This window comes from Rhipicephalus microplus, chromosome 7 (genome assembly GCF_043290135.1).
Source record: "Rhipicephalus microplus isolate Deutch F79 chromosome 7, USDA_Rmic, whole genome shotgun sequence".
Classification (NCBI taxonomy): Eukaryota; Metazoa; Arthropoda; class Arachnida; order Ixodida; family Ixodidae; genus Rhipicephalus; species Rhipicephalus microplus.
In genome coordinates, this window is record NC_134706.1 from 104,902,272 (window position 1) to 105,146,064 (window position 243,793).

Sequence of the window (243,793 nt, forward strand, 5' to 3'; positions counted from 1 at the left end):
CGCTCCCGATTGACTGCGCAGATAAGTAGATTTGTATGTTTTGAGCTTGCCTTTATAAATAATAAGGCACCAGTTAAAATCTTTGTAGCACGTATTACATTGCACGGCTTTTTCGGGGTCAGTCACCAGATATTTACTAGTTTGTGCGTGTGTGTGTTTGTGTTTTTTGTGTTTTTTCTCCAGCCAGCTCGTAGGGGAGGTGCACGTACATTGAACACGCAAATTTTTGTAGTAGAACTTACAATTTCTCGCAGGGTAGGGATCGTGTTTTGTTATTATCGAGTGAGAAAAGTCCTAAGGACAATTGGTGTCATAAAGACATGATTAAAAATGCTGCATAGTGTTCATTCAGTACGCGGTATGAGTTTGAAAATGAACCTAAGTGCAGAAGCGAGTGGAGAGGAGGCTGACGCAAAGTTTAGGCAATGTGAGGTCGAGAAAAAATGGAGAAAACGAGAATCAGCGAGCTGGAGACTGCGCTGGCGAAGAGCAAGAAAAAATGAGGACAATGGGAGAAAGGCTGAAGTCCGCCGATGAAGCACTAGCCAAGGTGAACAAAGGAGCGGCCGATGAAGAGAACGGTAGGGCAGCGGCAACCAGAACGGTGGAGAAGAAAGAGCAAGCAAGTATAGAATAAAACAGGTTCAGCCGGTTCAATTGTCGCAAGGCCCAGCTTCAGCGAACTAGTGGTGGGGCTGGGAGGGGCAAAGTAGCGGCCGTCACAGGTGAAAGTAACCGCCAGGTGCAGGATGGTCCAGCTGAAAAGTCATAGCATGTAATAATCGCTGGGCACTCGAATTCAAATCGATGCACAGAAGCCATCAAGGAGAGGGTAAGAAGTGACAAGAGGGTTGCAGTAGGGGCGTTCCCAGGACGCAAGCTGGAAGCAGTTATGAGGCAAGCGAGCGCAAAACTGAAAACTACAGCTGATAGACGAAACCTCGTGATAATTTCAGACGGTTTAAATGATGTCCTAAATGAAGATACAGCAGGACTAGCAACCACACTGACGAAAGGTGTCGATGACATGCGCGCCACTTCTCCTCAGGTAAGGGTAGCAATATGCACGACATCGGAGGAACCTGTGTGTTACAGCAACCTACAAAGAGTGGTTGTCAACGCAAACTGAGAGACATGGCGGATGAGTCGAGAGAAAGGCTTTTAGGTGGTGGAAATATACAGAGAAGTGCATAGGTGGAGTAGTTTTCAACGAGACAGAATTCACTTCGATAGGCGGCTAGGTCATGAGGTGGGTTGGTGACTTGCAGGACGCGCAGTAGCTTTGGGGGGGGGGGGGGCATGCGGGCCCTTTGGTGTGCAGGATAGCTAGTAACGAGGAAAACAACCAGGGAGACTTTGACAGGTGGTATGGACAGATACGATTCCAAAGTGGCACCAATATCTGAGATAGGTAGAGTTCGGGGCAGAAATAGACCTAGCCACAAGCGCCGAGCCAATTCAGACATAGGGTATATCAACATGCAGGGTGGCAGGAACAGGCTTAAGTAGGAAAAGATAGAAGAAGAGCTAAGGAAGGAGAAGCCGATAGTAAATGGCTTGGTAGAAAGATATATTAGTGTGAGGATTCGAGAAAAATGACAACGACAAAGGTGCGGAACAAGGCACGTGCGATTACGAGGCAACTGTACGCCAATCAGCTGATGACTAGTGGTGGCCCATAGAAGTGGCGTGCCACGATTGGGCCACGTGTGATCATTACGTGGCGGTAAGCTTTGTGGCTGGGGACGAGCCGGAGCAGCGACAGACGGAAGACAGCGGGCCGAAGCGTCGGACGCAGGCGATCCAGGTCCCGACCAGGGAACGCAGCTGTCCACGCTGCTGCCGTTCAACCACCAGCTGGGGCGGCATTGCCGGCACGAGTACTGCATCTCGGGGCGCGGCCTGGCCTGCTGTTCTCTTCCTTGCTGAGGGCATCGCAGATCTCGGCGAGGCGTCTCCACGGTCAGCCGTTCGGCACAGCGATGAACGTGGCCAGGCTAATAGTAACGGTTGCGCCGAGCATCGCGTCTCGACGCAAGCTGTTCGCTGGACGGGCTGGCCATTCCCCGCATGGAGCATCGCGTCTCCGACGCGGGTTGACTGCTCCGTAGCCGCACCCATGCAATCAAGCGCTGGTGTCACCAGAGTGTCGCACATCGGCAAAAGACGAGCGAGACGTTCTGCCGGGCGAGACGCGGGTGTGTGTTCGGAGGACCACGGAGCCGGGTGAGGTTCAGGGTGGATAAGGATCCAAATGCTAGGAGAGTTCAGGCCTAATCGAGGATCGCCGAGTGGTGCCGAGCCGTACCGAGCGATGCGCCAGACTCGGACGTGGGCCGCGAGCTCATGAGCTGCAGTGTGCACCCGAGGGTACCTGGTGGTGCCCTGGCCAAGAAGAAGGAACGTGGGAAAAAGAGCTCAAGGGTTCAGGCCACGAAGGCAGACGAAGCGGTGCGCTGCTCGAGAGGACGAGTTCCTGGCAGCGTTCCTGAACCGGACGTGGGACCCGTACGTGTTGGCCAGGTCGAGCTCCGGTGTGTCTGTTCGAGGTCGAGTCCGTCGGCCTGTACAAGGTCAAAGGACGGGGCCTGCTGAATGGCTCCTGGCTGGGTGCAGTGGCCGGGAGCAGGTTCGTGGGCGAGACCTACCGGGTGTGGTCCTCGTGAGCCATGGCCTGACCCGGGACCTCCGGAGTTGCGACCCTGACTGTTGGGTTGGCCACGACGTCCAACTCAACGGCGCTGCACACGGTAGCGTATCCGTGCGCCGTCAGCCGTTCCACCCGTGCCATCAAATTAATTGTTCATGTTAATCCTTTTTCGTCCGCTATAAGCAAACATAGTGACGAACGTCCTTAACCCTCACAATTAGGGACATGGAAAAACCTCCTAACAATTCGGACTATGCGCGGGAGTATTGTAATAGAAATGAAGGCAGCAGAAAGGGGGGTGGTATCGGGGAATTCATTAATAAAAGTACAGACTGGTAACGGGTGAAGCAGCAGTGCAAGGAACATTTATTGCTAAAAGGGAAAGTGGCAGGGCAAAGGACACTCCTTGGTTTGGTGTACTTGTGGACGGGAGCAAAGATCAGAGAGGAAAACCAGGCAATGATACAGTGTATAAAAAAGGACATTGAGGAGTAAGAAGGAAAGTGCGAGATAATTATACTGTGAGATATGAATGCGCACACAGAAGATATAGATGGGTATACACACCCAACAGGCAAAATGATCATGGATATGTGTAAAAGGCATGATTTGATCATTTTCAACATTACCGAGAAGTGTGAAGGGCAAATAACATGGGAGGTAGTAAGGCTGCAGTCGACGATAGATTGCGCACTGATGTCACATAGGATGTGTGATAAGCTCACTGGAATGCACATAGATGAAGGTGGCTCCAGAAGTCTGAGTAGTGATCACAAACGTATCAAGCTAAGTTTTGGAAGAGCAGGGAAAGTGTGAAGGAGACAAGATAAGCGAATACAGGAAAATTTTTATTCAGGAAGGCAAATAGAAATAGCTACTAAACAAACTGAGAAAGTAATCACTGAGGATAATAAAACACTATGAACATACGCGAATCTAATTAGACTGTTTGAGCTACAGCTTGCTAAGGCACATGAAAAGTCACCCAGGAAAAGAAGACACAAACCCAAAAATTGATGGGATGAGGCATTCAAGAGAGCCTTACCGAAACGTCAGGAAGCCTCTAGGGAACACAGACAGGCTAAGCAGAGGGGCGAACTGACAGTTGATGTTGAAAGAAATTGGGAAATCTTTCTAAGCTGTAGAAGGAATCCATCCCTTCTGATAAAAAAAAATTAGAAAAAAGGGAGCTCAGTGGCTGGCAGAAGTACATAAAAAAGATAGAAAGGCAGCTGCAAAATTTCGGAACCATCTAAACTCCTTAAGAAAGGAGACGAGCCTAGAGCAAAGGTTTATAACTACAGCTGAAGGTGCAAGGCTAGAAGGAGATCAAGCTATTGAATATATAAGAACAAGGGTGATAGAAAAAGCGCAACAAAAAAGTTCTTTATGCACCACAATAGACAAAGATAAATCAAGTGGCGCAATGGCTCAGTTTTCACAACGAGAATTGGAAAGGGCTGAGATAAGAGAGACTTAGCGTTTTCGATAAAGGCGGAAATGTTGTAGGCCCGTGTTCTCAGATTTGGGTCACGTTAAACAACCGCAGGTGGTCAATATTTCCGGAGCGCTCCACTACGGTGTCTGTCATAATTATGGTATAACTATCATTTAAAGCGCACGAAAATCATCATTTTCATCATTTCAGCGCATCAAATCATCATAACTACCATTTTCGTGCGCTTTAAATGATAGTTATACCATGCATATTCAACTAGCCCAACTTTCGATTCTGTCTCATAATTATATTGTGGTTTAGGGACGGTAAACCCAACAAATCATCATAGCTTTAAAAGAAAGAAAAATTTCCAAGGGCCTCGGCGTCTACGCTGTGAACACTTGCATCGCGCTTCTTAAGTACAAATGCATAACAACTGTGACAGGTATTATTTCACTCTTGGCCTGTGTGTACCTTCTTGTTATATTCAAGCGTGCTTCTTTATGCTTCAGCGACGTGCTATATATACTGAGCTACTTACCGTTGATCATGTTGCAATCGAATTTCACGCAATGGCTTTCGCTATTTCACCCTTGTGGCGAAACTGTGAGGTTTTGTTTCTCGCTGTTTTCTTTTCAAGTATTATGATCACACGCTTTTCAGGGTAGTCTACTATAAATGTGTATTGGCTGCTGTCCTTACGTTCATTTATTCACATATAAGACCAAGGGGTGCTAAGGTAACTGAACTTTTGTTATCGAGCCTCAGGTATTGATACTACTCATAGTTGTGTCGAACCGGGTTCGCATTAGTACAGCTGACGTGAGAAAAAAAATTTAGGCTTTGGTGTCGCCGGCCACATTATGTGTCTTCTTTAATGTGTACGCAGTCTTAAAAAAGCATGTAATATTGCTCATTAAAGTAACTGGTGGTTATCAATGTACCCAACATTGTTAGAGATAAAAAATACAATCCGAAGGTATTTATTTCACTTTACTGACTAATCACCACACTCTTGTGAAAATAACTTGACCAGTCCAGTTTACGATATGCTCAAATTTGGCTTGCATTTCTCATGAAAGAGTCAGTTATCACTCGCAGTGACAAAAACGACTGGCCGGAACTAAACGCCAGCTCAAAACGCTTTCGATCCTATGCTTGCAGAAAAGAACGATACCTTATCAATGAAAATGGAAAAGACAACAATTTTTAACCGTATTGGCAGCCCTTTTTTTATTCACACTGAAATTTGCTACCAACTGAATGTTCAAAAGTGGTGGACGAAGAATTTTGGCGGTTGCATTTTTACGAATGATGGGTGTTGCGAAGGGTCTTATATTTAGAATATTCTGTGGTGCAGAAACGCCATGACAGTGTACGAAGTAGTTGTTGCCAGCATTTGGCTTTGGTTCCTTTCGTCCTCATAAAACAGCGTTGCATGGCATTATTGTGCGGTCAAAAAAGACAAAATAATTATAATGCAGCAATAGTATTGAAAATTCACAAAAGCGATAGTCAAATGTTAGCCCTAGAGTGCTCACGGCAATAACAGCTTCGCTTTGCAGCTAGAATACTATTTGTCTTTTCTGCCATTCTGTGTGTTGTGCTTGGGAATTCGGAACATGAAAAGGAAAGCACTGGGTGCATCACTCATGATTGTGCACCAACCAAAGGACAGATAGATATGTCGTACAGGAGTTTTTCATGAGCGGTCCTGGCGCCTAGCGTTTAGGACATGACCCATTGTTTTGCTATCGAGGAAGTACTACAATACGTCCTGGTCACCATGCCAGCCTATAATTAGGAACAGCCCACCGGGATCAAGGGCATTTGCAGTAAGGTATATAAGCTTATGTATTTAGGTATTTACGTAAAGCAAAGATTTAGATCTCTAAGACCTGTTTGTACCCAAGCTCGTGGGGATGAGTTGTTTGACATACAAGAACATGTGATCAATAGGGCACTTGTTCAGTTCAGCTCTGCGTTCCCAGGTAGCAACACATACCAGAACTTGCCCAAGCCTTGCACAATCTGCTAGTAAAAACAGTAATAAATCTCTACAAACGCTAAACCCCCCTTTCAGTAAAAAAAAAATGTCTAGACGTTCTGTTCTGCAAAGCTGTTGCCGTATAGAGGTAGCAGAGAGCTAGATTCACATACTCGCTAGCGCAGAGTGAACTAACTCAAAGCACTATAGAAATAAAAGCTGGCGTTCACATTGAACCGAATCCCTGGCTTTGCCGTCTTCTGGGACCGTAACTGGGGTTTGTTTTAAATAACCTTTTTTCTCTTCTGTCCCTGCGTTCTCTGTAGCGTTCTATACGCCGCCTACCTCAATATGGTACAGCAAGATAAGACGCTGGCATTGTGCTGACTGTGCGCCTTTTAGTGTGCCCTATTGTTCGAACAACAAGCCTGCGGTTATCGAGCGAATGTTTGTTGAAAGCTAGAACTGCATTTTCGGCAAAGGTTAAATGCGGAATGCGGGGGGTATTACGTGAATGGCGCAATCCGTGCGCCCGCGGAAATGGGTGAACGTTTGGTGCCTTCTTTTACTACCTTCACGTCTTTGATTGCCTGGTAGAAACGACGAATACAATTGTGATTTCTCTACACAGTTATTTTACTTACGCAGTACACCTGCATCTTCGAAATAACGGTTGCTTGTACTAATGCTCAGACACATATTCGTGAAATCGAAGGTCTCAGAACATATAACATTTAGAGGCACGCATTTTTGGCACGTAAGATGAAAATGAAGACTTTTGAGCTTCACTCAGTCACCATGAGCCGACTGCTTCCGAAGCAAAAGTGCTCTTCATTATTGCTTGCCATGACCACGAGCTTTCTATCGTTCTGCAACCGATTATAATTGGCAATATCAGGTGCGAATTCCACCATAGCCCTGTTTTGAAAACAAGAAAAAGCGAAACAAAAATTGGTGAAAAGCCGGATATCTTAAATCGAATAAATTTCACTGAAAAATGCTACAAATCAGTGTGAGTGCACCCTCATGTACCAAAATATACACATGCTTTGGGCCCTGTTGTCTATTCCTGTCCACTAAAACCAATGAAAGATTTGCTTTGGAGTTTTTCTTCGTTTTCACCAACCAGACACGATACTGTTTATCAGATCGCACTAATATGTGGAAGGTCATAAGTGAGAGCGAGTGACCGGTGCATCATGTGCATTTATGGGAACGCAATACTTCGCCCAAAAATCAGAACGCTGCGTCGCTGCATCTTGAATCGCATCAAAAAAGGTGAGCTTATGCTCCTGTTAGTGTCAGTGCAGTGATAGTGTCGATGCATACATTCTCGAGAACTAGGGAACTGACAGAGGCGATCCCCGAGATTCAACTCTGTGACGGCTGAGTAAATCATGCCTGGCTCTCTATAACTTAAAACGAGTTGATGTGCTCCGCACGCATGGCATCATGTAATACGCCTCGTTTCTTTTTCCAGTACTGTTGGACAACAGTGATACAATATTGCACAGTTGTGTGCACGTGTTCTTCGCATAAATTTTTCACTTGCAAGTTAGAACTTGCCCATGTCTCTTCTCTTTTACAAAATTTGTGTTTTCGCTTCTTACTTTAACATGCTTCTTATCGATCGGCCTCACTTGCAGAAGTGTTTAATAAGTTTTTGTTTTGTGCTTTGTAGCCTCCTCAGCTGTACGTCCCTGGGACATCACACATTTTTCTTTTTTTCTATAGCTCTACATTACTTCCTTAAGCTTTATTGCCAACGCTATAGCTTTTTTAGGGGGAACACTTTTTACAGCGAAAGCTGTATATGGCTAGCACAAGAAAGAAAAAAAATATTCCTTCGGCAGCGGTGTCACCAGCGGTCTCCATTGGCTGTGTTAGGAGTTAAGTCGTTCGCCGCGTCGTGTGCAAGAACACGTGCCGTTGGCTGCGTTATGAGTGACGTCGTTAATCCCGTCACAGTCTTGGTGTGGAGTGTGCGCGCATGAGTTTCTCCTGAAACGTTCCATGGGTATGTTAAGAAGCCTAGAACAGCACCGAAAGCGGTAACACGAGAGAGTTTACATTCGCCGTGCTGATGATGCAGTCCGGGTGCAAAAACAGGCCAGGGAGGCCCAGTGCTGGCTAGAAGTGCAAACCAAAAATCCGGCAGCCTTTCGATCTGCGCTAACTCGCGAACGGGAATGCAAGCGCCAGTGGCGAGCTGATCCTGCAAACCGAGCACGCCGTTGACTTAGCTGACGATGTCAAACGCACGAAACGTCGTCACCTCGTCATTCTGACGATTGCAGCAGCGCAAGTTCCTCCAGTTGCGCATTGGATTCAGCCGGGACGTCTGTGACAGCCTTTGGTTCGAGAAAAACCACTATGAATAACTCATTGCGAAATGAGCTTGACAACTGAACACACTCCTTCATAACCGTGATCATAACAGGTCCAATATGCGAAATATTAAATGAACAATGTGGTAAAGCCGAACTAAAAGGCTGCGTAACCCAATTAAGAAGCACGAACCAATATTTTTGAAAGGCTTCAGGGCTTTTTTTCATCTTTCGCTGGTTAGCCATTTCTACGGAGTGCTTGGGTGGCAATTTTTTTATTTATTATTTACTAGTAAAGGCATTTATTTTACCACCTTTTCGCTTATCGAATAGCACAGCTAAACTTACTTCAATATATAAGTTTCTAGCATTCAACGTTGCCAAATTAAGGTTCCAATGGCGGCATGTCTGGACCCAGAGATTCTTAGCATTCTCTGCCGCGTTGCGAATCGAACGGCTGCCGTAACCAGTTGCTTCACAGCCACTTGGAACTGGTGGCCGATTGTTAATTGGCGTATACATCTGGGAGGTGATGACATTAGGAAGTTTTGCGGGTGTCAAATGGCAGCAGCGATAGCAGGATTGAGTTTACTGCCGAAACACGGAGATGTCTTTGTTCTCCAGTGGGTGCAGTCAGGATGACGATGACGATGATCATATTAAATAAAGGCATGTGTAGCCTCATGAAATCGGCTTCAATATTTTTGTTCCCTTAGTAAGCCAGTATAATCACCCTAAGGAGCATCGCTACATGTAATTTATTCTCCCAGGTATACTGTCATTTCTCATTACCTATATATATTTTTTGCAACCGCGGAATAGTAATTACCTGAAGCCAGACGAAGCGCTTACCTTTTTGATCTCCAGTCAAGGTTTTTTGGTAAGAGTCTATCTATACACCCTGCTAACAGCTGCCACTCTGATAACAGTCGTATTTATACGCCCTCAAGTCACTGTGGTGTTTTTGTTGGAGACGAAAATGCTTGAGGTCAGTGCGTTCAGACTAAGGCGAACCTTCATTAGGGACCCACAGGATGTAGAAATCACCAGAGCCCTCCATTACGGCGTCTGCCATAATAATTTGGTGGTTTTAGGATTAATACACTCTCTCACTCTCGCTCAATATATATATATACTTTCATTTAGTCATATGTTCACAAAATTTATACTGGGTGCGTGACTGTGCCTTTGGCTGCATATGAAGCCTCAGTATCTTTTGAAAACGCACGTGAGAAGTTCTAGAAATCAAAGAATGTATATATGATAAAAGCTTCTAATAAGCTCCCTAGGTGAGAGGGGAAAAACCACTTCTTTGATTAGTCACATTCTCGTGAACATCGTTCATGTTCTGCCCCAAGTAGCGTTTTACATTTCAAGACGACAGAAATCTGTATTCCAGAGCCACAGTAAAAAAAAAACTTAATCTAAGTTTTGTATCAAACTGAATATATTGTCCGTGTGACTCAACAATGATACAATCAATAAAATATGTACGTGGACGTTAGGCAGTGTTGCGAGGAGACGAAGAGAGAAAAGCTCTGAGAAATAAAGAAGATGGCTGACACCCCAGCATAGTACTGCGTAATATTACAAATTTGCGCAGCCGCGTATATTTTCAGTGTGGACACTCAAGATGGGGGTGGACTTCACTTTCGGAGCAAATCAACGCGGTGGCATGCGGATTTTTACTGCACCGCCTCAAGATGAAGAGGAACTAGCTCTTCCAAAAGCAGTCAGCACTGACGCTTTTGTTTCCTATATAAGCACTAAAATGAAGCTTTCTCTAGACCATTTACTTGCTAAAAGAACGGTGAAGATCAACATGAAACTTCAGGACCATGAGAATTCCTTGCTGGATCCAGTTAGAAACCGCTGCTTTGCTGACAGTTCCGTCAATCTGATCAACAAGTTTCTTGAACTGCACCAAGAACAGAATAGGCAGCAAAATGATTTAATGCGCTCTCTTGTAAACGCGATGGAAAGAATAAGCAGACCGAGTAGCGAACACGTGAAGCCAGACATGTTTGATGGAGAGTCTAGTAGTCTCGAGTCCTGGCTCACGTTTTTCGAAAATACATGCAATGAAAACTTCTGGAAGAGCGATTAAGATAAAGTGAAAAAAATGCGACTATTCCTATCGGGCATAGCCAAGAGTTGGTACAAATGGCGTGTCAACACTCACAGCAACAAACCATGGATAGAGTGGAAAGCAAGCATTCTGAGCTCTTTCAGTGAGAACAAGGTGTTGCTATGGGACAAAGCAATCACGTTCAAATGCAGGTCTGGATCTGCTCTCAGCTATTTTTTATGAGAAAAGGCGCTTGCTGCAGCTGGTGGACTCTTTGCCTCAGACGTCTGTGGTTCCGCTTGTCATCCATGGTTTAAGTCCGGACCTTCAGAAGCCAATAAAAATGCGTGGACCCAAGACGGTCGAAGAACTTCTGCAGGGAATGCGAAACCTCTACCTCCAGGACCTAGGAACCCAGCCTAAGCCCATCACACCTGCTGCGAAAAAATAGCGACCAATGCTGGCGGGAGAAGGGTCATGGCATCACACCCCGCACAGAAGCCCGTGAATCGCTGCGGAAGCACTGTAGGAAGTCGGTTCGGCAGTAGCGGTTCGGTGGCAGCGATAGTCTCTCCGAGTACTTGTGCCCCATGAGGATGGCGGCATTCATTGATACAGTGGCAGAGGTGACCAGTGCCACGCTGAGCAGATACGGGCTATATGTCCACGAACGCCGCAATGAAAGCACACAGGTGTACATGGTTCACACCCCACTCGCTGCTGAAGATAATCAGCGGGACAATTTTGCTACGCTGCCATACTGGTGTGGGGGGGGGGGTGACGGGTGACCTTTGCCGACACACACACACGCACATACACACACACACACACACTCACACACACACACACACACATATATATATATATATATATATACGCAGGCATGGTGGTGGAGTTGCCGTATCATTGCAAGTAATCAAGTAGATCATCCGTGCACAGTAACAACGTGGTTTATTTCGACGTTCCAGTCAGAGTCTGGCCTTGATCAGGATTGAGGGTACAGTTTGTTGGTGCTCAGCTTTATACTGTCGTAAATGCGAGAAGGTACGCGAAAAAAAACGAAAAGAGAGGGAGTGGGAAGAAAGAACGAAAGGAAGAAAGAAAGAAAGAAAAAAAGGAAGAAAGAAAAAAAAACTAAGTGAACTTGAGGTGAACTCTCACGGTCACCTTCTTCCACCCCTCGTCCTTTTTTCCTTTCTCTTTCCCCCCCTCTAATCTTTTCTAATACTTTCCCCCTTTTCCCATTTTTTTTATCTTTCGACGTGTACCTTTAGGATGTCCGCGGTCAGCGTATCCTTGCCTCCATCAACGTATTGTTCCCGACCAGATGATGCCGCATGGCTCTGACGACTCGGTGTGGGAATAAAGGGCTTTGTAAAGAAGTTTAAGCCTTTCCCTACTCGGCGCATCGCGGACATCTCGCCTTTGAAAGAGGGGCGCCGTGCAATGCCGCAGAGGCTGGCAAGCGGGTGCAATGTCAATTCTAGTCCGCTCCAGGATTACGCGTGCAGTAGGGGCCTTCAGATTGTGCGCAAGGGTGCTGGTGGGCATGTCATGCTTGGCGCGATTGATTGGATAGTCAGGTAAAAACAGAAACAGACGACAGCTGTAACTAGGAAGAAAATTTACACTTGTAAGTATTTTCAGTTGTCCAGTGCCCGTCGCAGCTGAAGTGCCATGAACTCAGTTATTATCGTCATAATTGCCGTTATTGTTTTCTAATACTTTAACTGCTGCAAGGGTGCATAGATTCTCATTTATTCTTCCATCGAGGGTGTTAAATTGCTGGACGAGGTTCTCTCGTTGTTCGCGTTTTCAGTTTGATTTAAATCCCGTTTCTAAGAGTGTGCCTGATAATTGGTGAAAGCATGGTCGGGAAGGTTGAGATGTTTTGATAAAGGTAGACTTGGGCCTGATTCCGCGTGGGCTCTGTGAATATTGAAATGAATCCTGAATGATGTTTCTGTTTGCTCAATGTACTGCGTGCTGCACACGTTGCATTCGAATAGGTACACCACATAAGAGGTATTGCATGTTACGTTACTCTTATGTTAATCGAAAACTTGGATTGTGTGCTGGTTGTTATGTGGGTTTTTCGCATCGCTTTACAAACAAGACATCAAGACTTTAAACAAGGTCAGCATGTAATATAAGATGGTCAAGTATTGATTTGAGATTGGACAAGTGCGTTTTTGAAGTTGCGCGGTCGTTGGTAAATGATGCCAGGAGCGGATGGGAATGCGTGTTTCAGACGTTTACTTTGCTCCAGAATGTTGTAATGTCGGTTAAGAATTTTGTTTACATTGGGGAAGTTTGTGCTGTAAGTTAAGCAGAGGTTTTTTTTGCGGGTCCTCTTGCGGTGATCGCTTTAAAAGTAAGTCACCATGCTTCAGTTCTTTAGCTTTCTGAACGGCGTCATCAATTACATGTGGGAGCTATTTTTGTATATCGAGCATAAGTTTTAGCCTCTGCGAGTTCATGTCAAATTAGCGGCTCATGAGCAGATTCACTTAAACCGGTGAGCCTGGCTATATGGAATACTGTTTTTACAGGGGCGCGGGGGATCGCTTTGGTGATGGAGGTATTGTTGTCGATCCACTGGTTTGCGATATAGTATTGTAGGAACCTTGTCTTTTTATATTGTTATGGTAACATCCAAAAAATTTACAGTTGCTTGCAAGTAAGTGTATGTCAAGTGTTTGTTTGGATGCACAGCGTTGTAAGTGTCGATAAAACTGAGAAGTTGATCCTCGCTGTGGGTTCAAATATAAAAGATGCCGCCTATGTATTTTCTGTATAAGACTAGTTTTAAGGAACTTTGAGGGATAAATTAGGATTCTAGCTTTCCCATAAGTACGTTAGCTTCTTTGAGTGCGCTTTTGGTGCCCATACCAGTCCCGCTGATTGGTCGAAAGTACTGTTGGTTTAATTTGAATGAATTTATATCTTGGGTCATCCTCGTGAAAGCTGCAATGGCAGAGAACTATGGGGTGTACGGTCGCCTATGGTCTGTGTACAATTTTTGTAGTGCGGCTATGCCATCAACGTGAGAAATATTGCTATACAATGAAGACACATCAGGAGTAATCAAATACAAGTGTTTCGGCACACACAAAACTGCAATGTCTCAAAGAAATATTGTAGTGTCTTTTAGGTATGACGGGAGGGTGCGTGTAATGTTGCTTATTGGTTACTCTTTCCCTCATTCGCTCTCTCTCTCTATATATATTTATATATATAATTATATATATATATATATATATATATATATATATATATATTGCGATGATGTTTATTAGAACAGAGGAGTCGCAACGAGGTCGTGACGGAAAATGGGCGAACAGCAAGTCTGGCAAAGGCGGCACCGGTTCTCGCGCAATCAGAGCACGGGCTTTTCGTTGTCTTCCGAAGGCGCATACGCGTTGGTGCGTATGCTCCACTACAATACCCCCGGGGTGAAGGGTAGCCATCCTGGCGACTCAGGGAGTAGGCACAATGAGGGGGTCGTAGTAGGGCTTGAGACGGTCGACGTGTACGGTCTCGCGTCCTCGACGGCGCAAATCTGGTGATTGTGTTAATGGCTCGATGACGTAATTCACCGGGGAAGCCGCGTCAATGACACGGTAGGGACCATGGTACCGGGACAGAAGTTTAGAAGACAGGGCAGGAACGTGCGGGGGCACCCAAAGCCACACAAGGGAGCCAGCACGAAATGTAGGAGCTATGCGGTGAGCGTCGTCGTGTCGAGTCTTTTGTAGGCCTTGAGCCTCACTTGTCAGAGACCGAGCCAACTGACGGCAGTCTTCAGCGTATCTGGCGACTTCCGAAAGCCGGGAGCACTCAGATGCATCAGGGCGATACGGTAGTATAGTGTCGAGTGGGTGGGAAGGTTCGCGGCCGTACAATAGAAAGAACGGGGAAAAACCGGTAGTCGCTTGCGTCGCGGTGTTATAAGCGAAGGTAACAAAGGGCAATACAGCGTCCCAGTTAGTGTGGTCGGAGGAGGTGTACATCCTCAGCATGTCGCCAAGTGTGCGGTTGAACCGCTCAGTAAGACCATTTGTCTGTGGATGGTATGCGGTAGATTTCCGGTGGATAATGTTGCATTCAGCAAGGATAGCTTGGATGACCTCCGACAGGAACACTCGACCCCTATCACTAATTCCCGCGGAGCACCATGGCGTAGAATGAAGCTGCGGAGAATGAAGAGTGCAACTTCGTGGGCGGTCGCTGCCGGTATAGATGCAGTCTCAGCGTAGCGTGTCAGATGATCGACTCCGACAATAATCCACCGGTTTCCAGAGATACTATATGGGAGGGGGCCATAGAGGTCTATACCCACGCGGTCGAATGGGCGAGCCGGACACGGGAGCGGCTGTAACATGCCAGTAAGGTGCCGCGGAGGTGTCTTGTTCTGTTGGCAAGTGGTGCAAGACTCAACGTATTTCTGCACAAAGCGATACATTCCTCGCCAGTAATAGCGTTGGCGCAGCCTTTCGTAGGTTTTCAGGACACCTGCGTGAGCACTTTGGGGATCTGCATGGAAATTCATGCAGATGTCAGAGCGCATATGAATTGGGACAGCAAGCAGCCACTTCCGACCACCAGGCATGTAGTTACGACGGTACAGAATGTTGTCTCGTAAGGAAAAGTGGGCTGCTTGCCGGCGTAGCGCTCTCGTGGAAGGGACAGCAGACGGATTGGTAAGGTAGTCGACTAACAAGGCAAGGTGTGGGTCTTTATGCTGCTCCGAAAGCATGTCAGTCGTGCCGAGTGGTGACAAGGTGGTAAAAGGGGGAGACATAGAAGCCACATCTGGTGTTAATGGCGATCGCGAAAGTGCATCGGCATCCGCATGCTTGCGACCGGAACGATATACGACACGGATGTCGTATTCTTGCAATCGAAGAGCCCAACGCCCCAGGCGTCCGGACGGGTCTTTCAAGGTGGACAGCCAACATAGAGCGTGGTGGTCAGTGACCACGTCGAAAGGACGGCCGTAACCGTACGGGCGAAACTTCGTCGACGCCCAGGTTATGGCCAAACACTCCTTTTCTGTCACGGAGTAATTCAATTCAGCCTTCTTGAGAGCGCGACTTGCATAGGCGACTACGTATTCAGCTTGGGTGCCTTTCCGTTGTGCCAAAACTGCACCAAGACCGATGCCACTTGCATCGGTTTGAATTTCTGTGGCCGCAGCAGGGTCGAAGTGACGAAGAATAGGTGGTGAGGTCAGCAGGTGGCGCAGCTGGCGAAATGCGTCGTCACATGCAGGTGACCATGCATATATGCCTTTGCTGTTGGAAAGCAGACTCGTGAGAGGTGCGATGATGGACGCGAAGTTGCGCACGAAGCGACGAAAGTAGGAGCAGAGACCGACGAAACTTCTTAGGGCTTTCAGTGATGTGGGCAACGGAAAGTCAGCGACAGCTCGAAGCTTATCGGGATCCGGAAGAACACCGTCTCTGGTGATGACATGTCCCAAGATGGTTAGTTTTCGTGCTGCGAAGTGGCACTTCTTGGAGTAAAGTTGTAGGCCTGCAGAAGTTAGACACGTCAGAATATCGTGGAGGCGAGCAAGATGTGTCGGGAAATCAGATGAAAAGACTACAATGTCGTCCAGGTAACGTAAGCAGGTTTTCCACTTGTGGACACGCAAGATGGTGTCGATCATGCGCTCAAATGTGGCAGGCGCGTTGCAGAGCCCAAATGGCATGACTTTGAACTCATATAGGCCATCCGGCGTTACAAAGACTGTTTTAGAGCGATCACATTCAGCCATTGGCACCTGCCAATACCCACAACGCAGATCCAAAGATGTAAAGTACTCGGCGCCTTGTAAACAGTCAAGAGCATCGTCTATTCGTGGTAGCGGGTAGACATCTTTTTTCGTAATATTGTTTAAGTGGCGATAGTCCACGCAAAATCGTACGGTGCCATCTTTTTTCTTGACCACAACCACAGGTGATGACCATGCGCTTTGAGAAGGCTGTATGACTCCACGTTTAAGCATGTCATCTACTTGCTCCGTAATGACGCGGCGCTCTTCGGCGGAAACGCGGTAAGGACGCTGTCGCAGAGATGAATGTGAGCCGATGTCAATAGTCTGAGCGATAGTAAAGGTGCGGCCCAAAGCAGGTTCTTGAAAGTCGAAGAAAGAACGAAACTTGTTAAGGAGAGCAACAATTTGCGGCGATGCGAGAGGGCAAGGTCTGCGTCAATAGCATTGTCGAAGGCTGACGAACTTGATGGCTCAGACGCTTGAGTGATTGCAGCAATGTGACATGGCGTTTCGTCGGGAAGAATAATATCATCGATATGGTCGACAGGTTGCACATATCCTAACGTTTCACCACGAAGTAAGCCAATGGGGTAGTTGCAGTGGTTGGTGACCAGCATTACGGTTAAACCAGACGCAATTGTAAGAACAGCAAATGAGAGAACGATGCCCTTGCGTTCAGTAAAAACCGGAGATGGCGTAAAGACCACCGTGCCGTCAAGTTGCGCCAGACATAAAAGGCTAATAGGGACCGAAGCTTCAGGATGCAAGGTGATGTAGTCATCAGCGATGACTTTGCAGAGCAGAGGAGAGCGGTCGGGTGGTGGAAATTCACATGTTGGCACAAGGGACTCTTCCGCACGGGAACAATCGATGATAGCTTCATGACGTGATAAGAAATCCCAACCCAGGATAAGGTCATGAGAGCAAGATGGTAGAACAAAAAACTGTACGACGTACAAAACGTCTCGGATGACGACGCGCGCCGTACGCACAGCCGAGGGATGAATGCGTTGCGCGCTAGCCGTGGACAGCACCAAGCCACTGAGAGATGTGGTCACTTTCTTCAGTTTCCTATAAAAGTTTGCGTTCATCACAGAATCGGCGGCCCCGGTATCAATTAACGCTAATGTGGCGACTCCCTCAACATCGACATCAACAACATTTTGCGGCGAAAATGGAGGCCTTGGAAATGGCGCACAAGTTGCAGTTCTTGTCTCCGGAACTGCACTGATTAGTTTCCCTCCTCAAGAGGTGGTCGACGACGCATAGGCGATGGCGATCGGCGACGAGGTGATGGGCCGCGCGACCACAGCTGCGTAGCTGAGAGGTGAAGGCGGCGCAGTTGGTGCGTAGCCATCAGTTGAGAGATCAGATGGCAGCGAAGTGCACGGGTAAGAGGCCGGAACTGTAAGAAGTGCATTGCAAATTTCAGTGCGTATGGCCTGCTGCATATTCGAAGGGAGGCTTGTCGTGGGCGCGTCACTATGCGGCAGCAGGGAAAGCTGTCGGGCGACTTCCTCCCTGATGAAGTCTTAAATCTGGTTCGACAGAGTTCCTTGGTGAACGTTGCCATTGGCGAGTGCGACGGCCGAGATCGAATCTGGTGATGGGACACTCTGTCGGGCGATGGAACGCTGACGACGCAATTCATCGAAGCTCTGGCACAGGCTTACGAGGACTGCCACCGTGGTCGGGCTCTTCGCCAGCAACATCTGGAATGCGCCATCCTCGATGCCTTTGAGAATATGTCGAATTTTCTCCTCTTCAGGCATGGATGAGTTAACACGCCTGCAGAGGTCGAGCACATCTTCAATATAGCTAGTAAAGGTCTCACCAGGTTGCTGGGCTCGGTGGCGCAGACGCTGGTCAGCGCGGAGCTTGCGGACCTCTGGTCGGCCGAACGCTTCGGTCACGAGGGTCTTGAAGGTGGACCAGCTGGTGATGGCGGTTTCGCGGTTGGTGAACCATAGCTTGGCGACGTTAGCCAAGTAAAATATGACATAGGCAAGCTTAGAGTCGTTGTCCCATTTGTTGCTGGCACTCACGCGTTCGTACAAGGGGAGCCAGTCTTCCACGTCTTGCTCACCACTACCGCTGAAGATTGGGGGGCCCCGCTGACGGGTAGCACCGGGGCAGGTCGACGGGGCAGTCGATGGTGCTGGCTGTGCTGGGATGGGCTGGTTGGCGACTGCGTCAGTCATGTTGTACGGTAGTCTTTCGGCCAACTTGCGAGAGCGGAGCTCCAGGTCTGCTTAGGGATCTCAGCAGCCTCCACCAAATGCGATGATGTTTATTAGAACAGAGGAGTCGCAACGAGGTCTCGACGGAAAATGGGCAAACAGCAAGTCTGGCAAAGGCGGCACAGGTTCTCGCGCAATCAGAGCACGGGCTTTTCGTTGTCTTCCGAAGGCGCATACGCGTTGGTGCGTATGCTCCACTACAGTATATATATATATATATATATATATATATATATATATATATATATATATATATATATATATATATATATATATATATATATATTGTCTCGGTGTTGCCCCGCCGCCGCGGTGGTCTAGTGGCTAAGGTACTCGGCTGCTGACCCACAGGTCGCGAGCTCAAGTCCCGGCTGCGGCGGCTGGATTTCAGATGGAGGCGGAAATGTTGTAGGCCCGTGTGCTCAGATTTCGGTGCACATTAAGGAACCTCAGGTGGTCGAAATTACCGGAGCCCTCCACTAAGGCGTCTCCCATAATCATATAGTGGTTTTGAGACGTAAAACTACATATCATTATCATTATTGTTATGACGTTCATTAGCCGGCACACAGCGAGCATACACAAGGCGACAACAATGGCCAATCACGGACTTACAGCGCGAGGGGCGTCTTTTTTGGTTAGACCCACTTGAAAGCACGTGATAGATCAACCGATTTTCCGTGTTCGGAGGCTTCTCTACAATTACCCCGGGGTCTAAGAGGGAGCCGCCCGGCGACCTAACGGCTTGTCACTGTGAGCGGGTCATAGTAAGGCTTCAGGCACTCCACGTTAACTATATCATGCCCGCAACGGCGCATGTGTGAAGATTGTTCAATTAGTTCGATCAGATAGTTCACCGGAGACGTGCGCTCAATGACATGGTAGAGACTATCGTATTTCGGGAGTAGTTTGAAAGAAAGGCCAGCTATAGAGGTCGGGATTGAGAGCCATACAAGTGAACCAGAAAAAAACGTGGGCTCAGAATTGGTGGAACCATCACGAATACTCTTGTGCCGTTCTTGCTCATGCGTCGTAAATGTCTTGGCAAGCTTGCGACACTCTTCAGCAAGCCTGGTGCTCTCAGATATAGGTGCACACTCAGATGGATCCCGTTTGTACGGGAGTATCGTGTCGATGGTGTGAGACGGATGCCTTCCGTATCGCAAGAACAAAGATAAAAGACCAATCTCGTTCTGAGGAGCGGTGTTGTAGGCGTAGGTGTCGAAGGGCAGTATAGTATCCCAATTCGTGAGGTTGGCGGCAACGTACATCGAAAGCATGTCGGCGGGGGTGCGGTTAAAGCGTTCGGTGAGACTATTCGTATGCGGGTGGTAAGCAGTAGTCTTGCGGTGGACAGAATGGCATTCAGCCAGAATGGCGTCGACAACTTCTGAAAAGAAGACACGCCCATGATCGTTGGATAGCTCCTGAGTGGGATCGGTGGGCAGTATGGATCGATGCAGTAGGAAGGACGCAGCATCACGCGCAGTAGCCGCAGGAAGAGTGACTGTTTCGGCAAATCGTGGTAAATGATCTATGGCGACGATGGCCCAGTGGTTACCAGCCGACGCCAGAGGAAGTGGTCCTTACAAATAGATACCTATGCGCCCAAACGGACCGTGAGGGTTAGGTAACTGTTGCAGACCGGCTGACGACATGTGTGCTGACGGTTTGCGGCGTTGGAAAGCGAGGCAGGAGCGAACGAACTGCTGCACGTAGCGGTACATCCCGCGCCAGAAGTAGTGTTGTCGAATACGATGGAAGGTAGCAATGCGGGCACCTCACAGTGCACGCATTGCTGATCAGAATGGAAGGATTCACATATCTCCGATCGCAGACTGCGGGGTATCACGAGTAACTGCTTCCGGCCCTTGGTGTCGTAATTGTGCCGGTGTAGGAGGCCGCCAAGAATGGCGAAATGGTGAGCTCGACGACGCAAGGCACGCGTGGATGGTGTTGCGGGCGGATCAGAGAGCAAGTTGATCAGCGGGGTGTTCCAATTATCCTTTCACTGTTCGGTAGCGGTGATGTCAACATGAATGGCAGAAACAGCAACCAAGGATACTGAGCAAAGCACGTCATCTTCAGGCAGATGGGAGCGTGAGAAGGCGTCGGCGTCAGCATGCTGGTGTCTGTTGCGGTACAGCACGCGGATGTCGTTGTTTTGTAAGGGAAGAGCACAACGGGCGACACGGCCTGAGGGATCCTTCAATGATGACAGCCAGCATAGTGCATGAAGGTCAGTGACGACCTCGAAATGGCGACCATACACATAAAGTCGAAACATTTTAAGAGCCCAGACAATCGCCAGGCACTCTTTTTCCGTAACAGTGTAGTTTGTCCAGGCTCTAGTGGGCACATGGCTTGCATATGCAACGACACATTCAAGGAATCCGGATTTGTGCTGCGCCAGGACTGCGCTGAGGCCTACACCGCTGGCGTCAGTGTGCACCTCCGGTGGGACCATAGGGTCGTAGTGGCGTAGAATGGAAAGAGACGTCAACAAATAGCGGAGCTTCGTGAACGCGTCTTCGCACTCGGACGACGACAAATTGAGGGGTCCGTTACTTTCAAGGAGCTTCGTCAGCGGTAATATGATCGTGGCAAAAGTTCGTATGAAGCGTCGGAAGTATGAGCACAGGCCCACGAAACTACACAGTTTTTTGACGGACGCAGGTTTGGGGAATTCCGCCACGGCCCGAAGCTTGGCTCTGTCAGGAAAAATGCCATCCTTGGACACGACGTACCCTAAGATGATGAGTTGCCAATGCTGCAAAGTGGCACTTCTTCAGATTTTGTCGCAAGCCGGCATTGCTCACACTTGCGATAACTTCTTTCAGATGTTGGAGATGCATGGAGAAATCTGGAGCGAAGACAACAACGTCATCAAGGTAACACAAGCACCTGTGTCGTTTCAAGCTGCGCAGAACGGCTTCCATCATGCGCTCAAAAGTCGCAGGTGCATTTCACAGACCAAATGGCATGAAGATACTGAGGATAAGTTGAATTTGTACAAGCCGTCGGGTGTGATGAAGGCAGTCTTCGGTCGAGCGTCATCAGCCATGGGTACTTTCCAGTACCCCGAGCGCAGATCCAGAGAAGAAAAAAATTCGACTTCGTGAAGGCTGTCAATTGCGTCATCAATGGGCAGCAGTGGGTAGACATCCTTGCGGGTGATCTTATTGATCCGTCTCTAGTCCACACAAAACCGCACAGAACCATCTTTCTTCACAACAAGAACAACAGGAGACGCCTATGGACTGTCTGAGGGCCGATTGACGTCACGTCGGAGCATATCGTCAAGCTGCTCGTTAATTTCCCGACGCTCAGCAGGTGACACACGGTATGGACGTTGCCGTATTGATGGATGGGCACCAGTGTCAATACGATTCGTAACAGTGGACGTGCGACCGAGAGAACTTCGCGCGACATCGAAAAGAGAATGGTATTCTTCCAACAGGTCCAGAAGCTGGGAACGCTGTATTTACGTAAGGTTGTGATCAATGTAGGGGCCAAATACATCAGAAGAATGATGAATCAGAAGTGGAAACAGCACTCATGAAACGCGCATCGGGTACCTCCAGGACTTGTGCATCGTCAACAGGTTCCACTCTGCCAAGACATTCCCCTCGAACCAAGATAAGAGTGTACGGAGATGGGTTGGTCACAATATAGCGGCGTTTCTCTGGGTGATTTGCACGATCGCGAAAGGTACTAGCGACCCTTTCCTTCTGGAAGCATGGTCAGTTGGCGAAACGAGTGTCATCGTTTTGGAGAGATCGTTCCAGTAGACCGATACACCCATCGTCGAGCCTGGAGGCGCTATGGTATCGTCTTTCATTAGAATCTTGCTCAGTGTCGATGGACTGTCTTCTGGCATCAAATGCGAGAAGGGTGAGAGTTTAATTTCATTGGCGTCAGAATGAATGATGGCGTCATTGCGGGAGAGGAAATCCCATTCCAGGATGACGTCATGAGAGCATGCAGGAATGATGATGAATTGGGTGATACACAGAACTCCGCACCTCCACCATTTTGTTATGACGTTTATTAACCGGCACACAGCGAGCATACACAATGGCGAAAGTAGCGGCCAAGCACGGACTCTCAGACCCACTAGAAAGCACTTGAGAGTTCAACCCATTTCAGCGTTCGGAGGCTTCTCTGCACAATCTATATATATATATATATAAATATATATATATATATATATATATATATATATATATATATACGAGATCTAACAGGCAATGATGCCAAGGAATGTACAGGGGAAGGTATTAGAACCAATGGAATGTAAATAAGAAGAAAGAAAAGTGGATGAAAAAATAACCAGCCGTGAGCAGGAATCGAACCTACGACCTTCGAATAACGCGTTCGATGCTCTAACCACTGAGCTACCACAGCGGCCTTCCCCCCATCCACTTTTTTGGATTGATATGTGAATTTAGAAGTAGAAGTGACAGTCAGCGCCATATATAAGCCAAGCGACGAGTGTGAAAACACTCTTTTATGCGCATGTTTGGCGTCACGTAGCACGTGAACTTATTATGAGTGGGCAGCTGATTAATAGTCCCTCATATACATACAACCTAATGACACCAAGTCTGCCAGTACGAGACCCTCGTTAATGAAATAAGGTAAGAAGTGTGTACCTAAGGGATCGTTTTTCCGTGTTTTAACACAATATTAATGAGATCTAACAGACAATAATGCCAAGAAATGTACAGGGGAAGTTATTAGAACCAATGGAATGTAAATAGGAAGAAAGAAAAGTGGATGAAAAGATAACCAGCCGTCAGCAGGAATCGAACCTACGACCTTCAAATAACGCGTTCGATGCTCTAACCACTGAGCTACCACAGCGGCCTTCCTCCCATCCACTTTTTTGGGTTGATATGTGAATTTAGAAATAGGAGTGACAGTCAGCGCCATCTATAAGCCAAGCGACGAGCGCGAAAACACTCTTTTATGCGCATGTTTGGCGTCACGTAGCACGTGAACTTATTATGAGCGGGCAGCTGATTAATAGTCCCTCGTATACATTCAACCTAATGACACCAAGTCTGCCAGTACGAGACCCTCGTTTAATGAAATAAGGGAAACAAGTGTATACCTAAGGGCTCGTTTTTCCGTGTTTCAACCCAATATTAATGAGATCTAACAGACAATAATGCCAAAGAATGTACAGGGGAAGTTATTAGAACCAATGGAATGTAAATAAGAAGAAAGAAAAGTGGATGAAAAGATAACCAGCCATGAGCAGGAATCGAACCTACGACCTTCGAATAACGCGTTCGATGCTATAACGAATGCTCTAATATATATATAAGGGGAATAAGTGTATACCGAATGGCTCGTTTTTTCGTGTTTTAACGCAATATAATGAGATCTAATAGACAGTAATGCCAAGGAACGTACAGGGGAAGTTATTAGAACCAATGAAATGTAAATAAGAAGAAAGAAAAGTGCATAAAATATAACCAGCCGTGAGCAGGAATCGAACCTACGACATTCAAATAAAAATAACGCGTTCTAAATATATATATATATATATATATATATATATATATATATATATATATATATATATATATATATATATATATATATATATATATATATATATATATATATATATATATATATATATATATACAGATATACATATATATATATATTTGTTAATTTCTACTTGCAATCCCAAATCTTAGACTACCTGAACAGAGTGACTATATTTTTTATTTTTTTTTATTCATCTCCAGCAGGTAAGTTAAGTAAACACACTCTACGACCACCGAATGAAAAATGGCCCGTAGGAAATCTGAGCATCAAAAAATAGTTATTGCACAAAAGGAAGAGTTTGTTATGCTTATATTTACCACAAACCGATTGACAAAATAAAAGGGGGTCGTGTGTGGTTCACACTAGCTTTAAGGTGTGCATTTGTTTTCTTTGCTTCACTAGTTTAAATTCCAATGGCTCATACGATCAGAGTCGCTGTACTAGATTTCACAGAAACATTTTCACCACCTGGCGTTCTTATCTGCTAAATGACTATCATCAAATTTCGAGAGCTTCTGCTGGCTTCGGTTTCCAGCAACCGAGCATCGCAGCCACTCAGCCATTGTCATGGTCGATGACTCCTCCAATGGCTGTTCAAAAGATGTGCGTTTATAGATCAAAATCGCAAAAATCTCACATGGAGGAGCAATGTTTTGTAAGTGCGTAATCAATAATTCAGTTGCACGTGACATGAGACAAAATGATTCCTTAATGCAGCTTCTGTATGTCCTTGCGCGTCAACATAGTGGAACACTTAAGTATATGGAAAGTAAGAAAGCCTTAAGAATGCAGCTCGACGAAATATACAGAACGAGAAAGAAGCACAGGACGTGTTTAAATTTGATGCAATGTTTAAGAAGCTCCGTATGTTTCCTGCGTGGAAAAAAATAGAAAACGTAGATCACCGCCAGCATGAATGGCTGCTGTCACTGTCGCTGCAGGTGTGCTATTGTGGATGCTGTCGTCGTTCGCTGTTTTTATAACACCCAATATAGATTTCTTGGAAAGGCTCGCAATCCCAACAGCAACAGTGTTTATTGCCACACAGAAGGCGTCATATATTTTCGAAACACCGATACATTGTGATGTCGTTGCTTCAGCCGACAAAATTTACCTCACGAGAGTCTGAAAGGAAAAAATTAGCCATTGTTCATTATTTTACGGTAGTTTCTAAGTTTTGAAATGTGACAATTCAGGATACAGGTGAGGCTGCAGGCTGCATACGTTAGCAAATTGTGGTTGTTTAGGATAACACCTTATCCGCGTTGAATGGCGTAAACGTTTTGGGCGTCCTACCACGATATACATCAGTATACATTGTTAACTTATTTGCAGCGCAACACCAGAACACACAGGACAGGGAAAGAGCAAAAGAGAAAGAAAAAAAAAAACGGCGCTCTCTTTTCTTACTCTTTTGCTGCTTCTCCGCAGGCGTGTGTTTTCTGGTGTTATCCGTTAAATAAGTTCACGACAGATCCTGACAAACTGGCTCAAGTAACCGTCTTTCTACATCAGTATACCCTGAATGTGGGCGTGGCACCAAGTTATTGCAGTGACTAAACTTGCAGGGCGCGAATTGAAGTCGTAACTTTTACGAGCCCTGAGCACAGTACGATATGGCTAGGGCAAGCATAAGCGACGTAGATAGTGTCCAGGTGATTATTGTGTAACATTGCGATACATCACTAGTTCAGGAGAGTTCCGCTAAATAGATTCCTTGGTGCAGCGATATTAGCTTTAGAAAACATTTCATTTTGCTAGGCCAGTTTTTTCAGGTGTACAAGACAGGGCAGTAGTACAGCGCTGTACAAGACAGGGCAGTAGTAGTACAAAGCGTGTATGTGCTTTAAATTCATCGTGACCGCGAGAAATTTTCGCGGCAAATGACAGATTTCTAAGACCACTTGTTACCCATGCTTGGAATACCGCAGCTGAAGAACGCCCGTAAAAGAGAAGCGGTCGCTTACATGTGACACAGATATTCCTAACGATGACTGGTTCCACTCTGCTGACTCCCATCTGCTATACGACAAAGATGCCATCTCCACAGCATTTATAATGAAGGAAAATACTTGACACCGTATGCAAATCAGCAATCTTCCGACATTGTATTGCACGTATTTTACAGTAAATGTGATGAAACACAACAGTTTTACGACATGCGCATGTTGCCTGCAGCGCTGGTGTATCTCTGTGATGGGCTTTTGAAGCATCACGAGTATCATACCTTGGCATCATATTTCTCTTGACAAATTATGTGCAGTCCAAAATCTTCTTCCATGAACCTCCCTCCCTCTCCGCATCACGTCTATCTCTCTCCTCAAATACTTATATAACATGATCAAGATTGGTGTGATTATGCCAAGCTTCAGCAGAACAATCGTTCTCTAAAGGCCTACAAAAGCCCATCTGTTTGAATAACACAGCACAGTGAGCCTAAGGTCCCCGTGCTTTCACTTTATATCGCCCCTTGCGTCGACAGACGACCAGATCTTTTACTGACGATGTTTTGGCCCTTCCTGCTTGGACGAAGCTTAACAGCACACCTTCGATAGCCTAGTGACAGCTTCTGGGGCTGCAGCTCTGTGAGTTATGATGGTCCACTAAGCGGTTTGCGTAACAGCAATAACCAGATCTTGTCGAGTCGATAGCAAAGGTGAATTGAGTTTTATGGCCTTATATTGTCACGGGCAGCAGACAAAGGCAGCTGTTGCTTCCTTCTAGATGAAATTCCAAATGTAGTCATAATTGTGGCCGTGAAGTAGAGGCTGAAAAAACAGCAAGAAAAACGCATTTACTGCTAGTACCACACAGAGCGCTAGTCGCTCATAAAACTTACTAGCGGCCCAGCAAGTCGGCTTTTATCCATAAATCATAGACACTAGCATAATCACTTACGACTGCGTAAGTACGACAACTAACTCTAGCTTCGCGTTCAGCACGTGATATCATCAGGAGGTTCGAAGATTACTTATTTCCGGGTCATTCGGGTGTGCTTTGCGCAAGGCAACAGTTACACTACAATATGGCTGTTAAACGAAAATTAGAAACAAACAGTATGGTTTGACAATATATCCGGTGAACGTGCAATAATCTACATTAAAAACATTTAGATTGGTGTCCATTGGGATATTGCTGCTGTTTATGCTTCGTTTGACGCGACTGAAGGACTCTGTGCACCATACACCTTGGCTGAGCACGATGAAATACTCAATGAAGGATGTGTTGCTGCTTAGAATATAAAGTGAACAGTGCCACAATTGCGCATGGTAAAGCAGTATCTCTCATGGAAACAAAATTGAAAAATGTTAAGGTATAGCGGTTCGCATATATAATGAGAACACACCTTCTACGGCAAGCACACAAAGAAAGATCGTGTTCATTAGCAGTAAAGAAAGAAATACCTCGCAAAACCCCCGAAAAAGAAAAAAAGACCAGGAAGAACTTACGAAAAAAATTTTGGTTTAGCGCGGGGATCTCTGTTTACAAAAATATACTAATTCGTGTATTTAATTTTTACTTTTACTCTGTTCTTTTTGCGCTGATGTTTTCCCTAAGTTATTTAAGAGCATCATGACTATGAATGAAAAGAGTTTGCCTCCGGATTTTTCCCATTTTGAGCCTACATAGAGTACCACAGTAAGGGTTGAGTGTCGAGTCAGCAGGCGTTCTTTGTTTACTGAACAGGTAAACACTAGAAGAGCTTAGTTATGCATGTGTTGAGCCTCTCATAGAATACTCACTATAAAAAGGCACGTGTCTGCAGGGGGACTGCTTGAATATCTAACGCCTCTGGACTTTCTGCATTCCACGACAAGTTAGAGAAGAAACCCCTCTGCTACTGATGGAGCAGGGGGTGCTGAATTTATTCACATTCTCAAGCCCATCGCTGTAGCGAGTACACGAGTGCATATGAGCTAAATAATTGCTTTAACCAAATTACATTTGAGAGTTATGTCGAGGTGATGGTACGACAAACGGTCGGCGGGCGAGGGCTATAGTCGCACCGATAGAACCACAACAAAATGAGAGCTTTTGACAGCCTTCTGTGCAAAGTTTATTGTTGCTGCACACATCTTCCTCCCTCCCACGTTAGCATTTGTCATCTGAAAAATACAAACAGTAAGTAAATTTCGCAAGCGATGCGATGGGAATTTCTCACTTGCGAATTTTCCGCAGGATTCTTTTAGCGCAGATACAATACATGACAAAATGAAGGTTCGGATATACCGACGTTTGAAAGTTGGCAACCTAAGTGTCTAAAAATCTTGTTATTTTGTCCTGTCATGTACATGTACTACAAACAAAGCTACCAACTGTGAGGCATTTGCATGACTTTTCAAGCCGTCAAGAAAGAGCCTTGCTAACGTCTTTTCCTATTCTTAGCAACGTATTCACTCAACTACGTCTACGCTGTTTCTCGTTTGCAGCGTAAAGCCTTATGCCTTATTACGGCGTGTGGAGCTGCTGGCAGAAAGAACCATTACCCAGAGGAGGTTTTTCCTTTAAGTTACTTTTTATTTTTTTGTCGTTTACACACACACCTCATTCTCCTCCCGGTTCTCGGGCCATGCAATAGTTTGGTCTTCATGCATTGTTAACGACTGGCTTACACACTGTAACTAGGAATACAATAAAAGTGAACAGTTTATGAGCCTTGCTGGAACACGTGAATGCACGATGAACCCCAGCATTCGTGCTAAAAAAAGAAGTAGAATTTCAGGCCATATTAGTGGAACCTTCTTTAGTTGCCAACGTGCTTTATTATTGTCAAAAATTTATCGCGGAGTCAACGAGGCTTTCTGTAATGCACTTTCGTGAATGGGCTAATATTCATGATCCATAAAATATATCACACAAACGTCACCCACTCAGGGATAGAACAGTTTGTCTTAGTTTCAGTTTTGACTTCTGAGAAACGTTGGTTGATGCATAGCTGAGACGAAGAGGGAATCACGGCAGCATCGCCCTAGTGGCACCGAGCCGGAAATAATTGGGGACCTTTTTTTCTTTTTATTTCTTCAATGTGTGTAGCTTTGGGAGGCTGGGTTGCGATCGAATGTTGACGTCGTCAATTGGCACAGTGGGGGTGAAACAGCGTATGACATATCAGGGCGGGGTCATGCCTAAAAATGTCTTGTCTGTCTTCTTTTTTTTTCTGAATGCATTGATAGTGACATTCAGTACAGAGCACTGTTGAGGCAAGACCAGGGTAGAGGAAGAACAGCAACAGAGGGAAGTCAAGCAGGTTAAACAGACACATGCCTGGTTGACTACGTAGATGGGGGAGGGGAGAAAACAGGGAGGTAAAAACGGGGTAAAGAGTGGCCAGCGAAAAACAGAAAAGCATAAACCTGGTAAAAAGGAATTTGATAAACAGAAATATGAAAATGAGTACAAACAAAGATACAAGCAAAGAAATTGGGAATAAGAACAAGAAAGATGTGTGGAAAGACAGAGAAAAAGCGAGGACAAGCAAAGGACATCCAGCTCCGCTCTTGCTTCGAGCCTGGCACACACTGTGCAATGCTGCCTTAGTTTTTCTTCTTCCTTCTTTCTTTTCCACTTTCTGTCTGGTTTTCTTTCTTTCTTTTTGTCTTTCTTATTTTTGCAGCTTTCTTTTTCTCGGTGTCTTATTTTTTTTCTTTCTTCTTATTAACTAACTCCCCCTCACTCTTTCTTATTATAACTAGATCTCTGATATATATTTATTTATTTCTCTGCCTCTCTTCGCTTTTCTTTTCTTTCTTTCTACTATCCATCTTATTTGTATTTGATAAATATTGCTTTTGATAATTTGATGCACAAGATGAATTCGAATCACACAAGCTATCACACCTCTGTCTTGCAGCGTAGTTCTTATTAACTGAGGTGCTGCTTCCACCTTAATATGTGCATCAGCCAGACAAGGTGATTTTTCGAAGCACATCGGAAGAATTGTGCATCTGTATCTAAATAGGCCTTTCTGTCTTTTATAGTTTTGACATAATTTTAGTTTTTGAAGCTAAACTTTTGAGGTCCAAGTGCACATATACATTTCAAAGGTGAACTAAACATGTTAACTTCAGCATGGTGTTATTAACGCATGATTATGGCGCCCGTATTTTACAATGAAAGTATTACTGCGGCTACACTTACGTATTTCTGCCAGAGATAAGACATTGTAAAACATGCACTAACAGATGACAAAATAAAGGCAACTTGTGCCACCAGGAGTGGAACGCATGACATGTCGCTCAACAGCACGTGACGCTGAACATTTCGGTAACAAAACATACATTATTCATTTTGTTATGGTGAGCAATTTACATACCCCTTGGCTGTCAGTGCACAATTTTCACAGCTCGGCAACTTCAGCATCGCCGAGCTACGAGCTCTTCCGGTCAGCGAGATGAATCATACCTATCGAGATGGCTTGTCCAATAGCGGTGTAGCCACCACGCTATCGTCTTGAACTCGTGAGCGTGAAAGCGGCTTAACTTGGTCGCGAGTGTTCGCGAAATAACGGCGTTCTACTAAATGATTGTTATAGCGCGAGCACAAAATGACGACAAAAAGACCAGAAGAAATCGAGCGGTAGTTTCCAAGTGAGTTTATTGCGCAGAGTACGAAAACATATAAAGGAGAAAGTAAACCATGTGACAAAACGAGCAACGCAAGTAAAGAAAAAAACAGATTAGATGAAAAAAGTATAAGTAAACAATACAGAACACTAAAAGAAATATAACTAGTTGCACGCTATGATACTTGCGAGGAACCTTAATTCCTTCTGAGAGAAACACGGAAGGCTTGCTAATGCATAGGACACTTGTTCGCGTGCCATCTGCACGGCCTCGATGATAACTCATGGGCTCTCATTACTGTGCTTATACAGCATCACTGTGTCTTCGAAAAGCGGCACAAAGTTGCACTCAGTGCAGTGCTGTGCAAGAAAACTAGTTTTCCCATATCTAACATTGTTAGCGTGTTCCCTCAGTCGGTCGTTCAAACACCTTCCGGTTGTTCCGATATAACAAGCACCACAGTACTGGGGGGGGGGGGGGGGGACCTATAGACAACTCCTCGGGAACATGCCACTCACCTGGTCTTATGTTCAACTTTACATTCAGTTGATGACCGCTTGTTCAGGGGTTTTGTTAATTCAGTGAGACTGAATAATTTCAATGGTGCAGAGAACAGTAACACCCGCGCGTTTCCCGGTTTTGTTGAGCCTTTGAGATATCTGGTGTTTGTACGGAACAACAGCTATCCTTTCACGCTCTGTGCCCGTGCTGCCCGGATCCTGTCCTTGCCTCTTCTTGCACAGCACTGCACTGAGTGCAACTGTGTGCCACTTTTCGAAGACACAGTGATGCTGTATAAGCACAGTAATGAGCGCACATAATTTATCATCGAGGCCGCGCAGATGGCACGCGAACAGTTGTCCTATGCATTAGCAATTGAGCTAAGGCAGAACTGTGCTATTCCTCACATTAGTAGCTTGCTGTAAGCGGAAGAAACAAGAAGCAACGGTTCTGCACACGTCGTTTATAACGCCAAAAAATATGCCATGTTCCGAAAAAATTCTAAAATCCAAAAAGCGTAATATGTCAGTCTCGGGCAATTCAAGTTTCAGCACAAGAGGCTTCAAACAATCTTCATACACGCTCAACATTCGACCCGATATCGAGTGGAACATAGTATAACATTACACTATAGAACAACCAAGAAATCATCCACGTATCTGAATAGTTTGAAGACATGCGTGCTTTCTAACTGCGTACCTGATAAATTGCTAAGTAGCCTTTGTCTACCTTTCCCTATGTTGTATTTGTTTTTTGGTCAAACAAAAACTCATAAACTCGATGCTCTCCTTCGCAAAGGCATGCTTCTTAAGGCGGAGAGTTAGCGTGTCTTCTTTACCGCCTATAAATCTTGGTTCAGTCATTGCAATATTTTGGACAAATCCGCGGCTGGGATTAAAATATAATTGAGGCAGCACATTGCTATCTTCCATTCGAGCGTTCCTAACGCTTGGTTCATTAATTGTTGAAACACAGCTGGTGCATTCGTTATTCCGAAATTCATTTGTTCAACTCTCCCCGTTTTCTCTAAGGTGGTCAACCCTATCTTGCACTTGACTTCCTCTTCTAGCGATACTTATAATTAACCATGGGCAAAAGTTGGGGAACCCTTTAGTTTTACCTTTAATAGTTGAATGCTATAGTGAAATCCGGCCCCTATTGCGCCCTTCAACAGCTAAGTGCATACTTATTATCATGTTTTGTTACACACACATGGACGCACACACACATACAAACACACACAAAGACACGCACACATGCAAACACACACATACACACGCAGACAGAGTATATCGTACCAGCGCGCGCGCGCGAATGTACATATAGTTTTTAGATATCAGCAGTTTCGCGACTTTGAGACCTCCTTCTGTATTTGTACATAACACATGCACTTGTATCCCTTGTATATCACTTGTATTTAAATGCTGAATAAAAACTTGTAGATCTAAAGCAAGAGTCGCATGGCCTTCAAGATACAAGGCGCGCACTCGCCATCTTGGAGGCCATAAAAAGTCTCAAAATGCTCCACAGATAACATACATTATGTAATGTTTGCTGTTTGTTTGATCGATGCCTCTGGAAAGGCATATGTTTTCTGCTTGATGGACATGGTTGTCCGCTTTTAGAGCTGTTGAAAAGTTCCTGTACGTTTTTACCGACGATGGCGGTACTATCCCGGGCTTTTTCGACGTATTTTGATGGCCTCCTAAATGCACCTACATATCACCGAATGGGATGGTTTTTGCCGTGACACCTGTCGAACGAAATGCGTTAAGGAGACTTTTTCCACTACATGGCATTTATGCCTAGTGTTTTTTTCCCGATGCAGCTTCAAGTACCATCGTGGCTTTGTGGTAGGACACCTGCTTGCCACGCGAACTGATCGGGTTCGATCCTCCTCAATTAGACCAACAATTTTATTCTTCGTATTATTTTCTTATTTCTCGATTGTTCACTCACGAACAATTTTTCGCTCCCAACCAATGATGCCGAGGGCGACGGCGGAACATCTGCGACAAGAGCTCTCTAACGCTATCACGTTCATATCGAGAGTAGTATAGAGAGTCGAACAAGATAGACTTTGAAACTGATCTTCAATATTTGACAATAGGCGTTTGTCCGTCAACGTTCGCGCATGAAGTATTCAATAGCCTACAACAAGCTGTTTTTCGTCATTATTCTTGTCTACGAGAAGGACTGGACTGGCATTTTCTGAGGCTGTTTCGGTAACTATTCTGAAGCTCTCCTGCTCATTTTACTATATTGCGTATAGTTTCACGTCCTTCGGCATTGGTCTTGTAATGTCTCGTTTCAAAGGGCTTGGTTCCAAAAACTTTAACAATATCTATTTCGAGCACAGTTGTGACGATATTACAATGGAGTCATAACAAAGCATTCCCTCTGTTCGTTTTTTCACCAGCTCTCAGCGTTGAGCTACAGCGAGACTTTCAACTTTCAACATTTTTTTCCCAGTTATCAATAGTTCACACTACCTTCACTTCTTTGTGAGGGCGATTCTCATTATTGGTACATTAAAAACCCAGCTATAAAAAAATGAAAAATACACTTTCTAAAACAAAGATCCCTAATGTCAGACATTCTGTGTCATGTGATAGTCTTCGGCCACTCTGTGCGCTGGGTGCGAGATTTTCAGTTATTCCACGCAGCCAGTGGTTGAGTACAACAGCAACATACGGCGACTTTCACGTGAGTCTTTCTGTTGCGAACGAACCTTAGAGATGTTTTTGAAGACTACAGCTTGAGCCAAGCTATAAAACGCGTGCGCTGGAAATAGCGAAAGCTGAAGCATCACTGAACTGCAGAGAAGCGGTGGAATATGGTGAAGCTTTAGAACACGAAAGTTTTTCTGTATATAGACATCGGAACAAAATTAGCGTGCCCACCTAAGTATTCGAACGCATTACTGTTTTCTCAAGGCACGATGCTCTCTCCCATTTCGTTTCGTTGGTTTCTGAGAATCTGCCTTTGACATATTACGCTTTCTGAATGACATTCAAAGAAAGACATGCTGTATTTCCGGACAACACTTAGCGTGTCACATAAAGTCCACCAGATAAGCTCTGATTGACAAATAGCTCAGCAATGAAATGCAGCTGCTATCGGCTAAATACCGAACAAAAAAGAAGCGAAATATGTGTACTTGACGTTAATATTGAACGAATGTGCGCGCTTTTTATTATGCAAGGTTCCTTTTTTTTTGAATAATGCTTTTCCCGCATCGTCAGACCACTCTATTTCATGCGTGTCACTGATTACAAGCAGCAGCATTCTTTGAATCGACGCTGAAACTCTCGACAATATTTCACAAACACACAGAGTTCGTAAATCAGGTTTTAACGAACATATGCACAGCAGTATTTGCTTTCTGTGCCAATTGCGTAAAGACTTTAAAAGTGCGCATCGATGCTGATCACCACGACGCAGTCGAAAGCGCTTTCAACTTACCGCTTCCACTTTACCTGGCAATGTTTCGGTGACCAATCTGAACAGATATTTGCAACCGACGATCTTGAGCCTTCTGCTATAACCTCGTGTTGACGGGAGCTGTGCAGAAGGATTAAACTTACCGCGTCTTTGATCGGGCACCGCGTCTTACCCTAGCTGCGTCAGTGCTGTAAATATTGCCTTCGGTACTTTGTAAATCTGCGGCATTATGTGAGGTATATAAGATAAAAGGCGGGTGGGGGTGCTTCAGCTCACGGCTGTAGTCAGCGTGGTTGGCCAAATGGGCGCATGGTTGGCCCACTGCACTGTAACTTATTAGCGAAATTCAAAAATTGTATAAAGTATGTAGCTACCAAACTATATTCGCAGTTAGGATTTGGTGGACGATTTACGCCTTTTCACGGGAATCGATCGCACAGGATATCTGTGAAGCAAATGTTTTTCTTACTATGCCTTCAACAAATTTGTGTCTCATTGAGCTGGCAGACCTTGGCCGCAGTTACAGAATTGCAAAGCATTCAATAAATGTTCTGCCAAAAGTTCAATTTACCTTAATACATGCTGTAGAGCTCGCCTGGGACGAAATAAAGTACAAGAATCAATTTAAAAAGGAAGTACTGAAATCATTTATTGACGAGTTCAACGTAACACACACACACACACACACGCACACACACGCATACACACACGCACACACACACACACACGCACACACACACACACACGCGCGCGCACACGCATAGTTACAATGCAAGGAAAGAAGGCTGCATTGCGTTACCCTAACTCTATAAATTGAACGTTATACAAGGAAACTCCACTGAATCATAATGTCCCCCATGCTTACCGGTGCGAGACCTTGTTTGGTTGTTTTGTAATTGTAGGTAATTGTACAGACACTTCCCGGTGGCGTTTCGTGAACGTCAGCCCAGGATCTCATTTACAATCATCTAGGTTATGCACCACGGCATTTGTTCTTAGTAGTCAGTACGCCTGACGAATTAACACAGGTCGTTCATCAAGAATTGCTCCCGTCTCATGCACATGGCAACCTTGCTTTAAAAAGAGCAACTGCCGATTCGTGCACAAACAGGCTGACTTGAGTAACGCTGGAGTGCCACGGTAATTTCAGGACTCCGGAATACCCGTCTTTCCCAGGGAGATCTCCTAACATATGCATTGAATCTTTCCGCGTTCTATTGCAACGCACACACTGCCTTGTGCTTTCATTGAATTATTCACTCAGTCATTGCCTCCTGAAACTTGTACTCATTGCATATATATAGTCTTTTTTGTTCACTGCTGATTCTAGTAAATAGCCAAAATATCCTTACAACCAACTTCCACACTCCACGTGGCATACTAAGAGCGATATTTTGCATATTATATAGAAAAAAAAGCTTACGAAATAGCTTCTTCAAATCTCCGCCATCTTCATAATGGCACCACTTCGAGCTGTAATAAACGTTGCAGTGTTTCGAGAGGCTCTGTATTACAACAGTGTTTGTTCACAGAGAATTCACGAAGACAGTTTGTGCAAAGTGACCTGCATGCAGCTCGAAGTTGAGCTTCATGTGTGCTCACAATACGATGCTTACGTGTTCTGATTTACTTATTATGTTCAATTTAAACCTTGTGGCTTCAACGCCACTTCTAGCGATACCACTTCAGCGAATAATACATGCTATTTGCAGTTCGTGTTTTCCAGGAGTGGTTGTGCCCCCGGACATTTAGCAAGCGACGAATCGGCATTATAAGCTTCAACGCCCTTTCGAGGGGCTTGACCACAGCAGTTTCTCAAATCAAGACATAATGCGAGAAAGCACCTCATATATAACTGGTATAAAAACGAGTGTAAGTACAGTTATAGCTGTTATGTGAATCGTGCTACAGACGTCGTGTGCAGGTATAAAATAAGCAAAACAAATGTAACCCTTTCGCCGTAAGGGTGCCTGAATCAAAGTGGCAGCAACAAAGTGGAATGTCAAACGAAGAAGGGCAAATAGGTCGAAACTTGCGCGTTGCAGGGAAACTGAAAGTAAATTAAAAAAATAAAAATGAATTTAAAATCAGCTCGTCTGTACAACTGATACTAAAAAAATTACTAGTGGGCGAAGATCTGGGTAATGTATTCGTGAGTAGCCATAAGTTCTCTGATATCTAACCATATATTGTAACTTGAGTGAAGAAGTTTCATGAGTGACACAAACAGTCGACGAAAGAGCTAGTTTTATAAATTTATAGTGGGTACGTTAAACACAGCAAGTAGTACAATCGGTTTGTGCTTGTGGGTACTTTTTCTTATTTCTTCGCAATTGTGATTGCAGTTTGTCTACTCTAAATCTTTTTAAATTCAAATACATAAACTTGTTTTGACCACAGCATTGGTTCTTAATATACTATGACTGCAGACAATGAAAGTTGGTGAGATAGGTTCTAAGGTCCCTGATGTGGGTGTTGAAGTCCCCGACTACTATAAAGGGTTCGAGGTTTCAGGCACTTCAGACTATTTCACCATATTTACGATTGATACTGGTATATTGGTAAACCGGTTTTTGTGTCTCACAATGAAGCATTGGCCCGTACCAACACACCCCGGAGACATGGGCACACAAGCTTCGGCCTTAAAGTGCTGCGCCAAGAAAGCCCACCACTTACAGCTATGACTCGAATACAGGTATTTTAAGTGGAATGCCGATACTCTACTCGTGCAACACACCAGTACATCTTCGCGCAGCACACAGTGCGGGCTTCAGAAGTAACACACGAGGCACTACATTGGAATTAAGGCGTTCAATATAAGGTATGTGAGTAGTGGGCTATAAAACGTTTCACGCATTGAGTGCACTAGAGATATTGAACTGCAATTAGAAAAGTTGTTTGTCGCCTCATTCAGCTACTTGCCAAGAAGTGGGTAATTTACTGATATTTTAGCCTTTCAGAAACGTGCTGCGCTTTGTGTGAGGAGCATTGAAGTGATGAACATTTGAAGGATTGTGCTCTAATATTTACAAACATATCCATTTGAATCCTCGCCCGCATTGGTATGCGCCCGACACCCTACTAAAAAAGCCAACCAAAAATCCCCTACAAATGCTCCTTATTGATTTTACAGATTCTGTCTCGCTCGGTGCTCTCCGTTTTCGGAGTGGCGCGGTGCCACCGTCTGCGAGCAACGAAGACAAGTACTGTGGCATGATAATTGCAAACATTGCAGCACCAATGCAAGGAACGGCTCGAGTATGACAGCTCCTAGCAAGCCCCAATGACGACCCAAGATTAGATTGATTGATTGATATGTAGGGTTTAACGCCCCAAAACCACCATATGATTATGAGAGACGCCGTAGTTGAGGGGTCCTGAAATGTCGACCACCTGGGGTTCTTTCACGTGCAACCAAATCTGAGAACACGGGCCTACAACATTTCTGCCTCCATCGGAAATGCAGCCGCCGCAGCCGGGATTCGATCCCGTGACCTGCGGGACTGCGGCCGAGTACCTTAGCCACTAGACCACCATGGCGGGGCTACCCAAGATTAGACACATGAGGGCAACTACTGAGAGAAAGTGCACGCCAGCAGAAACTAAGAGATCCATTATAATAATCTGAAAAATACGATGATATTCGCCCACTTCTACGGGGTCACATTGAGAGGATTGCAAACACGACGCTTCACAACAACGCCAGTGCTTTACAAGGTGTAACCAACACAGTATAGAGTCCGCAACTGTGAATACTGCCAAGTGCCAGCAATGACGGAGCTTATCCTCTGGGCACGAATCAAACCGAGGTTTTTTTATGATAAAAGCACAACGTACCCAGCAAGGCCTACAGCAAAAATTGGGGGACCCTTAAGCTTCGTTTTTGAGAGATGAAGGCGATAGCAAAATCTGGCCCCTGGTGCGCCCTTCAACCGCTAAGTTCATATTTATAAATATATTTTCTGTCTCACACACACCTACAAACACACACACATACACACACACACACACACATGCGCGCGCGCGCGCACACAGTAGATTGTACCAGCTTGCGTGTGCGAGTGGTACATACAGGTTTTAAAGGCGATAGTCTTTCTTGGGAACCTTCAGCAAAAAAAAAAGTTTGGTCTGTCTCTCCATTTGTTTGTTTGTCTACCATCAACAATACCGGGTACTTTAAACGGCACCAGCCCATACGTCGAACGGCCAACCTGATCCGCAGCACCCACCAATTTCGCTCAAGATTCAGCGTTCCTACTTGTGCTATTGTTAATTAAAAGTGATCATTGCGCATATCTGAGGCGCTATAACACGTATATACTCTGTATGTGCGTGTTTTATTAGAAAAGGCATACATGAGTAATTTTAAGGAACTTACTGTTTATTCCGCTGCGCTGACCATGCAACGCTAGCACAAAAAAGCAAGTGTTTTTAGTGCTTTGATAAGATGACACGGTGGTGGCACCTACCCATCCCCTTGCGTTCTACATCCTATCACCTCTGAGACGGGCACGCACGCCCGTCTCAAAGCCTCATGCTTTCTTTTCTAAAATAACTGCCAGAAAGTGGTCATGCCTCACGTGTGACGTAACTTGAAGGGCTCGTTCTCCTCCGCGGCACGCTGGTGGCACTCTAACGCAGCGCCTCCACAATGCCATTCACCGATTTTCTTGAGCAGATCATCAAATAAACGTTTTGTTCACCCTCTACAGACGCAAGACTATCAAGACTATCATCTTTCAGCGACATTTGCAGTTTAACATGCAGATACGGGGCCAATTTTTAATCTAAACTCAGAGTCACATAGCCTCCAAGATCTACGCCACGCGCTTGCCAACTAGGAGGACACGGCTTGGATTGGCACTTGCGACCGCGCACGGCCGGATAGATCAGCGCGCGCGGCGGTCGCACGCGCTGATCCAGGCAGCCGTGAGAAGGGCATAAAAAGTCTCACAATGCCTCACCTATAGCAGCACATAATCTAGCGTTTGCTGTTTGCTTGATCAACGCCTCTGGAAAGGCATGATATGTTTCCCGCTAGATGGACATAGTTGTCCATAAGTTCCTGTCTGTTTTTAGGGGCAATGGCTGGACTATTCTGGTCTTTTCCCACGTAGTTTGATGGCCTCTCCGATGCGCCTACAATACGCAGATTGGGCTTGCTTTCGTCGTGACACCTGTCGAAATAAATGCGTCAAGAAGACCCTTTCCCCTAACGAAGCACCCACAAGTAAAATCTTAGCTTTGTGGTAGGACACCTGCTTGTCACGCGAACGGCCCGGCCTCGATGCTCAGTTGGTCTAAAAATTTTATTCTTTATTTTCTTTTCTTCTTTCTCAATTTTTCGCTCAAGGAAGATTTCACGCTCACAACCAATGGTCCAACGGTGCCGACACCGATGGTAGAATTTCTGCGACACGAGCTCTCTAACGCTATCGCGTTAAAACACAGAGGAAACTGCCCACTGAATACTCAAAGATCCACTCATCAGAGCCATACTAAATATGGGGTGCGATGCCATCCGCACAAAGTGGGAAGCATTGCGCCCTGCGCCTGCCTGGGTGTGATTTCTTGCACCCTGCCCTGAAATAACAATCTCACAAGTTCGAGATGAACTCTCTCCGTGATTTAGAGGTAAATCTCCTTTTATTTTCACCTTGTCCTGCGTGTGGCGTAACCGAAAGAAGAAACCAGAAAAAAAGGAAGGCAGTATTTCTCAAATAGTGTAATAAACGGTGCTGTCACATATAAATTTATACGAACTGCAGTTGAGTGCATATTTCTAGACGGCGCTGTTACGCTGTTCTCCAATTGGCTGCTGCGCGGGTTGTGGCTGGGTGCGCCTGGAAGGAGTGTCTCCCTCAATCTCCTGGATAATTTCACCTTGTCCTGCGTGTGGCGTAACCGAAAGAAGAAAGCAGAAAAAAAGGAAGGCAGTATTTCTCAAATAGTGTAATAGACGGTGCTGTCTCATATAAATCCATACGAACTGCAGTTGAGTGCATATTTCTAGACGGCGCTGTTACGCTGTTCTCCAATTGGCTGCTGCGCGGGTTGTGACTGGGTGCGCCTGGAAGGAGTGTCTCCCTCAATTTCCTGGATAATTGTCGTACGTGGTGGTTTGTGGCCGGGCATGGACGAAGAAGAGTGGCTGGCGCGTGTAACATGCTTGCGCTCGGCTTCCTTGGCTCGCGTCTCGTCAGTGTCACCCACGCGCCGACTTCATTCTCGAACGTAATCAGATTCATGCACGGACGGACGCACACGCTGATGGATGGATGGATGAATGGATGGATGCAAGGATGAACAGAAACACAGACAGAAAGATGGACGGACCGACAGCCATAAGGACAGACGGACGAATCAACTCACAGACAAACATACATACAGACAGACGAATGGGCACTCGGATGGACGCACGGGCCAACACACAGATGGATACACCGACGGACGGAAGCACGCATAAACGGATTGAGAGAAGCACGGACGAACGCACGGACGCTTCTCCCCAGACATCATAATTCACTCCGTGAATAAGCTGTGATTTTTTTCTCTTTTCTATTTTTCTCATGAAAGTGTTACAACGACCTGTTTCATCGTTAGCTATACAATGGTGAGTCTCCATCGCTGTATTGTTAACTTCAAACGTCATCCTCCCTTTCTGCTCTGAAGGAAGAAACAACAGCCCTACTAATATCACCGGCAAAATACTATATACATAGAAAAGCACCTCTTAAGAAATTCTTAATATCAGGTAGGCTCACTCGCATACTATTATTCTTTTGGTCTCACAAACTGTAGCAGGAGTACCCAGCGGTAACAATCGCTCAAGTCATATTCTCCTGATAGCGTGATTCAAAATGATAAGGATGACGTTTGGAGTTAGCTACACAACGATGTGTCTCTATCGCTTTGAAGGAAACTGGCAAAAGAACAGAGAGGTTATATAAGGCGTGCTTTCATTCGTGAGAATATAGACTGATTTCGCAATTTTTTCCTATGGAGGTGCGATGTGAGACGATACGTTGAATGAATATTTATTAAAAACACATGAGCCCAAGGGCTCAGTCGGGAACTGTATGCTGTTTTTGTGAGATGCAATACCATGCAAAAAAAAGAACTGATGGTATCGGTGACTACAGGTCTGGTTTACATAACTACAAGCCTCAAGAAAGAGTGGATCTAGGCAAAGTTCTTCATTTTTATTCGCTTTTCTCTTTATTTCCTCCTGTCTCTTTGTCCTTTATTTTTCACCTTTATTGTTTTTCTCTGTCTTTGTGTATCTTTCTGTTCATTTTGCTTTTTCTTGCTCTTTTCCCATTTCGCTCCCACTTTATGTATTTCTCGCTTTTTTCCTTTTTCTGAAAATTTCCATGCGTGCTTTTGTCTTCATTACGCCAGATGACAGCTGCCCGGGTACCCTATTATTACTCGTCACCTATTAGTACTTCGAACCTACTACTACTCCTAACCTATTATCAAGACCAACGCATTCAAATGACAACAGGAACACCAACTGTCTTTCGTGCTAGCGCACGTTCTATACTATGGATGGCTGTGCCACGTTCACATTTGCGTGCGTTACGCCCATCGACGGCGAGTACATGAGACAGGATATGACATTTTATCACAGGCTCACACTAGCTCTGTGTTTAAGAATTGTCCGTAAGGTGACGTTCTTTTACGAGCGTGTCATTTTACTTCCCTTCTTTTCATCTTTAAAGCGCATGCCTGCTTTCTCTGGATTACCTAGTTCTTCCATAATAGTAGTGGAAACATTGTACCATTACCCACTCGGCGATTTGAACGTTTTTACCATAAACGCACCGGGTAACTTATCAGAAGGATTAAGCTTTTCAACGCGCCATCAGTGGTAAAGCTGGCAACACATACAATTTTGAACACAAAAAACACTGTATGAGTAACGGTTCATAATAGTCATAATTATTCTGCTGCGTCCATAACACTCCCGAGACCGTCTCAAAATTCGCCAAATTTTCATCAAGCACGACTGAAGCCTGGCTCACCGTTCCACTAAATAAACCAAACCAACATTCATTTTACTCTGATTTTCCTGCTCTCCCATTAGGTTCAACGCAGTAAACTTGGTGCATCTATTCATCATATGCTTTCCTTAAAATATGTGAGTTTTATACCACTAGTCATCCTAGCTTGCCCGAGAAGGTACAACAGAAACGATGCCAACAACAACGACAACATCCAGTAGCTTACGTACCGAAACCATATCAGTATCGCGGACGACCCAGAGGGTTACGCAGGACCATAGCATTGTGTGGTTGGGGTTTTTCCATCTTCTCTACACAACAGTCCAAACACCAAACACAGTGTTTTAATATTTTTATTGAGCGCATACCTAATGTGTTGAACGCATCGCTAAACACACCAAGGCAGCATGAAAATATTCATTAGTAAATATTCGCAACTGTTGTAGTTACATCAACTTAGCAAATCACATGACGTGTCATCTATGAAATTACGTTCAACTCACAAAAATTGTTAAACTGGCCACATGAAGGACATCACTGGAACTTTAAGAAACACAGATGAACAAGGCTACTTTATCATATCAAGCTCTAGGGAGAACCATGTGATTGCAATCCGCAATTTGTAGAAGTGCATTCATTTATCGCGCCCGCTTCACATTACGACACGCCAGTTCTCACACATTTCGACAAAATTGTTTGTCATTCGAAAATAGCAGCAATTACGTTCTAGGTGGTTTTATCATGTAGGTTACCACACTACTGTGTATAACTCGTGCCCTGAGTATTTAGCCTTGATGTTTTTAAGCCTAATTACGAGTTAAAAAGCAGAGGAACTCCATCTCACTTATTTCAATGATAGCTTTTCTAAAAGCTATTGAATAGGAGAAAACGAGGTGTAAAAAATGTGTGCAATGTTGTAAATTGAGACACGCAGTGGAACACTTAGTCGAATTTGACCACTTAATAATACTGCCCCTTGCTCACTATGAAGTAGAAAAATGAACGAATATAAGAATGCTGGAAGACTAACCAAGATTGCGCCATCCTCAAGATTGTAGGCTTTCCTCAGAATACAGGCCAAAAGACATTATTCGTAATCTAGATGCTGCTATTTGGCAAACTTTTGCAGGCACTAATTTCATAATACCTTCAAAGTTTGTGTGATGCTTCGAAGAAAAAAACCCAGAAAATGTTCGCAAAGAAAGCTTTGCTAGCAAAGTGGAGAGCGATTGCTGTCAATGCATGCGATTATTAAAAGAAAACAACAATGACGTTGATAATATAGACATAAAAATACTTGCCGCATATGTCGATGAACAAGCATGAAACTGCGGATGTTTACACAACATGATGTGCTCTATAGTCTGTAAAATGTGTGACATAGGCAAAAGTCAATAATAAAAAAGAAAGAACATTGTCACGGCAATGGCTGAAGACAGTCCCGCTGAAAATACTTTGATTGAGCGCGTGGTTCTGAAAAAAATGGTTCTATTTCTTCCCGCACCCACTCATAATATTGGTAGTGCAGATCCTGGCAAATAAATTAGCGGCCATATTTATAATGTTCATACCGACAATGAAAGGTTCTTGCGAGAAAATAAAAGGATGATCGCTTCTCAAAAACAGTACAGTGGATGTGCCTCGAATGATAGCGATCCAAGTAAAAAGGCATTTATGTGTCCTTTGGTTATCGATCGCAATGAACAAATGCAATCGCGTTATTTGCCGACAAGAGAGTTCTCGCTACACGAAATAGCTTCTTCAAGATTTTTCGGCAAGCCAGCGTCGAGTAAAAACACTGTTTGAAATTCTAGGAGAGTGACTGCGGATCCAGCACACTGAAGCGAGTACAGGTCGGTCTGAAAACTAGATTACAGACCACGATGACGGCCTCGTAAGGATTTTCGCTCTGATCGCACAACCCGTTTTGTTAGACAACTTCGTTAGGTCCCGCAAAACTAGGTTAGATTAACATGGGTTATGAGTCGACAGCAAACTCGATAGTATTTTTATTACAACATAAACTTGCTTATAAGGCTGAATACTTTGTCCTTATATGTGTATTGATTGTGTTGCGTTACGGCGGTGTTGTGTAGAAACCGAAGTAGTGTTTTGTGAAGCGTGTTGTGATATGGGCAGCAGCTGAAGTCATAACCCGTTGTGTTCCGGTAAAAAAAAGCTGGTTTAGTGGAGTTTAGGGTAGCGTTCTGGCTGTAGCTCATGTCATGCCTATATCGGATGGCGTGCATCTGCTTGCAGCACTGGAATTAAACAGTACGAACATATAGCCCCCGCTGCTGAATGCGACTAGTTCTACGTGGAGATAACAGCTGGTGTAAGGGCCACCTTTATACGCAAGGCCTCCTTCAAAGAGGGGTGATCCTAAAAACGTCCGAGGTGTTCGCAGTTTCAGGAGTTGCCCCCTGCAGCTTTTCTCATAACTACTTTGTGATTCAGACGTGTACACCAAAATCAATTTTATATTTGAGATAGTGGGAAAGGGTACTTATGGTATAAGGTAAGAGGTCTAAATTATTATGTACATTGGGCACTGTGACACCACTTTCAATTGGGTGTAGTTTTTCAACATGCAAGCAGAGTTTCTTATCTTTCTTTTTTTCTTGGTTGTTTTTTAGTGCCAATGTGGCAGAATTCCAATTGTTTGGGTTCCATGGTTTGTTTGTTTTTTGTGAATAGTTACCATTTCGCCAGTCAAGCGTGGTCTCCTGCTGGTGTGTGACGAAGGCAGAGGCTTACGCAAGAAAAGCCACCATTGCGACAATGGTTGTAGCTTTTAGGAAGTGCTACCGCTCCGAGAGTGGCACTGACAGCGAAGACACCGTGCACTACTACGTCAGCAGTGAAGAAAAGGCGGACGACACGTTCGAGCTTGTGAGAATCCGCAAATCAAGGAGACAATTTCTGAGCAGGTGACCTAATTCGACTAAGTTCAACACGCGATTTTTGTGGAATACCGAGGTATTAACCGTATTTTTCATGCCAGTTCGTCGACGTCGCTATCGTCGGCAACGTTGTGAGAAACGTCTCGAAAGCACCACTCGCCCTGCCACCGAAGTGCTTGCCCGCAAGCGCTGGGCGTCACCAGCCGATCTAGAGGTGGCTTCGAAAAACAATGCGGAACCTCTCGAAGAAGCTCCTGCTCCGAGTGCACTGCTGTGTGCATCGGCGACAATCGCGATCCTCTCGCTGTGCCTCGCTCCCAACCTGCCGAAGCAACAGGTTAAAAACTAGCTGGAGGATACGCTGACTGAGTGTGGTGGAATATATAAGACCTCATATGTTCACGAGAGAATTCAACGTCGGCAGTGGAGAAGGAGTATGGCGCGTTTTGCGTGCTTGACGGGCCCTCATTGAAGTGCTTGTTGGTGGAACGCAAACTACACACCACGATAAGAGGAACTTGTGTCAATCTGGTATTTGCCAACTCCGACGTCAAATGTCGGCAAGAACCTGTCAGCATGCACTTAACCGATCACAAATGCCGTAGTGGTCATGGTGAAATGCGTGCCAGCTTCGGTGCAGTGCCCGTGTACAATGACAAGACCTTCTCCAATCATCACTTCAAAGAAATTTTCCAGCGCTCAGTGCAGCACCCGCGTTTGCGCCGTTAACCCGTGACGCCACCCGTGCGTAACAGTGCTGCCTCGCACTGCATCAGGGTTTCCTTTAGAAAGATGCTTTTATTATTATTATTAAAAAGCAATGGCTTCTTTGCGTTAAGGACAAGTTTTAATTTTACATTACGAGGCACCTCCACCAAACAACGAATTTGTTGGCGCAACCTTGTTAGTTACTCACTCAAACGATGTCGTGAGTGATCTTGACATACCAGAGGCTTCCAGAACAGTAATTGTCAAGACTTTGAAAAGGTAACACATGGTTTGAAATAAACAATAGTTTGAAAAGCTCGGACGCCTACGGTAAGTGGAAGCCAGTGTGCTTAGTCTTGGAAGCTTTGCCAATGTTACGTTGTCATTTATCTTTTTTCTTTTCAATAACTAAATCATATCACGCAAAAAAGTCTCATTTCACTGGGTACTGTCAGCCCCTTTCACTTCACTCGTTGCCATTTAGCCACCGGCTCCTTTGAACTTCAAGAGCACCATAAATCCAATTTACACAATAAAGCTAGGCAAGGAGCCTGTTAAGGTGACACCTATATACTTTGCTAAGTGGGCTCTACTTCTAAGAAAAACTTTTGTTCATTGCACCTAAGAGTAAAAAACTTTTAAACGGATTATTTTGTCATTTGGTATACCTAGCACTGATGCTCGTTGTTCGCAATTTCTCATAAAAAAATGACCTTGGTCGAGAAGTTAAAGTGGCTTCCAGTTAAGTTCATTTTTATATGATGGCTTGACTCAGTGCTACTGCGAAGGGATTCAAACAAAACACTCAAGTAAAAAAAATTTCTAGTTTTTGCCGTCATTCGACTTAACTTGTACTTTAGAGGTAAGAAAGGAAACCAGAACATCCTAGCTTTTTCACAAAGTTTACTTAGGCTTTCTATACTTCCCCGATAAATACTTGGTTTGGTGAAGATACAACTTGCTTATACCTTCTTGCAAATAATTTAATTGACAAAAACTCTGCATGAAGAGAAAAGTAGGACTCCTTTAAAGAATTGTTTGGCTACTTAAAGAAAGACTCGTTACTTTACCTCAGCTTAGTTAGTTAACGTGATAAAAAATAATGATTTCCACAAAACATTTACGTGTAGGGAACCTTTCGCGACCGTTGACGAGTATAACAAATGACCAATGACCACTACACTGGTGATCAAGGATATAATGGTCACGCTTGGAACCAATCATGTATACAATTATTGTAGTTGTGTTTTTCGATGGGAGTTGGCCCCACTTGTCTATCGTTTTTCAATATATCTTACACCCGCTCTTCTTCATTTAGCTCGCGTTTCTTTGCGTGGCCAACACTGCCTGCCTCAAATTTAGTGTAGCACAATCATCCTTTTGTTTTTGTAAGCAAAGATTTTTTGTAATTCAGCAGCATATTTTTCCAGATTCGAGTCGTGACAAGTCATGCTGCCTCTCGTATGTAAAAATTACGTCATCTACAAGCATGACACTCTCAATTTTATAGCAATTTGCTGTTTCTGTTACTGCTCAACAGGGTTGTCCCGTATCCACGTAATGTGTGTTTATCTATCACGCGTGCTCAGCGTATGTTACTAAGTCTTTGAGGCTCTGTGTGCTAAGCATATTCCCGTGGCCGTTCGGAACTGATGTAGCGCTTTGGAGAGAAGTGTTTGTGCTAACAGCATCAAACGTCTCCTAATTATTATGGAAATTTTCATCGCGCTCTCTTTCACGACAAGTGCTTGGAGGCCTTTGTTTTTTCACGGCTTATTTATGGCACCCCCTGCAGTGCGTGCGCTCTGTGCTTTGCGCACACCACAATCACAAACAAAGAGTGACAAAACACGTTCTGGGTGCCTTGCTTTTTTGTTCTTGTGCTTTTTACAAGCCAAACATTGCGAAAACTTGTCACCAACAAGCTCGCACTTCTACCCTCGCCTTTCTAATGTATCCGAGATCCCACTCTAAAAAACATGCTTTCGCGTGAGCAGATAAGCGTTTACCGGTGTGCCCCATCGCCTATAGCATAGTTCATGGCAATAATTCAAACGGGTTGCTTCCGATGTGATTCCCAGAATCACATCAGAGGAAGGGCGCACGCGTGTCAGCTGCTTGTTATTCACGTCTATGAACAATGCATTCGTATCTTGTATTCCAGGTAGCGTATAGGCGTGAACTCAAACGTCCATAATACGCTCTTTGTTGCTTCTGTTCGCTTTCGCTGGGAACAAGGCTTCGCATTGCTACGTACCTGTGGTGTGTCGCTGCATCTAATTCGGCCATGAATGAACCCAGCATGGCGTGCGAAAATAAGAAGCTCGACGGTGTGCTTTGTGTGGTCTGACCATTTTACGATACGGCTGCTGGCTTTGGTGCCACGGCTCAGGGTAAGAGACTCTGCATCGCGTCTTCACTGTACTCTCGATGAGAGGTTTTGTATCGATGCCATTTGCGTTGCTAATGCGCTTTCACGCCCTTCCCGTTTTGCAGATGGTCTGAATGGCACGCCGATCGTTCCTCTGATGTATATACAAATGCGAAGAGCATAAAAGAATGAACGCATACAGAAGAAGTGAATCACGACTAGCGGGCAAAGCTCTGTGGTGTTCACTCACTCGCCTACACGCGCATGCAAATGTGTGACAACGCCTGTGTACACTGATAATGAATGATGTGTGGAGTTTAACGTCCGAAAGCCACCATATGATTATGAGAGACGCCAACTCCTGTTTACAGTATATGCATTGTCTTATTCATCATATTTCATGTGTTTTATTGTGTTCCGTGTTTAGTTTTGCCTTAGTTATTACAGTTTTGTGGTCCGAAAAATGTTGGACCAATGATTATTCGGCGTGATGTAGCATAAAGTTGGCAAATAGACGTTTTCTATGCATGCCCCGCCATGGTGGCCTAGTGGCTAAAGTACTCGGCCGCTGACCCGCAGGTCACGGGATTGAATTCCGGCTGCGGCAGCTGCATTTCCAATGGAGGCAGAAATATTGTAGGCCCATGTGATCAGGTTTTGGTGCACGTTAAATAACCCAAGGTGGTCGAAATTTCTGGAGCCCTCCACTACGTAGTCTCTCATACTCATATGGTGGTCTTGGGATGTTAAACTCCGCTTTTAAATCATGTTTTTCATGCACATTTTTTATTTGGGTTGTTTGTAGAAGGGTGAGTCTTCCAGGTTCTTCAATCATGCGTGAATGTTTTGTTTCTTAACTAGGCTGGAATTGTACGAGAACTTGCTTATCAGCTTTCGCTTTGTGCACAGGCCGGCTGTTTTCTCTGCTGTTTCATGCCTCAGCGTTGCCTTTTGTCACAAACGAGCGCTCAAAAAGGGCGCGCCGCCAAATTCTCGCGTCGAAACGCCGGAGTGACGCCGCGAGGTTAACGAAAAAAAAGAGAAAAGAAAACAAACATTCAAAGACTTCCGGGCGCGCGACTCTCTCCCTAAGAAGCGTGGGCTCGCCGATGAACCTCCTCACCCCACATCGGCGGCCGAGCAAGCACTCGAAATTTCTAGAAGGAAAGAGGCGTGGTAATGCCAGGTTGAGTCATCCGACGCGGACGGCCCTCGTATCGTCTCGACCTTTCCCCCAGCCTTCGCTGCGTATCGCGCCGACGAAATGACGAGAACTTTCTGGAAACTCGCGCGGAAGGTATTTAATGGAGCAGTCGAGGTGAGAGATCACGAGAAGACGAAAGTTAGCGCCAGAGCGCGTAGGGATACCGCCGTTTAGTCGGCGAAGGTTTTGTCCGTAGAGACAAAACAGGAGAAGAAGATGTTTTCCACCTGAGGTGTGACGGCTCGAGCTACGGGCAAGAGTGTGTGTTTACCGCTATCGAGCGAAGACGCGTGGCAACAGCTGCGTGTGGGAAGCCGACGTGTTTCCGGCGAAGAAGTTTGAAGCCTTGAGAGCGGCCAATTGAAGACGCGAGGTTTCCTGGAAGAGAAACTTCGGGGGCCGCGGAACGACAACAACGCTGGACTTTGAGTGAGTGTTTCTCGGAAGAATATCATCTAGACTTTTGTTCCAAGAACTTTGGACTGAATAGGTTTTCTATTTCTTTAGTCTTCAAGTGGCTTGGTTGTTCAATGCATGCGACTGCAGTGTAGTGCGTATTGTTGTCTGTGTCCGTTGTTCGAGTGTGGCTGATTGTACTGGTAGTACGTTGTTTGGTGGGAGACATAATGTATTCAACTATTGTGGAGTGTGCATACTTGTGTATTGTTTTGATCTGCCGTCACTGAGAATATAATTCTGTTTTGTTTATCAACTCTCGGCTCTGACTTGTTCTTTGGGCCACAGCCGGCGTCCGCTGGCGCACCAAAAAGGACCACTTCTAAATTGTGCACGCTTTCGTGGTGTGGTTCGGGGGGCCGATACTTCGGCCCTTAGAATTAGCCCGGCGATCGCCTCCCTAATTAATGAGACCTGTGTGACACCTTTCGCGAACGAAAGGACGTTCATGATTGTTTTCCTTCAAGGCAGAAAAAGAATGTGTTGTCTGTAACGCGTTTTTCTTCATAATCGCCTCATTGATTGACTGATTGATTGATATGTGGAGGTTGACGATCCAAAATTAGCATATGATTATGAGAGATGCCGTAGTGGAGGGTTCCGGAAGTTTCGACAACTTGGGGTTCTTTACCGTTCTTCGTAGTCTTTTTCCACAGCACAAAGGGCAAATAATGACTCATAAGTGTGTAAAAAGCACCTCACCTGTTCGCAGAACGAAGGGTACCTCACTTTTTAGTAGAATTAAGCAAGGAAAAAAGGTACAGTGGGTGCTTCCCTAGTGCATGAAAGTTACGGGGGGTATAGCGCGTCCTAAATATACAGTAGTGGGACTCGGTACTAGTGTCTATGGGGGCTCGAATGCACAAAGGTTAAGCGAGCATGGGAATGATTGGTAGTTCACGGATTTGTCTAGTGTTCGTACTTCTGGCTCCGTGCGTGTGTTCCTGTTTCTTGAAGCTGTTTTTTCAGAAAACGAAATTCAGCAAATGCTTAGTGGTTGCGCTTTATCACCTTATTTTTTAGGCTTAACATCTCAAATACGTTCACAAAGTTCAAAAGGGTTTGTTTTTTTCTTCGAACGAAGTCGAACCGCAGCAATAACTGAAGCCACATGTGCGATTCGTCATTCGCAAGTACGAAGACAAAAACAACCCGTGTACTCTACGCATAATTTTCATGGTAGCTAAACAATCACAGCGCTAGAGTTCTCTCTAGTTAACCTGAGCAAAATATATGACGGGTGAGTGGTGACTATTGTGCCATGACGGCCATACGGTGGGCGTAAATTCGGTACCGTTCATGTGCTGTACTCGACAACGATCAACCAAAACGTACAATGGCGCAGCTTACACACTAGTGTGCTACGCTGCTGAAACAACTTAGGATCGCGCAATTATGGTCTAGAAACAACCTAAATTGACAGAAAGAAATAAAGAAAAACGAAAATAAAGGTGGGTAGGTTAAACAAGCTGTTCGTGCTTGGCTAGACTACGCGTGGGGTGGGATGAAAGGGAACAAGAATAAAATAGTAGAAACTGTTAGAACACACATATCTCTTACTTGCGCTGGCGTCTACATCTGGGACATTCCTGTAAAAAGTTTGCAAAACGAATTCCCAATCGACCCACATGACATTGCATATTCGGCACTAAAGAGCGATGATAGTTTACTGTATGACTTATTCATGCTTATGGGTTCCACTGCATACGAAGCTTCAGTACGGCGGGCCATCATTGAAGACTAGGTGTCCAGCCAGAATTTATGTTCATTAGCGAGTGCATTTCACGGTATACTTGAGTACTTAACACATATTAACATCACCCTGATTACCCTTTTCAAGTTATTGCTGTGCCATGCTATATTTGTTGATCTATTTAACAATTTATTTACAAATACTTCTGTTCGAGATATTAAGCAGGAGTGGATACATGAGTTAGTATAATAAACAATAAATAAAACATTAAAGGTATTATAATATGTGGTTCGGCAATTCATCCCCAAACTGTTCAACTAGTATTGCCTGGAGAGCACCTATTTAGGCTCTTCCCAATGTTGACCGTGCTTGGACAGACAGAATGCTGATAATTATTCACAAACAGCTGAGAAATAACATCTTTAAATATGTGTGATCGGTGCGTCGCAAGCCTTGCGAAATGACGGAAAAAAGAACTGGTGCTTTACTGCAACTGTGGCCGTGTAGAATCTCATGTAGCAAAGAGATACGACAAGCATGCGTAGATGAGCCAAGAGTTCTAACGATAAAGCGCATGCATGAGATGAAAGAGAAAAGTTGCGATAATATTGGCGAAAACGAACCATATTGCTTTTTTTCGTTTACTTACTTATGCAAGTGCAGTGTAGGGTGACCGTATAACTGAAGCGTGCTCTTACGGTCTTACGAGGATTCGATAAGCTAAAACTTCAGTTCTTGGTAGAGTAATTTAGAGTTCGTTTAGAGTATTGAGTATAATTCTTTGAGTGCCCAAGTGGAAATGCTTTCACGTGAGGTTCAACTTTGATTTTCAGTAGACGTATAGGTCCATAGATAATTGAAAAAATTCACGTATTCGAAGTAGTGCTCATTGTAAACTTACCTGAAAGCTGGTGGTTGCTTTTTATTAGTAAATGTCTTTTCCACAGTCCATTGTTAAATGATACTCATTCGTCAGGTAGTGCTTCAATCACAAAAGACGAAACTACATTACTAAAGCCCGCTTGACCGCCCAAGGCCTAGCATAATATATTGAAGCGACCACATTCCTTGCTGCCGCTTGATCCACTGAAGAGCAGTACACAATGCTTTTTCGGTCTCTGTTGGGCCCACTGGTGTCGGCGTTGTACCGTGCCACGTTCCTGGTATGCCCCGCATTTGCAGTCCAGAATATATCGTAGTATCGTAGTCATCACCACATACAGGGCTATGCTATAATTTACCCTTCACCTCCTCTTTTACCTCAGCCTCATATCGCTTTTTTCTAATACTTTTCTATAATGGCTGTGATATGATCTAACCTCCTCATCTCATTTGCATCACACTAGGGAAGTAAGCGAGAGAATTCATTCTCACTTCTCTTTGAAATGACTAATTGAAATGACGATACACTGCGGCACTATTTACTTCTCTCCGCTTTGTCTTCTGTAGTCATCAACCCTCACTTACATTTCCCACCCAAAGTCACTACTAAACTATATACACTTCTACGCTAATCCCTACCCCCATTCTTTTCATTCCTCACCCCAGCTCATCACCCTCACTTTCCCTTTACTGAATTCTTCTTATAGTAAACAACCCCCATTATAGAGACACAAACATGGATGCCAATTTGCAGATGAAAGTCTGCCACTCTGTGATATTGGCAAGTAATATGGCTTAATGTCACATGTAATGGGCAATTGCAACAATCGCACATGGTACATTTCCGACCGCTTAAAGCAAATCAATTGTATGCATATGCTTGACCTAGTCTAGTCAATGCTTATTCAGTATTTATATCGGACTTGAAGTGAGTCACCAAAGGGAAACTCTTGTTTGAGTGAACTGGAAAGGACGCAAAGACAGCCTGGACTAAAGATACAGGATTTTAACCCACCACAGCTATATATTACAACTTGTTTCTTGCACTCTTCTGTTTTCAGTTTTGTAAGAGCGCTAGAAACAACCTCCAACTCTGACAGCTCTGCACATGTACTGAAGGTAACATGGCTCGTGTTCATCTCCCGCACGTCCAATTTGTACTCCGCAGCACAGCATGCATCCGTGGTGACGCGCCGCCGCCGACGCATAAGAGATTTCGAGGCAGCCCAGGTCTGGTGCGCTGGTAATGCAGAGCGCAAAACTTCGTTGAATTGAAGCGAAAGATAAGCGCAGGTCCACATATTAAGGTTGTGCAACTGAAATATGCACTTTTCGGAAGTCCACTTTTCTGAACATTTTTTGTTGAGTTTATTGCATAGGAAACATTTCGGGTTTTGTCAAAAGTTGGTTATTATGAAATATTCATTTAAGCGACGTTTGTACAAGCGAGAGTTCGTTGTACTTGGTTGCTTCTCAAGGGTATGTAGAATTATTAAACGTGACTTGACGTAATGTCAGCTGATAAAATACGATGCATGGGAAAGGTCATAACCATATTTAATTCATTATCAAAAAATTGTTACAAATTACTGCGACAGCAGTTGCACCTAGATAAATTATCCTTAATTGAGGCTCTTCATCATTCCTTTGCTGTCATCCCTATAAATTATTGATAATAAATAAGGCCGAACTTACCATTCAAAAATATTTTCGCTTGAGGCCACGCCTTCAGATGATTGGGGGCTTTGGTGTGCGCTTTTGATCTCACGTAATATTGTGGGGCAATTTAAACGAAAAATCTGTGCATGTGAAAGCTCGCTTTATTATTTAATGTGGGATGTCTAGTCCAATTTACCGGTTCCATTACGGTTAGAGGCAACAGCTTTATCAAACGAAACGCGGGCTCAGAAATTGCAAACAGCACGGTGTTTACGCTTTCCTATGTCCTGTTGTGTTGTAATCGCAGAAACTTGGTATTTTCATCTTAACAAAAAGTATATTGAACGTATTTCTAGCAATATAGAGTGAAATAAAGAGATCCCGCGTCAATAAATTGAGGAATTTCTGGATGAATGGCTGCACCAGCTTGCTTGTAATGAGTTTTTTCAAAGAAACGGACTGAGAGAATAATAATCACAAGTATTGCTGAGAAAAGGTTTCTTTAGCTGAAACACGCCATTCCTTATCTTCAAAAAGAAACTGTGGTGTTGACGGCGTCGCTGGCAGAAGCGGTGTTCTTGCTTAAGCCAAAATTTGAAAATCATTCTAAGGCTAGCGACTTGGAAGCTGTGTGTGTTGGTGTGCGTGCGTGTGTGACTCTCATCCTACAGCTCAAGGGCGGCTCTCAATTATGTGAAGATTGGACAGTGCGTATCAAACCAGTTAGTAGATAGTAATTGTACATGATTGGTATGAGAAATAAAGCATGACAAGAAGCAATATCGAAGGTGCATGCCAAAAGTGTAAGTATAGTTTGTCAAGCCAGTGTAAAAAAAATTATACGTACGACAGAAAGTTGGCGGAGCTACGTGTGTATGGTTTCACAACAGTTTTGTCAAAATGCAAGTGTCTATAGTTCTGAGGCGTACGTATACTGCACCGCACTGTTTGTGCATGTGTGTAGAGTCTTGATAGAAAATGTGAAAAGTGGTACACTTGCGACACTAAAAAATTTCGAAGAACAGCTTGTGAAGGGCCTGTTGGCATACTTGTTAGTGCGTGGAAGTAGCATAGTTTTCACCAGGTATTTCCGCGCCCCTTTGCTGGCACTTAACAAAGGCTTCTCCCAAGCTTCTCTTGCCATCGACAAAACATCCGGTTCCGTGTTTCCCGTCTTCTCGCCGGTAGCGCTCGTCGTCTTGGGCGTACGATGGTCGATCAAAGAATATATAATGTCCGAGAGTAGATGACTCCTGCCCACGTGCGCATGATTCCTTTCGAGATGGCTGCAGTGACCAGTGGCTCTCGTGGCCACTCCCCAACACGGATGGGTCTTGCTACACAGCTAACGAATCAGACGTGATACATTCCGCGTACAGAAGACGACAAAGAGAATTGGCCTGTCCGCTGTGCGTGCTCTCTTTCATCTTGGTAGGTCGGTGTGTGTACACTCACAAATAGTCATGTGTCATCTCAGTTTACGCAATATATTTGTAGTGGAGGTGCTGTGCAACAATTTTACGTTACAATATGATTCCTATGAATTGATATTCATCAGCACGGGGTATACTGTTCATTGTAAGGACACTTTTCTACGAACCATAAGAGCCAGCGCTCAAAGAAAAAAAAAGCGTGGGGGTCCATCTCGACAAGAAAACTTCCATGTTTTCTAATATTTTATTCATATGTTGCTTTCCTTTTTATTTGATGACCTCCAAGATATCACGAAAATTCTGGTGTCGTTGTTGGCACCATTTGATGTGTGCGAAAATTTGGCGCTGTTGGTGCGCGAGACTTTGAGTTGGGTGATAATCTATCTCACACAGTCTCATGGTCCGAATCAAAATCAAAAGCAAGCCTTCTGCATCTAGGGCAAGTGTTCTACCATGAAGCCACGCCAGCGTTTGAAAAGTGGAAGAATAACCTGTTTTGGAAGGAGACTCCGTATACAATGCGTGTTTGAAGGATAACAGGAGTGTGCCATCGGAACAGGCACCAAGAGGAAACAATAATCTTAATAATATGCGGGCTCTAGACTTACTATTAACTCAACATCACTGTTAACGGTGGTGTAACGAAATCCTTCGGAAATTTCGACCAGCTAGTGCTTTTTAACACAAACCCACAGCATGGAGTACACAGGCCTGAAGCACTTCGCCTCTATTAAAATGTGACTGCCACTGATGGAGTCGGTATCATGAGCTGATGGTCAGCAGTCGAACACCATAACCACGGCACCATCAAGGCGGACAGGCCCTGAAATACAAATTGACCAATGAAGTGGGGGTCTTGAATTGCCCACTGATTGCAGTGTATGATTTCCTACTGATTACAAAGTCTGAAGCAGTGCGGGTAAGAGTGTCACTTTATGAACCTGTAGTTGGTAGTTCACCAATTCGCAAAAAAGAAAAAAAGCAATTGTAACATAGGACTTCTTCGCAACTACAATTGCAGTAGGTAACCTAGAATAGTTTGAAAGAGCTAGTAACGAGTGAACGAATGCTCCTCGTGGCAGCATGGTAGAAGGCGATGCGAAACTGAAGTGTTCTCCTATTTCTTAGGAGTGAAGCTCTTGTGGGTCATGCGTGCACGATGCATACAGTAATAGTAGTAGTAGTAGTAGTAGTAGTAGTAGTAGTGATAGTAGTAAACATTCATTTAAAACACGGAGGTTGCCAGGAAAACCAGCTTCTAGTGGGGCAGCTTCCCTACAGTACTAAGTGGAGTCCCTAGTCAAGGACCCCATCGGTTGTCGCCGTAGTCCTGGCACACTGGACCAAGTCTTTTTGAGCCGAAAGGCCCTGGCGACCGAGCAGGGCCGCCTCCCAGTGTTATTTAGTTGGATTTGGGTTCAGCGGTAAAAAAGGATTGAGCTGGCGTGCCCATATCATGTGGAAGGTGTCAGCCACCTCCACACAGTACTGAGAAAGGGCGGAAAAGGAAGAGTCAAAGTGCTTAGGCTCTGCCGGGCACAGTAACGTATTGGTAAATACCAGAGAATTCTCTCGTCCGTCTTCCTGAGCCCTTTGCAGGGTGGAGGCGGAGGAAAACGGTGGTGGGAGTCACGGTAATGGGTAATTATCTCTATAACTTGGAAGAGGAACGTTCCCTTTTGGAACATAGGGGAAACAAAAGGAATGCGCCTCTAAATTCCAATTTGTGTATATGTTATTAAATATTATTAGGCAAATTATAAAATCAATTTTAAACGTGATTGAAAATACTGCAATTTCAATTTGTGATATATATTATTATGTCTGGTAAATATGGCAAAAACAATATTGCACTATTTCTGTATTTAGTGTGCTTTATCCTCCTCCGGTTAGGATTAAGTTTTATTTAAAAGGCTTTAAATTTCATCCCTTCAATTCTCGGCCAACCCCCCTGAGTGGGCAAGAGCCATAGTGGGGGCATCATCATCATTATAGGGGTGATCTATGCGTGAGGAAGTGGCCCAGGGAATGAGTGCGCGGGCGGCGCGTGCGCTGTCTCATATTTCTGGCAAGCGCTGATGGCCAGGAGTCTAAATTAGTAAGTGGAGAGAGGGGGTAACCTACACGTAGACAAGATTTAGGAATTGCGGCAGGTAGGGGTGAGATCAATCTCAGTTAAAATTTCAGTGAACTCTTTTAGAGTGTGGTATTATATTTAAAATAATAAGAAATAATATAATGCTACCCATGCCACCTCTTAAGCGTGGCTAGCATTGGTTGAGCGAAAGCACAGACCATCCACTGCCTGTCTTGGTGGACTACGACGGCCGTATATCAACCCTCGTAGAAAAAACCGGCAATGTCCGTGTAAAATACATTTTGTTTAGAGCCATATTGTCGCCAAAGAAGAAGAGACCGTGCCTCTAGACGACCAGCGTGCGACTCACGTGACATATTGGTGGGGAGGGGTCGAACACGAATCACGTATTTCCAATGTTCGGGCACTCATACCCACTCCTCTGTGTCGAATTCATGCCGAAAGTGAGGCGATCTAGGAGTCGTCTGCCTGACGGGGTCTGCGCCAGGCTCGTGTATTGATTTGTTAGGTGGGCCTCCCGGAGCTCCTGGCAGGTGTTCACCACACACAAGGCAAGAAGTTTTGCAGCTGCACTAGAGAAGCGGCACGCGTGTACTCATTTGAATTGAGGAGGAAACACGAACGTTAATCATAAAAAATATGATAGTTGTTTCTGATGAAATAATCTACAGAGACGAGGATCGGTGACTTAATTCCTACTAAACCTTGCTTTGAATTTGACGAAAAAGCTAGTATCAAAAGGACGCACTTTGAGCACTATCTGGCCAGAAAGGGTTGCCGCGTTAAGCTCGCTGGGCTTAACCTTCTTGGTTTTAGCAAGCCTTAGGGAGGGTGGCACCGCAGTGCTATGAACCAGAGGTAGTGAAAGGTGGGAACTAGACACGAAGCGCCATGGCCGGGCTAGACTGCACCGGCACGCACTTCTTTCAATACGGCTTTGTCAGCCATCGCGAATACTATGGGAGAGTTTCTGTGTATGATTCGCCATCCGACAGCAGTGGCATGGACGGATGGACGGACGAACGAACGAACTAATGGACGCACGAAAAGACTGGCGTTAGCTCGTCGCTCGAACGGACGGACAGAAAAGCGAATGAGCTGACGGATTATTTGTCCCACTCATCATCATGCACTCTGTGGATATGCTGTGATTTTTAAAATCAGAAGTGTCATCCAGATCTCCAGTTCTGTGTGTGGCGTAGCAGCGTAACTACCCTTAGAACGCATGTGCGCCCCTGCTAATCTCTTCGCTATGCTCTCACCCCTCTCACCTCACAACGCAGCCTCAGGTAGCGTCCGCTGTCCGACACGCTCCCTTTTTATCTCCTCGAGGCATCCATCCCAGCGGCGTTTACGGACCCATTATGCATGCACATTCCCAATTCCTCTCACTTCTCTCCCACACACTATCCTCTCTCGCCCTGCAATGTCTGCGCAAGCAGTGTGTGCTAGCGAGTTTCTAGATTGAGAAAACCTGCCACTGGCGCTGCACAGCTGTTCACTGGCCACCCCGCTGATATAGGCACTGCATCATGACCTCCAAAGTAGGGCCGGTGGGAGATTTCTCCTGTATGTTGTTGTGAACAATAAAAATTCGCAGCGTGTGTAATAACTAAAACTGCACTATGAAGCGCTCTCTCCCATTGGAGTGTTTTTTCTCTCATTTCCCATTATAAGCGATCAGCATGCTTCAGTAGGTAACATCGGTTCATAAGTGCGTGCCTTGCGACTCCCATGGTTTCTCTCCTGCGCAACGCCACGATGAGTGCCAGCGTCGACGCCGATGCCAGTGTAAGCATTAGTGCCCTCTGCTTTGCATCTGCACATAGTTTCTTTCAGTGGGTGATCTTGTGGTTTTTGTTAACTTTGGTATCTCCCCGATGAGCTGCTTCTTCTCTGTCACAGATATCTATATCCGTCGTAATTTTTTATGCCTCTGTCTTGGCGTTCTCGCGGCTGTTTTGTATGCTATCATCTTGAAGCACTGGCCAAGTTTCGTAAAAGTGTAGCAACCAGCCAATGACAAGTTTTACGCTTTGTGGGCTCCCGCTTGTTTAACTCTGGTGCTGCTATTGACAATCTGACTACACTCCTCAGGTAGCAGAAGCCGAAAGGTTACTCTTGCCTTCATTTTTTTTCTGTTCACTAGTGTGGCCTCGACTGGCCACTGGCTTTTCAAGCTCTCACTTTTAATAAATATATTGTAACGAACAAATACCGTGCCGGAAGCTGAAACAGCTATTTATTATTGGCGAACTTGTGCCCGTCAACTAAATACACAAAGGTTGTGAGCTCACTCGTCAAAACCTCGTCAACTTTTCTTGCGTCTCGCCTTGAGCTGTCCTCGAAAAACCGCCAACATTCCTTGTCCAGCGCATGATGTGGTGACACCTGCAGCCAGCGTTGCATGGCGCGTTTATAGCTTGGCGCGTACCGCCAGCATTCCTTGTCCAGCGCGTGATGTGGTGACACGTGCAGCCAGCGTTGCATGGCGCGTTTATAGCTTGGCGCGTTTGGCTTGTCCGTTGGTGTGGCAGAATTCAAAGTAACAGGAAGCGGCGCAGGACTTCGGCAGGTGCCTAACAACATGCGGCATTAGTCCCCCTCCTGAAACGCATCGTCCCGATGCGTACGCTGACGTCGAACAGTTTTGTAAAGGAGTATTTATCTGATGTTTGAGCACATTTATCAGTTGTCTCGTTCAGTGCCTTTCGTAGTACGGTTTCATGCGTTCTACTAGTACGACTTCTGGGCGATTCCTGCGTCGGGTTGAGCACACTTGCCCTTCAGGAATTACTTCGTAGTTTAGCGTGCCTAACTGGCGAAGTACTTTGTAAGGGCCGAAATAGCGCCGCATCAGTTTTTCCGATAGGCCCGGTGCGCGTATAGGCGTCCACACCCACACTTTGTCTCCGGGGTTGTACTGTACGTCTCTCCGCTTCAGATTATAGCGACTTGCATCGGAGCCTTGTTGCAAAATGATACGATGTCTTGCCAATTGCCGTGCCTCTTCTGCCCTTTCTATGTAGTCGCTGATGTGTGGGTCACTCTCATTCGAATCTTTGACAGGTAACATCGCGTCTAAGGTCGTTGTGACCGTCCAACCATAAACAAGTTCAAATGGCGTGAAGTGTGTCGTTTCTTGTACTGCGGTATTATACGCAAATGTTGCATAAGGCAAAATACTGTCGCATGTCTGGTGCTCAACGTCCACATACATCGAGATCATGTCGGCGAGAGTTCTATTGAGCCTTTCGGGTAATCCGTTTGTTTGCGGATGGTATGCTGTAGTCCTTCTATGATCGGTGTGGGTGAGCTTCATAACAGACTGCATCAAACGGGCAGTAAATGCTGTTCCTTTGTCTGTAATTACAACCTGGGGTGCGCCATGTCGTAGTACAATCTGAGTGACGAAAAACTGGGCTACTTCGTTCGCCGTTCCTTTCGCGAGAGGGGATGTCTCAGCATATCGAGTCATGTAGTCTGTTGCTACAACAATCCAGCGCTTTCCCGATGAAGAGAGAGGAAATGGACCAAGCAAATCCATTCCCACTTGCTGAAATGGCCCTTTTGGTGGCTCTATTGGTTGCAACAGACCCGCTGGTTTCGATGGTGGTATTTTACGTCTCTGGCAAACGCGGCATGACTTAACATAATGGTGCACCGAATCCCTTAATTTCGGCCAATAATACTTCCGGCGAATTCTGGCCAAAGTGCGGCTACTACCCATACGGCCAGCCGATGGGTCGTCATGACACGCTTCTAAGATATCTGCTCGCAGTGATGATGGTACAAGAAGCACAAACGTCTCACCGGTGTTTACGAAGCTGCGCTTGTATAGGACGTCGTTCCGGAGGACATAGGATGTCAAACCGCGGACGAAAACTCGTGGTACCTCAATTTGGTGACCCTCCAAGTATTGGATAAGCGGGCGTAGTTCCGGGTCCTCTCGCTGAAGACGAGCCATCTCCGACACATTAAGAACTCCAAGAAATGGGATCTCTTGTTCTTGGTCAGATAATGGAGACTCAACAGGTGCGCGAAACAGGCAATCCGCGTCATTGTGCTTGAGACCAGACTTGTAGACCACAGTGATGTCGTGTTCCTGCAGACGCAGGCTCCATCTAGCAAGCCTTCCTGAAGGGTCCTTGATGTTTGCCAGCCAACACAATGAATGATGATCACTGATTGCTCGAAACGGTCTGCCGTAGAGATACGGGCGAAACTTGCTGATGGCCCATATAACTGCGAGACACTCTTTCTCAGTCGCTGAGTAATTAGACTCAGCATTTGATAGAGTGCGGCTCGCGTAAGCAATGACCTTTTCTTCTCCATTCTGCCACTGAACGAGGATGGCACCGAGGCCAACGTTACTCGCGTCAGTATGTATGTCTGTATCGGCCTCTTTGTCAAACTGGGCAAGTATTGGAGGAGACTGCAAACGGCGTCGCAACTCTGAGAAAGCCGCTTCTTGTTCGTCCCGCCAAGAGAATGGTACACTTTCTTTTGTTAGCCGTGTCAAAGGCTCAGCGACCTTAGCAAAGTTTTCAACAAAGCGTCTGTAGTAGGCACATAGTCCCAGGAACCGTCTGACGGCCTTTTTGTCTTGCGGTGTCGGAAAATTTTCAACTGCTGCAATCTTTTCCCGGTCGGGGCGGACGCCTTCCGCACTAACTATGTGCCCGAGGAACCGAAGCTGACGAAATCCAAAGTGACACTTTTGCGGTTTGATGGTCAGTGCTGCCACCCGAATGGCATCCAGTACTATTCTCAGTCGGTGGATGTGCTGCTCGAAGGTGGAAGAAAAAACCAGTACATCGTCGAGGTAGACGAGACACAATTGCCACTTCAGTCCGGAGAGCACAGTGTCCATCATCCTCTGGAAGGTAGCGGGAGCAGAGCACAAACCGAAAGGGAGCACTTTGAACTCGTATAGTCCGTCTGGGGTCACAAACGCCGTCTACTCGTGATCTCGTTCGTCCACCTCGATCTGCCAATATCCACTTTTTAAGTCCAATGATGAAAAGAAGTGAGCATTGCGTAACTCATCCAAGGCATCATCGATCCGTGGAAGTGGGTAAACATCACGCTTTGTGACTTGGTTCAGCTTTCTGTAGTCAACGCAAAACCGCAGTGTTGTCCTTTTTGACTAGCACTACCGGTGATGCCCACGGACTGTTGAATGGCTGGGAATGCTCATCGTTGAGCATTCCAGCACTTGGTTCTTGATGGCTTCCCTTTCATTTGGCGCTACTCAGTGTGGGCGCTGATGCACAGGTCTCACGTGTTCTTCGACCACGATAGGGTGCTTTGCGACGGGAGTACGGGCGACTTTCGACGAGGTGGAGAAGCACTCGGTGAATTCTCTTATGAGGTCAGCAATCTGTTGCTTCTGAGATGACGAGAGCTCTCTGTCAATGTCTACTGACTGGAGTACGTTATCCACTGTCTCTGAAGCTTTATCAAGAGTGCAAACATCTGAGACTTGCACGTACTCATGCAGCGATGCTACGGTTGTTCCCTTCTAAACATGTTGCAGCTCATTTCGAAAGTTAGTTAATAGAACATACGCACATCCATCACGAAGGCTCACCAGGCCTCTTGCCACGCATAGTCCTTTTTCTAGTAGCAGTCCGATGTTTCCGTCAGCTAATCCGTCACAGTCACGAAGAACTTCACTCCTCACAAGAACGGTCACACTGGAACGTGGCGGCACGGTTACATCTTCGTCCACAATGCGGAGAGGTAGAACGATTGGTTTCTCCGCATTACAGAAGGCGATGGCATTCTCCGTAGAAAACGAAACCTGGGACTCTTGCAAGTCAATGACTGCATTGTTTGTTTGCAAAAAGTCCATGCCTTTAATCAGTTCCCGGGAGCACTCAGGAAGCACAATAAAGCTGCCGACATACACAAATCTTCTTATTCCTATCTTTGCGGTACATAACCGCACGGGAATAACTAAATGCCCTCCAGCGGTACGTATCTGAGGTCCGGTCCACTCAGTCATCACCTTCTTAAGCTTCTTTGCGAAAGCATTACTGACAACGGAATAGTCTGCACCAGTGTCTATTAGCGCAACGGCCTCGACGTCGTCGATCGTGACTGATATCTCGGAGGTAACGTCACTACTACTGCACTTGACCATCGTTGCGTAACTGCCACCGTCCTGTCGGGCTAACAATGGAGGGTCTTCAGTTGTCAGTGTATCAGCGGCCTCACCTCCAGAGGTCGCTGGCTCTAGTTTTTCCCGCCGCGGGCTAGGTGACCGTGATCTTCGGAGATTTGATGACGGACGAGGACTCGGCGACCGATAGCGCATCGGTGCTGTCGAACGCGACTTTCGTTGTTGCGTGTCTTGAGGTGAATAGCGTGAAGACAAGTATTCTTCGATTTCGTAGGGCCGTTCACCGTTCCGTGGGCATGGTGCATTGACTGGAAAACCACGCAGTCCCGCTCGACGATACTGGCACGCCCGGTAAAGGTGACCTGCTTCTCCGCAGTGGTAGCAAAGGGGCCGCCGGTCTACAGTGCGCCATACATCGCTCTTACGTGGTCTTGCCTCCGGGATCGGTAGCGGCGTACTCGGAGAAAACGTCCGAGGCATCACAGCAGTCGCAGCCGTCCGATTCATGCGTCCGAGGTCCTGTCGTACAGCTTGCGCGTACGACAACTGAGGCGGAGGCTCCGTTTGTGTGCGCTGTAGTACCTGAGGTTGTGGTTGTAGAACCGCTTGCCGCACTTCTTCGCGCACAACGTCGGCAAGTAAAGACACCGCTGGATGAGCTTGAGTCATGTGTATTTTCTGCAGTCCTTCCCTTACGACAGCCCTCACCATTTCACGCAAGAGATCAATGTTACTTGTGAGGGTTGTCGACGCTGCGCTAACGGATGAGACGCTTACGTCCCTGTTGTATTGGCGCGCGCGCTGCTGCAGGGTCTTTTCTATCATGGTCGCCTCTAATCTGAACTCAGCAAGAGAGCGCGGTGGATTACGCACCAGGCCTGCAAAAAGCTCCTCCTTCACTCAACGCATCAGGTGCCGCAACTTCTTTTCCTCAGCCATGTTCTGATCGGCCCGGCGGAACAGTCGAGACATGTCTTCAATGTACATGGCGACGCTCTCGTTGTTCAGTTGGTTTCGCGTCTGAAGAGCGGCCTCTGCCTTTTCTTTGCGGTCCGTGTTTGGGTACGTAGCAAGAAACTCTCTTTGAAAGTCGTCCCACAATAATAAGGACGCTTTGTGGTTTTCGAACCGTGTACGTGCAGAATCTTGCAGTGCCACGTAGACGTAGCGAAGTTTCCGGTCTTCGTTCCAACCGTTCAGTCTGGCAACGCGTTCGAAACCGTCAAGCCAGTCCTCGGAATCCTCGAAAATATCACCGTGAAATACCTCTGGTATGTGGGGCGGGTCCATGACGATATGCGATGGAAATGAAGTCGCTTGGGTGGCCATTGCAGGGGCTCCGGAACTTACGCCCTCCGCTGGTCTCGAAGAATCGAAGAGGGCACCAAACTCGGGCTGCTCACCTCGTAGGCGGCGACTCGTTCGTTGGTGTACGGGAGTCAACAGCGCTGGCTCCAACCTTCGGGTTTCTGGGCTATGTTCCCTATGCTTAGATGGGCTTGGAATCATACCCCGCACCTCCACCAGTTTGTAACGAACAAAGACCGTGCCGGAAGCTGAAACAGCTATTTATTAATGGCGAACTTGTGCCCGTCAACTAAATACACAAAGGTTGTGATCTCACTCGTCAAAACCTCGTCAACTTCTCTTGCGTCTCGCCTTGAGCTGTCCTCGAAAAACCGCCAGCGTTCCTTGTCCAGCGCGTGATGTGGTGACACCTGCAGCCAGCGCTGCATGGCGCGTTTATAGCTTGGCGCGTACCGCCAGCGTTCCTTGTCCAGCGCGTGATGTGGTGACACGTGCAGCCAGCGTTGCATGGCGCGTTTATAGCTTGGCGCGTTTGGCTTGTCCGTTGGTGTGGCAGAATTCAAAGTAACAGGAAGCGGCGCAGGACTTCGGCAGGTGCCTAACAACATGCGGCAATATAAAACAACCTACCTCTTTGACAATCTCCCGGAATTAGAATGAGTCACATTGAATAGGTGGACAAGTACTCCGTCATGGCCGGCGTGCTGACAAGTTAGTCTTAGGTGCATCGATGAGCAGCAGACTGCTGGCTGAGGGAGGACATGCACTTGCAGCGGCCGGCACATCAGAGCAGTTGAGAAACAAAGTGCACACGCTATGGCTTTTCGGTGTTTTACTGTGAATAAAAATAAAAATTGTTATACAAGCGCCAACATAAAAGCTCACTGAAACCAGACAAGAGCAATTCCATCAAAAGAATTATGTCGTAAAGTAGTCGATTCCGCGGAAAGATAACCACAAAAGTCAATCCTAGTCAAGTTAGTAAAATGGCCGTAAGAGAATGAAGACAAGGCGGATAGATAGATAGATAGATAGATAGATAGATAGATAGATAGATAGTTAGATAGATAGATAGATAGATAGATAGATAGATAGATAGCAGGATCGAATTGGTGAGATTACAGATTTAACGTTTCATATTGATCAGAGACACCGTAGTACAGGTTCTAGAAATTCGGACTTTTTATCGTTCTTAACGTGCACCCAAATCTGAGCAGACAGATGGATAGATAGACGAATAGATCGATCGATGGTTAGATACATCGGTAGGTTTAAAGTGTCTTCAGATTGTGAACAAATGCTTGCCCTTTGATACCTGCCACTAATTGTGCCCTGAATAAATCTTCCTGCGTGCATGGGGATACATTTCCTCATTGCTTACATTCTTGCTCTGTAGATGAAGTCCAAAACGTTTCTTTTGCAGTGAAGTAGTAAGAATAACGGAACTGATGAGATAGTTCAAGTGAACACTGTTTTCCGCATTTCACCACCATTGGCGTTTGCGTGCTTTTAGGCCGGAAAATAAAAATCGGCCATGAAATGAGTAAATAGAGCACCCGCATCTTGAGCCCGATTCGTTCAATATCGGTTCCTCGGTGGCGCCTGTTTGGTCTGGGTCAAGCACTTTTTTGTGTGCCTCAGCGGCCTTTCCAGCAGGGCGCCACATCGGAAAGGTACGTAGAAATGCATTATAGTAGTCTGAGGGTCGATACGGAGTTTGAAAGAACGCTGGCAATTTCTACAACACAGTTCTCCTTACATGTACTGAACGTCGTCTAGGCTCTTTATTTGCTTGTAGGGGTCTGAAGAAGTCGTTTATTGCAAATACTTTGCAAGGCTCATCCGAGATATTAATAAACCTCGAAATCAATAGAAACAGAAGTTCCGGAGGCAGTCAATATGATAAGAGGCGAAGGTTCTCCATAGATTGAATTCCACAGCCAACGGTTCATTCGCTCGACAAGAACTTCACTTGCCCTTACAGATGGGGCCTCACTGACGCAGGTTAATCTGACGTTTAATATTATATTTCGATGTGCTCATTCCAGCTCCAATAGTTAGTGGTTTAACGGAACGACGCTTCTCCTTTATTTTATCTTTCAGAGAGTTGTGTGCTCGTAATGTAATGTGCACAAGAAATAAGTTAGCCACGGACGGTAGAGATATAGAAACGTATCTGCTCGGAGTATTTTAGAGGCTCACGTGTATTCCACGTTTGAACGGCACCAAAGCCTCATGCAGACAAAGACATGCAAAAAGCACGAAGTTTCATTGCACTTTTCAGTCTTTTCATGGTTATGTGTTGTCAAATCAATTCGAGCACCTCGAACGGTTGCAGAAACTTTGATGATGCATACTTGAGCTCTGTCTTCAGTCAACGCTGTGAGGAGTGAATATGTAATAAACTTGCTAACCAAGTGGCCTCACTAATATCAATATAACTGGTGACAGATAATTAGCACAATCACCCATGTAGTAACGTTCAGTGTTCTTACTGAGAAATTTCATAAATGATAGCTTTTGGTAATTGTCTTCATCATAAACTGGCAAGCGTCATCTTTGCGCTCCTGCCATTTGCCTCATTTATCTCCTGCTTAGACAACAGAAGGTGTGCGCCGCTTTCTGCGGCACGAGACTTAATAACACTGATAGGTGAGATGACGAGTGGAGAAAGAAAGAGAAAAAATTAAAGAGGAGAGGGAACACAAAGAGAGACGTAGATAGAATGACTTGGGGAAACATTTTTTCCTGATGAGGCAGAATTTGAATTTACGTAGCCATTATCAGAATGCCACCGCACTGATTCCTTGCTGGTTCAGGCACGCTGGCAGACCAGAACACAGCATAGCCAGGAATGAGCCCAGGGAGGATAAGAGGAGAAAGTCGTGAACTGGTGCAGTCTACCGACGCTATTATTACGTGACCATCAACCTCACCCTTCTAATAAGCACCCTTCGACATGAACCGTAACAGGTTTTAGGTGTAGGTGCTGGGTAATCGCCCAAGACGACGGAGCCACTGCCGCAAGGTCCTCGCAGAAGCCGACACCTCGCATGACTGCCTTCAACACTACCGGAGCTCGCGATTTTGAACAACGATGACTTACACTCATATTAAACTCCTCCGGCACGGACACCCGGTGCCTAGATGCGTCAGTTGAATTCGCTCCCTTTCTCAAGGAAACCCGCCGAGCACGTGGTAGAATGGCTCACACACTACAAGTGTAAGAGCAAGTGCAACTGCTGGGATGCCACGGCTCGGTTAGAGTATGTTGCTCTCATCCTGATAGACACTGCTGTGGCGTGGTTCGAGAGCCACGAAGAGTCGCTAACAACCTGAGAATACTTCGCTATCCAACTCAAAGAGTTCTTCGGCTTCGCAGATTCCACTGCAAAAAGAAAGCGAGCCGAGCAGACATTACTTCAGCATGCTCAAGTGCCAGGTGAGACTTGTACCACGTACATGGAGGCGATTCTGAAGTTGTGTAAGATGGCGATACCCTCGTATGTCCCAAGAGGACAAAATCGGGCATCTTCTGAAAGGTATTGCCGAGGAGACGTACAGCTAATTAATTGGCAAGGAGAGCTCCGATTTGGTGGCTGACGTGATCAAGCATTGCTGCACGTTTGAGACCCTGAAGCTGCACCGTATGACGTCAAAGTTCGGCAGGTTGGCGAATGTGTCGATGGTTGCAGGCATTGAGGACAGCTACAGTGTCCATTTGGGCCTTGCTACAAATGTGAGGCAAATTGTCCATGAGAAACTCAAGTGACACAACAAATCAGTGAACACCGTAAAGGCCAAACAGTTCGGATACGTTTGTAATCAACCTCACGAACCTCCAGCGGCGGTTTCTTTGCTGTCGGCCATGCCAGGCGCTGCAGATAGTCGAACCGATTCTCTGAAACAGCGCCGCCATACGTTTTCTGACGACATAATGCATGACCAACGTGCTTATCGGGGTACGACAATGAATCGGCACTTAGAAGGTCGTGTCTACTACTCGCAGCGTTCCAGGGTGGCTTATCCTGAAGTCTACAAAGTCGCTCTTCCTTCACCTGTGAGCTGCAGTGCCATCATACACATCTCTTGTTTTTGTCGTCGTCTCCGCCAGACGAGGTATGCCAACCGCCGGCTTGGCCTAAGTTTGAAGGAGTCAACGATAACCAATGGCCGGCAGCACATCATGCAACAAACGCTATAGGCTCGCCACCCAGGAATTCCTTCCACCACTCAGGAGGAGTGACTCGCCAGCATCAGACCGTAGCCTTACCCCACCAATCAGGCGCTTACGAAGTTTAACATCACCATGGTGACGTTTACAACACCGCCTCCATAGGGAAACTAACCGGTGCGGCCGATGGAGGTGAGTTCGCCGGCTGGTCTCCGTCTCTGCGAACTGCTCCTCTTCCAAATATGATGTCCCAAAACAAAGTGTGCGTTAATTGACAGTGTGCCTGCAACTGCGCTAGTGGATAATGGTGCTACTAATGGTTTCTGTCATGAGTGCAACATTAAAAAAATGCTTGTTCAGTAGGTCATGTTCCCGTGAAATGGTGGTGTGAGTTTTCGTGGTGTCAGCGGAAAGTGCCTTGTTCCTATAGATGTTTGTGTTGCAAGTGTTTTGCTTGATGCTGAATATCTCGTCACGAAAGTTTTGGTGTTACCGCGGTGCAATCATGATGTGATTATCGGGGTCGACTTTTTCAGGATCATGGGTCTTCCGTTAAGCGTGGCACAGGCGAAATTACGGTGAACAAAGCGCTTCTGGCCACGCTTGCTGTGATATCTCTAGCAGGGAAAAACTGTTTCGTCGTGTCGAACGATTCTTTTTTAGCGCCGTGGTCTCCATCACGTGTTCTTGGTAATGTTGCTGTGGCTGACCTTTCAACATTTCACGCGCAAATTCAACCACTTACGGCGACTTGCCTGAAGAAAATGTACCAGTGCTTGGTTTTCTCGTTACAGTTGTGAATGGCGCCTCAAGCTTATGAGCTTTCAATTGTTCTTCGGTGCCTGCTGTTCTTCCACGTGTCATGAAGCTTGCAGAGTTCGACGAGACCACGTTCAGCCATATCCCCGCTTTAAACAAAGAGCAGTAGCCTAAAAAAGGTGACCCCCTAAGAAGCAGTTCTGAAGAACAGGTCTTACTAATGATCAGCGATTTGCTACCCACACATGAACGCCACGCGCTTGCGAATTCCTTATGACACATCTTTCGGTGTTCGATTTCACACAAGGGAACACGGAGACATCACTACTGCAATCTCGTGCTCATCATAGAATTGACACCGGATCTGCACACTCCGTTCGTCAAAAACCTTACGCGTGTCATTGACAGAAAGGAGAGTGATAGCTAAACATGTCACCGCCATGTTACGGAAAGGTGTTGTCCAAGAGTCGTCTAGTCCCTGGCCAGCGCCTGTCATCTTAGTAAGGAAGAAGGATGGATCATATGGCTGTTTTGTGTTGAATATAGAAATTAAACGCGGTCACCAAAAAGGATGTCTATCCGCTTCCTAAAATTGATATTGTCATTGACTGCCTGCATTCCACTGCCTACTTTTCTTCACTGGATGTGCGATCAGGGTATTGGCGAATACCCGTGCTTCCGAACGACAAAGGGAAAACGGCCTTCGTGACACCTGACGGTCTTTATGAATTTAATGTTATGTTTTTCGGTTTTGATAACGCACCAGCGACGTTTGAACAATTTATGGACACAATACTACGAGGACCTAAATGGAAAGTTTGTTTGTGCTGCCTGGATGATGCCGTGACTTTCGGCAGCAAACTGAACGAGCATATCAGACGTCTCAGCCTTCTTTTGAATTGTATACAAAAAGCCGGCTTGATCCTAATTTTTAAGAAATGTCATTTTCGTGAAACGGAGACATTATTACCTCGGCATCTCGTTGACAAAAATAGATTAAGGCCAGACCCATGAAAGAACAAGGCCGTCAGCTCTTTCGAACCACCAAATTAGGTGTGGGAATTGATGAGCTTCTTGAGCCTATGCTCATATTTTCGTCGTACCGTTTGGAGGTTCGCGGACGTGGTGCATTCTCTAACATGTCTTTTTCAAAAGGACGACCCTTTCAACTGGACTTCAGCTTGTGACGATGCGTTCCGCCAGCTAAAGTTTCTGCTAACGTCAGGGCCCATACTGCGTCACTTTGATGCGTCCTTGCCTACGGAAGTGCACGCTGGTGCTAGTGGCACCGGCATCGGTGCTGTACTTGTGCAGAGTCATCAAAAAACTGAGCAGGTAGTGGCTTATGCCAGCTGCTATTTCAACAAAGCTGAGCGCAATTATACCGTAAAAGTACAAGAATGCTTGGCAGCTGTTTTTGCGTTAAATAACTTTCGGCCTAATATCTATGAACGTCCGTTCACTATCGTTACCGACCATCATGCTTTATACTGGCTGGTGAATCTCCGCTACCCTACTGGTTAACTGGCGCGTTGGACTGTTCGACTTCAGGATCGAGTACAACATCGTCATATCATTAAGCCTGGATGCCACCAGGCAGATGCCGACTCTCTCTTCTGCCTTCTGTAGAAGAAGACTGAGTGTGAAAAAGACAGTTTTGACGTTTGTTTTGCCTCAATATTTCTATATTCCCAGACCTAATTACTTTCTAGAAAGAACAAGAAGCTGATATTAAATTGGAGTCATTAACTGTCGCAGCATCGCGTCCTCGAGCCACCGGTCACTTTTGTGACTTTTGTGTCCATAACGGCCTTCTAACGAAGACAAAATATTTGGCTGAAGACGCACGCTTTCTTCTAGTCATACCACAGAGCCTACAATTTGACATACTTAAATCCGTGCACGACGATGCGACAGCTGGTCATCCAGGGTTCATCAGAACTTTCAATATGACACAGGAGCACTTTTACTGACCCAGAATGCGTTACACAGTCAAGCACTATGTCGCAAGTTGCGGACAATGTCAACGCTACAAGCGCCCTTTGACTCCTCAGCGAGGTCTTCTCCATCCAGTTCCACCTTCTAATCTACCATTTGATTAAGTTAGTATCAATCTATTGGGCCCATTCGCACGCTCGTTTAACAACATTCGATGAGTGATAGTATGCGTCGACCATCTGGCTCGTTACGCAGAAACTGTGTCGATACCATCTTCGACAGCGGCGTGCGTGGCCATGTATTTGATTAGATTTACCATTCTTCGGCATGGCCCTCCCTGAGTGATCATTAGTGATCATGGTCGTCAGTTCATTGTGGACGCCATCGAAGAAATGGTTCGTCGGTGCAATTGGAGGTTCGGCCATTCATCCCCTTTTCACGCTCAGGCGAATGGGATTGTAGAACGTACCAACAGAACTCTGCTAACATGTAAGCCATGTACGTATCATCTGACCACAAGGATTGAGATTACGTTTTCTCCTTAATTATCTATGTGTATAACACAGCCAAATATTAGACAACCAATTACTGTTCTTTTTACCTCTTTTACGCACGTTCACCGGTAAGCCGCGTCGATACTACTTTACCAATTGATTTTCATAGCGACTATTCTGTCCCCAAGATACTCTGCCGAGCCGAAGAAGTTCGGTGTATTGCTCACCTTCGTACTGTGGCTTCGCAACACCGATCGAAGAAAAGCTATGACAGCCGCCATCAGTCTGTCGCATACTGCAAAGGAAACTTTGTGTAGTTGTGGACGCCACAACATAAACGGGGCCTATGTGAGAAACTTTTACCCAGTACAGTGGCTCATTCGTTATTATTGATCGCTTCAGTGATTTGACATACGTGGTATTACGGCTGACATCAGCTGGCCGTCTGTCAAACCGGACCCAGCTGGTACATGTCACTCTCCTTAAATGGTTTCACCCTAAACATTCGGAGTGATTCATACTCGCCCAACGGGCTTCGTCTGGGATCCGGGAAATACAACGGGTATGAACCGAGAGAGGAGAAGAGAAGGAAGACGTGAACTGCTGGTACTGACGCCATTATTACCCGACTATCAACCTCGGCTTGGCAATAAACACCATTCGAATTTAACCGTAATTAAAGAAAGAGGAAAAATGGAAAGAGAACAGAGAGAGACATATATAGAATGGCTCGGGGAAACATTTTTTCCTGATGAGGCGGAATTCAAATTTACATAGCCACGATCGGAATTCCACCGCTCTAATTCTTTGCCTGTCGAGGCACGCTGGCACAGCAGAGCACAGCACAGCCACGAATAATGTCGTACAGCAAGCTGGTGATAAACGAAATTGCGAGGATGAGGCGGGAGGCGTCTGTCTGTCTGTCTGTCAGTCAGTCAGGCCTGGGCCATAAGGATAAGAAGCTTCGACCCTAAAAAAAATAGACATCATTGGCGACAACCGAGTCGAGACGCCAGAGTGGAACAGCAAAAAAATACATAATACAAAAAGCAGAGCAAAATATATGTGCTAGATATTCTACACAAAAAGAAAGATGCAGAATGAAGCCGAGACAAAAAGTGAAACAAAGAGAAGAAAAGGCAATGAAGAGAGTACGGGAAGAATACAGAGAACACAGGAAGACAAAAAGTTAGAAAGAAGAAGTGAACACAAAAATAGATAGAAGGCGAGAGACAAACAAGAAAAAGCTTTAAATGACAAAAATGTAAGAAACAGAAAAAATGTACAAGGAGAGAGAACGAGGGCACAGATATAGAGAAAAGCGCAGACAAAGGAAGAAAGAGAAAGATGAAAAAAAGAACAAACTAAATGGAAGAGGCAGAGCGAAAAAATCACAGACCCACGGAGTGAATGATGATGAGTTGGGTGAAACGTCCGTCAGCCCATCCGTGCTTCCCTCCGTTTGTTCGTTCTTGCTTCCGTCTGTACGCGCACTAGCCGTGCGTCCGTCCTTGCGTTCATCCGTCTGTCCATGCATCGATTCGTGAGTGCGTCTAGCCGCCTGTCCATACGTTCATGCGTCCATACGTCCGTCCATCTGTTCGTTCATCTGCTAGTCTGTCTGTCCATCCGTCTGAGCGTCCATCTCGCGAACACTCCAAGTAGCACCATGTCGCATCCCCTGTGGTACATACCCGTTATAAAACAGGTATGTGCCACCTGTGGCTGCCTACTACTACTACATACATCAGGGATTCTCGACCCATGCCTCAAGAGCTTCACCCCTACAAAAGAAAAAAAAGATGAATAAAAGTTGGGATGCCAAGCAACCTACACAACAAAAATAGAAAAATATACAAAACTTAGCCTTTTACAGTTAATACGACGAAATAGATTGCCATGGGTTACAGCAAAGGAGCAAGAGTGCTTGCTCGGCAAGCATTCCTGGTCCTATCAAGTTTAAATTGTCGGGAATATATTCAATACATCTGCGACTCAAACTTCCACTCATCACGCCATAATATTGATGAGGATAAGAAAGGATGGAGAACCGAAGACACTACCTCAGAGAATTCGCAGCGTTGCAGACTCAATGCCACAGCTACACATTTCGAATGGAACAAACCATTTCTGGTTAGTAAGGTTAGAGTTAAACGAATCATTATGAATGGGCAAGCCAAAAGTAAACTAGGTCCTTAACTTATTTTCCATGACAGATACAGTTGAATGCGTTTTTAAACTTAGAAGATAGCATCTATTTCGGCCGCCTTCTGACAAGCTGTTGCGAAGTTGGGAAAAGGGAAAAGAGCTTGAATAAATGGTGGCAAGCTCTTCCTATTTTAAGTGGTTGAAAACAAAGTGCTGTGCCTTATTCCGACTGTGGTGTGCAGTGGTTATTCGCATGCTGCTAAGCAAAAACGAACTGAAAATGCACTATACGGGCGGCTATAGAGCACAGTAGCGTAAATCTGGGTAAAAGAAGCAAAACGCTAACTGTGGTTTTGTGAAGCACGCACAAAACATGCGCCCCCAAACTTCAGCAGGAAATAAGTGGTGCGGCTGTTTTCTACTGGAAATTTCTCAGCGGCAGCAGTGGACACTCGAAGAAATGCACTCCAGTAATGCTATATTACAGCATATCTACCACTGCTTTTGGGGCAAAGCTTCACTCGAAGTGTATTTAGATTTGCCGTACTAAACAGACTACGAAAATTATCTAATGGGCTTACACATGATGATTTTAGCAGAAAAAACAATACACTGACGACACCACTAATACGACCTTTTAAGCTTAGAATGAGTGTGCCTTACAACACCCCCATTCTCATGCGTTATTGCCAGAACTTCACTATAGGATAAAGCTTTTTAGATTGCCTGCGGAGATATGCTTTGAGTGAAAATCTCTTAAGGAGCGACCGGGAGGCCGATTCAATCAGATATTTGTTTGTGGACCCGGGCGAGCACTGGCCAACTACTATGATTGATTCCAAGACGACTCAAAGTGACACCATGAGGGTTTCAATGAAGAACCACCAACATTGATTATCTTAAACGAATGCGAATAGATCAGGCAGTAACCTTCAATCCATCCGGGCTATGCTCATTCACTCCCTTTCCTCAACAGATGGCGCGCGTATTATGTTGAGCCATTCCTATCCTGCGTAAAATCACTTTCGGTAGAATCTCAGTTCATTTACTTGAACATAAAAAATGCATAGTGGTAGCATTATTGAAGGTGTTGTTTCGGCCATTTATCTAGGCCTCGGCACCCTATCTCTCGTTTAGCACTCTCAATAGTAGAAAATAAAGCGAATTGACTTCCTAAAGAGGGCCTTGCCTACCAATATTTGCGTATAAGGAGCGAAATCACAAACATATGCGTGTGAATGGGGTCGAAAGGCAAATTAGGTTGGGGGGGGGAGGGCAGGCGTGGGCTAGTGTTGGCACCCGAATCCCGAAATATTATCTAAAAGAGGATTGTTCCTACCACTTACCTTTACTCTGCTGAACTTAAGAACCCACATACATTTGCTCGAGTTTCTGGTAACAAATGGCCCAAGTAGAAATACTGATATAGCTTGAAAATACTAAATGTTTTTTTTCCTGACGAAGTTTATGACGGTCGTTTATGATGATCTTCAAGGAATAGTTTTAGGGCAGGGCGTAGTACACAACATCTTCATTTATTGCAGCTATATGCTAAGTCGCCTGGAAATTGAAATAGATGAATCGCCCTTTTATGGAAGTCCCACTAGACTTTTGAAGAACTTTGTGACTGAATGTGTATACTAAATTAAAAACATTTGATTGCGAATGATTTCTTTGCGTGCTGCAAACACTTTTGGTGCATATTATGTATATATCTAACTGCCTACGTTTGGGTGCTCTCGTGATCACATCCCCAACTTCGGGTAATCCAAAATTAGTACAGGAGGGTTAGAGGGATTGACGAATACGACTTCCTGGTCATGACACGAATAATGTCACAATCCCATCGCGTATATTGTCAAAAGCTTTGTGGCTGACAGTGGGACATACTCATGGACTGGTAAGGGCCTTTAGTACGCGTGCAGTTGCCACAGGTGATTCACACGTTATACCTACCCTGGAACGGCGAAAACATGCATGGGTAATTTTAACGCAAGGGCGTTAAGAAACACCTGATCCCAGCTGCGTTAACCAACAAACCCAAAGAATAAATGTCCGCGTCCAAGCAGCGATCTCTGCTCAGCATTGTGCGTTTTAGCCAAGTATTCTACCACGGAGCGACGCCATGTTTCTCAAACTATTTTGAAATAGACCATATTATTTGTGAAGCGTCAATTTTGTATGCAGTGATACGACTATCCAATTTTATGAACATGACGTATGTACGCTTTTGATAGAGTCATCCTGTCGGGTTAATTAGGATCAACTGTAGTTAAGCGCCATGCACGGAAGGTGATAGAAAATTATATCAACCAAGGACTGTGCGAACAAACATCGGTATTTTGAATTGGAGAGCGTTAAAAGGATCACTGCATCTCCTTAAAGTGTATGACGACGAATGGATGAAGCTACGGGTGCTCTGGTTCACAATATCTACGACGAGGTAGCCGACTAGTATAATGTACGAACATATCGATGGACGAACAGATGCATGGTGTGGGTGATCTTGTATTTTGCTGTTGTATAGGTGATCACACATAATGTCGGTTGTTTACCAATATGTTTTTGTTTTTACACGTGAAGCTCGTTATGGCGTGGCTTGTGTATCCCCCGTTGTCGTTTTGGGTAACCTGTGGCACACACCCGCATACCAGTGACACATACCCACCCTGGGGCGCATATTCACATGTCCACATGTTACGAAAAATGTAGCACGGCGTCGTTATCACACTATCGGTGTTAACAAAGCGTTGAAAGCAGAAACGTGGTACAAACTCTCGTTTAGTCCATGCATTGTTCGTTGGAAGGCGGTACTTGTAAATGATAAATATATGCTAAAAAAGCGAGATGGCGGTACTTCAAGTGTTCACTAGATGAATGGATGGACGCACGGACGGATAGACATACAAGCAGAAGGACAGACGGACAGACAGGCAGACACTCGGATGGAATTACGAATGAATGTTCCGACGCACGCAAAGGCGTACGCACGATCGGATGCCAGAATTGGCGCACGAACGGATGGACTGACGCACGAACGGACAAACAGACGCACAAACGGGCACACGTATGGACGAAGGGACGCACAAACGGAAACATAAACGGTATAATGGACGCTTCACTTCACTTATCATCATTCATTCCATGGATATACTGAGATTTTCGTTTTGTTTTGGAGGTATTAAACTTCAGTTTGGGTTTTGTGAGGTGGGATGCACGCTAACCACGTCTACCCATAGGAGCTTCGCCGCTAAAAGCTGGCATGGGCAGCGTTTACTCTACGAATGCACAGAATATATATGCTTCCTGCAAGACTTGAACCTGAGCATCAAGTATTCTATCAGAGAGCCGTGCCAGGTCTCGAAACTCTTTTTCAAGTAGACCTTAGTGTTCGTGAAATGTCCATTGAAACTGCAGTGGTGGCTATGTAATTATATAAACAGTGCTTACGTTCTCTTATCATACAGCCGACACGTCCGGTAAAAAACGGTTGTGGTGAAGCGCCGTCCTCTCAAGCTACTTTATGTAGCAGCGTCTAGCGCCGTGATACTCGCTGGCACAAGCGCTACATATCAGCATACAGCCTCTGGTGTTCCTAACACTCTTGTTGCTGTGGAAACCGCTATGCAACAGCAAACATGTGATAGTTAAACATATTGTGAGCATTATTCGTACGCGTCATCTTATCATATGTACATACTCATCATCATCACTCTGACCTGTGTTGTGGGGCAGAAGCTTGGCAAGTAAAAGAAGTGTCTTGCAGCCAGAACGTTGCCTTACAAGTGGTGGAGAGGGCTTTCCGGTCCCCTGGTCCTCTCGCTGCAGCGCTTTTTTGTTATCTTCGACTACCAACCATCCCCGGTACTCTGGTCGGGTAGTCGTCTGCTCAGTCAGCCCACGGTCATGTCGCAAGACAAGCAAAACAACACGGCTCCATCTACCCTGCCTACATCCCTGGGCATGCCTTCATGGACTGTCACCGCCCCTCAAAAAGTTCCCCCGATGTTCGCCGGCCTTCGTGGTGAAGACGTTGAAGACTGGTTGGATGAGTACGACCGTGTGAGTGCGTTTAACTATTGGTATGATTCTGTGAAACTGTCCCGCGTATCGTTCTATCTGACGGGTGTCGCTAAGACATGGTTTCTCAACCTTCAACTGGATTTTCCGGACAGGCCTATCTTTAAGCAGCAGTTCCATCAAAGATTTGCCAACCCTTCTGCCCGTGCAGACATAGCCAAACGGAAGGTTGCTGAACGTGTACAGCACTCCGGCGAGACTTATACCTCGTACATTGAAGATGTCTTCACCCTATGCCGTCGCGTGGACAGCTCGATGGCAGAACATGACCGCGTTCGCCACCTGCTCAAGGGCATAGGCGCCATCGCATTTCACGCTTTAGCGGCAAAGAACCCCACCATGGTCGCGAATATGATCAGTACATGTCAGCGACTCGATGACCTTCAACTTATACATTTACAACCTGACACAGGAGATGTAAGGCCAACGCTTTACAATGAGCTCCGTGCGTTGTTATGGTTCATGATCCGCGAGGAGCTTCAACTGCAGGCCACCTCGTCGTCTTATGAGCTTCGCATAACGCCTTCTGCAGGCAGCTTCCGCAACATCGTCAGGGAGGAACTGGCATTCATGACGTGTGAGCAAGTCCCGAGCTCACATACCACTCCAAAGCCGACATACGCTCAGGTGGTTGCAGCGTCACCTTCTCAGCAATCACCGCAGTATGGGTCAACTACGTAGTCTTCACTGAATGCCCTCGCCCCAAGGGCACCGCCTCCTTCTTTTCATGCCTGGCGTCCAACTCAACTGATTTGCTATTATTGCGGAATACGTGGCCACATCTCACAGTTCTGTCGTCGACGTCAACAAGACGAAAGGTGGGGCTATGGTGACTTCGAGAGGGATGAGTTTGCTTCTGCTCCACAACATCGCCACCCATACCAAATGTACCAACGCCGCTCACCATCTCTACAGCACTTGGACGCAGCCAGTACCTTCCGCTCCTCGCACCGTCGTTCCCCGTCAGCTATGCGCCGTTCCTCGTCACCACTTCGTCCGGCTACCACGGCGTCTGATCACCGCCCAAGAAAAACTAAACAGTGCAGCTTCAGGAGGGAACGCTTCATTTGGCGGACTGCATCGAACTCCTCCGGAAGGCCCTTCAAGTGTACTTTCAGTGTTTTTTAGGGTGTATGGACTGAAGCCTTGGTGGACACTGGTGCATCGCTCTCAGTTATTAGTGTGGACTATATAGTGTTCCCGTTTGCGCAAAATGAAAGCAACGTATGATGGCCCCCCCTTTCGCTGTGCTAATGCGGTTTTGTTCAACCTTCTGGTGTTTGCACTGCACGAGTTTTTATTGAGGGCATCCTTCACCCTATATAGTTCCTCGTTCTGTCATCGTCTACTAAAGCGCTCATTTTAGGTTGGGACTTCCTCTCCTCAGCTTCAGCCGTGATATCCCGCTGTCAGAGGGTCATTCGTATGTCACATACTGCGCTTTTGTCCAATAAAGATGCTCACAGCCAGCGCATCGTCACCGCAGATGACGGTTTCATTCCTTCAGGCAATGAGCATATTCTGACCCTGACATCAGATAAGATCAGTACTGGTAATGTGTTCCTAGCACCATGTGGACGCTACATCTCTGGTGGACTTACCATCGCTCCTAGCCTGGTGCGCTTTCATGACAGCAGAGCGTTAGTTACGGCAGTTAACACTACTTTTTTGCCTGTTGCACTGCCCCAGGGCACCAGTGTGCTTTTCTTCACAGATACTGAACCACTTTCTCTTGTGCCCCTTCACGCAGACGCACCGTCTTTCTCTACGAGTACTGATGACGATGCTACGATGGCTGCTTTAACAGCCACAATAAACCCCGATCTCATGTCAGTGAAAAGCAAGAACTTTTGGGTATTTTTCAAAAACACAGTGCTTCATTTGATGTAAATTCCAAGCTTTTGGGTCGCACTTTCGTCGCCGTACATGGAATTGAAACGGAAGGCAATACAATTGTACGCCACCGCCCATATCGAGTGTCATCCGCAGAGCGGAAAATCATCGAGAACAACGTTGCTGATATGCTCAAACGAGATGTTATCCGGCCTTCGTCAAGCTCGTGGTCATCACCTCTAGTGCTAGTCCGAAAGAAGGATGGTTCGGCGCGATTCTGCGTCGAATATCGAGCACTTAATAAGATCACGCGAAAAGACGTGTACTCGATCCCACAAGTCGACGACGCACTTGACTCTCTGCAAGGCGCTGAAATTTTCTCCAGCCTGGATTTACGGTGTGGTTATTGGCAAATACCTATGCACGAAGCGAATAACGACAAAACTGCGTTTTCAACACCAGACGGGCTGTATGAATTCCACGTGATGTCATTCGGTATATGTAATGCTCCTGCCACGTTTTAATGCACGATTGACACAGTTCTACGCGGCCTAAAATGGAAAACATGTCTCTGTTATCTAGATGACATCGTCATTTTTTCCACTTCTTTTTGTCAGCACCTTGATTGTTTAGACGAAATTTTGACGTGTATTTATAATGCTGGACTTCAGCTAAACACAAAGAAATGCCATTTCGCCAACAAGAACAACACGGTGTTGGGCCTCCTTGTCAGCAAAGATGGCGTTCGCCCGGAACCTGACAAGCTTGCTGCCGTGAAACGTTTCCTTCGGCCAGAAAATCAGAAACGCCTACAAGGTTTCCTGAGCTTGGCGTCCTACTACCGCTGCTTCATCATCCAGTTTGCTGCCATCGCGTCGCCACCGCATAAGCTGCTGACATCCGGATCAACTTTCGCTTGGAACGACGACTGCAAGCGTGCCTTTCAAGCCCTCAAGCATGCTTTAACATCCGACCCTGTTTTGTGCCATTTCGACGAGAACGCACCTACATGTCTCCACACCAATGCGAGTGGCCATGGCATCGGTGCAGTTCGTCTACAGCGGGATGCCACTTCACGGGAAAGAGTTGTTGCGTATGCAAGTCGTGCTCTTACGGCCGCTGAACCGAACTACTTCATAACTGAGCAGAAGTGCCTTGCTGTCGTTTGGGCCGTACAGAAATTTCGACCGTATCTTTAGAGACGCCACTTCACAGTAATTGCAGACCATCACGCCTTGTGCTGCCTATTGTCACTGAAAAACTTGTCTGGTCACCTCGACCGTTGCGTGCTCCGTCTACAAGAGTACAATATTGACGTCATCTATAAGTCTGGCAAAAGACACCAAGATGCAGATGCTCTCTCTCGCTGCCCCCTTTCACTGTCATCATCAAGTACGTCAGGTGATTGCTTGTCTGGTGGGCAAAAGTCTGCGTCACCCCTCACATTATCAGAACTTGCGGTTATTGACACGCCGGCTTTAAATCACTACACCGAGTTCGCCACACGCCAGTGTGGTGATCCATATTGGAATAGCTTTATTCAACGCCTAAATGGTATATCACCTACTTCTAATGCTAGATTGCGCCGACAACTATGGAAATTTAACCTCGATAACAATGTGCTCCATCGTTTCGTTTACACTACTGAAGGACACCGCTGGGTTCCAGTACTTCCGCGTCCTCAACGTCACCAAGTCCTCGAAACTTTTCACGTCGACCCATGTGCAGTTATTTCACACGCACTTGGGATTTCACAAAACGCAAAGCCGCATCAGGAAACGTTTATTCTGGCCTGGCATTTCTACCTATGTGACCAAGTACGTTGCATCTTGCCATCTGTGTCAACGGTGGTAGCGACCAACTTCGTCTCCTGCTGGCCTTCTGCAACCCAACCCGTGTCCCGAGACTCCTTTCGCCATCGTTGGCATAGACCTTCTAGGACCTCTCCCCATGACACGAACAGGTAATCGTTGGATTGTGACTGCTGTCGATCACCTGACACGGTAGGCAGAGACTGCTGCACTACGCACAAGTTCTGTTTCAGACGTTGCAGACTTCTTTTTCTACGCCATAGTATTGCGTGACGGTGCACCTCGCGTCCTCCTGAGCGATTGCGGCCAAACGTTCCGCTCCATCATAATTGAAACCCTGCTCACAACCTGTGGTACATTACATAGGACGACGTCAGTCTACCACCCCCAAACTAATGGGCTGACAGAGAAATTTTATCGGGCACTAACAGACATGCTATCAATGTACATCGCACCAAACCACGACAACTGGGATACGATTTTGCATTTTGTGACCTTTGCCCATAACACAACTCTTCAATGAGCTACTGGCTACTCACCTTTCTACCTCGTGTATGGCCGTTTACTGACATTCACCATCGACGTCTCTTTACTAAATGTTCCAAATTACGCCTCGACAACCGTATCAGAGCAGTTCATCACAATGCTTGAGGAATGTCGACAACGGGCTCGCCTTAATACAGAAGCCAATCAATAGGATCGCAAGCAGCCCTACGACAGCTCTCATTGTGACGTCGCCATCAGTCCGGGGGATGAAGTGTTGCTTTAGACGCCCATTCGTACTCCAGAATTGTGCGATAAATTTCAGTCACGCTTCATTGGACCCTATACACTCAATGAACAAACGTCACCAGTGAACTACCGTGTCACTCCCAGCGACCTTTCTTTGGATCGTCGCTGTCGTGGTTCGGAGATTGTCCACGTATCGCGTCTGAAGTCATTCGTTCGGCGTTCCGTTTCCGTTTAAGACGCGTCCGGGCTGGCCGCTGACGCGGGGGGGGGGAAGAATAAGTGTGAGCATTATTCATGCGCGTCATCTTATCATATGTACATACTCATCAACATCAGTCTGACCTGTGTTGTGGGGAAGAGGCTCGGCAAACAAAACAAGTGTGTTGCAGACAAAACGTTGCCTTACAATATTTCTGTGCGTCGAACATTTGTACATACTGTTAGCGTCATTTCGTAACATTTCGCTCGATAAAAAAAATTCGAGACAGTCCACCCTCCCTCCGCGTGCTTCGCTTAACATCGATTCCCAAGGTACGTGCATTCTGCCAATTTTTTATGTACTTTCATTACTGAAATATACCGTGCAATCATGGCGTCGTACAGTTGAATGAAAATTTATTCTGGTGATCAGCATAAATCAGTCTGCCAATTTGGTATGTAGGTGTCATGCTGGTGAATCCAATGGTGGGTTTTTATTCAAAAAGATGTTGAATAGGTATTGAGTTTTACTTCGGCGGACCCCAGCCTCAGAGTTCCTGACAGCTCCTATATTTTATTTAAATGCCGAGAGATGCAGTGAATACTTGGAACGTGACATTCTAATTATCAATGAATCAAATCGTTGCGAATTATGCACAATATGTGAACCCAGGTTTATTGCTCGCGCAGAACGTATCATCAGAGTTCATACTCACTACGAGTTTACGAAATAGGCTTTGGCCGATAAACACATGAACGCTTAGTGCAGTGGGGTCGTGCGGGGACACTGGGACGTACATTTCCGAATCCCGTACTTAAAAAAAGGCTTACTTCTTCCTCACGCCTAATTGATCTTCGTGCTAGTCCTTGCGCTTACGCCGGGTACTTCAAACACGTGCCCAAAATCTTTAAAAAAAAATAAGGGAACTGCATTGTTTGATCGTTGCTTTCAGAATTGCTTCTTGTGTATCAGCAGGCTTCTTAAGATGGTAATGAAGAAAGTAAATGATCATCTTTTAATTCGTTTTCATAGGCAGTCATGTCCGAAGGGCGAATTTAACTGAGAACAGCGCAACAATGTACTAATACGATCTTGTTGTAGCTTTCAGATCTGAAACAAGGGACATCTATTTATTAGGTGCCGGATTAAAACTAAACCACACCCAACAGCAACATCCATTGAAATGAGTTAAAGTTTAAGTCGACATAGTAATGGGTCATTATGCACTGGTGAGCACGAAATATTCGTCGCAGCGTAATAATCAGTATCGTCAATAAATCCTTAAGCATTCCCAGTAGGCAGACATGTGGAAGAATGCATCGCCTAATATATTATTTGTGGTGCAACTCAGACAAGGAAAGAATAGGAAGAGACAGTACTGGCGACCTATCGTGTCTCCTTCTTTTTTTCCTTGTATGAGTTGCACCACAAATAGAATATTTGGCTATGAATTTTCAATTCGCCGAAGAAACAGCACTCAAGAATGCATGATCCTGTCCGTGAACGATGTCGGAGAGTAGTCAATTATTATATTGTAACGAGAATAACCAGAGGAGTCATACACACTCAGTTTTCTGTCATAACTATAATTAACGACGCTTAAAACCATTGTATCAATCGCGATGTGTGGTCTGCTTTCAGAGGTGACTTGAAGTTGTGCGCTCTGGTTTTGCCGTCTTCAGATGCATTGCCGCTCTGTGATGTCTGCGTGTCTAGAGAGACAGGAAACAGTGTTTGCCTTAAGCAGCCGCATAGCTCCATACTATCATCGACTGATAATAAAGAATAATGGGCCATAATGTGTTTTAGGGCAATATTCTTCACAGAAATACTTCAATGCAAAAAAGGTTTGTCTGTCTCTCTGTCTTTGTGTTTGTCCGTCAAACAATTCAGCCAGCCTACAAAAGTTTAAACCCTTGCGGAACACCCAATCATCTTCGAATAACGCGTTCGATGCTCTTACCACGAGCTATTCCTGCTCACGGCTGGTTACACCCAGTCATCTTAATCTCGATCCTGCGTTCACACTTCCGAACACTGTCTATCAGGTGCAGCATATACACGTGAGTATTAGGCAGTGTGTTCATTTAGAAAATGCATGTGCATGCAATTCTAAAGACTGCAGTGTTTATTATGTCGCGCTGACAACGCGACGCTATAAATTAAAAGTGAGTGTTTTCTACGCTTCGCTAAAACAACACAGTGCGGCAAGCAGTGGGCATGCGTTCCACACAAACATTTCTTTCTTGGTGTTACTGCCAGATAACGTCAGTATCTGACTCAGCACCTCCAGGCATAAGTCAATTGCCTTTTGATGACCTTTGCGGCGACGAACGCAAGTACTTGGGCAGTTTTTTCTTTGCTTCATCTTGCAAACTTGGTTAACAGCGCAAAAGGACAAGCGCATACATGAGGAACGCGAAGGTAAACAATTCAACGCCGTGTTGTTCGTTTCTTCCGTCTTTGTGTCTGTGTTTCTAGCCTTGCGCTGGCAAGCATGTTTCCAAGACGACTGCCAACAAACTGGCTCAACTAGCCGTCATTCTTTGCTTCTTTTGCGTGCTAAAGTTTTATAAATATCGCATGAAAATCCTTGCTCTCGAGCACTGCAATATCAAAACGTCATGTACGGCAGTCTTTTTTTTATACGCATAACCTAAAGCACTTACCGGGCACTACAAGGGTGGCTGTACAGTAAGCAAGGTGAGGGAGAGGTTACATTGGAAGAAATATTCAATACATATAGCAATAAGCAATAAACAGAATGGTAACAACACAGAATATTGCCACCATATTACTATAGCTCTAACCACCAGCATAAGCGTGCAAATAACAATTAAACACTATCGTGCGCAAAATTCGCGAGTTTTATATAGACAGATTCAAACTTTCTCATACAATAAAAAGTGACGTTTGTAACACTTCTACAGACGCGTCGTGGTTTTTTTTTGCAAACACAACATCGTGTTGTAAATTGTTCCAAAAACGGAATGCACACAACAGAGGCGAGTTATAAAAGATGTTAGTACGCGCGTATGGAACTAAAACTTTGAAGGAATGATCTTGAAGCTTCGTGCGAACCGGATAGAAGCCGTACGATTATATGACTGTCTTGAAGTCTATGTTCATTAAACATGCGAGGGTTTGTTGGCCAAAGACAAATTAGACGGAAACATTGTGAACAAATTCAAACAGCGCCTTCCAGCATTTTAGTAAATGTGATGCAACTAAAGACTAGCGAACATGGCGGAGTTTGTAGTCATTATCGGTAATATTTCATGACCGCTTTCCTTGTTACAAGTCACGCTTGTGGCAAAAGCTTCCACACTTAATAAATCATCTCCTATTCGTTTGCTTCCTTGTACATTAACAAGCCACGCGATATATTGGCTCGAAATACTGAATTCTCTATGAGTGGGGCTCGCAAGTAGTTGTCACTCCTAGGTACAACGGCCAACAAATGAGCTCGTTAGTAAGCATTCACCATGAAAGTGAAGCTGGTGGCTGACAAGTATGGTAACAATAAAATAAGACAGCGAGACGCTTTTTCTTTGTTTGTGTTCGATACCGCAGTAGGTATCCACTCTGGGCGATTGGCGAACACTTCGTATCGCAACATTTCCAAGATAACTAGAGTAACGCCTAATAATAAAATTAAGTAAGAAAAGCAGTTATATAATATAAAAATGAAAAATAGGAAAACATAATGCCAGATTTATTCACAGCATATTTATCAACTGAACTCTGCCATTTAATTTGTGGTGTTTGGTCGTGTAAACACTGTATCCGTGTTTACACGCCCACGCTCTTTCAGTGCTGGTCTGAAGTACCAAAGCTCTCAAAACACAATAGGTTCTCTACGCCTTTTGTACCTAAATGATTTAAAATCAACTTATTTTTATTCTTCCATATTACGTGCCAACCGCCCAATGTTGTCATGATGTTTCTCATATATAGCGTAGTCCATCTGATTAATGTACTGCTATTCAAGTAGATTTTTTAAATCCACCGAAAAAAATATGTAGCCACTTCGCATTTGACTTTCGTCGAAACGTACCCACCATGACTCAGAAATAATATTTGACATATCCGCACTACTTCCCCCTTTCGGCAAACAATCTCATTATTTTATGTCAATCTTTGGTTTTCCAGCTAAGTGACAAATGCCAGGAGAAAAGCAAGGGCTACACTCAAAGTTCTAGAGCTATTCGTGTTACTCGAGTGGTAGGCATTCTTTTTGATGTGCCATGCAAATTTTCATTACGTATTATAAACTTCTGAGCGTGTACCATCTGATACCCAGAAATTTATGTACCATAGTTTAATCAAAACATCGTTGAGTGAATAAATTAATCAATAAATGAAAAAAAAATTATACAGTGTCTGGCAGTGTTCTTCGGATGAGGAGGGAATAGGTGATTAACTGCTTTCCTGTCAGACCCTCTGTCAATGATGATGGCGGGGCTAGTGCTGCTGGCTCGATTCCTTGCACCCGTTGAACCCGGGTGGCATCTTCAGCTTGCCGGATAGTCCAAAGTTGGTCGGTAGCTTGTCGCTGGTAAGAGCTGGCTACCAGCGGCCGTGAGGCCAAGGAAGCTGATCTACAGCACCGACCGCAGCCGTGGCGAAGACTGCTCCTCGCCTTAACGCAGTGGTAGCAACAAAGATTGATCAATGAGTTCGCTTCGGCCGAATTTTCGTCGGTGAATAAGCGGCGGCAGTGCCATTAACTCTCCTGGCACATTCCCAAAGCATATGCCACAGTGTGCTTCGTTTCCTGCCCGCAATACAGGCGTCGCTATGATAGAGGCTCGTATAAAAGAGGCCTAGAGTTGGGATAAGTATTTTTGTACTACGGTTACCTGAAAGTTACGGCCTATCGTGTAATTTGTCGTGTGGTGGAGGCCATTTCTGTCTATGTGGTCTGTAATGTAGTGTAATGTCCCTGAATAGGATCAGGTGGTCCCCTCATGACCAATCTTCTTGCTGTTTTCGTGTTGTTAATGATGTTGTCGTCACCCTACTCACGGAAATAAAGGCGGTCACCCAATCAGCCATGGCTCGGTTAGTGAGAACTTTGGCTGTCGTGAAGACCACCTGGTTTTCTGCAAGCAGGAGTGTGAGCCCGGGTCCACAGAAGGAGGACCGTTGCATGTTTGGTTTCGCAATTCGAGGATGATCGCGTCAAAAGCTCCTCAAAGCTCACTGTAGTTTCTGCTGTTCTCACGAGTTTCAAGTATGCGGGCCGACTTCCACGAGATGCTGCCGCACGTGAAGCCAGGGATGCCAGCCTGTGAGCTGCTCATGACGGCTGCAGCTTCCTTGCACAAACTTTAGGGGCGAAGCTCCTGAAAGCGGCACCCGTTCGTCCCTCGTTGTCGTAGTCGTGGTCGTAGTGTGTAACCAGTGTTACATTTAGACCTGCAAGGTGGTGCCGGTGAGGGATTTCTTCTGTGCTTTGTTGAGCAATAAAAAGTTCGTGGCGTGCGCGTTAACTAAAAGCCAAATGCTGCTGTCTTTAATTCCCCCATTAGCAGCCATTGACATGTACATTCAGCACTATCTGACAAGACAGGGTCGCTACGTTACACTCGCTGGGTGTTACCTCCTTAGTTTTAGAAAGGTTTAGCGAGCGTTGAGCCGCAGTGTCATGAATACAATGAACTAGTATATAACATGAACTCGAGGTGGTAAAAGGTGCAAAGTAGATACGAAGCGCAAGCCGTAAGAAAGTAAAATACCAATTCTTCTGTCTCTCATTTCCCATTAGCAGCCGTTGGCATGTACATTGATCACTATCTGACAGGAAAAGGTTGCTACGTTATACTCGCTGGGCGTACCCTTCATGGTTTTAAAAAGTTTAGCCAGCATAGGGCCACAGTGCTATGAATACAGTGAACTAGTATATACCATGAACTCGAGGTGGTTAAAGGTGGGAAGTAGACCCGAAGCGCAAGAGCTAAGAAAGTGTGCGTGTGCCACCTCTCGTTTAGTCTTGGAATGTCAGCTGGATGGGGGTGCTTCAATATAGGGAATATATGGTGAAAAGATGCAAGATGGTGGTACGTGGAGTGTTGAATAGGTGGACGAATGGACACACAGACAGATGCATGGATAGACGCGTGAACGGACGCAGGGGCGGATGCCTGGACGAACGCAGGGACGGACGCACGAACAGATGCATGCACAGATGGGCGAATGGATGCATGGACGATCACACAGACGAACGCATGGACGGACGGAAGCAAGAACGAATGGACTGACGAATGCTTCGCCCCACTCTCCATCATTCACTCCGTGGATATGCTGCCATTTTCTTCATTAAATTTTTTTTCTGGAAAAAGAAATGCTTGAATTAATAAGAGAAGAGTTGGTATTTTGTCATCATCATGAAATCGTCTTCAGTTCCTTGCTTTGGCTTTTCCAAAGATGACGAAAAACATCATGAATAAGAACTTGGGACTAGGGGTCTTGAGCTCGATAGGTGGGGCCCCAAATGCAGGACCCCACCCTGCTGCGGCCGCCCTGTTGCTGCGACCAGCCTGACGGGACTCAAGAGCCCAAACTCGAGCTCTGGGTGATGCTTGCTAGCTGTGCCTCCCGTTTCTTATGATTATCAGAGCGCCTGTATTGACCTAAAAATGTGTATGAATTTGGTAGGCAGTTTATGCATGTTTTCGAAATGGAGTAAAATAATGCCGAGCCGCCACATCACGAGCAGGCGTACCCCTGAAGATTTGGACAATTTTGTTTATTCTCTACAATTTTAGAAATACCCTTATTGGAATGCCGGAGTGGTCAATGACGTCCTGTTGTTTTTATGGTTCGTAGGTGGCGTTGTAATTTGTTTTTTGCCTCACAGGATTTTAATGACAAATTTTCAACCTAGTGTTTATTTAGTAAACGATGAGTTTCAAAACGCATACCCTACAGGATAACAATTTTGTGGTGGTGACATCAAGTGATGGTAATTTGGCACTTGAGTCCTGCATTGCCGATATTGATGATCAATTTTTGCGTTTGTTGTGAGATTGCAAGCTTTCACCCTAATAAAGAAAGGGAGCTGCCGTCATTATTTCTCTCAGTATTTGCGCACAGAACGGAAATTCTAAGACACCTGATAGCGAGTGTTCTCTCGGTTAATATTGTTGTATCATTTCAAGAAGCGAAAAAAAAATTAACCATCCCAATACTATAGTTATGGTAGGTGAATGACTGACTTAACAGACGCTGCCTTTTTCGTGTCAGCAGCCGCTTAGCAGCCCGTGTTCCTCTTTCCCGTTTCTTGTTTAAGGCCGCATTCATCCAGCTAACTTGGAGTAAACTCACCGAAAATCAACTGGCAACGTCAAGACTACTTACCGCCGGAGTGAAATGTTCTCAGTTCTCAAAGAGCTGGAGACGCCGGAAGAAACTTTCAAAGCACCGACGTCGTTTCTTGCAGGTCAAGTTTACAGACTCTGAATCACAGGACTTCTTCAAAAGCCAGTTTCAAAATACTGGTCTTTTGCCTAATAAGAATCGTAGCTGAAGCGCAAAGTTTTCCAAATGTCCACGTGAATGCCGGACGCAACTAATGATCCGTGCGTTCCATCAAGCCACCCACCGCTTGGTGGCCCCGCTGCCTCACTTCTCTATCAGTCTGCGTGTGTCGTTGCCAGTTCACTCTGCACTCTCTGGTACCGTAATCATGATGGCACGTGCTCCTGCTTCTTGATTTCATTGCCACGTCAGCAAAGATGCGTTGCTGTTGGCCCTCGTTTACCTAATGTCTCGTTTTTAGCGCTGGCGCATAACTCGGTGCATATTGAAATCCCTCTCCCATGTTTTTGGCTAAGGCAGACTGTAGCTCAAGCACGAGTCCGAGGGAGGACACGCCTGACACGGACGCGCAGCGTCCGCGCCAGCATATCTCTTTTATCGCAGTGCCGTGTAACTCATCTGTTCAAAAAAACCAAACAGCCTATGCTTGACGACCAAAGCCGGCTTATTCCGCTAGAAGCAAACAAGTCTGGAATTTGGCTTTTTATTCATGAAACCATTCCATAAATTAAGAAGTCACCACTTGGTAGGTAAAGGCCGAACATAATCTGTTTAATGCATGCATTAGTCAGGAGCAAAGAAAAAAAGAACTTCTTGTAATACAAAAGACCTGCTTGCAATAATTTAGTATACCCTGTTCTATCCCTCGCAATGTTTGGGTTTCGTAATGGGGGAGGGGACAAATTAATCCATCCGGCATGCATGCTTGTTTATGTACACACCTTCAAGATACCTCGCATGCAGGTATATATTGGGTGTTTAAAAAAACTGCCCACCAGTCTAAAAATTTGGAAAAAGCAAGAATGTACAATTTAACACGGTTACCAGAAATCAGAACATACTGTGCTGATGAACGCCGTTCATGTTTGGTGAAGAGAAGGGACTCTCGAAAATGGAGCAGCACGCCCTATGTTGCCTACATACAGACTACATACACCACTTCGTCCACCGTACAAAAAGAAATCAAAGCATATCCACGGAGTGATGATGATGATTGGGGTGTTGAGTCCATTCATACGTCCGTGTGTTATACCAATCATGCGTCCGTCTATTGTTTATACTGCAGTATATTATACCTTTTCATAGCTAGTATTTCACGAATTATTATAACTTAAAGAAGGCAGGAAGTACTGCTCTGACTACTTTGATTTTTCTACCCTGTGTAGAAAACAACAAAAAACGGGCATAAAAGAATAAAAAGCCTGTCAGCCTTGCCCGTTTTCTTTATGGAACTTAGCAAGCTAAGAGGAAAACTTAAGTTATAGCATCCTTCAGTGAAATTATTGTTTTCGCGAATTACGAACCTACAAGTATGTTAGTGCTATTTTTTTTTACAACCTCACTGCAAAAAGACTTACCTTACGAGTAATCTTTGTTCGCATGTCTTTATAGGTTTGGTGATGAGCAATGTCCCCCTCAAAACATAATTCAATCACACTTGCAGTTGTTGCGACTTTTCTTAAAGCACGTATGTCTACAGGAAATAATCTTGTACACTGCTTTCAGCACGATTTTTTTTTTCGAGAAGGTAAACTCAACGTAGTTGTTGAAAGCCTCAGGTTCTTTTTTCTCGATTGCTTGCACAAGCTGACTTATATTCATAAGTAAAGCAACTGCCTCGAAATGTACATTAAATTCTACTTGCTAGGACGTTGTCATCAACTACACTCTCTTCAATTATTTTTCATTGGTTGAAGGTTCGCTCTTTCCCTGATATCCTGCCAGGCTTTACTTGAGCGAAGTGACTAAACAGAATTGCAACTATTGCTCAGATTATTTTCGTAAAGTGTATTATAGGTTTCATAAATATACGAGCATGCATGTAAAATTAATCTTAGCAAATGGGGTTCATTTCAGTCGAGTGATCTGGCCAGTTGAATGAGAGTAGAAATGCCAGCTTCAAGTTTTAGTTCGAGTTTGCGAGGCCGTCGATGCAATCAGTAACTAGAAACAATTACTCAATAACTGTGAAGCTTTTGTTGTGTAAAACGGTATTACTTTGCGCCCCCTCGTTCGAAACACACACACACACACCACCGTGCCTCTCATACACACACAGATAAGGGGAGCATGTTATACAGGGTACATAAACTTACGAGTAGTGCTAGGAACAGGCAAATTTGCCCATCGTAACAAGTGTGGAGCATCAAAAGAGGCGTTTTCGACCCAGTTTGGGGAAGTGCGAAACATCGTTCACAAGAGACGTAGACATCATTCACAAGAGACCATTTCACAGCGCTTCTAAAGCAGCATTGGCCCCGTGCCACGTTTAGCTAAATACAGACGTTCGCGTTCTTTTCGTTTTGTTACAGCTCGTTTTACAATGAACAACTTTGTGCCGGTGTGTACTATGCCTTTGAAAATACACTTGCATTCTGAGGTTTTCAATGTTATAGCAGTTATGAAAAATCCTTTTTTTTTTGGCACTTGAGGCCAACTAGTTGGCTTGCTGTGCCCATTGAGACGGGGTTGATTAAAATGGAACGCGATGCGTGCGTCTTTCTTTTTGACTGATTGAACACACTGGGCACATCGATGGTACACAAGCTAGGCATAGAAAAACATATCTTGTAGTTTTAGTATGGAGTGCCGCAAGGTGTTGTCGTGCGTTCGGTGCCACTGCGCTTGCGTCGTAAGGTGAGCCGCCACTTGCGCTTGTGGTTCACCCTCAGAAATTACTAAATAGCGTGCGGTGTGTATGATATAGCTTCTGTGCATTTGGGTTTGCGGGGGGGGGGAGGCTAATATCTCTAGATTCTTCGCTAAAGGAGGGGGGGAAGCTACTCTGAAACTCATACGGCGGCCACAATGACTGTTAAAGCTATTCTAAAACTTCGTATTACTATGTTACACTATGAGCAAAGCGTGAGCGCTGCAGAGTCGGAAGCAAGGCGTGGCCGACGCGGCATGGCATTGAATGGCGCACCCTTGTGGCCACCTGGAACCGCACCGCGCCATAGACGAATGAACGTGAGCATGAGACTTTAGAACTTTTATTTATTCATAACTTTCAGGAAGACCACAGGGGACGTCAACCTGTTGAAAATAAATTTCTGTTTATCTAATGCATCGTGTAATCTACCAAGCACGTAACTTATACCAACAATCAGTGCTACTGCATGAAATTTTGCTAGAAACTGGACGACAAGTGAGTGGAAACCATTAGGAAAATCAAGACAGTATTCGTTAGCGACGTTATGACCCGCACACAGATTAAAGTGTGCTACGATTGGTTTAAAGACGGCCGCACATTGGTGGAGAGTGAACCATACTCCGATCGGCCATCAACGTGCCGAAATGAGCAGGTCCTTGTCGAAGTGAATGCTGTGGTGATACGGGACCGTCGTGTGATTACGAGGAAAACTGTGGAAGAGGTGGGCGTTAGTGATTTTTTTTGCATTTCATTATAACCGAATATTTGGCCATGAAGAGAGTTTCGGTAAAACTTGTGCCGAAGATTCGGGGACCCTTAAGCTTCGCTTTTAATAGTTGAACACGATAGCGAACTCCGGCCCCTGTGCACCCTGCAACCACTAAATGCATACTTAATGGTATGTTTTGTCACACACACACACAGACACACACACACACACATGCACGCACACAAACACACACAGAAACGCGCGCGCGCAAGCGCGATGTATCTATAGTTATGCAGGCCCTGTGCAGTGGGGCCTCTTTCTTCTGCTGTAACGGCGCTCTGCTGAAGTCAAGACATGTTTTTCACAATGTCTCATAGCTGGCACACAGACACACACGCACACAAACGCACGCACGAATGGTACATACAAATTTTTTGCCTAAAGCAAGAGTCGCATGACCTCCAAGATACACATAGGGTTGCCATATCGGAGGCGATAGTCTCACAATGTTTTACAGATGGTAGCACAATATCTAGCGTTTGCTACTTGCTTTATCAACGCCTCTACAAAAGCATGATATGTTTCCGCTAGATGGACATAGTGTCTATTTTTAGAGCTGTTTGAAAGTTCCTGTGCGTTTTTGATGACGATGGCTGCACTATCCCTGCCTTTTTTGACGTAGTTTGATGGCCTCCAAAATGTGCCTCTAAATCACCAAATGGTTTCTTTTTGTCGTCGTGGCACCTGTCGAAAAATATGCGCTAAGGAGACTCCTTCCACTACATGGCATGTATGTATTGTTTTTGCCAAAGCAGCTGCAAGTAATATTGTGGATCTGTGCTAGGACACCTACTTGTCACCCGAATGGTCCAGGGTTGATCCTCAACAAGACAAATAATTTTGTTTTTTGTATTATTTGCTTCTTTCTCGATTTTTAGCTCACAACCAATAGAGCTGACACCGATGGCAAAGTTTTAGCGACACGGGCTGTAACACTATCGCGTTAAAACTGCTCATGGTTGAGCGAAAGCAACTTCGTTTTGAAATCTGACTGGACATACTAGATTTCACTAGCAGTGACCCTAGCTTTATGAACACCATTATCACCAGTGACGACTCTTGGGGTACTGTTACGACCCAGAAACCAAATCTCAGTCATCAAGGTGGAAACATTTTACGTCACCAAGACCAAAGAATGCTCTCAGAGATCAAAGAAGGCACAGGAACGTCTAAGTGATGCTCAGTACTTCCTTTGACTCCCGCGATGTTGCACATCGGAAGTACTCACTATAGAATCAATCGCCAAAAACTCTACAGGGGTGTCTTGCATCGCTTATGTGATGCTTGGCGGCGCAAGAGACTTGAGTTGTGGTCAGCAAAAAACTGGTGCACCCATCACGACAATGCACCTGCACATACTTCACAAGATTTCTTTGCGAAACGTCACACTCCTGTAGTTAAACAGGCCTCTTACTCTGGTGATATGGCCCCCTGAGACTTCTGGTTGTTTCGAAAACTCAAGCAAACCTTGAAAGAAGAACGATTTCAGACAAAAGACGCTCTTACGGCTGCGACGACAGCTAGGCTAAACTACACTCAGAACGAGGCCTTCTCCGAATGCTTCGAACAATGGCTACACCGTTTGGAGAACTGTGTGGAGTCTGAAGGAGACTCTTCCGAGGAGGATTAGGTTTCCAACGCTCCAATTATGCCAGTTATGTTTCTTCCACCAAATGTTGGATACTTCTCTGACACATGTAATCATTGACACAATTTCGACGTCGCTATGAACATGACGTGCGGAGGCATGGTAAAAATTTGTTTCTCAATTGATTATACGTTTTTACGCAGAGTAGCTGACGCGGCCTTTAGCGGTAGTTATAGTAAGTTTTATTTTGTCAATTATTCTCGACAAAATGAAATAGCCATGAAAGGGAACAATCTTTCATTGATTGATGACGCTACTTTTAGGCTTCACGTTAACGTCGTCTTCGATGAATACCTCCGATAAAGGGTAAAGGCAGAAATGCTCAGAAAGGGTATATGTTGGGCACATAATATTTCATATGTACTCTTTTACAAAAATTTTAAGCTATATGCGATTTTTATTTCTCCTCGCATTATTGCAGGCGCATGAGAATATATTTAGGTAAATTGTGTCCCATAATTATAGCAGGTGTGCCACTGAGAAAGCTTCAGCAGGTTTGGTCATATTTTGCCCGTATATACTCGAGGTAGCATCTGGGTCAAAAAAAAGCAATATAGCTGATAGGTATACAGACAGAGCCGTAGCGCCAGTGCACAAATAAACAATTATTGAATAGCTGAACCTCAGTAGCTTTTTAAATAATTTGACAAAGCTTTTTGCCGAGTGTGCTTGTGTTTTTCGTGTGATGTTGCAATTTTTCAAAGTAACGTTGAGTGTCTTAGCACGTGTTTTTATGCATTCTTGTCTACCTTTGCTCGTTTTAGCTTTTCTTATAATAGAAGTTCACAGTGTCGGCAAAATTTGAAATGTGGAAGAAATTTTTTTCTTATATCTTACAAAGATAGAAATATGAAGAGCATATGATGAGCAGAAAGGAAGGGCGGTGAGCCATCTGCAACGTCTGCAAACGTTTCGTCAGTGTAAGCAAATTGATATTCATGACACGTAGCCAAACTGGCATAGGACTTTCTGGCCACTGCCCTTTAGGAATACGCTTCACAACTATATCGCGCAGGAATCAGAGTGTGTTTGGAATCGGCTGATCAAAGCGTGTTCTTGATTTATTTAAACTTGGGTACATGTAAGCAATACCTTCATCTTGCGTCACTGGCTTGAGTGCGGCAGCAGAGGACAGCTCTGGTTTGTTGTCGAGTGCTTCAAGACAACGTACCGCTGCTTTCTGCAGAAAGCGAAACAATGAATGAAACGATTGCGATTGTTGCACTGAACAAGATGCACTCAATCCAGTGATTTCATTGCTGGTTGAATAAAACGCACACGCTCATGTTGGTTGCTGGTTGAATAAAAAGACACGCCTAAAAGGCACATGCCAAAGCCGGCCTTACAACTAAGAGATATAGGGTGGTAGTTTGTGATTTTAGTAAGCATTCTTTTCGAGTACAGAAGCCCACAAGGAGAAAGAGATTCAGATAATGTGTATAGACGTCGGAAAGAGAAACAACGCCACCCTTAAAGAAAATGTAAAACCTTTCTTCTCTTCATATTTTTTCCCTGGAATTTAAGTCGATGGCCTCTCTTGGTGGCAGATATTGGCTTTACCCATTGTGATCCCTGACCCGAGCACCAATTGGAGAACATTAGGCGGAAATCGCGAGCGCACCGAAGACATGGTCTTATTTGTGGCTATTGCTTTTAGAGCTGTTGAACTTGATAGGGCTGGTGGCAGTTAGAGAAAAGAACAATAGGAAATACATAAAAGTGCATAAGTGAATTGCGCCGCCAATTCTTTTCATGAATAATGAAATAAACGCAAAGTGTTCACACCAACTTTCATAGTTAATCTCTCATTGACCACAACTTCGAATTTCGTGTCTTATTCTGTTACACCAACATGTACTTTCACTCCTACGTGCCCAGGACTTGATCAGAATGAAACCACCTTCATGAGTATCGGCAGCAAGCTTGATTATGCAACATTGAAAACTACCATCTATGAATTTTTACACAAGTCTTCACTATAACGCCTCAATTGGCACTGAGAATATTAACTAGCTAACTAACTAAATAAATAAATGAAGGCAGTTAAGTGTTATCAGGCGTCTAAGAAAATAGTAAAATGGGGACGCGTGCAAAACACTTTTACACGAGGCTGCATACAATCGAATGACGCACGTTCTGGTTCCACGTCACTGATTGGTATTTTCTCGAAAGTCATCATTGAGCACAGAGGCCGTCTAAATCGCAAATCTGCTAGCAGGCAATAGATTATGTCCGTGCCCAGCAGCTGTCACTGAAAGCAACAAAAAGAAAGAATGAAGGGTCCATTTTTGTGTTGGCTTCGGACGTATAATCACACCTATATAATGCCTGGTCATGCAGATTATAAAATTTATGAAGTCAAGTACCCTGCAAGCAATTTTACCTAATATTGATAGGAAAAAATTATTGAAAAAACACCAGTTTACTAAACTCTTGCCCACTCTTACAGAAGCGATGGAAGATCTACGGCAACGACGTGCCCATGTCCTGTTTGTTACTGATCGTGGTTTTACTGCATCCTTTCTGCGCTGGAAATCAACAAGGAAGCTTGCTTGCATCCCTAAGATAAAGCCTAAGAGCGATCTTGAAGCAACCTCAAAAATACCTGCATCAACAAGCTATGGCTTACAAAAAAAACATATAAGACACCATGTAAATCCTCCGAATCATACACTTTCACAGTTTCAGGGCTTGCACGTTTTAGTGAAAGCTTAGCCATTTTTTAACTTTATATCCATTGCGCTTAAGTTCATGGCACCAATGTCGCACAAGTATCGCTTGCCTCAGACAAATTATTTTCTGGGGAGTATTCAAAGTTTTCTGGCAGTGAAACATATCTGGTCTGTGCATTTTCACGTGTTGCGACGGAAGAACTATGAACGTATATTGATGATGAACCCCTTTTGGTGAAATTTCGTCAAAAACACGTAATTCTTTTTGTGGGTGCTCTGAATTCCTCTGAACACGGGACGGCCATTGAACAAGATATCAATTTTTCCACCGAATATTCCTGTGGGTTAATGAGTATCGCCCAAAAAACGAAGTTTGCGGACCTGCCTAATAATTCGGCGCTACGCTGATCTCAAAAAGCTTCGAAAAGCACAAGGCCATCGTTGCGTGGGACAGGTGGTCATGTGCGATCAACAGCTGCCACTTCTTGACACACGCTCCCAACACGATGGTCTCACTAAATAAGCTGGAGTTCACTCGCGACATGAACGTAGACACACAAAACACGCCCGAAAAACTCATAAATATTTGTAACAATGCTCCATCATAAAATTGGCGTACGTGTAATTCACTTTTGATGTGTACAAAATTGGCATGGTATTCAGAAAAAAAAACACTGACATCCTCACAAGCTTCACTGCGACAACGCTAACTGCGTAGCGAGAGATGGCAAAGGCGAACAAGAAAATTATGAAAAAATATAAGAAAGTTAAAAACTCGGCTTTCTAGGGTGCGAAAGCCAAAGAGCCAACGTCACAGGAAGTCATTTTTTAATGTCACAATGACATCGAAAACACACGAAAATAATTTACGTCATGGGGTCATTACAAATATTAGACATCATGTAGAGACCCACTTTGATGACTTCGCGACGTGGTATTGCCGCCTGCCAAAGTTTGGCTATTCTCGCAAGGTAGCAAGACACCGCTGGAAGCGCTAAATGCCTAACTTCACAAGTGGGAGAAATATATTTGCTGAGATCTGCAAATTAACTTATAACCTGCAGCCAAAGTGAATGCTTGGACGTGTTCGTAGAACTTGTATATAAAAAGAGCGTGCAAGACTGACCGCAAAAGAAAGGAGGACACAAACATCATTGTCTTATGCGGGTGTACTTTTTTACCGAGCTCTTTAGTCGAAATAGGTCTCTGTGCTTTACATTGCGTTGTACGTCAAGTATGGAAAACAAAGAATAGTTTACATTCGTACAGCTTGCTACCACGCCTTGCAATCTACAAAATTGCGCTTTATGTAAACCATAAAAGTTTCAACGAAATCACCTTAGTGTACTTCAAGCAATTCATAGAGAAAAAGAAAAAACTAAAAACTATTTAAAAGCGTACTAGTTATTCAAGAGTATATGAAAAAAGGTTTATTCATAATATTTTCATTTTCAAAGCAACCAATGTTTGATAGTTCTGCTTAATTATATTTAGAACTGTAGTGCAGCTTATTTGGCGTTAAGACAGACTGGAAGGTCCCTTTTGGAAACGATATACTCATTCATGACAAAGTCAACAGAGCAAAGTTAACGCATCCTTGTACGATGGCACACTTGATGTAACCTAAACTTTCATAAAATGTATAAAATTACCATTCCGCGATTCTTGCTTCTTTTTCAACACAGCGTCTATGTGTTCCTAAATTAAACATATTATCAATGCAAACGTTTTGGGTTTGCTAAGGCGTTTTGTTTCGTGTTTTCCCGATTGAAAAAACGCCCTCCATAGTAGGATTACTATGTAATGTAGTAGTTAGTAGGAGTAATGTAGGATTTCATCATGCACTATTTTGGTAGATCATGGAGCTGAAAATGGTAGCACATGTATGGTGGCGTATGGTGGAGCGGATAATGAATGGTGCGCTCCAGCCGGCCGGCAATGCTGGAGCGCGAAGCAGCGTCAGAACCACCGTGACGAGCTGCCACTAAAGAAATAATAAAACTAAGTGTATAAAAACCATGTAGAAAGCACCCGTAAAAAAGTGCGAAAACGGGAAAAGAACCTGTCACCTTCGGGTACCCAATTGAGCACACTAACCACTGCGCCACGTCAACAGAGGGCAATGGTAGTGTTAAAAAGTAGTCAACTCACAAGCTCACAGTCAAACTTCAGTTCTGTTTGTCGCTTACTCGAGATGGACGGGGTCTGCACCTTCTACTAAAATTTGCACTTTTGATAAACACGAACAACTGTTGCCGGTAACGATTGCCACTGCGATAGTGGGAACAGCACTATGTTTTTGTTACAATTTACAACCACAAGAAGAAAAAACTACTAAATGAACTGAGGAGCCGGTAGACTTTATCGGCAGTTACAGCGAAGTTTGGAATGCGTTTCTCGCTCCTTCCAAAGGGCGATATCTGTTCATGCTTTATGGCGCTTCTATGCTCGTTCGATAGATACGCCCACACAATTGATTGTGATGTGTCTCTCTCAACGCAGAACGCAGTCATGCCAGAGCACCGCTGCTGCTCTGTCGTTAGAAATAACTACTAAATGGCTTGGCCAAAACAATTGCAGCGTGCCAGAAACATCATGCTATCACATTAAGTAAGTAAGCATACAAATTGACGAGTCTGCGTCTTTGCATAAGAGCCAAAGGAGTGCTGGCAAGTGTGACCGCCGGCTGTCGGTGAGAGGAGGCGTACATTTGGTGGAAGTGCTGCAAGCGCGTCGCATCGATGTTTGTCGCGTCTTGCGCGGACACCGTACACAATACAAAAGACTTCATTTAGGTTAAATGCCACATCTGTGCTCTCTTGTCATTTTTACTCGTCAAAATTGTGAATTCTGAAACCCACAAGCGCCAGTAACATTTGCAGGGGCTCGGTCGGTAGGACTAAACTTTGGTGGATATCATGGAGGTAGAACAGAAGGGTGAAGTCAAATTTGCGGGGACCCGACTTGACGCATGTCAAAAGTGAACGTTTATGCATGTTCGTGCGCACTTTGTTAACATAGTAGTATGGCTCAAGGAATAGAGTGTGCAAGAGTTGCCAGAATTGCGTTTATAGCGTGGCGACATCAAGTGACCGCTGTGTTCTGCTCTAACATTGAAACTGCAACTGCAAACTGGAGCTCATTTATTTCTCGCCAACTGCGCGCCGATGTACAACATTTATTGTCACTGTTTATAGTGACACCTCTAGTCTTCTAAACATCACAACAAAGAAACACATTGCGGATGTCATACTGAAAACGTGCGCGAAATGTAAACATATTCACGGCCGCATATTCTACGCTGCACAAAAATTGAAGCGTTGTTGACAACATAGGAATAAAAAAATAAACGTGCTAGTAAGCGTAACAAGCTGCGTTGGTTTCTTTTGACTGTAAATATTATATCTGCGCATTCAAGAATGAAACACTACAAATAAGTGATTTCACATACTGTCTTATGCTTTTTTCATCATGCCACTATTATCAACCAAGCTTCTATCACGCCACCGTCATCCACCTTGCTCACCAAGCCTTCCACCAAACTTGTTTTGCCTCGCCATCATCAGCCTGCATTTTCCACCGTCACCACCATTGTCTCGCCACAACCACCACCATCTGCCACCATTTTTCTCCCTCTAGCTGTCATTAGCCGGCATTTTCCGCCATCACCACTATGGCTCGCCACCACTACCACCATCTGCAATCATTTTTTCAACTCTCGCTGTCATCAGCCATTATGCCCGCTACAGTTTCCGCCATATCCACTCATATTTCCACCATATTCACTATTCTTTCCACCATATCCACCAACGATTGCAGCATCCACAAAACCCAAGATTATCAATAGGGCTTACTGACTCTTCACCGAAACGCCTGATCAAAGCAAATAAAATTTGTATGTTCTCCATTCTATCAATTTTTGGAATAAATGCCATATCCCCAGCAAAGAGGTTGGCTCCACGTGCAATACATACAGTTCCCCCAGGGCACACTACTTATGGAAGTGTGTAATAATTTGCGAGCTGACATAGAGGACTGCCAAACGTTTCTGGAACTCAAACATCCCAAGTTACACTACAAAAGAAAACACAAGCGAGTATCGCTCTCACACATAATGGCTCTCGTTCCCTGCAATGTATATCATATCTTTACATTCCTATTTTAGTATGTAAAAAGCATGTGCTAACGAAACCGGGAAAGGCGTGCTACACAGGTACCCATCTCTTCAGCATGGTTGAATGTCCGGGAATTGTTATTTTATATGCAACATCACACGGCAACGAACGGTTTCACAAGCACATTATTTGTAGCACTAAACTGAAGTTAGGGTAATGGCGCAGAATTACACGTTTGCGAGCTTATGTCAAGAGCCGGTAGACACATCCATCTTGCAGGAGTGCCTCGTCTCTCTTAGTGTGGCAACCAGGATCGAATCGCTTTGGCAGAGCATTGGGAATGACAACAGACTGGACAACAGAGGCACACATCAAGTGAGTAGGTGCTTAGCTGCGTTGCTTGCGTACGTGATTAACGGTAAAATATTAACCCAGTTATTGCAATTATAGGACGCATTGATGGCAACAACGTCAGCCTTGGTGCGATTTGTATTTTCACTATTACTGTTTGGCTGTGGATGTGGAGTCAAAATATCAATAGACCTAACAACTAAAACATGAAAATTGCTTAGAAACGTGCACTCTAAATGGAAACGAAGGTACACTTTCAGGAATAATTAGGAAAATGTTCTTACTTAGAGGCCAACAGGTAATGACTGCAACAGTGACAACCTTAACTTCACTCTAACTTCTAGCTGACTGTTTGCTACATGAAATAATAGTTTTTAAAAAAATTTTAGCTGGTATTACATTTTAAGCGCTGTCGCAAACTTTTGTCTATGAGCCTGCATAGTACAAACCAAATCATTGTCGCTATGTAATGTGTTACGTTAATACATTTACTTATCTAAAAAATCTGCTGTTTCGCGAAAAAACTCAAAGAAGATGTTTAGCGATTAAAGCATAGCTTCACATTTTGTTTGTTTCAGAATTAAGCAGCCTCAACGTGTCATCATCCTTTTAGCTGTTCTGAAAGCGAAACTGTGAAAAATTAAGGATATGGAGAGCAAAAGCCTGGTTTTTGAATGCGCAGCATTTTTTTACGTACTGCCAGATCTTTCAGCATCTGTCCGTCCGTCCGTCCGTTCGTCCGTCCGTCCTTCCATTCATTCATCCGTCCGTCCATCTATCCATCTGTCCGTCCGTCCGTCCATCCATCTGTCCATTCATCCATCCATCCATCCATCCGTTTATCCACCCATCCATTCGTCTATCCATTCATCTATCTATCTATCTATCTATCTATCTATCTATCTATCTATCTATCTATCTATCCATCATATCTGTCTGTTTGTCTATCTGTCTATCCGTATATCCATCCATTCGTCTATTCATCCATCCGTCTATCCGTCTATCCATCTTTCTATCTGTCTATCCGTATATCCATCCATCCGTCTATCCATCTATCTCTCTGTCTATCCGTCTATCCATGCATCCGTCTATTCGTCTATCCATCCATCTGTCTATCCATTCATCCATCCATTCATCCATCCATCCATCTATCCATTCATCCTTCTAACCATCCATCTGTCTATCCGTCTATCCATCCATTCATCCGTCTATCCATCCGTCTGTCTGTCTTTCTATGTGTCCGTCTATCTATCTATCCATCTATCCATCCATCCATCCATCGATCCGTCTCTCTGTCTATCTGGCTATCTATCTATCCGTCTATCTATTCCTCTACCCGTCCGTCTATCCATCGGTCTATCCGTCTATCCGTCTGTCTGTCTGTCTGTCTGTCTGTCTATCCGTCTATCCGTCTATCCGTCTGTCTGTCTGTCTGTCTGTCTGTCTGTCTGTCTGTCTGTCTGTCTCTCTAGCCACCTACGTCAGGGTGCTCTTGTGATCACGCTGTAAACTTTGGTTAAACCAAATTAGTATGGAAGGGCAAAAAATGTTCGACGAATATAACTCACCCGTAATGACATGCATAATGTAAAAATCCTGTCGCGCACACCCTCAAACACGTTCCGCAACACAGTCGCACATAATCGCAGCCAGGTATGACACTTGACATCTACTGATTGACCACTCATATCAACTAAAGCACGGTGACAACACACATGGGTAGTTATAATGGCTAAGTGTTAAGAAAAAGCTGACATCGGCAGCGTTCAGCCGACAAATGTGACTTAGAAATGTCAGAATCAAACCACAGCATTCAGCGTGCCAACCGAGTCTTTCAACACAGAGCCACACCAGGTCTCGCAAATGTCTTAAAAAATTGACAGTGTTGCTTGTGTAACGTCAAATAATGATGTAGTGATGGGTACTAAATTCTATAAATATTTCAGAGGTACTCTTACGATACAGCCGCACGTCGGGTTAAATTCAAGTGTACACTAAAAGTCAGGTGCCGTATAACGAACGGCACATGGGCGGTGCGCTCCTTCGTACTGACTTAATTCCTGTCTATAGGATTCCCAGCAATAAAAAAATACCCGTGGCATTCACGCGGCGCGGAAGTCGCGCATACAGACGGTAGGAGCAGGCGCAAGAAGAAAAAAAAAGAAAGAAAAAGGTGGAGAACCACCACCTCCGTCGCGCCAGCCTGGTGCCAGGAGCCGTGATCAACATACGCAGAACTGTTCAGCCACAAGTGTGAGCGCGAAAAAAAAAAAGCGAAAGAATCCGCCACCCCCCCCCCCCCTTGCTGGCGTCGCCGTGCCAGCTGGGTGTCCGGCGTCACGTTCATCGTCGCCTGCATGCCATGGCATTAGTGCGTCACCGTTTCGTCCGGCTGTGTTGTGATCGTCGTTTTTCTACAATATGGTCAGGGACGGAAACATATTCCAGTGCTATATGACACTTTTTATTCAATTATCATAATCTCTGTGCATTTGGGCATACACTGGGATGTGCAGTTCCTTTGTTACTCTTTTCACTTCAATAAAAGAGTACAAACAACTTTCTGTTCATCAATTGTCAATATATGACACTGTGTCATGCACCAAATAAAAGAGTACTAGTGCATGCATGACAGCTTTCTGAAACACTGTTTTAGGTAGGTTGATGCTCATGTTCTACCAAACGAGTTGAACTGATGATTTTAGGAAAGCATGACAAAAAAGAAACTAACCGAAGGCCGCGAGATAGAAAAAAGATCAAAATTGAAATTCTAATGGTCTATCTTTGACTAGTGGTTGCGTAATTTGATGATGAACATCAAGTACAGAAGTCAGAAGTCAGGTGCAGAAGTCAGCAGGAGAGCCCCGCCGAGGTGGTCTAGAGGCTAACGTACTCGGCTGCTGACCCACAAGTCTTGAGTTCGAATCCCGGCTGCAGCGGCGGCTGCGTTTCCAATGAAGGTGGAAATGTTGTAGCCCCGTGTGCTCAAATTTGGGTGCACGTTAAAGAACACCAGGTGGTCAAAATTTCCGGAGCCCTCCACTATGGCATTTCTAAGAAGGAGTGTTGAACACTGGGTGAGTTGGTTCGTCGTACTTGAAATGGTATAGCGCATTACGGCGAAGAAGAAACGGCCGATCAGACCGACACAAGAGGACAGAGCGATAACTTCCAACTGAGCTTTATTGTCAAACTGCATCAAATATGTAGACCGGCGCAAGCATACAAAAACCACCCAACTCAACGACAAGATTACACACAACATCACACCGTCACATACCACAGATTCATAGGCGGTTATGCTGATTAAGGAAGGCCACTTCATGTTCAGATAAAACCAAAGACGGGGCGCTAATACACGTGCTGCCAGCTCTTGCTATACAATGCGCTTCAATAATTTCCCGAGTTAATTGTGACGGGCGCTTTTTAACCACTTCACATTAATCAAACATGGGGGAACACTCACAATCGCGACAGTGAATTCCAATGTGGCCCTGGATTGCTTTGTGAACATTATAATGGTGCTCTTTTAGCCTTTCATTAAGGCAGTGCCCCGTCTTGCCGAAATACCACATACCACATGAGAATGGAATTGCGTAAACAACCCCCGCTACACACGGCACAAACCTAATTTTGTGCCTGGTTGAGCAACCAGAGCAACCAATAAGGACAGGGGCTTAAAAGCACTTCCTGTCGATATAAAGGTTTTCTATTACTTTTTGCCGCATGAGAAGTTGTTACAGTGTGTTGACAATGCCATTGACTCACTTGGTGCTGTAGCCTTCCAGAATCTCACGGGTGTCCATAACAGTAACCTCTTAGAGCTTCTGTCTTTTTATATCAAGTCGACCTTTGTCTCTTTTAATGATCGTAAATACATACAGAATTGTGGTGTCTGCATCGGGTCATGCCTCGCTCCGATGCTTAGTGACATATGCCTTGCATATCATGACCGTTTGCTGATGAGCATGCTTGACCAAAATATTGTCACCAAAATATGTCGTTACGTAGACTACTTTATAATTTTCATTGACTGCAGTGACGCTGCTTGCCAGCACTCAACCAACGATATTGGAATGACTTTTAAAGAATGTTTTAAACCGCTTTTATTGACTCATGAGATGCCAGTTGACAAGAGCTTACGAATTTTAGATTTGAATTTAATTCCTTCACCTGACCATGTGTGCTGAATATTTGAACCTAGAACTGGAAAACCTCTTTTACCCTATGACTCTTCCCATTCCAAGTTAGTTAAGCGAAGCATCACGAATCTTTGTCTCATCAATCCTCTTAGAAAATCATGTCATCATGTCATGCAGCGCAGCTTTGCAGCTCAAGCTGAAATGCTTTTGAGTGCTGGGTACCCAGCTATCCTACTGGCATCTATAGCTGAAAAGCTATTAAAACAGATAAAGAAAGACTGCAACTCCGAGGCTCAGCCGGAATCTAACGACCGAAAAAGACCCGTAGTTTTACCCTACGTACATGACATTTCCCACCGGCTAAAAACGATAGGGGAAAAATGCAGCGTCAAAGTGGTGTTTTCAGCGCCGGATAAGTTACAGCGGCTTTGCAAAGCAGTAAATCCTCTCAAATCACGTGCCACTGGTTGCTCAACCAAGCACAAAATTAGGTTTGTGCCGTGTGTAGCGGGGGTTGTTTACGCGATTCCATTCTCATGTGGTATGTGGTATTTCGGCCAAACGGGGCGTTGCCTTAATGAAAGGCTAAAAGAGCACCATTATAATGTTCACCAAGCAATCCAGGGCCACGTTGGAATTCACTGTCGCGATTGTGGATGTTTCTCCATGTTTGATCAATGTGAAGTGGCTAAAAAGCGCCCTCCACAATTAACTCGGGAAATTATAGAAGCGCATTGTATAGCAAGAGCTGGAATCACGTGTATTCGCGCCCCGTCTTTGGTTTTATCTGAACATGAAGTGGCCTTCCTTAATCAGCATAACCGCCTATGAATCTGTGGTATGTGACGGTGCGATGTTGTGTGTAATCTTGTCGTTGCGTTGGGTGGTTTTGTATGCTTGCGCCGGTCTACATATTTAATGCAGTTTGACAATAAAGCTCAGTTGGAAGTTAGCGCTCTGTCCTCTTGTGTCGGTCTGCTCGGCCGTTTCTTCTTCCCCGTAATGCGCTATACCAGTTCAAGTATCTCTAATAATCATATGGTGGTTTTGGGACATTAAATCCCACATATCAATCAATCAATCGAAGTCAGCAGGAGAGTGTATGTCACCGACATTCGCTCACTGTTTTGAATATTAGGTACAGTTCTCATATTCAAGCATGGATTTGTAACAGTGCACCACGACCAAGACAACCAGTGTACTGCTGTGGAGATAATGTACCATCTAAAAAATCCCCATTTTCTGAAGAGCAACTGCTAGCAGAAGCAATAACTCTTTTGATGTTCGTTCTGCACCATTTTTTACCCCAACTGCACGCCGACGTTCGCGAGAGAGATGTGCTGAGGCATTATTTCTTTTGGGTGGAGACCGACCTGTCCGTCACTAATTTGTGTACGTCGTACTTGACCTTGTCGCGCGTTTCGTCATTCACTTTAACAGCGGTGTGATGCTGAATAAAGGTAAAAGGAGCCTATCCCCATAAAGAGGATCAGTTAAAAACTGAAAATGAGTAAAAACCAATATATAGCGAAGTATTGGGCATAAATTCTAATTGCAGAAATAAGAAATCGTCGAAAGGCTAAAAAGGTGCTGCTGCCCCAGCGTGCAGCTCGCGGCAGTTCGCGAATACGAAATGCAAATGTTAGAGTAGGCCCTCTAAAATACCCATGCAAGGTTTACGTGTGAAAGCGCATTGTCTTCAAACAGCTGAGGCTGCGGTCACTGACACGCATGCACCTCTCGACAGAAATCATCAAAATTTCTCACTGCACACGCACGTGCGAGAAACATACGCAGGCTTCGACCGCCGAACACAGCCTCGTTCGCGAGTTTCCGTGAGCGCAACATCAGCAGTTTACGGGGAAGCACTAAAACTACGCACAAACACACATTATTCGTTTTTGCGGAACGGCGAACCATGGACCGAAGTCAGTGCCGAAAGTGCTCTCCAGGGTTGCCTTAAGTTCATGAAGCCATACAGACTATTCGCTGATCAAATGCGTGCACATGGCACAAAAACAGTTCAAGGTTCCGAAGATAGTTCGCGAAAACACAGTTGGTAGATATATACCACGCAAAAAGACTTGGCGCCACGTGGTTGCACTGTGGCACAATGGGTAAGACATCTGCTTCACGTGCATGCGGTCCCAAGTTCGATTTGCATGTAAATCTCGCAGCATAAAGGTTGCTTACCAGCACAAACGACAGGGCAGGAGGGACGGGAGAAAAGACGAGACAGAGCGCTGAACTGCAAACAATTCATTTCTTGTGAAAGTATTCGCTTTTATAGAGTTACCAGTTGCACTAGTCATGCGCGAAACACAATAACAATGCATAAGTACATCACATTGACAAGCAAAGGAACAAGTTTTCCTTATCACTGAGCATGACAGAAGGGGTGCTAACACAAGCATCTTTATATGAGCAAATCTTTTCTACCTCTATGATGTCGCGTGTGGTACGATCCCTGCATCTAGCAACAATAGAACACTCTGAAAATTTTGGCCGGCAGCCACACTTGTTTATAGTGATCCACATTGAACGTATGTTCTCTCAGCCTCTCATTTATACAACGACCAGTTTGACCGACGTAATACCTTTCACACGATAACAGCAGCTGATACACCACAATACAGATGAAATCTCTGAATTTATTTGCATGTTTTGTAGTGCATCCGAGGGTGAGTCTGGACGGAGGAACGGACAGCTTGCACAGGCGACTCAATTTTTGAGGTGCCGTAAAGGCCACTTTCACATTAACTCGCTGTGCCACTTTCTTAAAATTGTGCGCTATCTTGTGCATATATGGAACCAAGGTGAAAGCCTGTCTGGCTGTGACAGGTGGGACTGCATTATCGGCCCCCTTGGCGTTAAGTTCACGCAGCAGGCCTTTGGCAACAAAAACTTGCACGTGGTCAGGGTAACCATCCGACGTCAGCCTTGAAAATTGCTCAACAAAGCTCTCTGTAATCTTGTGCACACAGGATTTTCGCAAGGCATTCACGAAGCAAGATTTTGCAATACCTCGCTTAATTAACTTAGAATGCGTGGAACGAAATGGCAAAACAGGCCTATTTCCACGCGGTTGATACATCCAGCTAGTGCGTCGTCCATTATTCAGGAAAAGCATAAAGTCAAGGAACCTGATTTCACAATTCTCAGAAAGTTCATGAGTAAGCTCAAAATGTTTAAAACCATTTCGCATCAGGTCTAAATTTGTAAGAGCGTCATTCTTATACAATGCAACATCAGTGTCCATAAAAATTTTAAAAAATCATATACGTATCTAAAAACGTGTGTCACATTGGTGTTAGGGAAAACTTCCGAAATGGATCTGTCTAATTTTCTTAAAAACAAGTGACTGACGATGGGAGTGATGCAAGAACCAATACAGATACCGGATTTCTGAAGGTGAGGTTTTCCGTCCCATAGGATGTACGTCGACTGAAGGTAAAACACTAAAAGCTCTAAAAACCCACCGACGCTAACGCCAGACTGGGTCTGGATTTTGAGGCGCCATACTCATCTGTATATTCTCCAATGCATTGTAAAAATGAGTCATGCGTAATGGAATAGTACAGGTCCTTGACGTCTACAGAGAAGGCGAATAGAGTCTTATTCCAACGCGACAAAATAAACGCCTGGACTTCGCATGAACTTTTTTCCAGAAATAGATCGTTCACTTCTAGGTATTTCAAGGTTTTCTGCAAGTAGAGTGCAATACATTTTTGCCAGGTAGTATTATAAGATACAAAAACGCATAAGGTCAACATGCCTAAAAGGAATGTTGACCTTATGCGTTTTTGTGCTGAAGAAGGCTTCAAGGAAAACTTTCTTGGCATCTGACATATTCTTAACGACACTTACAAGGTTTACCTTGCGAAGCAGGCTCTCACCTTTACTTTTGAGCTTTGTCGTCGACACTTCAGCATGGCAGTTAAAAAGTTATGATGTTATACCAACACGCCCAATCCCACTGTCCATTGAAATCTCGCAAATATACGTGATTGTCATAGTGATGGTTTTCTAATTACCTGTAGTCGTAATATCCGCCGCATTCACGGCAAGGAACTGCTCTCAAAAGCGTAATAATAATGCTTTTCTGTACGCTACCGCATCAAGGCTGGACCGCTTACGGAAAGTCACGCCTAACCGCAGGCCGTATCTTGCGAGGAAAAATTTGACCTAATATCCTGGCCAATCTTTGTCCCGCCTATTCTGAAGGGCACTTCAAATCGGGCCGGTTTTTCTGGAAGACTGTGCTACGGAGTCGCCTGGGATCGGTGATAATTTGACTTGATTTCTTGCCTGCGAGCGTGTAGTCTAGCCAAGATTTGACTAACAGTGTAGTACAGCACCATGAACTGAAGGTGATTGAAAGTTCATGTCGACTAAGGAACCACGCGAACAAGCAGTAGTTTTTTAATTCAATAGCGTTAAAAGGGGCCTGCAACACTTGCGAATCGCCAGAAAACACTGCCAATCGGTATTAGGGGCTCCCGAGACTACACGTGCCAATTCTGTTAGCAGAGCCCGCAGCCTGGATTTCACAATAAATTGTCAAAGTCAGCTAAACATCACCTTCTTTTATCTCGACACATGACGGAAGACACTAAAAAATCTCTCGTAGAATGCCCGTCTTTCAGCCATTGGCTGATTTGAAAAGGCGCGCTTGGTCGTTACAGACATCGCAATGGGAGGCCGCCACTTCTTCATGCGCACGTGTGCGAAAAAGCCGGGTATTCGAATAAAAAAAAAAGGTAAAGTTCTCGAGGTCACAAAGCGCGCGTGACAAGACATTGCGACTTCAAACAAGGTGACCTTGTTTAATGTCACGGCTGTTTAAGCTTGTTAAACCCTGTTTAAAGTCACAATGACTTTTTTGTAAAGGAATGCGAGAAACAGACAAGGCAATAAGAACACAATCCACGTTCTCGACTGTCATACGAGGGAACCTAACTTGCGATTTCTTCAATGTGGTGTATATATATATATATATATATATATATATATATATATATATATATATATATATATATATATATATATATATATATATATATAAAATTTATATATATATATATATATATACATTATGTTATTGATATCTAACAGACAGTAATGCCAAGGAATGTACAGGGGAAGTTATTAGAACCAATGGAATGTAAATAAGAAGAAAGAAGAAGGAAAAGTGGATGAAAAAATAACCAGCCTGAGCAGGAATCGAACCTACGACCTTCGAATAACGCGTTCGACCTTTTTGCCTTATTTATATATATATATATATATAAGAGAAAGAAGTGTATACCTAAGGGCTCGTTTTTCCGTGTTTTAACACAATATTAATGAGATCTAACAGACAGTAATGCCAAGGAATGTACAGGGGAAGTTATTAGAACCAATGGAATGTAAATAAGAAGAAAGAAAAGTGGATGAAAAAATAACCAGCCGTGAGCAGGAATCAAACCTACGACCTTCGAATAACGCGTTCGATGCTCTAACCACTGAGCTATCATAGTGGCCTTTCCCCACGCCACTTTCTTATGTTTATATGTGACTGGCAGACTTGGTGTCATTAGGTTGTACACGAGGTACTATTTATCAGCTGTGCACTCGTAATAAGTTCCCGTGCTACGTGACGCCACCAGGCTCATAAAATGTTGTTCTACGCTCGCCGTTTGGCTACAGATGGCGCTGACTGACACTCCACGTTTAAATTCACATATAAACACAAGAAAGTGGGGTGGGGAAAAGCCGCTGTGATAGCACAGTGGTTAGAGCATTGAACAAGTTATTCAAAGGTCGTACGTTCGATTCTTGCTCACGGCTGGTTATTTTTTCAGCCACTTTTCTTTTTTCCTATTTACATAACATTTGTTCCAATACCTTCCCGTATACATTCCTTGGCTTTATTGTCTATTCACGCAAATATTCTTCGTTTGTGTGTGAACAAAAAAGGTTGTCCTGCCTTGTTGCATTAGCATGCCCTATTAGCATGTCTTACAGAGGTCTTTTGAAACGGTGATTGGTGTAGCACTGCCATCTGAAAGCGTCTAACAGGTCAATAACTTTTTGGCAATATCCAAAAGTGACTTGTACCTTTCAATTAACAGATGACTCTTTTTACTTGGAGGAATCCTAAACTTATCCGCCCGTTACTTTATTTTCTGACAAAAAATAATATTACAATGTACAATGTATATGCACTTCAGCTTATTCTTTTCCTGCTTACCGATATTATATAGCGTGCCGGAGTTGTATGCCGGCACCCAAGGAAGATTGATGGGAATACCTCGCACCCTTCGCAGCCCGCTGTCTATATTTTTATGGTTCTTTTTTACAGGATACGTTTATTGCAGTTAAACCTTACTACTAAAAGCAGGAGAGGTTCTCGACTTCTGTGTCGAGGTTGGTTAACTCCATAACTTCAGGCCCGCTACAAATATGATTGACCTCCCAGCCTTTTCCTAAATTAATATTTTGCTTCCTCTTTTTCGACCTCACCAGATTGCGCTCTAGTCGTGTCAACTAAAGGTGACAAGACGAGCCGAAACGCCTTTCGTGAGTTATGACGCAACGCCAATGAAACTTCGAAAGAATAACCGCAGCACTTAATGCGCATTACCCACCACCTTAGAATCTTCAGGCTAAAATAAACATTGTCTCGGCGTGTTTTCTGATGCCGGCGAAAACCAAATCTCATACATTTGCAAATTGTGTCTGCCCCATTCATTTTTTGAGCATCGTTGTGTGCTGCTATCTCACCACGCCATTTGCGTGTCTTCGATTATTAGCCTTCGAGTACGCCCACACATTCTTGGAACGGAACTTCGCTAAAGAAAAGATGACATGACCCAGAAAACATTCATGTCAAATTCTCTGGATTTTGAGTGGAAACCACCGGAAAACTATGCTTAAGATATCTTTCTACCTAAGCTAAGGACCTAAAGCGTGAAAGAAGTGAAATAAATATAAGGAAAAAAACGCGAGATTTTTCACTTCTAAGACGCATGTGCTTTGTTCGCCAGCATTTGCCTAAGTAGAACACTTTTATTTAGGTTCAACATCATTTCGCAGTCAATATTTCTCCACGATGTCTGCTCTGTTTTTTTCAATCCAATTTTTCACGCTCTCAGGGCCCACATATCAGCATTTACCTGTAGCTCCCTTGCGTTGGAGTTCATGCCGTTCTTTAGACTATGACAGCCAACCCGGCGTGCGGATTATGAAATACTTCCTTCCGCTTAAAGAAAACATGATTGATACGACTGTCATGCGAATTGGTGTATCACGAAAGTGAAATGTGTCTTCATAATGTAGTGCCTAATGTGTAGAGATATATGACAGCTTGTACAACTTCTATTGGTGTTTGGCAGATATAGAACCACTTGACGAAGATACAGCCATGTTTACGTGTTATTGGAATGACTATCATCATCATAATTTAACCGTTGTCGTAATTGAAGCTTTTAACGAGAATCGAACACAGTGAATCGCTTCTCGCGCACAAAGATGACATTAATGATTACGCAATAAACGCTGGTACCCAATACAAACACGTGTTGGTACCGTAAGCTATTAAGAAAAACCGCATAGTGTGTCTTTTTGAAACCTACGCCAGCTCTCATGGATACTGCGCTTCAGCAACGCGAGACGCAGAGCTTGGTAAGGCATCAATCACCACAGTTAGGCTCATTCACATAAAAGGGGCGGCAGCCGATGCAGCTAGGTGGACACAGAAGGCGTCAAAAGCCTCCTCTTTAGGCTGTGAAAGCGAAGAAAACATTTTATGAATTTGTCCAGTGTGAGTGTAGTTGCAAAGGTTTGTCGCATGCTGCAATTGCAATATCTCTTCTCTCGTCCCGATGAAAGCGCTGGAACCTAAGCAGGGAGGGGTGGCAGGGCAAAGAAACTACCGCACCTCGTGACCTTGAACACACTTTTTTTCTTCTTATGCGTAGCTTTTAGGGCCGAAGCTCCTTAAAGCGGCACCAGGCACCGGAAGCTCTCAAGCTCAAGTGATCACCTGTAGGGGGCGAAAAAATCAACCACGGCGCGTTTCTACTTCAAACACCCAGAGTGGATTTACTAAACTCTCTAGCCACTCGCGCTATTGCACTTTCTTGTAGGGACGCCCTCGTTGGGGCCAAGTTTACATTCTAAAATGATCAAATACTCCATCTTTGCGTACCGCTACACATAAAAACAACTTGTTCTTATAAGTAGTTTATTTCTTAAACAAGTGCTGCGTCATCAACTTTTTGTAATAGTGTTTGCTCCAGCTGACTCGAAGTTAGCAGCAGGCTATCGGCATCATTATAATCATTTAAAAAAATATACAGCGGTAAACGGTCGTGACGGCAGGTAACGCCTCGCGGTATGTTCGGATGCGTCTCGCACTGTTTCGTTTCGCTGTAAATATTCCGAGCCTCTGCCGACCGAGAGACTCTATGTCGGTCTGTTTATTTTGACTCGTTCAAATGCATTCTCGAAGGGAATTCAAGTCACATCCGGGGTACAAAGCGACCGCTGAAGCTTTCATCTGATGAACACCCGTTGCAAGCCCGGGCCGGTGACTAGAAAACACTTCAGTTTTTTTAAAGACGGTTGCTTGCTGAGCTAGTTTGTTCATCTACCCATATGTAGTTTTTTTTGTCAATGACTGCGTAGGCGTCATTTGGCGGCAGTGCGTTACAATATTAAATCTGAAAATGTTTTAATGTCTCAATCGGTCACCGAAAAAAAATCGTTATTTGCGGCATGACTTTACGGGGGAACGAGTCACATACTCAATAGGTGCTTCTGAAATTCTATCGCCAGGTAACACCAACCACGCCGCTGCGATGAAAGAAGGCAAATACATCACTGTAGCCTTGCATGTGTCTTCGTAGCTAGCCCATATATTAGTGCGAAAAACCTACGAGTTAATAGTTTGCGGCAGTCGCATTTTAGAAACATCACATAATTATGGGTGTGGTTTTGTTATAGTGTGACAAAGAAAGCGTCATATAAATCTAAAATACTTCTTTTTCGACCACAGCCTCCTGGTCCACCTGACACGGAAGCAGCTGTGTATAATGGGCAAAGAACGTGCTACATGACATGTCTTGTGGAGAAGCAGCCCTAAGTGATACACGTGTTCTAAGGTACCAATACATTTATTTGTAAAATACTGCTGTTTACTAGTTAACTGAGTTGATTTGTTTACTTTGGAAAATTTCATGCATTGATTATGCATTGATTTCATGCATTGACATCTGGTGATGTTACTTGTTTTTCGAGACTGCCTTGTAATGACAGGATGACTACCCCAAAATGTTCACTCTGCAAGCACGTTGAAACATCTGAATGTCCACTACAACAGCTCATCTCGATGTTCATACATGCAATGCTGTATTTGTGAACGGTTTGACACGCATATTGCGGAGGGGCACTTTAGATTGGCCACAAGCATGAAATGTACACTTCAATAACGCTTCAACTGTAACACTATTGGTAAGATTGTGTGGCACTGCTGAGCTTAACAACACAGGTTTGATCCCAGCCACAGTGGCCTAGGGGCTGAAATGCTAAGACGCTTGTGTGCTTAAGGGTTTGTTTGATTCGCCTGCACCACATGATCCAATTCGCAAAGTGCTGCACCTCGTCATTTGTTTCAGTGGTGCAGCAATGGCATCTTCTAAACCGTGCCATTCATTTGAAAAAGCGGAGGAGAGCTACAGCGCTAAAACTCGTTCGTGATTTTCCTGTACCTCCTACCCTTATGGCGCTGGTTTGGTGCAGCCACATTTACAGCTTAACAAACAATATAGCGTTAGACGTCGGTGCTGTACCCACCTCTACAAATGCGGCCTGTTTTGTCAAGATTTTTGCACCTCATGAAGTAAAGCGAACAAGAATAAAGATTCTACCTTTTCATTCACTTGCGATGCCGCACTGCTGAGCTCGTGATGCACAAGTTCTGAACTTCTTCTGCACAGCTGTAAACCAGTTCCTATTGGTGCAGGTGAAATAAACTGACCCTTAAAAGTTGGAAGCTTGAAAATATGAAAAATCTGTGAACATGAGGTGTCAAAGCAAATGCTTCGACAAGCAGTCTTGTCTCCTGCGAGGCTACAATGTCATTTCTTTTAACCCCTAGAAGCCAGAATCAATCTAAATTTGCCCACTACTGAAAGAATTATGATCAATTTATAGTAGGTAAGTGAATCGTCAGAAAATATATATTGCATTACAAAATGAATGCCGCCACAGTGAGGGGCATTACCAGGCTTTCCGACATTTAGTTTTGCCCTCGGACAGTTTATGAACTAAACCCAAAACTGTTTGTCACAATTAACTGTGTTTGGCTTATACAAGTTTACAAGAAAGATACACCAAAGCTCATAAGGCTGTACTTAATTGCTTTAGCTTTGCACGTATGTTCAATGGTTCCCAAAATAATTAATGCTAAAGGTGATGAGCACTTGCAGCACAGCTTCATCAAAGACGTGAATGCTGTCGTGAAGAGCAAGATTGTGTTCCTTGGATGTGGTACTGTTTTTTTTTCATATAGCAGAGGAACGTCCCAGATTGCTTTGAGCACATGTACTTCTGTTTAAATTAAGTCGTCATAGCTATAGTGTCTACCACTACGCAGTGAAACTCTGTGCACTACCGCCATGAAAAAAATCTAGGAAATCGCACAGGTAGTTGAAACATACATGATTTCGACTTTCCCACAGCCACACTGCCAAATAGAACGTATTTACAGTCCTAAACTCTAAATGTAGCAAGGAGAAAACAACTTAAGCTTTCAAGCACAAGTATACTGAAAAGTAGACACAATAATAAGTCTGTAATAAACGTAACCTTTATTGAACTAGTATTGGGACAGATGCTTATCATGTACCACCAATTGACATCAGGAGTGCTAGCTTGCAAGATAGTGATCTAGTTCTATCAATATGTCTATGCGGAAAAAGGGATAGTGCTCAGGGCTGAGCAGATAGTGTACTGTGAGATCACCGACAAAGATGTACAAACAACAAAAATGAACAACGCACGCCTAAAGCTTATTTTCTTAGAATTGGGTTTTTTCGATCTGTAAGCACACACCTAATAACTGTTTCTTAAGCATACATATTCACTGCATACTCAGCAGACCGGTCATTACCTGCGACGAGAAATTCTAGCTGTAGTAATTGCGTGTCTTAACTTCAACAATAAATGTAGCAAGCCTAAAATATTTTTAGGCCCACCACCTAATTACATATTACCTATGATATGGACTTCCGGCTGAGAATTAAAACTGGTGCCTACCCTGTGACAAGACGTGACATTGCACAAATGTCAAGTACTTAATGCAGCATTGCTGAGCGAGAAAGATTCAGAACTGCACGCATCCGCAATGGCTTATTTAACAAATTCAGCAAAACAACAATGGTCTCACTTTTTGAGCCATCTATCGGCAATGTGTAAGTTTCCTTCCCGATTCCACATAATGCATTCACTTCACTTCAACATCAACACTACAGGGAAAGCGCCGCATCTGACGGCAGAATCCACGCTATTAAACTCGAACGCCGCAACACAATGAGAGCGACGTGTGTTCAGCGATCTCAATGTTCAGTTATATGCAAATGCTTCTCAGCTTTCAAGAGTCTTTACACATGCGTTCGATATGTATGAGTGACTTGTTTTGTTCGGACACGACCGTACACATTGGTTGTACCGGCTTGGACACTCGCAATAAATGATGCAAACCTTACTTGATTGACGTTGTTTTTGCCAGTCGAGGCCAGTTAGGTCACCTGGCGATAATTACAGACGCGAAGCGCGATTTAGCAACGAAAAGAAATACCAGAAGAAGCGAGCAGAGCGAACCAGCTGCGAGCCCCCACCTGCAGCAAAAATGTATCCGTTTATTGATGATGATAGCACTACCAGCGCCATGTCGCCTCGCGGTATTGCAGTTCAGTACGCCTCCGCAACGTATTTGCATGTTATTTTGATACAACAGCCCAAGGTACAGTTTCCGTTCTCTAAACTGGTAGGTATTCTGTGGCGGCACTTGTTCGTCTCTCGTCGTAGTCGTAGTGCGTACCCAGTCTTACGCTTTGACCTGCAAGGTGGCGCCGGGGGGCGATTTCTCCTGTGCGATGTTGAACAATAAAAAATCCGCAGCATGCGCGTTAACTAGAAGTTGAATTCTTCTGTCTCTCTTTCCCAATTAGCAGCCATTTGCATATACAGTTAGCACTATCTGACAAGAAGGGTTCCTAGGTTATACTCGCTGGACGTGACCTCCATGGTTTTAAAAAGGTTTAGCGAGCGTTGGGCGGCTGTCCCATAAGCACAGTGAACTAGTATATACCATGAACTCAAGGTGGTTAAAGGTGGGAAAGAGACAAGAAGCGCAAACCGTAAGAAAGTCTGCGTGTGACACCTCGCGTTTTGTCCTGGGAATGTCCGCTGGATGGTGGTGCTTCTATATACGCAATATATGATTAAAAGATGCGAGATGGTGGTACTTGGAGCGTTGTCTTGATGGACGAATAGACACACAAAAAGATGCATGGATGGGTGCACGGATGGCTGCACAGACGGATGGACGCATGGACGGACGCAGGGGTGGATGCATGGACGAACGCAAGGATGGACGCATGGACGAACGTGCGAACGCACGAACAGAGGCACGCACGGAAGGGCGAAGGGACGCGCGGACGGTCACAAAGACGGACGCACGGACGGAAGCTAGAACAAATGGACGGACGGATTCTTCGGCCCACTCCATCATTCACCCCGTAGATATTCTGCCATTTTTTTTCACTGTGATCGCGCACGCACGCGTGGACAAGTAGCAGCCTCCCACGGCTATCTCGGTAAATTGATTTTTCGGTCACAAACGCACAGACGATTTTTCGCTCACAACGAACGGGTCTGATGCCGGCGGCGGGTTTTCTGTGCAACGAGCTCTTTAACGCTATCGCGTTAAAACCAGGCGGTAAAAGCGACCGCTCTCGAAGCACTTTTTCGCCGCCTGCCGAGGCTCACCGCTTTACCGCAGCCAATCAAAACGCCACGCGCGGGAGGCGCAGTAACGTACCTTTGTAAGAAGCATTGGCCCGTGACAGCGACACGCGCGCAAAAGCGCGAGACGCCCGCCTGTTCTCCCACGTGGCTAGCCCAAAGAGGCATATAGTCTGAAAAGATTCACCTACTCCCTGCCTCGCCACTTCGCCGCTCTGAAAAATTAGCAGATCCCACGTAAAGTGGGAATCGATGATATGCGAAGAACAAAGGAGAAAGGTTAATATGTCAATCTAAAATCAGCACAACGCTATGAGGTGGAAGTAAATGATGCCGTACATGACTTTCATGTCATGGTTGTTGTGTTTGGATGTGTCATTTACCTTCGTCATCTATTCAACTCACGTGATACCAAATTTAGTTTATTTGCAGCTAGCAAAACACCCGCGAGCAGACTACGAGCGTTTTATGTTGTCATGTTTTACATGACACGCGTGTCAGGATTGTAATGTTTGCACCAGTCATATATTTCGTCATCCATTGAAGTCGCGTAGCCTGTTGCGAAAGACGGCGACGCCAACACGGTCCCGAAGGCGCCACTGCTTCGAACTCCGCAGGGAAGGTCACCGGCCGTTTGGTAGCGTAAGTTTCTCAGCTCGCGACTACTTCTGCGCTGAGCTGATAAACTAGCGGATGAGACGGCGGTGAGTTGAACAAGGTTTATGTACAGCATATATACAGAGGCGTTACGAATTCGGCACTGGGGCCGACAGAGACGCGAAGAGCCGAGCTCTTCTCACTAACACATAGCTCTACTCTCAAATGGGTCTGCTCTCGACGCGCCGCAGGGCTTCCTTTATATGCACCGTGTCCAACCCAAATGTCCAACCAGAAGTGCCGCTGGTCGCGAGGCTAGAATCCTCCAATGGGGTCACCGCTGGGCCGCGTCATTCTTTCTCATCGAATCTGGAGAGGCTGCGCTGCAGGTGGCTGCACCCAAGGACGAGTGACGTCGCCAGGCATTGCGTCACCCCCCCAGACAGAAAGATTCCGGTTGTTTACTCGACGGCTCGCTTGCTGAGGTGACTCACTGCACGTGGGCGACAGAAAGGCGCCCCTCGCGTGTTGACGCCGTTGAGCTGTTCATCGCGTCAGGCGGGCTCGCGTGCTGGCCTTGACACAGATTTCTTTTTTCCGACGCTGGACGTTTGCTGCGGACTCGCAGGCATGACAGCACCCCCGCCGCCAGACAATGCGCCGGAAAGACGAGCTGCTTCCACGGGGCTCGGATGTCAGGTGCGCTCGTTCGCCAGGTCCCTCCAGGTTCGCCTCCAGGGCCATGGGGAGAATGCAGCTCCAGGCTCTGTTCCGGGAACACATCCCATTCTTGAGGACGGATCTCAGCTCCACTGGCTTGTCGCCACAACTTGCCAGCCAGCTTCGCTCATCTCTGACGATCCTTGGCTTCAGCACTTGTCGATGGTTCTGCAACTTGTCAAGAACGGATCGACAACAGACAACACACGACACAAGCAAGTGCCCTCGGTTACCCGACAGAACACTGGACAAAGTATAGTACAACATATACCTAGCTACGCGTCTATCGGAATTTCCTTCCCTTCATGTCAAGAGGCACATGTGGGACACAAGACTCCTAAAATGACAACTCAAATTTGTACACGTACAATAACTTAACGAATTAGAATAGAACAAAAAAATGGCTCCTTCAGCTCATTCTGGACGAGAGCACTCAGCTAAGACCGTGATGAGTACAAACTTTTGCCCCTAATCGCCAGCGAGAAACCGAAAGGTGGAGAAGGTACTAACTAAACACACGGCTTAATGCGTCTGCATTAGCGTTTAGCTTTCCCTTTTTGTAGCGAACGTCAAAGTTGTGCTGTTGGAGTATCATGCTCCACCTTAGTAACCGGCCACTTTTAGGCGACATGTTATTTAACCACGTTAGAGGACAGTGGTCCGTTTCAACCACAAACCTTGAACCGGAGACATAACAAGCTAGCTTTTGAAAGGCCCACACAAGGCAAGCGCATTCCTTTTCAGAGGTACTGTACACCTCTTTCCTGCCGTTGAGTTTTCGACTTAAATACAAAACTGGCCTTTCGTTACCAACACTGTCTTCCTGGCACAATACAGCTCCCATGCCGCGATCACTCGCGTCGCATTGAATCACAAATCTCTTAGAGACATCAGATGCCATGAGAACAGACTTTTCGCTTAGGGCCTGTTTTAGCTGGCAAAACGCATTCTCTTTTTCTGAGTCCCTTACTACTTTAACCGGCTCAGATTTTCGAAGTGCGTCAGTTAGACGGCTGGCAATGCTAGAGTAATTTTGCACGTAATGCTGATAGTATCCAGCCAAGCCCAAGAATGCCCTTATCTCAGATTTTGTGGTTAATCGTGGATAGTTCACGACAGCGGCTACCTTAATTTCTGAAGGTCTACGCCGGCCACGCCCCACAACGTGCCCCAGGTAAGACACCTCGCCACACCTTAGGTGACATTTAGTAGGTTTCACGAAAAAGCCAGCCTCTTTTAACCTGTTCAGCATGACGCGTAAATGCTCGACATGTTCTTTTCAGTTGTTAGAGAAGATAGCGACATCGTCAAGATACGGCAGAGCGAACTCGGAGAGGCCCTTAAGAATGCGGTCCATTAAGCCTGAAAAACAAAAGGGTGCATTTTTTAATCCAACGCTCAGCCTAAGTGGACGATACGTTCCGAATGGAGAAACAAATGCGGCATAGCAGCTAGCACGCTCTGTAAGGGGGACTTGCCAATACCCTCGCACGAGGTATAACGTGGAAATATAGCTTGACTGTGACAGTTTCCACCTTTTCCTCTACGTTTGGTATCGGGTAAGTTTGGTCTCGAGTTATGGCGTTAAGACGCCGGTAATCGATGCATGGCCTCGGATCTTTTCCTGGCACCTGAACCAATATTAGAGGGCATGTATAGTCACTCTCGCCTGGTACTATGACTCCCAACTCCAGCATTTTATCGATCTCCTCTTTCATGATCTGCTTTTGCACGGGGGAACAACGATACGGCTTGCTACGGATTGGCTCCTCACAAGTTAGCTTGATATCGTGCTCGATCACCGTCGTGTTTCCGGGACGGTCCGAAAACACGTCTTCAAACTCAGAAACAATCCTTCTCAGGTCCTCTTTCTTGACTTCACTTAACCGAGGCTCTAGGTTCAACTGCTCTAAGATTACCTTCAATCCCCTTCCGATTACATCACTAGAACTCAAAATTTCTTCTCCCTCTTTCTCTGAAGCATTCAACAGCAGATTAACGACCGCTTTACGTTGAACGTATGGTTTCATCAAGTTACTTTGGTAAATTTTGTTCGGCCACCTTCCTAATTTCACTTCATAATTGGTATCAGAAAGCTTCGATATTACTTTGGCGGGCCCTTCCCAATGAACCCCAAGCTTGTTCTTTTTGGACGGCCGCAGCAGCATTACTTGACTACCAACTTCAAATGTGCGCTTCTTCGCCGATTTGTCGTAGTCCTCCTTCGGCAACACTTGTGCAGCCTTCATGTGGCTTTCCACAAGATCTTTTGTTCTTCCAAGCCTCTGAAGGAGGTCTAAAACATACGCAACTACATTGGGGTCCTCATCGAATCCCTTGCAGGACCCGCGTAGCATTCGCAATGGTGTTCTCAAACTCTTGCCATACACAAGCTCTGCAGGGCTAAAACCAGTGCTCTCATGAGGAGCTAATCTCACAGCGACCGTAGCTGGAGGAATACACACTTCCCAGTTGCATTTGTGCACGTAGCAGAGAGCTCTCAGTATTCGTTTCAGAACGGAATGCATACGCTCTACCGGATTAGATTGCGGGTGATGGATCGAGCTGTGCACTACTTTTATTTCACGTTTATCCATAAAGGTAGAGGTAAGGCAGCTGGTGAAGATACTACCATTGTCGCATTGGATTTCAGAAGGAAATCCGACGCGTTCAAATATAGATAGCAGTGCATCCACGACTTGAGGAGAATTGAGCTTCTTAAGTGGCATCGCTTCCGGAAATTTTGTGGCTACACAGAGAGCCGTCAGGATGTACCGCCAACCTTGCCTTGACTCTGGCAATGGCCCTACTATATCAATTACTAGGCGCCGAAAAGGTTCTGTGATAATTGGCACAAGCTTCATGGGTGCCTTCCACTTGTCCGTGGATTTCCCCGCTCTCTGAAAAGGGTCGCATGAGCGTACAAAGTCGTCGATATCCTTCCAGCATTTCGGCCAATAAAACTCAAGGGAAACTCTAGCCTTGGTCTTTTTTATGCCGAGATGCCCTGCCCATGCGTTTTCATGCGCCAGTTCCAATAGTTGGCGACGATACTTTCCTGGCACCAAGAGCTGCTCGTATTTGCGACCTTGCGCATTTGTGTAGCTCCGATACAAAAGCCCTGCTTTTTTAAAAAAAAGAAACGTTCTTTTTCTTTTTTCCCAAGTTTACGCTTTCCATTAGCGCTTTAATTGAGAGGTTCTCAATCTGCTCTCGAAGGAACATTTCTCGATCAAACCTCTACAGCTCACTCCAACTTTGCGCTACAGGCGGGAGCGTTGCAGCCCTCTCGCTCTGATTCAATGGCGCCATGTCGTCTCCCCTTGCTACGGAAACCGCGCCGGTCGCTTCCGCGACGGGCCGCTCGCGTGACTGCTCACATGAATCACGCGGAAAATTTTCTCTCTGAGGTTTCGTCGACCCGCCGACAAGGTCACTTGAGAGTTCACCGCATTGAACAAGATCAAGGTCCTGCGAAAGCTTCCGCGCTTGTGATCGCGTAAGGGCCATGTACGCTAAGTTGGGGAAGAACGATTTAGCCTGCTCTTTGAGAAGCTTCTCTGAGTTGTTGGAAAAAAGATAAGGAAAACGATCGGGAAGCGCGGCAGCCACAGCCGCTTTGGTGCGAAGCTTACCGAACGGGCCTTCAATGACAACCGTGGCGATTGGTGAGCAAGCACTCTGCTCCTCGGCGGCTTGCCTGATCCACGCGCATTCTCCTGTAAAGTCATCCGGAGACACCAATGAAGGATGGACAACATCCATGGTTGCCGCTGAGTCACGAGGTGCTCGACACGTTTGCCCATTCACAATAATTTCTTAGATATACGGCTCCAACAACCGCATGTTCTTTTCCGATTCTCCGATTGTTGCAAAAGCAAACTTTTGCTTACAGTTTATCGCGATGTGCTTTTCCTTTTTGCAGTTGTAGCATATTAGTGGCTCCCTTGATTCAAACGCCCGTGTGGTATCAGTGCGTTGTTTAGGAACCTCACTCAGTTTCTCCGCTTCTGTTTGCCCTTTCCCTACACTGTCCTTCGTAAGAGACGGATCCTTCTTGAAATTACGCTGCCGAGCGGGTTTCCGTTGATCAGGTTCCTTCGAAAAGCCCTCTTTCCTTTCATCCTTTTCAACGCGCACTTCCCTGCCATGCAACTTTCAACGAGTATAATACTCCTCAGCTAACTCTGCTGCCTTGTTTAGCTGTACTTCACCAAGTTTGTCCTGCAGCCAAAGTTTGACATTCTCCTCAATGCAGCGGTAGAATCGCTCCAATGCAACGCATTCCACCACTTTATCGCGGTCGTCATAAACACCTTCGCCCTTGAGCCATTCAATTAAATTGGCTTTAAGACGAAACGCGAAGTCAACATGTGACTCATTCCCCTTTTAACATACTGGAACCTTTGCCTGAAAGCCTCGGGTGACAACTTATAACGTCTCAAGAGCACTTCCTTAACCTCGTCATAGCTCTCAAACGCTTCCCTCGACAAGCAAGTTATTGCGTCGGACACTTCGCCGGGAAGAAGAGCTAACAGGTTCTGCACCCAAAGAGACCGCTCCAAAGCATTTCACTCACAGACGTGTTCAAACTTGACGAGATACTTCACTATTTCCTCACCTACTACGAACGGTGGCAATTGTTCTCAAATTCTATAACCGCTGACCTGGATCGTCGGAGAAGCTACGCTAGGCGCCTGCGAACACTGCAGTATTGCCAATTCTATTCGTTTCAACTCGAGGCGCTCCTGTCTCTTGGCTTCCTCACGGCGTTCTCGCCTTTGAGCTTCCTCACGGCGTTCTCGCCTTTCAGCTTCTTCACCAAATTCTCGCCTTTCAGCTTCTTTACGTTCGCGAGCTTCTCGCCTTTCAGCTTCTTCGCGAGCTTCTCGCCTTTCAGCATCCTCGCGGCGTGTTTTGATATCCACCCAGACATCATCGACTTCCTCAGCCGACACTCCTTCATCCTTCATAATCTCAAGGATCGCTTCTTTTCGTGTCGCACGGCCCAAAGTAATGCCGAGTTCTTCGCAAATTTCGATGAGTTCATTCACTTTAGGCTTCTGCATCGTTCACACTCGCCTCTTGCTGTTTGCCCCTGTTAACAATTTACTTGCCGTACCCCCTGTAAGTCAATTTTTCACACTCCGGTGTTTACCCCCTCCACATTAACATTGGTTTCAAAGCACTTCGACTTTGCTTGAAACGATCAAAGCTCACTTCAATGCTTCACAAAGCCCTTCTCTAAACTACTATAACCTGAGTTAGAGTAGTCTGGTGAACTAAGGGGAAAACATCAGGCACTCACCACATCGATGTCGCTAACGCCAGCCGATCCCGCAGCTGCCAACCACTGTTGCGAAAGACGGCGACGCCAACACGGTCCCGAAGGCACCACTGCTTCGAACTCCGCAGGAACGGTCACCAGCCGTTTTGTAGCGTAGGTTTCTCGGCTCGCGACTGCTTCTGCGCTGAGCTGATAGACGAGCGGACAAGACGACGGTGAGTTAAACAAGGTTTATGTACAGCATATATACAGAGGCGTTGCAAACTCGGCACTGGGGCCGACAGAGACGCCAAGAGCCGAGCTCTTCTCTCTAAGACATAGCTCTACTCTCAAATGGGTCTGCTCTCGACGCGCCGCAGGGCTTCTTTTATATGCACCGGGTCCAACCCAAATGTCCAACCAGAAGCGCCGCTGGTCGTGAGGTTAGAATCCTCCAATGGGGTCGCCGCTGGGCCGCGTCATTATCATCGAATCTGGAGAGGCTGCGCTGCAGGTGGCTGCACCCAAGGACGAGTGACATCGCCAGGCATTGCGTCACCCCCCAGACAGGAAGACGCCGGTTGTTTACTCGACGGCTCACTTGCTGAGGTGACTCACTGCACGTGGGAGACAGAAAGGCGCCGTCGCGTGTTCACGCCGTTGAGCTGTTCATCGCGTCAGGCGGGCTCGCGTGCTGGCCTTGACACAGATTTCTTTTTTTCCGAGGCTGGACGCTTGCTGCGGACTCGCAGGCATAACAAGCCCCAAATATGGTACATGTAGAGCTAGCAAAACGGTCACGAGCACATTATGAAGGGCCCAATACGCTCCAACGTATCGTTGACGCGCGCGCACGCTGGGCACAGCGACGCTACGTTAGCAAAACGCGAGCACTCCATAGTCTGACGCCAGGCTCGACCGGCGCGACCAGCGTCCATCAGTGCTTCCCGGCGGCAACCGGCGCGACATGTGACATGCTGCATTTAGCGCTGATGCGTTACCCAGACAACAATGCGTCTCTCTCTTTTCTTGACAGAGACGCCGGACGCGCTGAAACGCGCATGCGTCAAAGCAATGCCACGCTGCGCGCGCCTGGCGTGGCAACGTCGGCGTGACGCAACGAAATGAACGCCAGTGGGCACACGCACCACGTCAAGCCGAAATGTATTGGTGCCTTGACAGTGGCATGTAGTCATGTTCTCACGTGACATGCATCTCATGATTATCATGTTCGTGACAGTCACATACCTTCGTAATCCATTCACGTCACGTAAAACCATATTCGGCATATGTGAAGCTAGCGAAATAGCCATGAGTGCATCATCAGTTTGGCATGTAGTCTTGTGTTTACATGACTTCCACGTCGTGATTATCATGTTTGGGTGTGCCATTTACCTATGACGTTCATTCACATCCCGTAATATCGAGGTTGGTACATGTGAAGCTAGCGAAACGACCGCGGGCGCATCATGAGCGCGGCTTGTTGTCATCTTGTTACATGACACGCATGTGATGATTTCATATTAGGGTCTGTCGCTTGTGTTCAATATGCAATCAAGTCATACCATACCAGTTTTGCAACATGCCAAGTGAACGAAACCACCGCAAGTCCTGCAGGACCCTGAAAAGTAAATCATGACAATCGTGACATACATGTCATCATTTTCATGTTATGACTAGACAACTATGTTCTTCATACAGTCATGTATTGCCATACCAAGTTCGGTATCGATACAATTATTGAAACGGCCAGGAGAGCTAAATGTTGTAGGCGGCTAGATAGAAAGATAGATAGATAGATAGATAGATAGATAGATAGATAGATAGATAGATAGATAGATAGATAGATAGATAGATAGACAGATGGATAGATAGATAGATAGATAGATAGATAGATAGATAGATAGATAGATAGATAGATAGATAGATAGATACGGTCAAAGTCACCGACGTCCGCTCAGAAATGCTTCGCATTTAAAAACTCGCTCGCACTCTTTCCCCAAAAGGGAGGTACGGTGCCGCGTCAAAAAATTGCCCCATATCCACGGGGTGAAAGATCGAAAGATGGGTGAATCATCCGCCCGTTCATTCGTTCTTGCCTCGGTCCGTCCATGCGTCTGTCTGTGTGACCGTCCGTGCGTCCATCCGCCCGGCTGTGCATGTGTCTGTTCGTGCGTCCGGTCTGCGCTCATCCATGCATCCACCCCTGCGTCTGTCCATGCGTCCGTCCATCCGTGCAGCCAACCATGCATTTGTCCATGCATCTGTCTGTGTGTTCAATTGTTCATCTATAGTCAACACTCCAAGTACCACCATCTCGCATCTTTTCATCATATATTCCGTATATCGAAGCACCGCCATCCAGCGGACATTCCAAGGACTGAACGAGAGGTGGCCTACGCCCGCTTTCTTATGGCTTGCGCTTCTTGTCTACTTCCCACCTTTGACCACCTCGAGTTCATGTTATATACTAGTTCACTGTATTCATGGCACTGCGTCCCAATGCACGCTAAACCTTTCTAAAACCAAGGAGGTTACGCCCAGCGAATATAACGTAGCAACCGCTTGTTGTCAGATAGTGCTCAATGTGCATGCCAATGGCTGCTCATTGGGAATGAGAGATAGGAGAATTCGGCTTTTAGTAAACGCGCACGCTGCGAATCTTTTATTGTTTAGCAACGCACAAGAGAAATCTCCCACCGGCACCACCTTACTGGTCAAAACGTCGAGGGATGAACGGGTGTCACTTTAAGGAGCTTCGCCCCTAAAAGTAATGCGCCGACGCACTGCGACGAGTACGCGTGGTCAAGCCTGTACCTTGAGCCGCGAAAGCGTGCCGGCGTTCCTCGTCCTGTTCACCTTAGTTTCGCTTCACTAAGGCACGACATTCACCCGTCGACATCGTTACCTTGTTGCAGTGCTTACTGCAGCAGCTTTAACAAAAAAGCTCGTGCTATCGCACTCGAAGTAAACAGCGGAGAAGCACCGTTGCTGCATGTGGAAGCTTCACTACTTCAACAATGAGCTGTCACGCACTAACATGAAGGCAAAGGCAAAGAACACAACTGCGTGGGATACTTTTCAATGCTCCCTCTATGAGGGATTTTCACTGCTATCGAGAAGCTTTGACCACGACGTCTAAGATTATGCGCAGGCGTGCAATTTCGAACGCCATGCTTTAACAGCGTCCTGCCACACTACTTTTCTTGAGCACTTACTAACAGCGGTATTGCCCCGCTTTGCCAGCAAAAAGCGTGAAATGAGAGATAATGTGAGAAAACTATAAGGCGCCTTCATAGGAAGCCTAGCACATGCCTCAAGGGGTCTTTCAGTATCGCACCGGAAACTTTTAAGCGTTTTTCTGAGCTAAAATTTCGACGTTCGGCGTCAGAACTCCTCCTCGAATGTTTTTATTCTTTTTCTTTAAGTAGAAGTAAGTTAGAATGTCACATCCATGACGTAAATACGTCACTAAAAGCTTGTTACTACGCGGCATAAAACACTTTTGTGTTATAAATGCATGATCTTTGCTCTTCTACCAAATTGTAGGGCCTGACTGCCTCTTCGTGCATCTGAAGTTTCATCCTATTTAGCCTTTGTATGAATGTTTCTTTCACGATCGCACTGAAATTGCCCCTAGAGATCTTGTATGCAGAGGAAATGTTCGATTTTTTAGCGCACTTGACTCTGTTTGTGATTTTTTTTTAAATCAGCCCCTTCACATTACTCATGACCACTGCGTGCTAAGAAGGTTCAGAGAGCGTGCACGGCATCAGCATAGACAACAAAGAGCGAGAAATTGGAACGGCTGTACACTAAGTAAATCGATATCAGAAGCATAACCACTGAGACACCTTCATAGTATTCCTACATGTGACTGCTACCTTGTACGTACCACGATTCACCGCACGCTTCAAAAATAAAAATTGAGATAACTGTGACAAATCCAAAACACGTGTACTGTTGAAGACGTTGTAAAAAACGAAGTGTAGGATAAAAACTCTTGTTATATAGCACGACTACTATATCTACGTTGACTAATTAAATAGGATGTACTCGCTCAAACTTGCTCTAAGTTATCCCAGTGCCATCTCGTGCTTTCATAGAATGAAACTTCACTCAAGCGGTGGTAGAGGTGAACGATGATGATCACGTTGAGCCTCAGGCACACGATTTCTACATACCTATACGAGTAACTATATCTCATGCAACGCTTAGCACGGCGCTGTCTTTGAGATATCTGTTTTGAGAATGCCCGTGCCGTTATATCTTCCACAGCTGTCTTCATATGCACGAGAGTTTCTTCTATGTCATAAGTACAATTCACAGTGTAAAACTCCCGTCTTTCGGACAGCGCATTCACGCGAAGCCGACAATCCTCTTGAAGCTGCTTGATTACCGAGCTGCGTGTAATCGTTGTTTGTGGAGCTGGCCTTCTGTGGTAAACTACCGCGGAATGTCTCAATTTTCGCTGAACTCGGAAACTTCCCTTCAACACTAAACTTTGTATGCTGCAAAGCTCCTATTAAGCAATGCATGGCTAGTTGAAGAAGACAACCAGTGTAGCTGAGCGTGCGGGATAAACCGACCAAGGAGATATCAGAGCAGCCCCTTGGAAACAAGGTGCCCAAGTTGAGCACCCGACGTCACGACCACCCGGGGCGATGGCTTTATTTGTGCCTTCGCTGCCTATAGAGCGCAGACGGCGCCTATAGGAGCTTCTGTGGCCTTTTGGTGCAACGCTTTGGTTACCTTGTCATGGCAGCGTTAACCCAAACATGTAGATTTCTCGTTGTTCTTGCCTAAATTGACGCACATCATCCCGGCTGCGGCGGCTGCATTTCCGATGGAGGCGGAAATGTTGTAGGCCCGTGTGCTCAGATTTGGGTGCACGTTAAAGAACCCCAGGTGGTCTAAATTTCCGGAGCCCTCCACTACGGCGTCTCTCATAATTATGTAGTGGTTTTGGGACGTTAAACCCCACATATCAATCAAATTGACGCACATCGTGAAGTTCTATAATATAATGCGATTTATACTTATATAAAACGTTGACAAGCATGCATTATATTTAAACTGATATTTTCAAGCTCTAACGTGACGAAATTTTAATAAAGGCTTTACACCTGACAATATTTTCCTGGAAGTGTAACAGAATCGTGCCTTCTAAAGGCCACGTAGACGATTTTGTCTAGTAGATGGTGGGTTGAAGCCGATACTTATCTCGGCAAAGGAAAACAAGGGAGGCTCTGAAGTGTATGTACATCTATTGTCCCTTAATAACCACCTCGAGGCACTAGCAGGTTGTCGGCTTGCCCAATGCTCAGGCACTCAGCGACGGGCACGATTCACATCTGGAACTGATGTACACCACTTTTGGAGATGTGTTAGCTTCTTCTTCTCTTGTGTAATTCGGTTTTTGCTGGCAATGCGATACGTGTCAACTTTCATCACCACTTTGTTCCTAGAGTATGGTTGTAACTTAACCGGGTGGTTCGGGGGGTTACGACTTTACTCTTTCTTCTTCTTCTCTTTCTTTCTTTCTTTCTTTCTTTCTTTTTCTTTCCTTTTTTCTTCCTTTCTTCTTTATTGATTTGATAGTACCCTCCTTTCCTTCATTCGTAGATTATCTGGCAAAGAAAGCAGTGTGGGGAGTCTGCGAAGGTTGCATTAGGACGCAAACGGTGATAGTAAAAAGAAGTATATTTTTCTTTTCAAAAACCTTCAGATTCCCGCATCAGCAATTATATGATGCAGCTTGTTTCCCTAACAATGAGTTGTCAGTGCTGAAGCGTACATCTTCCAGTACATCAGTACTGGAAGATTGTTACTCGTGTTAGCTCTTGATGCGGCCCTCAGAATTCTTATAAAAGCTGCGCAAAAATAAGTAACGCTGGTGTCACGAAGGAGAGTTGGGAGAGCCATTCATCCAAATTTTCAATTATATCATCATGTTTCCTTACAAGCACATTCCACAATAAGGATGGTCACTGTAACTAGTTTCTTAGTTGAAGCTGCATCTGCGTTTCTGTTTCTTTTTTCTTTGCAGACGAACTAATTGAAAGATTTAGACGTGATCGCTTGAAGGACGTGGGGAGCCTTGATATTCCGCACTTTAATGGCACGCAGAAGCATGAAAAAACAGAATTTTTGGCAGGATCAGAACATATCAGATCAGAACACATCAGAACAGACCGGTTCACAAACGCCGACCTGGCCTTCAAGACTGGGCGAGGCAGGCGCTTCCCGTTTTATGCCTTTTGTGTGACATCGGCAACATCGAGCATTTTATGTGGATGTGCCTGTGGTTTGAGAGTAAAAAAAAGGAGCGATGATACTAAGCTTCCAAAATGGTTTTTACAGGCACGGTTCATTCGAAGATGTCATTTCTTCTGAAGGGCCCACGGCACCGAAAAGCAGCGTGCAACAGGCTCGTGGCTTTCGTGCGAGAGACTCGGCTATGTTACATCTGGTGACGAACCCCAACATTTCAGGGAACGTTCAAGCGAAACACTTGCAGGCCAGGGTACTCCCACTCGTTGGAACACTACAACCACCCCTACCGCGATCACAATCCCTTTGCTTAAGTATTTCAGCTCGCCCACTTTATTGCCATACTCTGTGAGCCAGTAAACACCTTGAAAAAAAAAATACAGCCATCGTGATAACCTTCAGCCTCTTATTAAGCCAAACAACAAATAGTTACAACATATGTCCTACGTTACGACCACAGGCGCTTCGCAGGTTGTCGGCTGGGCATTACCGCTGTACCTAGTAAAAGCAATTTTTCCTATTCTGTTTCAATTTTATCGCCCTGAACAAAAGTGTGCAAAGTGAATTAGTGGTAACAATAGAAATGGAGAGCCAATTAGGGAGGAAACCTTTCACGCCTGACTTAGCGCTTGTGTGCTTTTATTTTTGACACGGTAGCCATTCACTCATTGCGGGACATTGTGAATTCTAAGGCCCGTATTCAGAAACCAACCTAGGCCTTCCATCTCGCTCTCCTTAACCTCATGTTCTCTCTACATCTGTTTTAAAGGCACAGCACTGCAACAGGGTGAAAGGTAAAGAAAGGCTAGGCTGGTTCATGAATACTAGTCTAATTTGTGTATGATGTGCAATAAAGGTTTGAAACCTATAAGGAAACCTCAAGAAATGGATGAGGTTGCTTTGTAAATGTGGACCTAAATGAGGTAGGACGTCCACAATTCCTTCACCTCTAAAGTTTATGGTTGTGATAACAGTGTGTGTTTTGAAAGAATCTTCGGCTAATAATGGAACAGATAGAGCGATTGGGCTTAAACGTGTATCCTCTACCAGTCAATTTTATATGTTTTAATATTTTGTGCCGTTATGCCGTTATTATCTTGAACCCCCAAAGCCATTTTAGTTCCCGTGAAACAAGTCGAGTCACTGAGTGGGTTTGACAGTTAGACGGGTAGTATTTGGCGCGTGAAGGACAACAGCTAGATTTGCGAGCTTCCACAAAACACAATCTTCTCTTGACATCACTGGGCGCACACTAGCTCAAACAGGTCTCCTGCAAGAACTGCAGCGCAGATTAAATCTCTTAGAGATGAGAGCTGCTACAGGGCATAAAAGATATGTTGTTCTTCTATATTCCCCTCGAGGTCGACAAAGTAAGTACGAGGTATGCCAAAGATAGACGCATGGTAGACAGTGAAATCAGTGAAAGAATTCTAAACACTTGTCTTCTCTTGATTGGTGTTGCGTGAAAACCCACCTTGTCGTTATTACATTCTTATAAGAGCAAAAACGTAGATAAATATTGTATACAACGCAGATTTTTGTAATAATTGTTCTAATCAGAGCACCAGACGACAAAAAAAAAATGCCAGGCCTCCTCGATACGCGGTATACGCGCAAAACAGTCACGGCGAATGCTAGAAGAGTGGCCTTTCAGAGCCTTTTCAAAACACTCATTGGGTAACTACTGCAACCACACTTGCTTGGTACTCGCTAGGGCATTGATAATAAACTTTTGGGCTGTAGGCCGGCATTCGCTATGCTATTTTTCTTCATTCTCCAAAGAAGCGTGGTGCCCGCTGAACACTTGCAAGGAATTTCGTGCCAGTTCTCCATGCAGTGGCTGTCGACGATAAGGAATTATGGCTGAATCGGGAATGCGCCAGAGTTAATAGGGAAACAAGAACCAGCTTTTGTAATGGATTGAAACATTGTACGGCCCACTGGTTATGCTAATAGCATGGTGCGACGACTGGTTGTTCTTTCACCGTTTTAAAACGCTGTATAAGTCGTATTATCGCGATTGCTTTCCCATGATCAAGCCTGCATAAGGCAAGTGTGTCAACAAGTAACAAGCGCCGGTGAAGCCCAGTGGTAGAATACTGGGCTGGCACACAGGGGACCTGGGTTCGAGCCCCACTGCAGCATTGGTGCTAGGTCATGCCTGCCTAAGGCAAGTTTTAGAACAAGTTACATGCACCGTCGTAACTCAGGGGTAGAATATTGGACTGGCATCCAGCGGACCCGGGTTCAAGCCCCACTGTGTCACGGCCGGAAGTTTTTTTTTTACAATTGCGCGCGATGCGGTTAAAGACACTGGCGGTGGGGGCGGTGGACAACATGCAACTGCGCGTGACCCGAAAAGTGATCTCATAACACGTTCGCGGTAAAAAGTTTGTCGCATAATAATCTTCTGCAAACCTGCTTCACCAGCGTTGATGTTTTATACTGAGCTCTTACCCAATTTCAGCCTTAATGCCAACACTGCAACTAAATTCGTAATGTGTTTCCATAAGAATGTCGTACTGTTTGACTTCCCACATTGCTTGACGTTTTATACTTGGTCCTAATCAGTTTTCGCCGTTCGATTCTTTTCTTCGTCATTTTGGGTGAAGTAGTGGTGACAAGGGCGGTTGGTTAAATTAGGAACAGCACACTTGTTTTTTCTTCTTCGTGACAATGTCTTTTTCGGGACAATGCGCTAGTGCCTTTTCCTTTCTCTCTCTCTTTCTCTTTATATATATATATACCCCCACAACGACGAAGGCCTGCCGGACATAACTACAACCGGCGCACCTCATCAGTGCCATCCCCGCACCCAAAAGAAGATTGACTTCTGAAATATAAGTCCAGCTCATCGCTTCCCAGTTGCAGTGCCACTTTCCTTAAAGTACGAAAACTTGCTGACAAACGAATTAGACGTGAAATGCATAAATCAACATTGCAAGTGTACCTTCATGCTCGAATAGCCCCCAAGGGTATGACACTCTCCCTCACACCAGCCGCTACAAATTTAGATGAACACGACCAAATAACATGGAAAAACGTCCTCCTTGAGGCATCTCTTAAATTAACAGAAATCGCTCTTAATCACAGTGATAAGCAGGTAAAGAAACTGGTCACTATGACCAACACCATTCTCCGCCACAACACTTTATCGAACGAAGAAATCACGCGATTAACAGAATTTGAACAGAATAAATACCAAGCCATCATGACCACAAAAATTACATAAACTCAAAAGAGACCATGTGCCCAAACCCGCGTTTCCTGATATAGTTCCTTATCACTACAACACCACCACTCAGGAAATCACTAATGGTACAAACGAGCACCCATCTAGGAACACACCCTGTGACACTGTGGTTGTAAACTTATCGGACACGAGCTTGTCACCTGACGAAGAAAAACTGCTATCTAAGGGACTAAGCTTCTACCCGACCACAAAATTTTTAGATGAATTCCACTTGCTCCGAGACCTCGACAACTTCGCTCGAAGCTTAAGGTTGCGCGAATATTTCTTGGACAGGCCTTCTAACCACGAAACAATTCACCGTCGTAAATCAAATGATTGGACGCCGAACAGTAATCCAGACAACTGCTTCGACCTTTATATCACCAAAGTACAGAAAGATATAGTACACGAATACCACAGACAGAGAGGAAACCGAGAAAACTTGACAAAATCTGAAAAAATAAGTATGAAAAATTTGGCATCTAGGACAGACATGACAATAAAACCCGCTGACAAAGGAGGAGTAATTGTAGTCCTTAATACAACCAACTACTTACAAGAAGCATACCGCCAACTAGACGACTAAAGATTTTACGAACGCCTCCCAGGTGATCCGACAGACGAATACAAACGTATCGTATCAACAGAACTAAAGAAATTGTTGGATGCAGAAAAGATAACCAACAATGACCACAAACTGATGCAAGCAGCATACCCTCGTCTAGGTCGCTTCTACATCCTCCCAAAAATTCATAAACCCGGTAACCCAGGTCGACCAATCATATCAGGCAACGGTACAATAACTGAACCCATATCAGGGTACGTGGACAAACTAATAAGCCACATTCCATGCACCCTCGCGTCGTACATAAAAGACACCACACATTTTCTTCGAGACATTGCAGGTATCTGTGTGCCGAAAAACTCGTACTTGGTTACTCTTGATGTCTCTTCATTATATACAAATATTCCTCACGATGACGGCATAGCTGCACTACAAAACATGTACACAAACCATAGACAATCTAACACCCCATATTTCTCTGCCATTGCAACTTTGACGAGGATGGTCCTCGAATTAAACTCATTCGAGTTTAACCAAGAATATTTTTGACAAATCAGCGGGACCGCTATGGGCACCAAAATGGCACCTAATTATGCCAACATATTTATTGGAAAGCTAGAATCTGAATTTCTTGCACAAAGTTCCTTGAAACCAATGTTATACAGAAGATACATAGATGACATCTTTCTTATTTGGACCCACAGCGAGGACGAACTTCTCAGCTTTATCGACACTTACAATGCTGTACATCTGAACATACACTTCACACACACATACTCGCAAGTTACCGTAAATTTTCTTGATGTTACCATAACGATAGAAGAAGAGAAGCTCTCTACAACCCTATATCGCAAACCAACGGATCGACAACAATACCTCCATTACCAAAGCAATCACCCACGCCACTGTAAAAACAGTATTCCATACAGCCAGGCTCACCGGTTTAAGCGAATCTGCTCTAGAGACGCTGACTTTGACACGAGCTCACAGAGGCTAAAACTTATGCTCGAGAAACAAAAATACCCCCCACATGTAATTATTGACGCTGTTCAAAAAGCGAGAAAACTAAAGCGTGAAGACTTATGGAGCGACCACCACGAGAAGACCCACAACGAAATAACCTCTGCCTGACTTACAGCACAAACTTCCCCAATGTAAACAAAATCCTTAAACGACATTACAACATTCTGGAACAAAGTGAACGTCTGAAACGCGCATTCCCATCGGCTCCAGGCGTCGTTTACCGACGACCACGTAACCTCAAAGACACCCTTGTCCACTCTCAAATTAACACATTACCCCCCAATAATTCATGCCGCCCTTGTTTAAAGCCACGATGTGTTATATGTAAGGCGATGCGAGAAACAGACAAAGCAAACAGCACGTAATCCAAGTTTTCGATTAACATACGAGGAAACCTAACATGCGATTCCTCTAATGTGGTATACCTACTCGAATGCAACGTGTGTGGTATGCAGTACATCGGACAAACAGAAACACCATTTAGGATCCGCTTCAATAATCACAGAACCCATGCGAAATCAGCCCCAAGTCTACCTCTATCAAAACATCTCAATCTTCCCGACCATGCATTCGACAAACTATCAGTAACGCTCTTAGAGACGGGATTGAAATCAAATCGAGAACGTGAACAACGAAAGTCATACCTTATCCACCGATTTAACACCCTCGATAGAGGAATAAATGAGAATCCTGGTACACTTGCAGCAATTAAAGCATTCGAAAACAATAACGGCAACAATGAAAATAGTAACTGAGTTCACGGCACTGCAGCTGCGAAGGGCACTGGACAACCCAAAACAATTCCAAGTGTAACTACTCTTCCTAAATGCAGCTGTCGACTGTTTTTCTGTTTTATTTTTACTACCCTTCTAAATGCTACTCTTCCTAAATTATTTTTTGTTTTATTTTTACTGCACTTCTAAATGCTACTCTTCCTAAATACACCTGTCGTCTGTTTTCTGTTTTTTTACTACCCAATCAATTGTGCCATGCATGACATGCCCAACAGCAACCCTGTGCACAGCCGGGAGGCCCCCACTACACGCGTACTCCAGAAGCGGGCAAGGAATTTGCATTGCACCCGCTTGCACAGCCTACCGCAATACGGTGCAACCCTCTTTTTACGACGAAATGTTGACAGGGCGCGGAGTAGTTAAAGGCTTAGAACTTCCTGAAATGCCCGCTTACCAGCCTCTGCCACAATACGCGGCACCCCTCCTTCTACAACGAATTGTTTACGGGACTCTGAGTAGTTAAAGGCTTAGGACTTCCTGAAAAGCTCTTTTTTGCCCCACACCGAACCGCCAGTGCCAGGAGGGGCCGTCTGATCAGGAGGAATGCATTAGTGAACTGAAACATACACAGACCGCTGACATCAGAAAGGTGAAGGGGAGAAGGGGGAGAGAGATGAAGGGGGAAGTGGAAGGAAGAGTGGAAGGGGGGCACCCGAGGGGCGTCCACGGTATATCATTTTTCTCTTCTTCTTCTCTTTTTCTTCTTTTTTTTCCTTTTTCTTTTTTCCTTTTTCCTTTTTTCCTTTTCTGTCTTTTTTCCCTCTTTCCTCGCCCTCTGATTTGAGATTGTATAAAGCTGAGCACCGACAAACTGTATCTTTAATCCTGATGAAGGCCAGACTCTAGGCGGAAAGGTCGAAATAAACCACGTTGTGACCGCTCACGGAGGATCTAGTGGACTATATATATATATATATATATATATATATATATATATATATATATATATATATATATATATATATATATATATATATATATATATATATATATATATATATATTGCGAAAAGTAATTGTTAAGGCACAGGAAAAGCTCACGCAATTTTCCTACACGTGACCAACCTCCTTCCGTGCACACTGACGTAAACTTGGCAATCTGCGACGTGCCGCAGAACGAAGCTCGTCGATTGGTCTAAACTAGGTGACAACAAACAGAAATGTAGTCAGCGTCACCGATCGCGGAGTTGACGTCACTGCGGGTGGAAAGAGGAAGGTCACGCTTACGAAAGATGCTCGAGCTTTTTCGAAGTGTCTAACAAAAAACCGGAGCCTGTTAACTGGCCCTTTCACGAGGAAGAACAGTGACAGCTCCGCTACGACAGATGAAGCCAGCCGAAAGCGACGAGCCCGTGCAGCATGTGCACGAGCTTTTACCGAGCGCCCAACGCGCGTGAAGAAGAAAAGAATGGTGTTCGAGGTAGACGCTTGCGAAGACTACGAGTGTTTGGTTCTTTTTCTAACTGCTGTGTAATTTCTTTGGCTTTGGACACTAGTTCGACCTTCTTAAATCTTTCAATTAGAACATCCTTGTTGTGAGGTTGTTACATTTGTTACATTTTCTGGTGGAGGTGCTGCATAGAATCTCTTAGAGAGTCTGGGCCGGCTCGTCGGTATGTTTGTTACATTCTATATATACGGGGGGATGTGGCAAAAAGACAAGAAGAGATAGGGCAAGGGAAACAAAGAAGACATAGACAGCTATGCCACAATGACGATGGTAGCAAGCACTCCACAAAAGCACCAAATCAAGGAAAACGGGAACAATTAAGAGTATGCGAAAAGAGAAGCGTATTGAAAAGCGTCATATATGTGGTGTGCGAAAAATTGGTGGAGTCAAAAGGTTGCGTTCATTCAACAAAGGGTGGTGGCATGGATTATCACATGGCACGTACAGATAAATTTCTGTGTACTTTCAAGTGACATGGCCTGTATATCATGGCTATGCGACATGACATGCAAGAATGTTCATTAATAATAGATTGCTACAAAAGGCTATGGTAATGGCAATAAGAAACAATTTATTATTTTGTTTTTTAAAGAAATTTTGAATCACGCTCAGTGCTCCTGTGTGATTTTCAGGGGTAGGCTATGGACCAAGCAGTTTGTTTAGTGAGAGGTTTTGTTTATGAAGTGTGTTTACCATTTTTTAAACTGTGGGCGTCGTGGAATGAGATCTGCCGATGCACCGGGATTAAAAGGTGGTCTCAGCATGGGGACATCTTTCGTTTGATGCCCACAAGAAGTGGGATATGTATGCAACATCTGACTGTAGACGGCGCAGGCGAATGTGTGAGATTCAAACAGGCTTTTCAATCGGCGTAAGTCACAGAAGCCTAATACTTTGTTGCAAAAATGAGAATCTATGATCATCGTAGCACGCGTCCTAGCAGAAGTAGTTGTGAGGGTCGAAAGAACCTTCCTGCTTTCTGTTGGTTAACAAACGCTGAGTTGTATGTGGCTTTCCTGTTTAAACAGCAGCGGAGGAACTCTTTTAGTCCGATCTGTTTTTTTATTACATGTTCAAACACTGCCTTTGTAGTCTGTACTTTATCAAGAACTTGCTGCTTCTTCTCTGAGCTTAAACTATCCCAGCGGAGTGCACACCAGTGTTGTCAGTGCACCTCTGCGGTCATGCTCTAGGTCACATTTCCGGAGATTCCAGCAATGTGCTACAGATGGCTTTCTAGACTGTGGATTAATTAACTACAAGGGCAGATGAATGAATGCTTCACCAACAAATTGTAGTTTCCCGCGAAATATGGCGAACAGCTCAAAAGTTTCAGTTTCAGTTCAGCTCAAAAGTTTCAGTTTCATCCATAGAACGTTCACAGGGTGAGCGGCGTCGAACAACTGTGACAGTTGAGCACCTAAAGCGCTCTGCCTTACGAAGGGTTCACAAAAGAAACCCACAGTTATACACAGCGTGAGCGTGAACAACCAATTTCCACAGTAGGTTCTTTAGTATGAGAGAGCAGCTCACTCGTTTCACAAACACATCAGCTGCAACAAGTGAGATCACCATCGCGCTCACTGTAACTTCAGGGCAAAAAAATGTTGCACACACAAGACTCAGAAATCACATTCACCACAAGATTAGTGCGCGCATGGAAACACACTGGGCGCTGACCTTTAAGGTGCACCCGCCGCTCAATGGTAATAATGAAAACATGCTTAAGGGAAGCAGCTCAGAGTAGCACTCAGGGTAAATGGTGTAAATAAATAGCTAGTTGTTAGTAGACATAAGAACATATGCTCTGTGGCTGAGTCAATTCACGTCACGCTCTTTAAACGAAGGGTCATAGGTTTGGTTCCCGGAGACAGAACTTTTTCTTCTGATTTCTTTGTTTGCCAGATGTCAATGTATAGTTTACAGTGTGATACAAGGAACGGAAATACTTCAGTGAAGCAACAATATATTTACATATATATATATATATATACACATATATATATATATATATATATATATATATATATATATAATTAGCGCCATAAGTGCTGCCCTGCCGCCCGAAAGTGCACAGAGTCAACGACGGCATGCGGAAGCGCAATGGTCTTTCCGCTGCGTTCCACAAGCCGTGTAAAACGAGTACCTAAAATGAAAAATAAATTACGTAACCAGTTTCAATATATAATATTACGGCGATGCGATGCACCATGGTCGAGAGACTCATATTAAGTCGCGCTTGAACACACAGTCTGACGCCGTTACTAATAAAGTTTCCCTGCCAGTTTTCAACGTGGCTTCGCTGAACAGCGTTGATTGTGCGGTCACTCGTAGCTTTCGGTACATAAAAGAGTCAGCTTAAGGTATTGATAACTTTGCAGTAGTTATACATTGCCTTTGAACATTCATTTTGCTTCCGGCAAGATAAATGTGCAAATACTTGCCTGCGGTTTCACATTGTCGTTTGTATGACAAGAATATTCGAACAGCAAGTCTGACATTTCGTTGGCTACTTTGCAGGGCACTCGTATGTAGCTATAGAGCATCGTGGAAAAACAGCTTCTTTTAATTTTGCATGAATGTTCCGTGGGTTCGAGTGTTATTTTGGAGGTGTGAAAAAATCACTCCTATTGAAAGAGGTATATTTGAAGTGGACCACAGAGCTTTCCCATGATGGTGTGGTGGTTAAGGTACTTAGCTGCTGACCCTCAGGCCACTGGATCAAATTTAAGCTGCGGTGCCCCCGCATTTTCATTGAGGGCGATAATGCTGTAGGCTTGTGTGCTCAGATTCGGTAGCATGTAACGAACCCCAGGTGGTCAAAATTTCTGGAGCCCTCCACCACGACGTCTCTGATAATCATAAGGTGGTTTCTGAGAGTTAAACCTCACTTGTTATGACAAAGTCTGCACTCAAGCACGAAGGCCACTGCTCACAACAGCGGTCACGTCAGTGAAAAGAATGAATTTCTAGCTAGAAGATCTGAAGTGCTTCGCTGCTTCACTTGGCTGTCAATGCACTTTATTTCGTTGCTTAGGTTGTTTGAGCGGCGTTTGTATAGAAAAGGCCGTAAAGCTGTGTCTGGCGCAGGGGCTTTTATCAGCCTCCCGTATGAAACATATTCACACTGAATTACCAGTGATTGCCTTAAATAAGCATTTTTTAAAACGTGTCTTGAACTTGCTAATTGCAATAGGGACTTTTGTGCTTCAGCCGTCGTGGTTCAATAGATACCTTACTATCCATCCCACTTGTCATGTGTGGTTTTTACTCCTTAAGGTTGAAATACAACTAATTCATTTTTTCTTGATTGGTGTTCCGATGCGCACCTCCATCTTGTACTGGGATATACAGGGTGTGGTCACCTGAGTGCATGTGCTTTTTTTCAGAAGGAAGACTAGTGCGTGTTGTGCTTTCAACGGAAAATTCGCTTGAAGCAATAGACTGTACGACGGTCTCTTCACTCGCAACATTTGCCACGTTTGCCAATGGAGTGAACTACAAGCTAGACGGAAGGGCCAATCAGTAGCGCATTGAGCACATTGGCAGCGAATGCTCAAACACAAAGAAGACTGCACAAAAACTTCACATGGGTATACACAGAACGAGCGCCAGCTAATAACTCTTGTAGTTGCTTTTTCCCATTTGTCCAGGGTACACATGTATGTTCTTGTTGTTAGTGTGGTATTTTTCTAGTTCTATATAATAATTACGAAATGCTGCAGCTTTTCTAAAGCAGCGGCTACTATTTTTCACAAATGTGAAGAGCAAAGCAAGTAACAAATACATAGAAAAAGGAACAGCTAAGCAGAGTTTCTATAGGTCTATCCGCATACTATGAAGAACACAATACAGAGTTCCGCCACATAACAATATAGTTCTAGATTCTGTTGCACGTACGCCACATATTCTGTAAAATAACAATACACAACGTCCAGTCACACATCAGTAATCAAACTGAGAAAGTGCGGTTACAGGAAGGCAGACTGAGTTCTGAAATCAAGTTACACAAAATTCTACACAGTAAGCGCTAACCATCTACATAAAATCTGTCAACACAGGTTTTCTGCGTAATTTACTGGTATATCACTCTATTTTTAGAATTTCTTTGTGCCTAATAAAGCATGTTTCAGTAAGGCGCGTGTTTTAGCCATGGTCAAAATTATTTTCAAAATATTAGTGCATAACAATCTAATTTGTTGGTATTTCATTGATTACTTCATCACTACAGCAAAACTACGACTACCTAATTATTGTTCGTTTCGCTACCCCAGTGAAGTCAACCATAATATATGACAAACTTTGTAAACTGGAAGAGATCCCCGAATGGCATCTCTGGTTGAATGTTCGTTTTGGATCTTTTTGGTGTTTCCGCAACTCCTGTTCGATACGATGTCGCGTTCACTGGATCGACAGAAACGCACATTAGGTCAAACAGAGTGAGATGTATTTTTTGTGTTTTCTCGTTTTGAAAGCGATATCACACAGTGCGAGTCATAAAACGTACGCTTCCACTTCACACAGCCCGTGTTATCGGTGTTCTATAAGATGAGACTAAATTTTTTAGTAATCACGCCAGGAACATAGTAAATCAAATGTTTTCCCTAGAACTGTAACTAAACATTGTGAAAAAAGAAAGTTTGCTTCTGTGTAAAACCTGGAAATTCGTAGCAGTGAATTTATGTTCTCCTTTTATCATTGCAAATATTTTGCAGGCAAAACAACAAAGTTCAGGTCGGGAGCACCGTAGAAAGACAGTAGCTGCATGATATAAGAACGACTTTTTTATGTTTTTGTGACCCGCAGTCAGTCCTGCATATTTTACTGCGAAAACGAGCAAATAATTGTGGCCACTGCTTTGGCAAGACTAGCTAACGTTGACGACATGCCCGATATAGCCCCTACGACCTTTCTAGACTGAGTGATTGTGCTGAAGTATTACATAGAGGAGGAGGAGGAGGAGGAGGAGGAGAAAGGAGAGGGAGGTAAGCCAAAAAGTGAACATAAATATGAAGCGAGAACTACTTTGGCGAATAGCCCCACAATGGTGGTCTTGTGGCTAAGGTACTCGGCTGCTGACCCGTAGGTCATGGGGTCGAATCCCGACAGCGGTGGTCATAGTTTTGATGGAGGCGAAAATTCTGTAGGCGTCTGTGCTCACGTTGGCGTGCACGTTAAAGTATCCCATGTAGTAGAAATTTCCGAAGCCCTCCACTTAAGGCATATCCCATAAATATATGGTCGTTTTGAGATGTTAAATCCCACATATCAAACAATCATCATTTTGGCGAATATAATGATACTGAATAGTCATGCTCAAAAAGATTTTTTTCACATGTCGTTCACGCCAGGGAATTTATTCTCAGAAGCAATGAAAATACTAATTTCTGCCATCACTATATTTCTTTGCTTGGCTTTCTTTTATACTGCACACTATACCCCTACGTGGCTAACGATCAAGCCATTGAACGCGTTCTTGTTAAACTGAGGTATTTGCTAGTGATGCTTCATTGCTACTTGACAATATTGTTGCTATTCATGACATTCTGACGTTGCTTCAATACAATTTACAGTATAATCGATACATTATACCTGAAAAAGATAACAGAAAAGTAGAGCCGATGCACGTTATTTGTCATAGTTACCTTGCTACCAATGCGAAAAGACTGCTCTATTCGACTAGTTTAAGCAACAGCGGCAAATAAAAAAATGAAATTCGTTTGAAGATAAGAGTGCTTTTTCTGCTCTCATTGTCCTTACCTCTGCGTGAATTTTCAAGTATAATGAGGCTTTCAAGCTCGTCTTTCTTGTGCGTAAAAGCAAGACAATGTCAACCTTCGCTTTAACATTAACATTGTAAGCCTAAGGTAAATAAATTACCATTATGGTCTAGAAAAAATGACAAGATTATCACAGATAATCGCCAACGTATAAGCTTGCCAAAAAGAAAGCAAGCCGGCGGAACACTCTTAGTGATAAAATCTAAGTATCACCTTACGCTAAAATTATTTTGCTCACAAAGCTGCAACTTCCGAAAAGTAATGGTCCACTGGACTAAGTGGGCTGCCACGCACGTTTCTTAAGCAAATTTGGCACATAAATTGAGGAAGGTAAATTTCATTAAAACAGCCCATCAGCGGAGGGAGATAACTAGGTTAGCTGGGCAAAGCGGGAGTTTTACAAAAAAATAAAAGTCTCTACTGTCAACGCGTGTCTATTTATTTAACACTGTGGGCTTCAGGGGACCTGCGAGTGAGATTATTACCTTGAAAGAAGAAAATTATGCTAATAGAGATCATGCTTCTCTTATATGGGTAACACTGCTCTTTACAAAACATCAGTACACGTGTAAGGCACTTCATAAGAAATCTTGATGTAAGGAGAGAAAACTACCATGAGGACGTAAAGGAATAAAGAAAGGCCACCCTGTTCATTTTAAGATTGTGACACCTTTTTCGAAGAGCTGCTTATCATGGCCTGCATCAAAATCGGCAGCCAATGTGCTTTACGTTTGAAGAAATTGGTGAATGATTTAGAAATATAAAGAATGGTTTTGATGCAGACGTCTGTTTCTTTTGATTCCTATGCTTCTTGTGTTAAAAATATTTATTTTATGCACACGGGTCAGCGTTTGCGTTTTTCTTTTTTCTACTGTTGAAAACCCTGCACATCTTCATTAATTTACAAAAGTGTAAGAACTGCCAGGGAGTGCCTTTTTCTTAAGAAGTAGACTATAAAGCAGACCTTTTTCAAACAAAATGCATTCAAAGAAAGGAGGAAACACAATATCAAAGAGAGTATGGGTCGGCTAACTGCAGGCTTCCATAAAATATTCGCTAAACAGACAAGGTAGTCGTCTTCCCCCCTTGAAATATTAAAATTGCGTCACGTAATGCTTTTTTTCTTTTTGGTGGCTCAAGTATGCCTCATGGTATAAATTATACAAAGACCAACACTTGAGTTTCTTGTGTAAAAACCTACAGCGGTCTGTGCAGAAGACCATGTGCTTAGGGTGCAGGCCACGTGTTCGACAGGGTTTGTAGTCAAGGCAGTGCTGGTGATGAGCGTGAGCCCTGTGAAGGCTGGGACAGGTCTTCAGAAGGTGGTCAAGCGTTACGCCTGTGGCCGGGGCAATGCAACAGGGGCACGTCGTTGAGAGAGGTCGTGCGTCTGGTGTCCATGTAGCCCGGATAGCAGGTAACAAGGCGGCTGCATACGAATTCTCCTTAGCTCCAGCTCCTCTGGAGAGCTAAGCTGCCGGGAATGTCCGGTCCACGTGGAGGACCGGACATTCCCGGCGGTCCACGTGGAGTGCACGCGTGGTGCTCTGGAGAGTTTTTTTGTGCCAAGACGCGCTGTTCTTTTGAAACAAACGAAGTAGGGGCAGTGGGTGTTCAACTTCTATTGGATGCCAAGCGGAATCTGCATGCAGTCGGGCTAGTGCTGACCAACTGGTCCATAAAACGTGGACAACGCAGGCGCACGAGTGAATCAGTCGGTTTGTGTCAGCATCTATAATAAGGGAGCTTATCACTTTGTGCAGCTTTCTTACTATTTGCAGGGAGTTCGTAGACATGCGCAGGTGATAAGAGAGTTGCTCAAAGTGAGCGCTCCGAGTGTACGGTGCTTTGCTTAGTCATGCGTTGAAATGTGCATTGCCTTTCGAAAAGATTGAAGCACTCGGCTTCAAGGAAACCAATAACACTTCTCGTATCCTCTCTTCCTGCCTTCGTGATGACCATTCTTGTGCATTTGTCTCGGACAAGCATAAATACTTGTGTTCTCTTGGTAGTTTTGTCCTCCTCTTTCAATTAAGCGAAATTCAAGCAAACAATTTTAAAGAGGTTGGGTGAGTATTACGGCGTTATCATTACATTCATTGCCTGCTTAAACTTTACTTTGTGGCACGTCATAGGTGGCGCGTGCGAATGTAGTTTTCACGTCCTCTTTCATGTACCGCCGAATGAACCTTTTCGAAAGCCTGTCGTAGGTTCTGCCGAAACCGCCATGTCCTCCTAAATCTGGTCTATTGGTCTCTTGAATCTGGCATCTTGGAAAGCATTGTCGATCAGACATAATTTCCTTGTGCAAACTCTATTTGCTCTGGGCATAGCAAAATTAACAACACAATCTAGTTCTTTATAGGCTCATCTCTTCTCTTGCGGACAAGCAGTCTCGACAGTGCAACTGTATTGGTTAGCAGTGGACGGTGCGATAGTTGGAAATCGATCTGTTATAGCACGTACGCCAATTTACCCAGTTGGCTCTATAGTTGTGGCATGTTTAGAGAAGACGAATAAGCTTGACGGTCCACAAATACGGTGCACTTTGTACCCTCCAGGTAAGTACAAAATTACGGAATAGCTTTTAAAATAGCCAGTGTTTCTTTTTCAGTAGTAGCATAATAATTTTGACAGGCTGTAACGTGTCGCTGTAGTAACCAATTACACGGTGCTTCTGATGGCTATTTAGTTGTGACGGCTTGTGATACAGAACTATACTCGTCGACTAGTGAGGTGCATCAGTGTAAAGCACCGAACGTATGGAGATGTCCGGTATACGATGAACCGGATCTGGTGAAATCTGTTTCCCTACTTTGCCGTGAGCTCTTTCAAAGAGCTGCGGGCTGTACAAGAAAAGAACGTCTTTTAGCATGAGACGTGCGGGACAACTAGTTCTTACCGGTTATACCTTTATCAAAGTCCTGAAGTGGCCACCTAGGCCAAGAAATACTCTGAGAGAAAGAACACTGTTTGGTCTGACCAGTTTTTTTAAACCCTGTTTGTGGAATTCTGCATTGTGATTTCTGTAGTCCCGTCAAAGACCATGGCTAGAAACACAACTTTATCTTGAAAAAATGAGCTCTCCTTGAAGATTGTATTCAACTGAGCTTAGCTAAGAGTAAATAGAACCTTAGGAAAGTGACTTTCAAGCTTCTCTTCAGTCCTAAACCTAGAAATTCAAAAGGTCCCATGATATGGCTTCAGCGTATCATGCATTACCTTTTGAAACCAAGCCAGAGAGTTCTTCTATTCAATTGGAAAGTGATTGAACTCGTACAAGTCAATTGATGTAACAAAAGCAATGTATTTCTTTGAGTCCTAAGTCAAAGGAATTTGCTAAAAACCCTTGTACAGGTAAATACAAGAAAATCATTGGCATCCACTGGTTGTGTCTGTAGTTTTGTTTATCGTGAACATGGCATTAGCTTCTTTTGTTAGTTGAGTGCCCTATAACCCGTACAAAGACGTTATTCCCCATCTTCCGTTGAAGCAATAGTCATAGGTGAAGCAAAAGGTGATACCAAGGGAAAAAATGAATTTGCATTCAACACCGCCTGCCACCTCTTTCTTAAGCCATATCTTCTTTTTTCTTGACATATTATACGGAGGTCTTCGTGTCACGGTTTGATTAATGAATTCAAATGCCATTTGATGCGACTTAATTTCTGAACGGTGGCTCCCAAAACAGATGAGCTCAGGGTACATGGATCGCGATGGATGACTCGCAACGGTCGAGGTATCTGGGCCTTCGTTTTCCTTAGTGACTTGTCGTCAACGAGCACTTTGTCATCTTAGTAATAGTTAATCCTGATCGTCTTTATTTCCAGATGTGATAGTAGAAAGTTGTACGTACATGACATCTGGCATTGCGAACACAGGACTTGTGAGAGACTGAACTTGAAATTTGATGTCGACGTACGCCCGCTCCTTATGCGCGCTCACCGAGCTGCCGTACACTTGCAGTCTAATGACTTTCGCAGCGTGCAAACGACTGATGCTGAGTATATCTCTGTTATTGATGGACACAGAAGCTTCACTATTGACCAAAGCATTTGTTTCGATGTCGTGGACAGGACGGCGAATAGGATATGTGTAGCATGCTGGAAGATATCAAACACGCTGTCTCACGGCCAATGGTGTGATTTCGGTCACTGTCACTAGGTTCAGGCAGTGAATTATGGCACGATCGGTAATTTGCGGTGCTGTAGGATTCTTGAAAAATGCCCCCATCGAAACCCATTCATTGTAGAGGATCTCCATACAGCTGCGAGCATACTGGTCTGTAGATAATTATGCGTTAGTCTTATTCGTGTTTCACAGTAATGGCTGATAAAATGAGGCTTTTATCACACGTTTAGCCCTATTGTTTCTTTTTTTCCTTTCGAAACACAATTTCCAGGCATCGAAGAACACCTTCCTAAGACTTCCATGCTGTAACCGTGAATTCGCATCTCCCCAGAGAGCCCCTGCATCACTAGGTCTAGGACTGTCTGGGAAGAGAGGTCAGGCTTCACGACGTATAGCAGACGACGTTTCTCCAGGCAGTACGCAAGGGGAAATACAGACTTATACTGATAATGTAGTGCATCGTTCCATCTTTGTGTACCACAAATTTTGAAAGCCACAAGGAACTTGACTTTCCAGTGCTCCCAACGTAGTGGTGCCTTGTCAGGAAGCTGCAAGACGTATTGGCAAAGGCTGTCCAAGCAGCTCTACGCTGCTGATTTGTAGATAAGTGGGTGTTAGCCTTATTCGTGTTCCACAGGCCATGACTATTGAAAGCACAATTCATATCACATGTAGACCTTCGTTCTTTCTTTCTTACTGTTGGCAACATATTTTTCTAGCATCAAAGAAAGCCTTCTATGGTCTTCGGAGCAGTCAATGTAACTACTCTGCCAATCTCCCCAAAGAGCCCTTGCATCACTGCGCCTAGCACTGTCTGAGAAGAGAGATTAGGCTCGGCGGCGAAGAACCGACGACGTTTCGCAGGGTAATACGCAAGGCGATATCTAGCCTTATACTTAAAAGCTAATGCATCGTCCCATCTTTGGGTACCACTGACTTTAAATGACACAAAATTTCACTCTCCATTGCTCCCATCTCAGTGGTGCCTAGTCAAGAAACTGCAAGTCTCACCACTTTTTTTTGGTTCCATAGAGGTAACGATGCAAGTTTTAAACTTTTTTTTCTGATCAGACAGCCAAGCAGAGAAACAGGTTTATTTACAGAAAGGCAATGAGGTCGGCCTAAGCGATAGCTTGCTCTAGCCGGCTACTGTACACTGGGGGATAGGAAAGGGGAGAAGAAAGACGACCAATGTATGACAATGGTGAGATAGAGAGGTGAGTATATAGATTTATTTCTAGCCGAGAAAATGTTATAGCCACGCATATAGTCCAGTTGCTTCCAAAAAGCCTGTAACTGCTCTTGGGCCGCAGTTTTAGCTTGAGCGCCTGCCTCTTCATTTCCCATCACGGCGCAATGCGCACAAATCCACTGGAAAGTGACGAGATGGCCAGTTTTTGAAGCAACCTGAATACATTTGTCATTTCTATTGCCAATATGTAATGCGCACCTTGCATCAAGACGCAATTATTGGTTTACAAAGCGGGTTTGGCATCACAAAAAATTGTCCAGGCTCGAGGTTGTTTTCCAGAAATAAATCTTATTGCCTCTCGGATAGCGACAAGCTCTGCGGCAGTCGATGTGGTTTTATGGTCCACTTTGAATCATCGAGTGATATCCATGTCTAGGATGACAAGAGCAGCAGCGCAGAGGTAGGTGTGGAGGACCCATTGGTGTACACGTGCCGAGAATCGACGTACGTTGTATAAATGTGATGTAGGGTCAGTTGTCTGAGGCCAACCGAAGAAACGAGTGACTTTTTCGTAAATATGGTTATCGTAAGAGAAACAGGTGGTTTAGGCAAGACCTATGGAGGCACTGCAAAAACATCCAGTGGAGATAACCTTGATGGTAGAATATTCTCATGCCGCGATATCACTCTTGAGAAACTGCACTCCGGGTGAGTAACGGGTATAGTACTCATAGTTGGCGCTGTCTATGTCGGTTCAGCAATCAAAGAACTCTAAGTGGCTCGCAGAACACGTATACACCGTTCGGACAAGCCCGAGCTTCTTCAATGATCCCATTTGTTGAAGGACAGCGTGGTAGACCCAAGCATCTTCGTAAGAAATGAGCTTCAATACTCTCTAGGGTCTTCACGAAACTAGGTCTTATATTGCAGAGCACCGGAACCTTATCGTATATTGTATAGACACTATCAGTGTATGCACTGATCTTCACCGTGCTGGGAAGTTCTGCTGCTAGGCCGATCATTGTGACGTTGACTAGAATCAGACTGAGAACTCTCCTTTGAGGCACACTACGATTAATCAAACATCGATCGGCGTCTCCCTTATTTGTCGTCATCTAAGTGGTGCGGTCACGAAGGCAACTAACGATTCAAGCAGACAGAAAGTGGTGTTGGGTGATGTAAAATTGCTTAAAAAAACTTGAAGTGTTACGCCCTGCCTGCTGCACCGAAGTTCTGCTGGTAAAAAAAAGAGGAGAGAGAGGAGAAAAGAAGAAAAAAATGAGAGAGAATACTACCAGGGAGCCGACGGCCGCGAGAAGTGGACCAGCAAAATTAGGGGATTCATTCTCTTTTAGGTAAGGTAAATAGAAAGAGATAAAGATAAGAAAAAAATACAAGATAATTAGTCTTCGTCCTGACTAAGTTGTTCTTCAAGTGTCTGCTATATACATAATGATTGTGTCTTCATTCCTCTTGATTAACAAAGCTTTCATTTTCTTGTTCTTCAAGACGTCGTGTCAATCTTGCTCTTCTTCCCGTTTGTTTTCTTGATGTCTCCTCCCGTCTTATTTTAGGCTGGTGTCTTAGTTTCTCTCTAAATTATTCTTCTCAAAGATCCCCTCCTTATTGCTCAGGCTCTTTATTCTGGTTTTAGCTTCAACATAAACACTTTAGGTTCAACATAAGTACATGTACATGCACATGTATATAGTATTCCCCTACATATATCTATAGACAGATTTGCATGACAACATAGACATGACAGAACAAACAAAATGAATTTGTATATGGATTCGAATTGATCGTTTGATTACGCCCTTTTTTCCCACCCGTATTGTTTTTTCAATCAACTTTTACCCCTCAATCTTCTTGCTTTGGCTTTTTTCTTTTCTATTTTGTCAGTTTTTTCCTTTCTTTATATCTTTCTTCTTTTTTTTCAGTTGCCCTACTATTTTTCTCGTTTTTTTTCATCTTCTTGCTTCTTGTTTTCTAGTACCTTTATCAACCTACATATAGGTATACAAATACATATATACAAACACAAATATAAACTTATAGAAACCTATAGACACAAACGTATATAACATAAAAACATACAATTATAAACATAAGATATATTCTCATGAACATAAACGCCCAACATACATACATATATGATTTGTATCAAGTTAAATAGTGCTGATTGTATTAGGTCGAGGCTTCCTAGAAGAGACGGTGGGTTATTTCTACCAATAATATTATTATCTTATGGTCGTATGACGGATTCATATACTCACCTATATACACAACATCTTTATGTATATATTTGTATATATACATTCCCACAAATATGCGCACCTAGATAAAGATATTTTGAATTCCAGGGTGCTAACATGCCAGTGACGAGGGTTCTTTCAGGATAGTAGGACATATGAGGCCCCGGTTCGAAGAAGGGGTTAGGAGAGATAGGTAGTTTACATGGTTTATGGTGATGCATTTGATGCCATCAGTTGACACCATAGGTGGCCTTGCTGTCGAAACACCGAGCTGCCTTATACCTTCACATATAGCGGCAGCTGAAAGGAGATATGAAGGCAGTCATCCACCGATGTCTAACCCCCGTATTCACAAACGCTCTTCGACTCGACTTTCATCTTTCAATTGACAGAGTTGAATACTGCGCCACAGCTTGGCTCAAAAACGACGCTGTGATACGCACGAATTGCAGCAGATAATCGCTGATATGCAGTGACTTGCCATGCCTAGAGACGGCACTCCCATCGGCTTTTTTTAAGTAAAGGTGAAGTGTTGAGTGAAGGGACGTTCTAGAATACGGGAGTAAATCTTCCAGCGCGTCAAGGATCGCATAATGCAGCACATTTTTGTAGGCCCCCTTGATGTCTAGGAAGACCACCGCCATTAGTCTGCGCCGGCTACTTTCCTTTTTAACGCTCTTGATCAAGTCGACCACAGCGTCAAAGGCGGATCGGCCTCTTTTGAAGCCGTTCATAAATGCAGAAAAGTAGTTGTGGCTCTCTAGAAGCCACACTAATCTTAAGAGTACCAATTGTTCACATTACTATCCTGACGCAGATGGCTAAAGTGATTGGTCTGTAGGAGGAAAGTGCATAAAGACACTTCCCTCGGCTTAAGCTACGCAAGAATGCGACTGCAGTTCCAATTAGCTGGGACTTCTCCTGATTCCCATGAGGTGTTATAATAATACAACAGGATATGTCGGGCTTCTGTACAAAGATAGTGGAGTGCAGCATACCTGATTCCGTCAGGTCCAGGTGCCTATGAGCGTTGGAGGCAGAAATCTCAGTGTCAAGCTCATGCATTGTGAAACGCACATCAAGGCGCTCGTCAGACAATAGAGGCGCAATGCTAGTAAGAGGCTCATTAGTGGTAAGATCATCAGTGGCGGTCACAATGGGGCTACAGTTGTCATTGGCTATCTCAACTTCTGTCCACGCTTGATGTAGAGCAACAGCTTGAAATGGTTGACGTTGTTAGGGAGTTGTCTGCGAACTTCGTACCGCCCGCCAGTTTTTAGACAAAGGTTGCCTACGGTCCAGAGATCCACAAAATTTTCGACAACGCTGCCTGTTATCATCTTAAGATGCTGTTGAGCTTGATGGCAGGCGGAAAGGTCTGAAGGCAACTTCGTTCGCCTGCGTCAGCGTTCTTCACGGCGACGGATTGCACGAAGGGCCTCGTATTGGGTGTCAACTGCTGTTCTGTGCATTGGTAGGTTAACCTGTTTGGTTGCGTCAGGCAATGAAGAAGCAATGATGTTTTCTACCTCAGATGCGTCAGTCGTGTGCTCATAGCGGGTCTTGACTGATGCCTTAAACAGTGTCCAGTCGGTTTGATGAATGTAGCGTGTGTGCGGCGAAAGCACCTTAACTGAACGTAGGTTAGAAGGTGGTCACTATCACGAGTGTACGAATCTGTGCACCAACATGCGGAAGACTGACTGCTCCTGGAAACGAAACAGAAGTCAAAGCAGCTCATGTAGGACGTGCCACAACTGAATGTAGGGGATCCGTCGTGGAGCACACTTAGTTCACAGTTGCACATAAATTGGCCAAATCACTTCCACAATAATTCTTTGTAGTGCTACCCCAGACAGGGTGATGTGCATTAAAATTGCCAAGCACAATGTGTGGCCTTTGCGCAGCTTAAAAAATGGTTCTCAGCTAGAAGCAGTCAATCTGTGTGCTTGGGTGTATGTTTCCTCCTATTACCAAGAATGTCCGATTTTTATGTGTTGTAGTCAGGCTCACGTAATCATTGCTGGTATGCGACATGACATCATGTGTCAAGAACGTTAAATCATGGCCTATACAAACGAGAACCTTGCTTGTACTCGTACGTTCATCAATGTGGGAGCCAATCTGGATATATCAAGATTTACGAAAAGTTGACGCTAAATTGTGTTCAGATATAACGATAACGGGAAATTGATACTGAAAAAATTGGCACCATATCTGCAGGTAATCTTCAAATGTCGTCAAACGACGATAGTCTTGCATGTGGAGAGAGTGAACACAACATTTATTTTGATGTTATGCTCTAGAAAAGTGGTGAATGGTATTCCGAAGGCGCTCGTTAAAGTGCCTCAAGCGTGCAGCAGAGGCGAACGAGCACGTCAAGTCACGTCACACCTGAAACATGAGCGCCATCATGCAGTTTAATTTGCGCGTGGCCCGGACACGGGAGTGCGCGCACATCTCAGAGGTGATAAGGTGTAGAACGCAAGGCGACGGGCAGGTGCCACCACCATGTCTTCTTAGCAAAGCGTTATAACACTCGCTTCTTCGTGCAAGTGTTGCATGGTCAGCGCAGTGATAAGCGCTAAGGTCCTTCAAATTACTTATGCATGCCTTTTCTAGTAAAAGGCGAACATGCAGAATATGTACGTGTTGTTATGGTGCCTCAGATATGCGCAATGATTGCTTTTTAATTGACAATCGCACACGCATGGACGCAGATTCTTCAGCAACATTGGTGGGCGCTGCGGAGGGGTCGGTTGTTCGGGATATCGGCTGGTGTTGTTTAGAGTACGCGGTTTGCGGTAACGTAGGACAAACAGACAAATGTACAGACAGACAGACTGACAGACAGACAAACAGACAGACAGACAGACCAAAGTTTTTGCATCGAAGGTCCCAAAGAAAGACTATCGTCTTTAAAACCCATTGTCTGAAATCGTTCAGACAGCCACGTAGACCACGAGCGTTTCATTGCATAACAGGTGATTGGCGAATGCGTTCTTCGAACATCGTTGCCATATTCATTTATTGCAGAACCATTACAAGAGGCTCCAAGACCTCAAATATCTGCACAGCCGCCTTAGCAGCGGGAGTGTTAAAACTGCTGAGAATTTTACGCATCGAACTCATCAAATTTTTAAGCATAGCCCTGAAATCAGCAATGTCCGTCTTCCAGTTTTCTTCTTTGATGGTAGGGGCACTGATGATAGTACTACGGTGGCTCTTGACGGTAGTGAAGGCCACTGAGTGTCCGACGTGGTAAGACCCAATGACTGGGTGCCTTGCACTTGCGTGGACTGTATTGCCACAAGAACATCTGTGTCTTCCTTTCTGGTCGACAAAACAGGCTAGAAAGTGGTGAGGGCACAGCTTTGTGCGTCTAATTTGATAAGCTGTGAGCTCTGCTGCTTTGTTTGCGTCAGTGTCGCGAATGATGTTTACGCCATCGTACAGCCCTTGCAGCTTCTCTGTAATTGGAGTGATTTTGAACCATCTTTTTCTCATTTATGCTCATTTTATTCCGCATTTATGAACATCCCTTTGAAGTTGCGTCATGGGCGCCTGAGCAGTTTGGGCATTTGGCCGCAGAATCGCAGGCCACCGCACTGCTTGCTGGTTACTGCACCCTTTTAAACTGCACTAACGTGCCCAAATTTTATGCATTTACGACATTGCAGAGGTTTTGGTACGTAAGGAAGTACCCAGTGCCTCACGTTCCCAACTTTTACATGTGTGGACAACGTCTCCTACTGAAACAATATTTTAACACATCGCGTCCGTCCAAAGGGGTGGAAATCAAGCACGGAAGCTGATGATGACAGCAGTTTTTTTTAGGCTTCAGGGTTTTGGCATTTTTTTATATCGCATCTAATTTCTGTTGCCATTTCTTTGTCGTGCGCGGACAATGCGTGAACCAGCATGTATCCTAATTGAACAATCGCTTTCAGCGTGTCCAGCAAGACCTTCATAATAAACTATACTGACAGGCTGTTCTTTCCAGTATTTATGCGTATTTCTATGACTTTCCCTGGGGCGACGAGCTCAAAGTATTCCGACAGGCTCTGCCCATTCAAGGAGTTCAAGATGCCTGTCTTCATTGTCGGCGCATACGAAATGGTGTAAGACCACCTGCTACTCACCTTTCTTTGTGCCAGTTATTCTTTCTTGATGCATATTCATACGAAAATAGCCAAAGTCTGGGGCGCCGGGTGTTTTTTTTTGTTATCCTGCTCTAAAAGCTTCTGCATTTCGGGAGCTCTGTTCACTGTATCAAGGAGCATTTTCATCAATTGGCTGTCTACGAAATCAGTTTCTGCTGCCATTCGACGGTTTTAATTAAACGTGCTCACGTCTGTAGTGTTTTCTTGCGAGAGTCGTGAACTTCGCATTGGTTGCAGCGAAAATTCTCACAATGCCTGCAGACTAAGCTCCTTCTTCACAGATTCCATCTGGAGAAGCTCCTCGTGGTCCAAGAAAGCTTACTTGATCCCTTTTTCAATAAAGTCTGCTGAATGCACGTGACGAGAAAGGTCAGTTGTTGGCTGGTATTGAACTTGAGAAAACGTGCAGATGAGTGGCCTGGACGGGGCCTGGTGAATGAAGAACTTGACCCGCATGTCCACCTTCAGCTGCGTCAAATTTCTTGTTGCCCTGGACTAAATAAATAGCCCAGTGGCACAGCTTTAAAAAAATGGGTATTGTCAGCCATTTATTTTTATTTCAAAACTGTGTTCACATGCTCTCTTCCTGATTGAGGACAAAGCAAGTTATGGAATAGTATCTGATCAGTGTGAAATATTGAAATGAAATGAAAAAACTTTGTTTTAGTCCTGCAGGACTTGCTTAGTGCGTAGCGGGCGTCTCCCACGTAGGGACCGACAGGGAGTACCTGGCGGCCGCTTCGTGGGCCTGCTAGACGGCCCATTGCTGGTCGGCGAGAAGTGAGCTCCTGAGGGACCTCTCCCACTTACTTGAGGTAGAGTCGGGAGGAGCTGTTCTACACTCCCAGAGCATATGTGCGAGTGTCGCTGTGTGTCCACATGATGGGCATGTGTCGCTGAGGTATGCATCGGGATAATAAACGTGAAGCGTGGCAAGGCTTGGGCACGTGTGTGGGCACGTAGGGTTAATGCCTGCGGTCGGTTAAGTTTCGGATGTGGGGGTGGAAAACTGTGGCGTTCCAGGTAAAAGTGCTTTGTAATTTATTGTACGTAATTGGTGCATCCCGATTGGTATCTAACCCAGCAAGATTGGGTTGCCCTGTGGCAGTACGGTCGGTAAGTGCGCGCGCTGCATCATGGGCGATCTCATTGAGGTTGGATAGGGCACCCGGCACCTGACCGAGATGGGCGGGGAATCAGATGACAGTGTGGTGCTTCAGGGCACTCGGGTCCACATTGCGCAGGATACGTAGCGCCTGGTCGGAGATGACTCCGCGTTCGAAGACTTTGATGGCCGGCCTGGAGTCGCTGTAGGTGAATTTCCGTTTGCAGTCGAGCATAGCTATAGCTATAGCTACTTGCTCCGCTACTTCGGGGTTTCGGGTGAGGATTGTGGCTGAGTTAAGAGTCAGCTGCGTGGATGTACCGCGACCGCGGCGAAGGCTTGTTGTTGCGACAGGCAGCGGCATCCACGAACGAGACGTGGTCCACTTCCATGTCTATGCGCTTGAGAATGGCGGTCGCCCGCGCAAGGCGCCTGCCTCTGTTGTATTCGGGGTGTACATTTCGTGGTATGAGAGCGATCGTTATAGGGTCGCGGATTTCACGGGGAATTAGAGTAAACTCTGCGGGGTCCCTGGGCCTCGGGGAAAGCCGAGCTCACGCAGAATATGGCGGCCCGCCTTGGTGGTAGTGAGTCGGGTCAATTGCACGCGTCCCTGAGCTTCAGCGATCTCTTCTAGCATGTTATGTACGCCAAGCTCGAGGAGTTTGTACGTTGGAGTTGTGTTAGGGAGGCCAAGGGCTCGTTTGACCACCTTGCGAATAAGAACATTGAGTTTATCGCGCTCAGCACGTAGCCATTTATGTATAGCGGCAACGTAGGTAAAATGGCACAAAACAAACGCGTGTACGAGACGCAGCAGGTTGTCTTCTTTGAGGCCATGGTGCCTGTTGGCTACTCTGCGTACGAATCGTATGGCATTCTCAGTCTTAGTCGTGAGCTTGTGTACTGTTTGGGTGTTGGTTCCACGGGACTGAATTATCATGGCGAGGACCTTGATGGTGTCTACCCTGGGTACAGTACGACCATCTCTGGTGTGGAGGGTGATATTGCGTTCCGCCGGAGGTTTACACCCTTTGGGCTTGGCACCCCGGCGTGTGAAATAAAGTGGAAATCTTTTCTCGCCTGCAAAAGTGGTTGTGAGTTTTCATGTTAAATTATGACAGCCTTGTTTTAAATTTCCCAGATAGCAAGCACTAAGTCAAGGAGCTTTCAATTATTTTCTCCTTAACGCATAGCTAGGAGCACAACTGATGTGTACGCATCTTTGAAAATACGCAAACACAGTCTCAAAGAAGAAAAACAACAACAAAACTGGCGCTGTGTGCTTTTTAATATTCTTTGGATAATCATATATCCTTTGGATAATAACGGTCAGAGAAGTGGTGTTCAACCGTGTAGCTTCTAACACTTTTTTTCTTATTTTAACTTCTTGCGCCATTATCTCTGCTTCTCCACTGTTCTTGCCTTCACTCAGGCCCTCCATACCACTTTTGTTTTTTGAGCCGGTTCGGTTCACAGAGCCCATGTGACAGTTTAGCTGAAAGGTTCCGTCGAGAGCATGAATACAGGTGACAGTGAGAGCTACTATAGAAAACGACCCATTCTTGATAGCACTGTGCATACAATAGCTAGAGCGGACTCTCCGGAATAAGCGCAGCAAGGAAGTCTTCGCTTAGATATCAAATACCGTACAAAACAAAAAATTCATGTTATTCATTTGTGTCCACCTCGAAGGACGTGACAGAAGTACGATGTACGTGGTGGTAGTCTAGTAGATCTTGAGAAAGGTTAAGAACCTCAAAAGTCTGGTCTTCTCTTGATTGACGTGATGGGAAATTCTTGCCTGCCTGTTATTTTTTACTACACCGCAAAACCATACGTAAATTATAATTATATAGTAGTGGAAGTGCTATATTATCTATTATCTCCACCGAACCTCTTGCACACGACACTGAGTACACAGTGTCACTGAGTACACAACGACACTGAGTGCACTCGACAAATCACTAATAAATCGGAAGCTGAAACTAAATCAGATATATGCGTCCCGAGTAGTGTTGTCTTGCCTGGCTTGCAACGAAGCTTTGCCTTCATTCTCAATTTTTCTTGGTGATAGCTGTCCACGTGGACCCTTTTTCATTTTTTTAGTAGACCAGTGTAGACCAGTGGAAAAGAGACTTGTTCACCCACTTTCTGTGAAACAAATCTATAAGAACTTTCTTGTTACTGACAAACAGTGAGTAGTGGTTTATGTCAAATTTCTGTGGTACATTTTGCGCGATAGGAAATTTTGTACAGAATTATACAAAGTTTTTGCGTTATTTGTAGAGTATATGATGATATGAGACCGTGTTACAGCTGGCTATACGATCGACGTATAACAGTATTGAAGGAACGTGCTAAAGCAGTGAACACCAGGAAAAATAAAACAAAAAACAAGAAATAAAATTTATTCAGAATTTGTATTTACCTAAAAGAGCGTTTGAAGAATTATCTGAGTGAGGAAAGCGAGTTTATCTAGATCGTGGTCACATAGATTAACCCACATGATTTCAAGAGAAATAAGTTTCTATGCACCTATAAAGTTCATAGTTACAAGGTTGGTTCATTAAGAATGGCAAACACTAAGAAACGTATTCATAGTGGCTATTCCAAAAAGCTTTTTAAATTTGTATCTTTTGAAAAACTCCGAGGCCCACTCAGTGCACATATTTGCTTCTCAGGAAGTGTACATGTTCTAAGCACTTCGCGAAGAAAGAGTCATCGTTTATGAAGTCTAATGAGTCGATCATACCGTTGAACAGGATAATCTTCACAATGTGGTCATATTATTATGAGATGCTTTGCTGATCATCAGGGTGCCACCGTGGTGGTACTAGGGAGACGTTGATTTTTCGATGCGGAGCATAAAGTGTGGTATTTATGCAACATCTGTTCTTAGACAATGCAGTAGTGAGTCCAACATTCAAACTATTTTCTTCGCTGTAAACCAAAGAACCACAACAAATTGGTACAGTAGCAAATAACTACCATGGTGATCAAACCTCATGAACTTGGACAAGGATTATGCACGGTGCCAAAGAACTTTCGTGCATTCTGGTAGAAAAGACCTACCTAGCCTAATGTGCTTCCCTTCTAGAAGAACGCATCACAGAAAGCCTTATGCTGGAGATCGGCAGCGCTGCTTTTCTCATTAGCATAGCAAAGAGCTGCATGCTCTTGTATGCAGTACTTATTCTGGTATTGCCGATCTCCAAAGCTGTGTTTTTTTTTATTTCGGGATTGAAAGGTACTTTACCTTACAAACATCTGATTTACCTTTTCTTTTTGTTAGTTACTTCCGTCAATACCTTTCGATATGTGCTAGGGCAGTTTTTGGCAGTACCAACAGTGAAAAAAAAAATCACGGAAAAAACAAAAAAGACAAAACAAACTGAACAACGGAGGATGCGACTGGGATGAATTGTGGTTGCTTTTTTGTGCACTTAACTTGCTGTTCGAGACAATCTAGCACCGTTTTCACCATGCTTATTTTTACATCACTATACTGTAAGGTGATATATAAACAAAATTACAGGAAACTGATTTCGGCACTTTCGGTTGTGCTCAACCTACAGTCACCAGGTTCTGGGCGTCTATGATAAGATGTCCGTGTCGTTGTTTCATAACACCGTAAAAAAAATAAACATTCATGCCAATTCCCCGTGGTGAATGGTGATTGAACAAGTGGATCGCAAAAGAACGGGAAAAGTCATTCCTCTACCTTCATCCAAATACATGACTGCGTTGTTATATAAATGCACATCATGAACACAATGATTATTAATTTACGTCCAAATGCGCTACACACATAAGCTTATTACCATATATATATTATTATCACTTGGCATGAAACATATAGCATCCGCCAATCCATCCGCGCATCCGTATATGTATATATATATATATATATAAATATATATATAAATATATATATATCACCGATGTTAGGCCTCGGGATGGAGATGTACCAAGTGTCAAAGAGGATACATACTCGGCGGTAAACGGGTGTATTGCTGCCAAACACCAAAACATACATTCGGGAAACCCTAATTTATCGATGTAAAGTGAGTATTCAATTACCTCTGTAAAGGCGAAGTTCGTTTTCGCGTTTTACTGCTGCTATAGCTCCAACTTTCAAGTTACCATAAGCAATGCTCAGCTGGTTTATCAGAGACTAAAGTGAAAACAATTTTTCGCGTTTTAGTGCGGAAAAACTTGAAGATCAAAAATGATTCGTCCCACGCATCGGCTCGCAACAGCATCGACAGAGCAGTGGTGATGACTTACCCTTTTCGGAGAAAATCATTTTCTGGAAGCAGCAAATCGTTTGGTCGGTTCATAAAATGTTTGCTCCTTCCAATCTGTTACTGCATCAAGAAGTCACAGCAAAATAAAAGCATGAACAAGTTATTCATTAATAGAGGGCCCCTGTTCAGCTCTTGTCTGCTCTGCAATACTACAGCAAAAGGCACGAAAACATCGCATAGGCGACCCACACCGCAAAGAACCTGCAAAGAAAGTCATCACTGTGGAAATATTGGCAGAATTTTGGTATGATGTAACATGCCTCGTAATATTTTCATTCTCGCGTAAGAACATAATTGAGTTATTATTATTGTGACGGAAAACTTCGCCTTATTGGTTGGTTTCCCCAGCGTGCAGCTATGAGTGAGCACTGTCGAAAGTGGTGGAACTCAGCCCCTGTCCTCCAACTTTTCTCAGTTGGGGGGGGGTCACGTGTTCCTTGCCCCCCCCCTCCAGCTGATACGCCTATGCCTACATTCACAGACACCACAACGAAATAAGACAAGAAATATAAGACCTAAAAATGCCTTAAAAAAATAAAACCTTGACAAAACAAAAGTAATAACCGAGAACGTAATGCGCACGCATGAACATTACATAATACTCATAATATATCAAAGACAGAAATAACACTTTTGAATACTCAAAACAGTAACAGTAAAAGTAAGCAACGAAGGGTTAATCAATGTGACCTTGTTGATAACACAAAATAGGTGTACATTCAATAGATTCTGCATTTATTATTTGCGATACATCCAGATTATTCCAGTTGTTTACAATTCTTGGGAAGAACGAAAACTTGAATAGGTTTGTTCTTGTTATGTATGGGGCTATAGAAAGATCATGACGTTGCCTAGTTTGACGCGCGGTAAGTGGACACAAAAACTTGTGGTTTAGGAGAGAAGCAAGTGTTTTAGGTTGCAACAGAAATTTTACTGGGCTATTTCTCTTCGAAGTAGTGAAGTCTGAATATTATGATGTATCATTAGGGCTATGGGAGAGCCATTTTTCCTGTGTTTAGAAAAATAAACCTAACTGCTCGGCGTTGTATCATCTCTAATTCATTAGTGTTAGTTTTTGTTTAGGGGTCCCGTACACTGCAAGGATATTCTAGTTTTTGTCGGAATAGTGATGTGTAAGGCAAAAATCTAGTGCCATGAGGAGAAGAACGGCTATTTGGGCTAGTTGGTTAAATTCTATGGTAATAAGGGTTGCAGCCTAAGCACGAGGGTGCTAGAAGAAACGAAAAACGAAAGGCGAGGCAAGGAAAGCAAAGAGGAACACACGAGCGCTGAAGAGCATGGCAGGAGGCATGCTCCATGAGGAGCATGCCTCATGGAGCCAAAAAGGCATGCTCCTCCAATAAGACATGAAGCATGCTCCATGAGGAGCATGACTCATGCTTTATTGGAGGAGCATGCCTTATTGACTAATTGAGGAGCATGCCTTATTGCCATGAGGAGCATGTTTTAGTTTGTGTTTGAGGATACAAAGTTTTTTGAAAGAGGACTTAGAGATGTTGGAAATATGAGTATTCGAGCTAAGGTCACTGGTTATTGTGATTCGAAGGTATTTATATTGGTTCACTTTGGGGAGCGGTGTGGATCCTAGGTTGTGAATTTTTTTGTTACAGACACGTAAACAGCTTTTTCAGTGTTCAATTCCATGCCTCACCACTTGCACCACGACAAAATGTCTTGAAGGCTAGAGTAAAGTAATAACTGGTAATTAAGAGAACGAACTTCGTTAGACAAAGCACAATCATTCTCGAATAGTCTAATTGGTATTGGAGGAAAATTTCAATAAAATATCATTTTTATATATTAAGCACAGTAATGGCCCTAAAACACTACCCTGGGGAACTCTAGAGGTTACAAAAAGTTGAATAAAAATAATTATCTATTGATACACACTGCTAGCGATTGGGTAAATAAGCTGCAACCTAATTATTATTGTTTGCTGGAAGGTTTATTGACTGCAACTGTTTCACGAGTTTACTATAAGGAACAGGGTTGAAGGCTTTTTTAACATCCAAAAATATAACGTCAATTTGGCCTGACTTGTCAAACGTACAGCAAGGCAGTGAAAGTATGTTGTAAGCTGTGTTACATTGGAAAACCATTTTCGAAAGCTATGCTGGTGAGGAGACAGTGCATATTTATCATGTAAAAACCTCGTTAGTTCATTAGCAATAACATAATCGACTACCCTGCAGCGTACATAGGTCCATGAAATGAGGCGATAATTGGTTAGTTGGGCTAAGTCGCCCTTTTTCGGAATGGGAACGACCCGTGCAGTTAGCCAGTCTGCAGGAACAGTAGCTGATGACAACAAGGAACGATAGATGACTACTAGAAAGGGAGCTGGTGCTTCAGCATACCGGCGCAGAAAGGCATTCGGTATTTTGTCTCGTCCTGGAGAGGATTTAACTTTAAGGTTCAACAGCGTTGACACACAACCTGGTTCTGATATGATATCAGCGTTCGAGTGACATGGCATGCGATAAGAATTTACAGTGGTATCGAAATAAGAAAATACACTTTGAAAATAATATACTACGTGCTTTGTGATACATTTCTTGTCGACGACGACGAGGCTTTTGTGAACAATTTGGTCAACTGATTTTGTTTTCTTGCTTAACCCTTTTGGTCCTGGCGGTGTCGATTGACACCACCGCACCTTTTGATTGATTGATTTGATTGATTGATTGATTTGTGGGGTTGAACGTCCCAAAACCACTATATGATTATGAGAGACGCCGTAGTGAAGGGCTCCGGAAATTTTGACCACATGGGGTTCTTTAACGTGCACCAAAATCTGAGTACACGGGCCTACAACATTTCCGCCTCCATCGGAAATGCAGCGGCCACAGCCGGGATTCGATCCCACGACCTGCGGGTCAGCAGCCGAGTACCTTAGCCACTAGACCATTGTGGCGGGGCTACCACACATTTTCCCTAGTATCTCGGAAACGTAACCATTACTGCTCAATCTTGGGGGCATAGTTCTTCAATGATCCCTACTGCAATTGACACCAATATTGGCGCACGTTTGAGGAGGCAGCAGCCACAAAGAAAAAGAAGCGCGACCGAGGTCTTCCGTGAAGCCGAGGCGTGTAAGTTGAGGTGGGTAAGCGCCATTTTCGGGACGACGTACCGAAGCTGTTTCAGTGAGTATTAGGCTGAAAAGTAAGACGTTGGTTTCCATTTTGTGTACATCATTGATTTGCAGGGAAAAAGAAGCTATTTTTTTCTTCTTCCAATCACCGGGCCCTAACCACCTATTTCAATGCCACATTAATTAATCCAAAATTGCTTGTACCAGTGGCTCAATTTTTTGTTTGTGGTCTTCGGAGGTCCTAGCTACAAGAAAAACGTGCACAAAAAGTGTACTCGATCAAAATAAAAAAATCCAGGGCTGAAAAGGTTAAAAAGACGAAAGTTTTGTGGTGCTGTGCGGATGAAGTTTGGAAACGTGTGCTGAAAATACCAGTGCTTACCGTGCCGTACTTTATTCATTTAGTTTATTTTGTGTTTTTTTAACAATAACACACACGTAAGGCCCCTCGTGACTCTAGGCGCTTTACTTTTTTTTTGAGGTGTAAGATCTCTCTCGTTAGTTAAGGTGTAGTGAAGGATATTTTTATGGTTTCATTGAGAATAAAGTTGCTGAGGCAGTGAGCAATGAGTTGTTTATACCGACTCCAAAGGACAGTAACATCGTTGCTACGAAAAACGTCAAAACTTGTGTCCAGGTAGTCTAAGACACTTTCATCTCTGGCACGAGAGAAATCTTTAACTGTGATCGTTCTGCACTTTCTGGTGTTAAGCACATCAAAAAAAAGAGCAATATACTAGGTTATGATCAGAAATTCCAGGATCAACCGACAGAAAGAAGTATTCTAGAGAACGACTAATACACACGAGGTCAAGTATAAATGCCATTGAACCACAAGTACGCGTTGGTCGATGAACTATCTGATGAAGATTGAAAGACAGGATAATGTCCTACTAGTAACGTAAATAAGAATGACATTCGGTGCAGAAAGAGTCTGTATTCCCAATTAACGTCAGGTAGGTTGAAGTCCTCTATAGAAAGTACCTTATCATTTGTGAAAGATGCCATGTGTTCAAGAAGATTGCGAGCGAATTCAGGGAAACAGTCCGGTGTTCGATAAACGGCAAAAATAAAAAAATTCTATCCCATCAAAAAAAAACCTGCATTGAAACAATTTCTAGCTTATCAGCCTGTGGTAGAGCAGTAGCAATTACGGTGTGTTTTATCAAAACAGCCACCCCACCCGCTCTAGTACTTCTGTCACGGCGATAAACCCGATACGACGGAGTAAACACGATTTCATTTTCAATATTATCGTGCAACCATGTTAAAGTTATGACAAATACATGAGGGTTATATCTTAAAATTGTAGCCTCGAGGATTTCCGATTTATTAACGATACTGCGGGCATTATTAATTAAAGCACGAAGTTCTTTAGAATCAGGGGAAGTCTGAACAGAGGAAAGTCATGAATTTCTGGATTGTTTTGACAACCGTGCATTTTTATCCTTGTGTTCCTGCTATCATTCCATGTTAATAGTTCATTGTTAATACGCAGTTTATGATTAAGTAGGCTAGCTTTTTTACCTTGCTCTCTATCAGTTTAGCGCTATCTCACAGGAGTTTACGTTTCTTTAGGGTGTTTGGCGAGTGTTAGTTTTGGACTGATGTGCGAGTACCTTTTATTTTATGAGCAATTTTCAGAATTTGCTGCTTTTTGATAACATTCTGGAAATAAATGATGACTGGTCCCATACTACCCACGTTACCGAGGCGATGAATTCTGCCGACAGACTTGCAATTAGCAGCACGCTTCCTGGAAAAAAATTTCTTCAAGAACCTTACTTCTAAGAATACTTTCAGCTACGCCGTCATTCTCTGGAATACCAAAGACAACTAAATTGGATCGTCGGTTCTTCTCCTCTAGGTCAGTCAACTTCGCTTCAAGTTGTTTTACAGTACGTTCAAGGTCATCGACATGCGAGGCTCGGTTTTTTAGTTCAGTGGGTCAGTCTCCCCAACTAGCGATAACGTTTTACATGTTACTTTGCTGTTCTCTGAGTGCAGCCAAATATGCTGTCGACTTTACATGGCCAGACAGCAGCTACTCAAACATGGACTCGGTAGAAGTAAGAGTAATAGCTACGTCTCTAGCAGTCACCTCTAGAAATAAAGGTAAGGCTGGAGACTTCACCTGAGCTGGAGAACCTGACGAGCCAGCTCCAACAAATGAAGAACTGTCATGTGGTGCCACAGGAAGTGTAATTATAACGCAACGCACTTTACTGCTACTGGAAGTTGCACGGAGACAACGAAGATGCGCAGTTGCATCAAGTGCTTCCTAGAGAGCTGAGCGAGCCGATGGATATTAATACTGCTAACAACAAGGCAAAGAAGAAGTTACTCTGAGACAACATATAATAAATATTACCACAGGGGTTCTGATAATGCTCATGGCGGCAACGTGTTGAAACTATAATGGAGTGACTAATATCACGGCATACTTCAACATACAGCTTCTTGTTGTTCACATAATATCTCTGAAAACTTTTCACGGGCCTGCGTATACGTGGCCTTACTGTAGGCAGTTGCTCGTAGCTCTACGTACACTCATGTGTTGGTTCAAGCTATCGCACGTTCTGCAGCCTTAATTTATGCGTTGACTTCGTGTTTTGACTTTTCGTCGTATTCACAAGGCAGCGTCGGTACTATAGAATACCTTCGCATTATTTGCCACCTTCCTCAGCTAATTATAAACTCAACTAATCTCATCTGTTTTTGCTGCCGCAATTGTTGTTGCAAGCGATCATAAAATTCCTGCCGGTTCAAGAATTTTTTAAGAAGGCAGCAAACAATTATTGCATTTTTTCTCATTTTTGATGCATTTCAGACGCAGGTCTATGAAACGCTCTTTTCTTTGGATGAAAATTTGATTGACGCATGTAAAGGATTCTCCTTGGCAAGAACCTTTGAATACATGGTACGTTTTCCTCATAGGAAATCATTTCCAATAAACATTACCCCTGAAGTGTCTAAACATTCCCTCATTGTTCTAATTTTTGAGCACGAATCATCCAGTGATGTGCTGCGCACTGCGGGACACTTAACAATTTAATAAAGTGATGAAGACTCCATACGGATTGCTACCACAAGTGTTCCTTGTGAAGCGTTGTTATTCTCTACTGAGAGAAGCCTAAATTGTGTACGTAAACAATTCTGTCACAACTCCATGGAATTGCGACTAACTATATCTAGACTTGCCTTTTATGTTGGTAAGTAAATTTGCAGATGGAGTCAGAAATAATAAATATTTGACCACCTGAGCTAACTATGGGGAGTGCTCGCTGACCTAAAGAACTCATGACATGGCTGAAAGCAGTGGGGCTCATTTAATCGATTTTTCAGTGACCTCTGCCCGGCAGGAGGTGATGCAATAGGTGGAAGCAAGCAGTACGCTGTGAGAACAAAAAACAAGTAAGAAATACAGGCGGTACCATGAGCTCTTTGTGCGAGAAATAGCGCAGCTTTACGCAAAGCAACACTGCTTTGGCTTATAGGCAGTGCTTACGAGTGATTATAGGCTTCATGTTCCAATGTTTCTTTTTCAGTGTAGATATATCTGCTGAGGGGAACAGGGCAAGAAAAAGGATGGAGAAAGAAAGACGCTCATGTCTTTTGTTCTTTCTCCGTCCCGATTTCTGTGCTTTTTCCCTCAGCATCATGTATAACCTTGCCCTTCAAGAAACCCCTCTGTATATATCTTGTCGACCACTATACAAGCGAACTGTGATGCCTATGTTGTTCGTTGGCATGAGCGACAATGTTCATCGCAACCATCTTTCATAATGAGAAGGAATTAAGCAGTATTCAACTGGTTTCGAGATCAGGGACGCTCCAAGGCAGTCTACTATTCTGACACTGAGCCACGCCACTGTTTGAAACCACTTCATGCAAACTCTGAAATATTGAAAAGAATTCAGAAGAGGAAGACGATGAAGAAGAGCACAAAGAGAGTGCGTATTTTCATGACAAAAACGATTTTTTATTTATGACATAAGGAAAGCATAGAACATAAGAACCCTACGCCAAGAACTTAATTTTTTAATCTATTACCGTATGACACAAACGAATTGACTCCGGAAGCTGATTAGCATGGGGTTGCCAACCAACGCAACAAGTGGTGCCAGCCTTCGTACATACGTGTTTTCAAGTACATTTCAAACTGTGGGCAAAAGTAAAAACATCAGCTCTAAAGAATTCAGCCGTCATTATCAACTATACAGCCAGCCTTGATGTTTAGTTTTGCGTTGTACCATGTTGTGGAACACTTGACTGAGTAAAGAAAACCAGTCGTGTAAAGCCAATAGACTGCCCCAACACATGTTTCAAAATATTGAGGAACACATGATGCGCTGCTCGATTTATAATTATATACATATTCACACTACCACCAGTTGCTACGTTGAAGTGGCTAGTGCAAACATCTTTCTTTAACTGGTATAGTCCGTCCTGACAATTTACCAGCACTGCCCAAGTTCTACGTAAACTGGATGCACAATTGGTAACATCTTATTTTTCCTGATTCACCTAACCAGCAACAATATGTAAAACAAATGCGTACGGAAAGCTCGTTTGCGCTCCTAGAAGGGTCCATATAATTATGAGTGAGATGGGAATGCAATTTATGGGTATAACATGTGAAGCTCTTGATACGAGATAACATTCCCATTATGTCGTTTTTTATGCCATAATTTTTTTAATGGCAGTGTCACCATGCTGCCTCCACATTCACTACCCAGTAGTCAAGCTTCAATGTCGAAAAAGCGAAGTCATCGTTCTTCGGTAAGATTGGCTGGCCGATCGTAATGAGCAAGATCTGACTAATCGAAAGCGCGAGACGTTCCCGCAGGAACATAAACATGTATCGCAGACGAACTGAGATAGCAATCTATTCGGCACACAGGTCGTGGTGCTATAACGAAAACACTGTTGGGCGAGAAATATCAAGAACACCCTCACGAGCGTCTTGTAGCTAGCATACATGGAAATTCGAGAGCAGATGAACAACTAATGTGGGCCGTTATTATTACAAATCAACAAATGAAAATATTGGGCCTGATGATAATGAGCAAAACCCGACTAATCAAGTATACGACACGATCCTGCAGGAACGTACAGATATTTTGTCGTGCGAGGCGAACTGGATAGCAATTTGTTCAGTACAGAGGTCGTGATACTATATTTTAAACACCTTTTGGTGGAAGCTACAAAGATCAGCCTCGACATTATTATGTTGGTAGCACAATTGGCAATTCGCGACAAGCTTAACAAGCTGTGTGGCCCATCATTATTCTAGATTAAGATTCATAATGATCGGGCTATGCCCATATAACCAGGATCAACTTCAGAAGACCTGTGGGCTTTTAGAGATAAAAGATTCTGAAACAGGTGATGTTGATGGACTCAATGTTTCGACATCCGTTTTTGTGTTCTTCAAGCAGGTAACTGCTTACCTGAGCATATACGCGTATGTTTATATGATTTGTACGCTATCTCTTAAGTATAGCTGTGAATGAGGACAGGGAAAGTGGATGAAATGGGGAGAGGGGGGAGGACGAAGATCAGCGTTGCATGTTGGGATAAGCAACTGCGCCTAATAAGGTATATAAACTGGTGCCACATCAATAAAATTGTAGCGCCTTCATCTTCAAAAATCATCATCACCACTTAGTCGCAGCGCTGCTCGTGCTCAAATCTCGAGGCACGCGCTAGAGAAGAACGAGTCCTTCTGCCTGGCAGCTAGGGCGCAGGCAACTGTCACCGCTGTTTTTGGCCCTGAAGAACAAAATAGCGAGTTCCCGCACGTCTCTGTGCCGCTCGCTACAAGTGGTGAACCGAAGAACGTGCCCTTCGCCGAGCGGCGTGCTGTCATGCTTCCACGACTCTGCCCGTCAGTAAAGCCTTCTACCTAACCTACCTCAAAGCATGGTAATGTAGTTCGGCGCAACTCACGCGCTGGATGGCGTCATGCCACAATCAATAATGTATGCCATTGTATCAGACGTCTTACTGTTGGAGCAGCGTCTCTTTGCTGCTGAATCTAAGTCCAGTCCGCAGCCTTACGATGCTCTCTGCACTGTCGTACTCACCTGCTACGGCCTCACCTACCTCCCACTTCCGGTGGCCCATGACTTCCATGTTTCCCCGCCGTCGCCATGAGCGTTACCTACCGGCTGCCTTTCTGCCTTGACCATGAATTTACTCTCACAACTTCATCGCCTCGGACCTCACGAGTGGCCACCGGCGCAAAAAGTTGCAAATTCGACCACCCGCCCAACGAGGTGTGGTACCTTCTTGCTGACATCGACGAGTTCGCCATGAGGTGCATTTTTTCGATGTCCTCAGCCAATGGTCCTTCGGGCAGGCTTGCCACCCACGCGTATTCGACGTCCATGGTCCACTATATCTCTGACATATATCTGTGACACATCGCCACGCCCGCTATTCACCCCCTTATCACACAGGCTACATCATCGACAATGTCCAAAGACGACTCGCTACCACCCTCAAGGTTCTACGTGTTCTGCCAGCAGTGACAAGCCTCACCGTCAGAGTCTCCCGCAGCCGAAGTTAAAGCCCACACCACCTAAGGCCAAAATGCCAACAAGCTGCGACTAGGACCGATGCCTTGAAGATGACGTGCCTGGTCCGCCTATAGCACAGTAGACCACACATGCCACGCCTGTCACAGAGGCCACCATGGACTACGCCGACCTGCGCATAAGTCCTCATGGGTCAATCACGGAAGGCACCTCTACAAGGCTAAATGCCCCGACGGTCTCTCTTCCCGAGTTCATGCTTACAGTGTGCCATTTCGTGCCTGCTGCCAGTTTCTCGAACGAGGATAGGAACCAGCCGGCGTACAACTAGGATGCAGGCAGGCTCTTTGACACTTTACACACCTCCTACACCTCGGCCCGACGCACGGGCCGACCACATATTGCACCCACCCCTACACACATTCGTGCAGCAAGGTCCTTCGAGCAAGGCGTTTCCGCATCTGCCAACTCTTACTCTCGTGTTGAAATGCCGGGTGCCATAAGACTCATAGGCTGTCATCGCACCGCCACTGGCAGCCACAGCATCACCACCGACCCAATCCCGGTTTTAGCGGCCAAACTGACACGTGGACAGGCACCTTTCTCAGCCGCGTTCACTCGAACGCACCCACCAGATCGTTGTGAAGCCTACTTGTTTATAACTCGCCCTGATGTCTTTTTGCTCACTGCGTTTCTCCCAGTGCCGACCACCTGAATAATTATGACGACCGTGTGCACTTTGATATACATGCATTTTGACCTGCCATCCATGTACATTGTGTTGGTCTCACTTGGTTTCTAGGGCAAAGCTCCTAAACCTGTGGGTTCACACACTCCTTGTATATCTTCGAACGTTACCGCGTTGTTTTATAACTCACTCAGCAGGTGGCGCTAGTCTGTCGGTCCGTCTAAGGTCACTAGAATGGAGAAAGTATTGCCATCCATCCTTCACTCTTCGCCCCAGCGTGCAGTCGGTGGGCTTCGCCACAGAAAATGTCCAACTCGCTCAGTTCTCCTGGCCACCAGAGTTCAGCGTGTTGAGGGCCGATTCTTTTTTAGCCCCAGAAAAGCAGTCAGAAACATTTAGACATCATGAGTGGTTTGCACACATAATCACGTGCTTGTTGAGCTATCGAGAAAGGTCTGGGGGCTGGGCTTCAACCAGCAGGAAACTGAAAAAGTTTTTTCGCTGTTCTCAGGGGAAAAATGATGCCAAGCGACTGGTTGTGTGGCTGCGCAGAATATGATGGCTAAAATTCATTCCCACAGCCTATACCCGCCTTTGTGTTGTAGGCACCTTACTGAAATTTGGCGGATGTTGTTTCGGGAAATGATTGTGTTTGGCCGGTGATACAGCAGCGTGTTTCGCAAAGTCGTCGTGGAGGTTCAAGAGCAAATAAACTGCCGTATTTCATTACGTCTGCCACAAAAATGACGCCTTAGTGTTCACTTCTAGTGATGTCTGCGTTGTGACAGATGACTGACAGATGACTACTTGAACGTTTTATTGGATATAAGTTTGATTCATTCTAATCTATGACGGTGGAGAAATTCGGCCCTCAAAAAGGCGCAGGACGCTGGCGCAATTTTGTGCACTACTTTATAGTAATTGATGATTTCTCTTTTAATAACGCGTGGTTGGTCGGCTGTTCCTAATAATACAATTTGATCTTTTACGGAGAGCACTTATCTGTTCACGAGGCAACATTTTAGTATTGCTTCAAGCTAAAATGCATGATTTTTCTTGTAGTGTTGTGCTGTAACCATGTTGACTTCTTTATTCCTGGCGTCAAAGCAGGGAAGTGCTGTGAGAGTGTTTCGAAGTGCATCAGAAGATGGGTCAGCAGCCTTATGAGGCAGTAGGCTGTTTTGCATACAGTCGACGTGGCGAGCACCGCACCGTGAGGGTGGGGGTGAGGGACTTGCCTTGAAGGCAAAGAGAAAACATTCTGTGAATCGACAGTGATATAGAAAACAGTAATGGAAATCATGAAAATTTCAAGAACGCATACCGCAAGGTTGCAATTCACAAACGTAGATTTCTAACAAATAAAAAAATATTTCAAAATTACATTCGATTCCCTTTTGTTAAGGCCAACTCGGAAACAAGCCCTACAGTTTAGCAATCATTTTTACACATCAATATTACTTGCATATCTCCGTTATCTGTACATATCAGCATGAATGTGATTAAGCTAAAGGCCGGTGGAATTGACTGGTTCTTTGTCAGTTAGTATCACTACAGCAGTACTGCTTTAAAATATGTGAATAATTAAAAGAACCAAACAATATTTTAAAGCCAGCTTGAGAGAGTTAATTAGTAGTGATATTTTTGGCGCTCACTAATAACAGAGCCACTGATGCAGATGATATTAAAAAAACTGTTAAGCATGTTGTTGACATACTAGCACCCTGCCTTACCTACTTTTTGAACATATAATTGTACACAGGACATTCCCCGCTAAACATATCGAAAGCAAAAGTGACATCTATATCTAGAAAGTGTTCCTGAAATCACTTGCACAACTTTCGTCCTATTTAAATTCTGCCTGTGTTTCCGAAGGTATGGAGAAAAAGTTTTGAAATGTTTGACATGTTTTACTGACAAGTTCAGCTTAATCAGTTCTGTATACTGTAAACGAAAATATACCCAGCTGGAAAAAATTGAGGTAATATGCGCCCCCTATGCACCGGTGGCCTTACTCAAACCGTACTAGAGCAAAAACATTCGCTTTTCACTGTTTTCTCCGGTGATCACCGGATGAAGGAAACCGGAGAAAAACGGGGCCAATCACCTGATTATGATCCCGTGGTTTCTCCAGAAATGTTCCCGCGCATCGCTTTTGCCTCGGTGGATGCTCCCCCATTGCTCCGAAACATCGCTCATTGGCATTCATTGGCTCTTTAAAGAGTGACATAGGCAGCCACGCCACCGGGAGGCTGTTCCCTAAAAACATACATGGCGCAGACCAAGCCGGTGCAGTGAGGATTGTGCGAAGCGTTCGGTCGCGTTGGAAAAAATAAAATCGTTCTGAGCACCTTCTGGATATCACAAGCGACAAGCAGCAATGAAGGTTATCAACACAAGAAGAGAGTTGTGCGAATGGTAATCATGTGATGGTTTCTGGCAGGGAACGCTACATTGCGGTCTCGCGAGTGTTGAGGGGCCCTGCGGTTGCTGGTGTGGCGAAAAAATGGTGAATGAGCTCTCCTTGAATTACCGGTGTTATTCTTGTCGGGTAGTGCTTAGATCAGATAATGTTGGGTTGACAAACCAAACATGTGATTAGTATTTATTGCGAAGCATTTGTTAGCGAACCTCGGCAACTTTGAGCATGTCTATCTATCTATCTATCTATCTATCTATCTATCTATCTATCTATCTATCTATCTATCTATCTATCTATCTATCTATCTATCTATCTATTGCCTAAGACAATTCGCTCTCCTGGCCGCTTGAATAATGATATCGATACCAAACTTGGTAGGGCATAATATGACTGTATGAAGAACATAATTAGAAAGTCATAACATGAAAAAATATCTAAGTCATGTATGTCATGATTTACAATTCATCGTCCTGCAAATCTTGCGGTGGTATCGTTCACATGACATGTTGCAAAAGTGGTAACGTATGACATGATTGCGTGGCGAACACAAGTGGCCAGCCCTAACCTGAATATCATGACTTGCGTGTCATGAAACAACATGACTACATGCTACACTCATGATGCGCTCACGGGCATTTCGCTAGCGTCACATATACCGAATTCAGTATTACGGTACTTGAATGGGTGACGGAGGTATGTGACTGGTGCACACATGATAATCATGAGACGCGTGTCATGTACCAACATAACTACATGCCACGCTCATGATGTGCTGGCGGCTATTCCGCTAGTTTCACTTATACCAAATTCAGTATTACGAGACGTGATTGGATGATGAAGGCATGGTACTGGTGGAAACATAATAGATATGAGATGCGTGTCATGTAACGACCAGACTACATGCTACGCTCATGTTGAGATCGCGTCCGTTTTGCTAGCTTCAAATGTACCGAATTCGGCAGTACGTGACGCGAACGGAAGACATAAGTAAAGGGCACATTCAAACATGATAATCACGACATGCATGTCATGCAACAACATGACGACATCCCACACTCATCATGCGCTCGCGGCCGTTTCGCTAGCTTCATTACACCAAAGTCGGTATTACGCGACGTCAATGGATGATAAATGTATGTGACTGGGGCAAGCATGATAATCGTGAGATGCGTGTCGTGTCAGAACATAACTACAAGCCACAGTCAAGGCTCCAATACAATTCGACGTGACCCGGCACGCATGCGCGGCGGCGTTCGTTTTGTCGCGTCAGGGCGGCGTTGCCACGGCAGCCGCCGCTCGTAACCGCGCGCCGCGCTGCGTTGCTTTGACGCATGCGTGTTTCAGCGCATCCGGAGTCCCTCGTCACGAAAAAAGGCAGACGCAGTGCAATGCATCGGTGCGAAATGCTGCATGTCGCATTTGGCACCGGTTGCCGTCGGGCCGCGCCGAAGGACGCTGGTCGCACCGGTCGCGCCTAGCGTCGGACTCGCGTGTTCGCGTTTCGCTAAGGTAGCGTCGCTGTGCCCAGTGTGCGAGCGCGTCAATGTTACGTAGGAGTATATAGGGTCCTTCATGATGCACTCGTGGCCGTTCACTGCAACCATATATACCGAATATAATGTCACGTGACGTCAATGAATGACGAAATATATGACTGGTGCAAACATGATAATCATGACACGCGTGTCATGTAAAAACACGAACACATACCACGTTCATAGCGTGCTCGCAACTGTTTTCCTAGTTCCACGTATACTAATTTTGGCATCACGTGACGTGAATGGATGACGAAGGAAAACGACACATTAAAACAGGATAATCATGACACAGAGGTCATGTATGGCATAACTTACCTCCACATCGTAACGATGTGGTGGTTTTAATGTTACGTATACCTTCCTCAATCGTGCTTCGCATATCATTGATTTCCTCTGTACGTGGGATTTGCCAATTTTAGGCTAATTTCACAAGACGTCAGTAAGAAATCAGCGTGATTCTGATAATGCATTGTTTTGAATACGTGTTCTTTTTTCTTAACACAACTTCAGTAAAGTAAAACAGAGAAGTGAGTGAGTTGGTACAGATGCAGTATGGCGTAAATGTTGCGCAAAAAAAACACCACAACCTCTTGTGGTTGTTCACTTTTTTGTACTCGTCCTTTTTGCGCAGCATTGACGCCATATTAACTCCGGTAAAATGAATCGAGTCGCTGTAATATTTGGAACGCTTATTTGATAGGCAGCAATAAAGATATCATAGTTTTAGGTTGGTTCTGTCAAACATTAATGATTGGTATAGGTAAACCTAACTGGGCAAAAAGATATTTTTGGTGTTGTCAGTACACATACACGGTAACATTTGTCTGCTTTCTATAATAATAAACGCCAGGTAGGGGTTTAACGCTGCGTAAAAATTACCTTTATGGTATATGGGTAGAGCACCGCTAGGGGGCCACGGAGTGCGGACGTGTTGCGCGTCGGCTCCGCAACTTTCCTATGTTTTTGGTGGATTGTCGAATTTATCGTGCAAAACGCTTCTCACCATCGATCGGCGGCAGTTTCAAGGACTTCCCTGACACCAAGTTTTGCCAGGTGGGACCACTTTTTAGCCACTTCTTGGCGCCTTTTATTCCACCACGAAAGCAAGAACGCCAAGTCCAGCGTCTCTGCGCACGACGCCATAGGCCGGCCGCTGCGGCGGAGGGGCCTGCAAGCCTAACGTGTCGCCGGACCTCCTCGGAGCTCCCGATCCCCGACGGCAGCGTACAAGGCCTTTGCCCGGGCTAAATGGATGTCGTAGAGGTAGAAGGAGAGGACATTCGGCCGGAAGATTTCGGCGAGGGAGCAGGATGGTGCAGCGTAAAGAGAACGAAACAGGCCGACGGCGCGTCCGAGTCAGCGCAAGACCAGAAGACGGAGACGCAGCAACAGGCGGCTGCCGCGGAGACTACAGGGATTGCCCTGGATACTGCCACAGCGGCGCAGAATAAAAAGAAGTGTGCTCGTTACTTGCAGCACCTCGCTAAGGCGAGCCGAATGCCAGAGCTACCGCCCGATGACTACAGGATCATTGTGCGCCCCCGCGGCGGATTCAATGGGGCTGAATACAAGATAGATCGCATTTACTGCTGCCTTCGAAACGCGGCAGGTATCGGTAGAGAAGCGGCTAGAGAGGACAGCATCTGCCTCAACGTTAAACAGAACGTCGTGGTGCTCAGCACTCCATCCGTGGACAGAGCCAAACGATACGGAGCCATCAGCAAGCTTTGCATCGGGAACCGAGAGTTCGAGGCGAACGCCTATCAGGCCGCCCCGGAGAACACTTCCAAGGGCCTGATTAGGAACACTTCCAAAGACGAGAGCCCGGAGGACATCGTTAACAACCTAGTGACGCAGCGCAACCCCGGCGTGCTGCATGCCAAGCGAATGGGCACCACGGACAACATCATCGTATTGTTTGACGGTTTCCATGTTCCCAGACATGTATACTATGGACCTATGTTTGTGAGATGCTCCCTCTACAGAAAGCACATCGACGTGTGCTACGCGTGCGGGAGGCTGGGCCATCGCTACGACGTGTGTCCCAACCCTGTCGACAAGATTTGCCGTGGCTGCGGAAGCAGTAACCCACCGTCTGACCATCGCTGCGAGCCGCGGTGTCAACTGTGTGTCAAGGATCATCTCACGGGTGACCGCGTCTGCAAGGCGAGATACAAGACTCCTTACATAGTGAAGCGTCGCCGCCTAGAGCGAAAGCGGCGTGAAGAAGAGCAAGCGGCCGCAGCGTCCGACAGCATTTACAACAGCGGCATTAGCACCGAAGGCAACGGAGGTTACTACAATCATTATCCGGCGTTTGACAGTCATTCATCCAACGCCACCCGAAGAGGACGCTCGACAAGCCGAGACGCGAGAGGCGGCGGCGGTAAATCCCGGTCCCGCTCTCGCAGCCGGACACCAAGGCCGAGAAGCATGTCGAAGACGCGCGGTGGCGCCGTTCCGGGCGCCGCAGCTATCAACCAAGGCACCCAACAAAGTCAGCAGCATCAGACGTGGCGGCAGCCGCAACAACAAGGACCCATGGGCACATGGCAGCAGGTGAGATGGGCGGATGTAGCCGCCTTTCGCGCCGGCGGCGTTGTCTCGGCGGGACGTCCTGGCGGTCCCGCCGTCGGTGGCGGCGGTGGGAGCGAGCTTAAGCTAGCGGTAGAGCGAGCGCTAGAACAACGCCTAGGACCATTACAATCGATAATTTCAGAGCTGAAACGCGAGAACGCCGCCCTTAGAGCGGAAAATTCCAAATTGAAAGGAGAGGCTCCACGAATGCAACAACCGCAGCAACAGTCGACGGCGCCGCCACCACCGACGCCTCGGTCTTCGACTCCGTCGAGACCCGAGGCGGCGGGGATGGACACGGATGACGAGAGCAGCTCGGGAGAGGGGGCAGGCGGACGCGAAGACCGGCCGTGTATCGCGAAAAGGATAGCACTAGATCCTGCCAGGCACGAATCCACACAGCGATTTGGCCGTTATGATAAGCTACAGAAACAAATCGATACTATCGAGACCAGCCTCGATGAACGTTTTGCTAAACAGGTGGCACAGATGAATGACATGTTCAATAGTGCGATAGCTAAGCTCTCTGAACAAATGACACAAATGCTCACCGCGCACACGGCGCGCATAGAAAACATTGAAGCGCGACTCCCGACATCTGCGGGCAGACCGATTAGAACGGTGAGTAAGCCCTACGCTAGACAGCAACAGAGTCAGCAGCAGCAGAACGCGCTGCCAGACGCCGAGCCGCAGATTCAGCCGCACCCCAGTCGCCTCGACGGCGATGGGCTAAATTAAACACAAGCATCACCATGGCTAGACACGCGCACACTCACACTAACACTCACAAGCAACAGTACACGATCTGGCAGTGGAACTGCCGGGGATATAGGAGGAAGCGGGGAACTCTTGAGCAATTTATTCGAAGCCGTGAGACGAAACCGGACATTATCCTTTTGCAGGAAACAAATTACCCGGCAAAACTAGCTGGGTACAAAGCCATAAATGCGGCCGCGGCGGAAAACAGGCGGAAAGAAAAACGTGCTACACGGCGCTCGGCGCGTGGTGGGGCGCCGGGGGCGGCCGCGGGGCGCCGAGGGCGGGGCGATCCGCTCTCGTCGTCGGCGCGACCGTGGTCGCTGCTGTCGCCCCCGCCGCGTCCGGCGCCGGTCGCCGCCGTGCTAGTTAGACGTAACATCACGGTGGCGCAGCGCGAACTTGAGTGCGTAAGGATACCGCATGTTTTTGTAGAATTAATTCCTAAGCGCGGCCGAGGCCTGTTTGTACTTAACGTCTACAGTAAACCCACGCTACAGCACCGATTTGGGGAGATGCTCCGCAGAGCAAGCACGGCCGCCAACGGCGCACCTCTGCTAGTTGCGGGTGATTTTAATGCGCCCCATGGGGCCTGGGGATACACGCGTGAAACGCTCAAGGGCAAACACCTTTGGGAAGACTCGCAAGACCAACGGCTTGAACTGATCGCGAACCCCGCCGATCCGACGCGCCGGGGTAACAGCGTGAGCGCAGACACGCTACCGGACCTCGCGTTCGTGTCGAATGTCACAGCGGCGTCTTGGCAAAACACGCAGGAGGACTTAGGGAGTGACCACTCTCTGATAGAGATTACGGTAGACACGGGCCCGAGCGTTCGTAGAACATACTCTGAAAGCACAGGCCGTAAACTCAAATTAGTGCAGTGGGACGCGTTCCGCAAAAAGAGAGCAGAAGGCGGGCGGGGCGACGAGCCGATCACGGATATAGACGAGTGGACCGAGACGCTCAATCGGGACGTAGACGCGGTAACGTTCCACATCCCGCCCGAAGCGAAGCTCGAAGTAATCGACAGCAGGCTCCTACACATGTGGGAAGCAAAGCACGCCCTACTCAAGAGGTGGAAACGCCAAAGACATAACCGGGCGTTGAAGAAACGCTTAGCACGGTTAGACAGAGAAATTGAGGAACATGCGTTCCAAGTCTGTAGGTCACAATGGGAAGACCTGTGCAACGGCCTCGAGCGACAGATGCGCGGGGCGAGTGCTTGGCGCCTTTTCCGGCACCTATTGGATCCGGAAGATACTCGTGCCGCTCAAGGCCATAAAACTCGGAGACTTGTGAACGATCATAAAGGCGATTACCTGGTCGGTGCAATACGTGACCGTTACTTTAAGTCGGCAGAGAGCGTCCCACACCCAGATTATGACGGCGTTGCTAATGAGCAACTAGACGCCGAATTTAGCGAAGCGGAAATTCGGGCAGTCCTTTTTGCACTAAACACCCAATCGGGGCCCGGCCTGGACCGGGTTTCGAACAAGGCTCTCCGCAACTTAGATGACGAGTCAATCTTCCGATTTGTGACTTATATCAACGAGTGCTGGCAACGCGGTTCCCTTCCTGAAGCGTGGAAAAGAGCTCGAGTTATCATGATTCCTAAACCAGGCAAGCAGGTTGCGCTTGATAATCTAAGGCCAATTTCGCTCACGTCTTGTGTAGGAAAAGTTCTGGAGCACGCAGTCCTCAAACGCGTGACTGACTTTCTCGAAGTCCGCGATGTATTTCCGCACACCATGCTAGGATTCCGCCGCAATCTCTCCGCACAAGACGCGTTGCTTCAGCTGAAGCACCACATTGTTGATGACATTACCAGCTCAACCAAGGCGATCCTTGGCCTAGATATTAAAAAAGCTTTCGACAGCGTTAAACACGAAGCAATTTTAAACAGAGTTCAAACATTAGGACTAGGACAAAAAACATATAATTACATACGTGACTTCCTTGCCGGCAGACGCGTACGCGTCGTCGTTGGAGATGTGGAACTGCAAGAATTTGAGATGGGCTCGAGGGGCACGCCACAAGGCTCCGTAATTTCGCCATTGCTCTTTAACTTAGTTTTATTGGGGCTACCCGAGAAATTATTAGGCATACAAGGATTGTATCACAGTATCTACGCGGATGACATCACCCTCTGGGTACCCGGCGGAGGTTGTGATGGTCACATCGAGCGTACGCTCTAGGCAGGTGTAGACGAAGTTCAGGAGTACTTGCGAGGAACGGGCCTCGAATGCTCGGCAACCAAGTCGGAACTTCTAATCTACAAACCTACAAGTAGAGGTCGCATAACCCCGCGCGACGAGGAAAGGGAGTGCTACAAAATAAGCGTTCTATTGGCAGATGGCACTCCCATTCCACACGTAGACAAAATTAGAATTCTGGGGTTACACCTGTAGGCAAACGGCCATAATGGTGAGACGGTGCGAAGACTACGTCGTTCGGTAGACGACACGATCCGACTCCTACGTCGTATCACGAACAGACGTACTGGTATGCGCGAACACTGCGCGATCCGTCTAGTGCAGGCGTATGCAATAGGCCGTATAACATACGTTGCCCCCTACCTCAAATTGCTAGGCTCAGAAAAAAACAAGATCGAATGTATAATACGAAAGGCTTTCAAGAGAGCAATTGGAGTTCCACTGAATGCGAGCACTGAAAGTTACTAGAACTTGGACTGCACAACTCACTCGACGAGTTAATTGAGGCCCATGTCGTTTCGCAAAACGAACGCTTGTCGGGGTCTAAGACGGGTCGACACATCCTCGAGTCACTTGGCATCCGGTACCACACTCAGCAGGGAGAAAAAGCGGATGTTTCTGCCTCGGTTCGCGACCGCCTAATTGTTCCGCCGCTTCCTAAGAATATGCACCCGACGCACCACGTCGGGCGCCGTAACCAGCGAGCTAGTGACCTTCAAAAGAAGTACGGCACTAGCGACGAAGTTGTGTACGTAGATGCCGCGAGATATGGTGACGGGAGACACGCACACGCCGCTGCGGTCGTTGACCGTGCGGGCAAATGCCTCGCGAGCGCCACGGTGACCACGGGACATACGGAGGCGGCCGAAGAAGCCGCGATAGCCCTAGCAATCGCCACGGTGCCGAACGCTACGATCGTAATCAGCGACTCGCAGGCAGCAATCCGCGGCTTCGCGCGCGGCCGCATCTCGCGGGAAGCGGCCCGCATCCTTAAGAGGTGCGGTGATGGTGACTCAGCGTCGCGATCGCCACAACAAAATTTAACAGTCTTCCTCCTTTGGACCCCGGCACACACCGATGTCCCGCTTCCGGGCAACGAGGCGGCCCACGCCGCGGCTCGAGGTCTCACTCGCCGAGCCGCGGCACATTCCGTGGCCGCCGCCTCCGCTCCCGAGAACGGGGCTTCTGATCTGCCGGATCGAGACACCTTGACAGACACGCAGCGACAACACAGACCACAATGGTCGTGGGGTGATCGTCTCATCACGTTCCGAGATATTACGCAACACTACAGACTGGAAAGGCGAAAGTTCCCGCCACCGCATGACAAATTAAACAGACACGATGCTGTAAGCTATCGCTTACTACAAACCCACTCTTACCCCAGCCCGGTCGTCTTACGCCACTGCTACCCGCACTTACACATTACCGATCTATGTAAAGCATGAGGGCACAGAGCAACGCTGCGCCACATGCTCTGGGAATGCGCCGATAACAATGGTCGAGAAACGGCCGCCGTTCGCGATGCGCCTATGGCGGCTGCCAATACCAGGCAACAGGAAGCCTCGAGCTCACTCGTTCCCGCCGCCGTCCCGTCTGCGGGTGCCGCGGGGGACCTTCTCCGTCGGCGACGCCGCCGCTGGGAGGCGGCGCTCAGAAGCTCGGAGCTCAACGACCAGCTCTGGGCTGTCCGGCAGGCCGAAGATGCCGCCCGAGTTCAGGGACTCAGCGCCGCCATCTGAGGCCACCAAGACCAAGCTGCCGGCCAAGTTCTAATAAAGTTTCCTCTCTCTCTCTCTCTATGGTATATGTAAGCTGAACAATAAATAAATAAAATCAGTGTTAATTCTTTAGAAATGTAGTGAATTGAGGTAGGACAATGTAAATGGTACAGACTTTTAGAAGGCATGCAAGCACTTATACTTGTGAAAAAGTTATTTTGGTTGGGTAAATGGTATTTGAGATATTAATTCAGAAGTATACTAGACTGTTCGCGGAAGGTGATTCTTTCAAGAAATGAAAGAGAAGGGCGAAACAAACGGACGATACCAGAGACGAGGAATGCAAAAAAAAAGAAGAGAAGTTGCTTGGCAGAACGAGTCGTGCAGCGCTCGACGTCTCTGTGAAAGGGGGGATGGGGTAAAATTAACCCATGTGACAGCTCGGCTCAACATTCTAAGACGGAGGGGGCATTGTAGTAAAATAAAGAGAGGAAAGAGAAGGCACTCTTTCGAAATCTAGCCGTATGTTCAGTGTTGACGATGCGAGAGATTACCATCGTTTCAGCTGCATTTTTCTCCTCTCTTTTCAGTCGTGCTGCCGTGGCTGTGACTGCAGGTTTTTCTTTTCTTTTTTTGGTGGTAGATGGGAGTGCGAACAGTGCTGAGACGTAGTTTTGACCTGGTAAATGCAACGACACTGGCTTGCGAACAGAATAGGGGCATATAAAATTTACAAGTGACTTTTGAAAGGGAAAAGGGAAGAAATGAGTGAAGTTTCGTTATGGCCTCTCTCAAGGGATGAAACCTTCACAGTTCTGCGCAGGAGATGGGCTAAGGAGGGATTGAGAAGGTTAAGAAGGAATTGAAGCTATACAGATAGGGAGAGGTGCAGGTACAGAGAGAAGCACAGGGACAGCCACATACGGAAGTAAGGAGAAGATAGGAAAGATGGACACGGTCGCAGAAGTCCGAAGACGGGGCACACCTCAGCGAGAGCTCTTGTCGGCATTAGGAGATGGCGTAGGGCGACCCAGTCGGCCAGATCTGCGCTGTCGTCGGACATTGAGGGGGCACAACCACTCGGCACGATATCCATCGAGCCAGTCCAAGAAAATTTCTTGATGCCTGGGACGCTCGTCGTGACACTTCCACGTGCACCACCTTCTGTGGCCTCCGAACGTGTGCACGGACCTTTCAGTTGAGTAAGCTGGTCGGCCTTCTCTTATTTCTGTGAAAATGCAGTTGGCTTAGGTGGCGTAATGTTTGTGCCTCTTATTGCTTGTAGTGAACTTGTACTTATTTTGTGCTTGAAGCTATTCGTCTTGAAGAAATATATGATCACACAACTACTTTTAAAAATGTTCAAACAACTAGTATCCAAACAGAGGGGCAGTGCATATTAAAAAATAAAACAATGCCAGCTCGCTTGTTTTGAAATGAGAGCGCACTACTTAGGCACGGACAAAAAGACACAGACGAGTGCTTACTGCCAACTGAAAGTTTATTCGGAAAACTTGAAATATGTACTGACAAATGAAAGAGTGTCATGGAACATACAATAGGACCAAATCACGGACCAAAAACAACAAACCCACTTCAAAACCATTATTTATCTTCAACTCGCCTAACCAATCATACTGGCAAATGCCACCTTGTCTTGAAAATTATTTTACAAAGGAGAGGAGATAGGCTTTCCGTAAACACCAGCCGCAACCATGCAAACTGTAAGGACCCATTTTGTTAGAAGTATGATGATGAGCATGCACTAAAATACGACTGTTATAATCAGAATTATTATTTCATAAATTGTTTGTTAAACTTAGAGAATGATCGGGAAGGGCATTCCATATGCTTTCGAAAGAATACCGAAATAAGAATATTTCAGACAAAAATTGCGTTTGACTGTTTCAGCAAAAGTAGAACTATTGATTTATAAGTGTGTGTGTGTGTGTGTGTGTGTCTGTGTGTGTGTGTGTGTGTGTGTGTGTGTGTGTGTGTGTGGTCAGTTATAGAAGTTGCTTCTTCTCATAGACTCCCAGACTGTATAGTGTCGCTGGCTTGAGAGTTCCTAGTTTCCGTGCCTCACGTATGCTTTGCAGTTCTCGAGTATAATTACTTTCGCTAAATTACGCAGGAAGCATTCAGCTCAATCCTTGCGTCATCTATAAATCTGATGGAAGGTTCTTCGGGGATGGTGAAGAGTTGTTCTCGGTGGCCACGCTTTCTTCGTTTGTCGTGCATCGTTTTGCAGCATTACGGAGTTCATTTTGAATTACTGCGCTTCAAACTTGAGTGCTGTTGATTTCATCTGATCTGTCTTACTTTGTTTTGATTTTGGTGGCTTTTTTTGCATGATTGTTTATTCAAGTCTTCTTTTTTTATTGCTGGGTATTTATCCAGAGTTAGTCTACTTCAAATTAATAAAAGAATAAAAACTCCAGTATTTTCTTGAATTTTATCTGTTAGAGCTCTGTGGAAAAGAATACACAGCACCTCTGCAGTGCTTGCATGAAAATAGCGACTTCCTTCATTTAAGCAATGCTTGAAACGATCAGCATACAATAAATAGCGCAGCAAGCACTTTAAAAGAAGTACTGATCTACCTCACTGAAATTTTCTCCAAACGAAGTAAGTACATTCTTAAAATACTGCGGTGGTACCACTCTAGAGCTCCGGATAGCCGGAGTTAAAAACCCGTGAATAATACTCCAGAGATGCTACGTAATCAGTCCGGCCAGCTGGAGGTAAATTCCAGTAAAAACTACCCAGTGGAGCTACGCCATTGCTCCGGTCGGCCAGAGAGAAATATCTTTTAAAAGTACTCCGGGTGTGCCACGCCATTGCTCCAGAGAGCCGGAGATTTGGCTCCAGATGTCCGGAGCGAAAATTGCTCCGACTTGGGGGAACGCTAGAGATCAAGCGTTTTACTGCGGCCATGGAGTAATTTTTTTACAGTGTAAGATATGGGTTCCCCGAAAATAAATCTTCTGAGCTCGCGCTACTGAAACGAAAGAATACACTCTAGAAAATTTTGAGTCTTGAAATATTGTACCTGGTCTTGTACCTGGTCTTTTTATTGACTTCTCAAGAGTCTTCGACCTGAAAACCATAAATTTATCTTACAAAAGTTGGATCATCACAGTATCAGAGGTGTTGCGAACAAATGATTTTACCATACCTGCAACACCACTCTCAATTCGTCCTAATTCAAAGCAAACATTCCGCAACAAAATTTATTGAAACAAACATCCCACAGGGAAGCATCTTGGGACCATTTTTCTTTATACTTTATGTTTATGAAATAGTTCGTATTGATGAATCAACCCATCTCTTTATATACAATAGCGATACGATTTTTTTTCAAGCCGTTGTAGCAGTGATCTATGTAGTCGAGCAAATAACGCACTGTTTAAACTACCTGATAGGTCCAAGTAAACTCCCTCAATCTAAACAAATAAAACAAAAGCTGATTTATTTTACCTCCACCACTCACAAGTTTAGTTTTCGATCATTTAGTTAACTCAGATATTCATGTGGCGAAACGTTTCAAATCATAAGGCGCGTATTTTTCACAAAACTAGACATAAGGTGATCCCGTGAAAGATATTATCACTAAACTATGTGGGATGAATGGCGTAATGGCCACCGTTGCTACTACTTTCCTGTTTCCGCAAGCATGCTCATGTATAAGTTGTTGTTCTCTTCTTTCAAATAATGCCTTTCTTGTACGGTCTGCAACGGCAACTCTTAATGCTAGCAAACTTACTATCTTGCTTAAAAAAGCTTCGCGTCTTGCCTGTAAATAACCTTATCGCTGCCACACAGCAGAATTGTTTCAAAACCACAACATAATTAAGGTTGCATCAATATATGATTACAATTTAAGTAGTTTATATAGCTTCGGTTTACTCAAATATGTTACGATTGTCAGAACAGCTATGTTAGATAAAATTTTAGTGCAAATATTGTACGTAAACCTGAAGTATGGCTCATAATAAGATGTAAAACGGATTATGAAAATGAAATGAATAAAGCCCTAACGTTCTGTACTTCTGAATCACATAATTAAAGAACACAACATTCTTGTGTTCGCAACATTATTGCACAACATTATTGCGCAGCATATTTCCGCATCATTGTTGTTGCGGAATAAAACTTCCATTCCCTTTAAAGTGGTGTAGATGCTGGGGACATGAAGATTGCTCCCCCTTCGTCGCAAAAATTTGCGGAGGTGTTCATTGGTTCGTTTGGAACGCAGCTTTAATTGCATGAACATCTATCTGAAAAAAATTAGTTTTCAGATGTACGTAGTTCCAAACGCTGTTATCATGACTGCGAATAGTTTCTTCAAATGCGAAGACTCTGAGCCTGTTACAGCAGCGTAAAACTCCTCAGCGCATTTAGAATATATGCGAATTTGAGCTCATCGTTTGTCTCCAGATCCGCCAGTGCTAACTAGTGCATGTTCCCACATTAAAGGTCTCTTAGAAAATTGAATGCTCCTCGAATATTCTTGAAAGTATGCGAATCTGACTTCCAACTCATTTTTTTCATTTAGGAATATCGCACGTAGTTGCACGAAGCAAAGGGCTCCTAACTGTCTCAATCTTTGCGGAAACGTGACAGAGATCAAACTGCGAAGCACTCTTTTGAGAAGCGTTTAGTTTGAGCGCTAATTTTTAGCGTGAGTGAGCGGGCCGAACACGAGTTTCCATTGTTTTTAATGAAGGTCTTTTTCTGATATAGGATTTCCGCAAAATACCTTTCTTCGCACATTTTCTGTACTTTTTGCGGAAAAATTGAAGATGTTATCTGGCTAAGTGTGCACGCCAGCTTGCAGGGTCATTCCTTGTTCCTATATGAGCCCGTTTGAGGTCAGAACTGCCTGCCATATTGGCCTTCACTTGCAAGTTTGAACGGGAGGGGCCTGTGGTTCTGCAGAGCCGGAAGTCACAATTAATACGCAGGCGACATAGTGCTGACTCATGCGAGAACGAAGTGAAGGAAGAGAGAAAGAAGTAAACGTTTATTTTCAAAACAGTGCCCCGTACAATGCCCGGTTTCACTCTGGGGTGGGAGGGCTCCTTAATCTAGGAACCCTCTGGCTTCTACTGCCCTCTTGGCCCTGGCGACGAGTTCTTGTTGGTCTTCCAGGCGCACGAGAGCGAGCTTCACCTCCAACGTTTCGGTTAAGTTTTCGTTCGTCCATCCTGCTTCATTATCGTTGCTGCAGATGACGTCTGGCAATACACCGGCATGCAAAAAGCAAGTGTGCCAGGGTGTCCGGTATGCTACAGAGTGGGCACATAGAGCTATATCTCGTTGGGTAGAGATGATGCATTAGGGCTCCATGTGTGTATGCCTTGCTTTGCAGTGAAAAAAAGAAAAAAAGGAAAGAACGAAAGATAAAAAAAAAGTTGCGTGTCAGGCTTACATAGCCGCATGTAAGCCTGACACGCAACTTAAGAAATGGGCGTCTCTCATAATCATATGGTAGAGTTGGGACGTTAAATTCCACATATCAATTATTCAATCTTAACAAATGGGCAGGGTGATAAGAACAAAGACTCCCCATGCTATTCTTCCTGATACCAGTGTGCTTCTTCTCACGAGAAAACACCACGAGGGTATTGCCAACAAGACGCCTTTCATGTCAACGTGACATACGGGACACCATGTACTCGCGTTGCATTTCAGAAAGACGCTGACGTGAACAAGTGGCGTACGAACGACAGGTGGAGACGCGGAGAAATATTTTAATGTGTGAGCGAGAGGCCAAGCAATGAACTTGAAAGAAGACGATTATTTTGATTCAATGAGAAAAACAACCAGCACCGCCTGTTGCACTGCCCGGTATACGTAAGAGCACTACCGACTTCCGTTGCACCACTTATGATGGCAGGCGCTGAGTCTCGTCCAACTAGAGTTATATGGCCATGACCAGGGCGTCCAGATGTTGTTCGCAACACCTTGTGAGTGCATGCTCGAAGAAAAATCCTTCAATATAGGAACAAAGTGAGCGCTAGTCTTCCTGAAAAATTCTCGGTAAAACATGGTTAGAGGCCGACTCCAGCGCTTTTTTTTACTATATCAGGGTAATAGCGGTTCTGTATTTCTGAGACACTCTTGTCAGGCGCCCTATAGCTGAAATGCTCGGCAAGTCTGAGAATAATTTCCAATAAGCAAAAAGGCGCACTACCAAAATCAAAAACCAATCGCGCACACAGTCTGCGTATGACATAACGTTTGATGGGAACCCAGAACCACATGTAGTATAAGGCATGCTGGTCCTCCTGCCGTGGTGTATAAAAACTGTGAACGCCGGGCTGAGCAGACACTCAGAGTTTAGCTCAGAGCAGAGGAGAACGTGCCGAAGGTCAACTAACATCTCTGAGACAGAGTGTTTCAAAGCTGTCCGACAGCAGTGACTCTGACGCAGATGTTGCTGTTACCTCGCCGTTTTATGGGCGAAGCTCCTTATGCCGTGAGTCGTGCGTCTGCGTTGTAAGCAGTCATAGTAGTAATAGTACTATAGTCATTGACAACCTAAGAAAAAATCTAGCCTCCGCCCACGAGGTCACATTGTCCTTATTTTCCATGGCTCCGCGCTACAAAAGAAGTAGTGCCCGGATAAGGGTAATAATTTTTCCGAAGACAACCAGCATCTTGCAATCTTTCGTGCGCTCGAGGAGCCCGTATGATCTTTCTGCATTTAAAAAATTATCGTAATTTTGTAACTCAGTTTCTTCTAGATGCAAAAAAGGCATACATGGAAAAACTGTTTATTGATATGCATTTCAAGGGCGATTTCTTTTGGCGGCTCTTAATAAACTTTAAATCAAAGCACAAGCAATGAAGAGCTCGAAGTTAGTGAGAGTGTGAATCAGCTAAAGGGTGTTAAATTAGCCAACCGGTTCAATCAGCGCCTTACAACTTTAGAAATTAGCGCTCACTGTACAGACGCTCTCAATTACATGGGAGTGCTCAAAGTACACATGGCGTTTTTTGAGCCCACGACACCTGAAGAAGTATACTCCGCTTTCATAACTTTTAAGAACAGTAAGGCAAGGAACATTGATGGTCTGCAGATTAAACCAATTAAACTTGCACTAGATTTTCTAGTGCAAATTTGCATGTCTACTGGTGTGTTCTCGAGAAAAACGAAACAGGCAAAGTTAACTGCTTTGTTCAGATAAGGTGACCAAAATGATATGTCGAATTGTTGGCCGGTGTCAGTGCTCCCCGTCATTTCGAAAGCCTTGAAAAAAAAATTGTTTGTAAAAGGGTTGTGTCATTAAGAAAAAACTATAGGCTATCATCTCCATATCAATTTGGGTTCCGTAAAGGCCTATCGATGGAACTGGCTTAATTAACAGAGAAGGACTTAATTTTGAATTACTTTGAAGAGATAAAATTAACATTATGTGAATTTGTTGATTTTTCAAAGCCTTCGACAGATTCAGCCGTGTTACATTGCTAAAAAAAGCTAGAACATTAAGGATTCCGTAGATTACCACTGAGTCTTCTCATGTCTTACCCGATGGACCAAAACAATGCTTTTACACCTCAGGTGAGTACTCAGATGCGCTAAAGCTGGAAGCTCGTGCTCCTCAAGGGGGCATATTAGGACTTGTACTGTTCAACATCTATATAATGATTCAGTGAACCTTATCAACTAACCACATTATATGATATACGGAGATGACATCAGCTTTTTCTTCCAGTCGCATGGTACTGATTATTTACCCCAACAAGCTAACTCTAATCTCTAAACGCTGTATTTGGATAGCAAAGCGAGATCTTTGCAGGTAAATTTTTTTTAAAAAAAGCACAAGTTGTTCTTTTTGCACCTACGCAAAAGCACGTAAATCGTAATCTAAGCATGTTCTATCGATCAGAATGAATTGAAGTAACGGCTGACGTGAAAACGTTAGGTGCAATCTTTGATCAGCACTTAAAGTGGAAAAAAATACATCTAACGCGTTGCAACACGTATTGCGAAAAGATGCAGCAGACTGTGTAGGCTTCGGGATGTTCTCCCATCAAAAATACGGCTATTGTTGTATCACCAATAACTTTCTCTCATGCGAATTATTGTAATTTAGCATGGGAAACAATGCCAAAGAAAAAATGCAAGACATTATTTATGTTACAAAAAAAGCATTGCAGCATGTCGAACACAATCCTTATGATAGCCACACAAGCTCATTATTTACTCAGTTTAATGTTTTCTTATTTCATAACCATGATGAGTTTGACCTTTTCATGAAGTATAGAGAAAGCGTCAAACGAGGCCACAGTGCATTTATTCATCTTTGTAACTTAAACAAACCACATCACCTCAATTATCACTATCGAGGGCGTGAAACTTGGGCTATTCTTTTTTTCGCGAACCAATCATAGAAAAGACCAGCTACCGTACTGTATATCATTACTGCTTAACGATCTTGAAGGGGAAAACATTTTTTTAAATGCTACTTCACGTCGGATGTTAAAGCAGTTTTTTCTTAGCCGTGTGGCTTTATGTGAGTAATTTTATGTCTTATATGTGCTTGCTTTTTATTGCTTGTTTCTTGGGTATGGTACATCTTTTATTTTAGTGGTGTGTATGAAAGTCTTCCCAAACGCTTTTATGTACTTCGAAATCTGTATGGTTTCACCATGATACATATTATCTAGGACTGTGTTCGTAAATGTTGTGAACTGTTCCTTAAAAAAAAGAGTGCTTTCTGTTTAAGAAAAAAAGTTTTGTTCTGCTGTAAATTTGAAACACTCACGTCAATGTTCTATTCGTTTTTTTTTCTAAAAAGATAATCTGTATATCGACGCATTGCAGTTTTTGTGTACATTTGTTGTCTCCTGCAAATTCGGTGGGGGAAGGAGCCTTTGTCAAGCCGCATATGATAGCGCCTTTTTGCTCCTGTCCTAGCATTTATTTTAAATGAATGCGAAAACAAATAATCTGAACCACAAAAAAAATATGAAAGTGAGGTAAAGAAACCAAAGCTCAATAATAAAAAAAACTTGTGACGGCACGAAGTACAGTGTCGGCTTCGCAATATGTCTGTTGTTTAAATCACACCCTCTATCGCGCTCATCTCGGAGTCCACGAAGAAGCAATGTACATCTCTCGAAGGCGACGTTTTGCGCAGTGCCTATAGTGTCACTAAAACAAAGAATGCCAGAGTTAAGCCGAAGTTTAAAAGAAAAGAATGCTTCTTTCGCGATTTCAAAAACAACGCGGGGGCCTAAATGAAATTTTATAAGGTCGTTTGCTACTTCTATGCTGTGTTCGGAAACTTTTGCTACCAGTTTTTTTTTCTATCTGCTGTAACTATCGCAACTATGATTCAAAGCAAAGAATGGAGAAGTGATCCGACACTAACTTCGTGAATTTTGGCTCTTGTGATGACGTGAATACCAAATGTGTTTCTCGCATTTTTGTGCTTGTCATCGTGTTTCGGGTAAGCGCTAATGTTTCATTTCACGTCTTATTTCGAAGAAATAAAAGCACGTAGCGCACATTGCGTTTAACAGTGGGGATCATTGCATACATTTTTGTTAATGTCAAGGTGATGCACGCGGATAAATGGCGGTGACTAAACACAGTAGGAGAATTCTCATATTTTTGGTATGACAACTTTACTTGATGGGTTGCATGACCTAGTCAGCCCTCGAATACTCAACATTTTCAACACGTGACAAAGTTTTGAAAGAACAGGGTTCACTACCTCCTATGAATGTGTCCGTGCTAAGGTGTGTGTGTTTGCAAGCGGGTTTTGTCTCTCAAGTGATTGAGAGTGAATTGCATGCCAGTCTTTGCTTTCACAGGGGAGTGCAATAAATCCTTCATGTTTTTGTTCACAGAACTCTACTTTACTATGAACAAGTTATCAGTACGTACTACATGCGCACAATACAGGCGTTATGGAAAAAACACGTTAGATAAAACAAAGATTTCCTAATAAGATATTATTAGGAACCTTCCAACACCTCAACAAACAAGATTTTTCTTTTTTTCACACAATAGTTTTAGCGGTGTCACCTCAGTAAAAATCATGCTCGATGCAACTGATTGTAATTGATTGTTATCTCTGCACCTATCACTCTAGACGCTGCGATATTAAATAGCGAGCGTCATTTTGTGGTTTGACAAACCTCGCACGGTGTTTTCATGTAAGGTGTTTGTGCATCGAGCGTGAGACAAGAACTTACTCGATGACATTTCAACAAGGCATATAATTATTCACACGAGCAACGTATACCACGATTCACTCTATAATGCCTAGAACAATTCATAATCTCCCAACCTGGTTCGTTTACTTTCAAACCGTGTTGCAAAGCAGGTTCTGTTGGACCCTTTCTTCTTACGCATTGTGTGTACTGACATCCCTCATATGGGCGCACAGCACAGAGCATATCGCTGGAGATCACCAAGGTTCACAAGTATTCTTTGCGTGCATAACACGTACGCCTAACTGAAAGCAGCAACACTGATTTCTAAGCGCAACCACCTCCGCCAGACGAAGTCAGGATGCGAGATATGGATGAGGGCGGGTACACCTTAATTCCAAAACTTCGACGAGGGGCTGGTTGACGAGCTAGACCCAGCCAGATGGAATATTTCAAACGCCCCTATTCCTGGGAATATGACCAAGGAGTGGCATTATGAAGGCAAGAGGAGCGCGTAATATTGATCAGAAAATTAGAGGCAATGAGAACATGCCATACGTTGACGCTTCCAGGTATAACTGGAAGCGCTGAGCCGTCACAGTTGTAAGCAGCCACACGAGAAGCATGGTGTCCAGCGAATCACTGTACACTACATCGATCACTAAGGCTGAGTGTTTGGCCATCGCATTGGCAAATAAAAGTCGAGAGTGCAACGACGGCCAGACGTACATCACCATACACTCAGATTTGCAAGAGGCGTGCCGGCTACTCTCGAAAGGCCGCCTCCCATTAAACATTTGCAAACTTTCAGGTGGCGACTTGAGCTAAACCTATAGGTTGGTTTGGTGCCTGCGACATGCAGGCCTAGAGGGTAACAAGAGGGCGGACGCTCTAGCTCGAGCGCTCATGAACAGAGAGGAGCAGCAGCCTTTCTCGCTGTTACCACCACCCAGCACTGCACACGATGGCTTTCTCGAGGAGAAAGAAAACGACCCAGCTCAGATGGCGACCCGAAAGTTTCTGGTTCACCAGCAATGCACGCGGCAGAAATATGGTGTTTCTTACAAACCTTTTAAAAGGAACACACCATAAACCTTCGTAAAATTGAAACGGGAGTTTATCCAAAATTATTACTGCTGCACAAAATTTATTCAACTTTGTATGGGCGCGATCGTCCGTGGTGTCGCAACTCACCACCGACCTTTTACCATATCTCGTGGAGCTGTGTTGAACGGCCAAATGAAATCAATCGCTACAGCGTATGTATAAAATAGAAAACTCTATAGAGCAGTGGGAGGCACTCCTCGCTAGCTTGGACACGGGGGTGCAACTAGCACTCCTGGACCACGTCCGACTGGTAGCGCAAACAAGTGGAGCCTTGGACATGAAGCTCCACCCATCTAGCTCCTAAACGCCTTCTTTTTTCTTCCCAACAAAGTTATCTCTCCCTCTTTCTCTTTAGGCACTATTATTCAAGTAACACACTCGCACACGAACATCAGTGTTGCGCCTTGGCAACGCTGGTGCCACGGCTTTTGCGGGCAATAAAGAACATGCCATAACAATAAACTAAACACAGACGCGTCAATTAGGACTTCACTTTTACCTTGTTGCTCACGCATGACCACAACGACCATTGTCGAGCGTGATCACTCTCAAGTGATATACTTGGTGCACTCAAGCGAGTGATGAAGTAGACTTCGATTTGCTGCTTCACGCTGCCGAAACGAGGGAACGCGATCAAGTTCTGTCACTTCGGTGCATTTCAAACAAAAGTGCGGCAGGGTTTGTAAAGGCTTCAAAAGCGAAATTTCAAGGATATTCAATGACTTTCCAGGACCTGTTGCAAGTTTTTCATGGGCTCAAAGTGGCATGCTAAGGTAAACTTTTTCACTGTACAATTTTTGAAAATGACCATTTTTATTGCCCTAACTATAAATATCTGGATATCGCAATTATACAAAACGCGTAGTCTTAAAAACTTCTCGCACACTCTCCCACACTCTCCATAGGTAAAAGGCACGACATGGGCTTCAACACACATGTGTAGTCAAGTCATTCTACAATACTTGTGGTTTGCGCACTCTTTGCTGCAAGCTTTAATTAGTATAGCTCCAAAAAGCGCGATACACGCACCAAGATTCATTTATTCACGCTAAAGTTTGTCGTCTTTTTCATTTGAACAATTTTCAGTTCCTGTTTGTGGAGCCGAGTCGGGCAGGTAGGTAGCAGTGTTGCTGACTTAGTCACGTGATAACAAAGAAATGATCGGAACCACACCCATGTCGTTTTGCTCGGTAACCAGTTGTCCCGCCTGATTGCACTGATCCAGTTTTCACGGAGGACACTGTCATGTTTAAAGCCGTGATGGCAAACACTCTACGTCTTGTGTGAATAGTTTGTACCGTCCACAAAGCAACACCAACTACCACCCATCACACACTCATCTGCAGGGAACAGAAAATTGCGCGACGAACCAGCGAAACACGGGCCAAACACCACGGAACAAAGAAGAATGCCAAACAACGCCTCCGTCGCCTTTTAGCTAGCACAGTTAGCACAGCTAGCACAGTTAGGCCAAAGTTAGCGATGCCACTCGCTGCGTCGTTTTCGTTCATAGAGTTTCCCACAATACTTACAAGAGGGAACTCCGGCGCTAGTGTCTATGCGAGCTGCAACACACGGCACTTCAGCGAGCATGGGAATGATGGGTAGTACACACATTTGCCTAATTTTCATACTTCCGGCCTGCTTCTGGCTTCGTGTGTGTTCGTGTGCCTTGGAGCTGTTTTCTCACGAAACAAAAAATCAGCAAATGTTCAGCGGTTATGCTTCACAACTTTATTCTTTCAAGCTTACCATTTCGAATCAAGTCTCTAAGTTCAAAAGGATTGGTTTTTTTTTCAAAACAAAACCGTAACCAGCAATAAACAAAGCTGGAAGTACGATTCGTCGCCCGCAAGTACGAAGACTAGGCCAATGTGTGTACTACTCATCATTCCCATGGTCACTGAACGATCGCAGCGCCAGAGTGCCCTCTAGTTAATTTTGGAAAGCTCTATGCTTTCGTTGACATGCAAATGTGACGTCACACAGACAGTGTTGGCAATAATTCTGCAAATCAGGTGAGCCATTATGAGGTAATCTTTAGAATTCTTCTACAAACAATTAAAGCATCTGTCAGGCCTACAATTCGCAAAAAATGACAGTAATGAGCTGAAGAACGTACCGACGAATATTACTAAGATCTATTTAACCCGAAATATCGCCAGACTTGGCATTTAAATTAGGTTTTGTGTCCAAGTTGCTTTGTTATTTCTGCTTGATGATAACGCTGAGTGTCAATCAACTTTGGCACATACCCGCTTGCCAGCGGCACATACCCACCCGTGGGCACGTTCTACTGTCTGGCGAGAAGTGTTTGACGACGTACCCGACGAAATTGTGACAATATTCATGTCTTGATCAATGCATCATATTCGTCAAACCATCTTACCCTCCCATGCTAATTTTGGTTCACGCCAAGTTAAGGGGGTGACCACGAGGGCAACCAAACGTAAGCGTATAGATAGATAGATAGATAGATAGATAGATAGATAGATAGATAGATAGATAGATAGATAGATAGATAGATAGACAGACAGACAGATAGATAGATAGATAGATAGATAGATAGATAGATAGATACGCTCCAAGTAGTTGAAGATTGGCAAGAAATGCTTCGCATTAAAAAAAAGCCCACAAAAATTTGGTAGCGCCACACTAATGCTGCCAAGCCTCCATAGTGCAGTTTGCCAACCTCTGTGTTTTTTTTTATTTCTTTACTTTTTTATTCACTTCTGATTTTGCCTTCTCTGTCAAACTTTTGTGTGTTAATATCTCTCTCTCTCTCTCTCTCTATATATATATATATATATATATATATATATATATATATATATATATATATATATATATATATATATATATATAGACGCGTGTGTACTGGTGGACCAGAATGACAATAAGGGGATTTGGCGGACACCAGGTAGTGGAGCTCTGGCTGATTGAAGAAAAAGAAGGTGATCTGGCTTTTCGGCTACTGAGAGTCGCTGTGTCAACGTTTATCTGCCTTTGATCTGCCTGGTGATCTGCCTGGTGATCTGCCTGGTATCTTGGCAGTTAGAAATTACAATCGCCAGATTACGATGCAGAATTCCGCATCTGAATTACTACCTACATAAAGCTGGACTAACAGCATCTCCGTTGGGTCTCTTTTGCAAGGAATCGGAATCAATAGATCATTTCTTTTTATCCTGTCAACGTTATGCTTATCAAAGGAAAAGATACCTGGTCGCACGGATTGAGAAGCTAGGTTTAGAAATAAACGTGGAACTAATTTTATCCTTCGGAAGGATTACAATAGGTTATAGCCACAGGGAAGTTTTCTCTGCTGTGTGCGAGTACATAAGGGCAACAAAGAGATTACCCTGTTAGCCTATTGTTATTATCTATGGCTACGAGACTACCTGAATGCCTGACTTAGCACACTTGGTGAACCTGCCGTGCGGTTGGTTCTTGGACAACTTCCTTTGTGGGCGAGTGCCAGCGAATCTGAAGGTTCATCATCATCATCATCTGCCTTTGTTTCGCGCTGTACCGCGACACTGGTGGAGGTGTTGGGGCGCAACCCTACCTAATACTCCATACTCCTACTGGGAGCCATTCATCTAGCTCGGACGCATTGTCACGCATTGCAACTCCCGTGCACCGGTTCAGTCGGCGGCTGATAGGCCTCGCTCCAGAGTTCACTCCTTTCACGGAACCTCGCAATTGCCGATTACCTCTCCAAATGGCCAACGCCAGTCCGCAACCAGCGCCCCAAGGCCCCCCGCCAACACAGCCTTCACAGGTAACCATCTTTCAAGCGCTGGTTCCCGATCACTTTAGTGGCGGCGCCCATGAAGACGTGGACGACTGGCTTGAGCACTATGAGCGTGTCGCCAAGATTAATCTGTGGCCTGAACAAGAAAAAACTCTCACGCTCCTATTTATACTTTGACGGAGGTGCGAAAATTAAGTATGTGGACAGAGAAGGCAGTTTGTCAACTTGGGGCGACTTCCGACAACAACTTGTCGATACGTTCAGCAATGTCGATCGACGCTGCCCTTGCGCAGTAGCTGTTGGAGCTACGCGTTGAAAAACCCAATGAAAGCGTTAGTATGTTTGCTGAAGATATGACTCGTCTTTTTCGTCGAGCTGACTCGAACATGAGTGAAGATAGAAAGCTGAGCTACCTCATGCGCGGCGTTAAGGAGCAACTTTTCGCCGGACTACTGCGCCACCCGCCAAGTACCACAGTTGACTTCATCAAGGAGGCTACGGCTATCAAGCGGGCCCTCCATCAAGGATGCAGGCAATATCATCGAATGTCTAGCAGCGCCCCAATGAATGCTGCCGCCATACTGAGGATCAAAGCTCCCTGCGAGACCTCATTAGGGAGATAGTTCACGAAGAACTGCAAAGTTCCGGAATGAACTGGTACGCGACGAAATCCGTCACGCATTTTCTACTGCTAGTCCTGTTGACGAGCACCGTCCCATGAGCTATGCCGATGCTTTACGACGTTCACCATCTGGTACATCGCCGCCATATCACCCAGTGCCGACGGCTCCTTGGTCACCACTGCAAGAGCAGACCCTGAGCTCACCGCCAAGCCAACCAACGTACCACCAGGCGTCCACAGCAGCACCATGGACATCGTCGCAAGAAGGGAGATTCAGACGTCCACCGCTCCGAAGAACAGATGCCTGGCGCACAATCGATCGACGTCCACTTTGCTTTAACTGCGGAGGTGCAGATCATATTGCCCGTCATTGCTGGCACCGCAGTGATTCGTTCCGCCCTCTTCGAACATGGTCTGATGATCGACGTGCGAACGAAGAATACATACCACGCCGGGAAGAGACCTCTTTTCATGGAGCCCGTTCTCACTTTTACGAATACCATACTTCCGACGAGGAGGCAATACCTACCCGCCAGCCAGGTTTGGGACGTCAATCCCGCTCTCCTTCTCCCGCTCATTCACCTTCGTCACACCGACGTGCCTCCGCAGACCTTAACGCAAGAAGGTCACCCAGCCCGCGCCGGGGAAACTGAGGGCGGCGACCTCCCGGGGTAAGGTTGCAGGCCATGAAGATGATGACGAAAAGCCCCCATTACACGACGCTGTAAATCCGACAAGACGTGAGAGCGACGGCATTGTGACCGCCGACCTCAGTGTTTTTCTTGACGGCCAGAAAGTAACAGCCTTAGTCGACACCGGTGCCGACTTTTCTATTATCAGTCACGACCTCGCCATCCGCCTCAAGAAAGTGAAGACGCCGGGGACAGGCCCTCAAAGAAGGATTGCCGGTGGTCAGTTATTGATGCCCTCTGGAAGATGCACAGCGAGAATTGCCATAGGAGGTTCTTCTTTCGTTGCGTCGTTCGTCGTTCTCACCGCATACTGCAAGAATTTAATTATTGGTATGGACTTCTTACGAGAGTACGGCGCCGTCATCAATATTCCAGAGAGTTTGATCACATTCCGCAACAGTTCTGGCGCCCTTATTGTACACAGGCGTGACCAAACCAATTGCGTCTAACTGATGACGATGTGGTTCCCTCTCCTCGGAAATGCACGCTTGTTTCTGTGGGAGCCGCTGTCCAGTTTGACGGCGAAGGAGTAGCAGACCGAATAACCTCGCTCCTCCTCACACACGGCATTTCCGTCACAAGAGGTATCGTCAGTGTCGCCGCTGGACGCACGGACTTGCTTCTGACAAATTTTAGAGATGAGCGCCGGCACCTTCCAAAAGGCATGGCCGTCGCTTACTTCGACGATATCACAGACGCAGAAGGCTGCTTGGCAGTAGTCGACGAGGTGCCGAAACTTGATTTAACACCAGTTCTCGACGTTAGCACTGCTTTGCCTAAGAACCAGCGGAAGAGGCTTCTTGAGCTACTGGCCAAATTCAAAGACTGCTTTTCGACAACATCAAGAGTTGGCCGCACGCCTTAAACCAAGCATTGGATAATTACCGAGCACATGGCGAGACCAATTCATCAAAGCCCCTATCGCGTGGCTGCAAAAGAACGCGAAGTGATACAAGAGCAAGTCGACAAAATGCTGGAGGATGACGTCATTCAGCCCTCAAAAAGCCCCTGGCCACCACCTGTAGTCCTCGTTAACGAAAGACGGCAGCCTGCGCTTCTGTGTAGATTACCGAAAACTCAATCAGGTGACAAAGAGAGATGTGTATCCACTTCCTCGTATAGATGACTCTCTCGACAGACTTCGACATGCTCGTTACTTTTCATCGATGAACTTAAGGAGTGGGTAATGGCAAATCGAGGTAGACCCAAGAGACATCTAGAAGACTGCTTTTGTGACACCAGATGGCTTATATGAATTTAAAGTCTTGCCCTTTGGCTTATGTTCAGCGCCTGCTACCTTTCAAAAACTTATGGATACCGTACTTTCTGTGTTGAAGTGGAAAATCTGCTTGGTCTACCTTGATGATGTCGTAGTTTTTACTGCAACATTTGACCAGCACCTTAAAAGACTTGAGGCAGTTTTAGAAGCAATACGGTCTGCGGGCTTGACGTTGAAGCCTGAAAAGTGCCACTTTTGCTACGAAGAGCTGCAATTTCTCGGCCACGTTGTCAGTCACGCAGGCGTTCGTCCTGATCCTAAAAAGATCACAGCTGTTGCACAGTTCCCGGTGCCGACTGATAAGAAGGCTGTCCGACGATTCCTCGGACTATGTGCGTATTATAGGCGATTCATCGCAGACTGCACGCATCGCATCACCGTTAACCCGCCTCACGAGAGAAGATGTTGCTTTCCAATTGAGCAATGAAGAGGAAGCTGCTTTTAAGAACCTCCGCCAGCGACTACAGACGCCTCTAGTGCTTGCCCACTATGATGAGAAAGCCCCAACGATGCTACACACTGATGCCAGCAATATTGGTTTGGGAGCTGTGCTTCTGCAGCTGCAAGAGGGCACAGAAAGAGTAATTGCCTATGCAAGCCGAACACTAACACGCGCCGAGACTAATTACTCTACGACTGAGAAGGAATGCCTCGCCGTGGTATGGGCGGTCACAAACTTTCGCCCGTTTCATACGGCCGCCCTTTCATAGTCATCAGCGACCACCATTCACTGTGTTGGTTGACAAATCTTAAAGATCCTACCGGGAGATTAGCGCGTTGGAGTCTCAGGCTGCAGGAATACGACATGACTGTCATATACAAGTCATGGAACCGCCACATGGACGCCTACTGTCTATCCCGCTCACCCATTGAATCGGCAACTCTATCTGATGAGGAGGAAACAGCATTTCTCGGTGTGCTTTACTCAACCGCTATTGCACAGCAACAACGTGGCGACCCGGACTTACTTGCCCTAATTATTACCTATAGGAAAATCTCAGATGGCACCAACCGTTTTTGTAAGAGCACTGTCATCATTTTGCTTACGGGGCGGAGTACTATACAAAAGAAACTTCCCTTCGACAGGATCAGCGCATTTGCTCGTCGTCCCAGCAGCCCTTCGCTCCGAAGTACTCGAAGCATGCCACAACGAGGTGACTTCAGGCCACTTAGGTTACACAAGAACGTTGGCCAGAGTACGGCAGCGCTACTTCTGGCCAAGACTGACCATAGCCGTAAAACACCATGTTCGTACTTGCGTCGACTGCCAGTGACAAAGTCACCACCGACTAAACCAGCTGGCCTCCTGCACCCCGCGGAGGTCCCAAGAACACCATTAGACCAGATTGGCATGGATATTTTGGGCCTATTTCCTACTTCTACCGCTGGGAACCGCTGGGTTATTGTGGCGCCTGATTACCTTACCCGTTATGTGGAAACAAAGACTATCCAGAGAGGTATAGCAGCGGAGGTGGCACAATTTTTCATCGAGAACGTTTTCCTGCGGCATGGTGCATCGAGCGTCGTAATCACAGACAGAGGAACCGCATTTACGGCAGCTCTTTTGGAACAAGTCCTCGTGCTGAGTGGAACAACCCATCGTAAGACCACCGCCTACCACCCGCAAACGAACGGGCTTACAGAACGTCTGAACAAAACAGATGAAGACATGCTTTCAATGTACGTAGACGTCGAGCACAAAAATTGGAACTAAATCTTGCCATATATCACGTTTGCGTACAACACTGCCAAGCAAGAAACAACCCGGATGACCCCGTTCAGCCTAATTCACGGAAGGGAAGTACGAACCATGTTAGATGCGATGCTAGCGCACGAATGCGACGACATTGAACCGGACGCCGAGATGTTTACAGAACGAGCGGAAGAAGCAAGGCAACTTGCACGCCTGTGAATGCAGAAACAACAAGAGTACGACGCGAGCCGCTAGAATTCTCGGCGCAGAACAGTCGTTTACCAGACCGGCGATAGAGTTTGGGTTTGGACGCCCATACGGAAACGAGGACTCTCTGAATAGCTCCTAAGGAGATACTTTGGGCAATATCTAGTACTGCGACGACTGAGTGATATTACTTACGAGGTCGTCCCCGAGAGTTCATATAGTACGAGGCTTCGCCAGCACCATCCTGAACTAGTTCACGTTGTGCGCATGAAGCATTATGAAAGGTAGTGACTGCACAAGACACTTCTCAAAGAACACACAAAAAAAAAACTGCAGTACTGGTTTAGCATTGGGGCGATGCGCAATAAATGGGGGGCAAATGACGCGTGTGTACTGGTGGACCAAAACGACGATAAAGGAATTTGGCGGACACCAGGTAGTGGAGCTCTGGCTGATTGAAGATAAAGAAGGCGATCTGGCTGTTCGGCTGCTGAGAGTCGCTGTGTCAACGTTCATCTGCCATTGGTTCGCGATGTACCACGACAATATATATATATATATATATATATATATATATATATTTGTTTCAGTTCAAGGCATCGAGTATTAAGCAGCTTTTCTGAGTAAAAAAAGATGCATTGCACCAAAGAAATCCCGTAAACGCCACCCAGCACCTTCGTTTCACTATATGTGAAAAAATGAACGACACAGGCCGCTGACAACGATCATTCTCGCACACGGCAGTTAGCGAATGTGGCAAGCCGGAGAAGAGAATCCAATTCGCAAAACACGAAGTTGGGCAAGACGACACAGTTTTCATTCCACTCATATATAAAACTTGGAAAGAGTCGACGCTAAGTTTCGAAGTCAGGTTTAGGTGCAGCGTATGTGGTATAGGCTGTGCCTCCATGCTCTCTATGACTTTTTTTTCATGCCCTGAACAGCTACACGGCTTATCTACTTTTCTAGTATGAAATGGAACGACTTTGAAAATATGTATTTCATGAATAATGCATATTGTGGTTGAAAACCACTGAAAAAAAGGTGATGAATTGCTCCATAACCGAGCTGATATGATCCTGCGGTACCATGTCAGTGCTGCGAGAAGCACCCTTTTTCCCCCAACTGCCACTTTTATAAATAACTGGGTGCGCGCAGCTGCCGGAACCTCAAAATGTTTTACGGGAAAGCATTTCACGGGCAGAAAATTCTCAATCTTATTATCGAAGGGCACGCTTCGAAATTTAGGAGACACTGGCTCGTGGTTTCGCGAAAAAAGAAAAGCACCCTAAGTTCCACGTGTAGATAATTAGACCACGTGTACATATTACGCTAAATTTGGTTTTCATTTCTCTTTATACAGAAAATTGTCGTTCAGTTCCTAAAAATTCCTGCTCACCAGTCTATTACTCTTGTCCGCCAAATTACTCTGTGGAAAAGCGAATGCTCGCAGTGCTCCTTTTTTCAGAGCTGAACGATCAACACGGTCTAGGATGAATTCGTAAGAGGGCTGCGGTCGTATGAAAAGGTGCTTATAGTCCAAGCTAGAATTTGAATCATGTTTAAGTTATTCCTAAGATATAATTGTCAAAGTCCATAGCACAAAAACACCAAAAAATTGCTCACGCTGTACAATAAACTATGATGAATGAGATCAGTAAAATCTTAGGCATATAAAACGGCGAAGAAATACAAGATTCGTCTTTCAGAAGTACACTTCTCCCACGATGATAAGGTAAGTGACGGATGAGATCAGATATACTAAATGAAGAGCTGATGCCTTCTGGATAAAACCTTCGGTTCCGGCAGTGGATATGGCGCTCCCCATATACCACTACTGGGAGCTTTTGGCAGACGGGAAAAATTTTCTACGTACAATGGCGTTCATTCTTAGGGTTGAGCACCCGTGCAGCTGGCGCGACTGCGCATTGATCGGAAGTAGCGGAGGCGTACTTCAGCCCACCACTCTTGTTTTAATGCAGACACGCAAAACCAGCGCGTGGCTTTAGAGTGTCGGCACGCACAAACGAGGTTTTCGAATGCCCAAACTCTAATCGATCAGTTCGCATTGTCGAAGAGTTTCGAAAGCGTGAGCGGCGCTCGTACAATGTTATCGAACGTTCGCAGAAAAACGCTCCCATCATTTCCCACACACTTGCACGTTTGTTGCGATGCTACTGGCCCCAACTGATAACACGAGTTTCGAAAGAAGTCATGCGTTGGTTGGAGTCATTCGAAGCGTCGAGAACCCATCTTGAATATTATTGTGTCATACTATCACAGCTATAGCAGTCGGGGTGTGCTAAGGCCGGCAACTTCGAATATCGAGCGAAGCAAATAAATGCGTGGCATTGAGGGATGACAATGCAGTATTCCGTTCTTTTCAAGTGCATTCGGCGATACCTTATCGCAGTGCCCACAAGCGCTGATGTTACGCACAAAAAAAATGTCTCAACATCTTTTCATAAACACGTACTACAACAGCGATGGTTACTGATACAAAAACCTGGTAACATCCTTGAGCGATAGCTGCCTTAACTTAAATTGTAGGCGGCGTACGCCACCGGATTCACAGAAATTCAGGGAACATTTTTTTCGCCTGTTCTCATAAAGAAGGAAAACTGTAATCCCGTAGGTTTGGGTATGTCGGTAATATATTTGAGCGCTTACTGCCCATCTCAAAACAAAATGTACAAGAAGGAGTGGTAATGCTCGACAAATATATTTTTAGAACATCAGACTTGCATGTATGCAGTTCACAAAAGTCCCACGTAACAGCAATTGCTGCATTATAGACCGGATGTAATGAAGAGAAAATAGAAGTGCATAACTCTAATTTCAACAGAACTGCAGAGCTCAATTATAATAATAATGGGTCATACTAGTTGCCCTTTTCAATGGCTCAGCAATGCTTTGTGATGTTGGTAGAGGACGAGTCAAAAGTTTCCAGGCCACGCTCCCGTAGGAATACATGAGACAATGGCCTACGAGCTTTTGACCACCCTGTACATAGATAAGTACTGAAAAGCACGACCGCACTTGAATCCCTCTTTCAATCTTCCTTACCGTCTTCGCAACGCGCCAAGAGTGACAAACTTCTTTTTCATGACAAAGACGTTCAGTAGTTAGCAGCCGGAGGGCGCCGCCACCTCACTGTATTCGTGTTCGCATGGAGGCTGTACAGCCGCTTTCATGCGTTCTGTTGTTGGCATTTTAAAGACGAGAGTCTTTCTTGGGGACCTGCGACAAAAAAAGTTGGTCTGTCTGTATATTTTTGTGTTTGTATGCTCTTAACGGTACCCTAAAGGGCACCAAAGTGGCCAAACGATAATCCAAACGGCCGACCCCATTCATACCGCCCACCAATATTGCTCAAGATTTAGCGTTCATACTTGTGCGATTGCCAGTTAAGAAGCAAATATTGCGCATATCTGAGGCATCATTACAACAAGGCCATATTCTGTATGTCTGTCTCCTACTAGAAAGTGCATACATAAGTAATTAGAGGTACCGTAGCGTTTATCATGGTCCGCTGACCAGGCACCGCTTGCAGGAAGCGGCAAGTGTTTCCAACGCTTTGCTAAGACGACAGGGTGGTGGCACTTACCCGTCGCCTTGCGCTCTACGCCTTATCACCTCCGAGACGGGTGCGCATGGCGCGCGCGCTTTGTTTTGCAAGATAACTGCCAGATAGCGCTCATGCCTCACTTTTGACTTAACTTGATGCGCTTGTCCGCCTCCAATGCACGCCGGTGGCTCTCTAACGCAGCGCATCCAGTGTACCATTCACCGACTTTCTTGCACAGAACATCAAATAAACGCTTTGTTCAGTATCTCCAGACGCAAGGCTACCGTCTTTTGACTACATTTGCAGCGTAACAAGCAGATACGGGGCCATTTTTTTCTAGCAGCTCCTGGTCATACAGATGACAGTCTTGTTTGCACAACGTTCATCATATTTGCAAGTTGTTTTTCATATTGGGAGTGTCGACCATGATCGGCCAAGTAAAAATTTAGTAGAGTTGGCGTTGGTTCACGATAACTTAGGCAGCGGCGCAAAATACAGCAAACAAGACAACAAGGACACATGACGGCCACCCTAAGTTTTCGTGGACTATAGTGTGCGCAGGGTTCCGCTTTTTGGGTGCGGAGATTCATCACAACGCCCCCTCGCCTACTATGCCAACGCATGAGGCCGACATTGCGCTGCCCCCTTCTTAGGTAACTAGTAAAGGAAGCCACCGTATTGCCCCCACGTTTTTAGTGCTCATGGTGGTCTTCGCACAGGCTTCAGACAAGCCGTTGCAGTAAGAATGCCACACTCAAAAAGAAGGCTTTGTTCGCAAGTATTGGTTGGTGTCGCCGTGTAATCGCTGTCGGAAACTGACACTAAGTACTCAGGAAGAGCACTTGAGATAATGGAAGCGTGCAAACCACAAGTGCTGCCGTACGTGCACAAAGTGAGTCATAAATTGAAAAAGTGGCCACTTGCATAATATCATTGTTGTGTTTTCTGCTCCAAAAAACTGGCACAGCTATGGCAGCAAATCTGTCATGCAAAGCACCAAAAAGTACCAAAAGGAAAACGTGAAACCCTTCAAGTGGTGGACTGAAGGTACTATCGTCGAATTCCCCTGTGGCAAGTTTTACATAGGACCAACGATACAGTGTATTATTTATCACATTTTGGAACATGCCAATGTCATTAATTGAAGTGATAGTGCGCATCTTTCGGTGCATGTAAAAGCATGATCATGTACGCCACGTTTCGAGCAAGCTAAAATTGTTTGCAAGAGCAGGAAAAAAAACGGCGAGAAAACTTTTAGAAGCATTTCATAATCGAAGGATTAGGTGGGCCTGTGTTATTGATACTTCAATTTTACTATATCAATCTAAAATATCTCGCTTTAATCAGCAGCTTTTGCATTGACTTGTTGACGTCACACTTTTATGCCAATACACGTGCGTGGAAGTTGTCTTGACATCCAATCTTGTAGGCAATAGCCAGTTGGTAGTTCGACGCTTCTTTGTTTCTTCCTCTGCCTTGTTTATGGTTTTCGCTTTGCGCCACACTCAATAAATTCAGCAATAGCAAGATTGCCGCTGTATGTGGTGGAGCTTCCGTAGTACGCGATGTTCCCGCTAAGTGAGCATCCTGTCACACGTTTGGAGTTTATTGCATCGGCTGAGTACTGCCTGTTAGCTTTACTGTGTTCGTGTACAGTGATTTTTTTTCGCACTCCGCGATCTGTTCGAGATGGGCAATTGAAACGAACAGGGGGCGATTGCGACATTTTTATTTCGCGCTCCAGCAAAACTACTCAGCGACTACTGAGATATTAAACATTGTTTCCAAGGACGGGGCTATGGCAAATACATGAAGATATGAGTGATTTTTTCTATTTAAAAAAGTAAGAAAAGTACCGCACGTGAGAAACATTCCCCTGGATATCCGTCAACACGAGTCCAAGAAATAGAAAAAAAAAAGCTGTGCACCTATGCTGCAAGACTGGCTACGAACATTTAGAGTTGATGTGTTACGTGGTACAGATTAGGGCGCAGTTCTGTGAATCTGAAAATATTTTTCAGTGCTTAACAAGAGTCGTCGCAAAACCTAGACTTCGAAGCTCTAAAACCCAGCAATGAAGTGTGCACCTGCAAGTGAGCCTTGCTTTGAAATTTTGCAGTGACGCGAACTTTCATTTTAAAGGGGCTGCTAATTATTGGTTATAGTGCAATTCATTCATTCAATCAATCAATCAATCAATCAAGGAACTTTATTTTCACCAAAAACAAAAATATTTACGGTGATAAAAGGTGGCCGGGTAAAAATCTGTCCAATGACAGCTTGACAAAGCCCCAGCCACCCATCGGTGGCGAAACGACAGGGTACAGCACCTGATAAATATGGGAAAAAAGCATAATAATAGTCGCTGAACAGTTACAAATTGATATCATAGTGCATTCACTACGGGCGCAGGTGCACTACAAGGTCAAATGTACCCAATTATACACTTGCTAAAGATAAACAACGAGGAAAAAACGAAAAAAAACGAGAAAAAAACAAGGACAATAAACAAAACGAAAAGTAAAAGAAAGCCAGAGAAGAAAAAACAAAAAATGGAAAGAAATGTAATAGGCACTTCAATTACATTAAAATGTACAATGCACAGTTATATACTGATGTGCATGCGCATATGATTCACACACATGTATATGTATATATATATATAAATATATATATATATATATATATATATATACATCATTAGAATAACGAAGGAAAAAGGAAAACACAAATAAATTGCGAAACACGTGTATACCCCAATACTGGAAAAGGCAAGTTTGTTATGTGAACATACTTCTAATTTCTTTTTTTGTGTGGAATAAAACATGTGTTCCTTGCGTTTTAAAATAGTTTAGTGTTGTTGGGACGATGTGTCGGGTGCGTTGTGTGCCATAGTGTGTGCGTGAGATTCGAACCTGCCAAGGTAGTTGATATCGCACATGATAAGAAATTGCGTTTTGTGTAAGGTTCGCGAGTTTAGGAAGTGTGTCCGATTTCCCGAGTGCTGCTTTTTTGTAGCAGCACAGCATTTAGTAAGTATATAGATCTGATATTTTTACAATTTGATGCTCTTTGAAAAGAGAGGCAGTGTGTTCTAGAAAGGGAGCATTTGAAATAAGTCGAACCATTTTCTTTTGTAACACGCTAAGTTTTGACATAATAAGGGCTGTAGTTTTACTCCAAACCAGGAAGCAGTAACATAGGTGGGAATTAAAAAGCGCATCGTAAAGTAATCTCTTTATTTGAGCTGGTAGTATGTGTCGATGACGGCTAATTAGTCCTACAGACTTAGCCAATTTCAGCGTAACCGCATTTACCTGGTCATTCTATGGCATGTGCTCGTTGAAGATGATGCCAAGTACTTTAACGCATTTTTCAATGCGAACAGTGAACGGACCTAGGACAAGCTCCTCAGGTACTACAGCTAGCGTGCTGCGAGCATGATATATAACACACTTAGTTTCAGCTTCATTCAATACAATGCTGTTTGCCATGCACCAGTCATTCAGCTTCGAACAGTACGTACTTGCTTCAGCTTGAATGCTACGAAATTCCTGGCCTTGAATAAAGACAGTGCAATCATCGGCGTAAATGATGAACTGACAAGTGGTGTTTAATTGTATTACATCATTAGTGTAAAACAGCAGAAGCATTGGCCCTAAAATACTGCCTTGTGGTACTCCGCCTGAGGAGTGATCTGTGAGTGCCTATTTCGGTAAATTCAAGTCTTTCGTCTAGGTAGGAGCAAAGAAGTTGTGATGCAACTCCCCGAAATCCATAGTATTCTATTTTCTGTAAGACAATATCATGACTGACACGATCTAAGGCTTTGCTAAAACTGAGGTATAGTCCTACTGTGAATGTTTTGTTTTCTATGTTTTCTAATATGAGCTCTTTTTGAAGCAAGAGTGCGTCCTTTGAGGAATGATTTTTTCTAAATCCGAATTGATAGGTAGTTAAGAGATCAAATACTCTACTAAAGCTCTCCCTCTCGATGCGGGTTTTAATAACTTTCTCAACGCCTTTCGAAAAAACTGGCAATATTGAGACTGGACGGTAGTTGAAGAAGCTATTTTCGTCGCCTCCTTTATGAATTACTGTCACTCTAGCAACTCCCATGCTACTTGGAAAAACGCCACATGAGATAGCTTTGTTAATTATATGTGCGATGACAGGAGTGATCAAATCTAGTACGTACATACCGGGTTTAATTACTGATACATCTGAATCGGGGCTACGACTGTTCCGAAGGCCGGAAAAAAGAGTAATCACCTCATAAACAGAAGTAGGCTGAAAAAAGAAAGACCGTGATAACCGCGGAACATCTACAGAAGTAACCGGGGAAGTATTCGTGTTTATTATCTGGACAAAAAAGTCATTTAAACTGTTCGCGAGTGTTTCCCCGCTTAGTAACACATTATCAACCACCATACAGTCAACGGCGTCTGATACTGGCTTTCTATTCAAGAGAGTATTTATTTTTTTTCCAGACTACGTCAGTCTTTCATAGACAGTCATTGTCGAAAATTGTTCTAAAATATTCTTCTTTTGCTTTCGAAATTGCTTTGTTCAATTTGTCTCTGAAACATTTAAATTCCTGCAGCGTTTCGCTGTTGCGTGTCTTAAGGAAAGCCTCAAACATCATGTTTTTCACGTCGATTAATTTTAGCAAGTCTCCAGTGACCCATGGTTTGCGAGCCCTCTTGCGCCCGTGGTATGCTTTAACTGGAAAAGAAGCGTAATAACGCTGTTTAAATATGAGTAGAAACTTATCGTACGCATTAGTCACATCTGTAAGGGCCGTTATCTCACTTCAATTAATGAGCAAAGGTCTTTTCCTAAAATCTTCAACTGTACGTGTTGATATGTCTCGTTATGCTTTCATGTCATTTCGTTTTTTAGGCGTTGATTGCTGTTCATGTATTAGCATGATAGGCAGATGATCCTCAAATCGGACATTATGATGCCGGAAATTACGCTTTCAGCAACTGTGTTTGTGATGAACACGTAAAGCAAAGATGTGCATGCAGTGGTAACACGGGTTGGCGTAGTGATTTCATTGCGAAACCCACTACATTGCAGTGTGATTAACAAGTCAACAGCAGGCGCTGAATCTTTCAATACAACAAAATTCAAATCACCATCTGAAGTTAGGGTATATGCATTGTTGCTCGCAAACGAAAGCAGTTTGTCGAAAAAGCCAAGAAACCCCCGTATGCTACCATGTGGTGGTCGATAAATAACCCCAAACTTTTGGGAGTCCTTGCTAACGCACAAAATCTATAGTCTTCCGTGGCAACAGTGTACTCATCAATCAATTGAAATCCAGAAAAATTAGTTTGCAAGGCCACACCACCTCCTCTACTTTCTTTACAATTTAGGAAGAAGTGGTTGTACCCGGGCATCACAAGATGCTCAGTGTCATCGTCGTACCATGTTTCGGTGAACATAAGTACATTGGACGCCGTATTACAAGAATAGAAAAATGTAATTATGTCATCAATTATTGATCTGATTGATCTAGTATTAATATGCAGAAGTTAACCTTATCACTTCAAAACGTAATTTCACATCCGCACACACTTCACTTAAGGGCGTTAATACCGCTCAACGTGCAGCACTGCCTTTACAGAAAACAACAATACCAGCTCCACAGAAAAGCTTGCTAAGACAATTCGTCAGATGTAATAAACCCGAAAGTTATAACACAATCCTCGCCGAGCTTGAAGATCGCCAACCATGACAGCTGCCCTAACGTATCTCGAGACTAGTTACTTTTCAGTAGCCCCTTATTTATACAAACAAAATAATGAATGGTGCTAGAAGCTTTTAGGTGGGCAAAACGTCTTACGTAGGTGACGTTCCGAAATTTTTAAGTTCCGCTGCCTTCGTCAGCCCGCTCAACAACAAAGAGTGGATCTTCAAAGGCAGAACTGTGCAACAAAGTTTCCCAGCGTGAGCGGAAGATATCTTGATTCTCTCAATTCCTAGTATTGTTAGTAATTATTCGACAATTCCAAAACATGTACTCAAGACGGGCTCAGAACCACAGTTGTTTATTTTATCCTATGTTCATATGCCTATCTGAACAAGGTGTGAGATTAGCAAGTGGCCTGTGGAATCTGAACGAGACGGCACACGACACCACATGCAGACTTATCGACTGCGTCACTCCTGTTTCGTTCCCTCCCCAACACCGTATATCGAGTAGAGGGTTCAATGATTTGCTTAAACCGAGCTCTATAACTGTTATTGAGGCAAATGGTGGATTTCTTCTCGAATAAAAATAACTTCCTCCTAATCCATCACGTTACACTTGCTTCAGACGAAGTTTAGCCCCGACCCTTGGTGCATGAAACACATTGACCTCTACTACGACACACAACATACACAAAACGAGTGCACTTGGGACTTAGGTTGTGTGATGATTCTCGGAGGGATACTTACGCACAGAGAAAAAAAGAGAGGGGCAAACTATAAGATTTGATTCACTAGAAGACCAACTTCGGGCTGCCCAGGAGGCCTTCGAGGAGGCGTAGAGCTTTGGGTTTCCTGTCGCGACGTGGGAGGTGCCGCGTCGGGGCACATCTGGCGCCAATCCAAGCGTGCTCGGAAGCCTTAGTGGGCAATAAAGCTTTATAAGCACCATCTGGTGACCGGGTTTAGATGCGTTCTGCTCTTTAATTGCTGGCAGTCAAAAGACTATAATTTGCTTAGTTATTGATGAAGTTCTGTTCTGTTCTGTTCTGTTTTAACTGTTTTGCTGTGGAGAGGTTGAGGATTGATGAAGTCATTTAAAAAAGAAAGCGCAACTTGTAGTGCTGTATGAAAACAATGGGGGGATGATACTTGCTTTCATAAAAAATGAATTGCGAGATGTTGTGGTGACCTGTTTGAGAGTTCCTTTGTGTTTCAGAAATTATACCACACTTGTGCTCTCGCCGTTTGACGAATAATTAAGGGAACTTCTTATCTAGCTCATCGACACAAAGTGCGCATGTACGTGATCGTTATTTTAGCGCTTTTGTAAAAACAACATTTGTCAAGTTTGCATAGCTTTTTTTCTCAATGTCAACCAAGCAAACGCAAGCAGAATCTCTCACATATGGCGATTAGTGATATTGACTAACTGAAACTAAAATTAATTGCCTAGGTGCATTTCTATGTCTTTCTTATAAAGAAACACTAAGACGTTCTAAGCTTCATACACAGAGAAACATGAAAGCCTAATAAATCTAGTTTTTGCTTTACCCTCGCAATTTGCGTTCCACTTATCTAGAGCTTTTGCAGTTACTTCGTGCCAAGTTGCAATGCTGTTCATATAGCAGTTATTTAGAAAAGTACATTTTTAAAAACTAAAACACAAATAAAAATTAGTATACACCATTCCAATAAAATCCGTGCTCCTAATCAGTGTGCGAATACCTTCAATATGACTTGCAAGTTTCATGGCCAAAGCTTATGTTGCCATTGCAACATAAGCTTTGTTCGCAGCCTGTTCCCGTCGCTGCCGTAGCGGCCTGTTTCTTCTGGGCCAGCGTGGTTTTCGACAGGATTTAGTGCGCCGGCGCAGTCTGCTCTTCGAATCAGCGTTTTTATCGTTGAATTCATCGACGAGATCCGACGCCCGCATTTATCGTGCTGCCACGAGATCTGCTGTTACCGAGCAGCGCTTGGTGCTGCCCCTTCAGGCCTATATAAGGACGTCGCAAGTGCTTCGTCTTCATTTGGCAAGCAGCGTTACGGCTGGTTGACTCGCATCTAAAAACTACGCATTCTTTGTGCAGGTTTGTGGTATTCAAGTTGTCTTTTCTTATTTTTTTTTTTTTTTTTTTTAATTCTTAGCCGTGACTGCTGCTTTTGCCAAGTTGTTACATTGTATACTGCACTATGCCTACTAATACCGAGCTTGCTAAGCGAATAGACGCGCTCGAAAGTCTGTTCGATGGTAGGCTTGAACGTGTGGTTGCAGACCTTGTTTCTAAGTGTTCTAACAAGCTACATGAACTCGGCTTTGATCAATGCGCAACTCTGGCGGAAAGTGTTCAGCACTTAAGTGATGTTTTTGATGACATGAGGGTGAGGCAGGACGAGCTGGTGACTGCGAACCGCGCACTCTCCGCAAAAAATGAGGCGTTGGAAAAAAAAGTTGCTGATCTAGAACAGTATTCTCGACTGAATAATGTTGAGATAAAGGGTGTTCCGGTCACGCAAAATGAAGATTGCCTTGCAATCGTGAAAACCATTGGCAATGCCATCGGCTGCTCTGTTTCTCCCTCTGACTTGGACGTTGTCCATCGTGTGGCCACAAAGTCTAAGGAGAAGAACATTATCGCTCGCTTTTGTTGCCGCGAGAAGAAAGGCGAGTTTGTTCGTAGGGCTCGCAAAGCCCGTCTACGTACTGGCCAAATTGGCTTTTCTGGTTCCACTGATGCTGCTGTGTTCGTTAATGATCACCTTACTGTCGAGAACAAACGCTTGTTTTCTAAGGCACTAGATCTTAAGAAGGAGAAGAGCTGGCAGTTTTTATGGACGGACAACTGCCAGATTAAGGCTCGTCAGACTAGCAGCAGCAAAGTGTTCATCTTAAAGTCTGAGAACGACCTTCGGGTTTTCAACTAAGTCGCGTGTCATCGATTCTAGGGACAATTCTCTCTCTCTCTCTCTTTTTCTAATTTTTTTTTTGTCCTTGACGAGTACTTGTCAATCATGTCCTTTTCTGCTGAAGAATTTATTTCGTTTCTATCTGACAATCAACGCTCTCTAGTTCATTTCAATGCACGTAGCTTGCGAAGGAATCACGACAACATTAATAGTTTCATTCACTCTACCAGACACTCTTTTTCATTTATATGTATATCAGAAACCTGGCTTTCCGATGTGGATGCTAATCTATATGGTTTTACGTCGTACAAATCTGAATACTGTCATCGTGCATCTGACAACTATGGTGGCTCAGCCATTTTCATTTCTTCTGGCATTATTTATATTCGCAGATTGGACCTTCATATTACCATCCCCTATTGCGAATCAGTTTGGATAGAAATTGAACAGCCACAGGTTACTCATAATCAAAAAAATTTAATACTCGCTTGCATCTATCGCTCACCTTCCTCCTCATTTATCCAGTTCTTATCGGCTCTTGAGACTGTCCTGAACACTCTATCAATGGAGAACAAAAATGTATTGTTGGTAGGCGATATCAACATTAACCTATTAGATTCTCATTCAAGAACTACAAGTGCCTATAATGATTGCCTTCTAGGGTACGGGTTAACGTGCCTCATCGATTCGTACACTAGATCCAACCCACGTGGCTCTAACACTCTTTTGGATCATGCTTTTTGTAACTTTAATCCTAGAGTGTCCGGGGTGGTTGATGTCGATATTACCGATCATTATCCCATCTTCATCACATTTGATAGCCCTATAACTCAAATCAACACAATTTTTACTGCACTGCGATTTGACAAAGACAATTTCATCAGTGCAATTTCAAACTGTGACTGGTCCAAAGTTAGCTCGCAGGCTGATCCACAATCAGCGGTTGATACATTTTCTTCTTTATTCTCAGAAGCTGTTTCTTCTAGTACTCACACTATTGCTTATAACAAGAAATACCAAGAGCCTCAAAGCCCTTGGATGACATCTGCCTTATTAACCAGTCTCAGAAAGAAGGATAACCTCTATAGGAAAGTTAAGAGACAACCCTTTAATATCGCCTTGGCACTTCGCTATAAAAGTTACTGTAATACTCTTAACTCTTTGCTAAAACTTGCCAAGAAACGCTATTATAATGAGGAATTTATAAAGAACAAAAATAATCATAAAAAACAGTGGAAACTGCTCAATGAATTCTTGAATTCGCCTACAATTAACTCGCCCATAACGAAAATCACTCACCATAACGCTACTTATTGTCACTCTGACGACATTGCTAATGCGTTTTCTGAGTATTTTTGTTCGTCATCCAATTCCTCAAAAAATGTTCCTTCACCTAGTTTGCCGCGCTTACCTCACTCATTTTTTCTCTTTCCCTCTTCCTCTGACGAAATAGTATCAGCTATTCGTAATCTTAAAAATACTTCTCCCGGTCTGGATAACATTTGTGCACACCATTTAAAGATGGTGGCTCATATAATTTCTCAGCCCTTAACCCATATAATCAATCTCATTTTTTCTAAAGGTTCTTTTCCTGACTCATTAAAACGTGCAAAAATTATACCAATTTTCAAGAAAGGCGATAAAGATGATATTAAAAATTATAGGCCTATCTCTATTCTTCCTTCATTAAGTAAACTAATTGAACAACTGTTTGTAAAGCGTCTTAGTTCTTACCTTTCGAAATTTAATGTTATAAAACCTTCCCAGTTTGGTTTTCGTCATGGAAGCTCCACTAACCTTGCTCTGCTTTCTTTGACAGACTTCATCAAACATTCCATTGATACTGGTAACTTCTCGGGTTCAGTCTTTTTGGATTTAACTAAAGCCTTTGACACGCTCAATCACTCCATTCTTTTCAATAAGTTAGATTCTTATGGTATTACTGGACCAGCTTTAAATTTTCTGAAAAGTTACCTGTTTAACCGAAAAAATGTGGTCTTTACAGGTGGCTCTTACTCTAACATTAAGATTACCAATCAAGGTGTTCCGCAGGGGTCCATTCTTGGCCCCCTCCTATTCATTATTTATATTAATGATCTCCCTGACGTCATTTGCTCTGCACATTGTGTTTTGTACGCTGACGACACCACAGTATCATGTAAGGCCAAAACAGTTCCATCTTTAATATCAAAACTAAACTCTGTACTCAGCGATGTAGTTTTATGGTGCAACAACAATGATCTAACGATAAACCCCTCTAAAACTCAGTTCATGGTTTTCAGGTCTGCTCATAAACATTTGTTAACTTCTGCTGCTATAACTATGGGTCCTAATACTATCCATGCTTGTGATACTGTTTCTTTTCTCGGTGTACGTTTAGACATAACCCTTAATTTTGGTCTACACTTATTAGACATAAAGAAAAAGACTGCTTTTGGTATTCGTGCATTGATTAAAGCTAGGCCATATTTTTCCACTAATGCATTACTATCGCTCTACTTCTCATTTATTCATAGTCATTTTAACTATGGCATAATTACCTGGGCCAACACCTATCACTCGTACATCTCATCTGTACAACATATACAGAACCAAGCAATCCGCATTATCACTTTCAGCCCTCGTCGTTCGAACGCTATTTCTTTGCTTAGACAATACAATATTCTGAGTATTAGTAGGTTATTTGAATTTCATTGTACTTGTTTGTTCTTTAATATAATTCACCGTCGGCTACCCTTCGACCTCATCAACTGTGACTTATTGATAAACACTAACCGCACTCGCTTCGCATTGGAGCGAAATTTATTACTACCCCGAGTTTGCACTAATTACGGCATAAAGTCTTTGTCATTCACAGCTATTTCATTATGGAACTCTATTCCACCAAATATAAAGTCTCTATCCAACTTGTTTACATTCAAAAAAACTTTGAAATTATATCTTCTATCACTATAAATTATTCTATGTTGTCCTTTTTGCATTTTGACTTAGCGATTGTATTTGTTGAAGTTGTGATTATTACTATGTTTTATCGCTTCGTTATTTTTCTATAGTTGCTTTATAGCATTGTTTTGTTAATATTACATTGTCTTGCCATTTGCCCTTGCACTTGTTTACATGCTTTCTTCATCGTGGGTCCCCCTACAGTCTTCGGACTATGGGACCCTAGTCTGTAAAACGTCTTCTTCATTTTATGTATCGCCAGTCTGTTAATAATAATAAACTTCAAACTTCAAACTTCTTAGTGTCATACAATCAAGCAGTATAAGTTTAGTACTGAGTACAGATCTCTTTTTGAAAAATCATGCACGCTAAGAATGGTTTTCCGGTGTCCTGAGACTGGACAGAGTAGAGTAAAGTAGTTCTTCGCATTTTCTTACAATAGCGACGTTATAATACATCATAACCAAGGAGAGCCTTTGATTTTGACGTATGGGCAATGCCGAGCAATATGTATTTGACAAAAATACATTGATAATGCAAGGACATGACTATCATGCGTTGAGGGCCCATTACTTTTTTACGTAGCAATTCAGTTGGTTCACAATGCCTTCCAACAAAATCACGCACTAGATGAACAATCTGCGTAGCGTTTTTCTCAATCATCGCGCAAACTACTTTGAATACACTTTCTGTAGCGACGGTTAGTATGCCACTCAAATATATCCGTCTTTGCTTATTTTTTTGGAGCCATTTCAGTGTTTTACAGACGTCTCAAGATATACAAAAGGAGCTCTCTTGCCAAGTTCAGCTTCTTTTTTTTTTGAAGATTGTGCTTCGAAAATCTTAAAAAAAGAACTTAAGAAGATAGTGCGTTTTAGAGCAAATACTGTGATTGGCCCTTAAGCGCATTGTGTACGAGTGGTTTCTGTGAAGAAAAAAAGAGAAAAAATCCCAATAAAAAATGCCGCTATGATGACTAGCTGGAAAAGGGTACCTGGAAAACTGTCTCGTAATATAAAAAAAATGCTCAGTATATTAGAAAACACACTTGTTGAACTTTTTCACCAAAAAACAGATTTTACGAAATTTTTTATACCTTCTTTCATAATATTTGGGGAAATTGAAAGAATCCTATATTGTCACCAAAACCATTTGCAGCTCGAAATTTCTTGCGACACTGGCATGAAATGAGTGCCGTATGTGTGCAATTGTTCGAAATTTTTTCCAACAAAGTCGAGAGCTTTGGAAGTTGGCGCGGAATGACCGAGAGACTTGACTGAAGAAGTTGTTCGAAAACAGGCCGTCGCCACGGAAGTGATCTATAAAGATTATCGCCGCAGCTTAGCAACTTTCAAAAGTTTGGCGCTGCCAGCCAATGCGACATCTTCTTGACTAAGCTGGTAACGCCTAATAGGTGGGAGTGAAGCCTTATGCCGCGTGTGTTCTTCCCTCCGCATTGACTTCGTGCTTAACGAACCTCTTTACCATGCACTGACGTCGTAGAGTACATGGGCGTCTACCACTTTTTCCACACATGCACGATGAGGCCGGGATCAAACCCGCTACATTCCGGTCACCAGCCGACCACCCTAACTACTACACCAACAGGCAATTGTGCCCTAAATGCCATATAAGATATTATCTGAGTATCTTGTATCAATATATAAGGCGGACAGGAACGTGGACGGTAAAGCCTCTATCCTGAGGGTCCTTAGAGGGACACTAAAGTCAACTAACAATTTACGTCTGAGTGAAAGCTCAAAACTATGCCAACATATAAAACGACAATATTATCTACAACAGTGCCCTATTTACCGAGAAATTAAAGTAAATGCACATTAGCACAAGCGCCGCGGTAGGACACTTTCAAAATGATCACGATAACATCAGACGGACTACTCAAATTAATATTACAAAATCGATCTAACTGCACTAAATAAAGAAACTTTCGTACATCAAAAAACGCAATAAAATGCTGCTTGTTCGTTTCTGCTTTATTCATGGAAAAAAGAATGGCCGGAGGTTACTCTGGGGAACGGCTCGAGTGGTTAGAAAATTCAATTTTCGCGCGGTTACACTAGACCGGTGGGTCATTCTAGCGGGGCGCAGTTGAAGCAAAACACGTCTGAAATCTCGAAGCCAATGGCGGGATATTGATAAATGACCGTTGTTGCTGCAGTTGCTCCCACTGCTTTCGTACTGCTGCTACTAGCGTAGTAAAGACGGGAAACGTTGTGCAGCGGCAAGAGTGACGTCAATCGGTCCAGTCAGTTCGCTTTTTGAGGCGGGTAATTTGAAGTGCCCTTACCCAACGCGGACCATTAAAACGCCATTGAATTTTAAAATAAGTCCACTAAAGTAACACTGCGAAGTTTCTAGGCCGCTAATTTAACAATTAACGTCGACTTTATAGTTGCGTTTATAGTGTCCCTATAAAAACAAGCCTTTTATAGAAGGTTCACATACCTTCACGCCATTGCGATCTCAACTCCTTGAAGGCGTGCTGGCACTGAAGAATGCGCTGCATGCCACCTGAGGCACAAGAAACACTCATTTTCACTCATTTCATTAACTGCATTAATGCGCATAATACGCGGTAAAATAAACACCTAAAACACGCCAAGCGCAAATCAGGACTCTCGCTGTGAGTGACATCGTCCCATGTATTCATACGTTGTTTTGAGCGGCTTTGCATAGGATTTGCTGGGAAAGTTTTTCAACAAGACACTGTAAACACACGTGTGTTACGGCCCCAGGGGAAGAGAGAAATAAACATTAATTTCGAAACAGTGTTCCGAGTGATGCCTGGTATCACCCTAAGGCAGGAGGGTTTCTTAGTCCTGGAGATACACTATTTTTGTCGCTGATAACTGATAGCAATATATGCTAACGTTTTTATTTCAGCACTAGTGATCCCAAGGGCCTCACCAAAAAGGTCTAGAGTCCCTTACGAAGAAGCGTTGACTGTGTACAGTGGGGCTTCTTTGAGTTTATTGGCTAAGGAAATGGCGCCTCGCTGAGATGCTGGACATGTAACTTGATGCTCTGGTGTTAATTGTGCTGCCCTAACCACCACTTTAGACGGGTTTTTATCGGGGTATAAATAGAGTGACGTCCCTTTCGCGGCCAAACCTTATTTATACCCATATATTATTAGCGTTTGCTCCTTGTATGCTAGTGGTATTCTTTCACTATGGTATGCTAGTTGTATTCTTTCAAATATTTCAAGTGCACCACGAAAAGAACGCCAGGCCTGCGTGGTAGGCGCAGCGCAGTCACAGCGGAAGCTAGAAGAGCGGCCTTTTATAGCCTTTTCAAAACACTCATTAGGTAACTACTGCAAACACACTTGCTTGGTACCCCCTAGGGCATTATTAGGAAAATTTTGGTGTAGTTGGCTGGCATTCGCTATGCTATTTTTGGTCATTCTTCTGAGAAGCGTGGTATTCGCTAAACACTTGCAAGGAATTTTGTGCCAACTGTCCATGCAGTGGCTGAAGACGATGAGGAATTATGGCTGAAGTGGGTATGCGCTACAGTTAATAGGGAAACAAAAATAAGCTTTTGAAATCGGTTGAAGCAATGGATGGCCGACTCACTACGATATTCACATAGTGCGACGACTGGTTGTTCTTTCGCTATTGCAAAACGCTTTAGAAGTCATAATAACGCGATTGCTTACCCAACATCAAGCCTGCTCAAGGAAAGGTTGACAACAAGTCACAAGCACCGGTGTCGCTCAGTGGTAATAAACAAAAAAACACCGGTATGTTGAAGAAGAAGCCGCACTGATCGGCTGTGTTCTGAAATGCTCTCTGCTGGTAACAGCGTACCGGCCAACGGCCGAAGATCATCGACTCCTTTTTATGATGAAGACTCAAGCTATAAAGTCGTCCTGCCACTTCTTCAAACCGGTAATGACGTTTCAAATTCCGTTTTCCTTCATGCTGACTTGAGTGGTAGGCCATACCGTGCCCCAAACTTCCGTGACGCGTTCTTTAAAGTGGTGAGCACAGCGGACATCATAGGAGTTGGCCAGTATCAAATGAGCCATGTATGAATGGTTACGTGTGCTAGCAACATGACGAAACAGAAACTGGTCACTTGTGGTGAGCTCCGTGTAAAAGGGCTGAAGTGCATGGTGCTAAATCCGGAGACCAAGAATATCAGGCTGAAACTTCTTTGGCTTCTGCCTCATCTTAAATCACGACGTGTTAAAGAGGCGTTCCAAGCTTACGGCGTTGTGACGTCCGTTGAGAGAGAGGCATGGAGATGTGCTGTAATAGAACAATGGATGACAACAAAGAGGGACGTTGCCTTGTAGCTCAAGGACACCATCACTGTGAGCTCAATACCACACCTTATGTCAATCTATGGCCACCAATGCCTCGTACTTATTCCCGGTAGGCCTCCACTGAGTCTTCACTGCAAGCGAGTGGGGCATGTACGTCGACAATGCAAAACATCGAGATGGTTGCAGTGCCAGCGATTTGGTCACTCATCAGATGCCTGTGTGTTGACTTATGCCAACAAACTCCATTCCGCCCAAGGCACAGAAGAGCAGCATCTCGATCATCTTATGGATGTCACTGAGGTAGTTGATGCGACAAGAGAAGCAGCGGGAGGAGCAGAAGGTGCCTTAAAGGAAGCTCAACACTTGTCCATTGATACCCTCGCCACGCAAAATAACATCACTAACGACGCCAGTGAAAGCATAAACAAATGCAATGCTGCAGAAGAACACCACTTGAAAGACCTTAAAGACAAGCCTCCTGAGAATGAGGAACAAGAAGCAATGGATAGCTGTGAGACAAGAAAGCGTCAGGCACCGGTCACCGATTAAGCAACAACGAGTGCGCCAGACACGACAAAGCTAGTGTATTCATGTGGTCCAGGTGTCACCTTCTTTGGGGACAGAGGGACGCGCCGCCTATGCCAGCGTCCTCAGGAAAGTGCTCCTAAAAATTGTAAAGGAGGTAAACCCACAGGTTGCCCTTTGGCTAAAGGTGACCTAAAAATGTTTTAGGATAGCAAAATGGCTACCGCATTGACGTTTCCTTTGTGTGTAGCGACACTCAACGTACGTGGTTTGAGGAATGTAAGGCGTCAGTGGCAGTTGCGCCACGTGCTTGAGCAGTACAACATTGGTGTACTTACAGTGCAAGAGACTAAAATTTTGGCTGCTCGTGACACCGATCTCGCACTGGAAATTTTCGGGCATTACAGTTTATACATCAGCCCAGCACGTGGTGCATCTGCTGGATGATTTTTATTAGCTAGAAAGCACTTGATTCATACTTTGACGTCACTACATGCTGATAGGGAAGGACGCCTCATTTGTTGCGACCTATCTTCCCATTCCCATATTTGGAGGTTTATCTGTGTCTATACTCCCTCCAAAGTGAATGACAGGAATGCTTTTTTTCTTCTCTTTAACTTCTCTGCTAAACACTGGCAGAACATTGATAGTTTTCGGAGACTTTAATTGTGTTTGTGACGCGAGAGATCATTCATATATCAAAAATTGTTATGATGCAAGTGCAATCTTACTGCAGAAACTATCGAATGACCACAATTTAATAGATGTGGGAGCCCATGCACCTTCCTTGGTGAGGTTCACGCACTTTTACGGCATTTCTTATGCTCGGCTTGACCGTGTATATGTATCTGTAAGCTTATGGTCTCAAATTCATTACTATGCTGTAAAGCCCGTATTTTTTACAGACCATTGCTTGGTCACTGTTTCTTGGGGTCCTGAAAATTTTCGTAAAACCCCTCCTAATATGGACCTATGGAAGCTTAACGTACAGTTTTTGCGCGAAGATTGTTTTGTTGAATTAGTAAAAGAATTGGTACGAGAAGTAACACAGTGTTGACAGCTGCCCATTTTTGCTCAACGGGAAAGGTTCAAAGAAAGAATCAAGTATCAGGCAATTAGTATTTCATGTGAAATGGCGCAAAGAAAAAAAACTGAAAACGCTATCTTTATAATTTACTTCATAAACTCCATACTTATGAAGGTGAACAGCCGGGATTGTACGTGGACGAGATAAATGTGATTCGAGCACAGATACAAAAACATGATAAGGATTTATACAGAGGAGCAAAGATTCGTTCCCGTGTTACTCAATTCACTGATGAGGAACCCACTAAAAATCCCTTGGGGATGAAAAGAGATATGCACTTTCTAAACAGATACTGCAAATTGAGTCGCGCGGTTCCCTTTGCACAGAGACATGCGAAATAAGAGCCGCATTTGAAGGTTATTACAAACATTTGTTCACCGCGGCTTAGCTTCAGGAGAATTTTGAGGAAGAAGCTGACCACTTCATTGCCCTTCTGCCTCAGTTACAAGATGATGATAGACTCACTGTAGATGGGCCCATAACCAGAAATAAAATTAGATTTGCAATACCAACGTTGCAGAAAAACAAAACTCCTGGCCCAGATGGCCTTAGGGGCAAATTTTACATTGCTTTTCAGGAACTTCTAATAACTTTTCGAGCAACTTTTTAAACAGGCTTACGACCATGGTGAACTTTCTCTTTCTTTCTATCAGAGCCATACAACAATCATCCCAAAAAGTGCTCATCCTGACGCGCTAAAGAGAGTTAACGATTATAGGCCTATATCTTTATGTAACGTTGACTACAAACTATTTGCTAAATTGTTGACAAATCGGCTACAGACAGCGATTACTAAATGTGTAGGTGACCACCGAACTTTTGGAATTCACGGTCGATCTATACAGACAAACATTCATATTGCTCGTTCAGTTCTTGAGTGTATTGATGGTAGCATGGACCAAGTAGCCCTCCTTCAAATGGACCTTGCAAAAGCATTCGATAAGGTACAGTATCCTTTTTTGTTCCGACTCCTCAGACATATGCAGTTGGGTGATGTACTGTACAATGGTATTTCACTCTGTTATAAGAAGTGCACAACTAGGCTAATTTTAAATCGCACACTTTCGAATATAATAGAGTTAAATTCATCTGTGCGTCAGAGATGTCCACTCTCGCCTTTGCTTTTTGCAATTTATCTGGAATTATGTTCAAGTGTGCTTCTAAAGTCTGGCATCAGAGGCTACCGATATTATGCTGAGGAAGATAAAGTTCTAGCTTATGCAGATGACATTACCTCCTTTTCGCTGATAAACCCAACCTTCAAGAAGCAGTCAACACTACGTTACGTTTCTGTGAAATCGCTGGCGCAAGCATAAATTTTGAAAAAAAGTAGTGGATTCTGGCTAGGCATGTGGACCCAAACTCCTTTGGTCTTCACAAATATTCATTGGAATGCTACTCCTATTAAATACCTTTTTGTGCCTCTTGATAACTATCGTAACAGTGGCCCACACTGGACCACTGCGATAACTAAGATCCGCCGAAAGGTGGCAACATGGCACGGACGGAGCTTTCCATTTTTGCCAGAGCGAAAGCGTGCAATATATTCCGTGCATCAAAGTTTATTTCTATTCTGCAGGTGTGGCACTGTTCTCGTGTTCACAATCAAGCTTTTCATAGGATATTTGCCTGCTTTATTTGGAGCTCTTCCTGGAAACCCATGAGAAGAGACATTCTTTATTTCTTCCGCTTGAAAAGAGTGACTTTGGCCTTATGCAGTTGTTCGTGCGACAGTTGGTGTTGCGATTTTTTTACCTAAAGGATGTGTGTCACCCATTTCTTTTAGCGGTTCTTCGTAACCATCCATGTTTCCACCTTCCTTTTATTCATGTCACAACAAGCGTTGGCAAGGAATTGGCATTGCGGGGATTTTTAAAAGAAATCGTTGATACAGTCAATTTTTTGAAAGCCAGGTTTAGCCTAGAGTATTTGTATGCTACTGACAGAACAAATTTGACCGCTGCATTTGTGAATAACATTTTCCCAGAACCTGTTTATCGAAAGCCATATTCGCTTTTGCCTGGTCACGATGTACTATTTCGTGTACGTAGAATGTGGATATCTCCTTCCGCGAAAACATTTTTCTTTAAACTGAACACTTCTACGCTGCCAGTGAAAGCGTGGCTGAATGTAAAATCAATATACGTACCCTGGACAGTGAATTGTAGACTCTGTAACCAACCTGAGACTATAGAGCGTTGATTTATTCATTGTCGTGACGCTTTTTATTTTTGGGACATTCTAAGGAGAACATTAGGAAAAGAACTTCCAATCACAGCTCACGGTATTAGGTTCATCCCATTCAAAAAAGTCTAACTGATAATACTCCTTCTGACCTGTTCATGTTGTTGGGACTCTATTCATTATGGAAACGTCGCATTATTGATAGACACGCCGAGCCACCACGGTCAACGAGTTCTGTCTTCCGAGAAGGAGCTGCTCAAGTGCGCTGTGTTGTTGAGACTTTTGACTCCGCTCCGGAGTGGCTTCCCGTTCTTGACGCTTGTGTGTATTGGCCTGACTTCTGTTGAAGTATGCTGTGTGTACTTTACTGGTGATTTCATTCATTAAAGAAAAAAATCGATGTAGCTCACTGGTACAGTACTGGGCTGGCGCCCAATGGACCCAGGTTCGAACCACACTGTGCCGTTGCTACGATTTTTGTCTAATTTCGTGCGATGTGGTTACGGACAATCAAGTAATGTAGTTTCACACTAATTGTACAAAACGTGAACGAATTTCGTAGCTTGGTAGCTTTTTTTGCTTCTTTTGATTTGTCTCTTTGTTCGTTGATTTTTTAAACTTTTCTCTATTTTCTATGCTGTCTTTTTTGTTTGGTTTATTCGTGCATTTCCTCCACGCTCTTATTATCGGCATTTAATTGCTTACATCCAGTTGCGTACCAACTGTTTCGTGAAAAGGAGAGCAAGTTTACCTCACTCGTCAACAAGATATATATATATATATATATATATATATATATATATATATATATATATATATATATATATATATATATATATATATATATATATATAAAAGGGAAAGAAGTGTATACCTAAGGGCTCGTTTTTTCGTGTTTTAACACAATATTAATGAGATCTAACAGACAGTAATGCCAAGGAACAAGGAATGTACAGGGAAAGTTATTAGAACCAATGGAATGTAAATAAGAAGAAAGAAAAGTGGACAAAAAAATAACCAGCCGTGAACAGGAAACAAACCTACGACTTTTGAATAAAGTTATTCGAAGGTTGTAGTTCCTGCTCACGACTGGTTATTTTTTGTCCACTTTTCTTTCTTCTTATTTACATTCCATTGGTTCTAATAACTTCCCCTGTACATTCCTTGGTATTACTTTCTGTTAGATATTATATATATACATATATATATATATATATATACATATCTGTGTGTGTGTGTGTGTGTGTGACGTAATAAGTTATGGTTGGTAGAGGTAGAAGAAGAAGAAGTGAGAAGGAATGAACAGGGCATGTGAGCCAGGCCACGTCTGCCATTCATCATAGCGTCACTCGAGTCGACAGGATGAAGACCTTTCAGCCACTTCATCACTGTCTCATCATCGACGCAGTTCTCCACAAGACGCCCTGGCCATACATCGACTACGGAATCATATCCTCGCCACACACAGCGACCAGCACCATGCCATAATCATCGACTGACCTTCGCATCTCAAGTACACCGGAGCAGCGGACGATGGACCTGTACAGGACTGGTTCGACCTGTTCGAGCTCCACGCAACCGCTGCATCATAGTTAGAACGAGAGATGGTCACCAGCTTTACCGACTAGGTCTCGGGTGAGGCCTTTAAAATCTACCTCACCCACATATTTCAAAACGACGAGTCTTGGAAAAAAATAAAACAAGAAATGATCGTTTGGTTTAAAGAATACAATGACGACTATGACGAAGACTTGCTTGTAACCCACCTACCACAGACAACCGCACTTGGTCGTCACAGTCAAAAGCAGCCTTGACGAATCGACTCCTCAAGTAGATATAAATCAAACGCTCACCGTTTGCCTTGTAGTGACACCGTGTCCACGATAAGCGAACTGTTGACGCATTGAGAAACTATCCAACCCCGCCATGACGACTCAAAAAGGTGTTTCTCATCACAAGACTGTATTTCTATAGTTCAGCAGACTGTGCATATTGAGCCTAGTAATGCCACGTCATCTGTGGTATCCTCCTCCAGAGCTCACCAATCCAAGTACCAAAAGAATGCAGAAGTAATACAAACATCAAACCTCGCACGCAGCTGTCTGTCAGAAGCGTCCATAGAGGACCACCTTACCGGAGCCTCTGAAGAGCATTTTAGCAATGATGGCGCATTACCACCTATGCCCGACAAGCGAGACACCAGCTCACTATGCATCAGCTGTTTACGGGACATATTAACTTTCGAAAGAAGTGAATGCCCATTTCCCAAAGGGGCTCCACTACAGCCATCTCCCGAGCAACATCAGCAAAGCAAGCAAAGGCAAGTTTACAAACACATGCGACCACAAAAGAGACTGCAACAAAGGCATAGACAAACGCGAAACTCAATGGAGGCGCGTTCACCAAATGAAGAACATAGAAAAATAAGATATCCAAACCAAAGGCCATTTGAAGACGTCAGACACTTTCGCACAAAGAAAAGTCGCCAGAGGTGCTCCCTGCGCCTGCTATTACAACCACTGCAACACCACAGAAAACGCCGAGAAAGACGCGGAAGCACTACTTGCAAACCGCAAGCACTCCGGCACTCTGTTACAATCTGTCGAGAAGCACACACGCAAGAAGCATCGGGATTGCACCATTCACGACGCGAAATACAACCCCGACGACATCTAAGCTGCCGATGCAACAAGGACGTCCAACTTTGTTCGTTCTTCGCAGCTGCTGAAGCCGTGTCATGGGCAGTGCAGTTGTGCCGAACGCGATTATCTTCTCCATAACGCCACAGTCAGCCTCGCCTGCCAGAGCTCCTGCGTTAACCGGACTGCTGAACTCTTCCCTGAAGTCTTTGAAAGTTTACGGAACTCTTCTGGAGCATAGAACAAATTGTGAATTTTGACATTTACGGCTTTTAGACGTCTCCTAGTTTACTTTTTCTTGTTCATAATTCATGCCTTTTTTCGGGGAGAGGGGGAATTGTGTGACGTATGAAGCGATAGTTGGTAGAGGTAGAAGAAGAAGTGAGATGGAATAAACATGGCGTATGAGCCAGGCCACGTCGCCATTCATCATAGCGTCACTCGTGTGACGCTAGATGTGGAAGACGTGGCCGTGCTCACACGCCATGTTTATTCCATTCTGACTTCTTCCTCTTCGGCTTCTACTAACCATCGCTACCTTCTTACGTCACATGATTCCCCCTTCCCCCAGAAGAAGTCACGTCAAACACTTAACAAAACAAGAAAAACGCAGACGGTTAAAGCGAAAAATATCTAAATGCACCGTAGTTTCATTTTACACAAGCACCGGTATCGCTCTGTGATAATAAACAAAAAGCACCGGTGTAGCTCAGTGGTAGAGTACTGGGCTGGTGTCCAACAGACCCAGGTTCAAACCCCACTGTGCCAATGGTGCTAGGGTTTTTTATCTAATTTCACGCGATGTGGTTACGGGCGAAAGGTGATGTAACTTCACACTAAATGTACAAACCATGAACTACATTCGTAGCTTGGTAGTTTTTCTTTGCTTCTTTTGTTTTGTTTCTTTCTTTGATCATTTTTTAAAACTTTCCTCTATTTTCTATGCTGCCTTTTTTGTTTGTTTATTCGTGTATTTCATCCAAGCTTCTTTATTGGCTTTTTCTTGCTTACATCCAGTGGCGTACCAACTCTTTCGCAAAAATTCGCGAAAAGGAGAGCAAACCTACCTCACCCCCTTAACCCTTAAGTTAAAAAGTAACCACTCTTGTAAGTATAGTAAAATAATGAAAAATATTTTCCCTAATTTTTTTTAATAACGACGCGGTATCTACTCTTCTAACGATCCTTTGGTTCATCCCAAAACAAAAGCTATAGCCGCGTTGAGTGCCCCTAACAGAGAGAATGCACACTACCTCATCCCAACGCTAAAATAGGAGAAAGTAGTTACTCTATACGCGCATATAGATGAAATCCGCGTTGGTTGATTTTTTTCGCCCTCTGCCACAATTTCTGTAACTTGAGAGCTTCCGGAGCCTGCCTCAACTTTTCCCTTCTACCGCACTTTCTCCAGCCTTCGCTCGAGGCAACTTTAACCTTTCGCGTTCCCCCTACGTTTTTGCCAGCGCCTTTTTATGTCGTGGCGGCACGGGACGCTCACAGCCTGGGCGCTAGTACTAGGAGGTACGCTGACTTTGGCATTAAATTCCAAAACTCCAGGCGGCTCAACTAGCTTCTCCTCGCGCTCATTTTTGACGTCTGCGCTTCTAACGCAAGGGTACATCTGACATGTTCTCAGCTAGCCAGCTCACCTTCTTATGTTTCTCCTTGAGATTCATTACCTCGCGCTAGTCTAAGCGTTTAATCATCCCGCGCTATTCTACGTGCATCGCCATTTCGTGCTATGCTAAGCGCCTCTCCCTCACGTTTTAGGCTTAGTCCTTCTTCATCTATATTAAGACAGTTTACTTCACTTTTATTAGCGGTTTCTGCTTCCGGCATCTCATGAACAAATCGGGCTATTGGACGCGTTAGAGATTTCACCGTATTGCCACCAAAACAAAAGCCTTTTAATAGAATATCTGCGTCATTCTGAGAAGAATAATGCTCGGGCAGGTTTTGGGACACCGAAGTTTATGTTGCCAGCAGTCTGAATGGTCCCTCGCTCTCAACGCGCGCGCTAACGCTAAACACGCATTTTCCTTATGAGCTGCTTACCGTTGGAGTCGCGTTTCCTTGTGTCTACCTCAATTTTCACGAAGTAGGGATGAACAGTATCAAGTATTGTGGCTGACTTCCACTGTACGTTATCCTCAACTGACTTCTTAACGTGCAGTTTCGATTGCTCGAGATTACTGTCGCTGCCATCCATCAAAAACAGAACACTCTTAGGCTTTCGGCAGCCAATCGCAATGAAACCCGGCTCTTGAGAACGGTGGCACACGACCGGCTTAACCTTAAACAACTTATGTTTGTCCCTGTCTGAGCGGCGCACTGTAGCCATGGGCTTGGCAGGACTGTCTTTCGTTTTATTATCGACGATATTACACTGTTAACTATGTTACTTTGGTCCCGATAAACTTCTAATGCTAATCGTTTTTTTAAAGTGAAGCAATTCTTGGTGAACATCGGAGACTTTAAGCATTTCTATCTATCTATTTATCTATCTATCTATCTATCTATCTATCTATCTATCTATCTATCTATCTATCTATCTATCTATCTATCTATCTATCTATCTATCTATCTACCTACTTACGTTTGGGCGGCCTCGCGGTCACCCCTTGCACTTTGCGTGAACACAAATTAGCATGGGAGTGCAAGATGATTTGACCAATATGACGCGCTGCTCCAGACATAAATAATGTCACAATCCCGTAGCGTTCATCATCAAACACTTCCCGCTAGACAGCGGCACACACCCTCGGGCGAGTATGTGCCGCTAGTATGTGGGTATGTGCCACAGGTGATTGCCACTTAGCATATACCCAGGAACTACGAGAACACACGTGGACGATTTCAACGCGGAAGTGTTAAGAAATACCCGACGTCAGTAGTGTCAACCCGACAAATGCAAAAAATAAATGTCTGGGCCCCAGCTGGATTCGAACCCAAGCATTCTGCGTGGCAACGAAGTATTTTACAACAGAGCTGAGCCAGGTATAGGAAGTAGTTTCACGCTAATCTTCGTGAAACGTCAATAGTGGTTGCAGTGCTGCCTACACAATTTTATAAAGAATACAAGTGTACTCCTTTATTACAGCCATCACGTCGGGTTAGCGTCACTTGTGATTAGTTTATAAGCGCTGAAGTTGATTTATGTAGCAATGTACAGGCCTACATCTTCGGGAGTATCAGCGCTTCATATCAGCTTCTGGTGTTGGTAATACGCACGTTCCAGCTGGCAGCGTTGCACAAGTGCGAACAACTGGTTGTAAAACATTTGCAACCCTTGAACATATGCCTTTGCGTGAAATATTTGTACACATATTTAGCGTCATTTCATGACGTGTCGTGGAATAAAAAAATTCCAACATGGTCACCTTCCCTCCCCGTGCTTGGCATAACGTTGATTCCCAGATACGTGAAACCAGCCGAATTTTTTTCTCAAGTATTTCTTCATCAGCCCATCTCCACTTTCTTTCGGCCACTTTTTTCAGTTTTTCAACTTCCTCCCAACATTCCTCAATTTCATCAACCTCCGCACCATACTCTCAAATCGCCACAATCAGCTGCGACTTTCTCTCATCTGTCCCCGCCTTAATTCTGAGCTCTTCACACAGAAGTACGAGGTCTGGTCTTTCTAGTTTCTTTACCCATTCCATGCTCTTCATGAGTGAGGACTTTCTTACTCGCCGTGACGTGGAAACGAATGAGAGAAGCCTACACTCTCGGTAACACTACTGTCAGCTTGGAACATGGCAGCTAAAGACCTCGTTTTATAAAAACTTGAAAAGCTAAAACATGGCAAAACTCAAAGAAAGTCAAGCAGTCATCATATTGTTGAGGCACGAGTCAAGCATGGGTCAGCCCACCGCTGCCACCAGTTGATGTAGCCAAGGGCCTGCCCAGAGGACCGGAGATAGGCAAAGTCTCGGGGTGGTGTCGAAGAGAGGAGGCTGGAGCTGTTAACAGTAACAATTATTTACGATATTTACATTTGATGGTAGCGTTGCTACGTGCTGGTGGTAACAACATAGAAGCTCTCGGTGGAAGCTTTATGGGAGCTTAAGGGAGCTTGTCGGGAGCGTCTCGACGCACGCGTTTTTCTCCCTCGTCTTCCCAGGATTTTCTGCATGTAAAAAAAAAACGCTGCCTCCTTCTCAACCCAGGAAAAGGAGAAGAGGCACGCCCTGTTCATCTTCTGGCAAAGGAAATAAAAAAAAGCTGCACAACTTGCGTGACACAACACGCAGACGTTGAGTTCTACGTTCAAATTAACTCTGTAGTTTGTTGCAGTGTTGATTTTGCGGCTCCAGGCAGGCCACGGTTGGTGGAGAGGCCGGCATGAATGCACCATGATGAACGTGGCAAATGCAAAGGAACACAGATCTCAGACCCTTGGCTTATTGTGCGGGGCACCTTGACGAACAAAGCATGCCGCCTCGACGGCCAACGGCTCTTCCTAATCCATCAGTCGGTCAGGCGTGTCCAAAGGGTTTAATGAAGGGTGCCAGTCCTGGATAACCTTATTAACGACTTTCTTGTTGTCGTCATCCTTGGCACATCTCTGAGAGCGCTGACCCGAAAGAAGTCAGGGTAGGCTCAGGTGCAATGTCTTACGCGTTTAGGTGAATGCAAGCCATAGAGGCCGATCATAACACTCTGCACACTCATGGGGGTAGTGGGGAGAGATCAGGTGACACAATCAGCGGATACTTCCACGCGGCTATCAACTCGACATCAAATATTTAAGCATGAAGCGGCTGCATGCTACACTGCAATCGCAAAAGTACTAGCGTCCCCGCAGCGTTACCGCAAGCACACACCGCCGACCGTGGCTACGAAATAAGACGGCGAAGACGGAAAAGCAGTAAGGCTCTGCGACTAAGACGGATTCAGTGCGAGAATGCTCAGTAAAAAACTGCTTTAGGCGAGTTTCTACAAGCTAGGCATTGCGCTGCATGGACTTAATATTCGGCGACACTCCGCATGACTAGGGAGACCAACAAAGACAAGGAAAAAACACAACCACAACTGGTGAGCGCAAAATCTCGGCTGTAAGCATTTCGTGTGTGTGTGTGTCCTTTGTTTGTGTATTCGTATTCAGTGCGATCTTACCCTTCTTAAACCTGGAATACCAACATGCCCACCTTTCCACCTTGGTTAGGCGTCATTCACGGCTGCCACTCGATATTAAGAAAGAAAACAAAAGAAGGAGTGAAAGTGTGACCATATAATTGTGATAAATGAAACCGGTCAAGTGAAACTCACATCACAGATGGTGCGCGTGTGAATGAAGCAGAGCGCTCTTCAGCTGTCACAAAACGAGCGCTCAAAAAGGGCGCACCGCCGAATTCTCGCGAGGTCAACGCCGTGAGGTCAACGCCACGCGAGGTCGACGCCGCGAGGTCAACGATAAAAAAAGATTAAAACAAACATCTAAAGACTCCCGGGCGCGCGACTGTCTCCCTCGGAGCGTGGGTTCGCCGACGAACCTCCTCACACCACATCGGCGCCCGAGTAAGCCCTCGAATGTTCTAGATGGGAAGGGGCGGGGTGATGCCGGGTTGAGTCATTCATCGCGGACAGCCTTCGAGCCATCTCGCCCTCTCCCTCACCTTCGCTGCGTATCGCGCCGACGAAATGATGAGAACTTTTTGGTTTTGCGCGCGGAAGGTATTTAACTGAGCAGCAGAGATGAGAGATCAGGAGAAGAAAGTATGCGCCAGAGAGCGTAGGGTGTATCGCCTTGTGGGCAAAGCCCTTTGTCTTCCGGGACAAAGGGAGGAGAAGACGGAAGCTAGCGCCAGAGCACGGACGGATTCCGCCGTGTAGTCGGTGAAGGTTTTGTCCGTACGGACAAAGCAGGAGAAGAAGAGGATTTCCACCTGAGGGGTGAAGGCTCGAGCTACAGGCAAGAGCGCGTGTCTACTGCTATCGAGCGAAGACGCGTGGCAACAGCTGCGTGTGTGAAGCCGACGTGTTTCCGGTGAAGATGTTTGAAGCTTGGAGAGTGGCCAATTGAAGACACGAGATTTTCTGGAAGAGAAACTTCGGGGGCCAAGTGAAGACGCGAGGTTTCGTGGAAGAGAAACTTCGGGGGCAGCGGAACGAAAACAACGCTGGACTTTGAGTGAATATTCTCGGAAGAGTATCACCCAGACTTTTTTTCCAAGAACTTTGGACTGAATAGGTTTCTTATCTCTTTAGTCTTTAAGTTTAGTACGTTGTTTGATTGGTGACATATTGTACTCAACGTTTGTGGAGGGTGCATACTTGTGTATTGTTTTGATGTACCATTGTTGAGAATATAATTTTGTTTTGTTTATCAACTCTCGGCTCTGACTTGTTCTTTGGGCCACAGCCGGCGTCCGCTGGCGCGCCGAAAAGGACCACTTCTAAATTGTCCACGCTTTCGTGGTGCGGTTCGGGGGGCTGGTACTTCGGCCCTTGGAATTAGCCCGGCAATCGCCTTCCTAATTAACGGGACCTGTGACATCAGCTCACCCGTCTTTGCTAGTGTAGGAGTGTGTCACTAAGGAATTCAATTTCCACTTCCCTCAGCGATAAAGTTGCAGTGCTTACGAATGTGCCAAATTTTCATGTTCTTTGATTTCGGCTCGAATACTTTCCCTATTTTGTCGTTTTTTCGTACAAATGCTGCCTTTCTGCTGTGTTTGCGCTTTTTCCGGGTTTGTCTCGTGTATCCGCAACTGTCTCCTCTCTTACGACCATGTAGCGCAACATATCACAGGATACGTCAGAATGCTGGCGCAATGCTGCTGCTAGTTGAATACGCAGTTATTATGTTCTATTGTTGAGACTCGTTCTTTTTCTGACGCGACCTTCCACAGCAGCTCAAAAAGGAATACTTTGAGGCAACCGTTTTGTCATTTAGCTATCTGTTATTTAGTACGCCACATAGGCCCACGAAATATACAACATATGTGCCTTTTGTGAGTTTCTGTTAAAAGGTGTCCTGTTTTCCAATATGTGCGCTGGCCATGAATGACAACCATAGAATTAGCCTTTATGGACATTCATTGAATGATATATTCGTACGTTCTGACGTGTATTATTTATTCATAAGCTCCCATATTTAAGAATATTGCAAGTAGTCAATAATATGGAGCATGCAAGATCTAAATAAGCTGTTCGTAAGCATCTTTCAGTGTACTTTCTTGCGTGCCTAAAGGAAGTGATGAAGAGAGTATGACGTTTCACATAAGGACTTCGATGGCCAACACAGTCAGGATTGAAGACGCACGAAAACCGATAGCTTTTACAAATTGTACCACATAAGGCAAAACATATTCCACACGATTTACCTTAATGTGTTCGTTGTGTTCAGACATACCACCAGACTGTCCTATAGCATGCGTGTGCACCATGAGGCCCTCACATATCCACACGATTTACCTAAATGTGTTTGTTGTGTTCAGGCACACCGGCATACTGTCGCATAGCATGCGAGTGCACCGTGAGGCACACACAGATAGAGAGCCCACATATTACTAAACAACCACACACACGTTACACAGGCAGTGGGAGGCATGGCTTGCGGACGAGGCGAAACAGAGCCAATCATTTTTTTGACCAGGCCCAGCAAGCTGCTCGTTGCAGCGCAGCTGAGGACATAAGCCCGACCGTAATCGCTTGTATTAGTTTTTTTTTCTGAATAATTTTTTTCTCCTCGTCCGCCTCCTTCTGAATCCTCAAGTGAGCGCTAGCATTCGTCTTAAGAATGAATTACCTAGGCCCTCAATACATTGTAGTTTATGGAATTGTGGTGTGTCTAAGCTATAGGCAACTTGTGCAGAAGTTTATAGCTGCGAAAGCAGGTTCAACATACATAGCGCAGTCAGTGATAGGAACTAAAGCTGGTGCGTGCAATAGACGCTTGCTGTCACACTGACTTTCTGCTCACTAAGGGAGACAGGTCATTCATTTAGTGCTGGCAAATGCAAATTCACCGCAGAAAATAATCGACATGCTTGAATCACTTTTTAAGGCGACAGCAATAAATTTCTCATGAAAATAGAATTTAACCATTGGCGTTGCTTTCGCGCGGAGGCGGCGTCTTGAATTCTGCGTTCTCAGGCACGAGTGAGACGAAAAACGATCACAAGAGGACGTCGCCTTGTGACGACCGATGGTGGCACAGATCACCTAAATTCCGAAGATGTAATGGTGTCGTCATGGGCTCTCGGGGCGCCACCACTTCTCATCGTAAACTAGTCAAAGTTCATCCGGTAATAAGAGACCAGGTGGGGTCGACGATCTTGGAGGCAGTGCTAAACCATGTAAAATGGGGAACGCTTCTGAAGGGTGCCAGCGCTCCTAAGATATAAAAATGTGGCTTTCGCATTCCAGTCTGTTTAAGAAAATGAACAAAGGAATCGAAGTTTTTCTTTTGCCGTCAAATGTAAACTCATTTTGTAATCAACCTTATGCGTCGGAGAAATCGGGCAGCGAATTTACATCTACACCGCACTGTCTAGTCAGTTCATTGTGTTAATAGTTTACGCGCCACCTACAATATGAACTATAACAAGACACTACGAACAAAACGTTTATTTAGAAAACATGGTGCACTTAACCTCTTTCTTGTAGCAGAGGCCCAAAGCACCAAACGTGCGCGAATAAACACCTCGTGTCTCATGTGCTTTCGCAGTTAGCTTTCTTAATCATGAATCGCCGAATTCTGTACACCCTAACTCTGCTATACAAACACCACCTTAACCAAACTCAACTATGTTACGCCGATATTGCCCACAAGGTGGCGATGAAGTAACTTTGTCGCAGAATTATAGTTATCGTAGGCATGGGCTTCGTTAGAGAGTAAGATGCGATATCTAGCACATTGAGCTAAGCAGCCATTGCATAAGAACCAAAATGAGGCTGTAAGAGTCAATTCACTGTATTTGTTTGCAGTTGCGTTTGGTTGACCGCAGTTGATATAGCTGGTATTCATCATCCTTTTTGAGCCACGTATTCTATCATCCCACAAAAGAAAAGTTAACAAAAAAATCCCAGGAGACTTCCACAAAACAAACAAGTGCCATAAGCACGTGAGGGGGCCAGTAATCAGGATTCAAAACAAAAAATTAGCCTGCCTGCATAGTACACGGTGTTTTTTTATTACATGATTTTGTGGTGTATTAGCTTCCGGGGTCTCTCAATGGCGAATGCCATCGCGACCTCTAGACCTTCTTAATTGGAGTTTATTTGTTCAGTAATTGTGACAGAGGCATATGTGACGGTGCCGATGGGCCTAGTTTGTTGTATAAATAAACAATTTGAGATGACGCGGTCGTGGTTCTGTGTTCTCATCATCTCTTTGGCATTTGCTATGTGTTCATGAAGTGTTGAAACATAGCATAGTCATTGCAGCTTCGTTGGTTGCCCTGAGGTGCTATGCCACTCGACCTGAGTAATAAGCAGTGGGTTGGTGGAGTGAACCACCGAGCTACTGATGATATTCTGCTAGAGGAGTTTTCTATGAATCCTTTTTTGTGTGGGTTCCCGTTAATGGAACTCATCATTTACCTTACAGCCAATAAATTTACCATCTAAGGCTTTAACGCGCTTGATCTAATCTTCATTCAGTGTGCGTGTGTTAGCTCTTTCACCCCTTTCATAATTTGCGCATATTGGAGGTCAGCTGTATCTACCCCTTCTTGCATAGCTCTTGACGTTTCTACGTTTTTGTTTTCGTGCGTAGTGATATATGTTGAGTTAGCACTTAACATATATCCATCAGTGCTATTGCCCACGCCCTCATGCTGAAAGTGCACAACTTATGCTTGAGTAGTTCACCCTTCCTCCTGCGGTGACTACACTCTTTCGACCGAGGAAATATTAGCGAGGCATTTCCTCTGCTTGAGGAGTAATCGATGGCAGGTGTTGTACGCCGGGGGATATTACCTTAAGCGCCAGCCCCCCCCCCTCCTTCGGTTGAAAGATATATGACATTCCACCTCTGCTTCAGCTGCGTTCGTTCTGTCCTCTCACGCGCTTGTTTCCACCAGTAGAACAAGTTATGAGTTTTCATTTATTACTTAACATTAAGCCTACGTTGACGCAAAAGCCTGTGAAGAACATTCCTAAAAAGACTATCGCAAAAAATCACAGAAACTACAACGTCAGAAGTTCCTGCAAACACAGCCGTATATGTTGCTGCGAAAAAGTGTGATGAATAATTTTCGTGGTGAGCTGTGCAACAGCTCTCGAAAAAGCCCTTCGAGATGAATGCTTAATGGTATTGACGATTGTAAAATTAAAGCAAAGGACAGAAGCAGACATCAGGCTGCGGTATCGTGTATGCTGGTGACTGGCTCTATACTCGGATGTACTACCTGCAGCTCCTGTTTCAAGCCTTTTATAAAGCCAGGCTCTTTGCAATGCTTTCTGTGATTTTAAGGAATAATGGTGGAACTTTGAAAACTAGGACAAGCTTTGCTTGAAGCTCAATACATGTTCATTTTTGGAATCAGGTCTTTGCATTACGGCATGTATTTTTCTGATGTGTTGATTTTGTGAGTTCTTTGCGACCTAAACAGTTGGCAGTCTTTTTCTGTTTGAGCAGTTGCAAGGTAACTTTTACCTGCATACACTTGTTCGTTTATGCAATATAGAACTTATATTGTGCCAACTATTTCAATTAGTAGTTTCAGTCTAACGATTTTTTTAATATGCGGGTTTAACGTCCCAAAAACTCTATACGATTATTAGAGACGCCGTAGTGAAGGGCTACGGAAATTTCGACCACCAGGGGTTCTTCAAAATGCACACAAATCAGAACACATGGGCCTATAGCTATTTCACCTTCATTAAAAATGCATTCGCCGTAGCCAGGATTTGATCCCGCAACGCGTGGACTAGAAGCCGAGTGCCTTAGCCACTAGACAACCACGGTGGGCCTAGTAAAAGCAGAAAAGTTTTACTCAAGGCAGGAGGACACCATTGAATAATATACAGAATGTAGCAAAACAATAGTGCGGCAGATAAACGAAACAAATCCGAATAACGTTCAAGTTAGAGCTAAACTGCCTAAAGATTTTACAGGAAACATGAAGATCATTAAATCAAATGATAATGCTGCCCCTATACGAACGTAGAATTGTGGATGTTTTGAATGCTTTGAAATCAATTTTTAGGTACACATCTCTCTTAAAAATGTGAGCTGATTTGATGAAATTCATAATATGGAAAATGTGATATGGCAGCAATAAACAGTAGCCTAGGTAAAACGTCCGGAGAAAGCTTTTGCAAAAGGTGAATTTCGGGCATATTAAATCTTTCTTCCATTGTGTGTTTTTGGTAGGAGCCAGTTTTGCTTGTTTTTCTGATACCAAATATTCTAAAGCAATAAACAGTAGCCTAGGTAAAACGTCAGGAGAAAACTTTTGCAAAAGGTGAATTTCGTGCATAATAAATCTTTCTTCCATTGTGTGTTTTTGGCAGGGGCCAGTTTTGCTTGCTTTTTTGATACCTAATATCCTAAAGCAAGAGTCACTAACAGGTGCAGCACCACAAATCATGAGACTTTTATGATTATTTAGGTTTTATTGCTTGTTTCATGTATAAATGTACGGCAAAAGAAGGTCATTGCTGCATAAACTTTTTATAATAAAACAGCTGCATCTGAAGGCTGTTTGTGTGGAATCATTCCAACACAGTAGGTCAGCTTCAGGTACGTTTTAATTCGTTTAGTAACCACACATATACAATAACCACATGTGCGGTAGATATTTAGCTGATGAATGACCATGTAGATCACTTATACGAGTTGACTGTATCTGTACACTTGTACATGTCGGCCATTTAGAGCAAAATAATTGATAATCATAGCTTTCGGTGAGTTAGTACAAAGATCACACTAAATGTGCCCTGTAGCGAGAGAGAGAGACGAGATGAGATTTGAAGGCAGCTGATGGGGTCATCCCAGTCTGGCTACTTTATTCGTAGGGCTAAAGCGGAGCGGCTGCGGCTGCCAGTGTCCGACACAGAAGGCGCGTGAACTGGTTGGTAGTTAATAAATAACGATGATGATGATGACGCTACAAATTACTCCTTACCGCAGAAATGAACATGAACAAAAGCAGTGAGAGCGTATATACAAAAGTGTGCAAATCGAAAACGAATAGGGTCCATGAGCAGTCCACGTCCTCAACGGGAACAGAATATTCGCAACCGGTAGGTTTCTGGTGGGCGACAATGGGAACGGTGCAGCGGACGACGGTGGTGACGCGGACACGCTCTTGGCAGGAGCAAGAGAGACGGTTAATGTTAACGTGGAAATCAGCAGGGGACCGAGTAAGTTCGCTATTCAGCATGTCTAAGCTTCAACACACAGCGTCTGCTGTGGTTCCGTTTCTTGCGCAGGTGCCATTCAGCCCAGCCTGTTGCTCTCGACAGGCATAGTTGTTGCTGGTGGTCAGAACCTGGCCGGGCTAAGCGGGCGACACAGGTATTTTGTCGACGGTGTAGGTAACAGCGGATTCGGCGGCTCCACACCATCTGAGGCAGTCGCATCGTCGGTCGTGCAGGCGGCGACCGAGTTGCGAGTCGTGGACTGTATAGACATGGTGCGACATGGCTAGCTTGGGTACGAGCCATCTAGAAGGGCGCCGACAGATGGCTTTCTCCGGCTTTTAACGATATGTAACGCGTAGGCGTACGTCGATCATTCGAAGCGGTGTTTGAGCGAGAGCCATCTTTAGGCGATGCGGGATCACACGACAGTTCTGGAGCATCACAGTTGACAGGGGCCATAGGCGGCGTTGAAATTCTAGACCATGGGCGCAGTGGGGCAGCCGGGTGGTCTGCCTGCATGTCTTGCAGGGCATACACGGCCTGCTTCTCCTCCGGTGAACCAGGCGGGCGGTCCCTGGGTCATTTGGTCATCGTCGCAGCATCACGCACGTTCAGCCGTAGATAGGAGCTTCAACTTCTCCTGCGGGTAGTGTCGAAGCTGTATGCTGTCGCTCGTGGCAAGATGCGCGTAGTCTTAGCTCCAACGCTGCACGAAGTTGTTAAGAAATGATAATAATGATGAATGGCACTGATGATGACGCAAGATGGCCAATATTCCAGTACAAGTGCTAGGTACATTCTCCGTAACAATGTGAAAGTCAGTAAATTTTATGTTAGAAGTAGTGTATTACAAAAAAACTTACAACTAAGATTGTGAGCTAGCTGAGCAAGAGGCTCATCTTAGCTAGGTCATGTCACTTAACCATAACCGCTCAGCATGAATGCCAATAATGTATTTCGCCAAAATTAAATACCTGCGGGCGGTATCATACTTCTCCTACTTGCAGCAAGGTACTGCTGCATAGAATTTGAAGTAGTACAAAAGACTTTGCTTTTGCTCCTAAATTAAGCAGTTACTGCGGCAGCCAGTTCAATAAAATCATTACGTTCTCGTCATAACTTGTAATATGAAGCTCACTACTTCTCAATATTGGATTCGTTGCTCCATCTGAAAAGAGAAAAGCTTCACT

The 243,793-nt window shown here is 44.7% G+C and overlaps 1 pseudogene; it reads left to right on the forward strand.

Moving 5' to 3' along the window:
• The first annotated feature begins 78,832 nt into the window (after positions 1 to 78,832).
• LOC142767831 (uncharacterized) lies at positions 78,833 to 242,890 on the forward strand (annotated as a pseudogene).
• The last annotated feature ends 903 nt before the right edge of the window (positions 242,891 to 243,793 follow it).